We start from the raw sequence: 211,989 nt of genomic DNA, 5'->3' as shown, positions 1-211,989 counted from the left end.
AGTAGGTCCTCTTTTTACCGAGAAAATTCCATCAGGGGGTAACCTGGGCTCGGCAACCTGTGTGGAAAACCTGAGTCGGATTCTGAAGAGCTAAAATGAAAAGCCGCGTGGCGGTTTTTTAAAGACGAAGCCTCGTTGCGTCAATCACTTCTATTTTTTAAACACTGGCGAAGCCGCTTTGCGGCTTCGTTTTTAAAAAGCCGCTACGCAGCTTTTCATTTTAGCTCTTCAGAACTTGACTCAAGTTTTCGACACAGGTTGCCGAGCCTAGAAGGTAACCGTTTTAACGGATTTTACATTCCTAAGAAAGGAACTCTTTTTAGCGAATTTTCCTTGGCCAGAAAATCCGTTAAAATTGGGACCCTTTTGAGGAATTCGAGGTCCGTTAAAATGGGCACCTCCCAGAGGGATCTTTAGGACCCCAATTTTTTATGAAGGAGAGTCCCTTAGTTTATTAAAATTTCGATAAAGAAACTGATCTAACTCATCAGAGTCTGAACTTTAACTTACTTTTTCTTTGGTTTGCTACTCGGTGCCATCTCTTTTTTCTCTCCCTTTCTCAGAGCTCTCGAGTCGAGATAAATTTAAAATATAAAAAAATTTGGCTTTGGTGTGTTTCAAATGACGCGCTTACTCCCCATTGATATCTCATTTATGTGAATCTCCCGTGAAAGAATGGAATTGTTTGCTCCGGCGGCGATGAAACCGGTCGCCACTTTTGTTCAGTTTTTACACGAGTGGACGGATCAAATGCGCTTGAGCACATTCTAGGGCTCTAATCAAATAACTCAGTCCATCACTTTTCCTCGCAAATTGTCGATAAATAAGGATATAGAGGCGTTTAGGTAACATCTGAAGTAAACCTGAATTAGGGTTGAGGAGAGGCTAGCATAGCGGCTTTTTTTCTAAATAAAGCCGCAAAGGAACTTTGCGAGAATTTTAAGGGGGCGGGGGTATAATGGGATTTTTTGGCTATCTTGGTTAAAAAAATCTTTATTTTTGACCCCCTTAAGGACCCCCCCGTCAACACTTTTCGAAAAAATTATTTTCGGAATTTCAAAATTTCAACCCCGGAAATGTATTCTACGGGTCAAAAAACGATTTTGAGGCTTCATTTTTTGGGGGTCTATCTCGACTCTAACACCCTCAAAATCGCGTTTGAAAATTGGACTTTTTGAAGAAAAATGACGAAAAAGTCCCAATTTTGCTAAAATTTTAGATTTTTTTTGGTCAAGAAGTGCGCCGAACATGTTTTTATGATGTATTAAACTTCCAGGCACACTAAGAAGCAAAAATATGGCTGTTTTGAAATTTTCGATTTTTCTTAGGAAAGTTGTTGACGGGGGGGTCCTTAAATAGATTGAAATGGTGAGTTTGGCGAAGCCGCTTTGCGGCTTCTTTAAAAAAAAGCCGCTACAAAGATAATTGAAGCTCTTTGAAGACCTTTTCTAGAACTCAGATTTTTCGCCGAGCCCAGTTAATAGACTTTTAAGTTAAGGGAGTAGACTTCATAAAAGCTGATTTACGAGAAGCAATAACTGTAAACCGCCTTTTTGACAAAATAAATTGTTGCTTACTCAATGACTGGATCTTCCAAAATCGTCGAAATGCGCTGTCTATTAATTCCCTTTCTCATTTTATTCCTCCGCAGTTCTTCTTTTTTATTTTATTTTCTACGCTCCAAAATACTATTTACGATATCAAAATCTCGGAGACACGGGCTTGACATTGCGCGATGACTTCCGAAGCTCACAACTCGTAAGTTTGATCGATGCCGTTTTTCGAAAAATAGCTTGCCAAGAAAAACAAGAGTTTCCAGCAGTTGTTCTTATTCTGGCGTATTCTTGATATGAAGGAATAAATCATTGCTTAACAATCATGTGCAGAGTTGCAAATTTATGAAAATTTTTTCTAAGCTGAGCTAAGGTTTAAATTGAGCCGAGCTGGCCTCTTTTAAAAACAACTGAGCTGAGCTGGGTTTTTTCAAAATAATTGAAATTAGCTGGGGCTTATCTGATGATTTTTGAGCTGAGCTGAGCTGACGATTTCTCAAACTGAGCTGAGCTGAAAGAGCTGATTTTGAAAAATAGACAATCAAAATTGGTTCGATCAGCTCAATAGACTGAGCTGAGCTGAGCTAGCTGAGCTGAGGTCAAAATTGAGCTAGCTGAGCTGAGCTGGCTCTTTTCGAAGAACCATTGAGCTGAGCTAGCTGAGCTGAGGTCAAAATTTAGCTGAGCTGACCCTCATCTCCAAATTGCTGAGCTGAGCTGTTGCTCAGCTAGCTCAGCTCAGCTAGCTCACAAAATTTTCAACTCTAGTCATGTGGAAAATTTGACGAGAAAGATCATAAATTCGACCAAAAATCTGCCGATAGTTAGTTCTTATTCTTTTTCAGTTTGAGCTAGACTGAAAAAATTGGCGCAATCAGACAAAAAAAGGCGGGCGCTGAATTCAGACTGTAGATTTGGGACACTTCGCATTTGCATTTTAGAGAAAGCACCGTTTACTGAAAATTTATTGTTTTTCTGAAAATGGTGGGGGGGGGGCTGCGGTCCTTAATAGCAGTTTACAGTAGGAAGAGTAATGTTTTATTGTGTGAGTTTATTTACAGTGATTGTTAATTTTATTGAAAAGTATTCAAGTAGACAGGGCCGAGAAAAATCTTTTCGATGCTTCTTTTCTTCTTCAAAAGGCTGTGGCTAATGGCTTCACTGGATTTGCTTTGTCCGCGGCAGTCGAGGAGGGATGAGCCGCCGAACTCGCCTTCGTTGATTCTTTCTTTGCTTCCTCTTGCTTTTCGCTCTTTTCAGCTTTCGGGCTCGGTTTCGAAGGAGAAGATTCAGTTACAGCAGTGTTCGCGTGTTTCAGAACGTCTCCTACTGTCCTTTTTGTGTGAAAGACCTCGATTTCCGTGGACTTTTCTTTGCTGCGGTCTTGCAGCTTTGTTCGGATGTGAAACATTGATTTTCCTTGACAATCAGCGCCGTCAATGCCTAAATTTAGTTTTCTCTCTCAACTTTGAAAAGAGAAAAACTGTGCTTACTTAAAATTTGATCGCCGGGAAGGACAGAAGTTTGCTTAAAATCGACTCCAGCTTTGACTTTTACCCATTCAACGGATTTCAGAGCGCCTGAAGAGATTAAAAGTTGTAACTGTTGTAACTACTAGATTATTTGGACTTTTCTTAGATAGAGGGCGCAATTTAGGGTTTTGGCCAATCAGAAGCCAGTATCTCTTCTGTAAGCCAATCTGGGCTGGGCAACCTGTGTAGAAAACCTGAGTCAGGGTTTTAAAGTTTTAAAATGAAAAGCCGCGAATTTTAAAACTTAAAAACCCTGACTCAGGTTTTCTACACAGGTTACCGAGCCCAGAAGCCAATCAGAGACGTACGAAATAAATCGGATTAAACTGGATTAAACTGATTTTGGAACTTACATTGGCCCTCCGAATCGAGGTAGAAATCCACTTGGAAACGGTCAGTCACGTCGATCTTATACTTCTCCCCGGTTTCTATAAATGATATGTCCGTTTTTTGTCAAACGAGTGGCAAGTTTGAATCCTCGTAAAAAGCACTCTTTTTGCCTTACTTTTATGAATTTTTCGCATATTTTGGGGGACAGTGATTGTCCCTCGCCCGCCATGCTGCGCCAAGTTTTCTCGGAATTTTCGCTCTAGAATGGTCTGCGTCTTTGATTTGGCAATTGTCAGTTTTTCCGGTTTTGAATCAATGACGACTTCTTCTTCTAGCGATTTGTCCAGCTGCGGTGCTTCTTTTTCCGTGATTTTTTGCGCTTCTTTTGCTTCTTCTGAAAATTATCAGAATTATTTTCGCGTTTCTAGTTTTTTTTTTTAAAGAAGTGGCTGAACACACAAAAGTGACTGTAACACGAAAAAAAGCACGCGTTTATACCTTCTTTGGGGACGTCTGAGTCAGAAGCAGTCCTCCTAATTGATTTTTCTGACAAGTTAAAATTTAACGCCGCGAATTTTTACCTTTTTCTTTGATTCTGGCCAAATCCTCTGGGTTGAAGTTCCAGTTCTTTGGCGCCGAATCGGGCTGGTCGAAGGAGACGGTTTTGCGGACGCTTGGGCGGACTACGCGTTTGTTTGGCTGGTCGTTGTTGATTTCAGCGGCGCGGTGAATTATGCTTTTTCGCTAGAATTACTTTTTGAATTTTTGAAAGGGCAAAGTGCTTACAGTTCCGAAAGATAAGTCTGGTGCGCTTTCTATCTTTGGCACTGCTTCTTCTGGCTTGAAATTGGCTTTTACATAATAAATCATAAAAGAGACTCTTACCCTAAATTGTCGATGTATAAGCAGGACTACTCCCTAAATTGTTAATTAGGGAAAGTCACGTAGGCAATCAAAGTACGTGACTTCCAGAAAATCGACATTTTTGGGAGTTTTTGTACTATTTTACTGACAATTTAGGGATTCCCAATTTTCGTCAAGAGGCTATTTTAAAAAGTCTATTTATCAAAAGATCGGAATCAGTTGAAAAGCCTTCCTTGGGAGGAATAGGAGCTCCATCAGTCGTTGGCGAGTCTGAGTCCTTGGACAAAAAGCCTCCTGGAGAACTGTCAGATCTGACGATGATACTCTTTCGCTTCGCTTCAACAAATTGTAGGTCAAATATTTCGTCGTCGACTTCTTCCATGATCGTCATTCTCTTCGTACGGCTTTCGCTCTAATAACGACTTTTAGATTTTGCTTTTTTGATTTTATTCTTTGTGATTGAAAGTTTTTCTCGGCGACTGGGTCTATGTCTGCGTTTGCACAGGCTCTTCAAGCTGAAGTTGTTTACGGGCTTTTCTTTTGAAAATTGGACAGCGCCAGTTTCGGGAGCTGTGTTTTTGAATACCAAACACATTCGACTAATAGTACCAAGCAAGTGGATCTACAGTAGATGCCCTACGACTCGTAGGCTACGAGCGATATGGTAGTAGGGGTCAGAAGTGAGGCAGCCCTATTCCTAAGCCTAACCCGGTGGGCTACGCCCCCGGGACACCCTAAGGGCCTTACGGTTAGGCCTGACCCGACCGATAGCCCCGCTACACCGAACGATATGGATGTTGATTTGTTACAGTAGGTTCGATTCGAACCTTCGACGAAAGGGGTAGTAGGGGGTTATCAGTCGGGGAGCCCCTAAGCCTTAGCCCTTTGGGACCCCCCCTAAGGCTTAACACAGGGGGCTTTGCTCCCCCCCCGGAAACCCTCAGTGAGTACCTCTATATCCCCTAACCCTAACCCCTAACCGAGAAAAATGTTCAGACGAACAGTCCTTTTTGGGTAGCCCGCTACACCCTTGTGAATCACAAGTTGTGACTATGTTTTGTCAACAAAGTTTCAACTTGTTTTGAAGCAAGTTGGCAGGCATCAATCTTTGAGCAAGGCTTAAGAATCTCGCCGAATTTGTGATAATGTTGATTTGCTCAAACAAAGTGTCGAGAGTTCGCAATTTGTTGTTTGTTCGTAAATTGAACGTACCTTGCTTGTCGTCTCGTTGCTCCCCAGAAAATTTGTTTTGTCGTTGGTTTCCGTCTCTGGCTTGATTCCGATGCGCTGCTGAATCGCCAGAATCGTCTTTTGATAATCTGTTGCCTTGCGCGAGCTCTTCAAGTCCTCGAGGAATGTTTCTAGCTCATTTCTGCTGGCGGTTTTGAACGAAAACGAGACTTCTTTCTTTTTCAAGGCAATCGTTACATCGTGCATCGACTTTTTCGCCAAGGATTCGCCGTCTAGTCGTTCTATTTTGTCGCCGACTTTGAGGCCGATTTTGTCTGCTACAGCGCCAGGCTTAAATATATCGATGATCATTTAAAATAATTCAAATCGAAGGTCCAATATTTCGTCATTAATATTTTTCTCGTTTTTATTTTTCTACAGAGCTTATCCATAATAGCGACCTTTTTCATCAAGCTTCTGATTGGCTGAAACAAGTACCTCCTTTATTGACCAATCAGAAGGCCGGATAGAAGTTGATGGAAAAGTCCTTAATTAAAAGATGTCAATCTAATCAAATTTAAAAAGAAGAGCCCCTTTTAAACAAACTGTCTGTTTTAATATTTGTTTTGCGATTAGTGGACAGGGTTACCTGAATCCTGTGGATAACATATTTCCCAACATGTTCCATCACGCCCAGGCCGTGTTTTTCGTCCGAGCCAAGCTGAATCAGCACTGTGGTAATTTCGTTCTTGTAGTCGTACGCGCCGTTGAATTCCCACCTGACGTCTTTGCCGCTTTCGATGACGGGGTAGTAGCCGCAGGGGCGAACTAAAGTTAATCGTGTGAGAATTACGTACAGTAAATGTTATAAAATTTTTAAGAGCTTCCGTTGACAAGTGGTCAAACATACTTGTCAGCTTTAAACGGGTGCCCTTGAGAATGGCTTCAGAAGCTTGCTTCTTGAAGATTTCCAGCGATTGCTCCAGAGTGCATTTGTCCAACGAGTATTTATTGACTTAGATGCGATTCTCGATTTAGCTGACAATCAAATTGAGAGCTGATAATCACGAAAATGAGAATTTGAACCGATTCCTGAAAGAATCTGATCGCCAATTTGCAGCTTCTTTCCAAAGGGATTCATGGTCGACTTCCTTGTCTTCAGATTGAAAGAAACATCGTCGACGAAAATGGAGAGGCCATTTTCAGCCCCGCCGGCGAGGGAGAAGCCCGGCTCATCCGGATTCTTGATAACGAGTGTCAGTTTGGTCTCGGCGAGGTCGGGCACGCGCTCGGCGAAGGGGCGCTGATGCTCGTGCTTGAGGATTTTGCGGGCGAGGGCGTAGATTTTCAGGTGAGCGGGAGCAGCTATCAGTTCTTTGAGATGGCGGACGAACATGTCCAGATCAAAGGGTGGAATTTCTAAAGGATAAATACGATAAGTGATGGGAGCAAACATCCAGCGAAGACGGAAAGATGGACTGTCCCCTAGTTTCCTTCCGCCGCACCTGGCTCTTTCCCAAATTAAACCAAAAGGAGGGAAAATACGCACCGTCGTTTTCTGCATCCATCATGTCAGCAATTTTGGATAAAGTTTCCTCGTCGAATTTGTGGTCTTGGAACATAGTCTTTCTCACGTAATTGATTCCAGAGCTCTTGCTGAAGCCGTAGGTATATGTGTCGAAGGCGCTTTCTGTTTCCTGGGCCAGATCCTTCAATCAATGCTTTTGAACTAAACAAGGGGATACCCTTATTTTTATCGACCAGAAAGATTCAAGTAAGATGTATTCTAAGTTATAAATTATAAACAAAACGGTTTTAGGGGATAGAAATCATAAATAGCGCTTTCTTCCTCTAAATTAGCATAAGGAGGCCCTTAATTTATCCTGCCAAATGAAAATAATATTCTTTATTTAGTAAAAATTCCCTTAATAAAAATTATTTTCGCTGCCAGAACAACGTAATAAAGAATATTATTTTTTGCTTGGCTAAATTAAGGGTCTCCTAGTGTTAATTTTTAGAGAAAAGGCGGTATTTATGATTTCTATCCCCTAAAACCATTTTGTTTATGATTTTGTTCCAATTTTGGGATAGCAGTCATAAATACCGTTTTTTCTCTAAAGATTAACACTAGGAGACCCTTAATTAATAATTTAGCCAAGCAAAAGAAAATAATATTCTATATTTAGTTGTTTTAACCGCAAAAATAATTTTTATAAAAGAAATTTTTACTAAATAAAGAATATTATTTTCTTTTGGCAGGATAAATTAAGGGCTTCCTTATGCTTATTTTTAGAGAAAAAGAGGTATTTATGATGTCTATCTCCTAAAAACCGTTATCTTCATGATTTTTCTTGCAACCTTTTAGGTTAGTGGTAAAAGCATTTCCTGGCCCATGCAGTTGCGTATTTCTTCTCTATCATCCTTGGATAGTTTCTGGAAGTCTAGCGCCATCAAGTCGAGGGATTCGTTCGGTAGTAAACGAAAATGGATCTGAAGGGGCAATAAAACGTCTCTAACTTTCTAACGCGGGAGCCAAAATGCAAATTTGTTTATTCCGGAATACAAACAATGCCCAAAGACAAACACATTCCCATCAAATTTGTAACCACGTCATGGCCAAATGAGTTAGACTAGCATGTCGTAACGCGCATTTCTCTTGCTTAAAACTTCTGCTGAAAAAAGGAGAAGCATTCAATTTTAAGACTTCTGTAAGAGTTTTAAGACTTCAGAATAAATACAAAAACTGGGCAAAGACTGAATTCAGGAATTATAAAACAAAAAGACATTCAGCTAAAACTTGTAGACGCTATAAAGCCGATATTTTTGTCTTGACGTAGATACACCCTTATTTCATTATCCCAATTTGGAGTTCTTCCAAATTGTTCTTCATTTTATTTACCTTAGCCGCAAGGTCTACCCCCTTAAATTTGAATTTTGGATCTTCAAGAACTATAAGCTTTACACTTCTTAACGGGGTCATCATCATAAGAAGCAAACAATTAGAGTCAACAAAAAACTCGTGTTAATGACATCTATCACCTTAAATATTAGTACATTGAAATATTTAAGGGGACAAATAAGGATATCTTGTTGATACTATCAACGATTAAGGGTGTCAATATCCCTTTAATTTTTCAAGAATGAACGCAATACTGACACCCTTAATTAAATTCATTTTTGACCCCCTTAATGACATCTATCCCCTTAAATATTAGCACACTAAAATATTTAAGGGGACAAATAAGGAAATAAACCATTAAGGGTGTCGATATCACTTTGATTTTTAAAAAATGAAAGCAATACCGACACCCTTAATTGATTTCATACTTGATCATCATGTGTTCTTCTTAGTAGTGATCTTCCGCTGCGCATCTTTTCAAAAAAATACAAACAAAAACTCTTAAATTTTTTCTCTGGTTTCTTTTGTTTTCCGGAACTGATAGTTTGGATAGGAAAAAACGTCAGATCGAGCGAAATAACTGCAGCGATTTGAAGCTGAGCTAGACACACACATTACTTTCATTTTGGACAAATGTTAAAATTAACTGGCGGCGGATAACTGTCGAGACAAAGAGGCCTTCTATTCAGCTTCCTCTCAAATCTTCCGCAAATTTTGGTTTCTCATGAACTTTTGCATCGATTCTGAGCCTGTCAGGGCTTCAAGCACCGTAATACGCGGATAAAAAGTGACATTCCATAAATTCTCTTCCTTGATTTCAAACGACGATAGATTCTCATAAATTTCTTCTGGTCTTTCAGAGTTTTTTGGAGAGATTAATTTTGGAAGCGGATTTTGAGGATAAGGTTTTAATTGGCCGGGAGGCCAGATGCAGCAATCTTATTGGCTGCCAAAAATCTACTTCCAAAATTAATTTCTCCAAACTAATCGTTTCAAAGTTAATTTATCCTATGATAGCATAACACATGCATGGTTTTATGGCAGCCAATATGATCGCTGCATTTGGCCTATCAACCAATCAAAACCTGATCCTCAAAATAGGATTTCTATGTTGCTATTTCCTATTTTCGGTCTAGAGTAAAGACCATAATTTTAAGAAATTTCTGCCGCTGTAAGCACATTGTATTTTATGTTATATGAATAAACATTGTTATGCGTATGTTATGTGAATAAACATTGTATTTGGGAAGAAATACAAGGAAGGAAATGTCTGCAGAGGGAGAATTAAGTTCACGTGAAATTATTGCTCTGAGCAGTCGAGGACGAAATTCTTGATTTTAATGTCGGTGCTGCCCCAGTTAGCTCCGGCACCGTCGCCGAGTCCCATCCAGTAATTGTTTCCGGCGTTCCATTCGGCATCACTGTTAGTTGTAGAGATGACTGGAACTCCATCGATTCTCCAAGTGTTTGTCCACAAGTTTGTTTCTTCGTCGAAGCTGTGCTCGAACTCATACGTTGCCCAACCGTCAGCTGGGCAACCGCTTAGCCAAATGGAATATATGTCGAATCCCAAAGTCTGGACAAATGGTCCATTATGGGTTTCAAAATCGTAACTAGTGAATGATCTGCTGGTACCGAGGCCACTAGAAATAATAGTAAATTTTACATAAAAAAATAATTGGAATTCCAGTTATTCAGAATTAATGATTACGGTATAAAATTTCACTCACATCGTAAAGTAGATAAAGTTTCTACTCATGTATAGCATAGCAAGAGGTTTATCCGCAGTGGAAAGTTTTGACTCCTCGTCTTCCAAGTTTCTCTTCTTTTTATTCTTCTTTTTCTTCTCCAATTCAGCAGGGCCGACGCTGGGGCCGCCGAATCGAAAGGTTTCCCGATCTGTTATGTGAAACAGGTAACCATTTGAGAAATCATCGTTGCAATCCATCTCGAAGCTGGTCTTGAATGGCTTGGAGACGTCGATCTGAGCGAGGTTGTCTCTTGCACCAGAAACTTCCGGAACTGGGCCGATGAATGTTTGGCTGCATAAGCACAGTTTGAAATTTTTAATTTCGATTTCAGCGCCTATCCAGTGTTCTTCACTGCCGAGTCCGATGTGGAAATCGTATCCAGCGTGCCATTGATCATCGCTGTTGGTTGTCGAGAGAATTAGTTCCCCGTCGGCGGTCCAAGTGTTAGTCCACAAGCCCGTATCTTCGTCGAAGCTGCGCTCGAACTCGAAAGTCGTCCAGCCTTCTCCTGGACAACCGGCTGCCCAACTCGTAGCGACACCAAATCCTCCAGCCCAATGTTGGATGTACGATGGTATATAATTATCGAAATCGCCGTCTGTGAAGTCTGTGCTATCGTCCACGCCACTTAAAGAATCGTTAATTTTCAACATTGAAAAGATGAAGTTATAATCACTTAAGTTATTAAAATAGCCACGCATAACAATCTCAACTTACATCGCAAACCAAACTAATTCTTGATTGCGGGCTATAGCGGCAAGTGGGCGGTCACTTGATGAAAATCGAGGGTCTTCTATCTGCGCCGAGTCCGGATCCACCACGGAGCTACTGAATCTTGGCTTTTCTGTATCAGTGATTTGCATGATATAACCGGTGCTGAAGTCATTGTTGCTGCAATCGAATTGAAGGCTAACTTTGAATGGCTTCGAAATGTCGACGTCTGCCATGTTTTCCTTTTGGGTAATCATCTCAGGAGTATTGCCGATGAAGACAGTGCAAGGACCAGTTTCAACGCACTCCATGCCTTCTTCGGTGCAAGTGCAGAGCTCTCCAGAGCCTTCAACCTCCTCTCCGATTCGGACGTAAAGTCCGTCGGCAGTGATGCATCCGCATGAAGTCTCGTCAACACAAGCTCCGTCCTCGAGAACTTGGCCTTCTGGGCATCCGCACATTCCTTGGATCACATTGTCGGTGCCGCATCGATCTTCTTTGCTAACACCGCGAGCGACGTCTTCGCAAGTCTGCGCTTCGAAGCAGCTGTTGGTGCATCCTTTGTAAACTTGATCCGCTGGGCATTCCTCTTCGCAGTTCGTAGCCGCTGCCCAATTGCAGATTCGATCGAAATCGGCGGTTCCAGGAGTCTTCCTCTCGAGGCACGCGGAAGCGTACTCGCCGATGATACCACATTGGAGGCCGTCTTTGACGCAGCTGTTGAAAAGACAAGCTTCATGAACTTCTGTTCGATCGCCAAGGAACTCACAGCCGCTGAAGATATTTCGATAGAAACTGGAAAGTGGGTGTCGGAGAGTCGGTTGACGAACAGCTTCACATCTCGAGTACGCAGCATTGTATTCTGTTGTCGATAGGTCTTCGCAAGGAGTCAATCGCCCGCCGTGCGAGCAAGTTTCATCATCATCAGTTTGGAACCGATCTCCAAAGGAGGCTCCGTCAGCTTCGTAATCAGCCCTGAGAAGACGCTCATCAGAGTAATCGCCGTCGTAGTTACCGCAAAGACCGGCCATCTCATTCTTGTAGCACCCATTGACCCAAAGATAGAAGGACCAAGAACTGTAGTAGAATTGGGCTCTCAAGCCATTCCAGGTTTTGACGTACACACTGTAAATATTTGGGCCATCTGATGACGATCGATAGAGATAGATCTCGTAATCATCAGTGACAATCGTTTCTGTTCTGCTAATTTCTGAAACGGCGTCGATAATTTTCTCTCCTGTTTCATTGTCTTCTAGAGTAACTTCAAATCGAGCTCTTCTGTAGTCATCGCTGTCATCTACGTTGCGAATGTAAAGAGAATACTTTTTCGCATCGCCAGCAACATAATCGCGTCCGTGGAAGTCGAACCAGATCTGGTCCGTAACAGCGCCGATAAACGGAAGCCACGGTTTTCGATTTTTGATGTCTACGTTGAAGCCAGGAACGTCGTCGCGATCAGGTGCACTAGCTAGATTGTAGCGGCAATCACCGTGGAAACCGTACTGGTAGCCGTCGAAAGTTCTGATGTAAGGATCATTGTGAGCTCGGCAATATGCAGTTCCCCTGTTTTCGCACGGAATTGGTGTGCAAACGACTCCATCGGAAGTACACTCGCAGTTCTCTTCGTCGGTAGAGAACGTCGAACCTTGTGAGTAGTAGACGCCATTGTGGTCCCAGACGCATCCGCAATCTTCTTCGAGGATGCAGCTGTCGCCATCGAGAATATATCCGGGCTCGCAGACGCACATGCTGTCAAATTCGTCAATTGTCGATCCGCATCGTTCGGCATCCGACATGTGTCGATTGACGCAAGTTCGTGTGGCGGCGCAAGTGCTTGCACAACCCTCGAACTGGCTATTAGCTCCGCATTCCTTTTCACAGCCAGTTTCGCTGGCCCAAGAGCAGACATTACCGCGAAGATGAGCGGGAATTGTGTTCAAACAAGTCTTGGCGTAGTTGGCAAGAGAGTCGCAAAGAGAAGAGCGATCCCCGCAGCCATCAATGAGACAGCTGAGATAGGCGGCGTTCTTATCAGCGGTGCAATCGTGGAAGACTCCTCCGGGGATATTTTTGTCGAGAGGGACGCACATGTCGGTTACCTCATCGATATCATCGCATTCGAAATCGACAACTTCTCTGCATCGTGGGTCAGGCTCAGCGAAATCATTTGCCCATTCAATGAGTTCTGATTGATAAGCAGTCCAGTTTGAAAAATCCAATTCCGAAAATTTCGACGCGACTTCATCGAATTTATCGTATTTTACACCATCGTAGTTCCCGCAAAGACCGTCCACATGATCCATATAGCAATTTGGAAGTGTGAAATCGAGGATATGATATCCCGCATTAGAAATAAGAGCGCCGAACCAGGTTGTAACTCTAATTCTCGGCGAAGTTTCGAATGTAAAGTCATCGGTTTCTATATTGTTTGTGTAGGAAGCACCGGTCCATCGATCTTCAAGAACAGTTCGACTACTATCAACAGATAAAATGTAGCGAGGAGTTTCATCTTTTGTCTGGCCTTCTGCCGGGAACTCAAATGTCCATCTTCTTAGGCAGGATACTGGTGTTTCACCGTTCCAATTGCCACATCTTTCTTGACCAACTTCGAGTTTAAACGCGGGAACGTTACGGAACTCATCATCGCCCTTCGATTCAGCAAATGTGTATCTGCAAGCTCCTTGGAAATGGTGAAATTCTCCATCAAATGTTTCGTAATGTGGATCTCCCCAAACTCTGCAAGTAGCCACTTCTGTCGCAACACAATCACGTGGACATGCGTCTTCGTTGATACACTCGCCTTCGTGCATCACTTGTCCGTCCGGGCAGCCACACATTGCGTAGATGGCGCGTTGAGAGCCGCATCGAGCTTCATTTGAAATTCCATCGACGACGTCATCGCAAGTTCGTTGTTCAAGGCATCTGTTCGTGCATCCTTTGAAAACTTGACCAGCTGGGCATTCTAGATCGCATCCAGTTGCTTCGGGCCAAGAACAGACAGTCTTAAAATCGCTGCTGTCTGGATTCTTTCTGACAAGACAACCTCGAGCGTAAGATTGAATGAATCCACAAGCCCAGTCTCGCTTGATACAACCGTTGAAGAGGCAACCGTCGTGATAGTAGTGTTTGTCGAGGAAGCCGCAGGATTGGAAGACATCGGCTTCGGAGTTGCTGTCATCTAGAGCCGCGCATTTTTCCTCAACAGCATTCAATTCGTCAGCAGGAAGGGCCTCGCAGGGGCGAAGTACTTTCCGTGAGAGCAGAATGGAAGAGTCTGAGTCTTGAAACTTTCGCCGAGCGCGTCCGGATCAGTTTTGTAATCGGACGCAATTTGTGTCTCAGATGCTTGTGAATCGTCCCAGTTTCCGCAAAGGCCGAAGATAGCGTCCTTGAAGCAGTTCGGTACTTTAAGTGTCATATCCCAATACACGTGATCGTAGAAGATCTCCACGCCGTTCCACAGGACGATAGTGACATCTTGGCCGTCTATGTCGATCGAAACATCGTCAAGGTTGACATCTTCGTTGTAGAAAACCTTCCCTGTGGCTCGATCAAAAAGTCTTACATCGAGATTCGTGTTATGGTAATCGTCGGAAGTATCCAAGTTATTGATATGGAGCAGGTATCGTTTTGAATCTCCAAAAGCGTAGTCACTCGAATGGAACTCGAGCCAAACTTGGTCAAGGACAGATCCGTCGCCCCATTCTTCTTCAGTAATATTCCACTGAACTTCTCTTCTGTTGCTGAAATCAATATTGAATCCTGCTCGAGCAGGCGTGTCTTCGTAGCTGGCGAGTGAGTAGCGGCAGGTTCCGTGGAAATCGTAGGCGACGCCGTCGAAGGTCTCGATGTATGGATCGCTGTGGACTCGGCAGGTGCCTTTTTCTTTATCTTCGCAGGGGATGGGGACGCAAACAACCACACCGCCGCTTGTACATTCACAGTTGTCTTCAGTGGTTGAAAATTCTTCCCCGAGCTTGTAGTAGCTTCCGTCAAAGTTGCAGCCGCAGTCTGACTCGAGAATGCAGACACCATCTTCGAGAATGTATCCGTCTTCGCAGACGCAAAAGCCTTCAATTTCATTTTCTCCTCGACATCGCTCGAAATCGTCCAAATGACGATTTTCGCAGGTTCTAGTGGCGGCACAAGAATCCGCGCAGCCATCGAATTCGGAATTGGCGCCGCATTCTGGCTCGCAACCGAACTCAGCGGCCCAATCACAGACAGGTGCGCGATCTTCTGGTGCCAGATCGTTGAGACATGCTTTCGCGTAGGATTGGAGTGCGCTGCATCGATCAGTTCCGTCGCAAACTTCCAAAACGCAAGCTGTGTTGAATGGTGCCTGATCGACGGAACAGTGCTCGTTGAAGAGGCCTTCCGAATTCTCTGGGTCGATGGGCTGGCAGGAATTGATTGCGTCGGAAACATGAACGTCGCATTCGAAGTCGTGAATTTGGCGACATCGTTCGTCGGGAACTTCGAAACTCGTCGCCCAATCCAAAGGTCCTGCTGCACATCTCTCCAGTTGTGCATTTGATGAGTCAAACTAGTTTGGCTGAACTCATCGTACTTCTGTCCGTTGAAATTGCCGCAGAGACCCTTGACGTTGTCTTTGTAGCAATCAGGAACCCAGATGTCGAATTTTGCATCATTTCGAGCGTTGTAGTACGCCCTAACGTCAAAATAGGTTCTAATATAGACACTATCCCAGCCGACGTAAAAGTAAAAATCTGGATTTCCGTAGAACGATCTCGTGTAGGAAACTCCAAGCTGACGATCTTCGAGGACAGCACTGCGCATTTGCCAGCGCCAACCATCCGCGGAAACGACGTATCGTGGGATTTCATCGGGAGATTGGCCTTGGCCAGGGAACTCGAAAGTGAATCCGCGAGTATGCGTGTACACGCCCGTTCTGAAGTAGTCGAGATCGGCGACGATTTTGAACCAAGGCATGTTTGGGTATTGAACGCTGTCGACTTCGACCATCGTGTATTCACAGCTTCCCTGAAAGTGATGGTATTCCCCGTCAAAGGTGGTGTAGTGAGGATCACCCCAGGCCGTGCACCGTCCAAATCCAGCTGATCCTGAAGCTGGGTAGCACTTGTCGGTATACTGTCCTGTCTCGCAAACAGCAGGATACTGTTCTTGACAGTTTCGACGGTAGCTATATCGATAGCCTCCGTACGTGGCAGTGCAGGATTCATCTCCTTGATACCAGTAGAATCGGTTTTCGTGAAGAGCAGCACTCATCGCTCCAAAACGGTTCTTGTCGCCGTCAGGTTGGGCGAGCCAGCTCCCACGAAGGTAGCAATACGCCAAAGCCTCATCGTAGTCCATCGTAGTTGGGGAGATGTGGTAGGCGAATTCTTGATCCTGGTAGGCTTTGTTTTTGGCGAGTTTTCGAATGTCCTTTTTCAAGATTCAAATTGTGATACAAATTGTAATTAATCGGTACGACAAAGAATTGCGTTTGGTCTAATCCGTTTTGAAAGTAAACATAAGAATTAAGAGAAATATATGAAAAGTTATTACGTAGCCAAGTTTCTTATATCAACAACTTTTTGTTTCGTAAATTTTCTTTAGCATCATTATATGATCTAATATATAATTTATAGCTAAAAAAGGTCTATTTCGTAGATTTTTCGGACCTAAAGCCAAAGCAATAGGCTTTCCCCGGACCCCTGCTAAGCGTTATCAATTATTCATCCTTTTTTATGATCTACTACCATGGTCCATGGTATGATATTAAATATATTTGTCAATTTACGTATAACATTGTTGAAAATAAGGACCAATTATTCTATAATTAAGCTGGAATTGGTATGATATCCCTAACCCTAAACTTTAGGGCCTAAAGCCTAACCCAGCCCCCCCGTGACCCTCCAATAGGTACTCCCAGTCCCCTAACCCTTATTCTTAACCAAGAAAAAGGCTTGATACCATACCAATTCTAGCTATATTATAGAAGAATTCGTCCTGTACCAATTCTAACTGCAACCTTCCTCAATATTTCTATCCTTTCTTATCTGGTTTTATTTTCTCAGCTTGAACCTTTCCTTGACAGATCGTTCAGGAACTCGAATTTTCTTACCCTCAACACGATTGTGGGAAGCGAGGCAAGCGTATGAGTCGATCCAGTCATCGAGCATATCCGCGAATTGGTTCAAATTCGTGGCTAGAGAGGCTCTAGTGTCGAAGCTCCTCATCTCGACGGGCTCGTAGCTTGGATTGGTGAATCCCGAGTCGCATGGGCCGCTGTCCTGGTAGAATTCGACGGCTCGTTTCGCTCGCTCATATCTGTTTTCGAAGGCGGAAGCGTGCTTCTTGCTCGCTGCTCCTAGCGCTGAAAAGAGCTCGGAAGCGTACTCATCGGCCGCTTCCCAAAATTCAATGAATTGGAAATCCGCGCGGGCGAATTTCGCCCCGTGAAGAGCCAAAAAACTCGTCAAAAACTGCTCTCTCATTTTCTTTCAAACCAGAGCTAAGTTGTTTCTTAGCTTGGAAAGAAAGTGATAAGAGTGAAAAGTGGGGCGGGCGTCGCTTATATAGGGGAGGTAGAAGGCCCCAAGCTGCTTTCGACTTATTGACCTGGCGGCGGCGCTGAGTACGGGGCGGCGCCCGTGTTTTGCATCTGGCGCAAGGTTCTCATCCCACGTGCCTATGTCCACCACGCGGGTAAGGCAGCGGCAAGAATTCGGGATAAGAAGGTTCAAATTTGAACTTCTCGCTATCGTGAGGTTTTCCAAGCCCTGTAAGGTTCTTAATCTAAGCCTTAACTGGCTTAATGAGGCTACTGACAGTAGTCTTAGTCTAGTTAAGACTAAACGATGAGTTACAGTCGACTCTGGCAATTACGAGCCTTTTTTTGTCGGGAATTTCGTGAAATACTCGTAATTCTCCGAGTTGGAAAATTTGGCTCGATTTTCTCTCGATTTCATTTTTAAAGACCCTCCATCAAGAATTGCGAAAATGGGCCTCCTTGAAGTTAGTATTTCTCCGAAGCTATCTTATTTACACCCTTAATTTAATTGGAACTCGAATTTAACACTCGAATACAACCGCTTCCCTTATGATGATCCCGAAAATCACGGTTGTTCAAAAAATCTAGTTCTACCTCCTCAATGAAATATATGCCGTTAAAGATCAGGTTGATAGAATCAAGCTTACAGGCCGTTAAAGATCAGGTTGATAGGATCAAGCTTTTTCAGGGATTTAAGCTGAGGGAAACCCTTAATTTTTTTCAGGAGAGAGCTAAGGCTCTAAGCTACCACCGTACCCCTTTGGAAAGTTTTTTGTCAACGAAAAATTAAAATAATATTCAGAGACTTTCATAAAAAAAATAATGCAAATTTTCAATCTGTTAAAGCTGCTTTAAAACCATCTGAAGAGCCGGAGACTCTTAAGCCAAAGATTTAACCCGGTAACAGGCGCGTGGCCGTCTCACGGCCACGCGTGGAAATGAGTTGCCAATCGCATGCCCGGATCCATGTTTTCACTCAATCACAGACAGGCAAAAGCGTAGGCAAAATCGACCACCCTGTTAGCGGGTTAATGATTAAAATCAAGCATTCTCAATTTTTTCGAAAAAAATTATTTTCGGTCGATGATCCCTTGTTTTCAAAATTGGCGGGTTTTTGTCAAAATACTCGTAATTCTGCTACTCGTAATTGCCAGAGTCGACTGTAAATCGAAAAAATAAGAATTTATGCGATGATTTTGGCTAAACAATAATTAGTTATTTTCAGATTTTTAAGTTTTTCTTAGTCTAGTGACTAGACTGTGACAATTTTCCCAAAATTTTGGGATGGTGTCTGGAGCCGACAAAAAATTTCGACAAATTTTGCGTGGGCGGCTACTCGGCTGCTGATTGGCCGGTGAGCTGAATCCAGGCTTCTGATTGGTTGAAAATTTCCGCGCAAAATTTGTCGAAATTTTTTGTCGGTTCCAGACACCATCCCAAAATTTTGGCGTATTTTTAGACCAATCTCGTCTTTTTGACTTAGACTGTCTAGTAGACGTCTTATGAAAGAGAAAAATTAGGATATCGCTATTGCAAATGAAATCGAAAAGCAGCATCTTCTTTTCTGATATCTACTCCAAAATAAGCTTTTATCTCCCTATGTTTTCAGTATACACACATTTTAAGCCACGTGATCCCAATTCGCAAGCAAGGATGTGCATCTGTTTTATCTCATAACATTTAAGGGTTTTTTTAATTCGCGCGCTTATAGTCAAAATACATTATTTTCCCCGCCGAAGAAATTAGTTCTTAATTTTTTAAGAAACTAAATATTTCAAATTCTTTAAAGTCGCATATAATCCTCAAAACTGAACTATGTAAAAAATGTCACAAAAATTGCCGACCCCTGTAGTGATGAAGAATGCCCTTTTTTAAATTCTTTAATCATTTTTTGAATAGCTCAGATCAAAATCAACAAAAATGTATTTACCATTTGTACCTATCGAAAAGAAAAAGCCACAGAAATTGACCTTGAAGTTGGCACTACTAACATAACACACCGGACCTTACTATTCGGGCAAAAAAAAGTTCATGTCGCATGAATATCTCGGCACGGCAACCTGCGTAGAAAACCTGAGTCAGGGTCTAAAAAATCTTTAATAAAAAGCCGCCTCGCATATTTTACTGTATCTAATCTATTTTTAAATTTTTGCGAAGCGGCTTTTCATTTTTTATTTTTGGACCCTGACTCAGGTTTTCTACACAGGTTGCCGAGCCTAGATGAAAGTTCACTTAATTTCAAAACACTTAATTCTCAAAATTAATTTTTTGGCAAATGAACTTTTTAGCAAAGTTATCGTTTCTTCCCCCCAAATCCGTCCTGGCGCAGTTGTATAATGAATTCGAAGTATGCCCGCCCCGAAAGTAGAAGCTTGTCAATTCGAGTGGGGCACGTTCCAGAGACGGTTCAACTCGTAACAAGCACTCTGTTTTTAATCTTCTTTTTTGACGAGTTTTACAATTTTTCAAGTGCTTTTCTTCTTAGAAAAAGATGTAACTGCTGAAATCGGCTTTATTCAAGTAAGAAAGAGCCACATCAAGAAGGGAAAAAGAAAAAATAAAATAAAAAATTATCAATTTCAGCAAATTTTTATGATAAGAAATTTGACAACAGTCTTTTCTCTTCAAAGAGTTTATTCGAAGATTGACATAATAACCCACATCGAAGTCTTCATTTGCCCATTCCTCCAGTGCCAGTCGCTTCAGTAGCAGTTTCTTCCGGATAGAGGGCGTCGTAGAAGCTCGAAAAACCCGGCAGCTTCTCAACGAGCAGTTTCATCCCAGCGTTGACTTCCTCGTTGGCCAGAAGTTCAGTAAGAGTATCTCGGTCCGCGTTACTCAGGCCTTCGATCCAGCTCACTTGGGTGGATTCGCCTTCTTGTCCAGGCACACTGGAGCCGGAAAAGTCGCCCATGTTCATCTGAAAGTCGGAAATTAGGACCAAAAGTAACCAAAATAGGACTCTTTTTTTCTACCAAAAAAATAATTCTTGGCGCTAATAAAATTGCTTTCGTGCCCTTTGTACTGTATTACCGGTAGTAGGGGGTTATCATTCGAGCAGCCCCTAACCCTAAACCTAACCCAGAGGGCAACGGCCCCGGGACCCCCACCCACCTAAGGCCTAAACCAGTGGGCTTGGCCCCCGGTCCCCCCTTTAGAGTTCCCAGTCCCTAATTCCCGGTATTACCTGAATATTGGCTGTATTCATATTGATCATGATGACACTAGTTTCACCCCCAGCAGGCTGATCCATCGCCTGTACTCCGACAGTAGCAGTAGCAGAAAGAAGAATATCAAACAGCTTCATTTTTGACGCTCCCTGAAGATTTATTTTGTGAGAAATATGTAAAGTCGAAGATTTATCTCACCACTTATCTCTCAAGTGAACGATTTTGAAATGAACATCGACGCACCAGATGAGTATTTATGAGCACAAAAGGATCGAGAACAGATTAAGGAAACAAAACTTTACGAAACTATCTGGCCAGCTACTGTATTTTCAGAAGATTCGGGAAGCTGCCAGCCTTCGTAGTAGAATGTGTATCTACGTGACTTTGAGTCCAAGATGGTAGTTGCTTGCTTTATCTAAAACGAAGCTGTCAGAAATCAATAGATCACGAGGGAGGTCCCAGTGCTTCGATCCGCATCACATCATATGATAATTTCTCGGCTAGAATTTGAATTAAATTTGAAGAAAAAGAACAGAATAGAGAACTGCGCGCTACTTTGATGCAAGTTGCTACTCCGCTCAGCAAATTCTTCAAAGTATCATGAGCGAGGAAACTCAAAATACTCTCCAAGAAGAAGAGGAGAACGGAGATGACTCGATTTTCATCGAAAATCCGTCGACCTCGCCGTACGATCTTGTTCTCCAGCAAAACGGAACAGCCCTTCCTGGCGTTCCAACGCCCTGGGAGTCACAGTCATTCGATTATCCGACGGAACCAACTCCAATTGGAAGAATCATGAGAGCCATTTCCAGCGTTCAAGACAAGTGCACAGCAATGCCCCGTAATATCATCCTAAAGGGGGTAAGCGTCGATAATGCTAATCTTCGAGGACAATTTTCTCCGAGAATTAACGAAGTGATACCCTTATTTTTTCAATCAAACTTCCGAAATTTGAAATATTTAAAAGCAAAAAATAATAAAATAGTTCCTTTATTGGATAAAATCTGCTCTTTTGAAGAAGATTTCTGCTCTAGAATTCGTCCAGAATTGATAAAATCCCTATATTAGAGTCTATAAGAAAGGTCCACAGTAAATTTTTGTAAGCAAAATAATGGTGTCCCTGAGTTAATTTAGGAAGAAAAAAGTCTCCAAGACAACCCTATTATCAACGCCTACCCCCTTAAGTCGCCAACACAACTGGTCATCATCGGCAAAGCACTCTTCCTCTGCTTAGTCGGGGCGTCGTTTCTGTTTCTAGCATATCGAAGAGTTTCCTATTTCCCCGGCCTTTTATTTTGTATCAAGCTCGTCACTATCGCCTCTAGCTTTTTGAAGACGAAAATCAGTGGAAGCCTCAAGGAAGCCTTTTTCGTCTTCTCAATAGTCATCAACCTCATTCTCATCGCCATCGCAGCCTATTTGATTGCGACGCTAGAATTGTCAATCGACAAAAATTTCATTCTTCAATCTTCAAATATATTCACATGCCTCATTTTGCTCTTCTTCCTGACAGGTAAAACATGATTCTTGGAAGGAAGAAATACGTCAAATCATACGAATCAATCTCCTCAGCCTTTCTCTACTAAAGAGTTCATAAGATGAACTTTCAGAGGGTGCCCATAATTACTAATGTTGTAGGCTAAGCAAGCTAAGCTACGAACTGAAGACTGGATCAATCTTTTAATTCGCGAAGCCGCTTCGCGGCTTTGTAACTAAAAGCCGCTACGCGGCTTTTCACTAAACTTCTTTCAGCCTTGGCTCAGGTTTCCTACACAAGTTGCCGAGCCCAGAGTTTAATTACCTATTTATTTTTCAGAAATTTCGCTGAGCTAAGCTAAGCTCTTGGTTTAGCCATGAATATTCTAGCCTCATTATCTAGTTTAGAATTTCCTCAAAACATCCGTCCACTAAACATCATCAATTTACTTTTACTCAATCTCGTCGCTGCGATTTTCTTCCAAAGGTAAAATAGAAAACATCCTTTACTTGATTCAATATTCTTTCGAAGACATATCACGGGAAAGATGATCATCAAAAGTCTCAGCTGGGTTCTCGAAAAGATCATTAGCTACGCTGATTCCGGAAGCTTGTGGATTTATGGTGGAATGGAGGGCGATGCATCGAGCTTTTGTGCTCCGTTTTTTCAACGCACATTTTGGTAATGATCGATTTTTGGTATTCAACAATTTTTCCTCTCATTTTAGTTTTCGGCGATTTTGAAAGTGTTTCATTCTTTTCGAACTTTCAACTTTCTGATCGAGTTTTTCGCCCTGCCCCTTGCCGCGTTATCTGGAATTTCCTTCCTCGATTGCCAATGCTTCCTTGAATCGTTTTTGTTTTCAAACTTGGAGGAAGAAGAGGATCGAAGAATAGAGAACTTGAACAGTTGCAAGAAACTGGCCAAGTTCTCCAGCGAGTTCGGAAGCATTCTTTTGTCGAATTTGATCATGTTTGCAAAGATGACGATCAAAAGCGAGAATTTGATCATGTGCTTCTTGATGAGCGTCTTCATCCACCTGCTGATAAACAACTTCGTCTTGCCAGAGAATCGGCGACTTGATCTTCCAGGGAAAATCAAGTCCAGATCTTCGCCAAAGCCAGTGATTGAAGAACTATTAGACGGCGCTTGTGGAGCTATTTCGTCTTGTTTGAGACTTTCAGGGTTGATTTTATGCACAATTCCGACGCTGGAGCTTTTCAAGAAAGGGTCGCGAAATTTCTTTTTGAACCAATAAGAAACGCATTTCAGCCAATAAAATTGAGGAATTTTTGGATGAGCCAATCAAAAGTCTATATTCTCGGTTAGATAAATCGAAAGCCCGAATTTCAATAATGACAGTCTGAAAATTTTTAAGACCCATTTAAAGAGTCTCTTCGACTTTTTCTACGAGCTCGTTGGCGAGAAACTGAATCTCCCGGAACTGGACGCACTGGACCTTTTGGGAGTGATATTCTCGCCCATGTGTGTAGCATCAGGCGTGCCAGACGATGAGGCAGCGTTTTGCGGAAAGTTGACTGGCAGCAACCTCTTCTTTGGCAACTTTGTTTCCTTCCAATTCCTCGCCGAAGGAAAGAGCCACCGAGAAGATGGCCGGCCCAAGTGCGATTGCGAGGGCCGCGTTCACTGGGCCACGGAAAAATCAGAACTCATTATTACCTCATTACTTCTCGGCTCGTACTTTATCGGCAAGGTCTTTCAAACGAAAAGGACGAAGAAGGATTATCGACAGACGAAATGCGCGTTTTGGATTGCAATTGTCGGCGTCTACATGCGGACTAATATTATTTCACTCGTGGTATGATATATACGTATTTTCTCCTTGAGTCAGCATAGCTACCCCCTTATTTTTTGATATTCAAAATTAGTTTTGGCCTTTATCTTGTTTTTAAAGGTTTTATTTTTGCTGGGAGATAGCTGTAGTGGTTTTATGCATATAAAAACTACAAGGCGGTTGGTGTGAGCTTGATAAAAAGTGTATTGGTGTTTTTAGAAGTTTATAAAAGTGTGTCGTGTTGTGTGTTGTGTAAGGCAGAAGCAGGTTACTTATATAGTGCTTGTGTTCGCGTGAATAGAGCTTTAGTTCACGCGAACGAGTTGTAAGTAAGGGTGAATAAAAAGTATTCTTTGGCGGGCTATGTGTAGATGGAGATGAGTAACTTGTAGTTTGAGTTGAATTAGCAGTCTGTGCTGGGTAGAGTGACTTGCGCTGTAGTGGCGGTGAGTGTACTCGTCGCGGCGGCGAGAGCGTTCGTGCGCGCGGGTGAATATTTCACGCGGACGGATTTGTATTTCAGCTTGGCGCTTTAACAAGAGAGAATTTTTGTTTTTATATAAGTGTAAAACTACTACATATTCCTCCTCCTTTTTAGAAACATCCTCGTTTTGGAAAATCATTCATCTGATTGGACCTGGCTTTTTGTTCGAATGCAGATGTGAAGCCAGGAGTCGGATCGTTCAGGTTGTTTCCATCTATAAAATTTATCCACTGATCGTCGAGTTGATCTTGGTCGAAGTAAACGTTGTCTACGCGGGTACAAGCGGTTGAGGTCGATTGAACTTCCTCTGCATTCCTATTTTGTTGTTCAGAAGTCGAGTTTGTAAGCATTGGTCCTTGAGCAACGCAAAGCTTGAAATTCCCAATATTCAATGAGTTGAGATAGTCATAGCAGACGATTTCTGCTCTCGTTGTCATTGATGATAATTCCGAAGGAGTGATATTCGCCATTGCGCTCCACAGAGATCTTTTTCCATAGAATTCGGTCTCGAAAGACTTGATAATCTCCGTTCTCGATTGCTCTTCATTTATGTTAGAGAATCGTAGGATGAGTGCTTTATAAGACCAGTTGAGGAGGGCTTCAATCGTAGTGGCTCCTTGGACTTGTAGATTGCTCGCTAGAAAAGTGAATTCTCTGTTCTGGGCAACCTTCAGCAGGGCTTCCTCAATTTTGATGAGATACTCTCGTAAAATGCGCGTTTTGGGTTCATTCCGGAGGCAATGAAGGTTAACTTTGAATCCAATGATGAAGGAAAGTGAGAATTGAATATATCTTCGTTTAGGGTCTTCTCTTTGCAAATACGGTATATTTTCAATTATGCCAAATCGGCTGCCGGACATTTTTCTTCGTTATAAGCTCTTTTTTTTTTGAAATATTTTAAATAAAAGCTGACGTTTTTCCATTTTCTGAATTTTCGTCGGTACATTTTGAAGGGGGGGTTTCCCCGTCAGGGTTTTGCTGTTGGGACGTAACGACGGGAGAGGTTCGGTGTGTGTGCTCCTCGCTCGACGCTTTCACAATGGCTACTCCCTTATGATTTACGAGCTGCGCTGCGCTCATCTGTTTGCTTTCGGTTTTTCCTTCCCGGTTTTGATTTCGTTTCGCGGATTTTATTTCGATGTTTTGTATTTGAAGATTTCGCTGAAATTTTCTTCGTTATCACAAATTGTTAATGCCAATTGGAATTCTAGCAATTTTGTTTTCCACAGTCGTGCTCGGCAGTTACATTTTCGCAGATATGACAGAAATTCGTTTGGCCAATTGAATAACTGTATATTCAGCAACAGCGGTAAAGTCGAAGACTGGCCACATTTGACTTGTTTTATTGAGTTATCCAAAAGGGTTTTGACGAATTTGCATTGTTTGTTGAAGGTCCCTTCTTCATGAGCTACAGTTGGATAATTTGGCAAGTCGGACGTCCTATGGTCTTTCATCTTTGGCAACCACTTATTCTTGCTTGAAAGTGGATTTTACAAAAAGGGTTGTTGAGGCCCTTCCTCCCCCTTTATATTCAGATTTGCTTTCTCGGTCGAAGTCGGTTTGACCAAGAATTTTCATTTTTGTCGATTATTGTCTCGGTTGACAAAATCTTATCAAAACAATTTTGCGTTTGTTTGATTGATTCTTTCGCTGGAAGATCATCGTTTTCTGTTTGTGTCACGGTTGACATTTTTACATCGGTTGATTCTGCTTTGTCGGTTTTCATACTCTCGTTTTGATTATAGTCGCTTTTGTCCAGCTGTATTATTTTGCAGGGCCGAATCAGATTTATGTGTCTTCTGTATTCGCGTCCTGTATGCACGTTTTTCACAATGTAGGAATCCTTTGCAATTCGTTTATGAATCGTATAAGGACCGTGCCAAACTCTGCTGAGTTTGCCTAGAGCAGGTTTCCAGATCATACATTTTTGACCAATTTTAAGGGTAGGGCAGCTGTTTTTGTCGGCGGCGAAAAGTTTGCGGTGCTTTGCAATTTGGTGCGCTAGAATCGAAGGGTGAAGTTCTCGGAAGTAGTTTTCAATTGATTTTATCCAAGGTTTTCCATGGCCTTTTGCGTCGAAATTTGTCTGGAATGGTGGGTGAAAACTTCTTCCATAGTAGGCTTCATTTGCGCTAAGTCCATCAAGATTTCTTTTTGGAAGATTGTTGACAAAGTATTTGCTCATTGGCCACGCTGAGGACCAGTTTTTATTTGAAGCATTCAAGCTTTTAAGCTTCATGTGTATTTCCCGGTGAACTCGTTCGAGTTGACCATTACTTTGGCTTCGATAAGCTGTAGTTGTCGTATGACGGATTTCAAAACGTTTGAAGATTTCTGTGACAAGTGGTCCATTTAGCTCGGCTCCGTTGTCTGTAATTGCATCACCAGTTATGCCGTGTGTGAGTATTAGATTGAGGAGTTGTTTTGCAACAACTTCATCAGTCTTACGAGTTAAGGGTATACCATCCAGAAATCCAGTTAATGAATCCATGGCTGTTAGAAGGTATCTTTTTCCATTGGCATCGGGCCTGTTGTAATCAACAAGGTCAAAATGCGTTTTTGAAAATGGAGTTTCTGCGAATCGGCGATTTTCAATCATTGATGGTTTTAGCTTTGGCATTGGCTTTATCTGGATACATGTCGGGCAGAATCGAGTAAGCTGACTTGTTTTCTTTTGAATTTGGTGGATGTAGAACTTTCTGCAAAGAATGTTCAGTTGCTTTGATCCACAGTGTCCGGTGATACAGTGTAAATACTGCAAAAATTCGTCGCTTAGATTGTTAGGCAATACCAGGCGATTATCTTTGTAAAGGACATTCTTCTTGATTTGAAAGTTTGATTTTGAGTTTCGTCTTGCTTTTTCGAACAGGTTACGTGTTAATTTGCACTTCATTTGCAGCTCGTTTATTTGTTTTTCGTCGAATATTCTATCGCTGAACGTAAGCAAGACTTCCTTTTTGCTATCTGGGACAACTGTATGAAGCAGCAGGACAGTATTTGGGATTCCATCGAAGGTTTCAGCATCTTTTTCGAGTTCAGTGCTTTTGTATTCAGGAAGACGACTTAGCCAGTCAGCAGTTGCCATGATCGGTGAATTTCCATCAAAGTGTAGAATTCGGAAATCAAAGCGCAGAAGATAATTCAGGATATTCATCTTCTTAATATCATTTTTCTTTAGTTCTCCTTGCTCTTTGAATAAGAATAGTAGGCTTTTATGATCTACTACAGCGGTAAAGGTCGTATTCAACAAGTAGAATTCGAAGAAGCTGATTGATAATCCCAGTGCGAAAAGTTCCTTTTCTCGCATGCTTCGTCTCAGATCAGGTCCTGTAAGGGCTTTCGAGAAATATCCGATCGGATGCAGTTGATCATCTTCTTTTTGATACAAGCAGCCACCAATTTTTGATCCAGAGCTGTCAGTTACGAGAATCAGTTCTGATCCTTCTTTATAGTGAGCTAAGCATGGTCGTTCAAGCAAAAGTTTCTTTATCGTTTCGAATGCTGATTCATGTTTTTCTTCCCACTTGAATTCCCTGTTTTTCGATGTCAGCTCATAAAGTGGTTGTAGAATTGCTGAGCCATCCTTCACGAATTTGAGGTTGAAGTTTATTGTACCGAGCAATCGCTTGATTTCGTTTCGGCTTTGCGGTGGTTTGAGATTTTTGATGACTTCCAAGTGTTTTTCGGTGGGTCGAATACCATCTTTTGAAATCGTATGTCCAAGAAAGTTGAGTTCTGATTTACACATGAAGACCTTTTTTGGCGAGAGCAGCATTCCGTGCTCTTGACAGCTTTTTAGAATGAATTCGATTGTTTTGTAATGCTCTTCGAAAGTGTTATCCACTGCGATGATATCGTCAATATAGATCAATATACTCCTGTGCTCAAGGATTTTGGCCATACATCTTGAAAATGCAGCTGGACCGGTTGCTACTCCATAAAGCATTCTATGCGCTGCGTAGTGTTTATTATTATGAGAGAAGGCCAATTTCGGTCGATCTTTTTCAAGTGTTTGTAGTTGCCAGTAACCTCGGTGCAAGTCGAAATTTGATATAAAGCACGAGTTTTCGTTAGATAGGCGTTTTCCAATCTCGTAGAAAATTTGCTGCATAGCTGGAAGTGGATATCTGTCTTTGATAAGAAGGTTGTTAAGGTTTCTTGCATCAGCAGAGACTCTAAAAGTACCATCGGCCTTTTTGAGTACCAGTAGGGGCACGTTATTCGGTGATTGCGTTTCTCCAATTACATCGAGTGATTTCCAAACTTCGAATTGTGAATCAACTACTGGTTGCAGATGAATTGCGATAGGGCGCGGTGGTTGATGAGTTGTTGCTTGCTCATCATGGAAAGGCATTGAGAATCGATATCCATGGATTTTACCGAGATCAGTATCACCCATAGAATATGAAAGGCGATATTTACAATTAAGCGCGAAAAGTTTTTGTTTTTGTTCTTCGGTAGTCTGTCCGTAAGAGCCAATCTCCGGTTTGAAGTTGATTTGAGCGGCTTTTTGACTTCGAATTTTTTGAAATTTTTTTAATGATTTTTTTTCGTTTTTGTCGTCATCGTCAATTTCTACAATTGCACTGACATTAACTTTTGTTTTTTCGTTGAGATTTGGATATACAGTCTTGATTCTTTTTTGATTGATGAGAATGAAATCGTTATCTGCACTGATTTGTAGATCATGAAGCTGGTCCAGTCCAAGAATGATTGGGCAACAGAGATTTTTGATGATAAGCGGCTTTGTTCTCAGAATTAGTGGACCATCCTGACTATTTATTTGCATAAAGAGCGGCGTTGAAAGAACATCAGGAGTTATGATCTGGTTGTTTGCGCAGTAGACTTGAAGCGTTGATTTTGTTGTTTTTCCAATAAACGGTAAAGACGAGTTTATACATGTTCGAGAACACGCTGTGTCCACGAGAGCAGGGTAGGTAAGATCGTTGATTTTCACGTTGATAAATTTGAGATTTTTCGGGCAAGTAAGATAATTCGGACATGACAGTTCTGTTTGACCTAGTCATAAGTTTTTCGCGTATTCTTGAACCGAAGCAGGCGCGTTTTCAAGGTCATGAATGTACTTGCATTTTGTTCCATATGAGCATTTTTGATCTCTCAAAAATTTCATGCAGTAACCTTGGGTTTTCTCCTGATCAATTGATGGACGTTTCTTTGCTGGTTGATTCTTTTTCTTACGGTCAGAATCCGCTTTTATCATCTTTTGCACAATTTCAGTCAGGCTTTCGATTTTCTTCTCAAGATTCTCATGAAGTGCAACTTGAGGAATTGCAAAGTTGACTTCTTTCTCCTTTGGAAGACTGCGTTGAAGTTCGTTTGCTCGACGTACTATGCTCTGCATGTTGAGTGATCCCTTTTCGCGTAAGAGGAGCTCTTGCAGTTTGTCATCTTGTGCTCGACAGAAACGTGAAATCAATAGTTCTTCATCTGTTCGTCGAAGCTCTGTTACATCATATCCTTGCTTGTAGTATGAGGACAGCTTCGCCATGCAAACTCCAAAAGAATCACTGCCACGCATGTAGTTCTCGAATTCGTGCTTGTAGTGATCACGTGTCTTTCCCAATGTTTCAAGAAGTCTCATTTTGAAGGAGTTCCAGTCGCAGAGTTCTTCGTTAGTGAGGGATTCTATTATGTGACTTCCCTCCTCTTCGGAAAGCAAACTGCTTAGAGCTACTGTGATAAGAGACTCGTCATCCAAATTAGAAACTCGGCCGTAGATTTCCATATTGCGAATCCATGCTGAAACAGGAAGGCTTGAATCGAATTTCGGGCTTTTGACCTTCACATTTGGTGTTTTAATTGGAGTGGACTTCGAAGTTTTCTTAGTGACACCTTTTCTTGATTCAGGAACACTTGATATTCGGATATCTGGCTCTCGGAAGGCACCAACAAGAAGTCGAATTTCTGCAGGAGAAACTTTTCCCGTGTCAACAAGTTTCTGGATGTTTAGGATGTCAGCAGTGAGTTCGTTTTCACTAAGTTGAGGCTTAGGTTCAACTAGCTCTTCCTTCTGCGCGCGATCATCCTGAGCATTTTGTTCGCGAAAGGCTGTAAGGAGAACTTCCAGCTCGTTCATTGAGATTTTTCCAGCATCAACGAGCTTGCTCACTTCTGAAATTGTTTGGTTGCTTTCGGGTGCAGTTTGATTTTGTCGAGGCTCCTCCTTTTTCACTGTCATTCCACTAGCTGATCTTACTCTTTCAATTGCGAAAATCAATCCATCATTTTCAGATTCGAGGAAGTTTTTCGCTTCTTCTGAATTTGCATTTTGCTGCGTTTCATTCATGGAAAGAAAGTCAACCAATGGATTTTTGAAAATAAAGATCGCTTTTTCAGTGCCAAGTCGACGCAACGGATTTCGGTCCGTTTGTTTGACAAGACTTGGATCTTTTTACAAGCTCGCTGAGCTCAGTTTTGAGATTTGCATCGATCATCTCTGCATCAAGGGTAAGTGGAACCCATTGCTCTTCGATGAGTTTTCTAGCTCTTTCCTTATCTATGATTTTCATTGTGAAACAGGATCTTCCCTCTGTGTAAAGGCAGCAGCTCTCTAGTAAGAATCTCTCGGCGGTGTTTGTTTTTATTCTTCGGGGAGTTTGGTTCGTTTCAAGACTCAGTCACCATTTGTAGTGGTTTTATGCATATAAAAACTACAAGGCGGTTGGTGTGAGCTTGATAAAAAGTGTATTGGTGTTTTTAGAAGTTTATAAAAGTGTGTCGTGTTGTGTGTTGTGTAAGGCAGAAGCAGGTTACTTATATAGTGCTTGTGTTCGCGTGAATAGAGCTTTAGTTCACGCGAACGAGTTGTAAGTAAGGGTGAATAAAAAGTATTCTTTGGCGGGCTATGTGTAGATGGAGATGAGTAACTTGTAGTTTGAGTTGAATTAGCAGTCTGTGCTGGGTAGAGTGACTTGCGCTGTAGTGGCGGTGAGTGTACTCGTCGCGGCGGCGAGAGCGTTCGTGCGCGCGGGTGAATATTTCACGCGGACGGATTTGTATTTCAGCTTGGCGCTTTAACAAGAGAGAATTTTTGTTTTTATATAAGTGTAAAACTACTACATAGCATAATGAAATCCTTATTTTATATTTTAAGATTGAAGATTGAGGCTTTATCTCAGTGATACCCTTATTTTTGTTTGTTTTGAAAAGTAGGCGAATGTCATAATCTTATTTCTGAAATCAGATTTGCTGAGAAATTGAAGATTATTAAAAGAAATAAGGGTGTCATCTCGTAAACTGCGGGTCGCTTCTCTCTTATCATTCGATTCTAGTACGAAGATCCTCTCAAGATCTCTGACGGAAATTTGACAGTGACTGACTTCAGCTGCGGGAATTTGAAATTGACTCTGGCCGATCACTTCAGCTACAGTCACGATTTATGCCACTTTTACACCGATTATCAGCCACTGTTGCGGGAAGAAACGCCGAAAATCGTCCTCGATACGCTGGATCAAATTAAAAAGAAGGAAAATAAGGATAAGCTCCGCGGTAAAAAGAGAGACAAGATAATTTGTTTTATTTTTTTTGTCTTTTAGAATTGAAGAAAGATCTCCCGCCGAAATCAGCATCGGACGGCTTCGCGGATCTGGAGATAATAAAAGCCGACTTCAATCCGTCGAATTTCAACGATTTGATGAAAAAAATGAAGCTCGACAATATTATCGAAGGCGACCCAGAATGCACTTCCGAAACTGGCGACGACTGTAAAAATGATTGAAACTGTATCAAAGCAATAATCCTTAATGTTTGCTGAGAAAAAAATATACATAGAAAGTAACCTCCTCATTGATTTTTCAAATCGGGAGGGGATCCCTTAAGCTCAACGGGAGACTGATTGAGGACTTTATGTCACTTTTTCTTCAAATAAGAAACATATTTTAGCATTTTTCGTCTATCAAAAATAACAGTGAATGGTCTATAAAAGTATTTTATTTGGTTGTCTTTACAGTTTGTACAGTAGTTGTTGTTGTTTTTATAATCGATTCAGAATTGTACTTTTTGTACTTTCGCGAAAACTCGACTCTTTGTGATTAACTCTTACGTTATACGCGTTTTTCTTTTTTAGGTTTGGTTTAGGCTAGGGTCGCAGAAACACCCTTCCGGTAGGCATTTGGAACGCGCGAAATTATGCCCGATTTTCGGTTCTTTTTTGGCATTTTTCTGTTCCAAATCGCGGCCTACTTTTGGGTTCAAAAGGCGGCAGTTGTGGCTATTTACAAGAAAAAATCATAGTTACATACGTTAAATAGTAGAATTAGGGTCGCAAAAATATCAAAAACAAAAAAGGATGAAAATAAAATAAAAGGGGAAATAATAAATAAATCGCTAAAACTCGGAGATTCTAGCTTTTTGAACGAACTTTCAGAAACATTTTTAAATAGAAAAAAAATAAGGAAAAAAGGCACTTTTAGGGATTTTTAGGGAAATTTTAAATTTCAAAATTTGTGTAGTCGTTATTTTTAGAGTTGAAATTGGTAAGAAGAAAAAATTGGCTGCGAATTTTTAGAATTAGAATTTTAGATTCGGAAAGGAGTGAACCTATAACACTGTGAATGAAGAGTAGAAAGGTGATAAGGATGGTTGCTTTTTGGTTTTTGATTTCGACTTCGATTCTGAAATCAAGGAGGAGAACGCCGTTTTCAGCAAGAGACGGGGGAGCCGGAGCCGAGTCCGCTAAGCGACGAGATGTGCTTCAAATTGATGGCGAATGGGTCGGAGTCGAGGCCGAAGAGGGAGCCCATTGCTTGGATGCGCTCCTGGATGTCCTGGGGCTGGAGGCTGTTGAGCGACTGGAGCATCAAGGCCTGCGCCTCGGCCGAAGCCTGGAAGTTCAAAAGGTCTTCGGAGGAGATTTTGCAGATCGAGTCGCGGTGCTCCGAAGAAGCGCGGCTGTTGGGCGAGCTGGCGCCGCTGTCGAAGGAGACGTTCGTCGGCGAGTTCATGCCGCCGTGGTTAGCGCTCACGTGGGAGAGGGGAGCGGCCTCGTCGTCAGCGTGGTAGACCGGCGTTGCTGGTGGAGCGTCGTAGAGAGGATCGGAGCCAATCGAGCTCAACGGGTTGATCGCACTAGGCATTGTTTTAAAATTATTTTTGACTAATTATTCTTAAAAAAATCCTAGTCTTTGTAATTTTTGTAGAAATTTCCATGAAAAAATTGCTAAAAATATCGATTTTGACGAAAATCGAATATTTTTAATCAATAAGAAAAAAAAATTTATCAAAGTTACCCTTAATTTTTTGATCGCCGGTTAATTTTTAAAGGTCTAAAGTTTAGAGTCTAAACTATTTATAAATTATATTTGACGAAGAAAAAAAAACTCGGTTTTCGAGATTTTTTGGTCAGGAGACACCCCCACTTCAACCCTAATTTTTGAAAAATTTCAAAGATCGTCAAATTTTTCATACAAGCAACTTGCTCTGATGATGGAATTTCTGTTCCGAAAACGTTAAGCCTGCAATAAACGAACTCATTTATCTCCAGATGTCATTTAACGATTCAAACCAATAAATCACAAGAGAACTTTTTCAAATGAATAGTCATTATCATATTTTAGTAATTTATTTTAACATTTTAACAGGCAAATTCCTCAAGTAAAATTCAACGGGTTAAATATTCTGTAAGTTTTTGTTAATGTTTTTTTTTTCATAAAATACCCCCGAGGGGTGTTAAAATAGTCAGTTTTTTCGTTAAAGAAATCAGTTGAAATGAATTGAATTCGTATTTGAAAAATACTTTTCTTCTTTCAGGTACTTCGAGCGACCGGTACGTAAGTATCTCAGCGCTCTTTCTTCATCACCATTGTAGACTGTAGCAGCGTATATTACTTTTCCTTTTTCAAACCCCTTCTAAATCGCAAAATTAAAGAGTAATTTCTCATTATTATTGATATTAAATTTTACCGCTTTTAAATTTTCGATTGCAGTTGCTATCGCAGGCTTGTAACTCAAAGTGATTGAATAAGCTTGAGGAAGAAGATACCATGTTCCACTCTTCATGCTGAAGTTTTCATTTACTAATCTTCCTAGGACCATGCCGTTATCAGCACAAAAAACAAAGTCCTTGTACAAAGCATAGGAATCTTCCATCATTTCGAAAGAAGCGTAGTATGGTTGGTCGAGTGGAATTTCGATTTGATTTTTGAAATTTTTAGATCCAGACTTCTTGATGAGAGTATTTTGGAGAACGTATTTATAGTTTTCAACTCGGTCGAGCAGCATTTGGTGTATCAAGACAGTTCCGTTGGGCCTCATAAAAGCGCCGGTGACTGTCAGCGGACGGATAAAGTTAAAATATTGGTGAAGTGGCACTTATCAATGAAAAGTTCTGGAAAACGAGTGATAATGTGACCTTACCTTGTTCAAAATCGAAATCAGCTCGTGATCGCTTTAATTCGTCGATCATGTCCCAGCCAGTTGGATGAAAATAAGTTTTGAACTTGAGTCTTTTGAGAAGCGTTTCGATTTCATTGTGTTGAAAAGACTGCTCTCCTTTTTTGGGATTGAGAGTCAATCCGGCCAAGCTGCGGGGATAAACAATCATTGTGATTGCTGTCAAAACTCTTTCTATAGTAAAAGATTCTTCCATTGTATCATCGTCTATACCCAAGTCATTTTTGAGTGCCCATCTGAGAAGAGTACTGACTGAAATTGGGACACAAAGATTCGTGTCTTTTTGGTCGACAATATTCTGCGTCAGATTATCAAAGTCTTTGTTCATTTGCTTCGTGTATTGAGCCTTCCAATACGCGACGTCTTTCGATGTCGTTAGATCTGAATCGAGAGCGTAATCAAATGAAGTGTCTTTCAAGGAAATTATTTCTGAAACGCTATTGATTTCTTCGATTGACGGGTTTTCTGAGAAGAACCATTCCGCCGTGCCAGACTAAAATAATAAGATTAAAGATATTATACAAGTCAATTCTTCGCTTTTTTATCGAAATATAGTACCTTGAGCTCTTTTTCGATTTCTAATCTTTTTTCCTCCGTTTCAATTGGCATAAACAAAAGACTCCAGGCGGTTTTCCAGTCACAAAGGGTCCAAATGTGCACTGGAAACTCAGGTGTTCCGCTACCACTGGCTCTACTGACCAACTGATGAATTTGCGTAAAAGCCGGTGTACCTGCCCCTAAAAAAATCGGAGGATTATTTTTTTCATGATATGAAAATTAAACCAACCAATGTATTGGGCCAAACTAAATTTGTCGCCTCTCCTTGTATAACCCATTTGTCGAAATTTCTCGCTTTTTGAGTCTACTTCGATGATGCCGAAATCTGTCCACACGGGTACAATACCAGAGTCTCCCTTTTTTAGGAGAACATTCTCCGGTTTCGCATCAAGATGTCGGATCCCTACGTCTTCCAAATAGTTTAATCCCTCCATGACTCCTTTTGCTATTTCTTTTCTCTCTTCTATTTTCAAACTGTTTCCTCTTAGCCGTGTTCTCAAATCACCATCACATTTCTCCATGACTGTTATCCAGCCAAGACAGTCCTGTTTCTCTATATCTTCCTTCAAGAAAATCTCAATATTTGAGAAATTCTTTATGACATTTTTATGAAACGGGATCGCACTGTCGTTTCCATATTTGTTTTCTGCAACTTCGCAGTCTGAATTTTTATTTTTCTAGCTTCGAAGTTCAATTAATTAAATTACCTCCTGAAAGATGAATTTTAAAATGGAGCTCATCCGAGTTCTTAATTAATCGCTCATTATTCGAAGCTTCTGGAAACTCCTTCGTAAAAAGGGCCGGATCGAAACATTGGACTCGAATGGCGACATCCAACTTCCCAAAAGTTTCGTTTAAGATAATTGCTTCTCCGCCAGCTTTTATTTTTTTCTCCTCCAAAGTCGGATCAAGAATCCATTCTCCCTCTTCTCTTTTTAACTTCGATCGCTCAAGTTTTTTTCCTTTTAAATCTGGATTTCGCTCAAGAATTTTCTTTTGAAATTTAGTGACAGTCCACTTTTCTGGAGGGAAATCAATTTTGCCTTCTCCATCCTCAAAAGTAACCTCTTTCCATTTACCACCATAAACATCTTCAATCTCCATTCTCTCGACGGACAAGATAAGTCTGTCCAAATCGTCCCTCGTTGTTTTTCTCTTCAAAAGCATATGAAAACCGTCAAGCCAGTTCTTAATGACCTCTTTTGTCAATTCTTCTGGATGCCCCGTTACCTTCGGCATTTTCGAAAAGTTATATTTTCTTACAAAGTTTTCTGAGAGCTAACTCTTCTGAATAATGTGTTGCCGGGTCAGATGAGAATCCGTGCGCTGCATCGTTAAAAAAAGTAGTTAAAAAGTCGTATTTCAGCATTTTTTATCACAGAAAAGCTCTCGATGGCATTTTTCAAATCGGGAGGGGATCCCTTAAGCTCAACTGAAGACCGATTGAGGACTTTATGTCAATTTTTCTTGAAATAAGAAACATATTTTAGCATTTTTTGTCAATCAAAAATAACAGTGAATAGTCTATAAAAGTATTTTATTTGGTTGTCTTTACAGTTTGTACAGTAGTTGTTGTTGTTTTTATAATCGATTCAGAATTGTACTTTTTGTACTTTCGCGAAAACTCGACTCTTTGTGTTTAACTCTTACGTTATACGCGTTTTTCTTTTTTAGGTTTGGTTTAGGCTAGGGTCGCAGAAACACCCTTTCGGTAGGCATTTGGAACGCGCGAAATTATGCCCGATTTTCGGTTCTTTTTTGGCATTTTTCTGTTCCAAATCGCGGCCTACTTTTGGGTTCAAAAGGCGGCAGTTGTGGCTATTTACAAGAAAAAATCATAGTTACATACGTTAAATAGTAGAATTAGGGTCGCAAAAATATCAAAAACAAAAAAGGATGAAAATAAAATAAAAGGGGAAATAATAAATAAATCGCTAAAACTCGGAGATTCTAGCTTTTTTGAACGAACTTTCAGAAACATTTTTAAATAGAAAAAAAAAATAAAGAAAAAAGGCACTTTTAGGGGTTTTCAGAATTCGGAAATTTTAAATTTCAAAATTTGTGTAGTCGTTATTTTTAGAGTTGAAATTGGTAAGAAGAAAAAATTGGCTGCGAATTTTAGAATTAGAATTAGAATTTTAGATTCGGAAAGGAGTGAACCTATAACACTGTGAATGAAGAGTAGAAAGGTGATAAGGATGGTTGTTTTTTGGTTTTTGATTTCGACTTCGATTCTGAAATCAAGGAGGAGAACGTTTCAAATCGCCGTTTTCAGCAAGAGACGGGGGAGCCGGAGCCGAGTCCGCTGAGCGACGAGATGTGCTTCAAATTGATGGCGAATGGGTCGGAGTCGAGGCCGAAGAGGGAGCCCATTGCTTGGATGCGCTCCTGGATGTCCTGGGGCTGGAGGCTGTTGAGCGACTGGAGCATCAAGGCCTGCGCCTCGGCCGAAGCCTGGAAGTTCAAAAGGTCTTCGGAGGAGATTTTGCAGATCGAGTCGCGGTGCTCGGAAGAAGCGCGGCTGTTGGGCGAGCTGGCGCCGCTGTCGAAGGAGACGTTCGTCGGCGAGTTCATGCCACCGTGATTCGCGCTCACGTGGGAGAGGGAGCGGCCTCGTCGTCAGCGTGGTAGACCGGCGTGGCTGGTGGCGCGTCGTAGAGAGGATCGGAGCCAATCGAGCTCAGCGGGTTGATCGAGTGCGAGGAAGCGGACTGCGGCGCCAGGAACGAGTTCAACTGCGAGATGTTCTGCTTCATTTGATTCAAACTGTGCTCCATGATCTGGTTCTGAGCGTAGGCTTGGAGAGACTGCTGGTACTGGGCGGCTTGTTGCGCCGCCTTCAGCTAGAATTTTGATGTTAGTTTCACTGTAGCTCAATTTTTAGGCGCAAAAAAGTGGTTTTCACTTGCAAAATCGAAAATGAAAGTGCTGATGTTTTTACCTGAAGAGATTGTCTTGGCGACATCTGTGGGCTTTGACTGACAGTAGGACTCGTTCGCGAGTTAGGCGACTGTTCTGGGGAGCTAATCTTAGGACTACTATTCGGTGAGCTGCCGACCGAGCTGCTCTGGGCGGGTCGAACTCGTCTGCTCGTCGAAAACTGCTCCAGCGCGGTGGTGCGAACGCAGTGGTTGGTGTATCGCTTCGACAACTTGGCGGCGGCTAAAAAAGTGTTAAACAAAAAAGTTTAAGTTTCGCCGTCAAAAAATGAAATGAAATGAATTCGTGAAATCTCAAAATATTTTTCGACAAAAGCATCGTCTCAAGTAAGCCCGGGCGGAGGCAGTGAAAGTGAACGCTCGGGAGAATCAAGCTGTTGTGGAAATTGTGCCCCAGCAGCTGGTTTTCTGTGGAGGTGGTGGTGTCCGGCCTTGGTCGGTGTCAGTTCACGCTTTTCCAAAACTCGGACACCGCCACCAAGCGCACAGAAACGCTTGCGATTTTCCCAAAGAGCGAAAACAACGAGGAGTGGCTACACTGGTCCCCGGGCCTCCTATCTAGACGAAATACCACATCGCAGGGATCTCTGGAGTCTCCCACGATGTCGTATGGAATGATGTGTTTTGTGAGTTTTGTGAGCGGGTAGAAACCAGAAATATTGGCCATCATTTGCTGCAGAGCCTTCTCTCCGATCGGCGCCTTGCCGTACCACATGGGCGAGTCGGGGTCGCCTTGCGTCGGGGCTGTTGGAAGAGACGCGGCTGGAGTGGGTGCAATTTCATCAGGTAAAGTTGGTAAGACTTTACTGGACAGAGATCGCCTCCAGTCTCGTACATTCGAACCTAGAAAGAAATCTGTTAGAATCCATCAAAACATATCAATTCAGAGCTACGAAAGGCTTAGCAACCTGTATTGAAATCCTGAGTCAGGGTTTAAAAACTTACGTCGTCAATTTCGCCCCGATTCTGATGCGGTCGCCCTCGAGAAACGTATGCTCTTCCAGATGCATCTCTGTAAATCTACAAAAAACAACAGTTAGTTGACTGTAAGTTGGATTTTTCGGCTTTACCTCGAATGAAGATTTGAGAAGTTTTTCTTGGCTTTCTGATCCTTTGTGGCAGAAATGAAGTGTGATTTCGAACCAGACCTGGAAAAGGAAGAAGTTAGCGGGATAGTGAGGGGGATTTGTTACCTTTCTGAGGAGGGAAAGAGGATTAGACGTGCCGAGGACGCCTGAGTCGTACATTCTTCGAAGATCGCCAATGCTGATCGGTTGCTTGTGCGTGATTGTTCGGCCGATGCCCTTCAAGAGCTTGAGTTGCTTCTCCAGTCGCTCGTTTGAAGTTCGGAATCGCTCGTCAGTCACGATGTCGAAGGGGACACAGTATGGCTTTCCTGAAAAGAAACAAGTTAAGAAACGATCGAACTCAAAGAAAGAAGATTTTTGGTGAAGAATTTTGTCAAAAATTTCGTTTGAATTTGAAATTTTGACCTTCAAAATTCAGAAAAGACAGTTGATGAAAGATTCATTTGATGATACAAAATAAGGGTTTCACTACAATAAAGACTGTTTCGATGAAAAACGGCTAAAATCGGGATAGTGTCTAGAACCGACAAAAGAATTTTGACAAAATTTGCGTGGGCGGCTACTCGGCTTCTGATTGGCCGATGGACCGAATCTAGGCTTCTGATTGGTTGACAATTTCCACACAAAATTTGTCGAAATTTTTGTCGGTTCCAGACACCTCCCCTTGAAATCGCCGAAATTGGCATTCAAACTGCTCATCGATTCTTGTTCTTTTCTGTTACCTTTGAGATGCTTGTTGATCATGGCTCGAAGGTTGAAAAGCGAGTTTCTTCCGTAGTAATCGCCGTTTGACTTTCTGACCTCTGACCAGAACTTGGCGAGGATGTTGTTGAGCTCATCTGGCGGCAGGTTTTCGAAGTCTGACTGCTCTCCATTTTCAATTGCCCAGGCTGAAAGATTATGTAAGATTTATGTTTTATGAAAATATTTGAGAAAGAAAAGAAAGTTAGGTCCTTAAGTTATTTTGGGCCAAAGAAAGAAGCCGAGATTTGGGGGCTGAGGCGAGTAATTGTCATTCAAATGAGTCCAGTTATCTCATCCAAGTGTGGTGAGTGCTCAGGGGGCGCGCGAGAGCAACACCTCCGTGCTTAATTGAAGAAATCGCAAGAAGGTTCCAGGAAGCCGCCCGAGCGATACAACCCTTTTCTTAGAACACAAACTCGGCGAAAATTTTTGATAATCAAAGTCAAAATTTGTCGATTTTTATCCGCCGAGAGGAGTAATTATAGGTATGAAGTGAGAATATTCAAGAAACCGTAAAACGGAACAAAAAGCATTTTTATTTCATACTGTGGATTAATCCTTCCCGGTCTCATGAATAAAATAATCCTTAATTTTAGGCTCATCCAGATTTAAATCCTAATTTCATTCAATTCTATTACTAATTTTGTTCAACAGATTTTTTCAGCCGAAAAATAGAATATCTCATCCTCGCCTTGAAAACCTGAGTCAGGTTCTGAACAGCTCAAATAAAAAGCCGCACAGCGGCTTCTTTAAAAATATAGCCGCAAATCGATCTTTATGGCTCCGATTTTTAAAGAAAAAATTCTTGTTGTATTGTGTTAGTGTCACGAAAAAATGTTTGAACTGTTTTTCGCGATATTTTTGTTGTTGGAATTTCGCAATCACTCAAATTTCCGCGAAGACGGTGGTGGCAGCGAGGTTCCCTTCAGAGAGCAGCGGCGCCACGTTGCGCCAAACGTGTCTAAGTAAAACTGAGGCTAGTAGCCCTCTTTTAGCGCGCGCGAAGGCGTCTCCACCATCCGCCGCTGCTCCTGCATGGCGCAAGCGCTTATCACCACACTCGCAAGCGTCTCCCGCAGCGGCTCCCGAGCGGGAGACTCGTCTAAGAAGAAAAGAAGCGGGGAGGAGGAGGGCCGAGCTCGTGGGAAAAAATGCTTTCGTAAAGAATTTGTTAATATATAAATTAAACGAAGAAGATGATCGAACGGATGAATAATTCCATTATTCAGAATTCATACTATCTTCAAATCGGAAACGCTATGGATGGGGAAATTTAGTCTGAAGATTACCTCTTCACAGAAAGAAGAATACGAGCTATTTTACTATATCTATACGGATTTTGAGATTAATTAAGGGGATGCACCTCGTTAATTTTCGCGCTAAAAATTGCCCTTTTTTAAGAGAACATTAAGGCTCTCCCTCTTTAAATTTGCAGAAATCATGAAATGATCAATAAGGATAGGTAGCCCCTTAAATTTCGGTTACATAAGTTACCCGTTTAAAATTAAGGGTAGCTCTAAGAAAAAAGGAAGAAAGAGCTGCTACCGCGCGGGGGGTTGTAAATTACATCCCCTGCTGAGCTGGACCGCTATCAGTCTTGGCCCAGCGCCATGACATCACTTGTTATCGCATTACACCATATTTGGAACGAGAGCCTTAACCCTGCTCTGAACGTGAAGCGAAAAAAACGAAAGGCAATTGAATTTCTTCGAAAAAGAAGAAAAAAAACTTGACCGAGGGAAAATTGACCTAATCAACAAAAACAAAGAGGGCGCGTGATTAGACATTTTCAGCATGGTTTTTCCACAATAGCGAAAAACTAGCGCCAAAATAGCAAAAACAGTGCGAGTGGTCATGGTCAGGAAGAGGCGCTAAAAGAAGCCAGGTGCTTTGCTAAACCAAAATCACTCTGATTGACAAATCCCGGGTTTGACCTCGAACCTGACGGTGCGAAACTGAAACGAGGGAAAAATCCTGTTTTTGTTAATTACCAAAGTCAAGGGGGGCGGAGGAACGGTTGGCTGAGCAGCTCACTAAGCCTGACTGTAGCTGACTGTATGTTTGACGTTCGGACATGAACAACCGGGTCACCAGGGAAAACCAAAACACACAAATAACGGAAATAATAGCAGAAATAGAAATTCCAAATATCGTAAAAATTCCCAGCCCTTTTTGAAAATTAGTAAGTTAAAAAAAAGTAGCGCTTTTAAAAATTAACTGAGCTGACGTCAATTTTGATTCTCGCCATTAAAATTTCAGAGCGCGACAACCGAACGGTTGAGCTGTCTAAATCAGCATTCTTTCTTTCTTTCTATTTTTCTATTCGAAAAATTGAATAATTTGATCTGGCTTTACCTTTGAGTACTTTGACGCCCCACTTTTCGTTGTACGCTGTTTTCTTGGATCCAGTGCGTTCGGCTTCCGGCGAGCTGGAATGGTTGCTGTAGTAGCTGTCGGAAAGCTGGCCAGATGTTTCGGGCGAGGAAAGGGCGGGCAGAGGCATCCCCATTTGTAAACTTTCAGTGGCTTCTTGCTTGATCGAAAGGAGAGGAGTTGTGTCGGGGAAAGTGGCGGACTCGGGCGAGCTGGCTCCGGCATCGGAGTTTAAACCCGTGGAAATGCCACTGTCGTCATCCTGAGAAAAAAATGATGGTTTTGGCGATTTGCGCAAGCATGGGTTTCCGAGAGGAAAAAAAACTGCTTTGGTACCTTTGATTTGCTAGTTCCAGCTTCGATCTTGAGAGCTTGGCTTTGGATGAACAGATCATCGAGGTGGATGGAATCTGTGTCGAGAAAGCTCGGATCCGGCATACCGCCTATCCAATTGTTGTAATTCATCCTGTCTTGCTTCGTCTGTTCCTAGTTCAAGTTGTTAGGCCAAATCTCTTCCGACTCTTTTTTTTTCTCTTCTATAATCAAAAAAAGCAATCTCTGATAAAACTTACTGTTCGATCGACTTTTGGTGGCACAAGAATTTAATTTAATTCAGGTAGCAGCTGTTTTGATTTAGTAGGGTCGGTTATCTGTTAGCGCTTCTTCGGTAAAAGGATTCTCTTAGACTCACTTTGAGTTTGCTTTTTGCTTTTTGAGTTGTATAAAAAAAAGGGTGAAGATAAAAATTCAAGAAGCTGCTGTTTGCTTCTTACGTAAAGGACTACTTGTCGGACTTTAGGGTTTAGCGGCTGCGACGGGCGGGTATGGTCACGGCGGGGTGGGCTCAGCAGCGCCGCGCTCGTTCTAGCACCAGCGCGAGCGCGCGGCAGTGTTCCCGGTAAGCGAGCCTCGCCGCCCAGATACAGCACCAAACCACACCAACCGAGCCGACCAAAAGAAGAGCCTTCTTGTGCTATACACATAAGACCCTTCTCCCTGAAAATCCACCGTAAGAAACATCGCCATTTCTTGCTCTATCTTCTTTCCAATCAACGTTTTAATTAATTTCCTTCATCGTCATTTTTGTTGGATCATTTTTGCTAAGAAGGGGGTTCTTCTTCGCTGCGATTCTAGCAACGGAGTTTATCCGAAAGACAGCTGTTTGTAGCGGCGTGGAATTAGACGACCAGTCGAAAATAAGTCCCAAGCCCGGATTTTTCATCATTTTTTTCTGTTTTCAGCAGCTTTTGAAGAATTTCTTCGATAAAAAAAAGGATGATGGAAGTATTGATGATGGAAAAAAGGGAGTTTTTCGGGTGTAGGGCGGCCACGGTACAAATTTGTACCGCCGTTACAAATTTGTACCGCCGGTACAAAAATTTTTGTACCGCCGGTACAAGCTAAAAATAAAATCCGAGAAAAAGTGTGCGCTTCGCGCTAGAATTGGAGGAAACTCCTTATTGGTATAGCTAAGGTAGAGTTCTGTCCAAAAATGAGCATTATTTTGGGTAAAAATCGTTTTTTATTGTCAAAAAAATCATCATTTTTTGTACCGGCGGTACAAAATTTGTACCCGCGGTACAAAATTTGTACCCGCGGTACAAATTTCACTTTTGTACCGTGGCCGCCCGCCCCCCAGTTTTTCTTCAAAAAAAATGAGCTAAATTTCGGATTTTTGATGATGAACTTTTTTGGAATAAGAAAAAGAAAGAAGGTTGCCTTTTTGGCGGAAATTTGAATTGTTCCGTGGTGCTGGCTCCACATCCGACAGTATATTCGACAGTACATGACGAAGTGATTAAGCAGCAGCGCTGGCAGCAGCAAATTGAAATTGATGAAGGAATCGAACGGTTGGGTTAAAAGGGCGAATAGTGGGATTAGCGTAGCTTTCCAGCGTTATTGGTTAAATCCAGATAATCGAGTTAGACCCGAGACAGTCAGGTTAGAGTCGAAGGACCTCCAGATCAGCATCTTTGATTACCTCAGCAACGTGGGCTCATTACAAAAAGGAGAAAGAGAGGAAAAAGTGTTTCGAAGAAAAGAAAACGACCATTCTGAAGGGACCAAAAAATGGATATATCCACTCTTGGGGGTCAAAAAAAGGAGTAAAAAAAGAAAGCCCCAGACGAAAAAAAGTGTTTTCTAAGAAAAAGTGACTGTAAATTGATCTTCGAAGAGAGTGTATGTACAGAAATGAGACTCCATCGTTGCTGAAACCGTAGCCAGCCTGGGTAAGCCAAGAAACTTGCTTCATGAGTACCCCCTTATTCGCAATTGCTTTTCCAGATGCTACGAATTTGAATCAAGAATATGCCAATTACTGTCCATTCTTCCCCTGTCAGTTAATTGATAATGGCCGGAAATAACGGTTAATTAGGGAATCGACTTCGATCAGATCAGCTTTTGCGATCGGCGATCAGGGGCTGGAATCGTCCTTCCCAGTGGTAACAACCGCTCGTTTCACAGTCGCTGCTCGATGTACGATTATTGCCCCTCTGGTAAAAAAAATTGAGAAAGTCAATCACTCTGACTTGATGGGAAGCATTCAAGTTTATTGCACTCGCTCTTTTCAAGTCTGTACTTTTTATGGCAATGATCAAATGATGATAATCAGAAATTGAAGAAAAAGGGAAGTTAATGACCATGAAGGTAATGTATCGCGCGCTTGAATCAGTGTTCGCCGCTTTCATTCTTCTCAGCTTCCGGCTGAATCTGGGTCGATTTGAAGGATTGACGTTTTTTTTCATGCTACAGTGGCAAAAGCAGTAGGCCACTTCCGTCTCGGGGGATAACTTGACTTTGAAAACCAATACAAGCAGTGAGGTGCTTCTGTTGTTTCAAAAGAATTCTAGGAAAAATTCTAGGATTTCTTTAAAAAATTTAAATTCTTGCTCACTTAGACGCTAAATAAGGGTTTCACTTTTCTATCGATAAAATGAAATAAGGGTGTCACTATGTTAACTATCAAAGAAACACCCACTTTTTCGCCTATATGTAACTTTTTTCTCAAAAGAAAAAAATTATTTATTAAGATTTTTCTTTGAAAGTTAACATAGTGGCACCCTTATTTTATTTTACAAATAAAAAACTGAAACCCTTATTTAGTTAACAAATTCAGGTTTTCGAGCAGAAATGAGCATGATTGCTTTAAATTTGAGAAGATAAATAAGGGTTTCACTTATCTATCGATAAAATAAAATAAGGGTATCACTATGTTAACTTTGAAAGAAAAACCCAGTTATGTCATATTTTCAAAACAAAAATTCTTTTGAAAAGTAAGATTTTTCTTTGAAAGTTAACATAGTGACACCCTTATTTTATTTACCAATGAAAAGCCGAAACCCTTATTTACGCCAGAACATCAAGTTTCCTAGCAAAAATAGCCATGATTGCTAGAATTTGATTTGATTCGCATCTTTTTTGTTCTATTTTTTAAATGATCGTCGCGGACTCGTGAAAAATGAACGAGTCGGCGGGTGGGTACTGGCTGCATTATAGATGCGCTCGCCACGTTCAGACAAACTTAAAATTTAGCTATTCAAGCAGCTGAGATGAATTTTTGACTGAGCAGTAGCTGGCCCTACTCAAACATTAATTTTGTTCAACATGCTCAACGTGGCCGCTCACTCGAGCTCATCAAAAATTATATTTACATTGCCTCGCGCCTTAAAATTAATCAGCAGAAAATATTACCGGAGCACTTGTTGTTCGCCAAATGTTAATAAAAGACACCTGTTTTCAGACTCTTCAGGTGCTCGTTTTAAGGGGTATCTCCCGAAAAACAAGGATTTTTCTTCGTTCTTTTTTTGGTAAAGTTTTCATAGTTGCACCCTTATTTTGCTTCATCAATTTAATGAAATTAGTGTCTTCTAGTGTTGGGCTCAGGAACCTGCGTAGAAACCTGAGTCAGGGTCCTAAAAGATCTCCACGTCTTTTATTTAAGCCTTTTCCGGACCCTGACTCAGGTTTCTACACAGGTTGCCAAGCCCAGTTCTACCCCCTTAAATCTTACTGGAGAAAAGGTTTTTTAAGGGCCAGTCGCCCTAATGTGTATTCTTCTGAAAATGCGTCTTAAGGTGCCTGGCCCCTTAAAATAATATTTTCAACAAGATGTATTTATATATCGACAATGAGGCACGAACGCTAGAATCAACTGTTTTGTCAATTGCGCAAATGATGTTTCAAAAACTGCCCAACTTTTATTTCATTTTATCAAATGCATAACCAAATGCCCTTTTTTTGCTTCTAGTTTTTAAATTGAATAATTCTCAATTTAAAATTGGAGAAAATGCGTTGTTTCAAAACAAAGATTATTTTGTAAAAGCCGCCGTTTTCGTTATGTCGGTATGTAAATAGAAAATAGACCAGAAGAGTCAGAGTTGCTGTTTTGGAACTTTCAGAGCTGGGTTCGGCCACCTGTGTAGAAACCTGAGTCAGGGTCTTTAAAGAGCTACTCAGCTCTTTTCCGAATCCTGACTCAGGTTTTCTGCATTGGCTGCCGAGCCAGGCTCAGTAACCTGTGTAGAAAAACCTGAGTCAGGGTCTTTAGAGACCTATGCGCTTTTAGGATCCTGACTCAGGTTCCTGACTCGGCAACCTGAGTAGAAAAACCTGAATTAGGATCCTGAAAGAACTTCGCGGCTTTCAGGATCCTGACTCAGGTTTTCTTCACAGGTTGTCGAGCTCAGTTTCAAACTTTCGGAAATTGATATTTCCATTTGAAACTTTCAAATTGCAAATTTCACTCGTCGAAATTCCGGAAAGCTGTCATAAAGTCAGTCAAGGCCGCTCAACCGGAAATCTATTTAGAGCTGCTTCTGCGAACCCAGCTGGCCGTGGATTTGGCCCTTTCCTGTTTTTTTTTCTACTGTGTCCCACTGTGTGAGCATGAACGACAGTTGTATACAGTCACGTGAGACACGATTTTTGTGATTTAAAAAATGTACTCATTTGGCAAAAAATCATTTGGTGGGACATTTGCCTTGTCAACGAATAATGGAGATTTAACGGAAATCCGTTGACATTTTGCCTCATAAACAGACAAATTCGATTGATGGAGCTACACTCTCTTGCTGTTTTAGACCACCTTGGCCTCGTGATCTGGGCTCGGCAGCCTGTGTTGAAAACCTGAGTCAGGGTCTGAAAGAGCTGAAACGAAAAGCCGCTTTCAGACCCTGACTCAGGTTTTCTACACAGGCTGCCGAGCCCAGCTCGTGATAGAGGAAAGAAGGAAAGAAAGAATGGAAAGCCCGTATAAAAATTCTTTACTAAAAACTCGAGAAATTTTCTTTTGAAATTTCAAAAAATAAAGTTTCTGAAAAATCGAAAATCTGAAAATTCGTCACGTTTACCAAAAAGTGTTTTCAGTGGATTCTGCTCGTTCTTTTTAATGTTGTGTTTTCTTTGGCGATGATCGGGTGACTACGGGTGGCCTTGTGCACGTAAGCTCATCTGTGCGTTGCATAAGCTAGCGCCGCGGTGCTGTACCGTCCGACCCTCTCAAGTCTGGTCCCCGCCGAGCTAGGGAGTGCCAGGCTGACCGGGCGGTTGGGTTTCTTCTGATTCTGTACCTCCACCTCATTCGGGCAAAAAATAACTCTTTTTATATCTTCTACCTTATAGTTACGTACAGAATCACATCTTCTTTTGGACTTTGAAGAGAAATAGTAAAAACACTGACTTTCTGTAAATGAGAAAAAATAAGGGTGTACCTATCTTAACTTTTGGCAAAAGAGCCTGATGCGAAATTGAGCCTTGTTTAGGGCTACACCCTTAACTTGTACTCGTTGGAAGTAGAAGTCGACAGAATATCGTTGTATTTTTATTTGAATAAAAAAAGTCTCACTGTGGGAGAAAATTTTTAACGCTACTTTTTCGAAAAACTATTGCTAAAATCATCATTTGCTAAAAAAGAGGTTGATAATAAAATGAAATTAAAACTGTTTTTCGCTTAATTTTGAATTAAAAGAACAGTAATTCAAGTTACAAGAATGAGGAAACTGGGATTCTAGTGCTGATTTGGATCTTTTCTGAATACAAACTAAGCGAATAAATTTAAGTTTTGAAAAACCGTCACTAGAAATGAAAAAGTTAGGAAGGGGGTACGCGTTTTTGGATATTTCACTGTATCGATAGTTAGTATAGTGACACCCTTAAAATAATATCTTAAGAAAGATAAGGGCAAATCTTACGAAAAATTAGGGAGAAAAGTTAACCTTAGTTAGGGTTATCAATCGAGGCAGTTTCTTTATCAAAAATTATTCGCAAAACTATTTTTATCGGCCACTATTTTTTATCATTTACGACAAAGTTGTTTTCGAAAAGTTCGCAATTTCAAATTTGCACTGGCAAAAGGTCAAACTCGCTGTTTTTTCAATCCGAGTGGTAAAAATAAACGCCTTCTGAAAGTTTTTTCTCGTATTGGCGATTTGAGCGGGAGCACCCTAGTCGGTGGTGGAGCGGTGTATGTATTGTGCTGCAGGTGTGCGGTAGCGACGCTTCTTGAATTGAAGAATTCACGTTCGCCACCACCAGCTACTCTAAGAAGTGAACGATCATTTAGACGCTACCGAACCCACGTTACTCCACCAAATTGCGCCACAGCACCATACCGCGGTACTACTGCACCGCCATGTACTCCACTTTCATGCTTTCGCCAATGGGAAGCGCGCTGCAGATATAACCAAAGTCACATAATTGGTAATCCCTTCCTGGAAGTAGCGCGCTCAAGTACTGTAGACCCCAACTCTTCCTAATTCCCGAAATACCGTATCTCTCCTCAATAGGTAACTCGACCAAGAAATCTTGAAATCATGGAAGACAAAAGCGAAAACTTAGAGCTAGGTCCATCTTTCTTTTTCATTTTTGTCGAAATTTAACGAAGTGACATCCTTAAGTTTGGACAAATAAAGGTGTATGAACCTCTATCTACGTCATCCCTTTGAAATAAAGATGGTGATACCCTTAATTTTTGATTCCCTTAAAAAAGAAATAACTGAAAATAAAAACCTCATTTTCGTATTAAGAAATAAGGGTCTCATAATGTTATCCTATCGAAAATTATCTCCCCAGTATAACTCCAATTTAACGTACTCTACACCCTTAATTTTGGGTTATATCACTCGATATAAGCTCAGATTCATTATTACTATGAAAAATATGGGTATCACTAATATAATGTCAACCCTGAAAGAAAAAGGCTTGAAATAAGGATGTGTGCCCAGAAAACCGATTGATTTCAGCTTTCAGTCACACGAGTTTTTTCGTTGCTTGGTGGTTATTATTTTTATTAGATAATAAATATAGACATTAGAGAGTTGATTGTTGATCTGTTGATTTTAGAGAGTTGTTGCCTTCTGTTCATTCGCTTTCGGGAGACAAAGCCAAGACCTTAGCCAGAGCGTCTTCGCCGAAAATTCGGCAGATGTCATCTCGAGTAGCCTTTGAGGCGCGTACGTTGTCGATGCTACAAGAAAAATGCTTAATTTCTAATTTGAAGACGCTGAAAATTAAGTCGAAAAAGGAAGTTCATGATACGTATTTGGAGTCGACAACCTGTGCAAAAACCTGAGTCAGGGCTAGGCAGTTTTGTCAGCTCTGACTCAGGTCCGTGACTCAGGTTCTTACACAGGTTCTCGACTCAGAAACATATGTTTGATAGCCTATGTAACAATCCTGAGTCAGGGTTTGAAGACCCTGACTCAGGATTTATACTCAGGTTACGGAGCATAGATTTCTAGTAAAAATGATTTCTATATGAAAATGGAAGATTCTTTAGAAAAAAACTCCTTTGGGAAATGGCGGAAGAGGATTATTTAATTATCTCAGAATCTGAGACTCAGATGATCTGTTTACATCTCATCATATCCTGTAAATCTGAAGTACTTTTTATTCAGCGGATTAAGCGTCAGAAGAGAATCTGCGCGATTTGAGGTGACTTACGTAGAGACGGAAGTAGACGGCAAGATACAGTTTGAGCTACGTCGAGTGATGTTGGTAGCCGAGATGGGGACCACGTCCAAAATGCAGTGGTACTCGTCTTCGTTCCCGTGGACGGTCATCGTCAAAAAGTCCTGACAAGATAGGGTTAGGGATTAACGGTACTCGCCATTGGGCTCGGAAATCTGCTTGGACCCTGAGTCAGGTTTTGAGGGCTTAGATGGGAAGCCGCTTTGCTCTTCAGAACCTGACTCAGGTTTTCTACACTGGTTCCGAACAGAATCACCATGAATTATTTTAGGAGCTAGCAGGGCAGTCAAAACCCGATTTTCTAGGAAATTTAATAAGGGCGTCACTATGTTATTCCCCTTTTAGGCTGGCGACAAAGGTAACCAATCAGCGGCATTGATGAAAATATTCGTTGTCCCACTATCCCGCTGTAGCCTTTAAAAATTCGCCGTTACCTTCGAAGGAGCAGGAGCAACAGAAGAAAATCGGACGACTTCCTCACTTTGTCGAATCTTCAAAACGCTCGTCGAGCTGGACAACTCAGTCACAGAGTCAAAACCAGAAATCTGATCGTTTCTAAAATTTCAAATACCGTTTTTATTCTTGGCTAAGATTTCGAAGTTTTGCTTACGCTTTTTATTAGGCTTAGCAATTAAAAAATACAAAATCAAATAGATTCCAATTTTTTTAATTTAAAAAAAATAAGTCGAAAAATGATTTGAATTTTCCTGTTTTATTAGGGTTAGATCCTTATTGAGACTCACCCTGGTTTAGATTTTATACTATGTTCTTTTCTAACTACTGTCTGCTCTGTCTGCTTGAAAAGAAGCTGCTAAACCCTATCCTTGTCGGTCCATGTTTTCGCTGAGCCCTCTCGATAATCAAATGCACACCACTCATAAGGAAACAAAGGACACACTTTGTTCTAGAATCAACTCACCAAAATCCAAACAGAGCTGATTGGGTTGAAAATCCCTCATATTTTTGTCGCTCTTCATCTTTTATCTTCATCAATTGATCGCAAACTGTTGCGATGCATATTTAATTAAGAATAGTCAGTTTTTCGCAATTGGCATCTGGATAATCCAGGGATCGAAGAAGAGAGTATCGGAAAAAATGATCACAGACCACGAAAATGCAAAGCCACAAATAATGAAATACATGGAAAAAGTGGACGAAGCTTTAGGGACGCTCCTGTCTTTTCTGCTAGAATTAACAAAGAGACACCCTTATTTTAACATATGAAAATAAGGCTCGATCCTTTATTTTTAGTTTTCGATGTGTATACCCTTAAAATTTTTAAGTCAGAAAACTCAATCTTTGCTTTCGTATGAAAAATAAGGGTGTCCCTTTGTTATTCAACATGAAAAAACAGATGCCACTGCGCTAGGCTCGGCAATCAGTGTTAAAAACCTGAGTCAGGTACTGAAATTTTTAGTAAGAGTAGTGGCTTTCGTTGAAAACTAGAGCTGTTTCAGCTGTTTCAACCCTGACTCAGGTTTATAGGCAGGTTGCCGAACCAAGACCAGAAAAGACTGATTTTAGTCCGATGCCGCTACAGTGTATTATGCTTAGGATTATCCCGGGCTCTTTTTCTTTCGAGATAGCAAGTATCGGATATTTAAAAATATGATCGGCAACCGCATATCCGCAAATAAAAACGCAGGAGGACGATGAGCTGCGGCCCGGGGCACTGCGCAAAAGTGTCTCATCATTATCGACCAGCTCAGCTTGGCTCTTTCGCATATTTTTGACATTTTCGAACGGGCCATTTACACCCATACAGTTTCTTTTTAAACAAGAGCGTGTTTTTATATTTTTGAGAAGTTCAAGACGACTAATTTTCAACCCACAGGTACTTCCTTTTTGTTAAAAAATGAGGGAAATCGTAGAATCTGGTAATTCTATCAACTTATTTTTTTCAATAAAATTAGGTTTTTCATCAAGTTGTTGAATGTTGCTTACTTTCATCAAAGCGGACCAATCAGGGACAAGATGGAAAATTCGTTATCGAAGGAAACCTCTGTAGAAAAAGAAGACTCGGTTATTTACAACCCTCTTTTTTCTTACAGAGGCATCTCCCTGATTGGTCAGGTCTACGTTAAAAATCCGTTATTTAACGGAAATCAAAAAGAAATTTCTTTGGATCGATTATTTTTCCGACCTGAATTTCAAGGCATATTAAAAGTAATATTCTCCTTTGCGGGTGAAAAATGAAACTGTTCCAGCTGAGAAGCCAACCGTGCCGGATTGAATACGGCAAAATAAAACGCCACCAACGAGAAAAGAAAAGAGGAGCAGCTTCCTTTTGAAATATTTATTCAAAAAGTAGGAATTGGCGAATTTTTGAACGACGAAATTTCAAAATTTCAAAATTTCAGGTTGCTTTTTTCAACGACGAATTCCGGTGAGAAATTTTTTCATTTAAGAGATTCCCGATTTGCGAGCTCGTAAGCGCGTTTTTAAGAGACTCTCAGGCAGAGTTTATACCGGAGGCGAATCAGCGTGCCTTTTTTATGACCTCAGCGAGGTCAAGTTTGCTTTTTCTCAAACAAGCCCTGTTCAATCTCATTCTCTCCTCTCTCTCTTCTTTCCAGACAAGATAAAAAAAATGTATGCTGAGCAGAGACATTTTTAATGGGCAAAGACCGGCCCAAGGGCTTCCTAATCGAATTCAATAACAATTCATTTCTAGTGCTCCTGAGCCACAAGTCGAAAGACAGAGAAGAAATAAAACAAAGAAAAATGGAGAGTTCCGGACCAGAGAGTGAGTTACAAGGCCAGTCATTTGGAGATAGCGCCACGGAACTGAGAGATTTTGTTAAGGGATTCATTCTACTAAAGACACAAAATTAGAAATACCTGCTAGTAGAAAATCCCTTGTTTCAGTACTGGTAAACATGAACGACGACTATTTGTTGAACAAGCCAACTCACAATCCATACAAAAGTAAGTCGATTTTACTGTGCTACTATAACTGTACAGTCAAGGGTGGCAAGTTGGATATCCTTATTGCGGGAAAAAGTGGAAATTTCTAAAATTTTCGACCCATTTACTCAGCCTGGGATCAAAAACCTGTGAAAAAACCCTGAGTCAGGGTCCACGTAGCAGTTTTTTTTAACAAAAACGGGAACTACACCTCTTTTGGGACCCTGACTCAGGTTTTCTACACAGGTTTCTGAACCCAGCCTCTAGCACTGACTGTTTCAAAAAGACTATTCTTCTTACTGTAACTGTGTATTTCTAGAGCCCGGACTGCTCGAGAGCTTCGGCAAAGCTTGCAACTGAAGAATTGCACTGAAGATTTGTACTGATCGAACAAAAAATTTGCGATTTGAAAAACTGAAAAAATAAAGCTGTTGCTGAAAGTTGTGCTGATCTTTGCTAGAAGAGCGGCGTTGCGCTCAGTGTTTTATTTTGGGATAACTTGGCCGTGGCTCCGCGGTCGAAAGCAAAAACAAATTATCTCAGCATGCAAAAAATTGATCACTCGCAGCATCAGCAGAATCGCCAAAAATAAACGGAATAAATAGACTCGCAAAGTGACCTTATTCTCCAGCGCGTTTAAAAGTTCACCCACTCTTCTTTACTACTCTAGCTGGCCAGTATCACCGCTGACTTTGCTTCAAATCATCACGATTTTTGGAACTCAGTCAAGACTGAACTCGAGCGAAAGGAGCTTGATATTTGGGTGCCGTTGACTGTCAAATTCCAAAGTTAGCATTCTATCGACCAAGGCGGTGTCCTTGTTGATTTCAAAGGAACAAACGTTGATCAGAGATTTATTTCGAATTTTCAATATATGTAGAAAACTTTAATGACATTTACAATGGACATAGTACTGGCAGCGCCTGGATTGCCCATTTTCCCGGTTTACCCACATCCCGTTTTGCCCATTTTCCTTGATTGCCCATTGTGGGCAAAACGGGAAGATGTGCGTACCGGGATTTCTGTGCAAATCAGGATTTGCAAAGCAAATTTGAAATTTGAATTCTAAAATGAGATGAAAATCATAGGGGAAAGAGGAATTCGTGAGCTCTGCATCTGGCGGGTGACCAAAATGGCCAGACCAAGCGGTTGACAGGCCAGACTGCCCTTCTCCGCAAGGAACTGAGAGTCTCGGTGGGAAATTGCGGAGTTACCGCGCAAATTCCTGATAACAAGGGTGTTCCGATGGTCGGGCAGGGATGTAAATCACCCCACCCCAGCCACCCCACCCTAACACCACCCCAACATTTCAACTTCGCCGTGAGAACCAACCCACCCCACCCTGAGAAAATTGAGGTGCTTCCGTGACCACCCCACCCCACCTCAAAAATATCAAGGTGATATGCAAGCACCCCACCCTCGAGGTGGGGTGGTTAGGGTAATTTACAACCCTGCTTCGGGGTGGATCCCCACAAGGCTCTTTGAATGAATAAATAAGGTTTTTGTTGAGGCGTCAATAAACGATTACCATCAGTGTCGAATTTTTTTATTGACGTCGTAATCATTAATTCGTCGTTTTCAATTACAACTTTCTCGAGAGAAATTTCGTTTTTCGAGCAATGAAAACTTCAAATTTTCTTTTTCTATTTTTCGTTGATGTTCTTTTTGCACAGGAAAGTTTTCTCAAGTTGAATAAGCAAAGGCGAGTTTTACAAAAAGAGAACGCTTTGAAAAGTACTCGAACAGTTGCAGATGCGAAGATGATCCTCTTCTCGGCGATTTGGAGAACAAAGTCGATTACTTGACGAGGAAGTTGACTCGTCTTTCGCGAATGCGAGCGACTAGCTCTGGAAGACAGGGCCTTGGCGGTCAACGAGGGCCTGCTGGAGCGCCAGGAAAGTTACTTGAAAAGAACCGCGATTTTTGAGTGAGTAAATTTTGAGTTCATCAAACTAGTGGTGCATTCGACAATGTTGAGAACAATTGTTACGAAAACTGGAAAAGCCGCTAGCGGCTTCAAAAAACCAAGCCGCAAAACGCGGCTTTCTCGAAGTCGTGAGTGGCTTCTCAAGTTTATAAAACGAATGTTTTGAGCATTGTGGAAAGTGCTTATGATTTGATTAACTCCAAATTTAATCATTCTAAAATGACGATCGTGGTAATTATTTAATATTTTGAAAATATTTTCAGGACGCGATGGAGCAAGCGGGAGACATGGAGATTCAGGCGCAAAGGGAGAAAAGGGCATGCCGGGGCAACGAGGCGATCGAGGACCGAAAGGGTTCGCTGGCAAAGACGGAGAGCCCGGGCCAGCTGGCGCAAAAGGAAATCCTGGCTTTCCAGGGCGAGAAGGACGCGACGGCGACTACGGAGACAGAGGAGTCAAAGGACCGATTGGTCAAAAGGTTCTCTTAATAAATCGTTAACCTTCTCTCGAATCCCTTTGTTCAGGGTTATGTTGGGCGAAAAGGTGAAAAGGGATACCCCGGCGACGATGGAACTGACGGTAAAATCGGACCACCGGGACTGGAAGGCGCACCAGGAAGAGATGGGCTACCTGGACAACACTTTTCCGAGCCCGAGTTTTTTGTACAGGGCACTAACTTCAACGAGTAACCTTTTCTCTGCCGCAAAGTCTGCAATTATATTTTAAAAGCTTTGGAATAAAAAAAACAGTTTCTTTTTTTCAATTTTCTGTGCCTCAAAATCTGCAATCATTGCCTTGGCAGAAAACAAGCTTTGGAATTAATAAAGAACTGAAAACAACAAAGAGAACCACGAAAAAGAGTCCATTTTTCTTTGAGTCCTTTTTAATTAAATTAACTTTTGACTCGCTACAACCTTAAAATATTTCAACACAAAAATAAAAACTCAACGAGATTATCCAAGTCTCGATTTCGTAGATCATTTAAGTGTTTATTCTTTGGCGGTATAAATAGTTTTTGAAGAAGTTGACGATGAAGAATATAACGAGTAAAAGAAAGATGAAGAAATCGCGAACTTTGCAGCTTTTAGCATCTGGTTTCGTAAAGGCCGCTCTTGCCGATGTAGCGGACCCATTTGACGACGTCGGTGTCCGAGTAGTTGAGCTTCGATTCGAAGACTTTGAGATAGCGAACCTTGAGTCCGGAGGGAGAAAAGGGAACCTCGAAGTTCATCGAAATCGGCGGCCGGGAGCACTTCTTCTCCGAAGTCGGAAGAAGCTCGATTTCGGCAGACATTTGATTGTCCTTCATGCCCGCCATTCGCTAAAATTACAAAGTTTCAAGTGCTCAAGATGAAATCAGAAAAAAATACCTTCATTTTCCAAATGATCGCGTTTTCGGCCGCCTTATACTTGGCTTTTCCTTTCATACAGAGCAGCTGAACAGAAGCTGTGTTCTTTGGCGTGGGGATTTTGATCTCGATTTTCTGTCCAAAGAGGCCGGCCGCGAATTGAGACTTGACGACGATTCGGACTTCCATCTTCTGGCGGGAGATCTCGCGAACCATCGGGATCACTTTGAACGGCAGAAACACGTCCTGGAAAATGCTGCTTAGGCTCTCAACTTCAAAGAAAAAAAACTTACCTTCGTGGTTCTATACTTCATCAGGTCGAACTCGCCGTCGGGAGGAATGAAAGAAACTGCCTTTTCGGTGTGCAACTTCGAGAGTCGAACGCATTGATGGAAAGTGCAGTCGTCGATGGCGATCGCGCCCACTTTCTTGTCGTCTTTGTGGAAGTCGCTTGTCTGAAATCGGAATTTGAAAAAGCGGCTTGAAAGCTTTGCCTACCGTATTGTCGGGTTTGCTGTCGCCGACTATTTTGTCGTTCATGCCGAATTTGCACTCTGGCATGCCGGACAAGTAGCTCTTCATCGCGATTCGGCCCGCCACGTGCGAGGAAAGCACCTTTCCGCCCTGGCTCATCAGCAAATTCACGCTCTCCAGGACGTCGAGGAAGATTTCGTTTCGACGGTATTTTATGCCTTCGCGACGCCAGCCCACTTGGCCCGTCACTGCCGAAGTCACGTGAGACGGTTCCTTGCTGGGCGAGCGTGAACGCAACGAAGTGATGCCGAAGTCTTCCATCGCCGCCTACAATCGAAATGGATCGATTCCAGCTGCTGAAAGTACCTTTAGCCCAGCATGAGTGTTGACGACTCCCTTGAGTGCGCCAAGCTCCGCCTGTTGAGGGTAGCCGTAGTCGAGTACTTCGTCCAGCAGCTCGTAGAGTACGACGAAATTATTCTTGACGTGTTCCTCGTTCACTTTGCTCATGATCCCTAAATTTGTGGATGTATTTGAAAAAAAAATAAATGTTATTAATAAAAAAAATTAAATAATTTTATAAATTATTAATAATAATTTATAAAAGATATTAATAATAAATTAATTTCAAAAAAATAAAATTAATTTTATAATAATTAATATAAATATATTCTATTTCCTGTGATAGTGTTATCTAGAGCTACCTTTCATTGCGATAAGGATTTTATTGAGAAGCGTAAAGATCATCGCCACATTTGCGTTCGTCCTCGTCGCCGCCACGATCCAGATGTTGTTGAACTTGATGTACATGAAGGAAGTCCTGGCGATGTTGACGATGGGGGAGCGCACCGCTGAGCGGGAGTGCACCACTGAAACCCTAAAAATCAAGTCGATTTTTCAAGTGCAAAATTTAAAATTTGTTACCTGAATGCATCAATGTGGCCCCTATTCAAGTCCTGTCTGTAGAGGCGAGAAAGGAGAACTTCTCCTTTATGATTGTAAATGAACAATCCTCCGATCATCCTCTGAAACACGAAAATATAGGAGTTTTAAACTACAAGCGAAAGATAAAGAAGGGCGAGTTAGAAACAGATTTTCTGAGAAGAAGTGAAGATTGGCCTGGAGCTTTGGATAAGAAAGCGAATATCACGATTTCCGGTCGTTAGCCAGCTTCATTTTTTTTTCGAAGTCGTAGTTCTCGATCCTCCCCGCTGGGCTCTGCGCAAACACTTGATACACTAGCGACTTTTTACAGATTGTGTTGTTTCGGAGCAATCGATATTCGAATAGCCTAAAACACTCGTGTCCAATTGGATCTGCAAAGACCGCGCCCCAAAGATCAATTCCTTCCCCTTTTCAATAAAAATACCTGTCAACGACAAAACGCCGCTCTAGATCTAACCTAGGTTAGAGCAGTTTAAATTTGAACCTTCAACTTCTACGAGACTTACTGCCCTGGATATTGCCACCAAAAAATCTTAACAACTGATGGAATTTTCAAAATTGATTTTACAAAGCATATACTTAAAGAAGCACTTCGGAAATCTCCATCTGAAAAAAGAAGCAAAGAATAACAACTTTGATTTCCAAGAATAGCATGAAATACTTTTCCTTCAAGAAACACAAGCGATGCGAAAAGAAAGAGAAGATGAACTCTTCCATGATTTCACCCCTGTCAAAAACAGGCACCAAGGACAGCGAGCTCGATAGTGGCAAAGACGAAGCGCAGAGAAGACCCAGCAAATCATCGTCGAAGGGCTAGCAACAAATTTACTCCAGGTATTTTCTCATCTGGGCTTGGCAACCTGCGTAGAAAACCTGAGTCAGGGTCTGAAAGGGCTAAAATGAAATATTGCGTAAGCTTCTCGAAGCCTAACTCAGGTTTTCTGCACAGGTTGCCAATCACAATTTCTTATTATCTGGTCCCGGTCGATGTTAAGTGTTTCTAGTGGCTCTTATAAACAGATACAAATCTATCGTCTCGAATAGAACATAATTTTTGCGAATAAATGCTGCCCTGCCTCGTTTTCAACAACAGATGATCCTCGTGCTTTTTTTATGCATGAGAATCATCTCTTTTTCTTTTTTTCTTTGTTTTGAATTTTTGCTTAATTTATTTTCATCACAAGTGAGTGGTTCAGGGATCTTCATCATTTATTGAATTTCCGCAGCTGAAAGACAATCTTGCTTACAATTGTTAGTAAGACGCTTTTACCTGTGTCAAAGTGACTTTATAGATTGATAGGCAAGCTTGGAGGATCTGAAGCGACCGATTTGTTTTCGTTCTGAGCTTGAAAATCTCATCTTCCGTCTCTAATCTGTCCAATAAGCATGCGTTGGGACCATCTATAGCCTCCACTCTGCAAGGTCGCTGTATTGGACGTGGATCTTTTCTATTTTCGAGAATACCTTCGAGCTTAAGGTATTTTATAGACTCACAAATTACCAGCTTCTCAAACTTACTTGAATGATTCTCTTCTCAATAAAACTTATTGCTTCATGTCGATCACGATCGTGGTGCTTGCGAGCAAGGTCGAGAGCGCAATCATCGAAAGCACACTGGACAAGATCTGACCGTAAAAAACAAAAAACTGTCTATACATAGAGAATTTACGCTTTTATACCTTTATCATCAGAAGAAGAGGAATCATCTTGCTTGGCTTTCTTCTCTGGACGTTTATTGGTTTCCTCTTTGATTTCCTCTTGCTGGGAACCCATCAACAAATTCTCTTAGTTTTCGCGTTTTCTCAAATAATAAAAATTATTTGTGAGTTTTCCTGGTGGGACAGGGCTTTTTATACATCGATATTGACATGAAAAAGTTTTTTTCCAGCCGAATTCCCCGGTTCTTTTCTGACACAACTCGTTGTTTTTTTGTTGTGGACTCGCTTTGCTCATCTCCAAATAAGGAAAGGAGATTCGCCGCACCTGCGAGAAGATCCCGCTAAAAAATCACCGCAAAAGTCTGCAAAATAAGGAGGTCTCTTCCATGATTTCACCCCCTTGAAAAACAGCTTCGGCACCAAGGAGTCCTTGGCAAGGACAGCGAGCTCGATAGTGGCAAAAACGAAAAGCAGAGAAGAGCCAACAAATCATCGTCGAAGGGCTAGCAACAAATTTACTCCAGGCATTCTCTCATCTGGGCTTGGCAACCTGCGTAGAAAACCTGAGTTAGCGTCTGAAAGGGCTAAAATGAAAAGCTGCGTAAGCTTCTCGAAACCTAACTCATGTTTTCTGCACAGGTTGTAGATCCCAGTTTATCATAATCTGGTCCCGGTCGATGTTAAGTGTTTCTAGTGGCTCTTATAAACAGATACAAAGCTATCGTCTCAAACAGATCGTTATTTTTGCGAATAAATGCTGCCTCAATTTCAACAACAAATGATCCTCGTTCTTTTTATGCACGAGAATCAGCTCTTTTTCTTTATTTCTTTTTTTTTGAATTTTTGCTTAATTTATTTTCATCACAAGTGAGTGGTTGGCCGTTAACAGGTTGAAGAAACAATGAAGAAATTTAAACTACAAGCATAAGATAAAGAAGGGCAGGATAGAAACAGATTTTTTGAAAAGGAAATGAATGCTGGAACTTTGAATAAAAAAAAAACTCCCAAAGAAGAAATAAGCGATTTCCGGTCGAGTGAGGGAATCAGTTGGGGATGCAGTTTTTAAAATTGTACAGTAAAATACAGAATGAAGTGAACTCACGAGGCGACTGTCGAGACTGGATTCAGAAACCCTTGCGAGGGCGTAAACAGCGAGGCAGACTTCCACTTGACCAGCCAGGAGATCAAATAGGCGAAGAAGACCGAGATGACGCCGACTGAGAGGATGATGTTCTCGCTCGTCGGCGACTGCTTCAGGAATAGTCTTCCTTCGGCGAGGCCGCCGTTCCATTCTGAGAAAGATCGATTAAATTTTTTCTCGCAAATATTGCTTTTTTGTTTCTAGTGCTCAAGTTAAAACCTCGATTTCGCTAGAACGATTCCGTTCGAGAACTTCGTAGCAAACAAGGCATTTAATAATTCAACTAGGCTGATAATTGAAAGTGAACTCACGTGATTCGCTCCAAAGAGAGAAGCCAGCTTCATTCTTCTCGAAGTCGTAGTTCTCGATCCTCCCCGCTGGGCTCTGCGCAAACACTTGATACACTGGCGACTTTTTGCAGATTGTGTTGTTTCGGAGCAATCGATATTCGAATAGCCTAAAAAGCTCGTGTCCAGTTGGATCTGCATAGACCCAAAGATCCTCGAATAAAAATACCTGTCAACAACGCCGCTCTGGATGTTTTCTTGAGAGCACTTTTCCCAGCAGTCGGTAACATTGCTCGAGTCGCATTCCACGTCTTCGCCCGTGAAGTAGATCATCGTATTCGTAAACACCTGAGAACACAAAATGTTATCAACTACGGCCGCTGGTTGAAATCAAGGAAGACTAATTTCCCCCAATTCAAAACGACAATCAAAGTTAATGCTCTTACGTCAAGCGGGACGGGTGGATTGCTTCCAGATACAGTCGAAGAAAAGTCGAATCGAGGAGGTCTCCAGTGGGGTAAAACCTGAGCGCCTAAACGAAGAGGATCAATGTCAATGAAGATACGACAGTTAAAAATTTCTAACCTGTAGTCGAAAACTTTCGCCCCGAAAACGTCGTGTTGAAAAGTGGCGAGATCAAGTCACATTGCTGGGGATTTCCGAGGAAACAACAGAAGAGTTCTTGAATTGTCTCTTCTGAGACGGAAAGGGATGAAAGCTCGTCCGGAGAAAATTCGGTTTCTTTTAGAGCGAGGTCGACAGCTGTTCGCGCCAAGGACGTCGCATAATTCGCTAGTTTCGCGCCTAAATTTTTGGAAATAAATCATCGAAAAAATCCTCTAAGTTGCTGACCTTCATTTTTGAACGAGTTGTCAGTGCAATAATCTGCCGAAAATCCGAAATTATTGAGGTCGTCAAGCATTGAGTTGTGGAACTTGTTGGTGAACTGGGTGTCGAAGTTGCCGACGTAGACGGATTTGGCGCTGAGTTCAGAGTCTTCCGTTGACGAATCAAAGAAGGCCTTCATCAGGGTTGATGGAAGTCCGTTGCTGCCAGATGCAGGCGAGAAGGAAAGCTCTGAATTTTGGCTCGAGAAAATAAAGCGATATCAAAAAAACGGCCCTCAATAGATATAATATATATACAAGATACTTGAATATGTTCAATTGCTAATTTCTAGAGCCGTTTTCTGGACTAGCTGCGTTGCGCGTGAATGCGTCCAAGACTTGTGAATCGACTACGCTTTCGCCGTGGAGGAAGAGATTTTCAGGATTGGCGTCCAGCTGTCCAAGCTCAATCAAATGTCGCAACGACTTGACTTTCAACTGGACGGGGCCGAGGTACTCGGAGATTTCTTTCTCGACAGTGTAGGATCCGTACGACTTTCGAATGCTCGAGTTTGGACCGCCAAGAACGCTTTCGCCGCTTTGAAACTTGACGGGGATTTTGTTGTAGTTCGCCATATCGAAAACCACCGAAGAGGACCCGATGTTCTTGAGCTCCTCGGCCGGAAGCGTCATCAACACAACATTTCTGCCGTAACTTTCCAGCTTGTCAACGAGGCCGCTTTCCTTGAGCGCCTTTCCGATCGCCAGTTGGATCATCATCGCGGCCGTGTGGGCGCCGACGCCGCTAGTGGTCGAGTGGAAAAAAGCGAGCGAGTCGGATCGCGTCACAATTGCCACTGTCGACTTTTCGGGGAGGGACTCGGGCTCGTTTCCGCCGTTCTGCCGCTTGGGAAACATCGAAAACGTGGCGTAGCCATTGTAGAGATCGCAGCGCGGAGAACTTGTCCCTTCAAGACCGGTGGATCGCTCGCTCAGGTCGCTGCGACGCTTGCAAGTCGGCGTGTCCACGGCGGCGCGCATGAACGTTGCCACCTGATACTGCAGCAGGGGATACTCGGTGTCGCTGTTGTACTTGAAGAAGTCGTCGCGCAGCTTCTCGACGATCGTCTCATTTTTGTAGAAAATCAGGGGGAAGGAATAATCGCGCCAGAAGATACCAGATCCTGAGGGATTCCACTCGTGGGTGCAAGTATCGCCGATGCCAGGGCAAACGTAGTCAGGAGAAAAGCTCTCGAGCTCGATTGAAGAGTTTCTTTTTTGGAGTGAAATCAAGGAAGAGACCTTGATGTTTATTTTTTTTTCAAGATTCCACTCTTTGCCTGTAAACAAGAAGCGCGGCAACTCCGAGGGATTTTTCAGAAGAAAGGACTTCAATATTTTTCTTGTTTAGGAGAGAGAGTTCAAGAAGAAAGACGTAGGGGGCGAAAAACTTTACTTTTTGCGCGTCGTTCAAATACTCGTCGAGTTTGGCTTGATCGTTGCCAAGGTAAATGAGCGTGCCGCTGTTGCCGGGTTCCTGGAGGCTTTGGCAGCCGATCTGGCCGGTTTGATTGAGCCGGCGAAAACAGAACGAGCGTTGCTGGTCATCGATCGTCAGATAGTCGTAGATAATGCTGTCCAGCTTCGAGTTGGGCACTTTTTTCGCGTCGCCGATGACGATTAAGGCTAACCAAAGAACATGCATTCTACTCTGAACACATTTATGCGATTTCTTCTAATTTGTTGTTTATTGCGGAAAGTTTACGAAACTCGGAACTGATTTAAAACGAAACGTGAATGTAAAAATGCTGGCTTGGAATTGGGATTTTCGAATATCATAGAAGATTTTGAAAGATATATTTTTTCAAACCGGAATAAAAAGTTGAGAAACGATGATTTGAAAAATAACAAAAATTGAAGGTTAAAGTCGGGTAAATCAGAATTCGCTGAGGACGTTTGGGATTGTCATGCAGGGATGTTCTTTTTCCATGACGAGTCGTTCGTAGCTCTTCAATTCGCCTGTGTTCTTCGGGTCAAGTTTGACTTTCTTCACGTCTGGCGCGTCTGCTTCCAAAAACGCTTTCGGGACTGCTTGTTTTTGACTGAAAAGCATTTCTTTAGCGACTTACCAAAAAACTAAACTTTACCTTTCCAGCTTTTTTCTTTCTTTTTCTTTTCTAGCCTTTTCTTCTGCTCGCTGCTGCTCGGCTGCCTGTTGCTCCAAAAATTCCTGAGAAATCAATTTTCGAAAGGTTTATGAATTTCTCCGTTTTACTTTGAATTCTTGCTCCTCTCTGGCCGAGGTCTGTCCAGGAGTGACGATGTTTCCTTCGACGAGATCTTCTTCCTCTTCCGAGCTGTCTGGCGATCTTGCCCGCTTTCTAGAGCGCGCTTTAGCGATGTGTTTTCCTGCCAAGACGTAATCGCGGTGTTTCAGCATCCGTTCGTCTTCAAATAATATATATAATATTGAATAATAATGAAAGCATAATTTTGGGGAGTACTGGCGAATTTTCGACTTTGCGCCTTGAAAAATTCGAGAAAACTCTCGAAGATCATTTTCCGCGATCAGGTCGTTTTTTAGATGGCAATCTTAACCGAAATCTCGAGCTTGAAAACGTTATTGCCTCCTAGTTAGCAGTGCAGAAAAAAAAAGAGGTTTAATTTACGATGAGCGAGAGACGAGCGATTAGCCTTCCCGCCTGCTTAGAGGACCTGCCACTCCCAGAGCCTGCATCAGAAGATGATGTTTTCGAAGAGCAGGCTCTGCGGAGCTGGGCTCGGCAAGAAGAGCAGGAAGAGCAGGAAGGAGCAAGGTAATGCGTATATAACTTATATAATATAAGCTATACTAATAAATAATATCATATTAGACTATCCGTCATTGAGGAAGAATCAGCCTCAGGAGTACATGTACTTCGAACAGATTCGCAGAATCTCACGATTCTCTCTTCATCGTCAGACTGTTCTTTCGTCTCGTTCGATCAAAGTAAGAATTTATTAAGTAAGAAATTATCTAAAATTATTTCGATTAGCTGCTGACGAAGATGACTTGGTTGTAGGAAAACGCTTGGATCCAATCGAAGAGAACCAAGGTAATACCATAGCATAAAAAAAAAATTTTTACTAAATATTCAGGCGACAAAAAAAACGAGGAGAACTCCAGCGATCCCGTCATCACCTCCTCCGCCGAAGCCGAAGCGAAAGAAAGCTCCGATGCAGCTCTTGTGCAAGCCTAATTGCCCAATAAAATTTATTTCATATTTGAACCGGGTCTTCTCTTGCAATAAGAAAGGCGCATACAAATCTTGAGAGAAACAGATAAAAACTTACATTCTTTGACGCGTTCGATTCCGGAGAATCCCTTTTTCGAGTATTTTCTGATTTTGTACAAGATGCGCTCTGTATAATGCTTGTTGAAGCCTTCTACCATTCTGCGCGTCCCCTTGTCTTCGGTGAGGCTCTCCACCGGCTCCCAGGTGCTCTGTTCATCTGGAAATCCTCTCCACTTGACTCTGTACTCGATGACTGGCTCATTGTCCGAGTCTTCTTCGCGGAAATCGGTGATCGCTTCCACTTCGAATTCTGTTTCAGAAGTCATTCTAGAGAGAAAAAGAAAACCTGAGTCAGGATCCTGACCTGATCTGTCTTGCAGCATTTTTGATTCTCAAATTTAAAAAAATAGAATATTGTTTATTTAGTTGAAGTAAGAAAATAGAAGATATGAATTCGGAGAGTGCAATTTTCAAGTACAAAAGTTCTGCATATTTTAATCTTTAGCTTTTCTGCTTTTCTTCCATGAGATGTGAGCGCGCCTCGGCAAGAACGCCCGTCGGATCGGCCAGTTTCAATTCGGGAATTTCGTACTCGAACGGCTTGTCAGCGCTGCTGTCGTTGACGCTCTTGATTTCGCCGCATTTCGAAGTGCCTTGGAACCAGCTGCCGACTAGAACGTGCCCGCGCGACTGAAAAAAATAAGAAAAGAGTACAGCTTGCCGAGCCCAGAGTCGAAGAATGCGAGGACTTACTCGAAGATGAAAGTTTCCGTTTCCGTGCTTGACTCCGTGTTCCCACTGTCCATCGTAGACGTCTCCATTTGAGAGATAAAGAGTTCCGCGGCCGTGTTCCTGGTCGTCCACCCAGCCGCCTTCGTAAATCGACCCGTCTGGAAAGAACATTTTTCCGAAGCCGTGGCGCTTGTCGCAGCTCCAGTTACCTTCGTAGTAGGACTCTACTTCGTGGCTAAACAAGCAAATTTAACCCCTCCCTTCGTAATACGCAAAAGGACCGACTCGTAGTAATAGATTCCGTTTCCGTGCTTCATGTCGTCCTGCCACTCGCCGTAGTAGATCGTTCTGTACTCCTTGCTCTTCGGATCCAGCAGCGCGTAGCTTCCCTTTCCAGCGCGCTTGTCCGCTTCCCAGAGCCCGTTGTACATCGCCTGTAAAATGAAATCAGCAACAGAAATAAAGGAGCTTTCTAACCTTTCCCTTGTGATAGTAATGCCGCCCCCGTCCGTGCCGCTTGTTGTCCTTCCACATTCCCCAGTATTCATCTCTGAACTCAAATTTATATTTTTACTAGAGCTTTTTCGGGACCCTGAAAAGAAGAAAGCGCACCTGTTTGTGTAATAAAATGTGCTCCTGTAACCATCCTTTTGCGCCTTTCGGTCCGATTCGTGCCACAGCGGCTCTGTATACGGCAGATTATGCTTCAAAAAGGGCATTCTAAAGCAAGAATCAAGTGTATCGTTGAAAGAATGAAGGATCGGAATTTGGAATTTTCAGCAGGAGCCGAGCACTGGAATATTAACGCGCTCAATCGGGCACATTCTGTTTTCATCTTCTGGAAAAGAATAAAATTTAACGTTTTTGAACTCGCGCATGTGCGGATTCATCGAATAAAACAACTCTTCTTGCGCCGCCATTTCGAACAGCTCGAACACGATGCCTTTGATTTTCAAAAAATCGTCGCTGAAATAACGTTATGGTCAGAATTGGGAAAGATGCTCCTACCGAGCGCATTTAAATCGATTGTTTGGACCCATTTCGCCCAGAATCGTGTTTCGTAAATATCCGCCAGGCTCTTGAGATTCACGATAACTGAAAAATGCAAGAGAAATTAGGCAGAATAAGGCAGGGTTCTGGGATCGGCAACCTGTTTAAAAAAAAAACGGAGTGAGAGTCTTGAAAGAATCAGATTGAGGATGTATGTTCGGCGAAGCCATTTCGCTGATTTCGCTCTTCCAAGATCCTGACTCAGGTTTGGTAAACAGGCTGCAGAGCCCAGGCAGGGCTTATTGAGATCGAGATGCCGCTTGCGGCTCCGAGGAATAAGGAAAAAAAAAGCCGCGCGAAGCTCAGATTGATTTATTGAAGCCGCAAGAATAAAAACATGCTACGCGCGGCTTTTCTACTTATTTAGGCTAGAAAATCTAGCTCGAATTTTGCAGCCCCTTGAAACAATAGAAGCTTACCCCATTCTGACGAAAAGAATCACGAAGAATCCGATATAATAATTAATTTTCCACTTTGTCGGCGCGTGCATATTCGTCGCTCCCACGATCATGCTCTGGTTTTCCTCTAGAATCGTCACGTAATCTCTCGTTTCTTCCTTTTTCGCGATCGAGTACTTTTCCGCGAATCGTTGAACAAAACTCGGCTCATAAGGGCGACTTGGCAGGTCCGAGACTGGCTTGGAGAAAATCCACCGTCTCGGAATAACACGCATCATTTTTATTCTAGAGAGTTTTCGATCTCGCAAGTCTGAAGTCTTCTGCTATTTCCTGGCTCTTTTTAAATACAGTTTTTTTCCTCTTTTGTGGACCCCAAGTTTGTGGACATTTTCTTCATTTTAAGGGGTTTCCGTGGGACACTATTGCAAAGATAATGTTCCAATTTTGTGGACATTTTCCCTGATAAGAAAATTTTAGAGGCAAAAATGGCATATTTTTTTCAAAAATCAAGGGTTATTTTCAAGAAATGAAGGACTAAAGCATTTAAATTTGTCGAAAAAAGATAAACATAAGCAAGAGAAAGGCGTTTCGAGGATGAAATTCGCCATTTTTCCATAAAAACTTATATTTGAAAAAATTTACATATACTACGGCGGGACATTTTTTTGGGAACCCTTGCCCACTTTTGTGGACATTTTTCCGAAAATTTGGGACAAAAAATGTCCACAAAAGTGGAAAATAACTGTATGAATACGACATGAGATAATGAGGGATATTTGCACATAAAGGAAGAATGATAAGTGAAGAACATGGGAACGATTTTTGAGAAATGACAGTATTTTTTTCAGAATCTTTTTTCTTCGAAATTCGAAATCAGAGGATGTCGGGCTCGGGCGCGGACAGTTGCGATGTGGCGGCGTTGAACTCTTAATCAAATTTGGTTATTTTCTCTAATGAAATAAGGGCGTTTATCTGCCTTCGGCAACCAAAGTAGAAAACCTGAGTCAGGTTCTACAAACCCCATTTTTTACCTGGAACATTGGAGCTACTATTTGTCGGCGCCGCGTTGAGATCGAGCTCTTGAGGGACGGAGTCTGGCAGAGAGATGCCTCGCGAGAGCTTGACAAAGTCATTCTCGAGACTTCTGAAGTAAGGCTGTCGGATAGCGGCGGTGAACTCTTCCTCGTTTCCTCCGTCGATTGCCTCGAACACTTCTGAAAAATGGAATTCGGATTGTTTTCCTGCGGCTGATTTTTAACCGTCAAGAACACGGGCGCTGTCGGTGGTGTCGTATCCGTGGATGATCGACTCGCCCTTTTGGTGGCTCTCCCTGGCCTCGCCTTCTTTCCCGATTTTCAAGTAGACGAGAATGAGGATCAAATGCGTTCGCGCAGCCGCTTCGTTCGATTTTGCTTCAAGTCGGAGCTCGCGTTCGCGCTCTAGCGTGCTTATTACCTCGTTGAATCGCCCCGCTCTCGACTTAAAAAAGGGAACACTCTCATTTTTACTTGCGTAAGAAACTGAGAAGCCGCTTGCGGCTTCGAGTCCGAGAAGATTACGCCGCGCAATGGACGCTTGTTTCTTTCTTTCTTGCTCGATTTCAAAGTGATCACTTGATTAGAATCAGAGTTTCCCTTTCCTGAAGACAGGCGACTCTGTTGAGCACATCTGCCGCTTCCCTGACGCGCCCGCCTTCCATTCTGTACATATTCGCCGCTTTCTGGTAGAACTCGATCGACGCGTCGGGCCTCTTTGGTTCGGCATGTTTCGCAGCGCGGATTAAAGTGTGGTAAGCTGTGTCTGGCTGTCCATTACTTCGGAACAGTTCAGCAGCTACAGAAGTATTTTTGTCACTAGCAATAGGCGGCTTGTTACCTTGATCAGCGTAAGCCAGGACTCCGTCGAGATCTTCCAAGTCGCGGCAGCAGCTCGAGGCTGAATCCAGCGCTTTTCCAGCGTTGAAATAAGAGCGGCGACTCTCGTTCATCGCCGCCACTTTGAGGTAGACTTCGATTGCTCGTTTGTATTCGGAAGCGTTCTTCAGCTGAATCGCGGCTAAATAACAGTTTTGGAAAAGGAAAAAGAATCGGAGATACCTTTCTCGTAAGCTTCGATCGCGGAGTCGACATCTGGCGAGAATTTGAGAGCGATGAAGCTCGTTTTCATGTGCTTCTCTGCCTCAGCGATGAGTCTTTCCGCCGCTTGGACCCGGTTCGCGCTCATAGCGCTCAGTTCAATCTAAAAATTTCTGATTGAATTTTTTCTGACAGAGCCGATTCTTGTAGGACTTATTTCAAGCATTTTTCTTTTAGTTTTTATTTGTGGCAGTTGAAACTGATAGACGACGGTTGATAGAAGTAAGGCAAAATTGTGAATATTACAATAGTATAGGCTTGGATTTGGGGTGACAGGAGGTGATCTGAAATGGGTTGGGAATCGGGATTGAAGATAGAAAAAGAATATTTGTAAGTGAAAATAGCAGGTGTTCGAAGTGAGCAGAGAACGATAAAAAAGGGTCATTATTCCTATGATGAAAAAGAGGAAGCTTTCAAAAACAATCTTCTTAGACGAAAATTTGGATCTCCATCAGGCCGGATGGTTTCCAAATAATGCGACCAATGTTGCATAAGGTGAGACACAATCCTGTCTCCGGCACTTTGCAAACGTCTTTCACAAAGCCCTCAGAACGCAGCTTTTCTAAAAAATTCATAAATAAAATAGATGTAATGGCATGTTGTTGAAGATTACCTATCTCAACAATTGGTCTTGTAACAATGCAACCATTTACTGGTCTAGTAAGAGAAGGCATCGCTTGACCCATCTCCTCCAAGTGATTGATGAGGGCCTTAAAAGACACTGTCTTAAATTTTCCTTCCGCTTGGTTGAATTGCAGAATCAAATCCTCTTCCATATAAATTTCCTCGTCGATCGGAAGCTTGAAAAAGCAAATAACTTCGAGACCTATTTTTTCCGACAACAATCCATAGGCTGCAATTCTATGATCGTCATCATCGTCATTGAATGCGGCATCCCAAACAATCAATCCACAACGCTCATCGACCATTCCATATTCAGGAAAATCGAAAACTCCTGAAAGCTCGGGGAGATAGTAGCTTACTATCTTCTTCTTTGCTGGTATAATGAGAAAAGCAGCGCATCCACGAAAATTATCCAGGTCTTCATCGTCAACGAAACAGATTGTTAGTAGAAAATTGTGGCGGTCTAAAAAATGCAGATCACAAGAATCTACATCCTTTTCAGGTAATTTGATCGTTTCCTGCAAAATAATGTCCACGGATAATCTTGTGATGAGGGCAAAGTCGACACAAATGGTTCTTGCATCTTTTTTTCGCACAATTGGAAAGATGACATCGTCAAGAATCTTCCCATTACGACGCACGTCAGCTTGGTAGTATCCTTCTGGCTTCATAAATTCGCCTTCTCCAGTAAGGCTCTTTGGTTGCTCGTTCGGTTTTAGTAGATTGAAAAAATCAATCCTTTTCTCGCTCTCAAAAACGATGAGGAACGGCTCGTAGAGAACGCAAAGGACTCTTCTGCGGTAATTGATCGGAAGACGTAGCCTCTCGAGACGAATTTCAGGTGCTCGAACAATCTTGTGAACGTATACGTTTGGGAGGGTTCTCTGTTGCTCGTCCACACCATTGATCTTATGAAAAGTGACAATCCATGTACTCCCCATTTGACAAGTGTCATGTCTTGTTTCGAAGACTGCTTTTGGAACAGACTGATTTTTGGAGATCTTTTCTCGCTGGGCAGCAATCTTGACGATGTCGCTCAACGAGCTGGGCTCGCGATCGTATTTGACCAGAAACTCGTCTTTCAACAAGTCGATCACATAATCTTCCCGAGCCATCAATTCTAGGATCCAGTCGCATTGATGTGCCCCGAGCAAATGATCGAACGGGCCATGTTCGTTATCTTCGATCGGAAGAAGCTGACTTTTCGCCGACACATAATCGGTTCTCGTCATTCGATTGAAAATAAGTTCACCAAGAAGATTAGCGTTCGGGTGGTCTGAGATGGCATTGAGGGTTTTCTTTCGATTCGGGACATTCACATTTTTCTCGTACAGGGAATATAACTCTTCAAGGCTCATTCTAGAATATTTCGAGTACAGTTGATAATTCTGTTACATGAGGGCCAGCTCTGTAGGATCCTGAAGGAGCTTATACAAAAACACGCGCAAGGGTTCTCTATCCTAACTATCGAGCGGACAAACGGCCAATAGTCACACGCGGCTTCGTTTCGAAGCTCCATTAGGACCTTGACTCAGATTTCTACGCAGCTCGCCATTTCCAAAATATTCACAACTCTACAGTCTGCACCTGCATCAAAAAACAAGAAATGATTGAATTTATCAGAAGGCGTTTTATTTAATCATGGAACTGGAATCATTGAACTCGGCAAATAGCAAAAAGGGTTTTCGGTCTCGCGAATAAAGAAACATTTTTAGCAAGGTATTATTAAAGAAAAAGTGCTCACAGAAAAAGTAGAAAAAAGGGCCACATGGGTTTATCTGTGAATTACGGCAGTAAGGCCTTCTTCGGGGCTTCCGACCAAAAGCACGGTGAAACTCGTTTCGTTCTGGAAAGTGGCCACCATTTCGTCGGTCACGATCACTTTGATATCGTCTGAAAAGGAATTTAAGATTATTTGAACCCCTTTATTTCTCTGGAAGTCAAAATTTAAATCTAATTCATCAATTATGCTTCGGAAATCGAAAAGCCGCTTGAGACTTTGAGCAAAAAAGAATGAAAAAGCCGCGCTATGAGCTGCTCAATTTTGATTGACCCGAGCGGATTGTCGATTCTGAAAGTCTTATTGAGCTATCGAACTTTGGGTTTTTGTTGGAATCAAGGAGGACTCACTGTTGGATTGCGAGGCGGATTTGCGACGGTTGATGACGCGGTTGATCTGCGCCGGGTCGACTTGAGTGACCATCGCCAGGCACTCGGTCAGATTTTGCACAGTCGGAGCTTTCAGGAAAACCGGATAGTGGAGGTCTTCGTCCACTGTTCGAATGTAGAAACAGGTTACCGACTTTTCCGGCCCGTTCGCGGGACTAAACAAAGACTAGTTGATACCTATCGGGACTTCGCCCTTACTTCATAATTGCGTTGTGCAATCGGATAACCTCGGCGACGTGGATTTGCGGCGGCGCGAGGCCGATTTGAAGCATGTCTTCGCGGGAGAGGCTGAGCAAGTCGCTGCCGCTGAAGTTGGCGAATTTCTGCGTGAAAGCGTGAAAGTTGCGCCGTTTGAGCCAGGCCTGAAAGAATTGAGACTCAGGAGCGTCTGCTTGGGCGCTAGAAAAGTACCTGGACGAAGCCGACGGAGGAGGAGTGAGTGATATTGCCGACGCCACTATTTTCATAATTTAAGGCTAGGGTGGTCGATTTTGGCCAAGTCTCAGGTTCTTTTTTTTGACCCGCATTTTTGGATTCCTCGGAAAATTTGGAGCAAAAAACTCCTTATGCACTTTTTGGCTATCTCTACTCGATCTCCCGGAAATTGCGACTAAAGCTGCAGAAAATTAGTGTATTTTGAAAGTGAACCAAATATTTTGAAATTTCAACCCTTTACAATAGTGGCATATGATACATTTTTGGAAAGCTAACTCTAAGGACATTCATTTAGGGTAGGGCTTGTGGCGTCTAGGCTATGCCCGCAGGGCATTTCATAGGAATGAATAGTCAAAAATAGTTACCTTGGTTTATTGAAAAATTTTCTAAAGAAAAAATGATCAAATAAAAAAAATCTTCTGTAAATTTTAAGATTAGGGTCTAAGAAATCGAAAAATAGTAAGAGTTGATAGGACCATAATGCAAACTTTGGAGTTTTGGAGCCTTGAAGATGGGCTATTTTCGCGATTTTGGCCGAGATGCCAACTTTGAAGGCACCGGAAGTGGCTTTTTTCTTTGGATGACGGAAAAAGCTTCTGTAATTCATAAGATCTAGGATGGATCTCTATTTAAAGCTATTATGGGGTACTCTGGCATTAACAAGTCCAGAGTTTATGAGCCCTGCTTTGGGCCAAATCGACCACCCTAGCCTTAAATCTTCGGAAGTGATAGAATTTGTACTTTCCAGAATCCTTTTGCAAGAAATTACGGCTTGAAAATTGATCGAAAGGGGATTTTATTTTTAAAATTAATTTAACCGTCGATTAGCTTGAAAAGAGGAGTTCTGTTTCCACCAGATTCTGATTCGCAAAATCAAAGAAGAGAAATCAAAATAGACCTGCTTTGATTTTGTCAATCAAATATGCCAAAATATACTTCTTTTATCAGAAAGAATAGAATAAAGCTTTGAGGGAAAAAAACTCGATTTTAATCGTCAAGATCGTTAGATTTACAAGATGATATTTTGGCATAGGAAAGTTATCAAAAGGTATTTCCATCATGAATTGAGCTTTTCTTCAGACTATAATCCGTCGAAATAAAATAAGGGCGTAACAAACTAGAGGTTAATTTTAAGAAAAAGAAAACTGAAGAAAAATCAATTCACGATGTCTACCCTAAAGAAGCATTAGGGCTAGTAACAGTGCTTCTGAAATGAGTGTAAACAGGACACTTACGCGAAAACACTCTGATCGACGGATTGATTCTGATCCAAAATCATTGTGTCGTCAGATTGAGTTTCTCGAAAGCCCAAATTCTGGCTGGGCGAGCTCTTCAACGAGGGCGTCAGTGGAAGCCGCGGCTCCCAGGGCTGGGTCGGCTGCAGCCGCGTCCGCTCGTAGCAGGGAATGTATTTGCCTTTGCAGCTCTCGTCCGCCATTTCCTTCGACACGCGCTGGTGGTCGCTTTTCTGCTTTCGGTCCGCTCCGCGGGGCTGAAAATTTCACTTTCTCGAACTCGCTCGGACTCGTTTTCACTCGAACCTTGAAGACGCGGATTTGGCAACTGCTCGCCTGGATACACTGCGACGAGTTAAACTGCATCACCGAGGGGTCCTCCTTGAACGCGTCCAGTTGCAGCCTAAGTTTTCAGGTTTCACTCAAAACGCCTATTACTAGAATACCGGAAAGGCGCTCCCTTTTCGCCGCCGTGTTTCTTCTGAGTGAACTCGGTCGAAATGCAGTTGATTTTGATGAAAACGACGGCGTCTTTGGAACTCGCCCAGACCAGCTCGGAGCAGTTGAGCTCCTCCTTTTTGTTGCTGACGCAGCTGATCTCTGTGCTGAGCTCCTTGTCGATCTCGATGAAGCGTTTTCCAGGATTCGCCTGGCTCCAGGACTCGATCTGCTCCGCTTCCGTATTCTGCAAGCGACGGTCGTGGAAAATCACCCTAATGCATACTTTTGCTACTTGGCTCTCTAACTCTTGTTTTTCGGTTTTTCGGTTTTTTTTTTGCAATCAACGAGGACTCACTGTTTGAGATCTCAGAAACGCATGTTTACTGTTTTTTTTTAATTTCCACTGTTTTTCGTTTTCAAAAAGGCTGGAAAATAAATGTGAGTCATGCGTTGCTCTTTCGAGAAAAATGATGCCAGGTTGATCTGGTTTATCGCCCCTACGTTTTAGGAAAGTGGCGCCTTCGACTTACCTCAAGCAAATTCGAAAAGGAGTGTCCATTTGCAAGCCCATTTGCTTGCAAGCTTCGGGTCTTTTTTCGACTTTTCAAATCAGTATTTATATTAGTGTTGATAGAATCAACAATAATACTCAGAATTCGCATCTTATACAAAGAAAAGTGAGTTATAACTTATAAGCGACAGGTTCTTTCGCTATTACTTTGACATCATGACTAAACAATGTCTAGTAGACAGCTTTAAACTCCGCTTAGTATTAGTCTTCCATGATTTCAAAAGTGTTCCTTCGTTTGAGACGGACGCCGTAAGCCTGCCCCTGGTTGAGATAGGTGAGACTTTCCTCGTTGACTTTTTGTAGCGGCGAGGTGTTCTGGACGAGAATGAATTCCAGCGGCTGGATCTGTCCGTTTTCGATGATCTCAGCCAGCGTTCCCGTGTCGTCGTACGCTTCTTCAACCAACTAATCCAATCAAAAAATCTTTGAAAAGAAGAGGAGAATTTACCTTAGTTTGTGTTCTTTGACCACTGTCGGGATTGTGAATGGTAAACTTCTGGTTCGACTTCGGCTGAATGTGCGTGTTGACGACGACGGGCGAGCTTCCTTGCGCCGAGTCTGGACGGCTGCTTGGCTGGACTGTGCCCCAGCTTTGCCGCGAGCCTTCATAAAATAATAGCAAGAATTGCTTTTAGGTTGCCCTACCTGGAGGGGAGCTTTTGATGTCGAGCGCGGAGAAGTTGATGTCTTGTCCCTGGCTGGTTTGAACGTAGACGCTGTCCGTGTTGTTGAACATGTCGAGCTCGAGCACGTCCGACATCGAAATGGTCTCGTTGTTGCTCATTCCCTGGTTGCTCGAGAAGCAGTGCTCGAAGCGCGCGCTACAACAGTTTTAAAACGCTTGAATATTAACAAAATAGAAATTAACGTTTGGTATTCCATTTCCAGGAAGTCTAGTTCTGGCTTTGAAAATAAAATCTAAAGTCAGCTTTCCTTTTTAAAAACTCGATTATAAACTCAGGGTTTTTCGATGTTTTGAGTGTATTCAAATTATTATTATTAGCCGTAATTATTTTGTTTAATTTTATTGCAAAGCCAGGCTATATCTTCTTCGCAGGAGCTGGCCATGATTTCAAAAAACGGAACCCTCAGAATCTGTATTTCAAAAAAGGAGTCGAAATAGAAAAAGGAGCGCTGGAGCGGAAAAAGAGCAGAAATAAATATAGATTCGTACCTGAGCTCATCAGCTGGATTGCGATGCGCCGCTTCCGTGTCGATCAAAGTCAGCGAGATCTCAGAGTCCGAAACTGACTCTTGAATTTGGTTGCAGGCGAATTGGGTGCTTTTCAAGTGTCGAAAAATTATTTGCTGTGTTGTTCAAAATGAGTAGTTTTAATATCAGTAGCTAGCACCTATCAGTAGTTTCCTATTATTTGATCAAGATTATTAAACATGTTGGCGAGCCTTGGGTGAAGACCTGTTCGTATATATTTTCAACACTTGCGTAAAATTCGTTCGTGGGATCGCCCCGCTCAAGTGCAGCGCATCATCGAGCGAGCTGGTCGAACTGAAACAGCCTCAGATAGTAAATTCAAGAAGACGCTTGAACTTCGAGGTTTGGATTTATTTCTTTCTCGAAGTTGCAAGCGGACATTCGATAAAACAATTGTAAAGTTAGTTTAGATTATCTTTGGCCGTTTTCCTGTTTAGTCGTCGGCTGCCGAGGAGGTCGAGATTCGCCTGGGAAGTTGAGACGGAAGTGCGCGTCTTCCCAAAGTAGTTCTTCATCCGCGACTGTGGACTCGGCACGGCGGGTGGATCCATCGATGAGCGCGGACGCACTTTGTTCGGCGGATTCTCGTCATTTCCGTCTTTTTCGCGGCGCTTAGTCTTTTGCTGCTTTGCCGGACGTTGGTTCGACGGCTGGTAGGGCAAGAACTTCAGATTGTACACTTGCTGCGACTGAAAGAAAAACATTTTAGGCAGGTAGCTAGTAAGATGATGCTTCATTCACTGGAAGCTGAAGCTCACTATTCTCTTGATAATTGTTTGAGCGAGCATACTCACCGGGGCATTTTGCAAAGGCGGCGAATTGTCACTCTGCGACATCTTTTTTGTTTCTCCTACGGACAAGTTGGGAGAGTCTCTTCTAAGCTATCAAGGCCAGAAGTAAGGGAAAGGACTATAAAATCACCAGCCGGAAACACATTCTAAAAAGCACTCTCGTCAAAACAACTCTTCCATCTTGTATTGCTCCTTTTAACAAAAACTCGGCCTGGAGCATTTTTCCCTGCAGCGAGTTTCGAACGATTCTTGCACCAAATTGGGCAGAAAAACTAACAATAACTATCATTATTTCTGCTGATTTCTTTCTGAGAGAGAGGAGAACTCAAGAGCGAATACTTTTTTTGAATCTGTATGTATTTATTTTTATTGAACTGAATAGTTGATGAAGCGCATCACTAAGTTATTTTTCGCAGAGCAGGTAAATATAAGTACAAGTGTTGTAAAGCGAATGAAAAGGACAGAAGAGAAAGAACTACTGGACTAAGGCGTGTTTTCGGTGTACAGATTAATTCTAGCGTTGGCGCAGGAAAGCCGCTGACGCGTTTTTCTCTCGACGGGAATCGGCGAACGCGATTGATCGCAGATTTTGAACTTGGAAACTGCTAGCCTGAAACAGGGTTCGAAATCACCTCACTTTAGGGTGCACTTTTTGGAAAGTGATCGAAAGTGAAATTATCACCTCACCCACCTCACCTTTTAATCTTTCAAAAAGACCACTTTGAAGGTGCACCTAAAAGTGCACTTTTTGGGAAATTTTAGCACTTTCACTTCACCTTAAACTTTTTTGAAAAAAGCATTTTGAAGGTGCACCTTAAAGTGCACTTTTTTGGGAAATCACCTCACTTTCACTTATCACTTTTGTCACTTTTTTTGCAAAAGGTGCACTTTTTATAGAGTAAAAATTCGCGAGATTTCGACTGTTAAACATTTTTAGATAGAATAAATCTACTTAGATTCTAAGATAGAAGCCGTTTGCGGGATCGAGTCTGAGCTCGGCAACCTGTCTAGAAAACCTGAGTCAGGCTTGGGAAGATCTTGGATGAAAAGCCGCAAAGCGTAATTGTAATCATGCGACGCGGCTCTTGATTTAAGATCTTCCAAAGCCTGACTCAGGTTTTCTAGACAGGTTACCGAGCCCAGACTCGAGTTTACGTAAAATTGAGCTGCACGGCATTTTAAGTCTTATTCGAGGCCACACTTTACCTGAAGAAGGAAAAGTCCTCGACGTGAAAAGAACAGACGAAGTTATTGAGTCTTCTTTTGATGCTTTGGACGTCGTCGACGGTTGAAACGGCGATGGAGATGGTGGAGTCGACTTCAGCACCGCCAAAGAGCGATTTCGCTTGCCAGATGCCTTCGTTCGTTTCCTTCTCCATCGAAAAAGAAGCCAGCAGCGATGTTCCGCCGCCGAGGAGGATGGCGTTGACCGTCCCTTCCGGAAGCTGAAAACGAAGCTTCAACTCTTGCATCCGCACGTTCTTCGGAAGCTCGCTTTTGCAACAAATTGACGTCTCCACGATCTTGTCCGCTTCTCTAAAAATTGATTAACAGAATAAAATGTGCACGAAAACACGCAGGAGGAAAACGAACCTAATTCTGACCGTGACTTTGAGTTTGAGAGGACAGGAGATGTTTTCGACGTCGTAACGCGCCAGAAATAGATTTTCGTTGCTGAGACAGCAGTCGAGCTTGGCCGCGCTGGAGGAAGAAGTAAAGTCGATGAAGACGTCTTCTGATGGAACGAGATTCGGCCGCCCTGACAGATCTACTCCGAGGGAACAAGTGCTGAAGCAAAAGATTACGCTTTGAAAAGCGGAATTACTTTTTTCGAACCTGAGCGAGGGCAGCGAGGAGGAGTGAAGATTGAGAGCTCCAGTGACTCGCACATTATTTAGATTTGCGCTGAGCAGAAAAGTCATCTCTTCCTAAATCAATTTTAATTCGTCCTCGAGTCTCGGTTAACATACGTGAAGAAAAAGCATGACATGAGGAGAAAGGGGCGCAATGGTGGTGGTTTGAGCGCCGAACCAGCCGCGCTTGGTCGAGACAGCCGTCGAGTTTGGACGAAAAAAGGAGGAGGCGGCGATTTTCGAAAGGGAGCATTCCTGACGCGCGCCGAAGAGGAAGTACTTCGCCAGGATTTCGTAGGCGAAGTGGATCTTTCGGACGAGAGAGTCGCTTGTTAGTCGCTCTCCAGCTGTTAGCTCGAAGGCTGAAAAAGATGAGTGATTCCGAGAGCTGCCCATTGCTTTGATCTATCGGAATCCAGAAAAAAGGCCTTGAGGAGAGATGAATACTTACAGTATTTGAAGAAGGAGACGTGCGACTCAAGATTGACGAGAGAGCATTTGTTGTGGGCGATGACGAAGAAAAGCGAGTCCTTCTCCATTCTTGAGCAGTGATATTTTGAGTCTGGAGAGTCGAAGCGTTTTTCCTGCGCCGCCGAGAGATCGAAGCAGCCAGAAGCGTCGAGCTCGAAATGAAGGAGAAGCGAGCTGGAACTGCAACTTGAGGCTGGGCTCGGCAAACTGTTTAAAAACCTGAGTCAGGTTCCTCAAACAAATTTAATATGAGTCTCACAGCTTGCCGAGCCCAGACTTGAAGAATAGACACAGAAGCAAATGACGTTTTGAAAAGGAGGTTGGTAGTTGCTGGAAAACTCAGAGAGAGGAAAGTTGTTTCTTGATTCGCTCATCGTGCTCGCGGTCGAGCTGTCTCATGCGCTGGAAGGTGAAATACGCTGAAAACTTATTGACGAAAAAGCCGGAAATCTAAGCTTACCGCAGCCGGTTCCAAAAAGCGCGCAAAACAGCTCAAACTTGATGAATTTCTTTTTCTGGTCTGCTGGCAGCTCGGTGCACGAACGGGCCTCGATTTGGCCACTGTTGCACTTCACCTAAAAACACCTACGTCAGTGTTTATATATTGAAAAGCTAAATTCGCCAGAGTTTTTGATAGAGTGTAATAGTAATATTAGCGAAGCCGCTTCGCGGCTTCGTTTCAAGAAAAGCCGCTGCGCGGCTTTTCATTTCAGACCCTGACTCAGGCTTTCTACACAGCCTGCTGAGCCCAGAGTCAAGCTGGGAACGTAACTCTTGTGGGAAAAAGCGAGTTCAATTCGCCGAGTTGCAGAGACTGAAATTGAAAGAAACCTTTTCGATGAAGCCAGTTTCTGCGCAAATGCGTTGATTGTCTCCTTTGCTGCGGCAGGCACGGCACGCGTTCTCGATTTCGAAGCCTAAAAGTTGAATTTATTTCTAGATTATTTTCCACAAACTTCGAAGAAAATAAATTGAAAATAATTATTTTTTTTTTGATAAATTCGGGAAATTAAGAAATCTCAGAGATGGCATATTCTCCTCCTCGAATATCTGGTGAGTTTTTAATTTGATTTAGAAAAAATGTGAAACCTGTGTGGGAACCTGAGTCAGGTTCTGAAGAGACCTCACTTCGCCAGTATTTAGACAAAGATCCTGATACCGACAGCGGCTTCGTATTCAAAAAAGCCGCTACTAGCCCTTCAGAACCTGACTCAGGTTTTCCACACAGGTTGCCGAGCCGATAAGCTACTTACGTTCAGTTTCCCAGCAGGCCAATTTCGCCTTTCCTTCTCCAAAATTCGTCACTGCCAAAATCACAAATAGCGACCAGCCGATTTTCATAATTTTCTTCTCTTTTCTCTCTTTTTTCTTTCTTGTCTTCTTTTTCCGTTCCCTTTTTCGCGAATTCGCTAAATTCTACAAATTCCCACGGCCGCTTTTATCAGCGCGCAGCTGATTGGTCGCCCAATCGGGAGCCGAGGGAAATGATAAAAATCGAGAAAAGGGAAAAATCCCGGCTTCTCGTTTTTGAAGAAAATGAAGTTATTTCTGTTCAAGAGAAAAATTGATTGATAACTGTTCAATTGATAAATTTTTATCAGAAATTCTAGAAATCGTGGATTATATTTTTATGACTAATTAAATTTTTCAAAGTTCCTCGCAAACTATTAAACAAAAAATATTAAATTATTTATTAAGGAAAAAATATTTATTTTACGTTATTTTTCGTTATTAAGAAAAATAATATTAAATAATAAGTAATTATTATTTGATAAATCACAATTTTTATTTAATAAATAATAATTACTAATTATTTAGTATTATTTTTCTTTATTAATTATTAAAAAGGCATTTTTTCTAAAAATAATTATTTAATATTTTTTATTAAAAAAAAATAAAATCTGATTAAAAATCATCAATAACACTCATTATTTTCAATTATTTTTTAAAGAAAATAAATTATTGAATACTTTTAAAATCGGATAAAAAGAAGCAGATCCGCGCAAGATAAGATCCCCGACTTTGGAAAAAAGGCTGACCGATTCGCTCTAATCGGATTTTTTCTTCTGCAGTAGACTTTTGAGTCTGCCCGCAGGCCTACAGAATCGGACATCTCGCGTACATTTTTTCCTGACCCAAAGATGAAGGCATCTGAGTTGACTCACTTGCCAAATTAAATAAGATTAAAAATAAGATAAAAAACGCGCAGCGAGAGAGAATCCGAAATTGACAGAAAATGAATTCCCACAAAGGTAGCGATTTTACTCGACTTCTGGACTCGGTATCCTGCGTAGAAAACATGAGTCAGGTTCTGAAGAGTTAAATTGAAAAGCCGCGTGGCGGCTTTTTGAAAAATAAAGCCGCAAAGCCGCTTTGCAACACAACTTACTTAATCTATTTTTAGATTAGCGAAACGGCTTTGCGGCTTCATTTTGGCTCATCAGAACCTGACTCAGGTTTTCTAAACAGGCTGCCGAGCTCAGGACTCGAAAATCCGTGTAGAATCCGGTCCCAGCATTTTTAGCCGCACAGCGGCTTTTTTAGAAACGATCTGGCTTTGCCGAATTTTCAGCTAGATTTATTTTTATTTCTGGTAAATTGGACTGATTTTTTATTAATTAAAAATCAAAAGTCAAAATAAAAAATAAAAGAGGCGTGAGAATGCTTCAAAAGCGCTCCTGAATTTTTATTCTTTACGCTTTGTAAAACTTTATAATCGCCGCAAGCTTTTTTCCCTTTTTCGCGCAAAATTAAAAAAACGAGAATTTTGTTTTCAGACTCGAGCGGGATGGGATGGGTCAAGACGCTCGCCCTCGTCCTTTTAGTCGCTCAAAATGCCTCCCTGGTGCTCACGATGCGCAAAGCACGAACAGACGAGGTAATTCTCTATTTAAAAACATCTCCTTAGCAAAGTTTTAGGGAGACAAGTTCTTCAATACCGCAGCAGTGTTCTTTTGCGAAATCTTAAAAATCGTCGCTTCTTCTTTGATTCTCCTCGTCGGCAGCCACAAGGTACCTTTCCAGCCTTTCTCGCCTAAGCTCAAACCGTTCTAGTGCAATGTGCTCTCTTTCTACGGCGAAATCAGCAGCGAGATCATCAACCGGCCCTGGGACACGCTCAAAGTCGCCGTTCCCAGCTTCATCTACACAGTCCAGAACAACCTGCTTTATCTGGCGGTTTCCAATCTTCCAGCAGCTACCTTTCAAGGTACTTTAAACTACTTGATTTTTCGGTTTTTGTTTGAGCAAGTTTATTGCTGAGTGGCTGGGCTCGACAACCTGAGTAAAAAACCTGAGTCAGGGTTCTAAAAGAGTAAAATGAAAAGCCGCGTAGCGTCTTCGCCAGTTACCAACTCAATGAATTACTTTAACTAGCGAAGCCGCTTCGCGGCTTCGTTTTTATAAAAAAAAGCCGCTACGAGGCTTTTCATTCTATTCTTTTAGAACCCTGACTCAGGTTTTCCACTCAGGTTGCCGAGCTCAGCTGGCTCCGCGAGCGTTTCCTTGATCATATAAATAGTGTCACCCGTTTTTTAAATCAAGAAGTAAAAAGTCAAATCGATGTTTTCAGTTTCTTACCAGCTGAAAATCCTGACGACTGCTCTCTTCTCCGTCGCCCTGCTGAAGAAACAGCTCTCGCGGACGCAGTGGATTTCGATGCTGCTTCTCTTTCTTGGCGTGGCGATCGTCCAAAGCCACGAAACGAGCGAGTCCTCCGTCGATCCCGCTTCGCAAAACCGGCTCGTTGGCTTCTCCGCAGTCCTCATTTCCTGCCTCTTTTCTGGCTTCGCCGGCGTCTACCTTGAGAAAATCCTCAAGACGGGACAAGTCTCCATTTGGCTGAGGAACATACAGCTCGGCCTCTTTGCCGCTGTTCTCGCCGGAATTGGAATGATCGCCAAAGACGGAGAACAAATTGCCAAAAAAGTAAGCGACTCTTCTTTTTAGAAAAATTAACAATTCAAAAAGCCGAGTTCATCGTTCTCGGTTTTTCTTCTATTTCTCGCGCTAAAGACTGTTTCAGGGAATTTTCTTTGGCTTCAACGGCATCGCCCTGGCTGTGGTCTTCAACCAGGCTTTCGGGGGCCTGTTGATCGCCGTCGTCATCAAGTACGCGGACAACATTGTCAAGGGCTTCGCAACCAGCATAGCCATCATCGTCTCCACCATCCTTTCCGTCATCTTCTTCGGCTTCCAAATACAGGCACAGTTCAATACACAGCCTTGTGCTCTTTCTGTTAGGGCTTCTCGTCTTAATGAATCCATCTTTTGAAAATGTGTTGAACTGAAATGACAGAGTTCGTTTGTGACAGGCGCGGCGCTGGTAATCTGCGCCGTGTATTTGTACTCGTTACCTGCCAAACCCAAAAAAGATCTCTTGCCAAACTCGTTCGCCGCCGGGTCGCCTTCGAAACTATGACTGTACTAGTCAATTTATTTATCTGTCAAATCGCCGCACAAAATATGTTTTTCGTTTTTACCTAAACCACTTGCCACCTGCTAGAAATTGCGTCTTCAAAAAAAGATTGACTAGCGTCTTTAGCTTTGAGCTCCAGTTCGAAAAAAAAGTATCTGTAGCTTCGTTTTCCTCCCTCTCTTTCACTCTGTATCTCAATACTAAATATATATTTATAAATTATTATTAATAAAATCGAGATTCGAAACTTTTGATTTTCAAGTCCTGAGTGAAACTTACTCAGGGTTTGATAAACTCAGGATAAAGGAAACTCAGGTTTTCTTTTATTTACACAGGCCAGGGCCTCTTAAATCGGGATTCCTGACTCAGGTGGTTTTAACTCAGGAAGGGTTGCAGAGCCAAGTTCCTGCTCAGACTCGTATTTTTTGGCACAATCTATTTCGGCAGGAGAAAACGACAGTTTTGCAGGTAAATTCGACTTCTGAAGCAGTTACAGTTGCTTTCTGATTTGCGCGTTTCCCCGTTTAACGAGACTAATAGTCGGGGTCTTTTCCGGGTCGATTGTTGCCACAACCCTCGTTTCCTCCTTGATTTCAATCACTTATTTATTTCACACTTTTTGGAGAAAAGTTACCATGGGGCGCATTCTCCGTCCGTAGAGCCGGTACTCCCCGAGAAACTCTTTTATTTTAAGAATGGAGAAGGACTCGCTTTTCTTCGTCATCGCCCATAAGTTATGTAGCTTATATTCCAGCGGACCCAAGCTCAGTATCCTTTGAATCGCACCATTCCGCTTTGATCCATTCGCAACTTCTTCGCCGAGGTTTTGATTTCCGCGTTGTTGTCAATGTCGTCCACGTCAGCTTCGAATTCGGCAGGGCTCAAGAGTCTATCGGACGCTTGAAAATGATATCCCACTGTAACCAATTATATTCATAGCAGCATTCATCGAGTTGAAGGACTGTAGGGAAAATGTAGATTTGTGCTCAATCGCAAATCGCGAGAGTAAAAGCCAGGCTAATGAGAGGATCGCTTCCATCGGATTAAGCATTCAGAGCGAAATCCTGTTGATTCCGAAGGCGCCATTTCGTCCTTTGTTTTATTCATGGCAGAGAGATTGACAAACCAACACTCCCCAGAAGATGACCTGTTCTGCTGCAAGCTGTCACAGTTAGAAACGGCAACTCAGATTTGCATTCAGAGGAGATAATCGCCCGACTATGTCGCAGATGGAAAATAAGCCTGCCGCCACTCGCCCGTCTTCAGTAAGATGCACCGAACCTTACTTCTTTCGAAGGAGAAGCTTCTTTTCTTCTTTATTCGTGAGAAAAAGAGAAGAGTTGAAATTTTCTTTTGACCATCAAAATCTGCGTTGACGCTTGCTTCTTACATGATGCAAGAGTAAAACGAAGCGTTTAAGAAAATATACAGTATGGCGAGTTTGAGGTTAATGCGCATTTGTAGCAGTTGACCAACTCGCCGAAGAAGAACAAATGGGCGCACGTGATCAAATCGCGCCATTTTGATATGGACATTATTTCCACCGACGATTACTCAGGTCAGTTTCTTTTTCCAGCTGCACTTTAGTAAGCAAAGTCGCAGATTGCGAGATGAAGCTGATCTTCGACTACTTCGACAAGGACAAAGACGGCTTCCTCTCCTTCGCGGACGTCAAGAGAGCTTTCAAAGAGATCCTGCCGCTCACTTCAGAAGAAGAACTCCAGAGCATCTTCAAAGTCATGTTGCCAAACAACGAGGAGGAGAGAATTCATTTCGAGTATTTTAATTTTCTAGCGAAAGTTGTTTTTAATTTTTAGAGCTTTTGAAGTGTCAATAAAAGAGTTTCTCGGGGAGTACCGGCTCTACGGACGGAGAATGCGCCCGACGGTAACTTTTTTCCAAAAAGCGTGAAATAAATAAGTGATTGAAATCAAGGAGGAAACGAGGGTTGCGGCAAAAATCGACCCGGAGAAGACCCCGACGAACGAGAGAAACGCGCAAATCAGAAAGCAACTGTAACTGTGCTTCAGAAGTCGAATTTACCTGCAAAACTGTCGTTTTCTCCTGCCGAAATAGATTGTGCCAAAAAATACGAGTCTGAGCAGGAACTTGGCTCTGCAACCTGTCCTGTGTTAAAACCACGTGACTCAGGAGTCCCAAGTAAAGAGGCCCGGGCCTGTGTAAAATTGAGAATCACAATAAAAGAAAACCTGATCCTTGATCCGATAAAGTTTATCAAACCCTGAGTAAATTTCACTTAGGACTTGAAAATCAAACGTTTTGAATCTCGATTTTATTAATAATAATTTATAAATATATATTGAGTATTGAGACCCAGAGTGAAAGAGAGGGAGGAAAACCAAGCTACAGATACTTTTTTTCTCGAACTGGAGCTCAAAGCTAAAGACACTTGCGAGCGAGAAACAACTTCTGGATGCGGCGTCAAGGTCGACTACACCGACTACGTCGAAGCTGATGGATGCATCTCCAAGGAGGTCGTCGAGATGACTCTTTGCTCTGGTGAATGCACTTCAACTTCTATCTGGTCAGAAGCCATGAACAAATACCATAAGCAATGCTCTTGCTGCATCTGCACCGAGACCGATACAAAGCTCGTCGATATCATTTGCCCAGACGGCTCATCATTCACATACGAGCTTACAGTCGCCAAGGAATGCAGCTGTATATCTTCAGAATGCACTGACGAAAACTAAGAAAAAAGGGGTTTTCTTCTCTCTTATACCTTTTTTTTACCTCTTTTTTCAATGTGTACGTACAGTCGCCAACTCGCGCGGCTTTCGACAGGCTGATATCGTTAACTACCATCAAGCGTCCGCATTTGTAGTGATTGTCGACGGTTTTTTCAGCCAAGACCTCGTCTAAATTTTTTCTCACGACACGCTTTTTGAGTTTTTTCGAGATCTTCTTGGAGTTTAGCTTTGCGAAATTTTTAATTAACAAATCATCAAATATATTCTACCAAATCAAGGGCAAGACGACGACTAACTGCCTCCTTTGAACCTTCAACAAATTCGATCTCGGGATCAATTTCGAACTCTTCAAAGAAAGATGGCTTCGATTCAAGCGAGGGAATCGAAGTAGCTGTAGCTGTAGTAGTAGTTGACGTAGTAGAAGCGCCAAGCTTCGAAGCTGTAGGAAGAATAGGTGAACCGAATGAAGAATAGGGGACCCAATGCTCAGCCGAAATAAATGTGGAACTCATCGGTTCTTTGGCAAGAAACCTTATTTATCAAATTCAAATTATTTTTTCTCAAAGTTACCGATTTTTATAATTCTCCCAATCTTCCTCTTTTCGAGCAGACACCGTCGCAAGCATTTCACACACACAGACCCCCTTCGTGATCAAATTTCGCGCTTGAGACGGAGAATTCGACCAAAAATTTTAACTGAAATTTTTATTTTACTCGATCATTTTTTTGCAAAAAAACTAAGAATGCTTGCTTGTTTCTTCGGCTTTTCTGGCTTCTTTTGAGGTGCAATTTCCATGGCTTTTTCTGGTTGTTCATCGATTTGCTCGCGATCATCTCCAAGATCAAGTTGCGCAAAATCCCGGGCCATAAGCAGCTCTTCTTCCACTTTTTCGATCTGTTGGCGCTGGAGCTCTTCATCTTCATTATCGATAGGCGCTTCCTAAATTGATAAGTAAACAAAGAAAGTAATTATGTTTTGATTATACCTGATACTTTTGGAATCGAGGAATGCCGGATTTTCGCCAACATGCCCGTATAATATTGGGAGAAATTTCGGAGGCGAGCTTGACTGCTGTTTTGACTCCCAACTCAAGTCCGGGCGAAGTCTTTTGGTGCTCTTGCCGGAAAGACCGCAGCCATTTTCGGTACTTTCTTTTATTGAGAGGATCATCAAAATTTTATAATTTTATATACAATAAATAAATTAATCTTTGATTATTTTTTCAACGAAGTTTTGACTAACCCCCGCCTTTAAGACAGGCAAAGAAGACTTGATCAAGAGGCTGATAAGCCCCAGTTGTCCCGGGTTTGAAAAAACCACGGGTTACGTTCGTAACTCCAAGCGCAGAAGGGTCAACATTCAGATGACCCGAGAAATTATCAAGGAGGAGCAAGTTCTTTTGACCCGGTTTTACCCGGGCCAAGAACCGAGAGAATCTCTTAAGCTCCTCCTTGAAAATTTCCCGGGTCATCCAGCCGTTCTGGTTGGAGTACGCAACGAAACCCGGAAATTTTTTCGCCACCATCGTTGTGCCATTGGACACAAAAGTACGGGAGCTTTCCAGCCCAGACCAAGTGGTCATTTTATTTGCTAAAAATATATTCAAAATTTTATATTCCGGACCAAGGTCTTATGGCCCAGAAATTTCCAGACCAAGTTATCTTATGGCCAAGAAATTTCCGGACCAAGGTTCTTATGGCCCAGAATTTCTTTTTGTTATTTTTCATAAATTGATTGATAAATGCTGTATTTTTCTTTTGGTAAAATAAAATAAAGGAAAAAGGTAAATGTTATAGTTTTGAGTACCTTTGACGATGACCCCTGGTAAAAAGGATCCATCGCCATCAGCGGAAACGATCGGAGTAAGGGTGAAGCGAAGGCGCTCATCTTTCGCTTTTGATTTTCGATAAAATTCATTTTTGCGAATGATTAAACGTTTTTCTGGAGCATACGCAATGAAACAGGCGGATTCGTCTAAGTTCCAAATGTTCCCATCATCAAAACCACTGCACATTGCCATCAGCCGAGCTAGTTCCATTTTCATCTCCCCATCAGAAAGAATGACCATCGTACTAACTGACCGTGTAATTTTCAAATTGAACGACTTGATTATTCGGTTGCAGTAATCTTGATGGAAAGACATTGACGTAATTTCTTCCTTGTCTTTATATTTCTCCGTAGCTGCAAGTTTACGAGCTTCATCTTGCAGGCCTACAACGCCCTCAATGTCTACAGTCGAAGATTCAATTACAGCCAACAGATCATCGTCAAACTCTTTCCGAATGTCAGTCTGCTTGTAGTTTGGTCGGCAACGGTTCGCAATCCTTCCAGCAGCCAGAATCTCATCTGCTTTATTTTTCCAGTCGTAGAATGTTGAAGTAGCAAGCTTTTTCTGTTCTTTCTTCTCATAATGCTTGTTGACTTCCTTGTATCCGGCGCCTGCTTTGATTAATCTACAGTAAAATTGCCTTTGCTTGAATTCTGCATCGACACGGGTGAATCCAGGCCGTTTTCTCTGCTTTTTTCTCGACATTGTACGTTTTGAATGAAAAACAAACATTTTGAAAAAAAAATTTTTTTCCATCTAGAATCCGCACAATTCCGGACATTTTGCCCTTTTTGCTGAAAAAAAAAGTTCCGGAATTGTGCGTTTCGACTGTAAGATAAAAAGTCGTATTTGGATTTATTCTCCGAAAAAAAGAAAATGTGTTTAGGTACGTTCCTTATCTGTTGTATTGTTTATGGTTGAAAGGCGATCGGCAATTATTTGACCAGACAGGCAATTTATTGAATATTATTTTCAGAAATCTCCAGGCAGAAATTGATAGAATCAAGTCGAAAATGGCAATAACTTCCCTGCATGTATATGATATACAGTATATCTGTCTTCTAGCAAATTAGTGCATTTTGTTGTCGCTGCACGTTCCTAATTTCTGGACCACTTTCGGTCCAATTCTCCGAGGAAAATGAAATTTAACGATAAATTCGGCTGAGTATATGATGAGGGGCTGAAATTTTTTGCTGTAATAGAACAGATCATGATGATCATTTTCCGGGGTCAAGCATGACCTCAGCTTTTCTAGAACAAAAACGGCGCTGGTCGGAAAATTTTTGATATGACACCTTCTTATCACTTTTTTTGGCGGAAAATCTTAAAACCATGAGGAGTTTTATATATCATTCGACTCGTCTCGACGAGCTCTACAAAACTAGACAAGAAGTTTTTTGACGATTTTCGGGCCCGCGAAATTTTTTTTTGAAATCATCATGTAATTTGCAAATGCACGTTTTCAAAACCTGTTATACACTATTTATTTTATTTACACTAATATACTGTTCTGTTTATTTCTTTTAAGTTCTAGATTGAGTTTCAAAAGCAATAATTGCAACTTGAAAAATAAGGCGCGTGGGCGGACAAGCGCGAGCTCAGTGGGCGCTGCTGGCTGATCCGCTGCAGAGAACTGAGCCGAAGAAATGAGTGTACACTTCTCCGCCGAAGACTTCGACTATCCGGTCCGGGAATTGAAGCTGGGAAAGCCCGAGTCGCAAGAATGGAAGCTCTTTGTCGACAAGAACCAGATCAAGGTCTACGCCTGGCTCGACAAGGAAACTGGTCTTTTTCAGTGGAAGGTAAGCTATTTTTTTGTTATTTTCGATTAATTGTTTTTTTCGCAAAGAAATGTTTTGATCGACTGCTAATTATTTGACTTAGAGGACATTTAGTCACACAGAAATGTATGTCGCGTTAGGGTAAATTCTAGTTTTCCGTAAATTGAAACAAGGGCGGTTTAAAAAGCAAAATTGTCTAGGTCTTCGGCGAGATCGAGTACGAGCCCGAAGTGGTGAAGAAGACGCTGATGGACGTTGATTACCGGAAGAAGTGGGACTCCTACGTCGCCAAAATCGAAATGCTCGAATCCAACAACAATCTGGACATCATCTACTGGGACGTCAAATACGGCATTCCGATGGTGAGCAACCGCGACTACGTTTACTGCCGCGAATTCAGAGGTTTGTTTTCGCACTTTTCTATTTTTAAAAACGGGGATTGAAGAAGTGAAGGGAGAAGAAGAAGAGGACGAGTACATCGTGATTTTGTCGAAAACTTACGATTCTGGAAAAGAGCTTGTTCCGCCTCATAAAAACAAGGTCCGCGTTGAAGGATTCAAGCAATTCATGGTTCTGAAGAAGTCCAAAAATGGAACGAAAATCTACATGCACAGGTAATTCATCGTTTCCCTACGATTATGACAACTTTATTGAAGATCGGGAGAGTAGAGAACAGGGAAAAGTTAATGATAACAGGGATGTTTCTATAGAAATCAGGGTAAAACTTAGACTGATTTTCACAGACAGACAAGGCCTGGGCTCGGCAACCTGTGTTGAAAACCTGAGTCAGGCTCCTGAAAGAGCTTATCTAAAAACTTTCAGGACCCCGACTCAGGCTTTTTACACAGGTTACCGAGCTCAGCACAGGGCAGAATACAGGGTTACAGGACCTGTTTTACAGGAAAAAAACAGCCAAAAACAGGGATGAAATAGGGTAACTGATCAAAAACTGTCGTCATTCAGAATCACTCAGACTCTGAATTTTACCCTGATTTCTCGCAAAACAGGAGTGTAAAACTAACAGTATTGTTTTAGCATAGACCGTCCTGGCGGGAAGATCCCTTCTTCGCTGATCAACTGGGCGGCGAAAAGCGGCATTCCAAACTACTTGGGCGTCGTGGCGAAAGCCTGCCAAAACTGCCCGAAATGAAAATCAAGATCGAATTCATCTTCTGGTGTCTTTTTAGCCTTTCAAGTCTTCTCTTTTCTAGCATTATTAATCAATTGTATTTCTTATCACCTTCTTTGCCTGTTTCGAATTCTCGAATTTTGGAATTCTCAAATTGAAAAATTCAAAATTCTGAAAAGTTCACTTCGAAAAAATTATACTTCTGGCGCTATTTACCCTCTTTTCGTACGTCTAGTCGTTTTTATAATCAAATTTCTGGAATTCAATTTCTTCGTTCAATGAAAGTTCGAAAATTCTTCAACTGTGCGAATTCACGAAAAATCTTTTCTTTCGTTTTTATTTTCTTCAATGATTCTGTAGTCCTTTTATTTGCTCGAGCATCAATTATAAATTCATATAAACCAAGGAACACTAAAAAACGCGTCTTATTTCTTTTTCAACGACCGAAAAGCAAAAGAAGCCTCGAGCAGGGCTGAGCAACCAGTGTAGAAAACCTGAGTCAGGGTCCAAAGAATCTAAAGATTGTAGAGGTAATTTCAAACCCTGACTCAGGTTTTCTTCACAGCTTGCCGAGCCAAGACCTCGAGAAACCCCCAGAAGTTAAGTTATTTAACGGAATTTGATTGCTTTGTGAAACGCTGGTCGATTATTTTTGGGTTGTTATGTTATTTTGTCTGAATTTGGGCTTTATTTCAGTCTGGGCGATGCTGTCTCGCCGCGTGCTCCAGTCAACTTGTCTCTCCGCTGCGAGAAGGAGCAACGCGAAGCTCTGGACTCTTGGTCAGTCAAAATTCCAAAAAGAGAGACACTTCTTTCCAACCTCGTTTTTTAGGAAGACTGAACCACGTCGCAATCGCCGTTCCAGATTTAGACGAGTCTACTGCTTTTTACCGCGACACGCTCGGAGCCGAAGTTTCCGGCAAAGACGACCTTCCAGAGCACGGAGTCACCACCGTATTCGTCAACTTGCCGAACACGAAGCTCGAATTGCTCCATCCTCTCGGCGAAAAAAGCCCGATCGCCGGCTTTTTGGAGAAGAACAAAAAAGGCGGCATTCATCACATCTGCATCGAAGTCGACGACATTCGAGCAGCGATGAAGTCTTGCGCCGACGCTGGAATTAGACTTCTCAACAAGGTAATTCAAGGGAACTGCTCTTCTTAGAATTAACTTATTGACAGGTGTCAATTAGTGACAGTGTGTTAAGGGTCCTTATTTTTCTTCTTAAAATAAGCTTCATTCTCTTGGTAAATGTCCTACCTTCAAATAAGGGTGTCACTTCATTAAGAGTCTTAATTTAAGGCTAGTATAAAATCGTTTCAAGAGTCTTGAATCAAGACTCTTGATTTCCGTTCTATAATACATTGCATAGTTAGTAACTCGCTGAAACCCTTGTCTAACTCCTTTGTTGGTCGAAAATGAGGTCAATCGCCTTCTACCCCCTTAAAATTCAACTACTCTTTTCAGGAACCGAAAATCGGAGCGCACGGAAAACCAATTGTGTTTTTGCATCCAGCTGACTGCAACGGAGTTCTGGAAAGGGTCGCTGAAATAAAGAAAGCCTGAAAATCCGACGCGTCAACTGAATATATATTTCGATAATTATAAAGTAGAAAGAAATCGGCGGAGCGTAAAAATTTCAAATACGAAATAGCGAGCCCAAAAAAGACAGAACTCGAGGAAGCCTAAAGCAGCTCTCTTCCAATTTCTATTTATATTCGAACGAAACCAACTCCCTTCTGTACCTAAAATCGCATTCTACAGACAAGACTCAACCCCTTTTCTCCTTTTTAGAGACAAAATTTGCCCGTTCCGTTTTTCAAAAATGAAAAAATGAAAAAGAGCTGAGGCGCTTTTTTAAAAAATGGGAATGGACACCGACACAATCGTAAGTTCTTCGTGCTATATTATTGTTGTTCTTACTGATGAAACAAGGGCCCAGTAGTGGAAACTCCCGTGGCGCTGGGAGGAACGAATCCAGCCGAAGATGCAGTGACGAGCAATGGGGAGATCGCGAAGTTGGAGGAAGAGGAGCAGCTCGATCAAAATCAGCACAAGCAAATCGGTTGGTTTGATAACCCTCTATAAACCGTTCAAAAGTGGTCTTAAATGTCCTAAAACGTCCAAAAATGGTCAAAACTTTGGTCGCAGATGTCAAATGATATCAGCAATGTCTAAAAAAGTCTAGATATTATCTAAAAATGTTCAAAGCTTCTCTTAATTGGCCAAAAATCCTCTTAAAAATGTCCAAAAATACAGAAAAAATTTCAGGATCTGACGACTCTGCAATAACATCAAGCGAAAGCGATGGAAACTCAGGAGGAACCTCGTCAAGCGGAGAAAACGACGAGTCTGAATTCGAAGAAGCCAAAAAAGTCGAAGCCGAAAAGTCGAAAGAAGAAAAAGACGAGAAACCGGTGAAGAAGAAGCGCGGCAGAAAGCGAAAAGCGGTGGACGAAAATCAAGAAGCGGCGAAATCGGACTCGGACTCGGAAAGAGACGCCTCGCCGAGGAAGAAAAGGGGAAGGAAGAAAAAAGCGAAGAAGCCTGTGGAACTAGAACACGGGCTCGCAATACTCTTTTGAGCTTGATTTATTTTTAAGATGAAAAAATTTAAAGGTTTCCTCTTGAATTTTTGTCGAGCCCGGTTACAGACGAGAATGGCGAGCCGATCAAGAAAAAACGCGGCCGCAAGCCGAAGCCAAAAGTCGAAAAGCCCAAAGAAGAAGTTCCAGACACGCGTCACAAACTGCGCAAAATCATCGAAGTCAACTCGCTGGCCGAAGAAACGGTGAAAGCGGAGCAAGAAGAAAAAGACCGGCGCCAGCGACTGCTCGAAATCGAAAAGGAAGAAGAGGAAGAAGCAAAGAAACTCAACGAGGACGAAAAAGATGGCGAAAAGAAGGGCGTCGAGAAAACAGGGCTTGTTTTGCAGCACGAGCCGCGCGTAGCAGTCGACTATCGGATAGCGCGGCGGTTAAAAGAGCACCAGAATGGCGGCGTCAAGTTCATGTTCGCCAACATGGTCGAGCGCGTCGACAGGAGCAAGAGCAGCGACGGCCAAGGCTGCATCCTTGCCCACTGCATGGGCCTCGGCAAGACCATCCAAACCCTTTCCTTTCTCCAGGCTGTTCTCTGCTCTGAGCATCTGGACTGGTGCAAAAACGTGCTCGTCCTCTGCCCGATGAACACGCTGCACAACTGGCTTCGCGAGCTGCACGAGTGGCTGGACGAACTGCAGCGGCCGGAGCTGGCCTGCTACTCGCTCAACGACTCGCCGACGCCGAAAGAACGTGTCCAGGAACTGCAGCGCTGGCAGAATCAGGGCGGAATAATGGTGATGGGCTACGACATGTACAGAATGTTAGCCACGGGCAATCGGACCCGCGTGCCGAAATACAAAAAGGCACAGAAAGCGGCCCTCCTCGATCCAGGGCCAGACATCATCATCTGCGACGAAGGACACTTACTCAAAAACTCGGAAGCGGCGATCGCGAAAGTACTCTCAAAGATCCGGACTCGTCGCCGCTGCGTTTTGACCGGAACGCCGCTGCAAAACAACTTGATCGAGTACCACTGCATGGCCAGTTTTGTGAAACCCAATTTGCTCGGAACGCTGAAGGAGTTCAGAAACAGATTCGTCAATCCAATCTTAAACGGGCAACATGCTGATTCTACCAGCGTAAGTTTATTTCAACACGATATTACTTGATCTTCCATCGTATTTTTCTCTGGCTTTTAATTAAGGGACCTTGTCGAGCATACTTTTGCGCAACTTCACGAGCGCTTCATTCGTTTTCGACTTGAGATATTTTGAAAAATCTTTTTGGTGACATAATCTACGGACACTCCTCTTTCTTTTCCAGTTTTCAGCTTTTCTTTATCATTTGTAATTCAGTCGCTATGGCCGAAAAGAGAAGTTCAACTTCAAAGGGATTCAGCACTTTCATTTTTCAAGATATTAAATTATAATTACATTCACTGAAAAGCCCAGACAATTCTCTACAAAACTTCGCTCATGGGGTTTAATGAGAATCATTGAATGAGTGGTAAGAATCAGTAATCCGGAGCTATTAGCGCGCGCTTTGCGGGAATCATGTGCAAATAAGCCAAAAACATCCCTCGCGCCTACACCCTTTTTTATTGCCTCAGTAGAAAACCATATCCAACCCATATCTTAGATATCTACCTCGTAAAAGTAAAAAAACGATGGATACGCCCTTAATTTTCGAGTTATTTAGTACGATGTGACGATAATGAAGCGTCGCGCACACGTCCTGCATAACCTCCTGTCCGGCTGCGTCCAGCGAAAAGACTACCACGTCCTGTCGAAGCATTTGCCGGAAAAGTACGAATATATCATTTCCGTACGACTCACTTCCTTCCAGCAAGAGCTCTACAAAGTAACTAAAGCAAAATCGAGAGCAAAAGTTATTAACTCCCTTCGTTTTAGTTTTATCTGGAAAACGTATCGAACAAGGGCGAAAAAGTGGAGAACCAGCAAGGTCGAGGCGTTTCTGGCCTCTTTGCCGATTATCAAAACCTGATGCGTGTTTGGACGCATCCTAAGCTGCTGGAGACGCATTCGCTCAAACGAGAATTCGCGGATCTTTTCGTCGAGCACGAAGAAGCCGAGTCCGATCTCGAGGAATTGGCAAAGAACATCAACTCCGAGGATGAACAGGTCGGTCTTTTTAGATTTATATCAATGTATATTTTCTATCTAAATGCATTTGGATGCATCTGTAGGTGTTTCTAGCTAATTTTTAAAGGCTCTTAATTCATGAAGATATCTCTTTATGTTTCATAATGTTAAAAGACCTGTTACAGGTATTTACGTGAAATTGCACTCAAAACTTTGGATCATAAATATTTGCTGATGCCTTGATGGAATAAAAGTTTTGATTTTGTCGATTCAGATCGCGATTCTTGAAGACGGCGATCCAGGATTGGACTCGACAGACGAAGAAGGCAGCGACAAGTTCAACTTCGGGGAAGACGCGCCGCTGCAGTACGAGCTGGATGAGCCCGAGGAGCCGAAAAAGAAGTTGAGTCGCGCCGAAAGACGCCAAAAACGCAACGATGATAAACTGCGCGGTCTCGAAGAAGAGGAAGACATCGGCGAGTTTCAAACGCTCGAGAGCGCGCAGCGAAGCAAACTCGAATGGTGGGGCAAACTCAGCAAAGAAGTCGACCTCAACGGACTCCACCACTCTAGTTAGTCACTCCAATTGCTATTAATTCTATCAATTATTCAGGCAAAATCCAAGTGCTTCTCGAACTAATGCGCGTTTGCGAGATGCGTGGCGAGAAGCTGCTCGTCTTTTCTCAGTCGCTTATGTCGCTGGACTTGATCGAAGAGTTCCTTCAGCAGTGCACTACTCTCGTCGAAGGTGGCCTCCCTTCGCCGGCTGGTTCCGGGAAATGGGTCAAGAACGAGGACTACTTCAGAATGGATGGTGCTACTTCTGGAGGAAAACGCCACGAGGTGAATTGCTTCATACTGTCAATAAGTTTCTTGAGCATTATTTAGTTCATCGGGCAATTCAACGATCCTCTGAACCTTCGATCTCGTCTGTTTCTTATTTCGACGAAGGCTGGCTGCTTGGGCGTGAATTTGGTGGCGGCGACGCGCGTTGTAATCTTTGACGCTTCCTGGAATCCGACGCATGACATTCAATCCATCTTCCGAGTCTACAGAATCGGGCAGACCAAACCTGTCTTCATTTACAGGTATAGTTAATCGCTTCGGACTCTATAAAGCCTCAAAAAGAAAGCTCGTTGGTTGCATTCTAGCCTCTAGAATCTAGAGCATCTCTGCTAAATACCCACCATCTAAACTTAAAATCGCAGATTGGTGGCGCAAGGAACGATGGAAGAAAAAGTCTACCGGCGTCAAGTGCAGAAGCAAGGGCTGGCACAGCGCGTGCTCGACGAGCAGCAAGTCGGCCGCTTCTTCAGCCAAGGGGACTTGAAAGAACTCTACATGTTCGAGTGCGAAAACACGCCTGAAACGGAAGACGACGGTGGAAAACGCTTCAAAAAGCCGAAAGATGGCGTCTTCGCCGATTTGCTCTTTCAGGGCAACTGGGCTAGGCGAATTTCTAAGTACCACGAGGTAATTTCAACGAGAATCTAAGTCCAATACAGTAACATTTAAAAACTAGCACGACTCGTTACTGGATCACATCGAAAGCGAAGAGCTGAGCCCGGAAGAACGCGCCGCCGCCTGGGCCGAATACGAAGCCGAAAGAACAAACGGCTACAATTACCATGTCCAGAACCAGCAAGGTAGTTGTTTCTTTCGAAGTGGTATCCTCATCTTTGATTGTAGCCCAGCAGCAGCTGCTTTTGAAACAAGCTCGCGAGGCAGAGCGACAGCGACAGGTTCTTTTGAAACAGGCTCAGGAGCAGAAGCGCAAGGAGCAGCAGAAGAAGAGCCAGCCGACTACCACACAGTCAGGCAACAACTTGACCAGGTAATCTAACCTTTTGAGCGAGGGACTTTTACGGGGTCGGAGCTCGACAACCCGCATAGAAAACCTGAGACAGGATTCTGATAGCTCTAAGATAATTTGCCGAAAGCCGCTTTCTATCAGGCTCTTACAGGTCACTGAATCAGGCTTCTACACAGGTTGCCGAGCCGAAAAACAGGGATAAAACTAGAAGAGTATAAATTGTTATATTTCAGTTTGAACGCGCTGACGCAAATCATTGGTGCTACGCAGGAGTTCCAGAACTCGATGAATCAACTCAACGCGCTGCAACAAGTGGTGATCCAGCGGCACACAGAGCTCGAGCAGGCGAAAGAAGAAGCAGAACAGGCGGGCGCTGGAGATACTTCGCTAGACTCGATGAGCACAGAAGACTTGGTCGAGAAGATGGCTTCGACTTCGATCTACGCCGCGCTTAGCCGAGACGGTAAGGAAGAGACTGGCTTCGTTGTCGGTTAGTTTTGATTTCAGAGCTGCGGAAAATCGCCGCTGCGGCTCTCGCTGAAACGCAAAAACAAAGAGATAGGGCGCAAAAGAAACTACAAGACGCTTACTCGGTAAGTGGCAAAGGAACTGACGATTTGAAAAGGCATCTTCAGAACTACACGATGGTGCAACAAACCTTCCAGCTGCAGGTGATGGTGCTGATCAACGCGAATCCCCAACTAGCGCCGATTTACTTGTCCCAGGTGCGCCATTCTCTTCTAATTCTGACTGTAACTGGATTTAGTTGACGGGGCAGACGCAGGCGATGGCGGACGAAGGCAAGAACGTCCCTGCCAAGGTGATCGAGCAGTTGATGAAGGCGCAGCAGCGGAAGTAGAGCCGCTCCGTTCTTTTTCTTTCTAGTTTTGGTGCTACTCTTTTCTCTTTAAAATCGCCAGTTACCCAGCTTTTCCTTGGTTGTATATTCAAATTACTCTACTGCCGAAATTCCCCAGCTGGACAGAAATTGAGAAATCCTCAAAATTTAGCTTTTTAAAAATTTCAAAGAAATCGATCCCACAAATCGTCCAGAACTCTTTTTCGAACTTCACTCTTTTCTGATGCAAAAAAATGAAATGCTGGATTCTCAACTTTCAGTGTTCTGAAATTAAAATTATTTCCTCCGTCCCGTTCCCTTTTTTCTGTTTTGAATTCGTCTTTCTTCAATTTTCATTTTTTTCTTTCGATTTTTCAATTTTCGTGGCCACCGAAAACAGTCTTTTGGACTGGGCTCGGCAATCTGTGTATCAAACCTGAGTCAGGGTCTGAACGAGTGGACTGATTATTTGGCGAAGGCGCTTTGTTTTTCATTAAATTACCCTGACTCAGGTTTTCTGTACAGGTTGCCGACCCCAGGCAAAAAGGTGCCTCCACTATTTTCCCTTCTTTGCTTTTCAGTTACTTTTGAGTTTATTAATTTAAGTTTTCTCCTTCGATTGAGACATTTTTGTTCAACTTACTTTTTTGTTTTTGAGCTTCTCGCTACTACTAGAGCTCTTTACTGCCATTTCAGCGTCTATTCTTTACCAGAGGTGATTCTTTCGATGCTTGAGTATATTCTACATGTACACATTATTAATTATGACCATTTCGTATTTTTCGTTTCTCTACTACACTTGAAAATAAACGACATTTGCCTGGACTTCTTTTGATCGGCAAATTTTCAGTCTTCAATATTCTGAAATTCGCTGCTGGATTATTTGTTACGATTTATGCAGATTTTGCGCATTTTCTTCCTTGATTTTAGTGCGCTGAATTAATTTTTCAACGTTATTTTCCAGCGGACCCAAGCTCCGTATCCTTTGAATCGCACTATTCCGTCTTGATCCGTTCGCAACTTCTTCGCCGAGGTTTTGATTTCCGCGTTGTTGTCAATGTCGTCCACTCAAGAGTCTATCGAAGGCTTGAATTTCAATTTTAAATGATATCCCACCGTTACCAATGAATCATTGATTAGTTAAGATTTGGAATGACTTTAAGATTGGTTCTCTTCCATGATTTCATTCTGACTGTTTTAAGCGAGAAGAACTGAATGTTTTTTATTGATATTTTTCAAAAGAAGAAAATTATGTTTTCAAATTTGAAAAAAACCGCAAGGACGACCGCGAGGACGCCGGGCTCGGTTGTGCTCGGCTGATTGATTGAAAGAGTGCTCTTCTTTTCTCCAAATCAATACAGAAAAAGTGGCAGCTCCCAGGAGAACGCCGCCTTGTCTTTGATATATGTCTATCGAAAATAGTAGAAACGAAATTACTCGAAACACGGAATTAAGCGAACAGCTTTTTAGCGTTTAACCTTCAAGAGCAGAAACAAGAACGAGCAAAGAAACGGGCGAGAAGATGCATTCATTCTTCTCATACGGATGAGTATGAGGCTTTATGGCAAGTACAAATATCGGCTTATATTTTTCGATGAATATTCAAAGAGAAAGCGGTTTTTAGAGCAGATTCTATTTGATATGAAATTGAAAACTGATACTAAGTGATTGAATTATTGCAGCAGTGTATTTTCAGCAGAATCATATCTGACATTTTTAACGAAGAAAGTTGTTGATTTTCTAAAGGTCGGGCTCGGAAACCTGCGTAGAAAACCTGAGTCAGGCTTTGAAGAGCAAAAATGAAACGCCGCTGAACGATCACTCCTATATATTTTGAAACATTGGCGAAGCCGCTTTGCGGCTTCGTTTTTGAAAAAGCCGCTACGCGGCTTTTCATTTTAGCTTTTCAGAACCTGACTCAGGTTTTCTACATAGGTTGTTGAACGTTTGAAAGCGAGATATCTGGCTGAAGTAATTTGCGACTGTTCCGATCAATTTCGCGAAATTCAGGAGCAACTGTAATTTTAATCACTGGCGACAGAATGCAATACGCGCAAATTGAAGTGTCAAGCGAGAATCGAAAAAGCGTCAAACTTTAATTCAAACTCGCTTTTTCTCGTCTTCGAAGCTGAACTTACTAATGAAGTCGGTAAAGGACTATATTGGCTGCTTTCTTGCTTTCGAATTTGCAGAAATGATAAAGAGCGCTATCGATTTTACAGTCACTCGTACTTGACAGAACACACTACTTGCTTCTCTACAATCTAAAGTGCCTGTACTCTCGGCTAAACCGTCTTTTCCATTTTTTTTTTCAAAGGTAGAAAATGAGTGATTTCGAGGAGAAAAAAAAAGAGAGCAATTTTGGATTTATTTTGAATTTTATTTCGCGAACTTTAAATTTGCAATTTGAAATTGGAAATTGAAAATTGATGAATTCAGAATAAGTCAAAATAAAAAAAGAAAGGAACAAGCAGTGCTAGTTCAAAACTCAAAGCAGCGGCTAAGAATGAGTACCTAGCGGAGAAGTAGCTGGGAAAGAAAGAGAGTTCGGAAGAGGCAAGCAAGGTTAATTGAGCGCATCTGATCCGAGGAGCTGAACTGGGCTCAGCGCGCGATCACAGTCACGTGCGCGCTCTGCCTTCTTCTTTTTCTTCTTTCCCAGCTACTTCGCCAGTTTCCCACAAGAAGTTGCAAAGAAACGAGAACTTGTTTTTTCAGAACTCCCGAAAATGAGCAGAAAATGGGCCAGCACTTGCCACGTCTTCCGAGTCGACGTCGACAACGCTAAAGTAAGAGAGAAATAAAGAAGATGACAGTTCATCTTTCTTTCTAGTCGTGGCAACCTCTTGCAGACAAGAAAACGGGTCTTGACGTGGTCGTTGAAGGCCAAAATGTACGAGTTTCTGATGCTTCGAAATTGATAGGAAACGGATTCAAACTAAAATCCCCGATTCCCAGTCAGATTATAAGCAGTCTTCATAACAACAGCAAACAACTCTGGGCTCGGCAGCCTGAGTAAAAAACCTGAGTGAGGTTCTGAAGTAGCTTAAAACCTGAGTCAGGCTCTAAAAATGCTAAAAAGAAAAGCCGCGTAGCGGCTTTTTTAAAAACGAAGCCGCAAAGAAGTTGAGGAGTTCAATAACGATTAAAATAGGTATACAGTATACCGTATACTTGAGAAGCCGCTTTGCGGCTTCGTTTTTAAAAAAGCCGCTATGCGGCTTTTCATTTTACCTTTTTAAGAGCTTGACTCAGATTTTAAGCTACTTCAGAATCTGACTCAGGTTTTTTTACTCAGATTGGTAATTGAGTCGCTCTGATATCAAAATCGTTTGAATCCACGAACAGAGGAAATCACGCTCCAAGCAGCAACCATCGTCGCCTGCACCTCCTCCAAATTCGTCCAACTGAACACGCCGGAGCCATGCAACGTCTACGGCTTTGGCTTCCGAAAAGAAGAGGATCGAAAACAGTTCCAAGCGATGATCCAGGTAATTTTCAAAAGAACAGTGTTTCGAATGGGAAACGAAAATCGTCGGATTTGAAGAATTGAAGGAGCTCTTTAGGGAATTATCGACGAAAAGAAAAAGGATCGGCGAGGATTTCAAGATCACGCCAAGGAAAACGACCGCCTCCGCCAGAAAATCTCGCTCAAAGACGAAGAGATTAATGACCTGAGGTTTTTTTTTTCTGAAATTAAAAGTTGAGTAAAAATTTAATAATAGAGTGAAAAATAGAAAACTGGAGCTGGAACTGAAAGAAACGCATTTGAAAGTCTCAGAGGTATGAAATCACTCTGGGCTTGGGAACCTGTGTAGAGGACCTGAGTCAGGTCTAGAAAGCTTGTGTCAGGTCTAGAAAACCTGAGTCAGGTCTAGAAAGCCTGAGTCAGGTCTAGAAAGCCTGAGTCAGGTCTAGAAAGCCTGAGTCAGGTCTAGAAAGCCTGAGTCAGGTCTAGAAAGCCTGAGTCAGGTCTAGAAAGCCTGAGTCAGGTCTAGAAAGCCTGAGTCAGGTCTAGAAAGCCTGAGTCAGGTCTGGAAAGCCTGAGTCAGGTCTAGAAAGCCTGAGTCAGGTCTAGAGAGCCTGAGTCAGGTCTGGAAAGCCTGAGTCAGGTCTAGAAAACCTGAGTCAGGTCTAGAAAGCCTGAGTCAGGTCTAGTAGAGCTTAGTCAGGTCAGAAGCAAGACCTGACTCAGGCTTTCTAGACAGGTTCCCGAGCTTAGAAATCACTCTTTCTCAGTTCAATAATAACATCTTCCAAAAAATAGCTGAAGAAGTCGAGTATCAGTTTTGAAGCAAAAGCGGCGTTGCTAGAAAAGAAGCTAGAAAAACTCCAAGAAGCGTCGGAACATGACTTGCCGGTAAAAATGAGCTTGAAAAGCGACTTATTAAATACAAATTTCAAGACTGTTCTGCCGATTCCAAACGTAGTGGGCGACTTGATCCGGCACCGAGACCAGCTGGACGAGATCATTGATCGGCTGAGCCAATTTTCGGAAGGAAAGGGGCCGCCGCAGCGTTTCACGCCGCCCAATCTCAGCGAAAACCACGACAAAAGCAACTCCACCCGCCACACTCACAGCAGCGACAACGAAATTATACACTCCCAATCCGAATTGCTCTGACCCTCTTTTTTATTATCCTTCCAAAATTGTCAAAAATAAATTCTCAATTAATGAAATAAAAAATTGCCGAAAAATAGTCTTCCTTGATTCCAACTTCGCGCCAAAGTCGCTGTAAAAGTGGAAATAAATAAAAAGTAGAATGGTAGAATTTTACCTTTTGAAAATAATGAAGTGGCTGCTTTGATTACTCAGGGCTGATTTAACGAGCCGAGGACTTGGTAGTAAATGATCCGCATCTTATGAAAATATAAAAATTACTAGAGTCCGAGTTCTCCTTTTTAAAGAACATGTTTTCCACTGGAGAGAGACAAATCAACAGGGAAGCTAATGACTTTTCTTCGAGGAACAGATTTAAAAAAAAAACAAAACAATTCAATCTATTTTTAATAATTAATAATTTCCGCGAAAATAAAAATAATAATTTTAGTCCAAAAACTAATTTCTTACTAAGCTCAAAATCTATAAATTTGAGCTGAGCTGAGTATTGAGCTGGCTCAGTTGGCTCAGCTCAGAAAAGCGCAACTTTGAGCCGCCTTAAAAATCTGTCTGCAGTCTTCTTGAATCAGGAAACCGTCTGGTAGATTCAAGTCCGATTTCCAGCCTCGGCGATTTGAAAGAAGAAGACCTGATTCCCGGCTGGAACAACATCTACCAACAGTCAAACGACCTGATCGACGACGAAGACATCAAGAAGTTCGAAGCGTCGATCCAAAACCAAATCACCATCGTCCGCAAGTCCTTTACCGCTCAAGAAGACTCGGTTCAAGTGGAGGCGCTTTTGCCCAGCTTCGTCAAGATGCTTTACTCGGAAGACGCGGAGCAGTGCTCGGCCAGCATGAGGAAGATTATGCACTTGGCCAAGACGGAGAGCTTCGCTACCGTCTTGATCAGCAGCCTCGATCTCTGCCCGGCATTGCTGCATGTCGCCTGGACGAGATCCAGCAATTCTATTCTGGCGCTCAAAGTTAAGGATAACATCATTTTTAGATATAAACTAAAGACTAGACTCGGTAGTTCTGGGCTCAGCAGACTGTGTAGAAAACCTAAGTCAGGGTCTGAGAGAGCTGAAATGAAAAGCCGCGCAGCGGCTTTTTCAAAAATGAAGTCGCAAAGCGGCTTCGTAAATATTACGATAAAAATCTAGAAATTTATTCCGGCGAAGCCGCTTTGCGGCTTCATTTTTAAAAAAGCCGCTGTGCGGCTTTTCATTTCAGCTCTTTCATACCCCGACTCAGGCTGCTAAGCTCAGCGGCAATCTGTTCAGAAATCCTGAGTCAGGATCCAGAAAGACCCTGACTCAGTTGTTTTTAACAAAAATAACCAAGCTCGTTTTCTCTCTATTCTTTTTTTTGAATAAAAAATCGTTATTCTTTTCAAAGTTCTGAACATTTTCGCCTCCTATCCTCTCGGCCGATCTATCATCTTCCGCAGCCAGTTCTTCTACTCAATCACCTACATTCTCAAGCAAGAATACAAGAGCCAAAGCCAAGACGTCGACACGATCAAGAACTGTCTCTCGATTCTCAACAAATTGATGAAATCACTTGGCGGCGAAATAGCAGCTCCGTTGAGAGCCCACGAGTTGATCGAAATCCTAACCGGCTTTTTGGACAGCCTCGACCCCAAAATCCTTCTTCTGGCTTTGAGCAGCTTGATCTTGGTTTGCAGCCAAGACTCCAAGTCGAGAATCAGAATGGCGCGAACAAGGACCGGCGTCGAACGAGTTCTAGTGCTAATGCGCAACCCTGGTCTGGGCAACACGCCTTCGCTGGCGACGGGACTTGCCGATCTCCTGGCGATTTTGTCGACGGAAGACGATCTCAAGCGAATGTTGTTGGAAAAGGGGGCGCAGGAGTCGTGCATGGCCGTTTATGCAGAATTCTCGAGCGTTAAAATTCGCGAGCGCATTTTGATTACGCTTCGCAACTTGTCCGATCGGCAACAAGAGGACAACTGTGATGCTCTTATTCAGGTGAAAATTCACTTTTAGAGGCAGAAATCATTTAGGGAACAAGACAAGTTCAGATTATCAGATTTGCAAATTTTTGAAAATTTTTTCTGAGCTGAGGTCGAAATTCGTCTGAGCTGAGCTGAGCTGGCTTCTTTTAGAAACCACTGAGCTGAGCTGAGCTGTTTTTTTTTCAAAATCGAGCTGAGCTGAGCTGACGATTTCTGAAACTAAGCTAGCTGAGCTGAGCTGGCACATTTCGAAGAACCATTGAGCTGAGCTGAGCTGACCCTCACCTCAAAATCGTTCAGCTGAGCTGTAGCTCAGCTAGCTCAGACAGCTCAGACACCTCAGACACCTCAGATAGCTCAGCTCAGCTAGTTCACAAAATTTGCAACTCTACGCGCCCAACATCCCCGATAATGACTGTTTTACTTAAGATCGGCCGAGCAATTTTGGCAAACAACGACGAAGAAATGAAGAACTCGCAAATCCTTGCCGCGGGAATGCTGTGCAATCTGACCGCGAACTTCAAGCACAACAAACTATGTTTCCTGGAAAAGGACGGGATCAAGTACGCCAGTGCGCTAGCGAAGAGAGTTTTGGCGACGATGAGCTCGGATCATTCAGACGAGCATGTTCGACTGGCGATTCCGCTTTTAGGAAAGGGACTTTTTCTGTTTGAAAGTGTTGTTTAAGAGTTTCAGAAGAAGTCCTAAACAGGCTTGATCAAAAACTGCTCTTCAAACCTGCCCTCCGATGCTCGTTCGATTCGCGACGAGATCGGCGAGTCCGGCCTCCTCGAGCTCCTCATCAAACTCACCCGAGTCCAAATGGCGATTCTCGAGATCGACATGAAGGAAAGCGAAGCTTCTTCGAACCCAGGTCTCGCCTGCGATTTCCTTATTTCCGCGCTGGGGCTTTTGACGTCGCTCTCACTCAACAAGAAGAATCGCGCAATCATTTACCAAAACAAAGCAGTTACGCTTATTCGCGACTTACTTGCTCAGGAAATGGTTTTTCTTCATTTTCTATCCTTGTGTCTTTCAATAACAAATTTTTCCATCAAGCCATCAGGCTTCTGATTGGACGATCGAAATTTCTAAAAAAAGAGCCAAATTCAAGACAATGAATTTATCCGCCGAGTACGCACCGATTTACGCTCATTTGGATCTTCACACTTTGAAAAAACGCGCTCTCGCCTGTTTGCACACTTTCGTCAAGGTACAAAAAAAATAGACGGGTAGGAAAAAATTACGAAAAATTTGTTCTAGGATGAAAATATTCGAGAGCAACTGGTGGCAGCGTACACGAGCCCGGACCGCTTCGACGATCTCGTCCAAGACCTACAAGAGTTTGTCTCGCTCTCTGGGGAGGGAGAGAGGCGCAGGTTTCCAAAAGACTCGCCCATGTGCCAGCGAGAAGCTCTTGGAATCATAGCAGAGTTCATCAAGGTAGTTCCATTCGTTCTCATTCAGAAAAAATGCTCTTGTTCAAGATCCCGGACGTCCTCTCCGTTGTTCGATCAAAAGAAGAGCTTCAGAGCGATCTGAAACGGCTGGTCCATTCGCCTTCCGAAGGAGTCGCCACTTACTCGGCATACATTCTCTACCAGGTAAAGAGCACCTTCTTCGACTCTTCTAGACGGAATTCTAGCTGAATGAAAACGCAAACGACAACTCCTTCGTTCCGATTCCAAACCAGGATGTGACGGACTGGGACGACTCCTCTATCAACTCAAGGATCGAGCTCAAACTAATTTAACCCGTTGTTGAGCGCGTTGCAGTTTCGTTGCTTTGACACGCCCTGGGGCTCGAAATACGGCATTCTTATTGGCGTAGAACGAATTTTTACGCCTACCGCTCGGCAACGGGTTAAACAGCCTAAGAGCTCATTTCAAATAATTTCTTTCCAGCTCGGAATAGTAAACAACAACTGAACCAAATTGTCCCTCCGCGAAAATCCCAGTCTCGCGTTTGAAAAAACCTCAAAATTATTTTCTATTTTTTCTGTTTTTCTTTTTGTTGACCCTTCTCTCTTTTTCTACCACTTTGCATGTTTGGAAACAATATCAGCCTGAAACTAATAAAAACAAAAAAGCCCTTGAATGTCGAAGAGTCTACTGAAATCACAGTAACCTCTGAAATCAAGGAAGAGACCGCGCTGAATGTGAAACGATGGCTTTTTTCTCCAACTGAAAAATGAATTTCTTTTCCGCGAAATACGCAGATTCTATCAGACGATTTCTCGCAAGGGGCGCGTTTTGCAAAACACGACAAACCGAAAGTGACAAAAGCACTTCAGTTGCGAGATATTGCATTCCGAGGTAAACAGCTTCTTGATATTTAATTTTAATTTTTTTCATTTCAAAAGGAACCGTACCTTAAACTCGCTCCAGAGAGAAATTTTCTTTGAAAAAATTAAAAAAACGTCAGAATCGAATTCTAGACATAATTTTAGGTAGGACCTGACTTGAAATGAAAAAATTTTATTTTAAAGTAAAATTCGTAATATCTGATTGTTTAGGGATGTATAGCGACGAGGGGCCCGTTACTCGAAGCATGGCGAGAGGGGCCGTTACTCGAAGCAGGACGAATGGACCCAACGCGCCCATTCTGTTCAAAGGGTTAGAGAGCGTCAGAGCTAAACTTCCCGGAGACAGAAAAAGACTCCATGCCCAAGCCCAACATCGGCCAGTCGCCAGCCAAGCCACGGGTCAAGCCCATCGACCATTTAGGTCGAAGAGATCCGGAAAAGGACGAATGGACCCAACGCGCCCATTCTGTTCAAAGCGATTTGGAAAAAGTGAGTCTCAAATTTGCATTTTCGTCGAGTAATAATTCATTTTAGAGCTGAATCTAAAACACTGGCGCGAGTACCAATGTGACCAGAAAATGATGATAGAAACTGCACTCAATAAGCTCAAGGATATAAACAGTTCTAACATTTCGTAAGTGGAAATTTTTGTAGCGCATTGAATATTGATAAATCTTCAGCCCTTTCTGGGAAGAGCAACTTCGTGTCATTGTCGCAGAGGGCGAGCTACTTGCTGGGCGAAAATCGCGGCTTCACAAATTCAGAATCATGATTGAGAAGCCGGAAGATGTCGAAGTTGGTTTAGGCATTGCCACAGAAGACGATCTCAAGGGAGTATTTTCTTTGCTTTTTCTTTGGACAACCATTCTTTCTAGTCGTACTGGGAAGCACAGATCGGCCCGGTCGTTACCGACTGGAGCGCCAAGTCGAACTGGCTTCTCCGCGCGTCAGAGCTAAACTTCCCGGAGACAGAAAAAGACTCCATGCCCAAGACCAACATCGGCCAGTCGCCAGCCAAGCCACGGGTCAAGCCCATCGACCATTTAGGTCGAAGAGAGTCGGAAAAGGACCCAGAAAAGGTAACACATCTTTTGGCAACTTAATCCAACTTCTTCTAGGCAGCTCTCGCCGCGAAAAAGAAGGCAGAGCAAAAGAAAAAGCTCTTGCAGCGAAAAAGGTAAATTTCTAAAGCACTAAAGCATACAATAACTAACTTAATTTTCTAGGCTGCAGAGGAGAGACGCAGAAAGATGAAGGAAATGATGGCAGAAAAACGTCGTCAACTTTCATCGACTCCAAGCGACACGCAGTACAAAGCATCTCGACTCTTTAACTCACTATTTTTCTCACATGTGTATTGGTCACTCATCTCCATTCCACATCACGAACTGCCTCTTTCACCACAAACAAGAGCCATCAGAAAATATTTCCCGAGTCTATATTTTATGCAGGCAAGCATTGAGTTGTGATGTTTTATTATCAAGGAAGGATTTATACTCCCGTTAGGTAGTTGAGATCGATGTAGTAAAGAAGGCCGGCCGTTCCTCCGACAAGAGCCGCATTGTAGTCTAAAGTTTATCGTGGCGCATGTGAAATTTCATCAGTTTTACTCAGTGTGACCTCGCTTTGTTGATGATTTTTCCTATTGTTTATGAAGGAGTCAAAACGATCAGGTCCTCCAACAAGCGCCCCAAAAAGTATCAATGGATTCGGGCTCATTTTGTCGTCGGCAACATCCCAGCCGCACTCTTGCGGCGAAACAGGGCAGCTAGAAGATCTGAAAAAATGCGTTAAAAAGTACTTGAAAAAAAAAATCACCTGTGATGAGGTTTTGTCGGATAGTTCTTTCCAAAGCCGACTATGTAACTTCTTCCGCCGTCGCCATAGATGTAGAACATTTGCTTCTTTGCAAAGTCAAGAAGGTCGTCTGAATTGTCGAGGTCGAGTTTTGTTGAAATAAAGGCCAAAAACGCATGATTTGCTGCGTGTCTAAGCGGTCCCCACTCATTGATGAAGATCAACCCTTTTGGGGTGTATCTAGCTGAAGAAATTGTCTTCCGAAGTCTACTGAGAGATTACCGCGCAAGCTCTTCGTCCTTCGTCTGTCTGGCTAAGAGCAAACGGACACCTGGCCATTTGTTGTCCCAGTCGATTGGTTTTCTGTTCAACTGGCCCGATTTTTTGTAGAACGCCATCGAAGCTGTTAGGATGACGTTATCGGAGGTAGCACCGAATAGCCAGATCGGCTATTAGGAATGGAGTTATGATAGCTGGCCCGATATGTATCCTAGAATTCAAACAACTCCAGAGCATGTTGCAAGCACAAATCAGCATAATCTTCTTGCTCTTCCCAACGGAAAACAAGGTGCGCTGCTGCAAGTGCAGCACTTGCTTCTGCGGCTAATTCAGATCCAGGGTTATCAACGTCAATAATAAAAGTTGGTGTCTTTGGCGATGTTGGATCTTCTGGGCGCATCCATGTCTTGTGGTCTAAATGAGGATCACCGACGAGTCCGACAAGCTCAAATTTAGAAATATGCGCCTTAGAAATCAGTTCCCCATTTGAGCTCGCGAAGTATCTTCTCATACTCGTCAGCTGCTACAAACGCGTCCTTGAACTCGATTATGGACCAACTGAGCATCGTAATAGTGCACGCAAGAGGAAAGTTTTAACCTGCTCCATCTTTTCCTTCTCGCTCATCGTCTCTATCTCATTTTCTAATTCCAGAATTAATTTTTATCTTGCGATTAATAATTCTATTGTCCAGTTGGTTTCAAAGTCTTATATCTCTTTAGCGAGGGGAATAGCACAAACTACTTGATCGAACACGCGCTGGACTTGGTCGAGAACGGATGCAAAGAGTTTGCAAAGTTCGTCGCTAGAGTCGCAGTCAACGAGTCTTATAGTAGGCAAATTTTATTTTGAAACAATATCAGCCTAAAATAACTCACAAAAAAATATCACGACAAAAGCGTTGTGTATTTAAAAAAGGGAGGGAGATCTTTTGACGAAATAGGGCATTAAAAAGCGGTTGTCTCGGGTCACCATTTTCGGTTCGCAGCATTCCAGAGTCTTCAAAGTATTGCTGGATTCAGGGATCGCTTTATTTTTGATTTTTGATTAAGGGTGTACTCGGCTATATTGTTTTATTTGAGAAGAGAGCACTTCTCTGGGCTCGGCAAGAAAACTGTGTAGAAAACCTGAGTCAGGGTCCAAAAGAGCTGAAATGAAAAGCCGCGCAGCGGCTTTTTTATTAACGAAGTCGCGAAGCGGCTTCGCTAGAACTTTTTATAGATTGTAATGGTAATATAATATTAATAATATAATAATAAATATTATTACTAAAATTAATTAATAAAAATATTAATAATATAATATTACCATTACAATCTATAAAAAATTTTAGCGAAGCCGCTTAGCGACTTCGTTAATAGAATAGCCGCTATGCGGCGTTTCATTTCAGCTCCTTTCGACCCTAACTCAGGTTTTCTACACAGGTTTTCTTGCCGAGCCTAGGTATTTCTTACTCCTAGAAATATCTTTTGCGTCGCTTGAATTTCTAGTCACTAGAATTAAGCAAATTAGCGATCCCAAAGCAAGCACTCATGATGTCGTTCGTTACTCTTGCATTTCGCGGTCCAAGATAATTGCAGACTAAATGAACAAATACTTAGTTTATAGCAGGTTGCTTCTTTTTCCAAGAACAAAGTTACTTTTGGGGACTCTGAATGATTCAAAATTCATGATCGTCAATGAAAAAATGCATCGCATTTTGACATCTAGGGCAGAAAGAGCATTTTCATCAATTTTAAATTAACAAACTGGCCTCCATTAAAATATTTTACCTTTGCAACTTTCGGCGAGTCCGTCTATGGAGCTGCAGGTGAGACTGAGCGCCAGCTTCGCGAGAAACAGCACGATTTTCATCCTCGGTTGTATTTCCTGCCCTGTACAAGCTGCTCTGTTAAGTAAGAAAATAGAAAGTGTGCAAGAAAGAGCTCTTCAGCAATTTTGAGGAGATCTTCTTCTTTATAGCTTTTTTTTGCGACTCCGATGGCGCCGATTTTGTGACATCCGCGATGGCGCGCGAGACCAAACCTCTTTTTCTTCTTTTCCTTCGCGAACTTGCCAAAATCGCTTTTGTCGTCAGCGCCTGTGACTGATGTAATACCTCTAATACACCCTCATTAAAAGAAGAAAACATACAGTATTCCTAGGCTACCTTTTCTCAACCGCTTCCAGGAAAAAATAGACCGTCAACTGCGAAAGTAGAAGCTATGAAAACTGGCGATTTGACGTCAACCTTACTGTAGCAATAATTTATCATTACAGTAAGTTTGAAGCGTCAAAAGTGATGATTCCTATGCGCTCGGCTCCGCAACTTTTGTAGAAAACCTGAGTCAGGTTTTATTTTAGCTTTTTCAGAACCTGACTCAGGTTTTGTGCACAGGTCGCCGACGGGATTGACGGATAAAGACCCCCTTTAAAAATTCATATTTACAGGTCCAGAGTTTTTCTTTCTGAAAAAAGGATTTAAAAACTTTAAAATCATCATCTTCCTAAAAAACAACAATGATTCAAATAATTTCAAGAGTCAAATAAAATTCTTGAAATCTCGGAGGTACCAAAACCGGTCAAACCACTGTATTGTATTGGAAGTAACCTCCTTAAAATCTAAAAAAGAGGGAATACTTTGTTTCGAACACTTAGAACGCAACTTGCCACGTGACAAGCCCAGTAAATAATGAAGCAACTGTAACACTGAATTCTCCTCGATAAACATCCAATCTGATCAGATTTCAGAATATTTTAGACGGAAATGATCATCTAAAGGTCACACCACTGCCGATTCCTCAACTCTAATTTTCTTGAGAAAGTAGCGGCTGCTCCAAGTCATGAACTTTTCCATCTGCTGGTGGTTGACAGCAACTTCGCCATTCGACCATTTTGACCGAAAAAAAAGATGAAGCTCGGTTTTTCATTCCTTCTTTTGAGCAGCGCTTCTGGTGAGATTTTTCTTCATTTTCATTCGAGAAAAAATAAAAATGCTTGTTTTAGCCAACTACATGTTCCATACCAATGGCGAGCAGGAGTGCAAAGGAATCAGCTCAAATTAAATTGTGACTAGTAGACTTGGAGTTGAATTAATTCGCGCTTGGAGTCCCAATTAATTCGGCTTTTGATCTTGTGAGCTTAACTCAAAGCAACTTGCGACTTGAACAGAATTTGCCAGTTCTGGACTTTCGACAACAGACTCCGTGCTGATGGAAAGGCAAGGTTAATCTTTCAAAAAAGAAATTGAATTCGAAAGTCATGGGATTTTGCAAGCGGGCATTTCAAAGGAATAAGCATCAAGAATTACGATTTTCTTAGAAGAGCTAACGAAGTGATACCCTTATTTTATTTCTCCAAAGAGGAACAAAGTGTCACTTTGTCAACTTCTCAAAATCGGACGAATTTACTAACCATTAAAAGCGACGCCACGAGTGCCACCACCACCACATCCACGCCTCGGTCAACTTGATCAAGAACCAGCCCGACTTCCGATGCGGGTCAATGTCGGAGCCACTTTCTCAGCGCTCGCACGAGTGTCGATTCGAGTACTCCACCGATTTGCCTAGCATTCGATACCTCCAGACCACCACCAAGGGCGAGTGCGACAGTAAGCCACAATTGAAAAAAAAAATGAGAAACGAAAACACGCATCTTAGAAATCGGAACTATGTGCCGCGAATGCGACGGTGCTACTTGGTACAGATACCACGATGTCGAGATCGACGGCGATTTGGAGTCGAAGGAGAGGATTCCCGGCCACTGCACCATCAACGTCAAGCAGCCGGAGGAATAGATTCTCTCTCTCCCTCTTCTGCGCACTCGGTTTCTTGCTAATAAAACTTGCATGTGCTTAGTTGTCAAGTTGCCATACTCATACATGTGGCCGTAGTTCTACCTCGTGTCAAATGTGTAGTTACACTTGCTGAAGCTATATCTATGTACCTACAGGCTGCAGCACAGTAGTTCCAACAATCACTTTACATATGCTCACTTTTTTCAGGCGAAAAATGGGAGGATTTTAGATATTCAAAATTTACTGCGAAGAATCTCCGATAGGCGTCGATCTGAGCTCGGCAACCTGTGTAGAAAACCTGAGTCAGGGTCCTGAGAGAGCTATTTCAGGAGCCTGAATCAGGTTTTCTAAACAGGTTGCCGAGCTCAGACAGGGTATCATTGATACCGTATCAACAACGATAACGCTTTTGTTGATGTTTATTTGGGAAAAGTAAGAATACACGCGAATAGATACAGACAGGGGTTAATCTGAAATAAGTAGCACAGGTAAAATCAGGATTTGGGCAAGAGAGTCGAGCAAATGGCCCCCAATATCAGCATCGTGAACAGGCTAAATAGGAGTTGATCCATCGGGCGAGTTGCAAATGCGAATTTGCGAATAAGCGAAACTAAAACCTCACTTTTCTTACCTGAGCACCGAGTAGCCGCAGCCGGATTCGATGAAGACGCCGATCAGGAGAGAGCCGAACAGGCCGCCAAGTCGGTTCGAAGCTGATATGTAATTTAAAGTCTTTTCAAGAATATTTTGGCTGGTTACCGTTGAAGGAGCCGGTGGCGAAGGATCGAACTCGAACTGGCATGAAGGCGGTATTGGCAACGTTGAGCGAGTTCCAGCTGAAAACACTCGAGGCGGAAAACAGTATCGACAACGAAAACGACTGCCACGCCGATGCGGAGTACAGTAAGCCAAGTGTCACCAACGCATTGAAGAATAAAGAAACGGCCAGAATCTTGCGCGGGCCAACTCGGTCCAGAAGCGTCATCGTGATGAAGTTGCCTGAATTAGAATTTGAGGGGAAGAGCAAAACAAGGATGAAACTGCCGATTTATGGCCTTGATCGAAAGCGGAAGGAGCGACAGATCGTCAAGGAAGAATAAATGTTACGAAGTGATACGCCCACTCGCTCTTACTCTCTCTCTCTATCGTAAAAACAATCCTAATCCTAGCACCACTTTTCAACAGAAAAGAAAGAGGATCGAAGAAGGAAAGAATGAGCCAGAAATCACCTCTTTCTGGAAGTGAGCCATTCGTGCGCAAGGCTCGTCACCACGAAGAAGCACTCGCTCAGGTTAAAACAGATAAAAAAAACTGCAGCTTTGATGCTTAAAATTTCAGCTGATGGCGCAGATTGAACTCTCCGCTAACAGTTCTGAAATCAAGAAGAAATTCGAAATCATCAATGTCGACCAGTGGCTCAAAGAAACTCGGTTACGAGAGTAGTTCTATAAGTACAGCAAGAGATTAATGAATCGCAAATGATCAAACGAGAATGCGTATTTCTCCGATCATTTTTTTCGACTTGCGAGTTCGAACCGAGACAAGCGCACGAATCGTCCTTCGTTCCGCCCGTTTGCAACAAACTAATGCATCACACGCAACTCGACGTGATGTTCGTCGGTGGGCCAAACCAACGCGACGACTTTCACTTAGAGGAAGGTGAGGAGCTCTTCTGGCAGCTCAAGGGGGAAATGGAACTCGTCGTCGAAGAAAAAGGCCAGCAAAAGTCAATCCCGATCAAAGAAGGGGAAATGTTCTTGCTGCCCGGGAAGATTCCCCATTCGCCGAGAAGATCCGCCAACTCCATCGGCCTCGTCGTTGAGCGTCAAAGAGTCGAGGGCGAAGAAATGGACGGATTGAGATACTACTGCAAGGAAAAACAGCATAAAATCGATAATAAGGCAATATTCGAATCAAGGGCGAATTTAAATTACCAGCTGAATAATTTAAAATCAGAGAGCGACTCGGGCACTAGTAACTTAGAACGCGGTTAATAAAAATGGGCAATTTAAAATGCTGGAAACAGGACAAAAAGACGATCTTATACCAAAAAGTATTTATGTGCCGCGATCTGGGCAAGGAATTAGGCCGAGGTTGATCATTGACAATTTGATTGATTGGATAAAAAAGACTCCGTTTTCGATCAAGGATGGGGTGAAAACTTAATCAGTTCCTGAAAAAAACCTCTTACAGGACCCATCATAAAGGATTACTTCGCTTCGGAAGAATTCCAAACTGGAAAGCCCAAAAGCGACTCAGTCATGGACCTTCCCTGGGAAATCGACACTCAGCGCAGTTTAGACGAGCCTTTTCTTTTTGAAAAGTTTTACTCGACGCTTTCGAAGGGAAAACACGCCGTCTTTGGGGGACAAAATCAGATGCAAGTAACAGTCGCTGTCGACTGCGCAATTGATGAAAATCCAGACGGAATTAACCAGTGGATTTATGTTATTGTAAGTATTAGTTGTTATCTTCCTTGATTCCAAAATGTTTTTTTGTTGTATTAAATAAGGGTGTCACTATATTATTACGTTACTTTCAACCCTATCTTTGGCGAGTTTTCAGGTAATAGGAGAGCTAAATCATGGAAAAAAGCCGCGGAAAGCGCGGCCTCTTGATTTTAACAAGTCGACATTTTGTTAGACTATGATAAGAGTATGGTTTAGGAAGGAGAAGTGGACCTTTCAAATGGACAAACGATGAAAAGAGCTGACTCGATTCTGCTTTCTCCTGGAGAGACTCTCAAAGGTAAAAAGAGTCTGGAAAGGAACATACGAACGAGCGATGTTTTAAGGGGATGTGCGCGGCAAAGCGCTGCTGATCAGTCAGAAGCGAATTTGCGCAACTGCGTAAACGTTCGCCGATTACCTGGAAGCTGGACGAAGGCGAAGAAGAGCGAGTCCATATATTGCTTCTTGTCCAGATTCGTGCAGCCAAATCTACTTTAGACAAGTTAATAAACCTCTTTAATTCGCGCGTCATTCCGCTCTCTCAGCACTTTTCAGCCGCTTATGGCCACTCGCAAATCCACTTTCCGTTTTTACTCGATCACGAAAAGCCTGTCTAAGAGAGTTACCTCTTATCGCAAAGCAAAAGTTCTATGGGTGGCTCTATATTGAAAATTGAGCTTTATATGACGCAAAAAATAAGGGTGATTATTAACTGTTTCCTTGAATTGCTGGAAATAACTTGGCAAAAGCTTTCTTCTGGCGCCGATTCCATCTTCGCATAAATCGTGGGTAGCCAGAGCGAGAGGCCGTAGAAACCAAACGAGATGCAGAAATTGATGGTCCAAAGTGGAACTACACCAAGTCCATTAATTCAAGTTTGAGGGACGCTGCTTACCGGTTGTTTTGATGAGCTGCGGGCTGAGAAGTTGTTTGAAGGAGGCGGAGAGATTCAGGTTTTCGAAAAGAAAGGTCGAAACAGAAACTGGTGAAGAAGAGGCGAGTTTCTCAAATGGCTGCAGAGTTTTGACTAGAACGAAGTTAGAAATGAATTCAAAGAAGAAGCTGATTCTTACAATGCTTGAACGATTTTTGAGGAAAAAAGGCGGTCAACGACGAAATCACATCGGTCACTCGTCCCTAAACAAAAAGCATTAAAAGAGCTCTTTTGGGAGATCAAGGGTGGCCATGTTTACCTGGGACGCTAACCAATTGGGAGATTCTGGAGCTGTCATGAATAAAATTGAAGAAAAGATGGCAGGTAAAGTGCAGAGTGTGATGAAGATACGCCAGGAGCCAACGACGAGCTCGAAGGGAAGAATTAAATACGCCAAAATCGAGGCTAGAACATTCGCCAGCATCCAGCTCGTCGCCAGAATCGAGAGAAACAAGCCAACCCGCCGCTTGGGCGCGATTTCGCAGACGTAAGTGAAGAGGAGACCAGAGCCGCCGATGCCAACTCCGGCCATGAATCGACAAAGCAGGATTGAAAACCAACTCGTCGAAAAAGCCGTCAAAAGGCCAAAGATGCCGTTCACCGCCATGCAAAGCGAGAGAGTCGCGCTTCTGCCGATTGCGTCGCCGATTGAGCCCCAAACCAGACCTCCTAAAATTCATAATGAATATCTTTTTTGTGGCTTCTCTCTTAAGAGATATTAATTTTTTTTCTTACCAAGAAGAAGTCCAATAAAGCCGACGGAAGAGAGAAGCGAGTTCTGAACAGCGGAGAGCGCGAAGGAACATCTTATGTGCGGCAAGACGAAGGAGATGCACATTAGTTCGATGCCATCTGCCACGCCTCCGACGAAGCATAAAAAGACCATTCTCCATTGCATCTTCGAAAACGGCGTCGCTTCGATCATCTCGGACGTCAGCTTCGGAAGCTCTTCGATCGCCGCTTCTCGTCGTGTTTTCCATTCCAGCGAAAAAGGATCCAGCGAAGGCGCTTTTTCGAAGGTCGAGAAGATCGGTCGCGTTTCTTTGCTTCTTTCCATCACGATCTTCTTGGAGGATGAAGGAAGAGGCAGCGCGATTTCAGGCTCTTCGGAGCAGCTTGAGTTCGGAGAGTCGGCGCGGGAGAGAGAAGTTGAAGGCGATGACACTGAAACTGAACAATTATTCATTAATTTTCGACAAAGAGGACGATTTAAAGAATGATTCAAACACCCAAGATAGTCACATCCTTATCGCCTTTGTCCATCATAAAGTCTAGGAACTAGTTAAAGAACTAGACTTCATATTGAGCGTAAAAATAAGGTGTCTCAGAGTGACGCCCTTAGTTTCCCGCTCAAATGAAGCCAAGTCATTTATCTAATGTCTAATCTTTATTTCCGACAGAAGCAATAAAGAAGTCGCTACCAAAAATGCTCCTAAATCGGATCCAGACTTACCAATGTCGTAGTCGGACGGAACTCGTTCCCAGCTGGAAGCCGATTCTGTACTCATCCCTTTTCTTCTTCTTTCTTCGTTTTCAATTGACGTTTTGCGAGAGGAGTTTCGAAATTCTTGCTTTTCCCATAATTCCCGAAATCCGCTATCGATTCTAAAAAGATACAAAAATCAATCATTTTTTCGTGTTTTTGGTTTCTGAGCACCGTACTGTATCTCGAGCGATAACTGTAACTGTTTTTTATGTTTTGAACTTGAGGAGCATTTTTCGTGCCTCCGTCTATTTTTCTTCGGCGAATTTTAAATTTCCGAAAAGCAGAAAGTACAGCGCGTGTTTTTTAAAATAGGGTAATTTTTTGAACTACAGAAAAAGTGAAAGAAAATGGTCCTGCAAGGCTTATCGGCCGAGGACGACATTTCAGTAAAAAAAAGAGGGTTGAGCCGCGTTTCATTCAAACTGTCAGCAATAGGTGAAGGGGGTAGACCTTAGGATTAGGACTTTCCGAGTGGTTTTTCTCTCTAAATTAAAATAGGGACACCCTTATTTGATTTGGCGATAAGAAATATTAACCTTTTATCTAGATCCTACATAAGTTCAAAGCATAAAGTTTAAGGGGGTTACCCCCTTAAATTTTTGACTTCAATAGGGACTACGGGGGTGTCTTTCAACAACGACCGGGCTGATTTGCATGATTGACCAATCAGAGCACAGAATAATGCTTCATGATGGGAATCGCCCCGGTCGTTATTGAAAGATCCCCCCGTAGATGAAGTTTCAATCAATATTTTCGTAAAATCAAATAAGGGTGTCACTACTTTACTTTCGATAGAAAACCTCCCCAAACATCCTCATCTTTCACCCCGGTTTGAAAAATATTAACTCAAAAGAGGGAACAGACAGGTCCGGTCCCTTACGCTACCAAAACAAAAGGGAGATACCCTTATTGGTAGTTTAAGGGGAGCGGTAAGAGATTTAAGGTAACCAAGCTATTATTAGAGAAAGGGGATCACCTTAGGATAAATTTAAGAAAATATAAGAAACGCGTTTTATCAAAATGATAATTTTTTGGGGAAAATCGACTACAAGAAACTGGAAAAGGGGCAGTACCCAAATGATCAGGGTACGCGAATTTTAGATATTAGACAAGCGGGGTTTTGAGGAAAGAAGAAGAAGCGTTTTTAAAGAATAAAAACAGTGGCGCTTTAAAAATTTTTAAAATTGCAAATTTTAATTTTCAGGAGATTCTTTTTTTTCGAGGTTCGTTTTTCTTTTTTCGCTTTTTACAATTCCATGTCGTCGGCTGGAGTAATGTCTGCTTCGGCGTTGGCTTTTTCGATCTCTTCGGCGCTCGCCTCCGGGATCGTTTTTGTCTTTTGCGCGTCGCCTGAGGCGCTTTGCTCGTTAGCAGCCTCGGGGATTAAGGTGATGCCTCGCACGGGAGTCATGCCCTTTGGAGGTGTCTGAAAAGCAGTTTACAGCTTTGCACTGTTGATTGAGTGCAGAGATTAAGGGTACCCATCGAAAACCGTACATTTCTTCATATAAAAATTTACCACGGTGACACCCTTAATTATTTTACGATAAAATAGATCGAAGAGATCTCTTTTTTCGAGAAATAAATTAAGGGCGTCACTCTCGTGTTGAATTCAAGTCTGCAGAAAAGTGCGTTTTTCGATGGGTACGCCCTTAAAAAATCGACAATTACGTTTGATGCTGGCGACGACTTCATTCGCATCAAATAGAGTCGATCGTAAATGATTTTCGATCCGCCGGGAGTAGTTCCGAACATCGTTCCTCCTGAATTGCAATTTACAGTCGGAGCTAAAGAAATTCTAGCAATTACCTGGAGTAGCAGCGGCGTCGCTGGGAAGATCGTTTTCGTGTTTGATCTGGAGTCGACGGATTGGCTTCGAAGACGACATTTTTAAAGTTTCTTTTTTTCTGAACTTTTTTCGCTTTTTAGTATTTGTACAGTAAAATTGTAAGTTGACATAAAATTTACAGAAATGAAAATTAGAAAATACATTTTTGGCGTATTTTTTAAGATTTTTTATTGTATTCTTTCTCTGTAAATCAGTCACAGGAACTATTTTTCCTTATTCCTATTAAAAAAAAGGGATGAGCGGCTCGAAAACGCGGTGAAAGAAAGAAAACTGGTCTGAGAATAATTTGGGAGCGCTGATTGGCCGCGCCGCTTCGAGTTTGAAATTTTTGAGAGAATAATTCTTGGAAAAAGAGAAATGGAAAAAGAGGAAGATTTGACTGATGGATGGGAAAGGATCATCCAGGCGATTGTCGGAAGCCCGGACTGCGTTTTGACGAAGGAGGAATTGCTGCTTGACGATTGGAGGAAAATTACTGGCGGTGAAGAGGGGGAGGAGAAAGTTCTAGCGCTTTTTGGACAAGCTCTGAAGGAAATCGGCGGGAATCATTATTAAGATTTATTCGAATTTCTAAAAAGACCAAAAAATGAGCCGAAAAAAGAGCAAAATCGTGGCAGAATCAACCGCCGTTGAAATGGCAAGAGAGATGCAAGAGCGAAACTGGGAAGTCGGTTTTTACGAGGCGATGGATTTTCTGAAAAATCAACTCGACGAGCGAGTGGAAAAGAGCTTTCTTGGAAAGACTGGGCTGCGGACATTTCTTGTTCAAAATACGATTTCGGCTTTTGGAGTTGTTCTCCGGACTTTGTGCAAAAAGCACGCTTTCGAAGTTGAGCACAAAGGCTTGGGCTTGGAAAACTGTGTCTAAAACCCGAGTCAGGGTCTAAAAGAGCTTTAATGAAAAGCAGCGTAGCATTTTTTCTATTTTGCGGCTATTTTTGCGGCTATATTTTCAAAAAAAAGGAGCATTTCATCAGAGCTATTTTAGACCCTGACTCAGGTTTTGAACACAGGTTGCCGAGCCCAGAAAAGACTTCATCCGCCTGTTCATTTCTCTTCATGTTTACTGCAACCAGTCGGACGACATCGCCCAAAGAATCAACCTTTTCTCCACTTTTTTCCAAAGCGACGAGTTCGAAGACAGCGAGGAAGATTTCCGCGACGAAGAAAGAATCTTTTTCCTTCAAGAAAAATTGGGAAAGAGACTTGCGAGCTACAGGGAAGTGACCTCGCGGTTGGCGGTTTTTGGCTACTCGGAGTTGCTTGCCATGCATACGAAATACGCTGTGAAAGAAAATCTTAAAAGATTGGTGATTGTCGTGGCTCAGATGTTTGAAGAAAATGTTCTAGATATCCTTGAAGGTAAAATTTAAAAATTTTTAAGGTGAATCTATAGATTGACATTGTTTTTATTCAGAAATGATCGAGCTGCACCTGGACATAATGCTGGAACTGGACCCGAGCGAAGACCGCGATCGCAACTTTGCCTGGATGAACGAGCTCGTCATCGACTCACTGATCGAGGAGCGGCGTCCCGAGCTGTTCACCATGATCCAGTTATTTCCAGACTCGGTTCCGGGCATCAAAGAACTCAGTTTCTGCTTGGAGAAGTCGATCAAGTACACGCGCGACCATTTAACGTCGACTTTGGAAGGGCGCATTCGCGACCGGCTGCTTCAAGGCGGGGCGTTTACAGAATTGATCATCCAGTTCTATTTCTTCACGATCCAGTCGCTGAACCACCTGGACCCGACGGGAACGATGGTGAACATCGTCTGCGCGCCGATTCAGAAATACGTTCGAAAGCGAATCGACTCGGCGGAAGTGATCATCAACCACATCATGAACCAGGTCGGAAACGAAGAGCTGGAAAACAGCATCAACGATTCCTTCGAAGACGATTTTGAGTGGAAGCCGCCGCCGCGAAGCCGCAATGGAAAATGTCGACTTGGCGGTTGATAATAGACAAAATGCGCTGGATCATCTTATTGGTAAGCTTTTCATGCTATAAAAGAAAGTCTTTATTATCTTGAAACCATTTGAAAGAAAGATGCTTTTCCTAATTTTCGATTGGAAATTTGTAATTTTGTTTTTCAGAAATCTTCGGGAACGCGGAGCAATTCAGAGGTCTCTACAGAAAGCAGCTGGGAGAGAAGCTTCTTGAGCAGTTCAAGACGCACGAAGTGAACCGTCTTCTGCCCTCCTTCCTGAGTCGCACAGCGGATCAGCTTCGAAACAAGCTGGGCGACGACGCAATGAGCGATCCGCAAGTGATGATCAAAGACAGTCGCGAAACGATCCGCTTCAACGAGAGATCCGAAAAATTCAAGACGCTGATTTACTCGGAGCAGTATTGGCCCGAGCTGGTCCACCCGGCCGATAGGAAAGAAGAAGGCTTGATTTTGCCAAAAGAAATCAAGGAAGAGATCGAGGTCTCGCAAAAACGATTCGGCGAAATTAGAGCGAAGAGGAAACTCGAGTACGACAATCAAATCGGAGCTGTCAATTTGGAAATCACTGTTGGAGACGCCACGAGCGAATTTACTGTCACTCCCACTCAGGTTGGATAATTTTAAGTTTTTGTTACTAAAACTAATTTGATTTTAGGCTGTGCTGGTGAATTTATTCTCTGAGCACGATTCCCTGAAGTTGGAGAAGATCGCAGAGTTGTCAGGTGTCTCCAGCGAAATCTGCGAAAAGCGGCTTCAGTTCTGGGTCCACAAAGGAATCCTCATCAAAGAAGAAGACGGCTATAGATGCGTGAGGGACGACGAAGACGTGGTCGAAGCCGGCCCGGAGGAGCAAATGGACACGGAAGACAACGAGCAGGAGAAAGCCAAGGCCGAGCAAGAGGCCAAATTCCAGGTGAAATTGAAAAGCGTAAAAAGGCTGACTTGAGTGTTCAGGCGACGTGGGTGTTTGTGCGCGGAATGATCCAGAACATGAACGAAATCAAGTTCGAGCGGCTGAGCAGTCTGCTGAAAATGCTCTCGCTGCACAACCCGGCGCTGCTGATCGAAGACGACGACTTGAAAGAACTCCTCGAGCAGAAGCGAAAGGACAACATCATCGAAGTCGACGGCGAGTGCTACAAACTCAGAAAAGACAATTCTTAAAAACGTTCAGAAAGTTCACTTTTTTTTACTTCTTCACGGTTTACTTCATTCCACGCGAATTATCATTCCTCACTGTCAAATACACGCTAGTAATGTGAAATAAAGAAAAGAAATAATGATGCTTATTATCATCATTCTTTTGAGAAGCAAGTCAATTTCGTTGTTTTGAAATTTTTGTTCTTCCCTTTTCCGATTGAGATTGCAGCCAGCCAGACTTCGTGAATAAATCATCATTGTAGAAATTGTGAAGATTCTTTCGAGAGTCGAAAAAGATCCCATTTTGTCTCCTGATTAATCCCATTATTCCCTGATTGTTGGTCTTCCTGTGTAGAAAACCTGAGTCAGGGTCTGAAAGAGCTAAAAGGAAAAGCCTAAATTTAAGATCGCCGTTGCGATTTTTTCTAACGAACGAAACTCGCCACTTGCTTTTTTAGATCTTAATCATTCGCCTCAACTTGATTTCACAAAAATTTTTTTTTCAAAATGAGAAGAGTACAAACAAAAAGTATCACAGCGGCGAGAGAAAAGAAATTAAGGCGCCGCGCGATTTGGAGGGGTCGACGAGAAAAATTATTTCGCTTTTTCGGCTTTACTCCAAAGAAGATTTGGAGTAAGCTAAAAGGAGCAACTTTATTTTCCGGAAATACTCCAAATTGGAGCAAAATTTCAAAGTCGATTATAATGGTGTTAAGGGCCTCCCGGCCCTTTCAAAACCCGGCGAAAACGCGCCTCGGGGCCCGGGCTTTCTTTTGAGCTATTCAGATACCCTTTAATATTTCTGCAACATCCTTAAAATCGGCTTTGAAATTTTGCTCCGATTTGGAGTATTTCCGGAAAATAAAGTTGCTCCTTTTAGCTTACTCCAAATCTTCTTAACTCCTGAAATTGACCATAGCCCGCTTTTTCAAAATTTTGGTTATATTTATAAATTCCATAATAAAAAAGGAGCATTTTGTTGGTCTCTAGCTTTTTGCGCATTAGTTAACTTATTTTTTTAATTTACGATTTTCTGTCTGGAATTTGAGATTTTTCTCAATTTTTAAGTTGGTGATTTCAACCGAAAACAATCTTTATCCGATTTTTATCTGCTATATATTGCTTTTTTATGTTTTTTAAATAATTAACAGTGAAAAATTCCGAGTCTCCGCGACTTTGGCAAAATTCTCTGTGAAAAATGAGCAAAAAAGACAATTTTTAGGAAAATCTCATATTTTCAATCATCAAAAAAAATTTCAGGAGATGCATCCCTTTTTTTATTGTCGCCGCTGTATTTTCAAGGGTTTAAACTTGCTTATTATTGTATTTGATGGAGAAAAAAAAATCCCGTTTACGAGATTTTTTGGTTACGAGATACCCCCACTTTGACCCAATTTTTTGAAACTTTTTCGAAAATTTTTTTCTAGTTTTCCCCGCTTGATTTTTAAAATCCTTTTCTTTCCACCTGATAAGTGAGAATCTGCTCATCTAAGCAGGTTTTCCCTTTCTTGGTCACAAAATCCCGATTCTCGTCGACCCCCTCCTTAAGTCCTGCCGAGCTGACTCGATATGAAGACGATAAGCAAGAAAGGTAGTTAACTTTGTTCGAAGTTAATGAATACTATTTTGGAACTTTCAGACTAGACAAAGTCGCGCTAGAAGAAGTCTTGATTTTGCGAAAAGAAATCAAGGAAAAGGCCGAGATCTCGCCAAAACGATTCGGCGAAATTAGAGCGAAGAGGCAACTCGATCACGACAATCAAATCGGAGCTGCCACTTTGAAAATGAGTGTTGGAGAGGTCACGAGAGAGTTTACAGTCACTCCCACACAGGTTTGATAATTTTAAGTTATTGTAACTAAACTACTTCTTTTAAGGCTGTGCTGGTGAATTTATTCTCTGAGCCCGATTCCCTGAAGTTGGAGAAGATCGCAGAGCTGTCAGGTGTCTCCAGCGAAATCTGCGAAAAGCGGCTTCAGTTCTGGGTCCACAAAGGAATCGTCATCAAAGAAGAAGAGGGCTACAGATGCGTGAGGGACGACGAAGACGTGGTCGAAGCCCGTCCGGAGGAGCAAATGGACACGGAAGACAACGAGCAGGAGAAAGCCAAGGCCGAGCAAGAGGCCAAATTCCAGGTGAAATTGAAAAAAGGGAAAAGGGTTGACTTGAGAGTTTAGCTGCACAACCAGGCGCTGCTGTTCGAAGACGACGACTTTGAAGACCTCCTCGAGTAGAAGCGAAAGGACAACATCATCGAAGTCAATTCTTAAAAAACAATTCTTAAAAACGTTCAAAAAGTTCACTTTTTCACTTCTTCACGGTTCAGTTCATTCCAAGCGAATTATCAATCCTCACTGTCAAATACATACACTGCCAATTAGTAAAAATATAATCGTCACAAGAAATATATTCTCTTTTGTAATTGACACTCAGGAACAAGTTATCAAAATATTTAAGGGGGACGAAGAGACGTAGAAAATTGCATGAGATTTTCTTGATTGACATTCAAACTAATACTGTGTCTCAATTATCTTCGGGGACGAGAAGAGCTTCATATTGCTTCTGCTTCTCGACGAGTTGACCAATATCAGAAGCGATCCTTATTCAAAATTACTTTTCAAGCTGAGAGTAAAAACTTACTGTTTGTTGTTCTCGTTGAGCTCAGCGGCGGAATGTCCAGCGACTTGATTTTCTTCGCCCAATTTGGAACACTTTCTCGCGCCAATTCTAGCTCTTTCTTGGCACTCGCGAGCGAAGCTAACTGACTTCGGGGAGAGAAAGTTCAGGAAGAATGGAGAGTAACTTCTTTTCAAAAAATGATTCTCGACAAAAATCCAGGCTTCGAAGTACGAAAAATCAAACGTTCTGAATTAAAAGAAGAAACCGGAGAATGGATTCTCGATGAATCTTTTGAATTGATTTCAGCTGGAGGAGAAGCGATTGTTTTGAAAGAAAAATTCGGAGAATTGGAAGTGGCCGTTCGAGTTCAGGCTTTTGACACGGCGCTGTTTGTGGGGAAAGAAGAATTGGGTTTTGAAATTCATCTTTCAGAAGGTAATTTTTCTTATATTTTTTATTATTTTTTAGAATACGCAATCGCCCAAAAGGGGAAATATGAGAATGCTCGAGTGATTCCTTTTCACAAAAACGTGATCAAAAATTTCTGCAACATCGAAGTCTTTTTGAGCAGCGACTTTAGAAAAGAAGACTGTCTTGGCTGGATCACGATTATGGAGAAATGCGACTCGGACTTGAGAAGAAAATTGAAGAAAAATGATTTGAATCTGGAAGAAAGGAAGAAAATTGCGATTGGCGTCGAAGAGGGATTGGAGTATTTGTGGAAAATTGGAATTTTGCATTTCGATGGGAAGCCGGAAAATGTCCTTTTGAAAAATGGAGAAGCCAAATGGATCGATTTCAGCATAATATACGAACAAACTGGACGAGAGAGTTACCGGGAGATGGGTTACTCGAGGAGAGGAAGCAGATTTACAAATTTAACCTGTTTATGTAAGTTTTGAGCTTGATGAAAAATGCTCGTGTTTTATCTCTTTTTCCGTAGATGCGTAGGGAAACTCGATGAAAAATGAGCTTTTTCTGGGATCAGTAGAGAGGGGTATAATACAGTTTTAGAAAGCCCAGAAGCTGAGGATCATTTTGACTATTTACAGTGTGGGGTTTGGGTCATGTCCTGGGGCGTTTTTGGGCGTCTGAAGTCCGGAAAATGGGGGCAGTTCCAGAAAAGGGATTAAAAGTACCGGTAGTCCATCCTAAGAACGAGCGGCTTGGCTAAGTTGTAGAGGAGGCTCTAGCGATTCAGAATCTGTATAGAAACCTATTGGGACCCCCACATTCTAGAGGCGCTAGAGGCTCTAGAAGTTGAGGAAGTTACCTCAAAATCGGTACTTTTTACGAAAAATTGGTCACTTAGGGTCATTTTTTGAGGAAAAATAGAATTTGGCCGATACTCTACCCGAATAACCTCAAATGACCCCAAACGATATTTTTGACATCCAAAAATTGATTGGAACGTTTTGAGGACTATTTCGGATAAAAATATAACCCTTAGCGCAATTTTTCGTAAAAAGTACCGATTTTGAGGTAACTTCCTCAACTTCTAGAGCCTCTAGCGCCTCTAGAATGTGGGGGTCCCAATAGGTTTCTATACAGATTCTGAATCGCCAGAGCCTCCTCTACAACTTAGCCAAGCCGCTCGTTCTTAGGATGGACTACCGGTACTTTTTTAATCCCTTTTCTGGAACTGCCCCCATTTTCCGGACTTTAGACGCCCAAAAACGCCCCAGGACATGACCCAAACCCCACACTGTAAATAGTCAAAATGATCCTCAGCTTCTGGGCTTTCTAAAGCTGTATTATACTCCCTCTCTACTGATCCCAGAAAAAGCTCAATTTTCATCGAGTTTCCCTATAGATGCGGGGTCTCCTGCCTTTTCTCATGGCTCGCAGATAGGCGGAATCTACGGAGAGTATAGATCTCGTCCTCATATTTTTATTCTTTGCGAGTGGAAGACGGCCTGGACTCTTTTATTCAAACCGATCGAAGAAAAAGAAAGAGAAATCATCAAAAAGAACTTGAGGTAAGTCTTTACTTTTTATAAAAAAATAAACGTATTTAGACTTGCAATGCTGGCTGGCTCTCAAACGAAGGAAGACCATCCACCGAAGAAATCGAAAACTTGTCGAAAATCTTTTCTCTCGAAAACGCGTCTTCTGATTTTTGCTTGGACGATCCAAATCTAACGAAATCAACTGCAGTGGCCAGTTTGAAACAGAAACTGACGAAACAGATCGATTGCGACTTCAAAAACGTGACCAAGAATGTTTTAAACCAAAAGAAAGCGATCTTTGTGTACCCATTTCTGTTTCGGTGCTTTTGAGATGGGCACTCAAAAATGATTTGGGAATTGATGATTCTGAAATGGAAAGAGATTTTACTCTGGAAAAAGTCTTCACAAAACTGACGATGATAATTTATCCGCGGAGTTTGGCTGGCTTCAACCTAAATCCGAAATTTGAAGAACAAAAATTTCAAAACAACGAAATTGAAATGCTTCTCAGAAGATTGAAATTAAAGACTTATTTGAATAAAAACGGTTGGCAAATTATAAAAGAAAACAGAGGCATGCGCCGGATAAATGCCAATTTTGATTTCGAGCAAGGTAAAAATTCAAAACTAAAAATCAAATAAAATTAAAAATTCAGTCCTCCTCCATTGCAACTTCGTCTTCTCTCGTCCTCTAACTGTAACCGGCGCCTATCTGAACAGCAACGGAGAAATACTTTTCCACCAAATGGTGCTGGACCGAATCGAAAACTCCGAATTCGTTCTCCAAAACACGCTCATCGACCATTCCGGCTCTCAGATCAGAATTCCTGTTTCCAGAGAATACTACGCCGTTTACGAAATGATGGAAGACTGTTACAATAGCTACCAAGATTTCGTCTATTGTGGAGACAACAACGAGTTTCTTGAGTTAGTGAACGAAGAATTCAACATGGAAACCGAAAAATGGTATCTTCTGCCTCAAGCTTATTCAATTACTCTGACTAGAACTCGATCACTGAAAAAACAATCATTCCTTTATTAAAAACACGTGATCGTGAAAATAAAAATTGTGAAAATTACTTTCATTTTTTTACATTTTGCAGTAGAGCCTAGTCCGATTCGGAAGTACAGTGAAGTATCTGTGCTGAGACATCGTCGGAGGTTATTTTTCTTTTTTGGAGAATTTGGAAAATTTCACGTCGATTCTACCCAATTGTCGTAAATTGGCATGGAAGTGGGGGCGAAGCCGCTCTCCTCCACCGGGTTAGTTAGGGTTACTGAGGGTATCTTTGCATTTACTACCATCTGTGCATTTACCATCAATTAACTCAAATCCAGCCTTACACTTACAGTCAAAACCGCCATCACTGTTGATGCAATTTGTTTCATCTAACAGAAGAGTCGAATTTTCGCATTATTAAATGAGATCAAAGGCCTACTGTAGTTAATGGAGTCTTTCTAATTAGCCGCTCTCCTCCAGCGGGTTAGTAAGGGTTACTGAAGGTATCTATGCATTTACTGCCATCTGTGCATTTACCATCAATTAATATCGCAATCGCAATCATACTCGTAGCCGGCGCATTCAAATGATCTCAAACCTCTTCAAAAGCGCACTCGTCGACATCAACACAGTGAAAGAAGTCTTTCTCCAGAGCTTGCTCGTAAAAATTATCACAGTCACAGATGTAGCTACCAGAAATATTTACGCAGCTAGCGTTGTCTCCGCGAATATCAGCAGCGCACTCTTCTATGTCTTCTTAAGTGTGGCCATCGCATTGAAGAGTGTAGCCTGAGTTGCAGGAGCAGGAGAAGCTGCTTTTTACTATCATTTGACGTCCTACGAATGATTTTCTTTCGTAAATTTGTTGAGTCAGAATTTCTGCTGAGAAACGAAAAGGTTTGTTCAATGCAAATTGCAAATTTTATCTTCCCAGGTGATAGCCAAATCGACTCTGGCTCCAGAAAAAGAAGCAGACAGGCTAGAAGTTGTCTTTATCTCCCTGGCTAGTTTGACAGTGCGAAAACGTGCTCTCCGATTTCGTAAAAGTTGCATACACAAGTCTATTGCCACACCTGGCGGGCAGAGATAACAAAGTGGAAAAGCCCTTTTTTCATTTCATAACTGTGAAAATACACTTCGCCAAAAAGAAAACCGACTTTCCAAGATTCAATTCCGCTCAACGTGAGTCCAAATAAAATCTCAAGAAAAACACAACTCATTGAAATTTCATAACTTCAAAATAAACTACGAAAATATTAAGGAGGTAGATATCAAAAATCGCCATTTTCTGTCACATTTTTCTCCCAAAATTAAAATAGTGACACCCTTATTTTACTTTTGAAACAAAAACTTTAGACCTTTCTCTATTTCCTAAGGAAGCTGAAATTTAGAATTTCAAAAAAATTTTTAACAAAATTTTTCTTCAAAGATCGCTTACTTTGCTAAAATGGTCATTTTGGCGACAATCAAAGGTGCCAGATTTGCATTGTAGCACCTCGAAAGCTCAAGAAATCTAAATTTTTTGTTTCGATAGGAAAAAGGTAATTGCCTGAAGTAAATTTTTAGCAGAAAAAATAAGGAGGTCACCATGTTAAAAATTTGACAAAACTCTGTCAAGAAACCCGATTCTTGGTATCCACCCCCTTAAGCCGAAGCCGTAGATTTCGGATTACGAGAATATTTATTTATCCGACAGATACCCTTATTTTTGCAGCTAAAAATATAGCTTGAAAGTTTCAGCTTGAAACAGTAATTCGATCTTCTATTGAAAAATCTAGGGAAGGGCAACTCCTACGGATGCTGCTTCCCGGGCAAATTTAACTTTCAATTGTTCAAAAAAGGAATATATTCTCTTTTGTAATTGACACTCAGGAACAATGCGAAAAGTATATTTTTCATTTTTTATTAATAGAAAAAAGCTACAGTAGTATTTTTAAAAATGTATTGTTAAGGGTTAATACTGTTCCTGATGACTGTTTAAGGCTTCTTGATTCGAAGTTCGATCGTTGAAGAATCTTTTCTTTTTAGTCTTTGACTTGGCGATCTTGCTGGACCATGGCGCACAGGGTGCAGCAGCAGACGGCCAGGATGTCACTAGAATTTTTAATTCTGATTTTTCTATTTGTGTTTTTCGCTTACCCGAGCATTCCCCCATCAATTCCGTCCCGCGCTCTCAGCTGGCCGCGATGCAAGAAAGTAATGCACTAGAAAAACCATCAGTTTTTTTGTCGAAAAAGATGGCTCACCGGAGCAAAGCAAAAGTGAAGAAGACACATGGCCATTCCATTGCCGCCCAGAGACTCGGCAACTCGCTTTTGAGAAAGACAACTGCAGCAGTAAACGAAGCAGCAGGTTTTTACGTCGCCGCAGCAGCCGAAGAGGCCGTATTTCCAGTCGCCGCCTTCAAGAAAATCGTTAAAAATGATTCGACCAGAAGTTCTTTTATATCATTACTCATACAAAATGCCGGCCTTTGACGAAATCAAAAAGGTTTCAATTATTAAATAAGGGTCTTGGCTTCAATAAAAAGCTGCGCTTTCAGATCCCTGACTCAGGTTTCTACATGTGTTGCTGAGCCAAGCTAAGGGTGTCACTATAATAACTTTCCGAAAAAATGTCAACTCTATGAGTCTACTTCCTCAATAACCGTCGGAATAGTATCGTAAAAACTGATCCTTCTTGTCACCTCTCCCCATCGTTAACACAGTGACACTAATTTTTCTACTAAAAATGAAAAAAAGGGATCCCCAATTAATTTTGAGTCAGGTTCTTAAAAGGCGTTTGATTGGTGGGCTCGGCAACCTGAGTAAAAAACCTGAGTAAGGGTTCTAAAAGAGTAAACTGAAAAGATGCGTAGCGGCTTTTTTTAAATAAGCTGCAAAGCGGCTTCGCTAGTTAAAATTTTGGTAACTTTGGCGAAGCCGCTATGCGGCTTTGTTTTAAAAAAAGCCGCTGCGCGGCTTTTCAATTTAGTTTTTTTAGAACCCTGACTCAGGTTGCCGAGCCCAGTTTAATTAAAAGCCGCTTAGCGGCTTTTTGAAAACGAAGCCGCGAACTCAGTTTTTCTACACAGGATGCCGAACTTAGCAACAAGAATCTTCGTATATTGTAATTGTGCTTTTAGTACATTACTGTCATTTGAGTTACACTGTCATTTTTTTGCCGCTTTTCTGAGCTTACTTTGTGGTTGGGAAGTGACGGTCATATTTTTATTATTTTTCTCTCGGTGTGAGTGAGGCTTGGTCGTCAAGAAAACGGCTCCCGGGAAAGAAAAAGAAGCTTATAAGCTCTTTCGTTTTTGTCGTGGATACAGCGACTCTGTGAAAGGCGCTCGATGAAAAAAGAAAAATGTCGTTAAAATTGATAAAAACGACGAATCTTTCCGACTCAGCGAGTTTTGATTTATTGTTCTCAGCAACGGGCTCAAGACTCGAGTTGTTGTCTTAGCTCACCAAAAAAAAGAAAAACGACAGTGCTGGTTGTTTTAGGCTCAAAGAAAAAAGGAAACCTTGGTTACTTTGAATCTGGGCCCGGCAACCAGTGTAGAGGACCTGAGTCAGGGTCCTGAAAAAACGTGAAATGATCTTTTAGGACCCTGACTCAGGTTTTAAAGTTAGATTGCCAAGCCTTGCTAAGAATGCTGCCTTGACAGTTTCGAAAATTCTCAAGTAAATTTAACTTGGCGGAACAAATCGCTGGCCGATTAATGATAAAATTGATGACACGTTTTATTTTTGTCAATCAATCTTTAGGAACGAGAGGAAGGAAATCTTGCAGCGTGTGATACGCGCCTTATCTGCCTCCTTTGAGCACCTCGACCCTTTTTCTGCGCCTTCACGAAAGCACCACCGCCCGACAGCTAATTAGACCTTCCTCGCCATCCGCTCATTTTCTAGTCTCCAGAAAAATAACCAAGTTCTTCCCGACCAGCAAAAAGCAGACCCTGAGATTAAGGTTTTTTACCGCGATGAGCGCAAAAACTACGAAGTTGGCCGAGGAGAGAAGGCGCTTTGCTGAAGAGAGGTTTGATATTAAAAGTTAGAAGAATGCAACTGACGGTTGTTTTGAATAGAGAACGAATGGAAAGAGAAAGAAACATGTACCGAAGCCGGAACAGATCGCCAGTGCAAGAACCGGTTCCTCGTGAATCCAGAGCGCCGCGAGACCCTTACAGCTCCAGTAACAGTTCGATTAGGAATGCATGATTTATTAATTCAACTCAGCTCAAACTTACTCGCGCTCGAACTCGACCCCACACCCAAATCCGTACGACAGACCTCCACGAGCGATGGTAGACTCGCGGGACCAGCGCCGCAACGAGTACTCCCGCAGCCAGTCTTCGTCAGTCTCCAGCTATCAGAGCAGCAGCGCTCCAGAATACCTCCCAGTTCCATCTTATCAATCGTAAGTCACATTCCAAAGGACGATAAAAATATATTTACTGAGAAATTACAAAAAAGCGTGTTTTGACCCTTCTTGTTTCAAGCTTTTCGAGTACTATCAGTGCTCAACTATGCTTCATAATATACCAATAGAAAGCTTAGAGCCTCTTCTAGGGGGATTTGAATTCAAGAAGAGAAATAACGGACCCGAAAAATTATTTTAATACCATTTAGATACTTTACTTTGACGGTGATTAAAGGGTACTTCCGGCTTCATTTGTTAGTTACACAATTTATTTTCTTCAGTTTTCCATTCGAATCCCCCTAGAATAGGCTACAAGCTTTCTTTTGATATATTATGAAGCATAGTTCAGCACTGATAGTACTCGAAAAGCTTGAAACAAGAAGGGTCAAAACGCGCTATTTTGTAATTTCTCAGGAAATATATTTTTATCGTTTAATGTTTTTATTACTATTTTTCATAGAGGCCCTGACAATGGATACGGAAAGCCCTCCTATTAGCCGACTTATGATACGAATCAGCTCAGTTTTTCCTTATCTGCTCACTAACTGTGCTTTTTTGAACCTTTACACTTCAATAAATAATCAAAACTACAAATTTAAATACAGTCGGAGTCAAGAATTCATCTTGAGCCAACTAATCTATGAAGAATAATTGCATTTTTTATTTTCATTCAATCATCTGAGATTCCCTGCCACTCATTTTTTCCTTTTTAGGAAATACAGAAAAACCCGCATCACCCCTGTTTTCATGTTTATTTATTTCGTTTTCCTAAACTTCCTTTTATGGAAGTTGCTTCGAAAATTTGCCATCTGCGCCATGCCGCGTTGAAAATTTTCAAGTGACCGGTAATTCATTCGCCTAGTTCTGACGTCTCAGGAATGCTTTTTAATTTTTTTTTAAATTATATTTATCAAAAAGAGTTTTGAAAAGCAATTAAAGAAATTGGCGATAATGCAGAGATTTCTATTGGCGTCATCTATTGTCGGCTTCACCTTTCCGGCTCAGGTAGGCTTTTATCAATATACTAAAATAAAAGGATAATTTAGATCCCAGAGAAATGCTGCGTATGTGCGGAGGTGAATGCCGCAATGATGGACCCCATCATCATCATCATTGATCTCCCAGGAGTCCTCCTCGCACTCGGAATATTGGTCTTCACAGCTGCCTTCACCCACTACCTGTACAATCACTTCAACACACGACACACCACCACGCAGTTTTCACCAACGCCAGAGTTCGTCCCTCGACGGCTTCCGTCGAAATTTACCTTCTCTGCCCCCAACCGACCCATCAACAACTCCAATAACTTCAACAACTTCAACAACCACGGAGGCCCAATCAAACCAATCATAAAAAAACGACAATTTTAATCTCTGTCTCTTTATCTATTTTCACTTTTTCTGTGCCTTTATGTTCACTTATTTAATAAAAAATGTTTTAATTAGTTTTTGATTAGTTTTTATTTAGGTTTTTTGACTCAGGTTTTCCACGCAGCTCAGATTTGCCGAGTCCAGTTTACAAATAAGTGAAATCCATTCAACGCCAATTATTTCTATTTTTTGGAAAACAAGGCGCAAGTTAACGAAGAAAAAAAAAGCGATTTAGAAATTGTCTCGTTGATGAAGATTGAATTGGCGCTGGAAAACAAAAGTCGAGAAGCGAGTTGTTGTTTCCCAAATAGGGACGTATATGCAGGAGGAAATTGATTTGATTGACGAGTCGGCGAGCTGTTTAGAAACTCAACCGAACACAGATCAGCCAGTTGCCAAAACCGCAATCCGAGGAGGCATTTTTTCGCCCCGCTCTAGAAATTGGCTTAACGAAACGCTACATTGACCTTTTTGCCACGCCACGTGAGTCAAATTTTCATTTTTATTCAGAAAAAAGTTGCCATTGATATTTTTTTAAAAATTCTTCTTAAAAACTGAGCTCGCTCAAAGTGAGCTGGCTCAAATTTCTTGCTTTTGAGCTGAGCCAGCTCAAATATCATTGAGATCTTTGATTAAAATGTTTGTTAAAAAATATATTCAACTTATGAAATTTTGGCTATCCGATGAACTACAGTAAATCAGTAGAGATCTACATTTAAACCTACTTTCGAAAGTTTTCAAAGTGACACCCTTATTTTTTGCATTAAAAAGAAGGATTAAAGCCGTCTTATGCCCCTTCTCTCTTCTATTAAAATTATTCTAGTGACACCCTTATTTAATTTCACGAAAAGATACTCTTTTAAATGTTAGTTCATATATACAGTAAATATACAGTACATATGAACTAACATTTAAAAGAGTTTCTTTTCGTAAAATAGAATAAGGGTGTCACTACGCTTATTTTAATCAAATCTTTCAGAGGAAAGAAATGCAGTTTTGATCCTTTTTTTAATACAAATATAAGGGTATCACAATGAAAACTTTCGGAGGTAGGTTTGAATGAAGATCTCTACTACAAAAATCAACAATGCTGAAAAATTTTGCATGATGGGCAATTGTTGGTGCATTTCTAACGCGTGAAATATTTGTGTTTCAACAAATGCGGCGCCAAGCTGCTTGATTCTTGTGCAAAAGAGAGTGGTAGAAAGCGATTAAGAAAGCTTAGAAGTCGGAGCTGGCTCCTTCTAGCTGCTAAGGGTAACACACAGGCTTCCAGTTTGTTTTGAGGTGACGGTGACCCGCAGCAGCGATTGCGGCAACGAGTTACGAGAGTGGGATTAAAGCAAACTGCAATTTTCACAAAAATCAACGTCCTCAGCTTGTTGCCAAAAGCGAGCTCAGCCTCTTTTTCTAATAATGATCTGTTTTGAGCTGGTTCGGTTTTTCGCGTATACTCCTCTCTCCAGAGCGTTTTTGAGCTCAAAACTCAGCTCAGCTCATTTTTAAAATGGTTATTTCGGCTAAATCTGAGCCAGCTCAGCTCAAATAGATAATTATTGAAAAGCCGCTTGCGGCTTCGAGCGAAGTAAGGAAAAAGCCGCGCTAAATCTTAGTTTCTGGAAGCCGCAGGTTGCTCAGGTATCTTGCTGAGCTAAGCTGGCTCAAATCGAGCCGAAATAAACATTTTGAAAATGAGCTGAGCTGAGTTTTGAGCTGGTTCAGTTGGATCAGAATTTCTAGGAAACACGAAAAATGAACTTTCAATTTTTTGGAAATTTTTTAGAAAAAGTGTTTCGAATTAGTCTTTTCCCAGGGATTGGGGCGACGGATGTAATCTGCTTGTCGTACAGTGGGTTGCGCAGGTAGTTGCCCCCTAAAGAGCGGGCGAAGGGTCAACCAATCCTGCAATCACTTTGAACAAGTCTAGAAAGGAACAATAGAAAAAGCGCGGGCGAAGGGGCAACCAAAGCGGCAATCGCAAAGGGGCAACTACCTGCGCAACCCACTGTAGCTGCTTTCCAGAAAACGTTTTCCTTCCTGCTCTAAACTCGTCAAAGTCTGACTCGTGTTAAGGTAAATGGAATCAACGTCCAAGGTGTCACTCGGACTTCTTTCTAACGCTCATGTTGCCCAAACCGGACGTGCCCAAACGTCCACTTTCCCACGTGTCCAATTTTTCTTTAAGCTTTTTCCTATTTTCTCACATGGAAGGAAAATTAATCAGGTTTAAAATTATGTCAAAAAATTTATGTAAAAAAATGTCAATACGCATCACATTGAATTCAAATTTCCTCAGCGATCTCTTTTCACTTTCATCCCACGACTAGAATCGAGAAGCGGCTTGCGGCTTCGAGTCAAAAGATAAAAAGCCGAGCGGCTTCTTTTAATTTCTTGAAGCCGCAAGCGGCTCTTCTCGATTTTATGAAAATTAATAAAGTTAACCCGTTGCCGAGCGGTAGGCGTAAATTTGCCTTCTACGCCAATGAGTGTGCCGTATTTCGAGCCTCGGGGCGTGTCGTAGCACCGAAACTGCTAAGCGCTCGGCAACGGGTTAAAATTTTTAACTTAAAAATTATGTTATTGAATATTTTCAAAGTGATTTTTCTCCTTTCTTCTTTCTCCTGTTTTTCAGGAAAAAACGGAAACACATGGTGAGAGTTTGTGCTTGTTAATTGCCGTGCGGATACGTAATGGGTGGTTTTGCTGGGGAGTTTACATCAGTTCTTCGCTTCCTGAGTCGGCGGCGTGTTCCATCGAGTAGGGCGGAAGCACCATCCCTCTGAAGCCCCAAAGCTTGACAACATACTCGAGCGACGTCGCCTTTTATCCCACGTGGGAAAAATTGCGCGCCGGCGAACTCGTCTCCTTTTTCCTGCAACATGAGAATTAGAAGCTGCTTCACGAAATTCCGAATATTCCAAGATTCCGACCAAGAAAATAGAAAAAACCAAAAGATCGAGAGCTTGGCCTAATCTCAGGAATCTGTACAGAAACCTGAGTCAGGGTCGTTGACTTTGCCTTGACTGAAGTCAACTTTTTTCTTCCGTTTTTTGTTTGAAAAATATGATCATTTATTTATTTTCTACAACTAAGACTCATAACAGTTGGACAGAATCAACTAAGGATGATAGTAAATGTTTGGCAAAGAAAATTTCTAGATAAAAATACATATTCGCGACTTGAGATTTCAGACTTATGGTCTTTCCAAATTCTAGTGATTATTTTTGCGAAAACCTGATTCAGGGGCCTGAAAACCGGACTGGGCAACCTGTGTAGAAAACCTGAGTCAGGGTCTAAGTCAGGGTCTGATCCATGGTTTGATAAGTGAAAGATCTTTAATGAAAATTACTTTTAAGGACCCCCGTCAGCTTTTTTCTTCAAAAAATGAAAATTTTTAAAAATGCCATATTTTTTGTTCTGAATGCGTCTTGAAGTTAGATTAAGTATAAAATCTTGATATAAGCAAGTTTTGACCAAGAAAACTCAAAAATTTTACCAAAAATTGCACATTTTCGTCATTTTTCGACGAAAAGTCCAATTTTCAAACGCGATTTTGAGGGTGTTAGAGTCGAGATAGACCCCCAAAAATGAAGCCTCAAAATCGTTTTTTGACACGTAGAATCCATTTCCATTTTTCGAAAAAAGCTGACGGGGGTCCTTAATTCTTTTTTAATTCTTCACGCGGCTATTTATTAAAGATCTTTCACTTATCAAACCATGGATCAGACCCTGACTCAGGTTTTCTACACAGGTCGCCGAATCCGGTTTTCAGGCCTCTGAATCAGGTTTTCGCAAAAACATTACTAGAATTTGGAAAGACCATAAGCCTGAAATATCAACTCGCGAACCTATATTTTTGTCTAGAAACTTTCTTTGTCAAACATTAACTATCATCCCCAGAGGATTCTTTCCAACTATTATGAATGATAGTGGTAGAAAATAAACTAATGATCATATTTCTCAAACAAAAACTAAAGAAAAAAATGTTGATTGAGGGAAAGTCCGGACAAAACGAAGGACTTTCAAGTGCTCGCTTGCAAATAATTGAAACAAGTGGATTAAGGGTCGACCCAGCAGAAACTCAGAGCTCGTCTTTGTTTCTAAAGCGAGAGTGTTAGAGATAATAAAATTAGTAGAAATATTGTTTGCTATTGCGAAATGAAGATTCTGGTCCAATCAAAAAGTAACCGAATCAGATGCCAAATAAATGGAAAATTTGTCCAAAAAGGTTTAACGGCAAGTTGCGATTGTCGATTTTAGAAAGCAGCGTGGAGGACAGAGAATGCGGTCAGCGTTATGGAGATTGCGATATGCAAGAGGGTCTCTTCTTCGTGAAAAAGCTTAAGGGACGACCACAACGCTCGGCAAAGAACCACAGGCCACATGGACAGGACAAACCGAACAAGCACGACGAATGTTACGGATCACGCGCACCTGCAAGTCGAAACACTCAGAGCTTTTTTGTCATTTAAGGGGAGAGGAAATAATCAAATTATCATCCGATTGCAACTTTCCAAATCTTTCATAGTGACACCCTTATTTAAGAAAAATCAAATCCAAGAAAATTTATTTTTTAGTAATAATTGACCAAAAATATGTTTATTTCTCGGGGTAAGGGTTAGGGTTATGGGCGGAGAAATCATCAACCACAATTTTCCTCAAGAATTAACGAAGTAATACCCTTAATCTGGGCTCGGCAACCTGTGTACAAAGCCTGAGTCAGGACCTGATAGAGCTTAAATATGCTTTTCAGGCCATGACTCAGGTTTTGCACACAGGTTGCCGAGCCCAGATTAAGGGTGTTACTTTGTTAATTTTTTAACAAAAATCTCGTTGATGATGTCTACCCCCTTAGCGATTGCCAATTGTCGCTTTTTTCAAAAAGAGAAAGTAGCTTAGCGGTTCTTTTGCGAATTTTTCATTTCCCTTTTGCCGCCGTGATCCAGTTTCCCAGTTGCTCGCGTCTTCTAAGGCCTGGCTCTAGAATCCGCGTCTTTCTAATCGGCTGAGGTGCTCTTGGGCGTTCTGTTTATCATTCTGAGTCTAACGTGACATTATCGGGTGGTTTTCACATTTCAACAATTTTTTCAACCTTTTTTTCTGGCGCTGGAATGTACCGCTCCCGCACCAGTTTATCTAAAAACGTGTTCGACATTTAAAATACGATTTCGATTTCGCTTTTTTCTTTCTTTTGCTTTTTGGAGTTGTCGATCTTAAACGCGGCTCAACACGGCTTTCTGTAAATTATTTGTTCAGAAAGAACAACCAGTCGATTGAAGAGTCGCTAGAAACAGCGAAAGTTCAAATAATTTTTTCGAAAAAATTAAAACTAAAATTCGAAAAAAGGTTGAAATTTTGGGGAGGTGTCTGGAACCGACAAAAAAAATTCGACAAATTTTGCGTGGAAATTTTCAACCAATCAGAAGCCTGGATTCGGCATATCGGCCAATCAGCAGCCGAGTAGCCGCCAACGCAAAATTTGTCGAAATTTTTTGTCGGTTCCAGACACCATTCCAAATTTTTCTTTCCAAATTTTAACATAGCGACACCCTTAATCGATTTCAGCGAAAATAAGCTCTTACCTCTGTCTTATTCTTTTTCTTATTTTGGTTTTAAAAATCGATAAGCCGCTTGCGGCTTCGAGCAAACAAATAAAAAGCCGCGCGTCGCGCGGCTCTAATTTTGAATGACTCGAAGCCGCAAGCGGCTTCTCGATTTTTAAAACCAAAATAAGAAAAAGAATAAGACAGAGGTTAGAGCTTATTTTCGCTGAAATCGATTAAGGGTGTTGCTGTGTTCATTTTTAGCGAATGCCCTAAAAGTACTCTAGAGCTCTTTAAAAGACCGTACACTGCGCCGGGCCGCGTGAGTTCTGGCAACTGGCGACGAACCCGGCGAACGAGCTTCTCGGTAATCGAAAAAGTAAGAAACAAAGCAAGAAAGCTAATTGGGAATAACAACACTCGAAAAAGGTAAACGACTGTGGGAAGTGTTTTGGAGAACGGAAGATCGTCACCCGCGGGTCACCTGCCGAGCTCAGGTCACGTTGATATCACTCAACTTTCTTTCTAAAGCTCGGCAATAGAAAGGAGCTACTTTTTTGTTTTGTTGATGATACTGCGAATATTTTTAAAGACGACTTTTTAGAAATTTCGGGCAAAGTTCGAAATTTACACAAAAACGAGAATTTCAAGCATTCATCTTATTTCATTTATTGGCAGCGACTAGAGATAACGACATGGTCAACTAGAGAATAATTCATCTTATTATTTTATGAAATTAAAAAATTGATGCCCTTATTTTTGTAGTCAAATCGACTGTTGATGCCCTAATTTAAGATTCATAAAAGGCGGATTTTTTCATTTTGATTTTTATTCCGAAAATTGGTTCAAAATTGCCATTTTTTGAAAAACGCCTCCTTCAAAATTAAATTAATACCATTCACCCCATAAATAGAAGGAAAGATGGAAGATTGCTGTTTATTAACGGAGAATTTTAGGAACCATAAGTTTGCGAAAGCCAAGATGAATAAATAATTTTCTAGAGAATTTTAGTTCGATCAGTTTATCTTATTTTCAGTTGTTTACAAATCAACTTCAGCTTGTAGATTTTAACTTCTCCAATCATCTCAAACAACTTTCTCTGACCTTCCTGGCTCGACAACCTGTGTAGAAAACCTGAGAAGGGTCTGAAAGATCAAAAATGAAAAGCCGCGTAGCTCAATCTATTTCTAAATTCTGGCGAAGTCACTTCGCGGCTTTTCTTTGAATATCTTTCAAACCCTGACTCAGGTTTTCTACACAGGTTTCCGAGCCCTGTGGCGTCATAAGCAAGTTTAACCCCTCGACACAATTGAAGCCAAAAATATGAAATTTCCGTAATTTCCCTTTTTCACGAAAACTTGGTAAAAATAATTTTCTGAAAGAAAAGTTCAAAATCTATAAATAATTGAAAATTAAAAAACGTGTGCTCGAGCGTGGGAGTCGGAATAAGAATCTCGTTTTAGAAAAGTTTCAAAATGCTCTTCCGCGACCCCGAAGGTGAATTGTTACATTCCCCCAACGGGCCAGCAGGTACCGCCCTTAATTATGACAAAATCGGGCGATGCTAATTCTTTTTGCAGTTCGCGACGATGACCAAACCGACAAGCGGGCGTTTCTTTTCTTCAAAAGCAAGAGCATGATCATTTTGCCCGAAAAGATTCAAGAAGAGCCAGGACAGCCGGAAAAACACATCAGAATCAAAGAAAAGGGTTTTCTATTTGGAAATTTAGGACTCAGGTTGAAATTTCTCAGGTTCTGGGCTCGGCAACCTGTGTAGAAAACCTGAGTCAGGGTCTTAAAATTTGAAAGTGAAAAGCCGCGTAGCGGCTTTTTTTTTAAACGAAGCCGCAAGGCGGCTTCACCAGAATTTGATATTGAGTAATAAGTTATAATTTATAATAGTTATTATTAATTAATTAAAAATAATTATTAGTAATTATTTAATTTATTAATAATTTTTATTATAACTTTTAATTTATAAGTTATAAGTAAATTATATTTACAATAATAATAATTATTATTAATTAATTAAAAATAATTATTAGTAATTATTTAATTTATTAATAATTTTTATTATAACTTTTAATTTATAAGTTATAAGTAAATTATATTTACAATAATAATAATTATTATTAAAAATTAATTAATTAATATTAATTTATTAATAATTATTAAAGGTTGTAATTCAAGAAAAATAAATTCTGGTTTTCAGGTTTTCAGGCGTAGCGGCTTTTCATTTAAAAACTTTAAGGCCCTGACTCAGGTTTTCTACACAGGTTGCTATGCATTAGATATGAACTTACTTTTTAATAATTCGCCGAAATCATTGCATAACCCGAAAGTGGGTTAATTTATCAGTTTTATCTTCTTGTTTTCAATTCGTCTATTTGGTAAAGTCTAAAAACTCTTCTCGAGAAAGCGAAAACATCATTTATGAATACGAAAGCGCTGAATCGAAGTCGGAAACGCGAGAAATACGAGTTAGTGGTTAAATTAAATCAAGCGAGAGCCTAACTGGCGGCGCAGATTATGATTACCAAAATAGGAACACAGAGGGGCCAAATCCGAAAACGAAATCGCGCAAACGCCGAAAATCAAAAATCAATCCCGCCGGAAATGCAAAATAAAGAAAAGAAACGGGCCTCTTTCTTCTTTTTTCCTGCGACTTCTATTCTTTGAAAAAGACCCAAGATCAGAAAATAGAAACGAAAGATGACCAAGAAAAAGGGATGAGCCAGTTCAAAAATCTCAAAACCAGGTTTTTGCGCTAAAGAAGAATCTTCAAAGAATTAAATCAGAAAAGAAAATCGGTAATTTTTGTTCTTATTTCTGGATTAATGGGGAACCATCAACTGGGCCCTCCTGAGAGAACTTTGCTAAAAAGCCGCATGCGGCTTCGACAGGACTTAAAATTGATAGAGATGGCAATTCAGGCTTTGCGGCTTTTTGTAGGATATTTTCAAGCTGGGCTCGGCAATCCGTGTAGAAAACCTGAGTCAGGTTCTGAAGAGCTAAAATGAAAAGCCGCGTAGCGCCTTTTAAACGAAGCCGCGAAGCGGCTTTGCTAATACTACTATTAGAATATATCAAAATTCTGGCGAAGCCGGGTTGCGGCTTCGATTTTAAAAGCCGCTGCGCGGTTTTTCGTTTTAGCTATTCAGAACCTGACTCAGGTTTTCTACACAGATTGCCGAGCCCAGATTGAACTAGTATACAAAATTTTAGCAAAAGAAGAAAAAAGAGGTTTGTTTATTATTTTTGAACACTCCCAAATTTTCTGCTGCAGAAGATGCAGGAGTCCACGTGAGCGTGGCGATAAACGGAATCGTCGCCACCTTCGACCTCAAAGCAGCTCAATTCGTGCGGCAACTACAGCGGCTTGTGGCGGATTTCGCCAGGAGAAAGAACATTTGGCACGGTACAACTTAAATTATAATTTGCACGAACAAGAAACAACCAATTCAGACGGAGAAGTTGAGCTCTTTTGCGGAGAAAAAAGCTTCAGCCGAGCGAGGAAATAGCGAAAATCGCCAATGAACAAATCCGGGCAAAATATATCCCACCACCAAATTAGGAATCGGGCCAAGAAAAATTAACATAATCACACCCTTAATTTTCCTGCTAAAAATAATTCTGAGGGCCAAAAATCTCTGTCATTGAAAGTTGAATTGAAAAGCCGCTTGCGGCTTCGAGCAAAAATAAAGGAAGAGCCGCGCTTTTTCGCGGCTTCAATAGTTTATTTGGCTCAAAGCCGCACGCGGCTTTTCGATTCGACTTTATTTACAGAAATTTTTGGCTTTCAAAATTATTATTTACAGAAAAATCAAAAATTAAGGGTGTCACTGTGTTAAAATAATCGAGAAAAATGCTTGACCCAAAAAGTACGTGTTGGAATTTTCGCTTCTTTTCCGTCTCGAATTTTTAGCGACTGGTCTCGCTTGGGCGACATTCGCTTCTGCATTCCTCTGGATCTCCGCCGCCTTCAAAAAATGAGCGCTCTCGAATATCTCAGGTACAAAAGACAACGCTGAATAGATACACATCTCAAAACAGTACACATGCGCATGTCGTTTTCTTTAGAACTTCTTTTTTGACGCGAAAAATGTGGAGAGAACATGGGAGCACACGTTGACCAGTTTTATCGAGGTGGCTGAGCTTGAGCGAGCTTTGAGCGGTGAGCGAGCGGAGCGATAATTTCGTGTCGAAAAGCAAAGTCAAGAAGCCGCTTGCGGCTTCGAGCCAGCGATAAAAAGCCGCGCGAAGCGCGGCTATAATATCCGTTCCTCGAAGCTGCAAGCGGCTTCTCGACTTTTCTTTTCGACACGAAATTATCGCTCCGCTTGCTCACCGCTCAAAGCTCGCTCAGAGCCAAGAATAGAGAATGCCGGTTGTTATTTTTTCGGATTCAGGAGTTTTTCTCCTCTTTCGTTTGGGTTTATCGTTGTCGTATGTAACCCTCTTCTTGAGCCATTGAGCGCGTCCGGCCGCGAAGGTTTCGTTATTCCGTTTTAGCGTTTATCAGATTTTGCTGCAGCGCTTCTAAACGCCCCTTCTCAAGTCACTTAATTACTTTCACTTTTTCTTCAGGGAACAAGTACACATCCGTCCTGCAGGAAAACGAAGCCAAACGAACAAAAAAGAGATTTCTTCAAAGATTTCTCCAAATAACGCTTCGAAGCCAAGTCCCTTTTCAAAGGAAAATTTCAAAAATTCTCTTCTGGCGAGGATTCGATTTCGCAGCGCGGAATTCAAGAAGCCTTTCGCGAGATCTTCCACGATTTGTGTTCAGGAAGCCTGGCCAAAGGTTTTTGATGGGTTTTGGTTTGTTTTCGAAATCTGAGTTTTAGAAAAGTTCTAAATCAAATCTGCGCCTCTTTTTTCTTCTTGCGGATTTGCACATTTTGGGCAAAATAATCAAATTTAATTTGGCAATAGTTTTGGGCGCTGCTTTACTTCCACCTGCTTCCGTTTTATCTCGCTCTTATCTCGCTAGTAAAAATCATTTCTTTTCTTGACTAGTAAAAACTATTCTTTATATTAATTTCTAATTGCGGTTCTGGAGCGACAAAAATCCGATTTCGACAGCAAATCACGTGTTTTCCTCATTTGAAAAAAAAAATTCCGACAAATTTTGCTCTTTTTTTTCTGCCAATAAAAAGGGCGTATTTGCTAAGGTAGCCAATCAGAAGCTAATCAGCCGTTCACGCAAAATTTGTCGCATTTTTGTCGCTTATTTACAATAGTTTGGGGAGCGACAGAAAATGCGACAAAATTTTGCGTGAGCGGCTGATCAGCTTCTAATTGGCTGTTTTACCAAATACGCGCTTCTTATTGGCAGAAAATATAAAAACAAAATTGTCGTATTTTTCGGAAAATGCAGGGGTTTTCATGGAGCGACAATTTCTGAGCGACATAGTCCTAAATAAATCTTCAGCCAATCTAAAGCCTGTATTTTGCCTGCCGCCCAATCAGCGGTCAGTCCTTTTTGTGAAATATTTTCACCAAGAAATTGTCGCTCCGTGCCACCTCCCTAAAAATGCCCGAAGGTCGACAAAATTCAGTGTCGCAATTTTGTCGTCGCTTCTCGGTGGTCTCCTTTATTTTGGGCTGAAAACTGGTCAGGCTTTTGGCAGTGGTTTACAAGCGCTCGCTTCCCCTGATCGGCGGCGCCTCTCGACTCGCCGAGTCAGGAAGTGTTTCTCTTCGCGATTCCGTAACGTGACAGTGCCCGAGTTGCCACAACAGCTAAGGGAGTCTCTTTAAAATCACTTTTCGCTGGTATTTGCTTGATTGATATTGAAACAGAAGAAAAAGATTTCGTGGCGATTTGTTGCTACTCCGCGCGGCTGCTCGCAAAGAACGGATGCAGTTTTTGTTGTTTGATGCCGATTTTTAGCTAATAAGGATCATCCCTCCAAAGTTTCAGTTTTTAGAAGGATTGCCCACCAGCGCGCCTCACCCGCAAGGAAAAGCTTCATCTTTCTAAACAAACTACTATTCAAAAACTCATCATTTGAAATTGCCATTTCCGTCAATTTGATTGGCTTAGAACATTTGAAACAGCGCCATCATGCGGCTTCTCAAACTAAAATTCAATTAAAAATTGAAATAAAAAATCGAGAAGCCGCTTGCGGCTTCGAGTTAAACCAATAAAAAAGCCGCGAAAAGCGCGGCTTGAATATTTTATAACTCGAAGCCGCAAGCGACTTCTTGATTTTGCCTCAATTTTTCACGTTGAATTGAGTTTTGATTTGAGAAGCCGCATGATGGCGCTGTTCGAAATACTCTGAGCCAATCAAATTTGCGGATTTCATAGAAGCTCTTTTTCAAGTCTTATTGAAAATCGCAGGTGATTCAAATTCATCCTCGATTATTTTTTATTCGAAAAGGCTAATTTCGACTCGAAAATTTCATTTCGACTCGAAATTAAATTTTTAAAATAGCGCTGGAAGTGGTGGATTTTTACAATTTTCGTCGACGAATGGAAAATTTCAGCCTCTCGGCCGAAATGGCGCAGCTGCTTGATACAATTGAACTGCGCAGTAACCGTCAATAAAGCGTCTCTAGAATCAGGCTCCAAGCGTTTGTGACATTTTCTATAAACTGTGCGCGACACTGATCCCGTGTACCACGTTGTACATCAACCGGATTCGAAGAGATACGACCGAGCCAGAGCTTCCGGCCTCTCCCTTTTTAACATTTCAGACTTTGACAGAGACACTCTTTTTGCATCTCCCGTTTTTTCGCGCTTTTATAAACAACTGAAATTTAAAAACTAAAGGAAACGAAATTTTATAAGTGGTTTTATTGATTGAGCAATTATTTCTTCTATTAAGACAAGGGAGCCGAATAAAGAGATGAAGGAGAATGTAGATATAATAATATTATTAGAATATTCTTGGAAGTTATTATTCGGCTTTGAAACTCGGAAAATCTTTTTATCATGAATGTAGAATTCCAGAGAAGACGGAAAATTCAGTGCCTTTTCTTACTTTTCCATTATATAGATAGGTATGAACAGTATCATCTTTTTTCAAAAGAAGAACCGCAGCAGCTGTTATTGATGTATTGGCATCCTAATTTTTTGTCAAATGATGGCAGTTCACCCTCTAAATATATATATAGGCTTTTCGGTAGATAAAATGCTAACTTTTGATCCTCAAGGGTTTTTACATTTTTATCGGCTCTATGGATAGCTTAGATGATTTCAAGCAAGAATATGAAATAAAAGTAGGTGTATAATTTCGGAAGTTGGTCAAAAATGCCAAAATGTGAAAAAGTACGAATTTTCAACCCCTTTTTTGACCAACTTCCAAAATTATACACCTACTTTTTATTTCAGATTCCTGCTTGAAATCATGTAAGCTATCCATAGAGCCGATAAAAATGTAAAAACCCCTTGAGGATCAAAAGTTAGCATTTTTCTACCGGAAAGCCTAGATATATCTTATTGTAGAATCCAAACTTACCGCTTTCCCACTAACTGCATATGAAATACTTTTGGGCTGCTCACGCATTCCCCCATTCTCAAAAGTTCTTGATCTACCAAATTTCGGCACTAACCAAGAAAAGGAACAATAAAGATAGTACGAGACACCAAACGAGCAAGTAAGAAAGAATCATACATTAAAGAAAGTCATTTTTGGATCCAATAAGATTGCTCTATTTGGCCAATCGGCCAATAAGAAACCCATCCATCAGATCAGTTCCTTTGGTGTATGATACTTTCTTACTTGCTCTTTTATCGTCACTTCATTTTTTGCTCGCTCCTTTTGTGTCTCATCCTATCTTAACTGTTCCTTCTTTGGTTTACCCCCAAATTTCTTGATGCGGAATTTCAGGAAATGCGGGAACAGTCCACTTTTGAATTGGACCGAATCTCTACTCGAGTGTCCGCGACACTGGTCTTTTCTGGTTTTGTAAATCAGTTATTTTATAAAGAATATGTCAATGAAAGGATATAGCCGTTCTCAAGGCACTTTCGTAGCGCCAAAGGGGACGATAAAATTTTTCATTTCAAAAGGAACCCTACCTAAAATTGCTTAAGAAACCCGATTCTTGTGTTCTTTTTAATTTTTAATGGAGAAATTTCTCTCTAGAGCAATTTTAAATCTTACGATCACTTTTTCTCGAGTATTTTCCATTAAATCGGTCGAGTTTTTGATAAATTAAAAATTTGGACCTTTTTCTACATTCCTAGGGCTTACGTTCTAATAGACTCCAAATATTTACGATTCAAGAGCCATTTTTATGAGGCTTACTTGAGTAAGCCGAAGCGTCAGACAGCGCTCTGGTTTGCTGCGCTGGGCGCCCTCCTCCAACGCGCGGTGAGGCGCGCATGTGAAAGAGCGCGCTGATTGGTCGAGCGCCCTGAACTAAAAGCCAAAAAGAAGAAGACACTAGAATGAAAATTTGCTCGAGTTTTGAAATTTTGAGGCCCTAAAAAGCTAGATAAGCAGTTAATCATGATAACACACGGTTTAGTTTTAGCGATTTAATTGAAATTTTTCGAGAAAAATGATCGTAAGATTTCAAATCGCTCCAGAGAGAAATTTTCTTCGAAAAAATTTTTAAAAACATCATAATTGAATTCTAGACAAAATTTTAGGTAGGACCTGTCTTGAAATGAAAAATTTTATCGCCCCATTTCGGCGCTACGAAAGTGCCTTGAGAACGGCTATATCCTTAAAGCATTAAACTTTGTAATAAACCAGTGCATAAACAACAAATGTAAAAGAATAAAGACCACTGACAGGTGCTGTGAAGATGCCAGTTGAGCTATCTAGTCCACCATTATTAGGATCGTGCTCATTTATATTCAATAAAATGTTTGAAAACGGTATGACGGTGTGCTTAGTACCGTAGTCGCTTTCCAGTGCAGCTCTAAAAGCGACTCTTGGCTTTGGTTCACATGCTTTTCCAGGTTCTCCTTTTTCTCCTGTTTTTCCAATCAGACCCGGATCACCAACAAGTCCATTCTGTCCAACAGGGCCGGGTTCCCCAGCGTCTCCCTTCTCTCCGACTCCGATGTTCCCCTTCTCACCAGCGGGCCCTCTAGCTCCTTTTTCTCCTTTCGGTCCAACAGGGCCTTGCTCGCCGATTCCGATGTCTCCTTTCTGACCAACAGGTCCCCTAGCTCCCTTTTCTCCAGTTAGTCCGGCAAGTCCCGGCAAACCATCACGCCCATCCCTGCCATCTCTTCCATTTTTAAAAAAGCCACCAGAAAAACACTTCGTTTCATTATTATTTGACTCAAACACTGGCGCTGCGGATCTTGACAAAACGCCACATTCATTGATGGCCTCAGTAAAATCTGTGCGACAATTTCTTGCGCACTTAAAATCTCGGCTTTCATTGATTTCAATAATTAATTTTTTAATTAATTAATTGTTTTTAATAATTTTTGCTATTTAAAATCTGCTTGTCAATCAGAAAGGCACTTTTTCATCACTTCCTCAGCTAAGAATTCTCGTTAACTCAGAAGCAAGAAACGTGTACTTACTGTGTTCTCTGCAGCTGACCAGTATGTCCTGCGAGAAACAAGATGGAACAAATAAAAAATAAGCTAAAAATCTCATTTTTCAAAGAATAAAAATGTCAAGCGAGGCTATTTTTGTTGTTCACCGACTGTTTTTCCTCTGAGGAAGCCGGCATCTCTTCATTTAAAAACAAAAACTTCCAAATGAAATTACAGTAAGCCCGCAGCCATGATTTATTGAGGCAATGGACAAAATACAGATAAAGCAGGGACAATATACATTCTGTGCGCTCGCCACCAAAACTGATAATTTCTGCGGTTTCTGCTCGATAAGATAGTGCCGCTTGCTAAATTCGCGAATTTCAGCGAAATCAGAAAGCAGGGGCTGATCGATGCCACCTTTTTCTAAAGTGATGGAATAGCCGCGATAACGCCAGTTTGTGCCAAAGACTGACAAATCCAAATCTTCGAATTTCTCAAATTGCCGAATTCAAAATTCTAGAGGCTAAAGTCGATGCGCTAAAAACGTGCCTTAGCGACAGTTTTTAAGTCTTTTGATTTGATTTTTCGAGTTCCAATGAAGGCCGCGTAGCGGCATTTTAAACGAAGCCGCGAAGCGGCTTTTCATTTTAATATTTAAACCCTAACTTTAACAGTTAAATTAACTGAAAATTAAAAGCCGCATAGCGGCATTTTTAAAGAAAGCCGCGAAGCGGCTTCGCCGAGATTTCAAAATTGGCAAGAAAGGTCATTATGCAAAGCCGCTTCGCCCAGGAAGGAAGTCAACTTACTTTTCCAATCAACCACGTTTGCGGACAATTCTTTGGCGACCACAATTTACCCTGTGAACATTCTGATAAAGCCGCACTGGGTACGATTTTTTAATCATTAACATTCCCCACCAGCACTTGTTATAGACGTTTCTCTTCGCTTTTTCCAGCGAACGTTTTTAATCAATCAATTAGCTTTCATTAACCAATTGAACTCGAAGCAGCAATTTCCATTCTCAGCAGAGTTGCAAAAGAGTTTTTATGTTGAGCTGAGCTGAGCTGGCTGAGCTGAGCTGAGCTGAGCTGAGCTGAGCTGAGCTGGCTGAGCTGAGCTGAGCTGAGCTGGTTGGGCTGAGCTGAGCTGAGCTGGTTGGGCTGAGCTGAGCTGGTTGAGCTGAGCTGAGCTGGTTGAGCTGAGCTGAGCTGGTTGAGCTGAGCTGAGCTGAGCTGGTTGGGCTGAGCTGAGCTGGTTGAGCTGAGCTGAGCTGGTTGAGCTGAGCTGAGCTGGTTGAGCTGAGCTGAGCTGAGCTGGTTGAGCTGAGCTGAGCTGGCTGAGCTGAGCTGAGCTGAGCTGAGCTGGTTGGGCTGAGCTGAGCTGGATGAGCTGAGCTGAGCTTGATGAGCTGAGCTGAGCTGGATGAGCTGAGCTGAGCTGGCTGAGCTGAGCTGAGCTGGTTGGGCTGAGCTGAGCTGGTTTAGCTGAGCTGAGCTGGATGAGCTGAGCTGAGCTGAGCTGGTTGGGCTGAGCTGAGCTGGTTTAGCTGAGCTGAGCTGGATGAGCTGAGCTGAGCTGGATGAGCTGAGCTGAGCTGAGCTGGTTGGGCTGAGCTGAGCTGGTTGAGCTGAGCTGAGCTGGATGAGCTGAGCTGAGCTGGATGAGCTGAGCTGAGCTGGTTGGGCTGAGCTGAGCTGGTTGAGCTGAGCTGGTTGAGCTGAGCTGAATAGAACAGACTATGTTTAAAATCATCAAGCTGAGCTGAGTGATAATTGTCTGAGCTGAGCTGAGCGCCTGCTTAGCTCACTCAGCTCAGAAAATTGATTAAGCGCAACAGGTGACAGCCACTATTTACAGCTACGCGCCAGATAATCCATTTTGCGAGAAGTTTGGGGAAAAATTGACTTTGCTAAAAAGTTATTGCTTTTCTGGCAAATTGGTGTTTTGCTGTAGTGGTAATCCGATTTAGCAGATTTCTGAACTGGCGCCGCTGGTGACTACTACTCGACAAAAAGCTCGATTAAAAGGGTTGAGTTTCGATAATTCAAGCAGGATCAGACTCGACCGGTGCTCAAGAAATTAGCGACTAAGGGCATTACTTCAAACTCAAAGCTGCCATGCTCCCGAAGATCCATTTTCACTATTAGCTCCGAAATTTAAAATTCCAGCCTTCTAGATAAATCTAGACATAAGCTTCAATTTTTATTTGGTAAAATAAAATGCGGGTGTTGCTTTGTCAATTTAAAGTCAAAAAAACCGTTGATAGAAGCCGATTTTCGATCTCTGGACTCAGGACCCTGTGTTGAAAACCTGTGTCAGGGTTCTGAAGAAACGCGGCTTTTATTAAAGTTTCTTCAGAACCCTGACTCAGGTTTTTAACACAGGGTCCTGAGTCCAGAGATCGAAAATCGGCTTCTTTCAACGGCCTTTTGTCTTAAAATTAACAAAGGGACGCCCTTATTTTATTTTTCCAAAAGAATCTTGAAGCCTTTGTCTAGATTTATCTAGAAGGCTGAAATTTTTAATTTCGGAATTTTCTAAAGGTACTCTAAAAAGCCTTTGACTAGAAGTCGTATTGAACCAGCATTTTAGATAGAAAAAACATTAGTCTTTTCTGTCATTTATCTCCTCCCAGCCGAGGCAGGGGTCGATTAAACCTGCCAAAGTTGGGTTCACTTTTCTCCATTTTCGTTTGCGTAATCTGCCGTTTCTCTTTCTGTCCTTCTTTTTCGGCTTTACAAGGCGATAAGGAGGCCCGAGAAAACGTGATTACAGCGGATTAGCAAGCCAGTTCCTTTCAAAAAACGAAAATCAGTACACAAAAAAGGGAGCGGGCAACTCCTCTTTGGGGAGAAAATATTTTCACAAAAACGCGGCTAATTTATTTGATAAATTTATTTCACTGCTTCTTTTGGGAAATTCGTTGAACACACGCGACCTTACTCCTTCCACTCAGGAAAACAAATCAAATTAAAGCCGCCGTTTTTTTCATCGACCTCTTTGTTGATCGAAAATATTCTAGAGCCACAATCAAAACTGCTTGCAAATTGCCTGAGTTCTTGAAGGATGAAAAAGAGATCTCTCGAATACTCTGCGCTCGGCAGCCTGAGTAGAAAACCTGAGTCAGGGTATGAAAGAACTAAAATGAAAAGCCGCGCAGCGGCTTTAAAAATAAAGCCGCGAAGCGGCTTCGCTAATACAACCATTTCAATCTATCAAAATATCCGCGAAGCCGCTTTGCGGCTTCGTTTCTGAAGAAAGCCGCTGCGTGGCTTTTCATTTTAGTTCTTTCAGACCCTGACAAAGGCTTTTTACACAGGTTGCCGAGCTCAGTTTGACAGAAACAGAAAGAAAATTAATTTTGCGAAGCCGCTTCGAGTTTGCTTATTTAAAAAAACCCGCTACGCGGCTTTTCATTTTAGATCTTTAAGACTCTGACTCAGGTTTTCTACTTAGGTTGCGAAGCCCAGCAAGTCCTGAAATCGAGAAGCCACTTGTCTAGCTGATGACCTCGATTTGGAGGCAAGTTGAGTTGTGTCAAAAAGAGGATGATATAAAAATAAAGTTGTGATTACGATCGGAAACCGCTGTAGAACATTGGCGGCGGTCTAATGCTGGGCAGGGGATTCTTGAGATGTGACCGCATCGATGTTCTCGAGTGCCATTTGCGGCTGCTTATCGCCGCCTTTTCTGATTTCTCATTTTTTATTGTTTGTCCAATTTGACCACTGCGCGGTCGAACAGGTTGATTTAGCCGCCCAGTAAGCCACCAGCCACCGTCCCTAGAATTTTCGACCCTAATCAAAGCAAACGCCATCTTCCTAAAGTCAAACACACGAAAAAGAAAACGGCCTCAAATTGAAAGAGATCTCTATTCCATCAAGAACAGCAATCTGTGTGGAATGCCTGAGACAAGGGCTCAGAGATCCTTAATGAAAAAGCCAAATCGACTTGCTAAATAATCATTCTCTTATTTTACGGATTCCCCTTGCTTTCGCTTATCAAGATTGAGTAAAAAAATTGAGGAAAATTTTTCGGAAAAACCATAACTGTTTTTGAATTTTAAAAATCGGTGTTTTTGAAGTTTGATAATTAGCGAACGGAGCATAAAAATTTCCAAAGTAACGGTATAAATTCATTTATCTGATCATTCAATAAGCATATTCATCAAAATAATCGTGTTGCAGAGGTCTGGCCTTGGTAAAAGCAGTTCGTCTTCGATTTCGTTTTTGGAGCGAAGATTGTATTTCGCCGGGGCGCGTTCGAGAAAAGCCGAAAAGATGTAGAATGAAAAGCCGCAACGCGGCTTTTTAAAATCGAAGCCACGGAGCGGCTTCGCAAAATTACCCTACAAATCAGGTTTAAATTATGGCGAAGCCGCTAGGCGGCTTCGTTTTAAAAAGCCGCGTTGCGGCTTTTCATTCTACATCTTTTCGGCTTTTCTCGAACGCGCTCCGGCGAAATACAATCTTTGCTCCAAAAACGAAATCGAAGACGAGCTGCTTTTACCAAGGCCAGACCTCTGCAACACGATTATTTTGATGAATATGCTTATTGAATGATCAGATAGATGAATTTATACCGATACTCTAGATCAAATAAAAAGAATTTTTATGTTCCGTTCGCTAATTATCAGACTTCAGAAACACCGATTTTTAAAATTCAAAAACAGTTATGGTTTTTCCGAAAAATTCCTCAATTTTTTTACTCAATCTTGATAAGCCAAAGCAAGGGGAATCCGTAAAATAAGAGAATGATTATTTAGCAAGTCGACTTGGCTTTTCTTAAGAAAAATTCTAATTGCATTCTTGCACTTTCACGATTTCCGGTCAAATTTGTTCATGTTCCAAGGCCAACAGTGAAGATCAATTAATGTCGAATCATTTCATGGTCAAAGTTGCTGTAATGATAATTGCTGCTGAGGTTGCCCAGCTTCGAGCGCGGCTTTTTCATTCGAAAGCCGCAAGTAGCTTGTCAATGTGCCTAGGTTGACGTTATTTTTGGCCCTAGAAGAGTACTGTTGAGCTAGAAAAGGTTGTTTCTGACGCAAGAAAAAGTTTTAGTGAATGGTCGCCCGCGCCGCAGAGAAAGGTTAAGAACATTGCTCAAATCTGTGAGTCGTCGGTGCCCTTTGCCCCGCCGAGGCCAAAATATCGCCAAAACGCAATCACATCACAGTTGCAATCGAATTTCCTTTAGAATCATTCTACACGAATTCGGTCCGCTTTTTCCCAAAGAATCTTCCAAGAAAATTACATTCTTCTTCCTTCTCCAGTCCTTTAAAAAAAAACTGAATCAGTATCATTTTAGAGCTGAAAAAAGGAGTCAAATCTCGTCTCGTGTTTTTCAACAAACGTTGAGCTCCGAGTTTTTCGCTCAACGAGTTTATTCCATTATCTTTATTTGGCGTTAAATTTGAAGAACGGCCATCGCTTTTTCAGAATCGAGTAAAGCGTAAATACACAATTGCTTCACTTCGAAATTACTCGTTTTCTCGCAACAACAATAATAATTCATTGTTTTTCAATGCAACAATGAAAAATAAATATTGAAAAACGTTGCCGACAAATTTGAGCGACAATGTGATTTCGCGACAAAGAAAAATGTCGCTATATATCGCGACAATCGCTTTGCAATAATTTTAAACCAATCAAAAGGTTGTATTATCCCTTCAAGCCAATAAGATGGGCAAGTTTAAAGAAGCGACAATTTTTAAGCGACAAAATAATCGAGATTTTTGAAGATTTTTATTGTCGCTCCAAAATTGTCGCTTCGAGACGGGTAGGTGTCAGGAACCGACAAAAATCCCGACAAATTTTGCGTGGAAATTTTCGACAAATCAGAAGCCTGAATTAGGCAAACCGGCCAATCAGCAGCTGAGTAGTCGCCCACGCAAAATTTGTCGAGATTTTTGTCGCTTCGGAACAGCTCCCCAATAAGATGGCAGATTTGAAATCATTGTCTCTAAAATAGCGACAGAAAAGCTCAATTCGAAATTCCGACAAAATTTTCAGTTGGAAGTTTTGTCGCTTTCTGTCGTTTTTTCAAGAGTAAGTAATACAATTGTCGTTTTCTCAAAAGTGAGAGCTTTGTTTTGTCGCATTCGGAGGGGTTTGATCTGTTGGAATTATTTGAATACACAAGTGCCGGAAGAATTGGAGATTTGCCGCTTATCGGAAAACAGGGAGCGATAAGGGAGCTAAGTGTTACTCGAACTGGGAGCGAGAAGGTGTTGCGGATCATCTGGCTACTCCTTTCTACCACTTTTTCGGTTTTTAAAGAACGCAGCAGATTTTGAAATGGAACGGGCGGCTTCTTTGTTTCGGCGAAAGGATTTGGAAAACAGCCACGCCGAAAAGTTGAAATGGGCGAAACAAAACGGCGCATTCGAATTCGATTTCGAAGTTGGAGTTTCGAAACGATTTCCTCTTTCTAGGGCGCTTTTGGCGGATTTCAAAACTAGTAGTAATAATCACGTGAGTGAGTTACGCCGATGTCAATATTTTATTCTGGAAAAAGCATAGGAAAAATTGAATTTTTAATAAGTTCAGCACTTGCCATCGACGAACTGAGCAAACATATGATAGTAAACGTCTGCCTTTGCTCAGATCGTCTTTCATAACCGTATTACGAGAGATGCTGGTTTCGACGCATCCAATCGAATTGTCAAGAGAAGCTGTCGAAAAATGGCTTAAGGATTTTAAAAAGAAATTGAAGAGACAAACGACCAGAGATGGTTTGGACAGATTAATTCTGTCCGTAGAGAGAATAGAGTTTGACGATGTTCTTTGTGCTGGCTGGGATGAGGTTATTTTTGAGAATGGTAAAGGAAAAGTTTCTGAATGGTCCTCAGGACAATGGACTATGACTTTATTCCAACAATTGATCCTCGATCAAAATCAAGGTCTTGAAGGACGAAAAATTCACCGGTCAGAATTAAAAGAAGAAGCTGGCGAATGGATTCTCGATCAATCTCTCCAGCAAAAATACTTTCAGCTGGAGGAGAATCAATTGTTTTGGAAGAAAAGTTCGGAGAATTGCAAGTTGCTGTTAGGGTGCAGGCTTTTGACTCGGCGCTCTTTGTGGAGTCGCATGACCAGTTTGAGTTTGAAATTCATCTTTCAAAAGGTAACTTTATTATTTTTCTTATTTCGATTTACAAATCCAAGATTACGAAATCGCTATAAATGACGATAAAGACAACGCTCGAGTGATTCCTTTTCACAAAAACGTGATCAAAAATTATTGCAACATCGAAGTCTTTTCGAAATATGACTTGAGAAATGAAGACTGTCTTGGGTGGATAACGATTATGGAAAAGTGCGACTGCAACCTGCGTACCAGACTCAAGAACGACGATTTAAATTTGCAAGAAAGGAAGAACATCGCGATTTTGATTAAAGAGGGACTCGAATACTTGGAGAAAATTGGAATTCGGCATCTGGATAAGAAGCCGGAAAATATTCTTCTAAAAAATGGAGATGCGAAATGGATCGATTTCGGAGTCCTTCAAGAAACTACTGAACGAAGGAGCTATCGCGAAATGGGCTATGCGAGAAGAGGAAGCAGACATAGGGATATGAACTATTTACGTATGTTTTAGTTGGTATTATTTAAATATACTAGTGATGTATCTCTTGTCTCGTAGATGCTGGGTCTGCTGCGTTTTCGAATGGCTGGCAGATAATTGGGAAATGGGGAGGGGCTGAATTTCCAATTCAAATAATGATTCTTTGTGACTGGAAAACAGCCTGGACTCTTTCTTTCTATCCGATTGAAGAGGAAAGAATAAAAGAAGAAATCGAAGAAGAACTTAAGGTCAGTCTCAATTTTTGTTAAAAAAACACTTTTAGGCCTGCAATGCCGATTGGCTCTCAGAAAAATGCACTCCATCAACCGAAGAAATCCAAAACTTGTCAAAAATCATTTCTCTAAAAAACGCGTCTTCTGATTTTTGCTTGGACGATCCGAATTTGACGAAATCAACCGCAATGGCCAGTCTAAAGCAGAAACTGACGAGACAGATCAATTTCGACTTCAAAAACGTGACGAAGAATGTTTTAAAGTAGGGTCAGGCATTATCACGTGATGACCGCTGGACACGCTCAAATTTTTTGGGGATGCCCTGGGGGATACTGATCACAAAAACATAGCGGCCCTTGCTTAACCCATCAACACCTTTACCATTTTAACCCGTTTTCTGTTTAACTCGTTTTTGGCTATTTAAATTGAAAAAAGCTATTTTTGCTCGATTTAATGCATACAAAATAAATAAATAAGTTTTTAAAACTTTTAATTAATCTTTAAATCCAAACTTAATAATTAAATGTGGGTTCCCAAGGAAAAGAATCGACTTTTTCCATTATGAAGACCATAATAAGGTAAAAAACAAGAATAATTTGAATTTTTATAACGATGGGTGCGGGTGGGGTTGGGGACATAACTGAGATTGATCAACTCAGTGTTCCAAGCCTTTGTCAAGCCCCTTAAATTTAAAAGTCAAGGAACGGGGCTGAGACGGCCCGAAGTAAAATTCTTAAGTCTGCATTTTAAGAATAATTTAAACTTATATTAATAATAATTATTTGTTTCGATACGTATAAGATCGAGTAAAAATACGTTTTCTCGTGAAAAATAGCCAAAAACGGGTTAATTCGAAAACAGGTTAAAATGGTTAAGGTGTTGATGGGTTAAGCAAGGGCCGCTATGATTTTTATGATCAGTTCCCCCAAGGCTATCACCCAAAAAAATTTGAGCGTGTCCAGCGGTCATCACGTGATAATGCCTGACCCTATTTTAAACCAAAAGAAAGCGATCTCTGTGTGCCCATTTCAGTTTCGGTTCTTTTAAGATGGGCCATCAAAAATTTTTAAAAGTAAGCTATGATAATTCAATAATGGAAAGTGTCTTTACTCTTGAAAACATCTTCACACTTCTGACAATGGTTGTTTATCCGCGGAGTTTGGCTGGCTTCAATCTCAACCCGAAAAAGAAGAACAAAAATTTCAAAATAACGAAATTGAAATTCTTCTAAAAAGATTGAAATTCGAAACTTATCTTCGCTGCAAGGGATGGCACATTATCACAGAAACTGGCTATCGAGTAGGCAGCAATTTTGATTTTGAAAAAGGTTAAAAATATTAAAATATCGAAAAATTAATAAATTTCCAGTCCTCCTGCACCACAATTTCACTTTCTCGCGCCCTCTAACCGTCACGGGTGCGTATATGAATCCCGATCGTTCAATAATTTTTCACCAAATGGTGCTGGACCGAATCGAATACTCTGAGTTCATTCTCCAAAACACTCTGATCGACCATTCTGGCCCTCAAATCAGAATTCCTCTTGGTCGACCATTTTACGCTTCAAAAGAAATGATGCAAGATTGCTACAACACTTTCAGCGATTTTGTTTATTTTGGACCCAACAAAACTTCTTTAGCTTTAGTCAACGAACATTTCAACATGGACACGGAAAAGTGGTATCTTCTATCGCAAGCTTATTCAATCACTCTAACTTCACCACCTCCTGTTGTATACCCTTTTATTTCACTTGAAACTGAAAGTGAAAGTTCCGAGTAACAATGATTGGTTTTAATATTTTTCATTTGTTATTTTTAGCAGCCACTCTATCGCTCATCATTGATCTGTCGGTGAGAGGGCTAATTTTTCAGAAGATTTCAGGAAAATCACCTTCGAATAGGCTAGATAATAAAAAGAAGTGACTCCCAGTTCACGAAAAAGCAGCCACAGCAGTAGTGATGTAAAAGGTGAAGGAAAACAGTTTGGCGGTTTGCTTAAGGGCGTCGGGTCTAGTTGCAGTTATCAGAAGCTTCAAGCAATGGCAAAATAATCTTGTTTAGGTTGGCTTTTTATCTCGAGCGATTGCGCCTTGGCGATTTCGCTTTTGTTTCTCTTGGAAGACTCGAGTACTTTTTGAATCTAAACGCGCCAGAGTCCCTTATCGCCACAAAAACGAAAACATCAGAGTGCGATGAAATCTAGCGCCCGATCACGTGGCCGAAGATAAAATGAAACTTATGGAACTGAAAAACTTGCAAATCAAGAGCTTTAGAAACCAAGAGATAAGCTTAGCTTACGAAAATATAGATGATTTTAAAAAACCTAGAAAAAAATTAACATTGTGACATCCTTAATTTTTTACCCAAAAGGCTAATGGTTAGGGTTAGTGACTCGAATTGACAAAAAGGCGACAAAAAAACTCAAATTTTAGAGTCAATTTTTTCAAAAATCTGATTGGCCTATCGCTGGAAAACGGAAATCTGAGTGGTCAATAAAATTTGACCAGAATTTTGGGCAAAACTGTCACACTTTTTTCTTTTTATGCCTCCCGAATCTAAGTTTTAGACTTCTGAACTATAGCCTTTAACCTGGGCTCGGCAACCTGTGTAGAAAGCCTGAGTCAGGGTCTAAAAGAACTGAAATGAAAAGCCGCGCAGCGGCTTTTTAAAAACTCAAGCCACTCTTTGAGCGGATTTCAAAACTTGTAATAATAATCACGTGAGCGAGTAACTTTCATGTTATCAGCCTGTGTGTCCATAGGGGGTACTTATTGAACAAGATATTTTTATATATTCAGAGAATTTGGTGATTCAAAATTTCTTGTGCATAATTTGATGTTTTACTTATGGTTTTTACTTGAAAAACTCAAAATTATCTCCCTTCGTACTAAACTCGAATTGACAATATAGGCTATAACCTGGGCTCGGCAACCTTTGTAGAAAGCCTGAGTCAGGGTTTGAAAAAACTAAAATGAAAAGCCGCGCAGCTACTTTTAAAACTCAAGCCGCAAAGCGGCTTCGCCAGAATTTTCAATAGATTGTAATAGTAATATTAGCGAAGCAGCTTTGCGGCTTCGTTTTGAAAAAGCCGCTGCGCGGCTTTTCATTTTAGTTCTCTCAGCCCCTGACTCAGGTTTTGTACGAAGGTTGCCGAACCCAGCTTATAACTTATAGGAGCGGAATTTCTTCATAAGAAATATTTAGTAAGGAAAAAAAACAGTAACTAGTAGAATAAAAGATGTGGCCGAAAAAGAGTGAACTGGAATTAGAAAACGAGTTGTTTGGCTTCATTTGTGGAGAGGTAGCACTCAGAGAGAAATGTATGCACATGGAGAATGCCGCGAAGAGGCTCTTTGTGACTCGCATTAGCGACTTCTGCAACTCTGGAACACGCTCACCGAAAAGCAAAGTGGACTCTCTTCTTTCTTGGGCCAATAAGTGCGTTCATCCAAAATCGACGAGGCAGAATAAAGAATTCTAGAGCCGTAGCGCTTCGTTTTAGCAAAAATTTGGATGTTAGTATATTTTCAGTCGGCATTGACGTTGCTTCCAATTAAAGCAATAATTGGCAAGGATGAGATGTTTTTCAGAAAGATAAATATTGAACTGCGCTGGTTCCGTCACGCGATAATATTTTAGCAAGGAACATTTCTTGATTTTTTGTTACTTATAAGTAGGGGAAATCACTAATAATTTAACTTTTTTCTAGCTTAGAAGGGTGAGGCTATAATACAGATTTAGAATCCCCAGAAGCTGGGGATCATTTTGACTATTGATAGTGGGGGTCAGCTCCTACCCTGAGGGCATTTAGGCACAACAGAAGTCCCAAAATCTGGCCAACTTCGGAAATTCGAATTTTTGAACGCCTAGACCGCCCTTTTAGAGCCAGCGGCTGTACTAGAATTGAAGCCCAGGCTCTGACGATCATTTTGAGATATAGAAAAGTACTGAGGCCCGGGGTTCCTGAGGAGATAGCGGCTCTTGAAGTTGGGGAACTCGACAAAAATTGAGTACTTTTACAAAAGTACACCATTTGTGTCACAAATGCCTCAAAAGACTTTTTATCTGTGTTTCTCCATGAAAAAACGTTCAAGAAATCATTTGGGGTCATCTGAGGTCACTGTAGGTCAGGAATTCTGAAAAATTAAGAAAACTGTCATGAGTGACCCGATTTGACCTCAGGTGACCCCAAATTATTTCTTGAACGTTTTTCATGAAGAAACACAGATAAAAAGTCTTTGGAGGCATTTGTGACACAAATGGTGTACTTTTGTGAAAAAGTACTCAATTTTTGTCGAGTTCCCAACTTCAAGAGCCGCTAGCTCCTCAGGAACCTCCGGGCCTCAGTACTTTTCTATATCTCAAAATGACCGTCAGAGCCTGGGCTACAATTCTAGCACAGCCGCTGGCTCTAAAAGGGCGGTCTAGGCGTTCAAAAATTCGAATTTCCGAAGTTGGCCAGATTTTGGGACTTTGGAGGTCCCTAAATGCCCTCAGGGTACAAGATCAACCCCGGTATCAATAGTCAAAATGATACTCAGCTTCTGGGCTTTCTAAAACTGTATTATATGCATACCCTTCTAAGCCCAAAAAAGCTCAATTATTAGTGATTTACCCTACTTATAAGTTATAACATTTCAGAGAATCGGATTCTCAGAAATTTATTCTCGAAATTTGAAAAATTATTTTCGGCTAAAAAATTTAATTTATCAATATTTTTGGTGAAATTCCTTTTGAAATGGGCCTCATTTGCTGGGCTCGACAACCTGAGTGGAAAGTCTGAGTCAGGTTCTGAAAATTTTAGCTCTTGAGAACCTGACTCAGGCCTTCTACTCAGGGTACTGAGCAGAGTAGGAAACTTCTAGTAGACTAGGGCTTTGGCTTTGGCTTTCTTATGGCAAAATTAATAAGGGTGTCACTATGTTAGCTTCGGTTGAAATTTTCAAAGGGGATCAGTTGTATTGAAAGACTGAGGGTGAGTTTTTAACCTTTGGCTTCAGTTTTGGAAAGAATGCGAAAAACAATTTGTGGATTTTATTTACTCGGGATCGGGAATTAAAGAATTGCTGCTGAATGAACATTTGGAGCATTTTGGAGCGAATTCTAGTGCTCTGGCGGCGGTCGGAGCTCAACTGCTGAGTTCTGACGTTGAGCCACAAAAATGCGCCGCGTTCCATCGATAAACTCGCTCGAGATCATCTCCCCTTCTGGAATGCTGGCCACGACAGCTGCGAAAATTTTCAACTTTCCATTTTTCATTTTTCCCAGCCCAAGTATTCCGCAAAGACGCGGGCTTATGTAATACACAATTCAACGAACGAATAATGCAATGGCAATATTTTCTTGTGCTCTGCATTTTGAGCCCTTGCATCTGGCGAGTTTTGAGATCATAAATAGCTAGAATTTCAGAGTTTTACGGGTCACGAGATAATTTTAAGCAGAGTTGCAAATTTGCTGAGCTGAGTGAGCTGAGCTAGCTGAGTGAGCAGCTCAGCTCAATTATTTTAAGCTTATTTTACTATTAAAATACAGTAAAAATCAGCTCAGCTCAGGTCGACCAGCTCAGCTCTAATTAGTGTGTGCTCAGCTCAGCTCAGCTAATTTCGTCATGAAAATTACTGAGCTGAGCTGGCTGAGCTGAGCTTAGCTGGAAATTTCCTTAAAATCGGAGCTGAGCTGACGTCCTTTGGAGCTAAGCGGGCTGAGCTAATATTTACTACATCGAGGCTCTAGCTCGATGAAATGAGCTGAGCTGATTTTCTACGAAATATTTGAGCCAAGCTTTGGTCAAAATTGAGCTGAGCTGGCTTCTTTCCAAAAATCATTAAGCTGAGCCGAGCTGAGCTGAATCTCTCCTCGAAATTGCTCAGCCCAGCTCAGAGCTCCTGAGCTGATAGCTCAGCTCCGTTCGCTCAGCCAGCTCAGCTCGGGAAGTTTGAGCCCCTCTCGTCAAAATGACGATTTTCGAAAAGAAAGACAAGTATTTTTACGATTTTTCTTTTGCAATATTTTTCTTACGAAAGAGGCTAGACCGAAGACTGAAGTAATCAAGCTTGTAAAAGCTGTGATTCATAAAATATTTTTAACAAGTTTTCGTTCAGCCCCGATTCTAGCAGTGTAGATTTGTATCGTTTAAAATTATGAATACTCTTGTATCTGGATTCTGGCTTCTGGAATGATAAAAGCGCGACAACGATTGCTGGCAAAAGAAAGGATGTTTGGTTGAGTCTAATCACCATCAGGCGAGCGCTTATCAGTTTGTCCTGCCTCCCGCCGAGAATCAAACCGAATTGTTGCCCAAAAACAAAAACCCATCCTGAAAAACACGTTGCCAAAAATTCGTACTTTTTTAAACCCATTTTCGCAATTTAATTTTATCGACTATTGCTACGGTCATAAAATAAAGAATCAGCGGAGAAATTTTGATATTTTATTATTTATTTATTTACAAAGGTACTCAGCAACATGTGTAAAAATGTTTATGCTTCATTTTTTCAATGATAAAATTTCAATTAAGGGTCCACTTTTAAATAAAAAATCAGCTGCAAAAAGAGTCAAATGTTTTTCGTCTTTTGATATTCATCTCAGCTGGATACTGTTCGATTTTTGTGTAAGGAACGACTATAACTATCACCACAGACTTACTTCGCCGCAAATGTTAATTTTCACATCGAAACAATCACCTTTGAGAAAACTTCTATTAAAAATTCTACAGAATCTATTCTAAAATCGACTAACTATTAACTTGACGGATTTCTAGATATGATTTTCAAAGACCATAAGACCAGAAAACTCAATTCTTATAAGATTTTTTCTGTTTACTCAGAAGTTGTTCTAGTAATAACACCTCATATACAAAGGATATCATGTTACCTACATATTTTTCATAAGTAACATATTTTTGATCTTAATACAAAATCTTTCGCTCGGCCACCTGTGTAGAAATCCTGAGTCAAGTTCTGAAAAGTACTTAAAAATATATTGAAATGGTAAATTTCGCTCAGGAACCTGTGTTGAAAACCTGAGTCAGGGTGCGAAAAAGCACAGCGGCTTTTCAGTTAAGCTTTTCACACCCTGACTCAGGTTTTCAACACAGGTTCCTGAGCGAAAATTACCTTTCAATACTTCTTTAAGCACCCGTCAGACCCTTACTCAGGATTTCTCCACAGCTTACTGAGCCCAGTTTGTTGCTACGTAATAAAACCCTCGATTAGGTATTGAAAAAGGCAGCTAAAAAGCAGATATGCTCCTGCAAGTTGCAAGAGTCTTTGCTTCTTTGAGCTGATTGAGCTTGCGCAGGTGGAGCTTTCTGGCTTCTTATACAAGTCGGTCGTGTTTTTAAGGGGCGGCTGGTCGAGTTGATCCTCGAGGTCACGAGACCTGCTTCTTTGACGAAAGTGAGGCCTGGACCGCATAATCGCGGGGAAGGTGCGCAGCCGAAAACAAACTCCGCGGTCGCAAACTCCTTATCTCCTTTTTTCTTCTCCCTTTTCTGTTTTTCGCGAATTACTCAATTTGTGTTTTGTGTCTTTTAATTGCCGCTTGCAGAACTCTCAAAACTAGAAATGGCTACCGCGACTTTCACCTCTGAAAATAAAGAAAAACCGTTCTTTTTCTCAAGAAATAATTGTTGCAGCAGAATTCGTACTCTAGAATTCGAATCCTGGGCTTAGCAAACTGTGCGGAAAACCTGAGTCAGGGTCAGAAAAATTTCTACTGTAAAGCCGCGCAGCTACTTTTAAAAACGAGCCGCAGCGTGCAGCAATCAAAATACTAGAGACGGTCGTTATGAAAATATAAAGCTTATTAACCGAATAACAGTACTCCAAATTGCTTGAATCACATTTTATTTTAAAAACATATTCAGAAATTCTGCAGTTGTACTAGCTAATGAAAACACAGAAACAAATGCATCATTTTCAAAAGGCAAGAAATAAAATTTTTTTGTGTGAATCTTTTGAGTTCTAGTGAACATTATATAGCAAAAAACAGATGGTAAGGATCGATCCACGCTTATCTTGATTTTAACCGTGTCAACTATCTACCTCTAAGATAAATATGGAAAACAGTAGCCATCAGAGATTTTAAGTTTGCGAGTGAGATCTTTTAGACTCTGAATCAGATTTTGTACACAGGTTGCCAAGATAGCCTGAGTCAGTGTCTCCCATTTCAGGTCTTCAGAACCTGAGTCAGGTTTTCTACACTTGTAGGCGTGCTGAGTTCAAATCTTATTTATCAGGGAGATACTGGTAGTTATGGTCGATGCTACGAATGTAAACGATATCCTGATTCTAGGTAAGCTTTATCGATAATCGAGTCTTTTATAAAAAAATAAATATAGATTGCTTTGATCCGGTATTAAGGTCTTCAAAATTTATTTCTAGAAATTTTTTGTTCGTAAAAACAACTCTTACAGCAGCTTAATTAAGACTGTAGAAGTCGAATCTAATCTCTAGGCTCCGCAACCTGCGCAGAAAACCTGAGTCAGGGGAATGAAAAGCTGCTGCGCCTTTTGAAAATTGCATAAAAGAGATGTTGCATAAGAAACGCAGCAGCTTCCGTAAGTTGAACAGGGCTAATGATGATGCCCCGCAGCGGCAGTAATGATGACCTGCCGAGCTTTCGAGCGATAAGACAATGCTGGAGCTGAAAAAAAAAGAGAAAATCACGATGGCCGAGGAAAAAAAAAGCGAAGTTGCAATTACGCCCTCAGCGCCGCTCAAATAAGCATCGTGATTACGGCTAACCGCAGAGTTCGGAGGCCAAATGACCCACCAAACTCTAGGGCAGTTTCACGTTGCTGTCAGCGGACGTTCCCTCTCTAGAATTCTATAGAAAGTAGATGACAGCTCTCTCGATTGATGTTTATCGGTTAATTTAACTAGGCTCGGCAAACTGTGAATAAAACCTGAGTCAAGCTCGGAAAGATCTTAATTGAAAAGCCGCGTAGCGGCTTTTTAAAACGAAGCCACGAAGCGGCTTTGCCTTATCATCGCCAAAATTTTGGAATAGACTAAAGTGAAAAGTCGCTTTGCGGCTTCGTTTTTAAAAGAGCCGCTATTCGGCTTTTCAATTAAGATCTTTTGGACCCTGACTCAGGATTTCTACACAGGTTGCCGAGTCCAGTTCCAATCTTTTAGACCGAGACTTTTCTTTTGCTATTTCTAGAGAGGCTTGCAAGGAAGAGCGAGTAGGAACTTCCGTTCCAACTCCTGGTATTATCAATCTGTGGTTGCTCCTTCTACCGGTCCTCTTGTTTTTAGAATGGAACTTTACTTGCGCTTGCGAATTTTTCAGTTGACTTTAGTGGATCTATTCTAAGAGATATCTGCTTATATGATTTCTGCTTTCTAGCTCTCAAGACTTAGCCCGGCACCCTGCGTGGAAACCTGAGTCAGAGTCCTGATTGAACTGAAGCGCGATCCGAATCCTGACTCAGGTTTCTACACAGGTTGCCGAGCTCAGTCCTAAAGACAGTAGAAAACTGCATCTCCTCCGCCGCCTCAAGAGGTGGATTTATTAAAAAGTCGATTTTAATCGCGCTGAGAAATCAAAGTACTTGTTCGGACTCTTCAAAAATGCAGCACCCGTAATTGGACACTCATGCATTCATAACGAGCCCGATCTCGATTGCGATCTGCATATTCTGAAAAAAATATGCATTGTCCCTTCTGTCGATATTAATCATGCGCGACGCATAAATTCAGCTAAATCTCTGCATTTTTCATTGCCAATTTTCAAAGTTCAATTTTCAGAATAACAAGAAAAAACGGGAAGAAATCCGGCCTGAGCCCGGCAACCTGTGTTAAAAACCTGAGTCAGGGCCTGAAACAGGTTAAATGAAAAGCCGCGTGGCGGCTTTTTGAAAACGAAGCCGCAAACCATATTCTGGCAGAATCGCCTTGCGGCTTTGTTTTCAAAAAGCCGCTACGCGGCTTATTATTTAAGCTCTTTCAGGCCCTGACTCAGGTTTTTGACACAGGTTTCTTAGCCCAAAATTTGAATAAAAATTGTCTGAAAAGAAAAAGAATTGGCACGTTTCGACAATGTTTCCAGTGTCAGGTGGGGGTTGTTTCAAAGTAGTAGATAAGCGCGCTCACCGAGAGGTAGAATAACTTTGGTGACACTTTGGGTTATCAGACTAGCTTTCAACCTTTTTCCTTTCTTCCTCCCGTTTCATTCAAAACTGGATTTTACTGCTAAACAGTTCATGCTAATTTTTACCTTCGAAAATTAGCATGAAACATCCTGAATCAAGAAATAGAAATATGGGGTCTCCATTTTAACGTTAAAATTTCTCTGACACATTGAAATAGAGACCCCATATTTAATCGAAAAGCCGCTTGCAGCTCCGAACATAAATTTGACAAAGAAAGCCGCGTTCAGTGCGGCTTAAGTCTTTTTTAACTCGGAGCCGCAATCAGCTTTTCTCTTAAATATGGGGTCTCCATTTTAATTTGCCTTATTCTCGGGATGTTAAAATAGGGACCCCATATTTTAAAGAAAAGCCGATTGCGGATCCGAGGTAAAGAAAAAACTCAAGCCGCACAGAGCGCGGCTTTTTTGTCAAAATCATGCTCGGAGCCGCAATCGGCTTTTCGATTATGTATGAGGTCCCCATTTTAATCTCTTAGTTAAAATGGGGAGCCGATATTATAATAAAATTCGCAGAGCAAGAAAATTCTGAATTTCTTGCTTTTCGGCTCGGTCGCCACTTGAAAGGAGAAAATTTATGTATCGGTACAGTGGAAGGAACGTTATGAGAACAAGCGCGAGATGCTCCATTGGAATCTCAAAATCTGAATTTTTAATTTTTCCCGTTTTTTCGAATCTCACGACAAACTGGTTTTTCTTTTGTGAGACTCTTTGTCTTTTTCAAATCGGGAAAATTTTTAACAAGAATCATGCAAAATTAAAATGGGGGTGTCACTGAAATTGGACGTATTGAGAGCCCCCTTGCGGGGCTGCCAGTAAGGGAGCCCCTTTAGGGGGGTCGTGAAGAGTTGGATTCTTTTCACCGACCCCCCAGGGGGTCAAAGGGGGCTCGGGATTTGTAAGAAACTATGCCTCATTTCGATTTTTCAGAAAATATTTCTTCATAAAGAAAATTTCTGAAAATGTACTGAAAAAGGCGGTGTCCGTTAATTATTGCCCATTTAGCGAATTGGCGTCGTTTCTGGCGCCGGGCTGCATAGCTGACAAAGTAGGCGCCAGTTGGAGCTTTTTCTTTTTGTTATTTGGAGCTCCATTTGCTCGGAATGTGGAATTCGCTTTTTCGCGATTTCGAAAAAGCCACCAAGAATGCTTCTCGCCCATTTCTCAATTTCGAAAAAACTCCAAATTGGTCGAAATTCCGACGATTGAAGCGCCCGACACGTACCCTGCCCAGATTTTGTGACAACGCCTCAGACTCATTTGTTGCGCTCTGATCAGCAGCATTTGCCAGAAATTCTAGCGCAACTTCCAAGATTATACCATCAAAATGTTCTGAAAGAACACTCCTACAAAATAAGTATATCTTAGGCTAAATAGCTGGGGTCCGCAACTCCTTTGACGCGGCTTTTGATTTTTGTGTTTCAGAACCAGACTCAGTTTGCCGAGCCTTAAATATTTCATTTTGATTTTTGAGTTTATTTTTTGCTGTCATCACAGTATTTATAATCATCATAGTATCATATACTATAGTACTCACATTATCGAGGAAATTAACGTATATAGAAGTGAATCATTTTTTAACATAGAAATTTCAACATTTTTTCGATTTCCAAGGTTGCATAAATTCTCGATTCACTAGATTCCTATTCAAAAGAAAGCAATCGGTTACTTCATTTTTCATTCAAAAATTCAATCTTTTCACCAAATTTTCAGACCAGTTATAATAAGAAGAGATCAGCTGACGAGCGCGTCAATTGTTTTTTCACTTCCTTTTGAAGATTCTAAACTTGATGAAAATCTGAGGAATTTTTATCCGAAAAAATATATAATTCCTCATCATAAAATTTTCTTTTGAAGTTGTCATTTTTTAATCGAAAATGAAAAACGCGAAATTACGGCGTAAAAGTGCTGCCAGATATCAACATCATAGTAGTTGCGAAATGCGCCAAACCAAATCATTCATTTTGGGTAAATTCGAAAACTGCAATCACCTATCTTCCCATCGCTGGAACACCGAACATGTTAATGAAACCAAAAAATAAATATTCAAAAAAATGAGGCTTTCTAAAAAAAATAACGAAAAATTAAATATTTATCCCTCAAAAATTTTTTTTTCTAAAAATTAAATATTAAACTTTGAAAAAAGTCAAAATGTGATCGTAAGAAAATCACGTGTTTTGAGCGAAGTGGCTGCAAAATGCACATAAGGGCACGTATTGATAGCCGGCTTATCCGTTCGCCAGATAATGCTCATCCGCCTTACTTGATTTCCTCCTTCTCAAAATGGACGAAAACGAATAAAAAATATAAAGAAAAGAGAATAACCGGTCGGAGATCATCCGCACCGCTGCTTTTTTGTTGAACTTTATTTGCTCAACCAAAAACAGTTTCAAAAACGGGAAGTGAGCATCTGAAGGCTCGACAATCTGACTAGAAAACCTGAGTCAGGGTCTGAAACAGGGGTGTATATTTTAGTTATACCTTATTTCAGACCTCTAAATTCCCGTTCTCGACCAACCAGGATGGCTAAATGGGAGTTGAAATCAAAATATCCACCCCTTTTTCAGACCCTGACTCAGGTTTTCTTCGCGACTAAAGAGACGAAAAAGTCCTCAATCTTCATCATTTTTGTGAAAATAGTAGTAAGGGCTTCTTTGAAGGATATTATCAACTCTTAAAGTTCCTTGAAGTTTCAGTTTCATTCTAGTTACGAAATTCGTGTGCGCTCAACGTGGCAATTAAATTTTATCGTATCGTATTTTTATCGTTACTGCAAAAAGAAAGTGAACACGAGATTAGAAGCGCCCGAGACAAGTGCCTGTTTTGATCTTGCAGACATTTCTCTTAGTTGCATTAGACTTCTTGCCATTCTTCATCACTCTCTTCCGTGGGATCTATTTTTTCATGAGCGAAGGTCCGCTGATTACCAATTCGGAATTGGCAATTCCCTTGACTTGTATGCGCTCATGCTTGTCAATCTTTGTGGACGACTGACTCAGGGTTCTAAAAGACTAAAGAAGGTCTGAGTCAGGAATAGGCTCGGAAACCTGTGTAGAAAACCTCAGTCAGGTTCTGAAGAGGTGAACTGAAAAGCCGCGTCGCGGCTTCGTTTTGAATAAAGCCGCTGCGCGGCTTTTCATTTTAGCTCTTTTGAACCTTACTCAGATTTTCTACACAGGTTGCCGAGCCCAGAGTCAGGGTCTCGAAAGAGTTGAAATGAAAAGCCGCGTAGCGGCTTTTTAAAAACGAAGCCGCAAAGCGGCTTCGCCAGTATTTCAAGAGATATCGTATAGGTAATTTTGCTACGCGGCTTTATATTTCAACTCTTTCGGGACCCTGACTCAGGCCTTCTTTGCTATTTTAGAACCCTGACTCAGGTTCTCTTCACAGATTCCCGAGCGCCTTGGGTACCAAAGTGTCATTCTAAAGGCAGCGATGTTCAGTAATTTGATGACTGTATCAAGATGTTCACGCGTCCGGGTTTAAGGTGTTTCTTGAGAGCTGGCTTCGTCGAATTTGATGTTCTTGTTGTGCTTTGCGTTACCAATTAGCGGTTTTTTTCGCTGCAGCCGGACGGGCTAATTAAATCACTCACTGGTCGACCCTACTTCGCGCCGTAAACCCAATTTAATAAATATGTTTCGTGTTTTAGAAACAAGAGAGAGCCACCTCACCCCGGGTCAGCCCCTGTTGCCACTCAAACCAAACAACGCAAGAAGCCAATTTCGCCGCTGCTAATCAAAATCAACTGCCAATTACGCATACATCTACATTACTTACTACTCATTACGTACTCAGACTAACCCCTGCTCTTATCATTGCCAGCTACATTTGAAATAAATAGAATTGCTTTCGCATATAAGTTATATGATATCACCTAGTTTTGATTCCTGAATCACGGATTTGAAAAAGAACACAAATCTAGACAATAGACACAGCATTTTGTCAGCAATAGCATTCTATTTTTTTCTTTTAAAACAGAACGTAAAAACTTTTTTTGTTTTTTCTCGATCAACGACATAGTTATAAAACAATTCCTTGGTATTCTCACTCTGATCTTCGGATTCAATCGCTGTCGCTTCCGAGGGATGCGATAATCCTTGGCGTTCGCAGGAATTAGAATTTTCTAGTTTTCTGACAATAAGTCTATCACTATGTATCCATTCGTCACTTAGTCTGATTTTTTCAACATAGTAAGCATTGCAATCGTATTGAAGTTTTTATCGTTCACAATTCGTAAATCCATTTTCAGAATATATTCATCATTAATATAATCCATAACAACTTTAAATGAGCAGTTTTCAAATTTTATCAGTTGTCCAGCGTAAATCTTTTTGCTGTTATCCGATGGTTTCTTCGATTGTTACGTTAAATTTTAATTACTATAATTTATAGTCTATAAACCACCATGCCTATCGCAGTTTCCAAATGATACAGCTATATTGATGGCGTCAATTCCACAGTTTATTGCCTTCAAAAACTGTTGAACATCATTTTCTGTGTGGTAGTTTTTGTAATCCCGTGTCAACAAAATGCGCTCGCCTAAAAACGCTCTTTCATATGCATTTTTTACAAACGAACTTGGAATCCCAAGCATGTTCGATTTTTCCAAATGACGCAAGTCGAGGTCAGTCAATTCCATTTTCTTGACGATCTGATTTGCCTTTTTAGTTTTCAGAGACAGAGTTTCAAATTTTTTAAGATTTAATTGTAATAATTAATTATACCGAGTATTGTTGACTTTAACCCGAAAAGCACCATCACTAAGACATTCGAGCCTCTGATTAACTAAAAACTGATTTTTATTTCCAAAAGTCTCCTTATTATGTAGTCTATAGTGAGACTTTTTATTTTCTCGGGGCAAACGCTTGAAATACTCGGGATAAGATTTTCAAGATAATATCTTTGAATAATTCAAAAAGATTTGTAACTCAAGCAACTGATCAGATTGAGTCATGTCTTCCCAAGTCGCAAATTTTTTCTCCAGCTCATCATTTTTCTGTTTTAGCTCATTGTTCTCTCGTTGCAGATCAAATGTTACTGTTCGTAGATAAGTGTTGTCCTTTTCTAGCGTGTCAATACGGTCAATAATTGATTCAAGCTGATAATCAGGATGGTTTGAATTGTTCTCATTTTTTGACTGATAATAGGAACTACCGAGAGAACTCTCGGAATAATTCGGTGGAGTTTTCTCGCTCATTTATGCATCGGGTTTGAGATTTTCTTATTTTACTGATGTCTAGTGCAAATATTAATTTTTTCAGTATCTATGGCGAAATAATTTTGCTGTGGGAAATTGGCTAAAAAATGCTTGAGCCGTTTCCTCAACGAAATAGAGATGAGTTTCTTCGAAAGCGTTTTTTTTTACTTTTAATCTGGTAAAGTTGAAAAGCGAGAAGAAGGTGTTAGTTCCGAAATTCTAGCCTTTGTGGAGCTGCGTTTGATATTGAGCGTGGAAGAGAATCGGGCGATTAGTGTCAGCTGTCTGGATTAGCCGCAAAAAGAAACCAGCGCCGGAAACCACTCGAGCGAGCACTACATGACGCGATAAATGCCAAAAACTCCAAAGATAAATTTACACTGGACGCTTCTTTAATTACTCTCAACAAGCCCGAAATCGACACCTGCAAAAAAAGGTCAAAAACAAGCCTGTAACAAGCCTGTTTGCTCTGGGGATCTTCCCCGCTCTAGTAATAATCTATTAAAAAATAAAAAAAAATAAAAAATGAAAATAATTTTCACAATTTTTATTTTCACGATCACGTGTTTTTAATAAAGGAATGATTGTTTTCTTTTCAGTGATCGAGTTCTAGTCAGAGTAACTGAAAAAGCTTGAGGCAGAAGATACCATTTTTCTGTTTCCATGTTGAATTCTTCGTTCACCAAAGGTAGGAACTCTTTGTTTGGTCCAAAAAAGACGAAGTCGTTGTAGCTGTTAAAGCAATCTAACATCATTTCGTAACCTGCGTAGTATTCTCTGGAAACTGGAATTCTGATTTGAGAGCCAGAATGGGCGATGAGAGTGTTTTGGAGAATGAAGTCGAAGTTTTCGATTCGGTCCAGCACCATTTGGTGGAAAAGTGGTGTTTTCCCGTCGCCGGGTTCCAGATAGGCGCCGGTGACTGTTAGGGGACGGGAGAAGACGAATTTGCCATGGAGGAGGACTGAATTTTAATTTTTATTTTCTTTTTAGTTTTGAATTTTTACCTTGCTCGAAATCAAAATTGGCATTTATCGAGTACTCGCTTGAGTAGTAGTTGCTTGATATTTCTCTGATAATTTGCCATCCACTTTCATTCAAATAAGTCCTGAATTTCAATCTTCTGAGAAGCATTTCAATTTCGTTGTTTTGAAATTTTTGTTCTTCGAATTTCGGATTGAAATTGAAGCCAGCCAAACTCCGCGGATAAATCAGCATTGTCAGTTTTGTGAAGATTTTTTCCAGAGTAAAAAATCTTTTCATATAGTGATCAATAGTTCCCAAATCATTTTTGAGTGCCCATCTCAAAAGCACCGAAACAGAAATGGGTACACAAAGATCGCTTTCTTTTTGGTTTAAAACATTCTTTGTCACGTTTTTGAAGTCGAAATTGATCTCTTTCGTCAGTTTCTGTTTTATACTGGCCATTGCAGTTGATTTCGTCAAATTTGGATCGTCCAAGTAAAAATCAGAAGACGGGCTTTTTAGAGAAATGATCTTCGACAAGTTTTGGATTTTTGAGATTGATGGATCGTAGTTTGTGAGCCAGCCAGCATTGCAAGTCTGAGAAAGGTTATTTTCTTTTATAAATAGTAAAGATTTACCTCAAGTTCTTTTTTGATGATTTCTCTTTCTTTTTCTTCGATTGGTTTGAATAAAAGAGTCCAGGCTGTCTTCCACTCGCAAAGAATCAAAATATGAGGAGAAGATCTATAACCTCCGTAGTCTCCGCCTATCTGCGGGCCATAAGAAAAGGCAGGAGACCCCGCATCTACGAAAAAAAAGAGATAAAACACAATTTCTCAACAAGCTCAAAACTTACATAAACAGCTCCAATTTCTAAATCTGCTTCCTCTCCTCGCGTATCCCATCTCCCGATAACTCTCTCGTCCAGTCTCTTCCTGAACAATGCTGAAATCGATCCATTTTGCTTCTCTATTTTTCAAAAGAACATTTTCCGGCTTCTTATCGTAATGAACGATTCCAATATTCCCCAAATACTCTCCTCCCTCTTCGACGCCAATCGCAATTTTCTTCCTTTCTTCCAAATTAAGTTCTCCATTCTTCAATTTGCATCTCAAATCCGAGTCGCATTTCTCCATAATCGTGATCCAGCCAAGACAGTCTTCTTTTTCCATATCGCTTCTCAAAAAGAGTTCGATGTTGCAAAAATTTTTGATCACGTTTTCGTGAAAAGGAATTACTCGGGCGTCGTCTTTTTTCTCGTTTTGGGCGATTTCGTACTCTTAAAAATCATAAAAAGAAATAAAAAATAAAAATTACCTTCCGAAAGATGAATTTTAAACTCCAATTCTTCATTCCCCACAAACAACGCGGGATCAAAAGCCTGAACGCGAACGGCCACTTCCAATTCGCCGAATTTTTCTTTCAAAACAATCGCTTCTCCTCCAACTGTAATCAATTCAAAAGATTCATCGAGAACCCATTCTCCGGTTTCTTCATTTAATTCCGAACGTTGAATTTTTCGTCCTTCGAAATCTGGATTTTTGTCGAGAATCATTTTTTGAAAAGAAGTTACTCTCCATTCTACCTTAACTTTGTCTCCCCAAAAGTCAGTTCCAGATAGCTTTCCTTTTCCATCTTCGAAAATGCTCTCGTCCCATGCAGCACAACGATTATCTTGAAACTGCATTCTGCCCATGCACAAAATCAACCTGTCCAAATCATCTCTGCTCGTTTTTCTCTTCAATTTTTTTTGAAAATCTTCCAGCCATTTCTCAACAACTTCTCTCGTCAGTTCTTCTGGATGAGTTGAAACTTGCATTCTGTATACAAAGCAATAAACAAAATTCCGAAAGAGTGATTTCAAAATATTTCTCAATCGCGGAAAATCATAAACTGGCGAGAGACCACACTCTTGACTCTGAGTTTACGACTTATTTTTATTATCACAATTCAAAGTAGGGAAAAATCGACAATAATGCGCAATTAAATCAATTTGAAGACATTTGGCTTTCAATTTTTTAAATTTTCTATAATCAAAGCCGCAACGCGGCTTCTCCAGAGATTCGTAAATAGATTAAGGTGTTTTTCAGGACCCTGACTCAGGTTTTTACTCAGGTCGCTGAGCGTCTAAGCTAGAATTCCAGCATTAAACTTCGAGTACTTCGAGTGAGCGTGAGCGTGTCAACTCGGCGTATTCCGAGGGTGTGCGAGTAGAGAACAAATTCGCGCATTCCAATGGCGTCGCCCGCGAATTGAGAAAATTCTGAGCTGATTGAGCTGCTCTGTCAAGTTTAGAGAAACATAAGCACGCGGTCGACCGCGCGCCGTGGCTAATGCCATCAAACCAGTGGTGAGCGGCGAGAACGGATCATTTCAAACTTGCGGCTTCCAAGATTTTTCAGACTTCACAAAACTCGCGCAACCTTATCTTCTTCTTCTTCTGATATGCGCTCGACAAACTGTGTAGAAAATCTGAGTCAGGGTCTGAAAAAGCTAAAATGAAAAGCCGCGCATCGGCTTTTTCAAAAACGAAGCCGCGAAGCGGCTTCGCTAGAATTTTATTATAGATTCCAGTGGTAGTATTCGCGGCTTCGTTTTTAAGAAAGCCGCTGCGCGGCTTTTCATTTCAGCTTTTTGAGACCCTGACTCAGGTTTTGTACACAGTTTTTTTTGAGCCCAAGAGCTCAAGCTTTTAGCTTCTTTTAAAAAAAATGTTGGATGATTATGTAATCAACTCGGGGGCTTAGTAAAACGTAAATCTTCTTTTTTATCAAAAAAGTGGCAAGTGTCGTTTTAATCTATTTTGGCGCTGGCTGAAAGCGCGCGTAATTATCTCCGATGGTAACATAAGTATGATCTTCTTGATTCTAGAGTGGGGTTGAATCTAATCGCCTGTTTACGCTCGTCAGCCGATGTAAGCCCTTTCATCCCCTCCCGGATGCAAACATAAATCCACTTTCTCATCTCTCCACCGCGTCTTTTTTTCCTTAACCTGTTTAACCCGCCCGCGAACGACGATCCTATTTTAGATTTTCCGTTCTCTCAAATTATTCTTATTTTTGTCAAACAAAAAACAAACAGACGGCAAATGCGACTTTTCACTTGAAAACTTTTATTTTTACAAAATAAAACGCTCCGAGCTAAACTCGAAAACCTGCGTAGAAAACCTGAGTCAGGAAATTTTGAATGATCTGAAAAGATCGTTTAGACCCTGACTCAGGTTTTCAATACAGTTTGCCAAGGTGACACCCTTATTTTACTTCATTCTTTTGATGAAATTAAATAAGGGTGTCACTATGTTAATTAAAGGACAAAAATCTGAAGTAAAGACAAAGCTTGAAAACCTGAGTCAGGGTCTGAAAAATCTGAATGAAAAAGATCTCTCAGACCCTGACTCAGGTTTTCCACACAGGTTGCCAAGCTTAGGCTCCAATATGACTTTTCTTCGACGTTTTTAACAATTAGCAGAGTGATACCCTTATTTATTAAGCCCAAGAAGAAACCTTTGAACCTTTCAAAAAGTCTGCTTTAAATAGAATTAACGATGACCAGGCCGAAAAAATGGAACGAAGAAGTGTCCAGATGTTGGGTCTTCTGTTCGATGTGGAAACAGGGACTTTGTTCCGACCGAGCTGCGCGGCAAGTGTTTCGTCTCATCCCTCCCCTCTCAGCCATATGCGGCCCGTTCTCACTTTCAAAGCACTTTCCCTTCCACTGCTCCCCTTAATCGCTGCCTACAAACAATGCCACTTGCAATCAACTTTCCTTTTTTTCTTTCAAAATTTAAAAAAAGTCTGAGAAAAAAAAAAACGAAAAGGAGTTGATAAGTGTTATCAATCTTCGAGCATTCTTGCGCGTTTTCTTAATTGAGGCTGGAGTTTGTCGGTTTTCTTCTCGCGCAAATTCTAGATAGCGCATTGCGGCATCTGACCTGGCAAAGCAAGAATGCCTTATCGCCGCGGTATCCTGCTGCGTTTGTTATCGCTTCTTCGCGCCCTTTTTTTGGGACAAGCAAGAAACGATTCTTTGTTACTGAACTTGCTCAGGCCTTTTTTTGAAGCTAGCGAAGGGACACCCTTATTTCTCTTCATTGAAAGTTAGAAATAAAAATAAGGGTGTCGCACCCTTATTTTTTTCTTTTATATTTCAGAAGAAACAAAATTATTTGAACTTTCTTTTGATGAAATGAAATAAGGGTGTCACTATGTTAAATTAAGGAGGAAAAGGCAGTATAAAAAGACGAAGCTTGATATTTACCTCATCATCTGAAATTGAATTGATTTCTCCGGAAGAAGCGATCTTTCGCCCGAATGAGTAAATGATGATGAGTGGACTTTGCCGAATAAAGTGAGCATGCGTCGGATTGTTTGGGGCTTTCGGAAGTCCCTTAACAAGCGGTTATCTTTAGGCGGCGATAAAACGGCCGTGCTGTGAACAATCCGCCCCTAACGCGCCAATTTTCGAAAAATTGCCCATTACGTTTTTTTCTTCTTCTTTTCGGCGTTTTAGTTTCTGAGCTGCGAAATTACGGAGACGTGTGCCGCGGCTCAAGTTTCAGCGAAAAATTTCACACGCCATTTTTTTTTCAAATTTGAGCTCGCGTATTTACGCTAATTATGATTGCGCCCCTCCGATTCAAAAGCAAATTTAGAAATAAAAATAATTAAGGGCACCCCCTTAATTACACTTATTTTCATTTGGCTTATTTTTTCAATCATTCTGTATTTGGATAACTTCATTAAGGGTGTCAACATCGAAAATGGGTTTTAAAGATACTTTTTTAAATCGATGTTGACACCCTTAAAAGTGACCAATTTGGCTCGGCAACATGTGTAGAAAGGCTGAGTCAGGGCCTGAAAGAGCTAAACTGAAAAGCCGCGTAGCGGCTTTTTAAAAATCGAAGCCGCAAAGCGGCTTCGCAATATAACTTTCTTAAATCTCTAATTGAAAACTAGCGAAGCCGCTTTGCGGCTTCGATTTTCAAAAAGCCGCTACGCGGCTTTTCATTTTAAACCTTCAGATTCTGACTCAGGCTTTCTACACGGAAAAGAAAATAGTGTTTTTTATCAAAATGCAATAACAGGCTGCATAATTGATGTTTCGGTAATTTAGTAAAGAGCGATTTCAAAAAAGAAGCTAGTCGGTGTTGAATGCGTTTGACGGGCGAGGCGAGTCACGAGTCAGCGAATTAGGCGACAATAATTTTATTTTCTCCAGCTGAGAAGACAACCCCTCAATAATTCAGAGCCAGATTAACAAAAGATTAATTTTTCAACAAATTGTATCGACGGCGCTGGATACTCGCCAACAAGGCCTATTTTGAATTTGCAATTTATAATTGCAAAAATCAACACCTCCTTTTCCAAAAAATGTTCTTTTTTGACCTTGAAAAAAAAATCAATAAAAATGAATTTATTGAAACGGGTGCGTAAAATTGAAGTTCTAGTGTTCTAGCGTTTTTGCTTTCGGAAAGTCGAGAAGCTGTGAAAGCGGCTATTTCGGGGATTACGAGCGGAAATGCGCCGCTCTTGAAAGAGCATTTAGCGAAAAAACGGAAAAACGAAACTTGCTTTTTGAAACTTGCTTTTTGCGAATTTCGAATTTTGGTGAAAACAGCCGCGGCGTTTTGATGTTTAAAATCTTCTAAAAAGCGGGATCAAGCCAGGATCAGACAAAAAACGATCCAAGGCGAAAGTTGTATTTTGGTAATAAGCTGCTTCCGCTACGAATTATTAGCGATAATTCGAAAATATACAAAGGAAGAAATTATTAAGATTAATATAAAAATATAGTACCTGAGTAAAAAACCTGAGTTTGGGACCTAAATATAAAGCCGAGTGGCGGCTTTTTATTGTAACTCAGGATCCTTGACTTTCAGGATCCTGACTCAGGTTTTCTGCACAGGTTGCCGAGCTCAGATGAAAACAGTACATTACATTCTTTATTGTTTTAAAATGAGAATGTTTCCGTTTTTGAAGAAAAATGTTTTATTTTTTGTGAGAGCGGGAGCCGCGATTGGATATTTTCCAAAAGAGACAATATAATTTTAACAATCAGATTTCGGAAGTGCTTTGCTTATTCGCCTTTTCAAAACGGCGGATACTGAGTTCGGAAGTTGGGCACATTCGGCTCCCCTCCGGCGTAAAGTGCTTCCCTATTGCGCCTTGTTTGCTCAAAAACATTCGCCCAAAATTGGGTCTAAGCCTCTTTTTTTTCGTGGAAATTTTACTTCCGTCAATTTTTTTCTCCTACAATATGATTTGTTTTAATCCTCATCCCGTTTATTTTTTGGATTTCTCAAAAGCCGAAACACAGGGCTCGGGAATCTTTGAAGAAAACCTGAGTCAGGATGTAAAAAAAACCCTGACTCAGGTTTTTTACACAGATTGCCAAGCTCAATGCCGGTTTTTTAAATTTTTTTTTTCGAAAAAATCTCGGCTTGGAAATAAAATTAAGAATTCTTAGGCCGCGGCGATTATGGAACTTATGCGGGTCGGAATGAAAACACGTGAGAGCGCGATGAGATTGGGTTTGGGTTGATACATTATGCAAATTTGGAACAGGCGGCGCGTGTCCGATTTTCTCGTTACAGTTACAAGACTTTACTAGTAAGTGCTCGAGTCGTGGAGGTTCCTCCAACTTACGTCCTAATCGAGCCTAATTGCAAAATTGATAGCTTGGGCAGCATTGATTAGCTCCACTCCCTGTCGCTAAACGCTCAATCGCGACAAGATGGATCATCCAACTCACATTCTAGAGCCGATTTTCGTATTTTCTCGTCCAATATTTGAAGAGCAAGTCCGTTGGTCTCAGAAAAAAATCATGATTTAAGGGTGTCAACATCGATTTTTCGGAGTAATTGTTCGACTCATAAGAGATACCCTTACTCAATCGATGTTGACACCCTTAAGGTGACCAATAAAAAGGAGAATGATGTTGTCTTGCCAGTTATTATGTCAGTAAAGAGGGTTGAGTATCCGGCTAATGATGCAAATTATGATTTTTACGAATTGTCAAAAAACCGAAAACAATAAAAAAGACGCTCACTGGAGCGAGTCTAATTACAGTCTTGAAAGTCGCAAATTCGCTGTAACTTTCAAAGAAACGAGCGGAATGAGATTGATCCGGAGCAGCGGAAAGCGGCGCGGCTCTAGAATCTCCAGAATTGGCGAACGTGAGATTGGGTCAGAGCGACATTTTCAACCTTTCTTTTTTCTGGAAAGAAGGACATTTTTGCGCATCTTTAATTTTCGACGATTCTTCTTCTTTATTTTGGCGTCTGTCAGACAGGAAGCTGCGCCATGTAAATAAGTTTAAAGCTGATCAACATGGACGGGGCATTTTCAAAACGCAGCGGGAGAAAAAGACCAAAAAGAAATCGACTGTTTGTTTTCTTCCAATTGACAATTTTAAGCGAGTCGTTTTGGAAATATTCGAATATTCGATGAAAAAGTTCAGAAAAAGCGAAAATGCATTTTAACCAAATTTTCGGCGATTTCCGTTGTTTGTAGCGCGCGTCAGCGGTGAAATCTATCGTTTCCGCGAGACAGGTCACAAAGCAGAAGGCCGCGCTAGAATCCGATTTAGATTGTGACAGCACTTAGGCAAGAGCGACTCACTCCTCCTTGCTCCATTCATTATTCAGCGCCAAGGTGAACCCTTCTTCTAGTTTCTTTTCGATTATTTAAAACGAACGTGGCGTTTTAGATCAGATTCTTTGTTATTCACGGATTACAGTGGTTTCTCCAAGAACGGGTGCTTGGAACCTACGTGCGAAAACCTGAGTCAAAATTTATTTAAGCCCTTTCGGAAAACCCTGACTCAGGTTTTTCGGGGCGCCCTGGGAAAGTCGCCAAACGTCGCCGAATGTCGCCGAGTTTCGCCGAATGTCCTTGAATGTTGCCGAATGTCGTTGGATGTCACAGAATGTCGCCGAATGTCGCCGAATGTCGCCAAATGTCGCCGAATATCGTTGCATGTTGCTGAATGTCGTTGGATGTCGCCGAATGTCGTTGGATGTCGCCGAATGTCGATGAATGTTGCCGAATGTCGTTGGATGTTGCCGAATGTCGTTGGATGTCGCCGAATGTCGTTGGATGTCGCCGAATGTCGATGAATGTTGCCGAATGTCGCTGAATGTCGCCGAATGTCGTTGGATGTCGCCGAATGTCGCTGAATGTCGCCGAATGTCGTTGAATGTCGCCTATGTCGCTAAATCTTGTTGAATGTCGCCGAATGTCACCACTTTTTCTTAAAAATACAGGCATTTTGAAAGAAAATTCTGTTTTTAAAAATGAGTGGCGACATTCAGCGACATTCAGCGACATTCGGCGACATTCCCAGTGTCGCCCGGTTTTTCTGCGCAGATTTCTGAGCCGACACAAGAAACGAGCAAAAAATTCTTCTGCTAGAAAACCAGATGAGCAAAGAGTCAAACTAAAAAGACAATGGTAAAAAGGAGGCTACAGTAGATACAGAGGCGTCAGATGGGCGTATTTGCTTTCTTGAGAATAATCGTCGTTTTCTTTTGAATTTTGGAATCGAGGCGCTTCCGTTTCCAAATTATTCTCAGCGCGAACAAAGCCAGACACTCACAAATGCGAATTCGAAATCATCCCAAATCAAACAAAACATAAATTTTAAATTCCGAAAACGAAAAAAAAACGAAAAAACGAGAAATCATCGTTAGCGATGATTAATTACTGTTGACGGGGAATAAATAAACGCGCGTCAGTTTTATTTTTTGTTTGAAAAAAATTAAGAAACCTGAATTTTTCTTGTTTAAAATTAAGGGTGTCAACAGTGAATTTTCCCAATTTATTAAGGGGTAAATTCAAGGCTCTAGAATCAATCTAGACTCTAGAGTCTAGATTCTAGAATCATTCTAGAATAAAAATGGATGAAAATTAAGGAGGACTCGTTCGAAAGAATCCGATCGTTCGGGATACGGTATCCCGGATACCCTTAATTTCTCATTTCTGAATCAATTATTTCTCCTCTTCGCTCCTAATTAATGCTCTTCCGACTCCGCCCTCTGATTCTAGAGACACATTCCTGATTGAATTTGAATCTCAGGTAATCGACCAAATCTAAAACAGAAGAACTCCACGACTGTAAATAAAAAATTCGGATGAAGAGTTGGGTTTAGGATTAACCGGTTTGTTTCCTCTCTTTTTAAATAATGGGATGCTCCATTATCTCTTCAAGTGCCCAAGCGGAAGGCGGAAATGCATCCCGAGGACGCCCCTTCTTGCCGAACGAGATCGGCTCTATCTTCGAGGAAACCCTTATTTACATTTTCTCAAATTTTAATCAAAAAAGAGCGCTTTAGGATTTTCAGCGCTTTTTGCAGCCCAGTTTGTTCGATTATTTATTTTGTCATTATTTATCATTATATTTTTACGTAGACCAAATTACGACGATTTAGTATCGGATAGGTATCTTTTACGATTTTAAATTGAAACGGTAAAATTCAAATGCGAGTTTGCTTAGACTCATTTATGGTGTTTGTCTCTTTTTCTAGAGAAAATTTGTCAAAATCGATACTCTTCTTCAGGCCAAAGCCGGATTAAGGGGGTATCCTGTGCTCGGCAATTTGTATAAAAAACCTGAGTCAGGGTCTATTTAACCTATTAAGGACCCTGACTCAGGTTTTTTATACAAGTTGCTGAGCCTAGGCTACCCCTTAATCTAGCTCAGGCCTGAAAAGAGTATCGACTTTGTCAAATTTTCCTGAGTCCTAAAGAGGTGAAATGGACCCTGACTCAGGTTTAATACACAGGTTTCTGAGCCCATCTGCCTGTACAAAGCGCAAATTCTAGAGCCAATAGCGGTAAAACAAAATGGTGATTTAAGAATTCAGCAATTCGAGTATTTTGGCAGTATTATTGCTGGGAATTCTCAAATTTGAAAAGTGGGTGCTTGAGTCGCCTTCGAAAGTTGTGAATAAAATGCTAATCTGTATTCTTGGCACTTGAATTGAGCAAATTCAGCTGCTCCTTCTTTTGAAAATAATTATGTTTTCTTAAAATCGCGATAATCGCGCTGTTTAGCGCATTTGGCGACCCCGGGGTCGATCGTTTTTCAAGCGCGATCAAGGGCAAGCAAGGTTAAACCTCGAAGAAATTTTAATAAATCGCCACTCGCGTGCTTTGCCACCCCTTAAGCCGAAATCACAAAACTAGTTCCTTTCTTAACCCACTAAGCTACGAGAAAATTCGCAGCTCGAATTATTATCAAAAAGCTTATTCTGATTAAACAAGAAAAAATGCGATTGATAGTGTTTAAGGGGATAGACATCCTTAAATTTACTTTTTCAGAATTTTCCCCTCAATTTAATACAGTGACACCCTTATTTTTCGACTCAAAATAAAGATTTTACCAGAAAAAATAAGGGTGTCTCAAGAATATATCCTTTATTATATGATCATTTAATATATGATATATTCTTAAGACACCCTTAATTTTTCTGGTCAAATCTTTATTTTGAATAAAAATAAGGGTGTCACTGTATTAAATTGAGGGAAAATCCTGAAAAATAAAGCTAAGGATGTCTATCCCCTTATATTATATATCTCGTGGCAAATCATCATTTGTACAAGAATTAACATAGTGACACCCTTATTTTATATCATTGAAAATTGGCTTTTGAGAGGTTCTTTTAGTTCTTCAAAAATAGCGAAGACCTTGATTCTTTTAAAAAAATCAATGAGGGTCTATATTTCAGCTGCTCGAGCTGGAGAGGGTTGAAATTGTAGCTTATGAATAAAAGATGCAAAATGTTGACAGAAACTCGATAACTGTTCGGATTTGGACAAAACCCATTTTTACTCTTTTCAACTCATCAAAGTCGCCCATTTCACGCTCAAGCTGATCCTCCAAAATCAAAAGCAATCTCTAATCAATTCGACAAGGCAAAATGAGGCCGCAACCTGTGCCACTTCCAGCCGAGCCAACGAGCACCTTCAACTTGAAAGCTTCGAATTTTAACAAGCCAAAAGATGACTCTGAATTTCAACTAATTTTCGGTCAAAAAAATAAGGGTGTCACAATGTTAACTTAGGAGGAAAAATTTCTTCAAAGAATTCGAAATATTATTCGAAATAAAAAGCGTCATTTAGAGCGGCAATGTTTCTTTTTGGTGTTTGTTGACCTCCGTGGAGGTCTCGCCTGGGTTCAACTTGAGTTGTAATCCCCCTTTTGACCCCAACGTGGGCTTTTTTAACAAGCTGTCAACTTTAGTACCAAACACGGGCCGCGACAGTTTCTCATGCAGAAGTGCTCCTCTTTTGAGATAATTTCTCGGCAACCTGTGTCGAAGCCTGAGTCAGGGCCCGAAAAGATCGCGACTTTGTGTCACTTATCTTTCAGGGCCCTGACTCAGGTTTTTACACAGGTTTTCCTTGACGGACCTGTTTGGAAACCTGAGTCGACTTTCAATTATCGATTTTCAGGGTCCTGACTCAGGTTTCCAAATAGGTCCGTCAAGGAAAACCTATGTAGAAACCTGAGTCAGGGCCCTGAAAGATAAATGATACAAAGCCGCGATCTTTTCGGGCCCTGACTCAGGTTTCGACACTGGTCGCCGAGAAATTATGTCAAAAGAGGTAAACTTGATTGACAAAGACATAAGGGTCTCGAAGATGTTTTAAAAGCGGCAATTAGAGAATTTTTGAAATAGTCGATTTTGTAATTTGCAGCGCAGCGCTCTCAAAGTCGCTCTCCGGAAGTTGTTGCATTTGGTGGGAGGAATGCGGCTCCGCAATTGTCACTTTTTCTTTCTTTTGTTTCTTGCTGGCAGCGTGGCGAGAAATGCGACTTCGAGTATCCTCTAAAAAATCTGAGGCACGTTAATTGGGACTGATTCCGCTTATCGCCGAAAATATGAAATTCCAGAAACCGCCAAATCCCACCTTCCACTCCCGCCAGCGCATTTTCTGGCGACGCTGATATTTCTAAACCAATTTAAAACCGAAGTTAAGAGAAAAATGAACTTATGAGCTTTTAGCCCAAATTTTTGGTCAAAAATGAACCCTAACCCGAACATAGGAGTTCGATAATTTAAGGGTATACCTTGCTTTTTCAGGAACTTTAAAATTTTTCATATTACTTATAAAGAAAGGTATTCTTATGTGCGGGTTAGGGCTTTGTTTTGGCCAAAAATTTGGGGAAAATAGGTTAGCCCAAATTTTTGGTCAAAACTAAACCCTCACCCTAGCATCATAATTTCATAATTTAAGGGTACACTTTGCTTTAAAATTTTTCATATTCCTCACGAAGGATGGTATACCCTTAAATTATGGAATTCTTATGTTCGGGTTAGGGTTTAGTTTAGACCAAAAATTTGGGCAAAAATGCTCAAATTATATATTTAGGAATTTTTTTGAACTGATCTGTTAAAAATTCTTCGGAAAGTCTAAAATGCTCACTTTGCAATTTCCAAAACGGGGTATTTGGCTTAGTTTATGGTTGACCCCAGCAGAGCGAAATAAATTTGATCAAAAAGATAATTTTATTTTCGAAAAAGAGACGATCAAAGCTCCATTTCGGATAATCAAGTTAACCCGGCTCGCCTTCTGCTACCGCCAAATGCTCACTCGACTGTTAATTTATAGAAATTTAAGGTGATACACCGCATTAATTCGATTTTCATTCTATCCGAAGAAAATGTCTTTTATTTCTCCACAAAAATTATTAAGTAAAAATTTCTGAAGCTAATCACGTGATGAATAAAATAATAAAAGAAGTGATTCATGCTCAAGCTAAAAATTCCCGCGTTTGATTTAGTCGTGCTCATCGACTAATTCTATTACGAGGCAGCGAATTATGATGGATGGGAGTGAGAAAACGGGCGCAAATGAATATTTCAAAAAAGCAACAAGAAAATATTTTACGATGGAAAAAAGTTAATTAGAGGCAACCTTGGCCCTTTCGGAATACGGCGAATGAAGATAAATCGACGCGTTTTACGAATTCATCATAAATTCGACCACCCAGCTCGATCGATCAATTCCTTCACGTGACCTTGCTCAATTTTCATTTTTATCGCGATACTATTTTCGGCAATAAAACTCATTCCTCAAATTTATTTTGATTTCTTATCTACAGATTCAGATGTACTGAATCTACTGTCAATCAAATGGCAAATTCTAGCAACAACTAAATATTTATTTTCAAGAGCTCTTTGTCTGGAGTTAAAATAGTGACACCCTTATTTCAAATTTGCCAAAAGAAAGCCAAAATTGAAAATAAGGGTGTCACCATTTTGCTCGGCTTCTTCTTTTTTCATTTTCAAGAGCTGTTCGTCAAGAGTTAAATTAGTGACACCCTTATTTTAAATTCGGGCTTTTGGTTAATTTAAAATAAAGGTGTCACTATCTTAACTTTTGAAGAATAAGCCGCTGAAAAATTATGATTCTTCAATTATGCGAGTTTTTCGGAAGGATCCAATTCGCCGCTGCTTTGGAGAGGAATAATGATTATTGATGCCGTCTTGTTTAAAAATTAACGAAAAGGAATATCTGCTAATGATTACGCGGCCATCTCCGTTTTTTCTAAAAGCGCGAAAAAGTTGACGCTTGTCCCATCGCACATGCGTGAAATCGTGATGCCGACGACGTGGATAATACAATTACTACCTATTCACGTTCGAAAGACGCCGCCAAAGCAGCGCGAAATTCCACTCAAGAACCAGCTGAACCCTTTTTTCTCAAATCAAGGGCGGCTATTTTCGGATTTGAAGAATAAATCCGAATTGTTGAATAATCCACTTTCAAAATAACAGACCATCTAGCTTAGATTCTCGTCTCAAATCATCGTGAATCGAAAAAATCGAAAAAATTTGGAAGAAGAGCCCTAAATTGTCGATTTTTAGAATAAAAATTTTAAGAAAATCGACAATTTAGGGGTGTCAGGAACCGACAAAAAAATCGACAAATTTTGCGTAGAAATTTTCTACCAATCAGAACCCTGGATTCGGCTAACCAGCCAATCAGCTGCCCACGCAAAATTTGTCGATTTTTATGTCGGTTCCTGGCACCACCCCCTAAATTGTCGATTTTTCTTATAATTTTTATTATGAAAATCGACAATTTAGGGCCCTATTCCCTTAATTTTTTCGACTATTATGGAATCATTATAATTTTTAGCTGAAAATCTTGTATAGATTAACACGAACTGTTACAGGAGAAATGGTTAGTTAATCTTTATTTTTCAAATTGTCTGGGAAAAGATTTTATTATTGCCAAATTAGAAATTCGCGTTTATCCAATTTTAGAAAACATGATCCCCTCCTTAATCGCTCATGAGAAGGGCGACTATTCGCGCTCTAGAATCTTAATCCCTTGTTTTCAAATACTACCAAGAAGGGGGGCAATGATAGTAAGTTATCTGTATCAGAATCAACGATGATGTCAGTCAAAAAAAGGTCGACTGATCGAGTGGAGAAGTTTCCGGCAATCGCCTGAGCCGAGGTCAAGAGAAGAAGATTTCCGGAAATAATGCGGGCTAATCCGTTACGCAATCGCTTCCGTCAGCTGGCTACTTGGCTACTCGTAAAATCGCATCCTCCCCACTCAAACGGAAAGTGACCTCCTTAATCCTAGCTACTTTCAGCCAGCTACAACTTTAATTTACAACCAATATTAAACAAGAGCTTTTTGTTTTTACTAATCTGGTGCCAAAAAACAGATTTATAAAATCATTATTTAACGCCTTTTTATTACTTCTGACATTTGAGCTCGACACCCTGTTTAAAATCCTGAGTCAGGGTCCGGAAAGCGGCTTCGCCAAAATTGCCATCTTTTAGCTAAATTTTTGCGAAGCTCTTTTGGACCCTGACTCAGGATTTTACACAGGGTGTCGAGCTCAAGTGTCACCCTGTTTAAAATCCTGAGTCAGGGTCCTTCGCAAAATTTAGCTGAAGATGGCAATTTTGCTTTCCTGACTCAGGAATCCTGAGTCAAGATTTCTAACCCTGAGTCAGGATTTTTAACCCTGAGTCAGGATTTCTAATCCTGAGTCAGGATTTCTTACCCTGAGTCAGGATTTCCAAGCCTAAGTCAGGATTTTACGCATTATTCGATTATCGATGTCTATCCCCTTAATTTTTTAGTTAGTTTCTTTTGATATTTTTGAAATATAAAATTTTTAGTAAAAAGTTCTTATTTTCACTGTGGCGATTTGCCAAAAATTGAGGTGCTGTCTAACTTCCGCAAGAAATCAAATAGAATGCAAATTAGCGCCCGAAAGGGCAATCGGCGAGAATGGAGGTTCACGTGCCCACTTGCCTGTCAAATAGGTTAAATAATAGCCACTTTTCAAAAGTACTCTCCGAGAGCCGAACAATCACAAAATATTTGAATTTCGCATACCTGTTACTCCTCTCCCACGTTTACTGCTGAAAATTGCCAGTTACCCCCTTAACAGTTCATGTTGAATTTCTTTCTCGAGACAAGTTGTTAAGGGAGGGAATCCCTTAAGTTTTGATGAAAAATATTTAAGGGAGTCACCATGATAACTTGACTCGAGACGAAAATTCAACATGAAAGATATAAATTAAGGGAGTAAATGGCTATTTTCTGCCGAATTCTTTAAGGGGATAGCTGTCAGTATTGAGATTTTCGCGACTTTATTCTGTTAAGAAAAATAAGGATGTCACTATGTAAAATCTTTAAACAAGTAAAAAAATTTACTGGTCTGTTTGTTGCTTGCTACCATATGTTATTTTAAGGGGATAGCTATCAGTATTGAAATTTTCGTGACTTTATTTTTCCTTAGCAAAATAAGGGTGTCACTTTGTAAAATCTTTAAATATTTTGCAAAATTAACTGATCTAATGACTGATTGCTACCCCCTTAAACTTATAAAAAATAAGGGTGTGACAACACTATTTTTATCCCAAAAACTCAAACCAGGATAGAAATAAGAAAGTTTACCCCCTTAATTAGCTGCTTTTCTGGGAAATAGAAAGTTTTTGAATCGTTAGTTGAACATGAAAAGGTGGTGAGTTTTCGGAAGGCATTGTCACGTGACGAGCAGTAATAAGGCATGAAATGTTTAGTCAATTCTACATTCACTTTCGGTTAGACAAACAACTTCGCGCTCTCAAGCTACTAGTGCAGAAATCGACAACCATCATTCAATTTTACGCTTTTTCCTCAATTCTTTTATTGAAGGCCTTTTTCAAGAGCGCGATAAAACTTAAGGATGTCACTGTCTGAAATTCATCAAAAAAATTTTGATCTTTGAGTTCTTGGGCTCGGCAACCTGTGAAGAAAACCTCAGTCAGGGTTTCAAAGAGCTAAAATGAAAAGCCGCGCAGCGGCTTTTAAAACGAAGCCGCGCAGCGGCTTCGCTAGAATTTTTAATAGATCGTAATGGTAATATTCGCGAAGCCGCTGCGCGGCTTTTCATTTTAGCTCTTCGAGACCCTGACTCAGGTTTTCTTCACAGGTTGTCGAGCACAGTCTGAATTACTGTAGCTGATTTTTGAGCATTAAAAACGGTCAGTATCATTTTTCATTTGTTCTTCAAATTTGCTCAGTAAGGCAACAGTAATTATCGAAAGCAGCCTCATCAAATCGCCGTTAAAAAGAAATCGTCACATGACCCGATTCGTGAGTAAACGAAATTTATTGTGCGGGACGCGAGTTAAGCCGAGCCTGACCCCCATTTTTCTGCGCTGGCGAGAATTGAGGATGAGCCGCGTTTGAACGGAAACAATTCCATTTTACGAGCGATAATGCTACTTTTTATGGAGAACGAAATGAAAGCGAAGGCGCCGCGCATTTAGAATTCTCACCGTGGTGAAATTTCGTTTCTTCTTTTTCTTTTTTCTTCTAATTTTGTTTACCCAAAATTTGGGCTCATTTGGGGCGCCTTTTATGGGCGCCAAATGAGATGGGAATTTTAAATGAGCAGAAACCTGAGTCAGGAATCGCTGACAGGGCTCGGCAACCTGTGTAAAACCTGAGTCAGGGACCCTGACTCAGGGTCTTGAAATCAATTTTATATTCAAGTGAAGCTGCTACCCTGACTCAGTTTTTACACAGGTTATTGAGCCCAGACTGGGCTCGGCAAGAACCTGTGCAGAAAACCTGAGTCAGGGTCTGGAAGATCTTTTTGGAAGACAAAAAGGTACGCGGCTTTTCACTAAAGATCTTCCAGACCCTGACTCAGGTTTTCTACACAGGTTCTTGCCGAGTAGAATCTGGGCAGTGTCAATAACCTATGTAAAAACCTGAGTCAGGGTAGCAGCTTCACTGGAACATAAAAAGATTTCAAGACCCTGACTCAGGTTCTCTACACAGGTTTTCCAGCTTATAGCGACAAAAAGTAAAAGGAAAAGGAAAAAGGTAAAGTAGTTGTTGGAAAAGCAGGTGTTTTTGGTCCACGTCAGGGGAAATCTGGCGGAGGAGGGTTATTACGGTGCACTTGGGTATGCAGCAGCAGCCGGCGGTGTTATGATAATTGCCAATCACTCACGTTAACAAAGCAAAAAAGCGCCACTGAGGTAACAAGAAATATTTCAATCAAGCAAGCAATTCGAAAAACCGCAGCAAAGCGACAAAAAGAATGTGTCCCCGACTCGCCAAAACACAAATATTCACACTTTCGCATTTTTTGAGGAAATTGGCCAGACTTTTAATTTTATTAGATTTTCTTTTTTCTTAATTTCCTTCAATTTTTTACTTTGGTTAATTATAATGACACCCTTATTAATATTGAGCTTGCTTTTGATAAGGAAGAAAAACTTATTTCAAATAAGGGTCTCACAAGCTTAAAAATAACTCAAACTTGACGGGGCTAGCTCAAAAGAAGCATTGTGACACCCTTAATTTTTAAAGAAATCTCTTAATTTTGAGCAAAAAATAAGGGTCTCACCAACTAAGATTTGAGCTAGCTCCACTAAAAATAGTCCAATTCAGGTTTCTTTTAATCGGTTTTTAAGCTAGTGACACCCTTATTTTTCTTCTCAAAATAAGATCAAAAATGTCCGATATTTTTAAGGGTGTCACCATGCTAACAAAAAATGGTTAATAAGATAAAAGACAATTCTGAAAATCCAGAAAATCGGGTTTATCGTTGTCCACTCCCTTAATTTTAATGAAACTGAAGCTATTTATTCACTGCTTCCGGCAACTCGCTGAAAAAGGGTTTATTTTTTCGACAGGTAAATTTGCCCTTTTTCGCGTTGCAAAGTTTGCGTTTGTCTATTGTTGCAAAAAGAGGGATGATATTCAATCGAGTTTATCTGACAGCTATTATGCGGTCGATATTTGACGAAATTGTTGATCGAAAAAACGAGAGAAAGAATGGCCACTTTGGACAATGCTAATTGACTCCGGCGATTTTACGCTTGCGTAATCGATAGGCCTCTCGCCCGTAATAATCGACTGCTGGCAAGAGCCCTCGCCCCGGGGCAGAACTCGCACGCCCGGAAGAGTTCCTTGACAGTCCTGGCCGATAGGATGACGGATCCAGACGAACTTATCAGAATCAGAATCGCGCAGCTTTTTTCTGCCAACTTTTTGAAAAGCCAACTTCTTCCTCGAAATTAATAGCGATACCAGAGTTGCAAATTTTGGTTTATTGTTGCTGAGCTGAGCTGAGCTGAGTAAAAATTTTTCAGAGCTGAGCTGAGCTGGCCTATTTCGGAGGTCACTGAGCTGAGCTGAGCTGGTCTTTTCAGAAGTTATTGAGCGGAGCTGAGCTGAGCGGACCTTTATTTTAAGGTAGTTGAGCTGAGCTGAGCGGATTCTAATTAGAGCTGTGCTGAGCTGGTTGAGCTGAGCTGAGCTGTTTTATTGTGCTTTTAGTAGAAAAATTGTGTTATAATCATTGAGCTGAGCTGAGTGAAAATTGTGTGAGCTGAGCTGAGCTGAGCGGGCCTTCATTTTACGGTAGTTGAGCTGAGCTGAGCGGACCCTAATTAGAGCTGTGCTGAGTGAAAATTGTCTGAGCTGAGCTGAGCAGATCAGATCATTTTCAAGAATCACTGAGCTGAGCTGAGCTGAGCTCACTCAGCTCAGCAAATTTGCAACTCTGAGCGATACCCTTAAATTTCTCTTGAACTAGAATTAATGAATTTGAGCTAGGCGGATGGTTAAAAAGGTGGCCGATTCGGATAAAAAAGGGAAGAAGAATGCGGCGGGTATTAAGAGTTATGACAAAAGCGGAGACGTTTTGGAAGATAAATCTTGGTTCTTTTGGTATTTTATTATGTGTGCTCAACGTGCCCGTTGCCGAAAGGATTCATCAAGGTAAGAATTAGATGCTGATGGATCGCCGGGCGGCCAGGTGGCGAGCACCAAATTACCCTCTAAATGCCCAAACGCTCAAATTCATCAAAATAGAATGCTACTCACAAAACTACTAAAATCAAAGATACAGCGAAACTGCTTGTAGGAAAACGCTTTATTACAGTCAGCCTCAATCAGTTTCAAGCTTTATTGCTCCCTCTTCTCCTCAGAACCAGAAAAGAGCTAACTCGAAATTAACCCGCGTTTTGAATTTTTAACTCCCTGACGCGTTTTTGCCAGTTTTGATACAAACAGACTTACTTTGAGATTTTAAGGGTATGCATATCCATAATTTTTACGGTGGAAATTAAGATTTCAAAAGTGATATTCTATTTTAATGCTTTCAAAATGAAATGAAAATAAGGGTGTCACTCTTAAAAATGACATTAGCTGAAAATCGAGTCTATGGAAGGTACACCCTTAAAAACGCATTTTTTATATCAACAACTATAAGTAATACTTATTGATATAAAAAAATGCGTATTTAAGGGCGTACCTATCATAAAATCGATTTTAGCAAAATTTATTTTTTAGAGTGACACCCTTATTTTCATTTCATCTTTAATAGTCTATTAAAGAAAAAGCGTATCAAACTGTGAAAAGTCTAGAAATTTAATCACGGAGACACCCTTAAATTCTGAAAATCCAAAACCGCTAAAGTAATAAATACAGATCTACAAAATGAAAATGGTATTTGGTATTGATCGGGGGATGAGGGCGATGATGATTCTATTAAACCCTTTTTGGCTGGCTTATGTATCGGATAGCTTCTGGCTAATGCAGTAACTGCCCTTCTGTCGCTCCTTTTTTCAAGTAAAAGAGACTTTTTTCATCTATTTTGTATTTTGAAGATTTGAGATTGTCAATTTCGAAGAGCCAGATTCTGAATTTGAAATCATCATTTCTTTATTTATAATTCAGCTTCTGTATACGCGCTGAAATATTTAGACGGGCGCAAAACAGGAGTAACTAGCGCTCTAATGGACTAAGGGGCAGAAGGAGCAACTCAGCCCTTTTATTCGAAATACTGTAAGCCCCGCTCTTCAACTCGAAATCCGAGTTTGAGCTTTAGAAATTCGCTGGAGCTGGCGAAATTGCCACTTTCGGTCGCAATTTTTGACTTTCAACTTCAAAATTCAAAGCAAAAATCAATTTACCAAGAGCTAGGCTCGGCAACCTGTGTAGAAACCTGACTCAGGGTCCTGAAAAAGCTGTTATCTATTTTTGAGCTCATTCAGGACCCTGACTCAGGACCCTGACACAGGTTTCCGAGCCCAATTTTGGGAGTTTTTCCCGGCAACCTGCGTAGAAAACCTGAGTCAGGGACTTTAAAGTTTTAAATCAAAAGCCGCGCAGCGGCTTTTTAAAAACGAAGCCGCAAAGCGGCTTCGCCAGAATTAGAATATTCAATTTAAAGATTATTTGGCGAAGCTTCTCTTTAAAAAAGCCGCTACGCGGCTTTTCATCTTAAACCTTCGAAAACCTGACTCAGATTTTTACACAGGTTGCCGAGCCTAGTTTCCCATTTTAAAGACCCTCTACTTGGCAGGTGGCAGTACTAGAGTTGTTATTTACATTTTGATTTATTTGGTATAATTGCAAATCGGAATGCGCTGGGCGAAAAAGAGTTAATTTGTGGATTCGGGAAGGGTTGCTATTAGTGATCTCCATTAGCCGGTTCACAAGCTCATTAGTGCAAAGTGTCCTTCACTTTTCGCATTCTGTTATTTGCTTCCCGCATTCCTCTCTCGCCACTTAACAACTCCCAAACAGTTAACTACTTCCCTAACCCCAAAAAGGACACAAACAAAATAAATACAGAAACTGGGCTTGGAAAAAACCTGTGTAGAAACCTGAGTCAGGGTCAAAAGATTTTGATCGTACGGCGATTTTGGAGCCTGACTCAGGTTTCTACACAGGTTTTTCAAGCCTTACCCCAAAAAAACGCAAACAAAAACAAATACAGAAACTAGGCTTGGAAAGAAAAGCATGTGTTAAAACCTGAGTCAGGGTCCAAAGATTCAGATGGTACGGCGATTTTAGGAACCTGACTCAGCTTTCTACACAGTTTTTTCAAGTCCAGTTTCTGTATTTGTTTTGTTTGCCTTCTTTTGGGGTTAGGCTTGAAAAACTGTGTTAAAACCTGAGTCAGGGTCCTAAAATCGCCGCACTATCTGAATCTTTGGAGCCTGACTCAGGTTTCTACACAGGTTTTTCCAAGCCCAACTTTTGTTTTGTTTGCTTTCTTTTGGGGTTAGGCTTGGAAAAACCTGTGTAAAAACCTGAGTCAGGGTCCTAAAATTGCCGTACGATCTGAATCTTTGGACCCTGACTCAGGTTTTAAGTCAGGTTGCCGGGCACTCTACAGGAGCAAAAGTTCGGTTTTGACTAAAAAAATGGTCGTATTGTAAAACTGGCAGTAGATTCATTCCTTGCCCGAAATTGAGCGCTATCTGTTTGCCGTGTAAAAACGTCACTTTCTGAAGGGTATTTGGTTTTTCGCGGGTGATTTAGTGAAATTAATAGCTGCATGTGGCGAAATCGTAAATTTTCATTTTTTCCTTTTTCCCAGTGGCGAGTCGTTTTTTGGCTTGATTGAGTTGGGACGAATCAATCTGCCAAATTAGAAAACGGCTCAAATTTAAGACTGAATTTAGACTGAATAAAATTGCTAAAAAGGGTTGATTTATTGAAACCATCATTGCAATCGATCGTTTTCCACCGCGGGAGATACAAAGGACACCTTTATTTAATAAGACCTTTATTAAGACCATTTTATTAACAGTTAATCATTTTTAGTAAATTTAGGGTTCCGCACGATCGGAGGACCCAAATTTCAAAAACCAAATTAAACTATAACAGATTTTGAAGTTTTGAATGGGATTGAGGTTTTCGATTATGGCGAAGAAAATGACGATACTTATACTCTGATAACTCTATAAATTCGCCGATTTATCTCGGTTTTTCCGGTATATTTCTGTCGCCCACGTTCAGTCGCCCTCCCATTGAAAAGAACACCAAAAAATAGTAGTTTTTGTTTTTAAATGAAATTATAACTCAGCGAACTTTTTGTGGGCTGATCAATTAAAGTTTTCATAAGCATTAACATTTTCATTTCCCGCGCGCTGATTGGTCGAATTTCTGACTGTGTTGTTCAGATGGAAGAATCTTCAGTCTAGAAAAAGTCCCTTGTACAGCTGACCAATCAGAGCGCAGAAGCTAATTAAACTTTGTATTTTTAAATAGCTTTAAAATGACAGAAAAAATGGCTTTTAGGAAAAACTAGGATCGGAAATGGATTCTACTAGTCATTTTTAGTAGAATTAAAAAATTTTGGTAAATTTAAAGTCTCTGTCCCAATCGTGCGGAACCCTAAGTAAATTGCAAATCGAGAAGCCGCGCAAATCGCGGCTTTTTTATTTTCTGCTTTTCAAATAAATCAACATTTCAGAGTCTAGACAGACTAGGCTCGAAAACCTGTGTAGAAAGCCTGAGTCAGGGTCTGAAAGAACTGAAATGAAAAGCCGCGCAGCGGCTTTTTTAAAAACGAAGTCGCAAAAATTCAACCTATCAAAAATTTTGGCGGAGCCGCTGCGCGGCTTTTCATTTCAGTTCTTTCAGACCCTGACTCAGGCTTTCTACACAGGTTTTCGAGCCCAGCTAGGTGCTTAACTGGTAGAAGAGGGACACCCTTAGTAGAAATTTCATTTTTGTTTCAAGTCATATTTCTTTGTTGTTATATCATAAAGTTATTCATGGTAATATTCCTAGTCAAAATTCAACTGATATGTTACTTTTTCCGACTATATTGAAAATAAGAAAAGTCAAAAACAAGTTGACAAAAGAGCAGTTATGGTGTCTTTTTTTCTTTTCTAGAGAAGATTTTCATAAAATCAAAATAACTTTCAACAATAGATTCTTTTGGGCTAAAACTCAAGAAGACGATTGCGGCTTCAAAAAAATGTAAAAAAGCCGCACGAAGCGCGGCTAGATGATTTTTGAGTCGAAGCCGAATATTTGCAAAGTAACGTCGAGAAGAAATTTATAACGAGCAAAATCTTAATTTTGGTTACAAGTTTATGGCAGTGATGTTGTTTGATTTATGTCAAGTAGGGCTTTCTTGCGTGTAGTGGCGTTCTTGTTTGAAGGATTTACGCGCTTGGGCCTTGAGAGCTTGCTGATAAAAAGGGTAAACACGAGAAGGCGCCGAATTTGCGAATTCTCGAACAGCTCATCCGTCCCCAAACATCACCTCTGTCAAGATCTGCTGACAACGCAGCTAACCAACTACACCCGCACTTGCCAACGGGTTCCTTTGATTTGAGCACCCCTGTCAATCACTTTCTTCGGAGCAGAAAAAATTAGCTCAAGAATCCAAAGATTTCTTCGCTTCTTTGAATCGTCGAATTTAGTAATTATCCCTGAAATTTGGGCTCGGCATCCTGTGTAGAAACCCTGAGCCAGGGTCTGAAGAATTTAAATGAAAAGCCGCGTAGCGGCTTTTTGAAAACGAAGCCGCAAAGCGGCTTCGCCAAATTATTATTTCAATAAGTTCCCAAATTCTGAACTCCTGGAATCTGGACTTGACAACCTGTGTTGAAAACCTGATTCAGGGTCTGAAGAATTCAAATGAAAAGCCGCGTAGCGGCTTTTAAACGAAGCCGCAAAGCGGCTTCGCCAACTTATCTTAAAATTTCGGAAGATATTGAAATGATAAGTTGGCGAAGCCGCTTTGCGGCTTCGTTTTTAAAAAGCCGCTACGCGGCTTTTCGTTTGAATTATTCAGACCCTGAATCAGGTTTTCAACACAGGTTTCCAAGACTAGCACTTGATAAAAACGAGTATGAAATTCGAGAAACAGTTCAAAAAGACCACTTCTAGTTTTTTTCTTTCAAAAAGTATTTTTGGTTGAGTTTTGGAGTTGGTTCTTATCGGATTGAGTTACAAAAGAAAAAAGGAGTCGAGTATTTGTATTAGTCGAAACTGGCGGAAGTGGAATTTTCGCGCTTTCCTTTGAATTCTTTTTCTTTTTGGTTGGGGCGAGTTCGGAATTCGCTTAGAGTTTTTAGTGACCCCGTCTTTGAGTGGCTGTTTGTGGCTGCTGCTGGTAGCTGGCTTGGGCGTCTTTTGAGTCGGAAGCGGATTTTCTGCGCCGCTGGAGCCGTAACAGGGCGATAGAGTCAGCCCAGCTCGCGACTCCGGAAGGGACGATCGCGCGGATTAAAAGCACTCAACAGAAACTGGCACCAATAAACACTCCGCCCGCGAGCGAGCTGATCGACCCTGAACTTGATCATTTGCTCCACTTAGACTCAAATAAGCAGAACTTGATTTTCTTCTGTCAAAATTTCCTCCTTGCGGCTTCCAGCTGTCACTTTTCCATCCAAAATGGGCTCAACTCAATTTCGCAATTGAGTAGCTTAAAATTGCCACTTTATCGTCCTGCCCGTCGAAATGGGTTAAATCTTCAATGACCAAAATTTTACTCAAAAATTTAAAAAAGTGACACCCTTAATTTTTTCTGATTTTTAACAAGAAGGAGAGCAAGTTTCATTTCTTAATTTTTTATTAGTTTTTTTGGTAAAAAAATTTCTCAATAAAAATTCTGATAAAAATTAATAAATGAAACTCGCCCCCTTTCTTGTTAAAAATCAGAAAAATAAATTAAGGTGTCACTCTTTTTTAAATTTTGGGTAAAATTTTGGTTTTTGAAGATTTAACCCATTTCGACGGGCAGGGCGATAAAGTAGTAATTTTTAAGCTACCTCGGTGCTTATTTTTGTCTTTTTATTTTTGTCGGAAGTTGCTATAAATCGGCCATAAATCGCTCAAACACGCGTCCATCGCTCTTTATCAGGTCACGTGGGCCTCGTTTTTGATCAGCTTCGATCGCGCCGCCTTTTACGAGCAAAACGCGCCCGAGGCCAAATTATCGCCGCAGCTATCTGACTCGGCCGTTGCTTTTATTGCAGCCGTGCCCTTATTGCAACAACGCCTTTGAAATTGTCTGATTGCATCTAATTTACCTGCAATCCTGAAATCAAAATCAGAAATCAATATCCCCAAAAATTCGCGGTTAACCTGTTATCTTGGCCCGGCAACCTCCCTTAGGTAGGTAGTACCTGAGTCAGTGCAAAAGGCTTGGATAAAAGCGCGCGGCTTTTCAGAAAAATTAGCCGCAAAGCGGCTTCGCCAAAATTACCATAAAAATCTATCATTAATTTTGGCGAAGCCGCTTTGCGGCTAATTTTTCTGAAAACCGCTACGCGGCTTTTCAACTTCGCTATTTTAGGCAAGATTTGGGCCTGGCAACCTGTGTAGAAAACCTGAGTCAGGATCCTGAAAAGCATTATTAAAAAGCGAAGAAGAACCCTGACTCAGGTTTTCTGCACAGGTTTCAAGCCCAGATCTTGCCTAAAATTGCTTACTTGAAAAGCCGCTTAGCGGCTTTTCGACAATTAGCCGCACAGCGGCTTCGCCAAAATAAACAACAGGTTACGATGGTAGTTTTGGCGAAGCCGCTTTGCGGCTAATTGTCAGAAAAACCGCTACGCGGCTTTTTAGGTAAGCAATTTTAAGCAAGATCTAGGTTTGAGAATCTGAGTAGAAAACCTGAGTCAGGGTCCTGCTTCGCTATTTTACGACGGCTTTTCAGGACCCTGACTCAGGGTTTTCTACACAGGTTGCCGATTCCAGTCTGAAAACGAGTAGAACTGGAATTCCAGAATTTTTCAGGTTTTTGGGCTGTGTTTTGGAGAAGATTTAGACGTTCTAATTCGATTTATAGAGTGAGTGACGGGTGCATTTATTTTCGTAACGCTAATGGCGCATTTTGACGGGGCTGAGGCCGTGGATAACCAAATTTTCGCCTAATCCGGCTCCCTCTCGCCCATCTGCTGATCATTATTTGAAGACCTGGGAGGATTCCTTCGTCCATCCAATTTGCGCCAAAAATTGCGTCCAAATTCGAAAAACGTACCAATTTACGAAAATTGAACGATCGAGTCCGGAAACGCCGTTCACTTCAAACTTAAAACACTTGAGAGTGTTTTAAGGCTCTCTTCCCTATTTCCGGATTGAATTATTAAGGGAATGCCTTCCTTATTTATTTTTTTCTTTCTTGAAATGGCAGTTTTTTCTCACATTTGAAATATGAGGGTTGAAATTCTAGAATTTCCCAGCGTGGGAAAATGCAGTATCGAAGGAGCGGGTTACGAGGTGATACCCTTAAAATTTGTTTTTCGCTTTATAATTGGAAAAAGAGAAAAAACTTGCATGAAAATACCTAAATTGAACCCTACGCGTCAACGGGTTAAAATTTCCAAAAATGAACATAACAGAGAGAAGCCCTTAATTAAAAATTCTGATTATATAAAAACTTAATTTTGCATTTTCTTTCTCTCCCGCCCAGTCATTTTATTTGACTGTAACTGACCTGAAAAAGGAAAAAAGAAAATAGAAGGTGTGAATATTTTTGTTTCATAAGTTTTTCTTGGCCTCGATTTTGGATTCGAATTTGGCACAATAAAAGTATTTTCTTTTCGTTTTTCGAAAAATTGAGGTGTTATGTTTAGAATAAAACAGAACAAGAATATGGAACGAAGAAAGCTATTTATCAAAAATAAGCACTTCAGCCTAAGGACAGAGGCAGTTGCACTCAAAACAAGCTTAGGAGTTGGTCCACTTCCGCCAATTCTCCAATTGAGCGAGTTTTGCCGAGTTTTGAGAACACCTTCTTTTTCCCAGAAAAGATGGATTTTAAGGACTTCCTCGGTTTAAAAATATAATCGAAGTAAAAAAATAAATCAACTCTCCATCATTGGTGCGTTGGCTTAGCGACCTGTGTAAAAACCTGAGTCAGGGTCTTGAAATCTTTTTACATTCTAGCGAAACTGCTTTCCTGACTCAGGTTTTTACACAGGTTATTGAGCCCAGCATTGTAGCCTATTAGTAAGCTACTAATAACAACTGAGCTGCCAAAAGGATAGGGGATACCCTTATTGGAAATTTCAAATTGTAAAGAAATAAGACTTGAAGCAAATTTGAAATTTCCAATAAGGGTATCCCTCCTTTGCCGGCCCCGTTGCTATTAGAAACTTACTAATAGCCTATTAGTAATAGGCTACAATGCTGGGCTCAATAACTGTGAAAAACCTGAGTCAGGAAATCGCTAGAATGTAAAATAGATTTCAAGACCCTGACTCAGGTTTTCTACACAGGTTATTGAGCCCAGCATCGTAGCTTATTAGTTAGTTACTAATAGCAACTGAGCTGGCAAATGAGGGACACCCTTATTAAAACAAACTCGAAATTTCAAATAAGGGTATCACTCCTTTTGCCAGCTCAGTTAGTAGCTGGGACTAATGGGTGGTCTCTTCTGAAAATGGAATGCTGCGAATTTCTGTCGCCTTTGCGTTTGGGAATAATTAAAGATCGTTGTGTATTCTGGCGGGTTCATAAACAGACCTCGCTGCGGTAGATTTCGAATTCACGCCTTGTCCACATGGCGAAAAGAAAAACATTATTATGCAGAGCGCTCCGGGTGAATAATAATGAGCCCGTGTGTGTATCCTTAATGATCGCTACCCGCGATGGACAGCTGATGGACGACTTTTCTTGTCCACCCCTGCCCCCGCTTGCCATATTACTGTCGTATTCATTACTGTATTGCATTTCACTTAACAACGCTTATTAGACGGTTCTTTTCGCAATTAAGGGGATAGGAATGAAAAGGAATGAGATTTTTCCGACTTTCGAGGAGGATTTTTCTAACCCGAAATTTAAGGGGTATATGATATACCGTATATGATATACGGTATATCTGAAAAGGCAACATGGAAAAACCCTATCTTGGCCCGTAGGGCCAAGCTAAAACCCTCTAGAATCTAGAATCGACCCTAGATTCTAGACTCTAGATTCTTGACTCTAGATTCTGGATTCTAGAAAATAGATTCTTGATTCTAGAGAATAGATTCTAGATGGTCTTAGCTTGGCCCTACGGGCCAAGATAGGGTTTTTTTCCATGTTGCCCCTTTTCAGACTCTACCCCTTAAAATTCGTCATGAGAAAAGTTCTCCTCAGATAGATATTTTGCAATCAAAGTTTGACCGGGTTAGATCTCCTCTTTCCAATAATTCGGCATTATATGATTTGGGAAATCCGGAAAGAGGGTGATTACCTCCGCTGTGACCTAATAATCGCGTGGGAGATACATTTAACAAGCAGAAATGTTTCTGCTCTAGTGCTAATCCACAACCGGATCAGCAGCAGAGTCAATTCCCAGCGACCGCATTCGCCATTTCCCAAAAACCGAAAAAATAAAACAACCACCACAAAAGTAAAAAGCACCGCGGCGAGCTTCAACAAGATCATTTTCGAATGTTTGAGTTCAGTTCCTCTTTTCTGGCTCTAGAATTTGCGCTTTATACAGCCAGATTAACCTAGACAGAGGGTTTTCTGGGATCAGAAACCTATGTAGAAAACCTGAGTCAGGGTCCATTTCCCCATTTAGGACCCTGACTCAGGAAAATTTGACAAAGTTGATACTCTTTTTCAGGCCTGAGCCAAATTAAGGGGGTAGCCTAGGCTCGGCAATTAAAAACCTGAGTCAGGGTCCTTAATAGGTAAAATGGACTCTGACTCAGGTTTTTTTACAAATTGATGAGCCTAGTACACCCCCTTAATCTGGCTTAGGCTTAAAAGAGAGTATCGATTTTGACAAATTTTCTCTAGAAAAAGAGACAAACACCATAAATGAGTCTAAGCAAACTCGCATTTGAATTTTACCGTTTCAATTTTAAATCGTAATAAGATCCCTATCAGAAACTAAATCGTCATAATTTGGTCTACGTAAAAATTTAATAATAAATAATGACAAAAATAAATAATCGAACAAACTGGGCTGAAAATTCTAAAGCGCTCTTTTTTAATTAAAATTGCGCGACTTTTTGGAAAACCAGATTGAGTGTAAAAATCGAGTTACCTCGTCTAAATTCCGAATGTAAAAGTGTAGCAATGGCGGTGTTTGGGCTCGCTCCGAATTATTCGTAATTTGATGAAATAAGCCCGCTTTGGAAAATTTTGGAAGGAGCCCAGCCCAAAGCGTAATTACTTTCATTTATCTCATCAAAGCAGGATCAAATTAAAGAAGAGGAAAATCTATTTTTTTATTTACGAAGAACAGTTATTTCAAATTTTAACCCATTGCCGCGGGAGGGGCTAAAAATGGACTATTTTTGTTATTTTAGCTCAAACAAAACTTTTCATTTTCAACCAAATTATTTCTTTGCCAAAGATGAGAAGCCGCTCGCGGCTTCGAGAAAAATATTTAAGCCGCGATTAGCGCGGCTCTTATTCATTTTGATCGAAGCCGCAAGCGGCTTCTCAACTTTGGCAAAGAAATAATTTGGTTGAAAATGAAAAGTTTTTTGTTTGAGCTAAAATAACAAAAATGGTCCATTTTTGGCCCCTCCCGCGAAGATGGGTTAAAATTTTAAACAACAACTTTTTAGCTTTCTTGATTGATTTGCGATTTTCGCAGTTAGTTATCTTTCAGCACGCTTAATTTTCGGCGTTTTTTGATCAACAAGAAAACACGGAAAAGTGTGTGCCCGTAAATCCTGGTTAAAAAGAGCAAGGGCGATTGTTTAAGGGTGTGATGGGTTTTCTTTTCTTATCGCGAGTTGTGTTTTTGGCGATTGTGAGGAAGTGTGAAGGAAATTAGCAACTGGCGCGGGGAACAGCAGATGCTGCTGTAGCCACTGCTTCCAAGTACCAGTCTCCACTCTAATCAGCATCAATCAAGGGGCGCCTAAGGGTACACACGCGCCTCAAGGGCCATATGGGGCGCCCATATTGCCAGCTCGAAATATTGTTGATTCATCAATCGCCGCTTAAGTACTTCCATTACACGCTCAAGCCAAATCAAGAGGGGCAGACCTTAGTCGACTTTCTCCGAGAAATAGGATCGTGACACCCTTATTGTCTTTGTCAAAATAAAAAGAAGGCACTATGCAAGGATCTTAACGCTAGTTTGGGTAGAAAAATAAGGGTTTCACTTCCTTAAATCATTATTTTTCGATGATACTTATCTTAGTGACACCCTTATTGTCTGGATCCAATTTGGGTAGAACAATAAGGGTTTCACTGCCTTAAATCAAATAGTCTCGCAAAAAATCATCACTTTTCGATGATACTTATCTCAGTGACGCCCATATTTAATTTATATTATATAAATATATAGAAATAAATAAGGGTGTCACTAAGATAAGTATCATCGAAAAAGTGATGAGTTTTTGCGAGACTATTTGATTCAAGGCAGTGAAACCCTTATTGTTCTACCCAAACTGGATCCAGACAATAAGGGTGTCACTAAGAAAATTTTATTTAAATTAGAGAATACCCTTAACACTGAAGCAAATTGCCTTCGCCACTTGGAACAACTCAGAATTGCGGTATTATTAAGGAGGGAGGAGCGGATATCGAAACTACTTGTTCTGGCGTTTTAAAACAACATTTGTTAAAAATTAAGAAATGCAAGTTGCCCCTGCTCTGAATAATAACTTGAACGGGGAATCTTTTCAAAGGAAACAAGCTCAGAATTTCTAATCAGGGATCTCGCTGCTTCTTTTTAAAGTTTTAACCTATTTAAAACGAGAGTGTTTTATGGAGCTAACAATGGAGGCGGAAAATCGACGCGGCGGGAGGACTTGAGTTCGGGATTCCGAATCCAGGAGGCGGCGGAAAATCGCACTGATCTCTGACTGTAGCCGACTACTCCTAGGTCATGATACCTCCTTAATATCAGCACAACGATTTCATGGTTGGGGAAAAGTCTGTTTAACACACTAGAGGTACCTGAAAAACTCAAGGTCACGTGTTTCTTTGAAAAAATCGGGATTGCCGATTTTGGGATGAGACACCCTTAATAAACTTGATAGAGATGTAGGCACATTCATAAATTACAACTAAATTAATAAAAAATTACCTCAATTAATGGAAATTAAGGATATACAGGCCGATATAGGGCCCAATATTTTCTTTGTAAAAATAAGGGTATCAACTTGTTAATTGTGAAATCTACGAAATTGGCGATTTTGTGACGCGAAATAAAAAGAAAAAGTTTGGAAGATGACACCCTTAATTTTGAAGCGAGCTTTTTCTTGTTACTTTTTCTTATCGAAAGTGCAAAAGAATGAATTTAATTTTTGAAGCAGATTTGAAGATTATCGAGTTAATGTTTTAAAACTTTTAAGTTGATCTAATTAGCATGATCGGATGGATTAGAGAAAAGGGTTGATGATCGGAGCTCGGCGGGCGGGCGGGAGAGTCAGACTCTCGCTCTCTCTGTTTTAGCTCCGGAGCGCCAGCTCGCCGGAGCACCAAATTCGCGCTCAGCAGTGGCTCTCGAGCGCCCTCGCGCGGGAGCACACCGCTAGCACCCCCTCCGCCGCGGAGCCTGGACCAGGGCTGATACGATCCTGAGAAAAATAATCTATTTTACGAACAAAGACTTTTTCAATTTGAATTTTTGAAATCGAGATTTCCGAAAAACAGATAAAAACTTTCAAAGCCAAAAAAAGAAAGAAAAATTTGGAGAAACTTTTTTTTGAAAAAACAGAAGTCACTAGAGATTTTTAAAGAAGAACTTTTATAAAAGAAAAAAACGAAAAAAATGCTGAAGGCGACTTTAATCTCCCTTGTAATGGGGTCCACTTTGGATCCATTATACTGGACGGTTACTGATCAAAGGTAAATTAACAAAAAAATTAAACAAAAAGCAATATTTTTAAAATTAAAAAATTATTTAAAATATTTTTTCAATTCGAAAAATAGTTTAAGGGGGTAGAAACAGCTTTTTCCGAAAAAGGCGATTTTTGACCGTCGCTTCAGACAAGAGAATCTTACATTTTCAAATTTTTTCTTCAGGTTTAGACAGATACCTTTTAGATCTAGGAACATCTCTCTCGAAATTTGTTTTAGTCATCAAATTTTTGAGTAAGCGGGCTCAGAAGCAGCTCATCTCTCCGAAATTCTCGATTTTCGCAAATTTTCAAACACGTATATCTCGAGTCCCCTGATAGTTAAACAAATTTCATTCACATTTTTGTGAAGCTCAACCCTTTTCTAGGAACATTTATGAGGAAATTCCGTGAACGTAAATAAATCTTATACTTTCTTTTACGTAGCTGCAGTCCAAAATCGAGAAAGCTGTTTCTACCCCTTAAAAGCAGGAATTTCTTTGCAGCAGCTTGTTATTTAAAAATTAGTCTGATTGAAATTAAGGGTATCTCCGTCTTAAATTTTCAATTTTTATAAGAAAAATATGCTTTACCATAAAAAAGCTTGAAAATTTGGAATAAATCGAGTCGATACCCTTAATTTCATCATTTAAAAAATGAAATTAAGGGTATCTCCTTCTTTAATTTTCAATTTAGAAAAAATTTGCTTTAGCATATAAAAAGCTTAAAAATTGGAAATAAATCGAGTCGACACCCTTAATTTCTTTATTTCAAAAGCGAAATTAAGGGTGTAACGTCCTTAAAAGCAAAATTAAAACAGGTGCTTAGTAGTTAAGCTGCTAATTATTTATCAAAATTGATAGCAAAAACTATTCTCCCAGGAGTGTAAAATTTATGCTCAGCGTTTTCTTGTTATTCGCGTTGATTTCTTTCTGGGCTGCGGAAAATTTGCTTTTTCAAATATTTACGCGTTGGACAGATTCGACAGCTATTCGTGTCCGCCAGCGTTGAAATGTTTGAAAAGGCACAAGCCTTTTTTGCTGTTTCTGTCATGTCCAAAATAAAAATAATAAAAAAGGATGAAAAATAAATCATCCCCTTTTCGGATCCCGGCTAAGCCCGCTTCTGAATGTGTCAATTCGCCTCCAATAAAAATCCTCTCATTTCCGATAAAACTTGCCCAAGCGAGCCCAAATTAAACGCTGCTCCCCGCGTGGAAGATCTTTAAGGGCCGCCCATCCATAAACCAGCCATAAACTAAAAATAAAATAGTTTCCAGCTGTATTTTCGGGAAAAACGCTCGCCGTAAATTTGGGCAACTTTAATATTCAATTATCAATTATTCAATTATCTATTATCATTTTGGTTATATGAAAAAATGCATAATAAGGCTCTCAATTCGTTATTTTTCTGACTCAAAATAACGACAAAAGAGCAGTGGATACCCTTAATATCTATTTATAGTCGATATTAAGGGTATCTAAGGCTATTCTAAAAATTACGACAAAAAGGAGTGGATACCCTTAATATCAATTATGAAAAATTATTAAGGGTATCCACTTCTTTTGTCCAAATTTTTGTATACCCTTAATAACTATTTTTTATCGATAATGCACAGATTTTTCAGACCCTGACTCAGGCCCTTTTCTACACAGTTTCAGTTACAGTAATGAATAATTCTAGAGAAGGGCCGCGTTCAGGTGCTGCTCGAATCGTCAAGTATTTGCGCGCGTTAAAATCTAGCTTTTATGCGTTTATTTGCGCAGGGCTGGAAATATGGCTGGAAGTATTTGGCCAGTATCGCCCAAGTTTTTAGAAGTTTTTTCTTTCAACAAACGTTTACTGCTCCTTTTCTACTTTAAGGGGGGAACCTCAAGTACCGCAGATGGCGGCGTCTTTTTGCCCCCAACTTGGCGCAACTCTCAATTTTTAATTCGACACAGCCCCGAGGCGAAAGCATCTGTTAAGGAGGTGACCCCCTGTAATTCGCATTAAGAAGATCGCTTAAGGACCCCCCGCTGCTTCTTAAGGATCTCCCCGCGGGAAACAAAAAAAAAACTTTCTTTTTTAGAAACGCTTTTTTCCAAAATTCGATATTGAAAAAAAAGTAAATAATTTGATAATTAAATTAAACAGGAAAATAAGAAAATTAAACAAAGCCGCAGAGCAAAAAACTCTGACACAAGAGTTTAAAAACCAAAAAACATGCAAACAATTCGCGAAAAAATTCCAATTTGAAAAAACGTGAGGGAAAATAAAGAACGCTAGAATCGAATAATTAAAGAATCGATTATTTCTCACCGAGATATCATCAAAAGCGGGCGCCGATATTTGGCGGTAAACAGGATTCTTTCGCGAACTTGGCGCGAAAAGAAAGTATGCCCGCTTTTTTTATATATATCTCGCCGAGGCGATAATTTTAGGCCGCTTCAAAAGGGTTAAAAAAGGGTTGGAAAAGAGCCAGTCAAACTAATGAAGAAATAAATATGCTACTCTAAAAATTTGGATAAAAAGAAGTGGATACCCTTAATATTTTTTTCATAATTGATATTAAGGGTATCCACTACTTTTTTGTCGTAATTTTTAGAATAGCCTTAGATACCCTTAATATCGATAATAAATAGATATTAAGGGTATCCTCTGCTCTTTTTCCCGTTATTTTGAGTCAGAAAAATTACGAGAATTTTTTAAAGATTGTAATGGTAATATTCGCAAAGCCGCTTCGCGGCTTCGTTTTTAAAAAAAAGCCGCTTTGCGGCTTTTAATTTCAGCTCTTTGAGACCCTGACTCAGGCTTTCTACACAGGTTGCCGAGCCCAGATTTTAGTACCCTATCTTCGATAACGTAAAAAAACTGTGTTCTGGAATTAATCGCGTTAACGCTGTGATACCCTTAACGACAGAAAATAGAAAGAGAGAGAGAGAGAAAAGGGTCCTCATAGAAGCAGTGGAGCGTATTCCAGCTCGAGAAAAAGAGCGTTCGGAGAATCACTCAAGCGCGAATTCAAACTTCTATTTTAAAAAATCCAGATTCAAAAACGCTAAAATCAACAATAAAAATGAAAAAAGGCGACTCAAGAATATTTTGGGCGCGTCTCCGCCGCTTGTTTTTCGGCCTTGTAGCTGGAAGTAGTATTACGCGCATCATTCATTTGGAAATTAACATGCAGCGAAAACGGAACCAACGACACGGCTTTTTTTTCTTCTTCTGTCTTGTGGTTCTCGTGGCGCTCTTCCGCTTCCGGAGAAGTTAATGTTGACCCCAACAAAGGGAGAAATCACCAACTGACTTGAGGAGACTTGAGGACACGCTACATTTATGGATGCATAAATGGGAAGGGCGGAAACCTGACTCAGGGTTCTGAAAGAGCTTTAAATTGCTTTAAGCTTTATTAAAGCTCTTTCAGGACCCTGACTCAGGTTTTCAACACAGGTTTTCGACACAGGTCAACACAGGGATGGGCGGTATAAGTAGCAAACCTGAGTCAGGGTCCTTAAAGAGCTTTAATTTATCATTTTTTTATTAAAGCTCTTTCAGGACCCTGACTCAGGCTTCTACACAGGTCGCCATCCCCAGATGGATACCCTTAATGATTTTCCTTTTGCGGAAAAAAAGAAGGCTCTTGAGTTAGTTACGCATTTTTTTTTGGCTTAAGCTGGTTATATGCAGCACCATTATCTGTTGGCTTAATTGGTGTCTTTAGAGAATGAGAAACACTCTTGAATAAACAGGGCTTGGTGACTTGTCCCGCGTTCTAACCCGCGTGTTTCTCGCTAAAAAAATGCCATCCACGCCCGGTTAAGCCTTAATGAACTGATTTGTCAACTTCAAAGAGTGAGAAAAAATAAGAAAAGACAACTGTTTTAGACTTGGTAAAAATTAAGGGGTAGACACCAATAATCGTGAAAATTCGGATATCGGTGTCTACCCCTTATTTTTGATTAAGGGGTAGACATCAATGATCAATTTTTATCTGAAGAAAAAATTGAATTACTGATGTCTACCCCCTTAGCGCTCCTCCCAGCTGTTTTTGATTGGGTTGAGTTAGGTTAAGGAGGTGCCAGCTTCTGCTCGGGCTACAGGCAGCTACGTAACCAAGTGGATTATGGAGACAGGCGTCAATTTTTCGCATCACATCTGAGCCCCCACCCTTTTAGCTAAACTCCCCAATATACAAATTTCGCGAAAAAAGACACGGGCGAATTTTAAATCGGATTAGCAATTTTTTAAAACTTCAAACTTCAGAATCTCGAATTTTGAATTTCCGAAATGGCCATTTTTGATCAAAGGCTGGGATTTAAATCCGGAAGCCCTTAAAAATGAAGGGGCCGCTCCCTGCTCACACAAGGACCGCCATTTGGCGAAAGGCCCTGTGTGCCCAACTGTAGCAACAGCCCGCTCAATGGCACTCGAGCTGCTAATTATTGTGTTTGCGCTTTTTTCAACAAAAGGAGCGAGCACACTTTCCAATTTTTCGGAGAGGCACTTGATTAATCGAAAGCACTGCGATTTCCGATTTGAAGAAAGCAGTGAAAAGTAGCGGAGCAAAAACTACAACAAATAAAGAAAAAAAACTTAAGGCGCCCAGAAGTCGCGACAGTTGTTTTGTAGCCAAAACAAATGTATCGTATAAACGAATGTATATAAATTGATGATGCCAATCTTTAGTTAAAAATATAAGTAGTATACACTTCTTTTTTGAATCGGCGCCAAAAAATAGAACGATCATAAACTAACTCCCCGCCCCTGGGCTCGGCAACCTGTGTAGAAAACCTGAGTCAGGGTCCGAAAGATCTTTAATGAAAAGCCGCGGATTTTGCAACTTATTGAAATGATAAGTTGGCAAAGCCGCTTTGCGGCTTCGTTCTTAAAAGCCGCTACGCGGCTTTTCATTAAAGATCTTTCAGACCCTGACTCAGGTTTCCTACACAGGTTGCCGAGCCCAGCCCCCAGGGAAAGAAAAAGGGAGGAGCTTTCTTTTGAAATTTCCAACATTGCGCTGGAATGGGGAGAAACACGGACGGAGACCCGAATTTTTGCATTTTGAAATCGAAAAATCCGCTGCACACGTTTTTGCTCTCAACCCTTTTTTAATTGATACGTTGCGAGAAGTAGAATCTCAGAATTATCAAATTCTCAAGGGCTTCTTTTCCGCTCCGGGGATTTCAATTACGCTTTTTAGAAATCAAAAAATCTATCAAAATTGATAAGGTAGTGACACCCTTATTTTATTTTGCCAAAAGAAAGTTTCAGCTTTTATCAATTAAAACTAAATATTTATTAAAAACATTTATCCTTGGTTTTTTCTTCCTCTTTTTGAATTTACATAAAACAAGTGTTCAATGCTCTTATCTGTCGCGACTCGCGCGGCCACGTGACCTTTTTCCGGGAAAAAAAGGGATATTTTCCGCGCTGGTCAAATTTGATATTTTCGCTCGAGCGATATTTCAGCTGGAGTTGCTTGTGAACTTGAGTGAAAAAATTGAGGCTGGAAAGGTCAATTACTCGGCCAGACCCACTAATTGGACAGTGAGCGCCTTAAAATGAATGAAATATAAACCAGTATTAAAAATGTATAGTTGACCCTCTGTCTCTTGGGAATGTTAAAAATCTGGACCCGAGCAGCTGGAAACTTGAAATATCGAACTTGCCAATATTTCAATATTCCAGCTGGCCCCTTAACTCGCCCTTGGCCGCCATTATTTCACAGTCCCTTAAAATTTGGGCCCTTGAAATTTTCGAGGAGCAGAAGGGGGCCCCTCAATTTTCAAATTAATTATTAAAAAGCTAGAATTAGAATTTTCTAGCGCGAAAATCGGGAAAATCGCGAAAATTAAGAACCGCTAGAACATAAAAGTTTCACGCAACATGCAGTTATCAGCAGGTTACATGCTCTTGCAGGGTTAAATTTTAAAATTTGAAAATTGAAAATTTTGAAAATTTGAAAATTATTTTTTAAAGATTTTTTATTAATTTTTTATTATTAGATTCGAGACAGAACCGTTTCACAAGATCACCGTCCGAATTGGCGACAAAATGGACCTGATTTGCCCTCGCCACGGCGATGGGTTAACCCACGATGGGAAGATGTTTCACAAGATCTACGAAGTTTCAAAGGAGGCATTCGAGTAAGTGGAAAACGTTAAAAATGAGCTTCTTTTGATAAAAAAGCGCGATGATGATCAGAGCGCAGCTTTAAAATTGAGATTGATCGGGGCCAAATTTGAAAATTTGCGCCGCTGAATTTGATATTGTTATAAAATTAGTTTCAGCAATTTCCGCATTTTTCGGGATTTTTCTGTGCACTCCCTTTTTGTCTTTTTGGCAGCAAAAGCCCCTTATCATCGGACTTTTCGCGGCTCAAACGGCACTTAAGGGAGTTAACTCCTTAGCGCGCGCGGAGGAAAAAGGGTTAAGCCCTATTCTCACGGTTTATTTGCGAAGGGTCAAAGATGATAAGCTTTTTCGAAGTTTTAATTTAATAATTTGCTCAATTTTTAAATCAATATTTTTAGAAACTGC

General features: G+C 41.2%; 40 protein-coding genes and 3 long non-coding RNA genes across 46 annotated transcripts in view; 21 read left to right on the top strand and 22 right to left on the bottom strand.

Moving 5' to 3' along the window:
• Positions 1–2,607: 2,607 nt before the first annotated feature.
• On the bottom strand, positions 2,608–4,285 carry LOC145709416 (uncharacterized). Its single transcript, XM_081787097.1, has 6 exons — positions 4,202–4,285; positions 3,997–4,159; positions 3,591–3,809; positions 3,439–3,513; positions 3,047–3,133; positions 2,608–2,996 (listed from the first exon to the last, which is right to left on the bottom strand). Exons 1-6 carry the CDS (start codon positions 4,283–4,285, stop codon positions 2,689–2,691), a joined length of 936 nt encoding a protein of 311 aa, XP_081643223.1. The 3' UTR covers positions 2,608–2,688.
• A 166-nt stretch (positions 4,286–4,451) lies between these two features.
• On the bottom strand, positions 4,452–8,429 carry LOC145709415 (uncharacterized). Its single transcript, XM_081787096.1, has 8 exons — positions 8,412–8,429; positions 8,349–8,369; positions 6,999–7,158; positions 6,536–6,868; positions 6,360–6,464; positions 6,099–6,277; positions 5,492–5,800; positions 4,452–4,691 (listed from the first exon to the last, which is right to left on the bottom strand). The coding sequence occupies exons 1-8, from the start codon at positions 8,427–8,429 to the stop codon at positions 4,452–4,454; spliced, it is 1,365 nt and encodes a 454-aa protein (XP_081643222.1).
• Positions 8,430–9,574: 1,145 nt separating this feature from the next.
• Positions 9,575–17,274, bottom strand: LOC145709414 (uncharacterized). Its single transcript, XM_081787095.1, has 7 exons — positions 16,902–17,274; positions 16,266–16,285; positions 14,376–16,219; positions 14,099–14,198; positions 10,817–14,040; positions 10,079–10,726; positions 9,575–9,991 (listed from the first exon to the last, which is right to left on the bottom strand). Exons 1-7 carry the CDS (start codon positions 17,272–17,274, stop codon positions 9,649–9,651), a joined length of 6,552 nt encoding a protein of 2,183 aa, XP_081643221.1. The 3' UTR covers positions 9,575–9,648.
• A 2,700-nt stretch (positions 17,275–19,974) lies between these two features.
• Positions 19,975–20,644, bottom strand: LOC145709818 (uncharacterized). Its single transcript, XM_081787520.1, has 2 exons — positions 20,518–20,644; positions 19,975–20,250 (listed from the first exon to the last, which is right to left on the bottom strand). The coding sequence occupies exons 1-2, from the start codon at positions 20,635–20,637 to the stop codon at positions 20,002–20,004; spliced, it is 369 nt and encodes a 122-aa protein (XP_081643646.1). The 5' UTR covers positions 20,638–20,644; the 3' UTR covers positions 19,975–20,001.
• A 13,241-nt stretch (positions 20,645–33,885) lies between these two features.
• On the bottom strand, positions 33,886–34,541 carry LOC145710240 (uncharacterized). The gene is made up of 2 exons (XM_081787958.1): positions 34,178–34,541; positions 33,886–34,123 (listed from the first exon to the last, which is right to left on the bottom strand). Exons 1-2 carry the CDS (start codon positions 34,526–34,528, stop codon positions 33,974–33,976), a joined length of 501 nt encoding a protein of 166 aa, XP_081644084.1. The 5' UTR covers positions 34,529–34,541; the 3' UTR covers positions 33,886–33,973.
• Positions 34,542–35,403: 862 nt separating this feature from the next.
• LOC145709413 (uncharacterized) lies at positions 35,404–36,523 on the bottom strand. Its single transcript, XM_081787094.1, has 2 exons — positions 35,932–36,523; positions 35,404–35,885 (listed from the first exon to the last, which is right to left on the bottom strand). The coding sequence occupies exons 1-2, from the start codon at positions 36,461–36,463 to the stop codon at positions 35,404–35,406; spliced, it is 1,014 nt and encodes a 337-aa protein (XP_081643220.1). The 5' UTR covers positions 36,464–36,523.
• Positions 36,524–37,797: 1,274 nt separating this feature from the next.
• LOC145707740 (uncharacterized) lies at positions 37,798–43,154 on the bottom strand. The gene is given in 11 exon segments (XM_081785312.1): positions 37,798–38,067; positions 38,166–38,386; positions 38,815–38,886; positions 38,889–39,006; positions 39,109–39,183; positions 39,234–39,311; positions 39,357–39,559; positions 39,974–40,141; positions 42,351–42,630; positions 42,705–42,854; positions 42,941–43,154. Coding segments are annotated over 10 exon segments (1,596 nt in total). The 5' UTR covers positions 42,834–42,854; positions 42,941–43,154; the 3' UTR covers positions 37,798–37,815.
• A 6,483-nt stretch (positions 43,155–49,637) lies between these two features.
• LOC145709639 (uncharacterized) lies at positions 49,638–50,911 on the bottom strand. The gene is made up of 3 exons (XR_014134919.1): positions 50,771–50,911; positions 50,310–50,440; positions 49,638–49,833 (listed from the first exon to the last, which is right to left on the bottom strand). It is a non-coding gene; the product is annotated as an uncharacterized LOC145709639 (long non-coding RNA).
• Positions 50,912–55,436: 4,525 nt separating this feature from the next.
• Positions 55,437–55,933, top strand: LOC145709926 (uncharacterized). The gene is made up of 2 exons (XM_081787620.1): positions 55,437–55,648; positions 55,695–55,933. Exons 1-2 carry the CDS (start codon positions 55,490–55,492, stop codon positions 55,857–55,859), a joined length of 324 nt encoding a protein of 107 aa, XP_081643746.1. The 5' UTR covers positions 55,437–55,489; the 3' UTR covers positions 55,860–55,933.
• A 275-nt stretch (positions 55,934–56,208) lies between these two features.
• LOC145707147 (AP-2 complex subunit mu-like) lies at positions 56,209–58,275 on the bottom strand. Its single transcript, XM_081784637.1, has 7 exons — positions 57,918–58,275; positions 57,698–57,870; positions 57,360–57,508; positions 57,018–57,320; positions 56,813–56,974; positions 56,541–56,765; positions 56,209–56,491 (listed from the first exon to the last, which is right to left on the bottom strand). Exons 1-7 carry the CDS (start codon positions 58,013–58,015, stop codon positions 56,255–56,257), a joined length of 1,347 nt encoding a protein of 448 aa, XP_081640763.1. The 5' UTR covers positions 58,016–58,275; the 3' UTR covers positions 56,209–56,254.
• An 808-nt stretch (positions 58,276–59,083) lies between these two features.
• On the bottom strand, positions 59,084–59,759 carry LOC145709869 (uncharacterized). The gene is made up of 4 exons (XM_081787571.1): positions 59,618–59,759; positions 59,457–59,563; positions 59,209–59,409; positions 59,084–59,164 (listed from the first exon to the last, which is right to left on the bottom strand). The coding sequence occupies exons 1-4, from the start codon at positions 59,709–59,711 to the stop codon at positions 59,144–59,146; spliced, it is 423 nt and encodes a 140-aa protein (XP_081643697.1). The 5' UTR covers positions 59,712–59,759; the 3' UTR covers positions 59,084–59,143.
• A 672-nt stretch (positions 59,760–60,431) lies between these two features.
• Positions 60,432–63,587, bottom strand: LOC145707689 (nicastrin-like). Its single transcript, XM_081785250.1, has 8 exons — positions 63,192–63,587; positions 62,217–63,124; positions 61,877–62,104; positions 61,610–61,828; positions 61,471–61,556; positions 61,254–61,372; positions 61,049–61,194; positions 60,432–60,888 (listed from the first exon to the last, which is right to left on the bottom strand). Exons 1-8 carry the CDS (start codon positions 63,554–63,556, stop codon positions 60,695–60,697), a joined length of 2,265 nt encoding a protein of 754 aa, XP_081641376.1. The 5' UTR covers positions 63,557–63,587; the 3' UTR covers positions 60,432–60,694.
• Positions 63,588–63,787: 200 nt separating this feature from the next.
• LOC145707691 (uncharacterized) lies at positions 63,788–65,452 on the bottom strand. Its single transcript, XM_081785251.1, has 4 exons — positions 65,185–65,452; positions 64,127–64,299; positions 63,999–64,081; positions 63,788–63,953 (listed from the first exon to the last, which is right to left on the bottom strand). Exons 1-4 carry the CDS (start codon positions 65,450–65,452, stop codon positions 63,788–63,790), a joined length of 690 nt encoding a protein of 229 aa, XP_081641377.1.
• Positions 64,499–65,120, top strand: LOC145709772 (uncharacterized). Its single transcript, XM_081787470.1, has 4 exons — positions 64,499–64,667; positions 64,725–64,840; positions 64,887–64,946; positions 64,990–65,120. Exons 1-4 carry the CDS (start codon positions 64,522–64,524, stop codon positions 65,088–65,090), a joined length of 423 nt encoding a protein of 140 aa, XP_081643596.1. The 5' UTR covers positions 64,499–64,521; the 3' UTR covers positions 65,091–65,120.
• A 113-nt stretch (positions 65,453–65,565) lies between the features above and the next one.
• On the bottom strand, positions 65,566–66,614 carry LOC145707931 (MORN repeat-containing protein 3-like). Its single transcript, XM_081785525.1, has 5 exons — positions 66,471–66,614; positions 66,336–66,408; positions 66,144–66,292; positions 65,880–66,093; positions 65,566–65,816 (listed from the first exon to the last, which is right to left on the bottom strand). The coding sequence occupies exons 1-5, from the start codon at positions 66,575–66,577 to the stop codon at positions 65,628–65,630; spliced, it is 732 nt and encodes a 243-aa protein (XP_081641651.1). The 5' UTR covers positions 66,578–66,614; the 3' UTR covers positions 65,566–65,627.
• On the bottom strand, positions 66,612–67,641 carry LOC145707932 (uncharacterized). Its single transcript, XM_081785526.1, has 3 exons — positions 67,328–67,641; positions 66,867–66,953; positions 66,612–66,824 (listed from the first exon to the last, which is right to left on the bottom strand). The coding sequence occupies exons 1-3, from the start codon at positions 67,582–67,584 to the stop codon at positions 66,635–66,637; spliced, it is 534 nt and encodes a 177-aa protein (XP_081641652.1). The 5' UTR covers positions 67,585–67,641; the 3' UTR covers positions 66,612–66,634.
• Positions 67,642–68,064: 423 nt separating this feature from the next.
• On the bottom strand, positions 68,065–69,540 carry LOC145709411 (gamma-soluble NSF attachment protein-like). The gene is made up of 6 exons (XM_081787093.1): positions 69,403–69,540; positions 69,182–69,361; positions 68,920–69,139; positions 68,566–68,801; positions 68,338–68,520; positions 68,065–68,232 (listed from the first exon to the last, which is right to left on the bottom strand). The coding sequence occupies exons 1-6, from the start codon at positions 69,527–69,529 to the stop codon at positions 68,180–68,182; spliced, it is 999 nt and encodes a 332-aa protein (XP_081643219.1). The 5' UTR covers positions 69,530–69,540; the 3' UTR covers positions 68,065–68,179.
• A 56-nt stretch (positions 69,541–69,596) lies between these two features.
• On the bottom strand, positions 69,597–71,423 carry LOC145707212 (uncharacterized). Its single transcript, XM_081784704.1, has 2 exons — positions 70,055–71,423; positions 69,597–70,003 (listed from the first exon to the last, which is right to left on the bottom strand). Exons 1-2 carry the CDS (start codon positions 71,421–71,423, stop codon positions 69,870–69,872), a joined length of 1,503 nt encoding a protein of 500 aa, XP_081640830.1. The 3' UTR covers positions 69,597–69,869.
• A 252-nt stretch (positions 71,424–71,675) lies between these two features.
• Positions 71,676–77,073, bottom strand: LOC145707676 (transcription factor CP2-like protein 1). 2 transcript variants are annotated; one of them, XM_081785236.1, is made up of 16 exons: positions 76,924–77,073; positions 76,562–76,818; positions 76,361–76,426; positions 76,091–76,198; positions 75,562–75,737; positions 75,365–75,519; positions 75,149–75,321; positions 74,876–74,938; positions 74,351–74,617; positions 74,211–74,307; positions 73,905–74,161; positions 73,385–73,421; positions 72,646–72,708; positions 72,433–72,596; positions 72,196–72,389; positions 71,676–71,958 (listed from the first exon to the last, which is right to left on the bottom strand). In XM_081785236.1, the coding sequence occupies exons 1-16, from the start codon at positions 76,963–76,965 to the stop codon at positions 71,840–71,842; spliced, it is 2,238 nt and encodes a 745-aa protein (XP_081641362.1). In that variant the 5' UTR covers positions 76,966–77,073; the 3' UTR covers positions 71,676–71,839. The 2 variants fall into 2 exon arrangements, with proteins under 2 accessions (XP_081641362.1, XP_081641363.1); XM_081785237.1 differs by lacking the exon at positions 73,385–73,421 and having other exon boundaries at positions 72,646–72,691.
• A 192-nt stretch (positions 77,074–77,265) lies between these two features.
• LOC145706775 (uncharacterized) lies at positions 77,266–79,819 on the bottom strand. Its single transcript, XM_081784215.1, has 8 exons — positions 79,705–79,819; positions 79,526–79,663; positions 79,225–79,435; positions 78,891–79,135; positions 78,757–78,848; positions 78,514–78,708; positions 78,127–78,456; positions 77,266–77,530 (listed from the first exon to the last, which is right to left on the bottom strand). The coding sequence occupies exons 2-8, from the start codon at positions 79,616–79,618 to the stop codon at positions 77,404–77,406; spliced, it is 1,293 nt and encodes a 430-aa protein (XP_081640341.1). The 5' UTR covers positions 79,619–79,663; positions 79,705–79,819; the 3' UTR covers positions 77,266–77,403.
• Positions 79,820–81,243: 1,424 nt separating this feature from the next.
• On the top strand, positions 81,244–83,912 carry LOC145706401 (UDP-galactose translocator-like). The gene is made up of 7 exons (XM_081783796.1): positions 81,244–81,496; positions 82,022–82,122; positions 82,164–82,256; positions 82,299–82,452; positions 82,816–83,171; positions 83,269–83,448; positions 83,542–83,912. The coding sequence occupies exons 1-7, from the start codon at positions 81,481–81,483 to the stop codon at positions 83,662–83,664; spliced, it is 1,023 nt and encodes a 340-aa protein (XP_081639922.1). The 5' UTR covers positions 81,244–81,480; the 3' UTR covers positions 83,665–83,912.
• Positions 83,913–84,359: 447 nt separating this feature from the next.
• Positions 84,360–85,821, top strand: LOC145710241 (uncharacterized). Its single transcript, XM_081787959.1, has 5 exons — positions 84,360–84,926; positions 85,126–85,219; positions 85,264–85,438; positions 85,479–85,548; positions 85,597–85,821. Exons 1-5 carry the CDS (start codon positions 84,882–84,884, stop codon positions 85,678–85,680), a joined length of 468 nt encoding a protein of 155 aa, XP_081644085.1. The 5' UTR covers positions 84,360–84,881; the 3' UTR covers positions 85,681–85,821.
• A 255-nt stretch (positions 85,822–86,076) lies between these two features.
• Positions 86,077–86,402, top strand: LOC145710242 (intestinal mucin-like protein). Its single transcript, XM_081787960.1, has one exon. The coding sequence runs from the start codon at positions 86,166–86,168 to the stop codon at positions 86,373–86,375; it is 210 nt and encodes a 69-aa protein (XP_081644086.1). The 5' UTR covers positions 86,077–86,165; the 3' UTR covers positions 86,376–86,402.
• Positions 86,403–89,729: 3,327 nt separating this feature from the next.
• LOC145710237 (phosphatidylcholine transfer protein-like) lies at positions 89,730–91,553 on the top strand. The gene is made up of 4 exons (XM_081787955.1): positions 89,730–90,003; positions 90,183–90,384; positions 90,428–90,596; positions 91,018–91,553. The coding sequence occupies exons 1-4, from the start codon at positions 89,848–89,850 to the stop codon at positions 91,130–91,132; spliced, it is 642 nt and encodes a 213-aa protein (XP_081644081.1). The 5' UTR covers positions 89,730–89,847; the 3' UTR covers positions 91,133–91,553.
• A 185-nt stretch (positions 91,554–91,738) lies between these two features.
• On the top strand, positions 91,739–92,880 carry LOC145710238 (ethylmalonyl-CoA/methylmalonyl-CoA epimerase-like). 2 transcript variants are annotated; one of them, XM_081787957.1, is made up of 4 exons: positions 91,739–91,891; positions 91,944–92,248; positions 92,579–92,647; positions 92,780–92,880. In XM_081787957.1, the coding sequence occupies exons 1-4, from the start codon at positions 91,774–91,776 to the stop codon at positions 92,798–92,800; spliced, it is 513 nt and encodes a 170-aa protein (XP_081644083.1). In that variant the 5' UTR covers positions 91,739–91,773; the 3' UTR covers positions 92,801–92,880. The 2 variants fall into 2 exon arrangements, with proteins under 2 accessions (XP_081644083.1, XP_081644082.1); XM_081787956.1 differs by lacking the exon at positions 92,780–92,880 and having other exon boundaries at positions 92,579–92,677.
• On the top strand, positions 92,880–99,232 carry LOC145710243 (transcriptional regulator ATRX-like). The gene is given in 17 exon segments (XM_081787962.1): positions 92,880–92,999; positions 93,047–93,176; positions 93,383–93,537; positions 93,539–93,660; positions 93,755–94,793; positions 95,353–95,514; positions 95,565–95,795; positions 96,031–96,328; positions 96,370–96,599; positions 96,645–96,844; positions 96,965–97,229; positions 97,279–97,402; positions 97,446–97,590; positions 97,803–98,032; positions 98,077–98,162; positions 98,205–98,294; positions 98,336–99,232. Coding segments are annotated over 17 exon segments (3,624 nt in total). The 5' UTR covers positions 92,880–92,975; the 3' UTR covers positions 98,429–99,232.
• Positions 99,233–101,759: 2,527 nt separating this feature from the next.
• LOC145709500 (uncharacterized) lies at positions 101,760–103,048 on the top strand. The gene is made up of 5 exons (XM_081787185.1): positions 101,760–101,898; positions 101,974–102,086; positions 102,133–102,190; positions 102,675–102,767; positions 102,813–103,048. The coding sequence occupies exons 1-5, from the start codon at positions 101,890–101,892 to the stop codon at positions 103,029–103,031; spliced, it is 492 nt and encodes a 163-aa protein (XP_081643311.1). The 5' UTR covers positions 101,760–101,889; the 3' UTR covers positions 103,032–103,048.
• Positions 103,049–103,197: 149 nt separating this feature from the next.
• On the top strand, positions 103,198–105,994 carry LOC145709410 (uncharacterized). Its single transcript, XM_081787092.1, has 4 exons — positions 103,198–103,202; positions 103,632–104,041; positions 104,411–105,003; positions 105,420–105,994. The coding sequence occupies exons 1-4, from the start codon at positions 103,198–103,200 to the stop codon at positions 105,675–105,677; spliced, it is 1,266 nt and encodes a 421-aa protein (XP_081643218.1). The 3' UTR covers positions 105,678–105,994.
• LOC145709409 (uncharacterized) lies at positions 105,813–106,743 on the top strand. Its single transcript, XM_081787091.1, has 5 exons — positions 105,813–105,995; positions 106,057–106,203; positions 106,254–106,433; positions 106,478–106,594; positions 106,636–106,743. The coding sequence occupies exons 1-5, from the start codon at positions 105,813–105,815 to the stop codon at positions 106,741–106,743; spliced, it is 735 nt and encodes a 244-aa protein (XP_081643217.1).
• Positions 106,744–107,981: 1,238 nt separating this feature from the next.
• Positions 107,982–108,702, top strand: LOC145709472 (uncharacterized). Its single transcript, XR_014134891.1, has 3 exons — positions 107,982–108,374; positions 108,414–108,472; positions 108,522–108,702. It is a non-coding gene; the product is annotated as an uncharacterized LOC145709472 (long non-coding RNA).
• A 3,400-nt stretch (positions 108,703–112,102) lies between these two features.
• Positions 112,103–113,204, top strand: LOC145708281 (uncharacterized). The gene is made up of 5 exons (XM_081785937.1): positions 112,103–112,302; positions 112,355–112,396; positions 112,501–112,568; positions 112,772–112,958; positions 113,008–113,204. Exons 1-5 carry the CDS (start codon positions 112,260–112,262, stop codon positions 113,142–113,144), a joined length of 477 nt encoding a protein of 158 aa, XP_081642063.1. The 5' UTR covers positions 112,103–112,259; the 3' UTR covers positions 113,145–113,204.
• Positions 113,205–113,545: 341 nt separating this feature from the next.
• Positions 113,546–118,129, bottom strand: LOC145707387 (putative niacin/nicotinamide transporter NiaP). 2 transcript variants are annotated; one of them, XM_081784906.1, is made up of 10 exons: positions 117,982–118,129; positions 117,264–117,698; positions 116,788–117,197; positions 116,668–116,731; positions 116,490–116,621; positions 116,317–116,446; positions 116,013–116,089; positions 113,904–114,143; positions 113,776–113,857; positions 113,546–113,696 (listed from the first exon to the last, which is right to left on the bottom strand). In XM_081784906.1, the coding sequence occupies exons 1-10, from the start codon at positions 118,034–118,036 to the stop codon at positions 113,639–113,641; spliced, it is 1,683 nt and encodes a 560-aa protein (XP_081641032.1). In that variant the 5' UTR covers positions 118,037–118,129; the 3' UTR covers positions 113,546–113,638. The 2 variants fall into 2 exon arrangements, with proteins under 2 accessions (XP_081641032.1, XP_081641033.1); XM_081784907.1 differs by having other exon boundaries at positions 117,264–117,692.
• Positions 114,316–114,602, top strand: LOC145707388 (uncharacterized). The gene is made up of 2 exons (XR_014134751.1): positions 114,316–114,435; positions 114,483–114,602. It is a non-coding gene; the product is annotated as an uncharacterized LOC145707388 (long non-coding RNA).
• On the top strand, positions 114,623–116,114 carry LOC145706858 (3-hydroxyanthranilate 3,4-dioxygenase-like). The gene is made up of 5 exons (XM_081784310.1): positions 114,623–115,045; positions 115,180–115,231; positions 115,338–115,597; positions 115,811–115,892; positions 115,939–116,114. The coding sequence occupies exons 1-5, from the start codon at positions 114,623–114,625 to the stop codon at positions 115,995–115,997; spliced, it is 876 nt and encodes a 291-aa protein (XP_081640436.1). The 3' UTR covers positions 115,998–116,114.
• A 25-nt stretch (positions 118,130–118,154) lies between the features above and the next one.
• Positions 118,155–119,925, bottom strand: LOC145707385 (eukaryotic translation initiation factor 4E-binding protein 3-like). The gene is made up of 3 exons (XM_081784905.1): positions 119,824–119,925; positions 119,686–119,777; positions 118,155–119,440 (listed from the first exon to the last, which is right to left on the bottom strand). Exons 1-3 carry the CDS (start codon positions 119,900–119,902, stop codon positions 119,261–119,263), a joined length of 351 nt encoding a protein of 116 aa, XP_081641031.1. The 5' UTR covers positions 119,903–119,925; the 3' UTR covers positions 118,155–119,260.
• Positions 119,926–120,220: 295 nt separating this feature from the next.
• On the top strand, positions 120,221–123,105 carry LOC145709408 (anaphase-promoting complex subunit 2-like). The gene is made up of 7 exons (XM_081787090.1): positions 120,221–120,364; positions 120,877–121,225; positions 121,281–121,668; positions 121,715–121,854; positions 121,961–122,424; positions 122,471–122,728; positions 122,770–123,105. Exons 1-7 carry the CDS (start codon positions 120,221–120,223, stop codon positions 122,977–122,979), a joined length of 1,953 nt encoding a protein of 650 aa, XP_081643216.1. The 3' UTR covers positions 122,980–123,105.
• A 1,404-nt stretch (positions 123,106–124,509) lies between these two features.
• Positions 124,510–125,345, top strand: LOC145708708 (uncharacterized). Its single transcript, XM_081786404.1, has 4 exons — positions 124,510–124,546; positions 124,595–124,787; positions 124,832–125,089; positions 125,132–125,345. Exons 2-4 carry the CDS (start codon positions 124,740–124,742, stop codon positions 125,186–125,188), a joined length of 363 nt encoding a protein of 120 aa, XP_081642530.1. The 5' UTR covers positions 124,510–124,546; positions 124,595–124,739; the 3' UTR covers positions 125,189–125,345.
• A 292-nt stretch (positions 125,346–125,637) lies between these two features.
• On the top strand, positions 125,638–127,556 carry LOC145709407 (uncharacterized). Its single transcript, XM_081787089.1, has 3 exons — positions 125,638–126,008; positions 126,042–126,464; positions 127,387–127,556. Exons 1-3 carry the CDS (start codon positions 125,771–125,773, stop codon positions 127,554–127,556), a joined length of 831 nt encoding a protein of 276 aa, XP_081643215.1. The 5' UTR covers positions 125,638–125,770.
• A 54-nt stretch (positions 127,557–127,610) lies between these two features.
• On the top strand, positions 127,611–128,563 carry LOC145709406 (uncharacterized). Its single transcript, XM_081787088.1, has 2 exons — positions 127,611–128,134; positions 128,178–128,563. The coding sequence occupies exons 1-2, from the start codon at positions 127,894–127,896 to the stop codon at positions 128,561–128,563; spliced, it is 627 nt and encodes a 208-aa protein (XP_081643214.1). The 5' UTR covers positions 127,611–127,893.
• Positions 128,564–130,408: 1,845 nt separating this feature from the next.
• Positions 130,409–131,853, bottom strand: LOC145707923 (uncharacterized). The gene is made up of 4 exons (XM_081785513.1): positions 131,702–131,853; positions 130,768–130,922; positions 130,661–130,725; positions 130,409–130,615 (listed from the first exon to the last, which is right to left on the bottom strand). Exons 1-4 carry the CDS (start codon positions 131,724–131,726, stop codon positions 130,546–130,548), a joined length of 315 nt encoding a protein of 104 aa, XP_081641639.1. The 5' UTR covers positions 131,727–131,853; the 3' UTR covers positions 130,409–130,545.
• A 1,967-nt stretch (positions 131,854–133,820) lies between these two features.
• Positions 133,821–185,079, top strand: LOC145709755 (uncharacterized). The gene is made up of 3 exons (XM_081787457.1): positions 133,821–133,933; positions 133,975–134,362; positions 185,069–185,079. Exons 1-2 carry the CDS (start codon positions 133,880–133,882, stop codon positions 134,296–134,298), a joined length of 378 nt encoding a protein of 125 aa, XP_081643583.1. The 5' UTR covers positions 133,821–133,879; the 3' UTR covers positions 134,299–134,362; positions 185,069–185,079.
• On the bottom strand, positions 173,030–174,981 carry LOC145709405 (uncharacterized). The gene is made up of 5 exons (XM_081787087.1): positions 174,744–174,981; positions 174,283–174,705; positions 174,065–174,231; positions 173,468–174,023; positions 173,030–173,424 (listed from the first exon to the last, which is right to left on the bottom strand). The coding sequence occupies exons 1-5, from the start codon at positions 174,979–174,981 to the stop codon at positions 173,030–173,032; spliced, it is 1,779 nt and encodes a 592-aa protein (XP_081643213.1).
• A 20,132-nt stretch (positions 185,080–205,211) lies between the features above and the next one.
• Positions 205,212–211,989, top strand: part of LOC145708509 (ephrin-B3-like) — a 9,169-nt gene continuing 2,391 nt past the window's right edge. The window contains exons 1-3 of the mRNA XM_081786188.1: positions 205,212–205,477; positions 211,455–211,595; positions 211,983–211,989. The exon at positions 211,983–211,989 is cut by the window's right edge and continues 136 nt beyond it. Of these exons, the coding sequence (XP_081642314.1) occupies positions 205,401–205,477; positions 211,455–211,595; positions 211,983–211,989 (225 nt within the window). The 5' untranslated portion in view covers positions 205,212–205,400. The remainder of the gene's footprint in view (positions 205,478–211,454; positions 211,596–211,982) is intronic.

The sequence above is a fragment of the Oikopleura dioica genome, chromosome XSR (genome assembly GCF_907165135.1).
Source record: "Oikopleura dioica chromosome XSR, OKI2018_I68_1.0, whole genome shotgun sequence".
In the NCBI taxonomy this organism is placed as follows: Eukaryota; Metazoa; Chordata; class Appendicularia; order Copelata; family Oikopleuridae; genus Oikopleura; species Oikopleura dioica.
This window is presented reverse-complemented; position numbering and strand designations above follow the sequence as displayed.

Bases quoted from the DNA above. Each gene is read 5' to 3' on its own strand.
- LOC145709416 (XM_081787097.1), bottom strand. From the start codon at position 4,285: ATGATTTATTATGTAAAAGCCAATTTCAAGCCAGAAGAAGCAGTGCCA. The intron at 3,134-3,438 runs GTAAGTTCCAAA...TAATCTCTTCAG, and splicing joins CCTCGATTCGGAGGGCCAAT to GCGCTCTGAAATCCGTTGAA. The intron at 2,997-3,046 runs GTAAGCACAGTT...AACTAAATTTAG, and splicing joins TCCCGGCGATCAAATTTTAA to GCATTGACGGCGCTGATTGT.
- LOC145709415 (XM_081787096.1), bottom strand. The intron at 6,465-6,535 runs GTTCAAATTCTC...ATCGCATCTAAG, and splicing joins TCAGATTCTTTCAGGAATCG to TCAATAAATACTCGTTGGAC. The intron at 4,692-5,491 runs GTACGTTCAATT...AGTCGTTATTAG, and splicing joins GCAACGAGACGACAAGCAAG to AGCGAAAGCCGTACGAAGAG.
- LOC145709414 (XM_081787095.1), bottom strand. From the start codon at position 17,274: ATGAGAGAGCAGTTTTTGACGAGTTTTTTGGCTCTTCACGGGGCGAAA. The intron at 16,220-16,265 runs GTACCGATTAAT...ATCTTGAAAAAG, and splicing joins ACCAAACGCAATTCTTTGTC to GACATTCGAAAACTCGCCAA. The intron at 14,199-14,375 runs GTAAGACTTTTT...AACTGCTTCAAG, and splicing joins ACCATAACACGAATCTCGAT to GACGCTATCTTCGGCCTTTG.
- LOC145709818 (XM_081787520.1), bottom strand. From the start codon at position 20,637: ATGAAGCTGTTTGATATTCTTCTTTCTGCTACTGCTACTGTCGGAGTA. The intron at 20,251-20,517 runs GTAATACCGGGA...TCCGACTTTCAG, and splicing joins TGAATACAGCCAATATTCAG to ATGAACATGGGCGACTTTTC.
- LOC145710240 (XM_081787958.1), bottom strand. From the start codon at position 34,528: ATGAGGCCCAACGGAACTGTCTTGATACACCAAATGCTGCTCGACCGA. The intron at 34,124-34,177 runs GTAAAATTTAAT...TTTGCGATTTAG, and splicing joins CAATCGAAAATTTAAAAGCG to AAGGGGTTTGAAAAAGGAAA.
- LOC145709413 (XM_081787094.1), bottom strand. From the start codon at position 36,463: ATGCCGAAGGTAACGGGGCATCCAGAAGAATTGACAAAAGAGGTCATT. The intron at 35,886-35,931 runs GTAATTTAATTA...ATAAAAATTCAG, and splicing joins TAAAATTCATCTTTCAGGAG to ACTGCGAAGTTGCAGAAAAC.
- LOC145709926 (XM_081787620.1), top strand. From the start codon at position 55,490: ATGCCGGGGCAACGAGGCGATCGAGGACCGAAAGGGTTCGCTGGCAAA. The intron at 55,649-55,694 runs GTTCTCTTAATA...CCCTTTGTTCAG, and splicing joins AAGGACCGATTGGTCAAAAG to GGTTATGTTGGGCGAAAAGG.
- LOC145707147 (XM_081784637.1), bottom strand. From the start codon at position 58,015: ATGATCGGAGGATTGTTCATTTACAATCATAAAGGAGAAGTTCTCCTT. The intron at 57,509-57,697 runs GTAGCTCTAGAT...CCACAAATTTAG, and splicing joins AATCCTTATCGCAATGAAAG to GGATCATGAGCAAAGTGAAC. The intron at 56,492-56,540 runs GTATTTTTTTCT...TTGTAATTTTAG, and splicing joins CGATCATTTGGAAAATGAAG to CGAATGGCGGGCATGAAGGA.
- LOC145709869 (XM_081787571.1), bottom strand. From the start codon at position 59,711: ATGGGTTCCCAGCAAGAGGAAATCAAAGAGGAAACCAATAAACGTCCA. The intron at 59,564-59,617 runs GTATAAAAGCGT...TTTTACGGTCAG, and splicing joins CTCTTCTTCTGATGATAAAG to ATCTTGTCCAGTGTGCTTTC. The intron at 59,410-59,456 runs GTAAGTTTGAGA...AAATACCTTAAG, and splicing joins TTGAGAAGAGAATCATTCAA to CTCGAAGGTATTCTCGAAAA.
- LOC145707689 (XM_081785250.1), bottom strand. From the start codon at position 63,556: ATGCATGTTCTTTGGTTAGCCTTAATCGTCATCGGCGACGCGAAAAAA. The intron at 61,829-61,876 runs GTCAGCAACTTA...CCAAAAATTTAG, and splicing joins CAACTCGTTCAAAAATGAAG to GCGCGAAACTAGCGAATTAT. The intron at 60,889-61,048 runs GTGAGTTCACTT...GATCTTTCTCAG, and splicing joins CTCTCTTTGGAGCGAATCAC to AATGGAACGGCGGCCTCGCC.
- LOC145709772 (XM_081787470.1), top strand. From the start codon at position 64,522: ATGAGCGAGAGACGAGCGATTAGCCTTCCCGCCTGCTTAGAGGACCTG. The intron at 64,841-64,886 runs GTAAGAATTTAT...TATTTCGATTAG, and splicing joins TTTCGTCTCGTTCGATCAAA to CTGCTGACGAAGATGACTTG. The intron at 64,947-64,989 runs GTAATACCATAG...CTAAATATTCAG, and splicing joins TCCAATCGAAGAGAACCAAG to GCGACAAAAAAAACGAGGAG.
- LOC145707691 (XM_081785251.1), bottom strand. From the start codon at position 65,452: ATGACTTCTGAAACAGAATTCGAAGTGGAAGCGATCACCGATTTCCGC. The intron at 64,082-64,126 runs GTAAAACGGAGA...TTGATTTCTCAG, and splicing joins GAGAGGAGCAAGAATTCAAA to GAATTTTTGGAGCAACAGGC. The intron at 63,954-63,998 runs GTAAAGTTTAGT...AATGCTTTTCAG, and splicing joins GAAAGAAAAAAGCTGGAAAG to TCAAAAACAAGCAGTCCCGA.
- LOC145707931 (XM_081785525.1), bottom strand. From the start codon at position 66,577: ATGCCCTTTTTGAAGCATAATCTGCCGTATACAGAGCCGCTGTGGCAC. The intron at 66,409-66,470 runs GTGCGCTTTCTT...ATTTGAGTTCAG, and splicing joins ACATTTTATTACACAAACAG to AGATGAATACTGGGGAATGT. The intron at 66,094-66,143 runs GTCGGTCCTTTT...TTGCTTGTTTAG, and splicing joins AACGGAATCTATTACTACGA to CCACGAAGTAGAGTCCTACT.
- LOC145707932 (XM_081785526.1), bottom strand. From the start codon at position 67,584: ATGATGCGTGTTATTCCGAGACGGTGGATTTTCTCCAAGCCAGTCTCG. The intron at 66,954-67,327 runs GTAAGCTTCTAT...TGCATTTTTCAG, and splicing joins ATTCTTTTCGTCAGAATGGG to TTATCGTGAATCTCAAGAGC. The intron at 66,825-66,866 runs GTAGGAGCATCT...ACGTTATTTCAG, and splicing joins AATCGATTTAAATGCGCTCG to CGACGATTTTTTGAAAATCA.
- LOC145709411 (XM_081787093.1), bottom strand. From the start codon at position 69,529: ATGAGCGCGAACCGGGTCCAAGCGGCGGAAAGACTCATCGCTGAGGCA. The intron at 69,362-69,402 runs GTATCTCCGATT...ACTGTTATTTAG, and splicing joins GATCGAAGCTTACGAGAAAG to CCGCGATTCAGCTGAAGAAC. The intron at 68,802-68,919 runs GTGATCACTTTG...TAAAAATGAGAG, and splicing joins GAAACTCTGATTCTAATCAA to TGTTCCCTTTTTTAAGTCGA.
- LOC145707212 (XM_081784704.1), bottom strand. From the start codon at position 71,423: ATGAGCCTTGAAGAGTTATATTCCCTGTACGAGAAAAATGTGAATGTC. The intron at 70,004-70,054 runs GTAATCTTCAAC...TGAATTTTTTAG, and splicing joins AAGACCAATTGTTGAGATAG to AAAAGCTGCGTTCTGAGGGC.
- LOC145707676 (XM_081785236.1), bottom strand. From the start codon at position 76,965: ATGTCGCAGAGTGACAATTCGCCGCCTTTGCAAAATGCCCCG. The intron at 72,709-73,384 runs TTAAGGCTAGGG...ACCACCCTAGCC, and splicing joins ATTCTATCACTTCCGAAGAT to TTAAATTATGAAAATAGTGG. The intron at 71,959-72,195 runs GTGAGTCCTCCT...ATTCCTTTTCAG, and splicing joins ATCCGCCTCGCAATCCAACA to ACGATATCAAAGTGATCGTG.
- LOC145706775 (XM_081784215.1), bottom strand. From the start codon at position 79,618: ATGAGCGAATCAAGAAACAACTTTCCTCTCTCTGAGTTTTCCAGCAAC. The intron at 78,849-78,890 runs GTATGTTAACCG...AAATTGATTTAG, and splicing joins ATGTCATGCTTTTTCTTCAC to GAAGAGATGACTTTTCTGCT. The intron at 78,709-78,756 runs GTTCGAAAAAAG...CTTTTGCTTCAG, and splicing joins TCCTCGCTGCCCTCGCTCAG to CACTTGTTCCCTCGGAGTAG.
- LOC145706401 (XM_081783796.1), top strand. The intron at 82,257-82,298 runs GTACCTTTCCAG...AAACCGTTCTAG, and splicing joins TCCTCGTCGGCAGCCACAAG to TGCAATGTGCTCTCTTTCTA. The intron at 83,449-83,541 runs GCACAGTTCAAT...CTGAAATGACAG, and splicing joins TCTTCGGCTTCCAAATACAG to AGTTCGTTTGTGACAGGCGC.
- LOC145710241 (XM_081787959.1), top strand. From the start codon at position 84,882: ATGTCGCAGATGGAAAATAAGCCTGCCGCCACTCGCCCGTCTTCA. The intron at 84,927-85,125 runs GTAAGATGCACC...GCGCATTTGTAG, and splicing joins CCGCCACTCGCCCGTCTTCA to CAGTTGACCAACTCGCCGAA. The intron at 85,549-85,596 runs GTAACTTTTTTC...ATTGAAATCAAG, and splicing joins GACGGAGAATGCGCCCGACG to GAGGAAACGAGGGTTGCGGC.
- LOC145710242 (XM_081787960.1), top strand. From the start codon at position 86,166: ATGACTCTTTGCTCTGGTGAATGCACTTCAACTTCTATCTGGTCAGAA.
- LOC145710237 (XM_081787955.1), top strand. From the start codon at position 89,848: ATGAGTGTACACTTCTCCGCCGAAGACTTCGACTATCCGGTCCGGGAA. The intron at 90,385-90,427 runs GTTTGTTTTCGC...CGGGGATTGAAG, and splicing joins TTACTGCCGCGAATTCAGAG to AAGTGAAGGGAGAAGAAGAA. The intron at 90,597-91,017 runs GTAATTCATCGT...GTATTGTTTTAG, and splicing joins ACGAAAATCTACATGCACAG to CATAGACCGTCCTGGCGGGA.
- LOC145710238 (XM_081787956.1), top strand. From the start codon at position 91,774: ATGTTATTTTGTCTGAATTTGGGCTTTATTTCAGTCTGGGCGATGCTG. The intron at 91,892-91,943 runs GTCAGTCAAAAT...CTCGTTTTTTAG, and splicing joins CGCGAAGCTCTGGACTCTTG to GAAGACTGAACCACGTCGCA. The intron at 92,249-92,578 runs GTAATTCAAGGG...TACTCTTTTCAG, and splicing joins GAATTAGACTTCTCAACAAG to GAACCGAAAATCGGAGCGCA.
- LOC145709500 (XM_081787185.1), top strand. The intron at 102,191-102,674 runs GTATGAAATCAC...TCCAAAAAATAG, and splicing joins CGCATTTGAAAGTCTCAGAG to CTGAAGAAGTCGAGTATCAG. The intron at 102,768-102,812 runs GTAAAAATGAGC...ACAAATTTCAAG, and splicing joins CGTCGGAACATGACTTGCCG to ACTGTTCTGCCGATTCCAAA.
- LOC145709410 (XM_081787092.1), top strand. The intron at 104,042-104,410 runs GTAGTTCTGGGC...TTCTTTTCAAAG, and splicing joins TAAACTAAAGACTAGACTCG to TTCTGAACATTTTCGCCTCC. The intron at 105,004-105,419 runs GTGAAAATTCAC...GTTTTACTTAAG, and splicing joins ACTGTGATGCTCTTATTCAG to ATCGGCCGAGCAATTTTGGC.
- LOC145709409 (XM_081787091.1), top strand. From the start codon at position 105,813: ATGGCGATTCTCGAGATCGACATGAAGGAAAGCGAAGCTTCTTCGAAC. The intron at 105,996-106,056 runs GTTTTTCTTCAT...TCAAGCCATCAG, and splicing joins ACTTACTTGCTCAGGAAATG to GCTTCTGATTGGACGATCGA. The intron at 106,434-106,477 runs GTAGTTCCATTC...CTCTTGTTCAAG, and splicing joins TCATAGCAGAGTTCATCAAG to ATCCCGGACGTCCTCTCCGT.
- LOC145708281 (XM_081785937.1), top strand. From the start codon at position 112,260: ATGAAGCTCGGTTTTTCATTCCTTCTTTTGAGCAGCGCTTCTG. The intron at 112,397-112,500 runs GAATCAGCTCAA...CTTAACTCAAAG, and splicing joins TGGCGAGCAGGAGTGCAAAG to CAACTTGCGACTTGAACAGA. The intron at 112,569-112,771 runs GCAAGGTTAATC...AACCATTAAAAG, and splicing joins GACTCCGTGCTGATGGAAAG to CGACGCCACGAGTGCCACCA.
- LOC145706858 (XM_081784310.1), top strand. From the start codon at position 114,623: ATGATCAAACGAGAATGCGTATTTCTCCGATCATTTTTTTCGACTTGC. The intron at 115,232-115,337 runs GCCGAGGTTGAT...AACCTCTTACAG, and splicing joins CGATCTGGGCAAGGAATTAG to GACCCATCATAAAGGATTAC. The intron at 115,598-115,810 runs GTAAGTATTAGT...AGTATGGTTTAG, and splicing joins ACCAGTGGATTTATGTTATT to GAAGGAGAAGTGGACCTTTC.
- LOC145707387 (XM_081784906.1), bottom strand. From the start codon at position 118,036: ATGAGTACAGAATCGGCTTCCAGCTGGGAACGAGTTCCGTCCGACTAC. The intron at 116,732-116,787 runs GTAAACATGGCC...CTTTTTGTTTAG, and splicing joins CCAATTGGTTAGCGTCCCAG to GGACGAGTGACCGATGTGAT. The intron at 116,090-116,316 runs AAGGAAACAGTT...TTAACTTGTCTA, and splicing joins CAAGTTATTTCCAGCAATTC to AAGTAGATTTGGCTGCACGA.
- LOC145707385 (XM_081784905.1), bottom strand. From the start codon at position 119,902: ATGTCGTCTTCGAAGCCAATCCGTCGACTCCAGATCAAACACGAAAAC. The intron at 119,778-119,823 runs GTAATTGCTAGA...ATTGCAATTCAG, and splicing joins CGACGCCGCTGCTACTCCAG to GAGGAACGATGTTCGGAACT. The intron at 119,441-119,685 runs GTAATTGTCGAT...ACTGCTTTTCAG, and splicing joins AGTCGTCGCCAGCATCAAAC to ACACCTCCAAAGGGCATGAC.
- LOC145709408 (XM_081787090.1), top strand. From the start codon at position 120,221: ATGGAAAAAGAGGAAGATTTGACTGATGGATGGGAAAGGATCATCCAG. The intron at 121,226-121,280 runs GTAAAATTTAAA...GTTTTTATTCAG, and splicing joins TGTTCTAGATATCCTTGAAG to AAATGATCGAGCTGCACCTG. The intron at 121,855-121,960 runs GTAAGCTTTTCA...TTTGTTTTTCAG, and splicing joins TGCGCTGGATCATCTTATTG to AAATCTTCGGGAACGCGGAG.
- LOC145708708 (XM_081786404.1), top strand. From the start codon at position 124,740: ATGAGTGTTGGAGAGGTCACGAGAGAGTTTACAGTCACTCCCACACAG. The intron at 124,788-124,831 runs GTTTGATAATTT...ACTTCTTTTAAG, and splicing joins TTACAGTCACTCCCACACAG to GCTGTGCTGGTGAATTTATT. The intron at 125,090-125,131 runs GTGAAATTGAAA...TTGAGAGTTTAG, and splicing joins AGCAAGAGGCCAAATTCCAG to CTGCACAACCAGGCGCTGCT.
- LOC145709407 (XM_081787089.1), top strand. From the start codon at position 125,771: ATGATTCTCGACAAAAATCCAGGCTTCGAAGTACGAAAAATCAAACGT. The intron at 126,009-126,041 runs GTAATTTTTCTT...ATTATTTTTTAG, and splicing joins TGAAATTCATCTTTCAGAAG to AATACGCAATCGCCCAAAAG. The intron at 126,465-127,386 runs GTAAGTTTTGAG...GTTTCCCTATAG, and splicing joins TACAAATTTAACCTGTTTAT to ATGCGGGGTCTCCTGCCTTT.
- LOC145709406 (XM_081787088.1), top strand. From the start codon at position 127,894: ATGGAAAGAGATTTTACTCTGGAAAAAGTCTTCACAAAACTGACGATG. The intron at 128,135-128,177 runs GTAAAAATTCAA...TTAAAAATTCAG, and splicing joins CAATTTTGATTTCGAGCAAG to TCCTCCTCCATTGCAACTTC.
- LOC145707923 (XM_081785513.1), bottom strand. From the start codon at position 131,726: ATGACCGTCACTTCCCAACCACAAA. The intron at 130,923-131,701 runs GTAAGCTCAGAA...ATTTTCTTGAAG, and splicing joins CGTCACTTCCCAACCACAAA to GCGGCGACTGGAAATACGGC. The intron at 130,616-130,660 runs GTAAGCGAAAAA...TAAAAATTCTAG, and splicing joins ATTGATGGGGGAATGCTCGG to TGACATCCTGGCCGTCTGCT.
- LOC145709755 (XM_081787457.1), top strand. From the start codon at position 133,880: ATGCAGAGATTTCTATTGGCGTCATCTATTGTCGGCTTCACCTTTCCG. The intron at 133,934-133,974 runs GTAGGCTTTTAT...AGGATAATTTAG, and splicing joins GCTTCACCTTTCCGGCTCAG to ATCCCAGAGAAATGCTGCGT.
- LOC145709405 (XM_081787087.1), bottom strand. From the start codon at position 174,981: ATGATTCTCGACAAAAATCCAGATTTCGAAGGACGAAAAATTCAACGT. The intron at 174,232-174,282 runs GTAAGTTTTGAG...TTTTTTTCGTAG, and splicing joins TAGAAATTGGAGCTGTTTAT to ATGCGGGGTCTCCTGCCTTT. The intron at 173,425-173,467 runs GTAAAAATTCAA...ATTAAAATTCAG, and splicing joins CAATTTTGATTTCGAGCAAG to TCCTCCTCCATGGCAAATTC.